Source organism: Elephas maximus, chromosome 3 (assembly GCF_024166365.1).
Source record: "Elephas maximus indicus isolate mEleMax1 chromosome 3, mEleMax1 primary haplotype, whole genome shotgun sequence".
NCBI classification, from domain to species: domain Eukaryota; kingdom Metazoa; phylum Chordata; class Mammalia; order Proboscidea; family Elephantidae; genus Elephas; species Elephas maximus.
This window is the reverse complement of record NC_064821.1, coordinates 58,587,819-58,844,711: the sequence shown is the minus strand read 5'-3', so window position 1 is coordinate 58,844,711 and position 256,893 is coordinate 58,587,819. Positions and strand designations below refer to the sequence as shown.

Below are 256,893 nucleotides of genomic sequence, written 5' to 3'. Positions count from 1 at the left end.
TTGGAAGAAGTACAGCCAGAATGCTCCTTAGAGGCAAGGATGGCGAGACTGCATCTTACATACTTTGGACATGTTGTCAGGAGGGATCAGTCCCTGCAGAAGGACATCATGCTTGGCAGAGTACCGGGTCAGCTGAAAAGAGGAAGACCCTCAATAAGGTGGATTGACACAGTGGCTCCAACAATGGGCTCAAGCATAACAATGATTGTAAGGATGGCGCAGGACCGGGCAGTGTTTCCTTCTGTTGTGCATGGGGTCACTATGAGTCGGAACCGACTTGATGGCACCTAACAACAACATCCTGAGTCTGGCTTCTTCCACACATTTTAGGTTCATCCATGTTATTGTGTGTATCAGTAGTTGACTCCATTGTGTGGATGTACCACAGTTGGTTTATCCATTCCCCAGTTGAGGGACATTTGGGTTGTTCCCAGTTTTTAGCATTTATAAATAAAGCCATTGTATATACTTGTGGATAGGTTTCTGTGTGAACACAGGTTTTCATTTCACTTGGGTAATTACCTAGGAATGGGCTTGCTGGGTTATACGGTTTAACTTTGTATGTTTAACTTTATAAGAAACTCAATTATGTTTAAAAACAATTAAAAATGAGGAACAGTCATTTATATTTAGTCACATGTTTACTGTAACCAACACGCTTCATTTATTGTGTGCGTGGATCCAAATTTCCTTCTGCCTGGAGAAATTTTTAAAATATTTCCTGTAGTGAAGTTTGCTATCTAGGAATTCTCCCAACCTTTGTTTTTCTGAACAGTTTTTAATTTTGCTTAATGCTTGAAAGATTTTGTGACTTTGGTATAGAATTCAAGGCTGATAGTTCTTTTCTTTCAGTCCTTTACAGATCTCAGTCATTCCCCAGGGATGTTGTCTGGAGCCTTAGGCAAGGCCAAAGGAGAGAGAGAACCTGCAGCCACGACTGGAGTCTACCCACAGGTGCCTCATAAGAAAGGCCTGGTGAACTGCTTCCTAAAAATCAGCCATTGAGATGAAAATCCTATGGGGCACAGTTGTACCCTGACACACATGGAGTCTGAGCCCGCTCCTCCGGAACTGTTTTTTTTTTTTTCCTTCCCCGCAGAGGCAACTTTTTTTCTGGTAAGCACTTAGGAAAGTTCCCTCCAGGAGGGGACAGGGATCCCGGGACAGTTCAGGGGTGACAGAGGGAGGTAGGTAGGGGACCTGGCAAGGAAGCCCCTCGAGTCCTGGCCGCCTGTCTTGTTTCTCTCGCAACTCTAGGACCTAGCTCATGCATCCGGGATCGTGGCCAAGGCCTGGGTCACTGCCGCTCCGCCCTCACGCGGCGACATGCAGACAGTCCCCGAGACTCCCCCACAGTTGGTTGCGTGGTGGTGAGCGGGATCGCTCTGGCCAAGGCCGCGGTGGGCGGGGTCTGAGGCGGGGTTATTAAGGCGCAGCCGCGGTGCGCTGGGGACTTCGTGTTCCGAGGGCTGCAAGCGACGCCAGGGCTCTCGGGGCTTGCGACTGCAGGCGCCGTCGTCATGTCTCGGATGCTGTCGGAGACGCGGGGCGCCTCGGGCGTCCCTGCCCGGCCGGCCACGGTGCTGGGCGCCATGGAGATGGGGCGCCGCATGGACGCGCCCGCCAGCGCCGAGGCCTTGCGCGCCTTCTTGGAGCGCGGCCACACGGAGGTGGACACGGCCTTCGCGTACGGCGACGGCCAGTCTGAGAGCATTTTGGGAGGCCTGGGCCTCCGGCTGGGCGATAGCGGCTGCAAAGGTACCGCCTGGGGCCCGTCTCGGACCCCTGAGCTGCCCTGAGGGAGCCGGGCGGCCGGACGCTGACCCGTGCGCGCCGTGCACTGCCCTACTCTGCGGTGCGCGGCCAGGATGCCTGGCTTCGGCCCCCTGCCCGGGCGCCGACCTCCCCCTATTCAGCTCTTGAACCCCAAGCCTCTCAAGGCCGCGCACATCCTCTCCTTTCCCTCCGGCAAAGGTAGCCCAGGACCCTCCGCGCGGCGATTTCCAACCCTGGCCTAGCCTGGAACGATTTAGCCAGCCCATCTCTGGGGCCCTGAAAACACTGGAATCTAGAACTGTGTAGCCCTGCCCTACTGCACCCCGCAGGAACCCTTGAGCTGCAGGGATCCTGCCCACCCACCCACTGCCCCTCCCACCCTGCGTTTTCTGTCCCAGATCAGACTTTGGTATGGGCGGGTCATCTACTCTTTTCCAGCCTTGCTGTGCACCAGACTTTGCTCCCCATAGTTCCTTGTGCCCTGTTCAGGAGACAGTGCCTCCCCACTAGGGTGGCAGCACCTGGAAGCCCAAGTAGCACTGTAGGGAGGGTATAGTCTGACGGGGGAGAAGGCGAGGAAGCAGGTAAAGTCTAACTGTCCTCTCTGTTAGTCTGTCTGAGGCTTGTTGATGTGAAGGGATCCCAGGAAAATTGACACTAATCTGTTGCAGGGAAGCTCAGATTCTAGAGTTGGCTGGAGAGCCCAGAAGATGGAGCACTTCCTGGGAGAGAACTATTGAAGAAAGCTCCTCTGAAAAGGGAACATTGGAGTTCCACCTTAAAGAAGCCATAGGAGCTTGCCAGGAATGTAAGAAGTGAGGGTATTCCTGACAGGCGCATTAGTGTGCAAAGGCAATGGGAAATGCCAAGGGTGTTGGAGGTGTGGCCCGTAGGCAGATGCAGCTTAAGTGGAAGGTTTGTGATGGGGGCAGGTGACTCTCCCTCATTAGTCTGATGGCCTTGGAAGCGCTCAGGATGGTGACTGGCTGGCACATAGTGAGGGCTCAGAAGTGTTAGCTGTTATTGGGGACACTGGTGGTTCAACGGTAGACTTCTTGCCTTCCATGTAGTAGACTGGAGTTTAATTCCTGGCCAATGCACCTCATGTGTAGCTGTTGCAGGGCAGGGCTTCTCACCTCGGGACTAAGCCCTGCCTAGGTTCTTACCTTCTTCTGACCAAGAATGACCAGGAGAGGTTCAGAGGTTCCGCATGAACAAAGGTTTCTTAGGAAAAGGCTTGCAAGAGAGAGATAGAGAGGGGTTTTCACCTACACTAGCCTCCAGTCTTTCTCTGAATGAAGGATTTCTTAGGGCTTATAAAAAGGCATTATCTTTATTCATTAGGTGAGTGGAGATTTTCAGGAGAAGAGGAGGGGTTATGAAAATCAAGTGCACAGGCAGTTGGAATTCAAGATGGATTTCCTCACAGAGGTTGCTGGAACTAAGATGGAGTCTGCTGATGGAACTAAGATGGATTTCCTCACAGAGGCTGCTGGGATGTCGAACAGGACTTATTCTGGGATGTTGCGCATGAGCGATGTCACTGGATCCTGGCTCGAGTCCCGGCAAGGGATCTTTGTTCATGATTATCTCATGTGGAAGGTCATTCATAGGTTAACTTGACATTTACTGAGTATGCTCTGCACCTGGTGGGGGACTTGAAAAACAACTCAGGAGGGTTATCAGGAATTTATAGCTGGTCAAGCATGTAGGGATGGGAAATGTGGCCCCTTATTTTGTATAAGCACCTAGTGTGTTAGTCACAAGTAGTCCGCGAGTGCCAGCAGTAAAAGTTATACGGTGGTCTGCACTTAGGTTCAGATTCCAAGAATACTGAATCAGAGGCCTTTTAATTATAGCCAGCCTGATCTCTTGCCCGTCTCATAGCTACTACTTGTCTGTCAGCGGAGTGTTGCCTGTTGTTATGATGCTGAACAGGTTTCAGCAGAGCTTCCAGACTAAGATGGACTAGGAAGAATGGCCTGGCGATCGACTTTAGAAAATCAGCCAGTAAAACCCTATGGATCACAAATGGTCCATCCACAACTGAAGGTGGGGATGGTACAGGAGCAAGCAGTGTTTCACTCTGTCGTTCACTGAGTTGCCTTGAGTTGGTGGCTGGCTGACTCAATGGCAGCTAACGACAACAACCTTGTTGTTATGAGTGTTAACACAGTTTCCTCCTTCCACGCTGAGGCTCTTTCTTCTCTCCCTCCGGTGGAGCCTTGCTGGGTTTCTCCTGATTGACAGCCTGGTAGATCTGCAATAAAACGGAACTGTGAGCGTGTCTCAGCGCTGCCTTTTTTCTAGATCATCTGGCTGCCTCTCAGTGGGAACTCCCGATTTTATTTCTGATAGTTTAAAAATCCTCCAACCCCTTTCTCTTCCCTTCTTGAGGCTAGGGGCTAGTCAGATCCCAGATGTGAAGCTAAGTTCACACTGGGCAGTGGGGAGGTGGGGGTGGTTTTGAGGAAGTGGTGGAGTGAAAAAATTCCAAAGGAGTCCCAAGCTGGCTTACTCCCAAGTCTCAAGGGGTCTAGTGAGTGCCCTTGGCCTGCTGAAGTGACTTTCCAAGTGTGAAAAGTCTCTCTCTCACCTATCAGTCCAGCTAGCTAGCATTCTTAATGGGAGTGGTGAGAAAATTGTGTAAAGCACACCTGGATGGCAGACCACAGGCTTGCTTCATGGGGAGGTTTCTCTTAATTGCTCCCTGCCTTCCCCTCCCAGCGGCCTACCTTGTGGCCTCTGCATCTCCTTTCTGGATTCCTGCCGCAGCCTCCTTACTGGTCTCCTTGCTTCCAGGCATGCTCAGTTTCTATGTCTACGCTTCAGCCAGAGTCATCTTTTAAAACCACAAAGCTGACCATTTAGTGCCCCACAGCCCTCTGAAGCCCAGGCTCCATGGGGTGAACTCAAGGCCCCTTGGGATCTGGGCTGTGCCTCTTCTCTTGCCGTGTGTCTTACCTGGACCTTGGGCTCTAGGTACAAGGAATCACAGGCTTGGCCTCTCTGGGCATTTGCCCCTGTCCCCACACTCTGGAATGTGCTTCCTGCCCTTCTTCAGCTGGCTGCCTCTGACTTCCACTTGCAGATTCTGAGTTAGGGTCACCATCTAAGGCAAGCCTTCTCTGAACTCCCATATGGACCTCACGCCTCCATGCCCTGGGCTCCTCTAGCACCTGATACATTTCTCTGCCACCTTGACTGTGTAGTGGCCAACAGATTATGAGTCCTTGAGGACAGGAAACAAGTGTCCCCATGCATCTCCCTCTGTCAGCCCCTAGTGCAATGCCTTACCCGGCACATTCAGCTGCCTAGGAAATCATCAGCATAGTGATGACAGGTTCATCCTCCCTACAAGGTTTGTGCCATTATTACTCCAATCGAGGGGGCTGAGATTCAGAGGGGTTAAGTAACTTGGTCAAGGTCACACAGCTAGCAATGGTGGAGCTGGGATTTGAACCTGGCTCTGTTTCTTGACCATTACACTCAGCTCCCTCCAATGATTGGTAAACTGGCCTGAGCTAACCTCCGTTTTTCTTCCCACAAAGTAAAAATTGCTACCAAGGCCAATCCATTTTTTGGGAAGTCACTGAAGCCTGACAGTCTCCGGTCCCAGCTGGAGACGTCACTGAAACGATTGCAGTGCACCCAGCTGGACCTCTTCTACCTACATTTGCCTGACCACAGCACCCCTGTGGAAGAGACTCTGCGTGCCTGCCACCAGCTGCACCAGGAGGTAAGGGTAGCCAGCTGAGCTCTGGAGGGTGTCTGCTTCTCCCCACCTTGGCCTCTCACTACCCAGGAGAGTGGAGGCGCAGGGAAGTCCCAGGTGGAGCTGGCACAGACATCATTCCCACAGTCTCCATTGGCTCTCCCCTTCCTGGTCTTCTGGGCTGTGGTGGGTTCTGATCACGGCCCCTCCCCTGCAGGGCAAGTTTGTGGAGCTTGGCCTCTCCAATTATGCTGCCTGGGAGGTGGCTGAAATCTGTACCCTCTGCAAGGTCCATGGCTGGATCCTGCCGACAGTGTACCAGGTGAGGCCAGGGCCTAGAGGCCTTACCTCCAGGGGTTCTCTTGGCCCCTCTGACTGACCCAGTGCCCTCTGCATAGCAGCCACTCCCCTGCTTAAGTCTGTAGAGGCTTCTGTGGCCCTCAGGATAAAGTCTGAGCCCCTCAGCCTGGCAGACAAGCGCCTGCATGCTCCAGCCCCGCCTCCCTTTCCTGCCTCAGTGCCCACCTGGGTGATTTCCTTTCCTGCCTCATGCTGCACTTCAGGTGGAACACACTAACCCCCTGCTTCCCTGGCCAGAGTGCTCAGGTCTCACTTAGATGGTTCTGCCCCAGGGAAGCGTTTCCTGAGAGTCCCAGAGGAGCCTGAGATCTCATGGTCTCCCTTACCTCCTGACTGTTCATTCAGCAAGTGTTTGTAAACCTGTTTGGTGCCAGGCCCTGGTCACAGAACTGACTAGTGGATTATAATTGCCTCTTGTCCTAGTTATACCTTACTCGATTATACCTGACTATACCCTGCCTGACTATAAACTCTTTCAGGGCAAGGACCTTGTCCTCTTGGCTCAGGGATGTAAATCCTGTGTCCAGCCCATAGTTGGGGCTGGTCAAGGTTGGCAGAATGATCAATCCAAGTCCAGTTTTCCTTGGGCACACACTGTCCCTACCACCACTAAGTATATGCCCTGTGGTTAAGGTCCTGGGAGGGTCTGACCTGAGGGTTCTACAAAAGTAAAGCTGGGCCTCTCTCTTGACTTGTCCGTCCCCACCTGCTGGCCCCTCTACCCGCAGGGCATGTACAACGCCACCACCCGGCAGGTGGAAACAGAACTGTTCCCCTGCCTCAGGCATTTTGGATTGAGGTTCTATGCCTACAACCCTTTGGCTGGTATGAGTGCTGTGGGAACAGGTTCTCCTGGGGTGGGAGCGCATTCCTGGCCCCAGCTCTGCCTCTTCGCAACTCAGTGGGTACCCAGCCCAGGACCTGGGAGGAGGGAGGGGTTTGACAGGAGACTGGGCTGTGTTCTCCATCCCTCCTGGGTCCCCCATGATCCCCAGGCCCAGGGCCACCAGGGATCTCCAGCCTGTCTGGGAGCAGTCTGGCCAGGGTACTGATTGTAGCCTTCCTGCAGGTGGCCTACTGACTGGCAAGTACAAGTACGAGGACAAGGACGAGAAACAGCCCGTGGGCCGCTTCTTTGGGAATAAGTGGGCTGAGGTCTACAGGAATCGGTGAGCTGGGGGGAGGTGATGTGGGTCCCCCTCGTCTGAAATAGGGAGCCTCTGGGGCTGCTCTCCTGGCGGCCAGGAGCTTCGCCTGCTGTCACAACTGGGCCCCTGGATTTATCGAGTCCCCCTTCCCGTCTTGGGTATCCTCCTGTGTCTCTGCGGGCCTGGATTGGGAGTGAGGATCCTGTGTCCTTGAGGAAGAGCTCAACCTCTGCCCAGAGTGGAGGAGGAACCTTGCATTGGAACTAGGGAAAGCGGGGCTTGGTTCTGTCCCATAACTAGCTGAGCCTGTCCCCCTGGGCAAAATGAGTGCAAGTTTTGTACACTCAGTGGTAAACTTGTCATCAGTGTCTAAAGTCATAGTCGAGCAGCTGTTGGGACCTGCATTCTTCCCTTCCTGTTTCCACTCTTTAAATTTTGAAACATGTTATCAAAGTAATACACGCCCATGGTTAAAAGCAAGCCCTTTTCTAGTCCCATTCCTGAGGCAACCAGTTTAAACTGAAACAGCCCTTTTCCCTTCAGCTTTTACTGCGGTGTCTCTGAAGCAGATGCTTTTGTTGCTCTTAATTTACCACATTTAGGTATCATGTGTGTGATTTACTTCCTTGCTTTTTGTTTTCTCCTCTTGGGAGGAGGGCAAAAGAAGCCAAGCTTCATGGAGGAGGCTCCAGTGTTTTGTTGAAATGACCAAGGACTTTTTCAGCCATGGAGGGTCTAATATTTGGATCCACCCTGTATGCAATGCTGTGGCGTAAATCCTTATCTGGTACTGCACCGATGCTCTGACAGGGATCACAATAGAGGGTCCTGGACAGAGCAGGAGAAAAATGTAGAACAAAATTCAAAGTCATAAAAAAAAGACCAGACTTATTGGTCTGACAGGGACTAGAGTAACCCTGAGAGTATGGCTCTGGGACACCCTTTTAACTCAGTACTGAAGTCATTCCTGAAGTTCACCCTTCAGCCAAAGATAAGACAGGTCTGTAAAACAAACAGTAACACACGTAGTTCAACCATGTATATGAGACTAAATGCGCACAGCAGCCTAAAAGCAAAGAGAAGAAAGAAGGAAGGGACAGAAAAACTGGACAAATGGAGATGGGGAGCCCGAGGACAAGAAGGGGAGTACTGATACATTGTGGGTGGGGTTGGCAGCCAATGTCACAAAACAATTTGTGTATTAATTGTTTAATGAGAAACTAATTTGTTCTGCAATCTTTCACTTAAAGCACAATTTAAAAAAAAAATCCTTATCTGGCACACCCAGGGGTTTGTGATAATCCTGGCCAGGTCGCAGAACCGTCACCCTAAGCAGTGCTTCTCAAGGAGCCGTGCACTGCGCACTGCCCCACCAGGCCCAGGCCGCACCTGGCTGTCACCAGGTCTGCCCTTCAGAGTTCACGGAGCCCACCTATGCCCATGGTCACCTTTACACTTTGTGTTCACTGCTGGGGCTGGCACAGGGTGGTTCCTTTCCTCACTAGGAGAGAAATGTGAGGGTAGGGAGGGCAGGTGGATCAGCCAAGGCCACAGAGCTCAGTCATAGGGTCCCTTCTGTGACCCAGAGGACAGGTGTGATGCTGAAGCTGCTCCAGGGTCTGATGTGGGGGTTGTGCTGCTAACATCTGGTGAGCATGTTAAACCCGAGGGGTCTCACCTATAGCACCACCGTCTTCCAGCCTGGAAGTGTTTTGATGTGAGGCTCAAAAAAGTACGTGTATTCTGCAACTCAGTAATGTAGCATAGAGATAATGGTCTCTTCAGTGCTAGAGGGTTTGGGGTTGAGGTGGCTGTCTAGGCTGGCCACCTTGGTGACCCCCATGGTACTGCTTCTGCTCCGCCCTCCCCACCTGCCCAGCTTCTGGAAGGAGAACCACTTCAAGGCCATTGCCCTGGTAGAGAAGGCCCTGCAAGCTGCTTATGGCCTCAGTGCCCCCAGCATGACCTCGGCCGCCCTGCGGTGGATGTACCACCACTCCCAGCTTCAGGTAAGCCAACTATCTCCTGGATATTTAGCCTCTGGAAGAGGAGAGAAAGAGGGTACAGGATTAGTTGGTGATCTCTAGGACCACTCCTTTTCCTTTTCTTCTGAAATTTCCAGTGGCCCAGCCCTTTGGTGTGGGAATCCTGTTGTTCTTACTTAAATTCTGGGTTGCAAACACTGTTTCTTACAGTGGCTCTACTATGATTAGAGGGCAGCGGTAGTTCAGCGGTAGAATTCTCGCCTTCCGTGTGGGAGACCCAGGTTTGATTTCCAGCCGTGCACCTTGTACGTAGCCACAACCAGTGTCAGCGGAGGCTAGTGTGTTTCTATGATGCTGAACAGGTTTCAGTGGAACTTCCAGACTAAGTTGGACTAGGAAGGCCTGGCAATCCCCTTCCCACAATCAGCCAGTGAAAAGCTGTGGATCGCAAAGGTCTGATCCTCAGTGGATCGTGGGGACGGGCAGGACTGCACAGTTCCGTTCAGTTGTGCATGGGGTTGCCATGAATCAGCAGCCCTCTTGGCAGCAGCTAACATCTTAATCTTACATCTGGAAAAACTGGCTCAAAGATGCTTTCCCTTCACTAAGGATACATGCTACCTGTGGTATGAAATGAACATAAGTTTGACCCTGAAACCTTCAGTTTTTAACCATTAGCATTTATTCCATCCCCTAGCTGCCTACTCTGGAGGTAGAATCCAACTACCTTGTGGGTCCTTAGGGAGTTTCCCTCTCTGTTGTCCCATGTTTCCAGCTTGGGGGATATACGGTAATGGCTTCACTTTATGGCGTACCTGTTACATGCCTTGCCCACTGCAAACTGCCTTATGAAATTTGCAGTTCTCACAACCACCCTGCAACGTGGAGGATGTGTGAGACTTAGAGATCAGGTAACTGAGCCAGGTTAACCCAGCTGCTGAGTGGCAGAAATGAGTGGCTTTGACTGCAGGTCTGTCTGATGGTGAGACGGTGTGGCCACGGGGCTCTAGAGCCAAACAGGTACATGGTCTGAAGGAACAGAAATGCTACCTTGAATATAAGACATAAATAACTAGGAGTGAAGCCTTGGCAGGCTGGGGCTGGGTGTGTACCTGGGGTCACCTTGCAGTAAAAGTGTGATGTCTGGCTGTCTCCCCTCGCAGGGTGCCCGTGGGGATGCGGTCATCCTGGGAATGTCCAGTCTGGAGCAGCTGCAGCAGAACTTGGCGGCTACTGTGGAAGGGCCCCTGGAGCCTGCCGTCGTGGACGCTTTTGACCAAGCCTGGCACCTTGTTGCCCATGAATGTCCCAACTATTTTTTCTGGATCTAGACCTGAAGTGGCAGAGGGACCTTCCCTTGGGTGACCTCTTTCATTCTCGTACCCCAGCCATTTTTGCCTTAACTGCTTTAGCTTGTCCTTTCCTCATCACCCTCGTTCACAAACTTTATTTTTCCGTATTCTTGCAATGTTCCCTCACAGTGTGGAAAGGCTGGGGCTGAGCCCTACCTGGGCACTTCCTATCTGAATAAAGCAGGCACTGGCCTGGTTGTAGGCCAGGCCTGGAGCGAACCTGGTACGTGTTTCTTCGGCTGCCTGTTTCCTATCTTTGCTATGGGTTTGGTGAGAGGAGGGCAGGAGTATGGATCGGAGTCTTAAGAGACCAGTCAGTGGGAGGGCCTCACGGGCACACTACCTCGCAGGGGACTCCCCAGCTTGACCTCAGCAGTGGGGCTGGTGGCAGCTCTCCCTTTTCTATGCCTGACAGAGAAACAAAGGGCTACACACTGAAGTTGGCTTTCTCAGATTCAGAAATGCCCTCAATACTTAGAAATGGAACAACCTGGGCAGAAGCCTACCGTTAAGAGTCACCACCAAGGGGAAGAGTGAGGCCCCCCAGGAGGCCGTGGAGAGTATCAGTGAATGTTCCTGGCTCTCAGCTCCAGTAGTGACTTTTCTCTTGGCTCTGCTCAAACCTCCTGTCTTCTGCTTGGTTTTTTTTTGGGGGGGAGGGGGGGAGGGAAGAGCGAGGGTGTCTGTTTTCCTCATAAAATCCCTGTTTAAGCAAAAAGTTCCCAGCTCTGGAAGAGAACCCCCAGCCTCAGTGGTTGCTCTCAGAGCTTTGCTGCTCAGGCCACGGTGGTCAAGCAGTGGCCCAGTGCTGGATGCCAGCTCATGAAGCGAACAAAGGGAATCCTGGGAATCCAGACAAAAGCACAAATCCCAAGCCTCCTTTTCCTAAAAAAGGTTCCTTTTGCTGTCCACAGAGAGAAACCCTGCAGACGAACCTTTATTCTTTATAGAAAGTCTCTTTGATCCTCCCTTGTCTTCACCTGTAGCAAAACAAATAGCTGCTCCCTCAAGTGGGGAAGCAGCAGTCCTGCTGGTCCCGCCAAGGGGAGACCTGGGGCTTGCCAGAGGCCTCCATCCCGAGCGCCCCAGTCAGTCATCGTCGTCTTCCTCGGACTCCTCTGCTGACTCAGATGCGCTCTCTGGCAAGCTGTCGCCCATCTGTTCAAACCTTCTGGACTGTGCATCCCACACGTATTTGATGGTTACCTTGAATTCAGCCATCTCATACCCAAAAAGCTTCTGCAAGAGATGAGAACCAGGAGATGAGAGGAAACAAGTGTCATCAAAAGCCTGAGTGAATGCTTTCAGCAGAGCTAAGCAGCAGTCCCTCCTGCCACAGCCCCAACTGAGATGGAGCCCTCACTGGTCAGACTCACCAGGATGCGGGCCTGCTCCGGGGTCAGCACATCGCCCTCCTTGCACACCTCGTAGTCGGACAGCAGGGTCACCACACCTGCAGGAGAGGGTGGCCCCCAGCAGTCACGCCTGGCACAGAGGCCTGCATAGCACTTTGTGCCCCTGCCCCAAGGTGGACAGAATCTGGTCGGCCACTTGTGCTCCCACAACACCAGCACATATAGGGTCAGTGGCTGCCTCCTTAGAAGGCCCTAAGTGCTGCATTCTGGCTCTAAGTTACTTTCCACTTCCACCCTAAACATGAGCCGGGCACCCTGTCCCCCTTTTTATGTGAGAAGATGGAGGCCTTGGAAATAATTTGCTCAGCAGAAATGGAAAAATGGGGCTGTTGGGCTTGAAAGCCTGGGCTTTCTGCTCTAAGTCTCCAGGTTTTGCCTCTACCTGCTAGCTCCAGGATTCCCCCACTCCCCTTACCTTTCTTGAGGGCAGTGGGCAGCCCCAGCTGCCTCAGCTGCGGCTCCATGGAGTGGGGGAACTGCTCCAGCGGCCCGGGATCCAGGCTCACTGTGAACATTGCTTTGTTACCAGCTCGGGCGTAGTCCATTTCTGTGAATTTAGTGAACCACCTGAGGGGACGGAGAAGTGGTAGGAGGTGAGATTCCTGACTGGACCATCAGCCCACCTGAAGTGAGGCTCCCCCACAAGTGCACTGTGGCCCTAGGTCTCCCTTCCCGCCCCGTCTGTCTCAGCTGCTGGCCTGGAAAAGATCTTTGCCCACCACCATCCCTTTTCCTGACTGAGGCACCCGCCGGAGGCAGCCAGCTGAGAGCTCTGTGCTGACAGAATAAAGACGGCTCTGGTCAGAACCCACTAGTCTCGGTACCAGGGCTCCAAGAGCTAGCTCATACTTGATGCCTCCACAGTGCACCTAGTCCCTAATCATTGCTCCCCCTAATCCTCCCCAACCTTTCTCTGCCCCACTGTCCCTCAGAAACACTTACTCATTCACTTCCTCCTTAGTGCGATTGGTGAAAAGGAGACCAACTTCACCTCTCAGCTTCTTGCTGACCTATCAAACAAAAGTGAGGCTGGTTTGGTCACAGGCCAGTGGTTCTCAACTGGAGACAATTTTGCCCCCAGGGGACATCTGGAGACATTTTTGGTTGTCATAGGTAGGGTGGGGGTGCTGCTCCCTGGGTCTGGAGGTTAAGGGAAGACACAGAGCTTTAAGCTAGGCCTTGTTCTCCCTGGGCCAGGCCAGGTGTCTGTCACCTGAGAGCAAGAGAGAGGGCAGCTTGGCTTTGGCCCCTCCCACTGAGGGCCTGCGACTCACCTGGTGCAGGTTGTCTTTGTACTCGTCAGACGGGCTTCGACCCAAGGCCACCATCATCACCTTGTTTTTGCCAAAGAACATCCTGCAAGAAAATGGGGGGCCCATGAAGAAGTGTCCTGCCAGCCCACCCCTGAGCTAAATGCAAACCAGTTCCACCTCAACAGGAACCTGTGAGCCAAGGCCCAGACTGTTACAGAGGAGGGTCACACTTCTACCCCATAGCCCGTCCACTCTGCCTGTAGAGCAGGGCCCCTTTCACTATCTCCCGTCCCTACACACTGACATTCCTCACGCTGTGTCCCGGCGGACTGTGGGTATTGTGTAGCAGTCCCCTCCCCTGTCTGGATATATGAAGAGGCATGCTTAGAGTCTGAACCAGAGCTGCTGCTGCAGTGAGAGACAGCTGGAGCCACCACCTGCAACTGTCCTAACGGCAGCCACCTAGCCCATGCTGCCTGCCCTCAGGTCACTGTGCCCTACTCTTCACAGTGATGTTCGAAAACTGAGGTGATGCTCCTAAAAGGACCAGATCCCAGGGTTAAAGGAGCCACTTCTCCCAAAGGGTCACTGCTCAAACACTCCCTGCCCCTCCAGGGGCTCTGTGCCCGATCAGCTTTAACAGCGATGAAGCACCCTTTCTGTCCTTGCTGAGGCTCCACCTGTGATTCAGGTACCTGAGGGTCACAACTGCCCCGTGCTTTGACTGCAGCACTTGCCCTCTCCCCACCGTCTGCTCACCGGCTGTGCTTCCAGGCGTTCCGGATGTCCTTCAGCTTGCTGTTCCTCATGTTGGCCACGGAGAAGATGAAGAGATACTTGTACGTGTCCACACATTTCCGAAGCTGTGGGACAATTCATGGGGCTCTGGAGTTCAAGGGGCAGCATGGGTTGGGCAGTACTCTGGCCTCAGAGGGAAAGAATCTGCTCAAGGTCCCTTAGAACTGTGGAAGTTTAGACCTGGAGGCCTCTGATCTGGTGGTCTCCTCGTCACCTCCATTAACAAAACCAGGATCACTACCTGCAGGGGCTCCCCCCAAGGCAAAGCAAATGTGACCTCACCTGCGGGGGCAGCTGAGCTATGGTTCAAGATCATATGCCCTTTCCCAGGCTCTGACTAACCTGTAGCCACTGGTGGCATGAATCACTTCTCTACTTTGTCCATTAACTATTAACGGCCTAGAAATACATCCATACTAGGAAAGCTCCTAGTAAATGGAAATACACAGAGCCTTAAGATTTACTTAGGATATAAGGGAGCTCACAGGTACTGCTCTGTTTATGCCACAGTCATCAGGAGATGGTCCCAAGGAAACAGGATCTTTGTCTAGAAGACTCTGCTCCTGCTAAGCCTGCAGTCCAGGGCTGGCAGGTCAGAAGCAGTGGAGACAGTGGGTTGGTGAGGAGTACAGCTGTGCAGTTATCCATACCTGGTAACTCTTTAGCTTGTTGACATTTGACACACTAACCTCTGTAAACTTCATTCACCCCAACCATAAAACAGAGATAACGTCTAGTATCTGAGGATGTCATGAGAATAGCGTGAAATAATACATACAAAACCCTTGGCGCAAGGCAGACCACACAGTAAGAACACAATCAAAGCTAGAAACCATTACCATTTGGCATTATTGCTGCTGCTGCTGCAGGAATACAGGTGGGACCAGCAGTTTGGTATTTTTTTTAACAGTATGTTCCCCTGGCCAACAGTTCCACACCCACTGCTGAACACCAAACACAAGCTCTGGAAAAATAAAACGGACAAAAGAACCTCACCTCTTCTATCAGGTTCTGTTTCAGTTCCAAGCCTTTCTTGGCAGTTTTGGTTAAGGAAACTAATACAAAAGAGGGAAAAAAAAGCTGATGAGAGACAAATCTGGATGGCTCAGGAGACTCATTTTCTTCTCCCCTTTGTAGCTTAGCCAAGAGGTGGCTTAGCTGGGCCAAGCATCTGAGGCAAGGCAATAAGGCCTTCGGCTGATATCATCATTTCTGGCATGAATGGCTGTTCCCAAGACCCGTGGAGTGCCTCCTCTTCAGTGATCCTGGGTCTGGAGATCCCTTGGTATATTTCCAGTTACTTGGACAGACTCAGCCCCTCTTCGGATCACCCACAAATCTGTAACACAGCATGGGGGTGGGGCTCACCCCTGCTTCCCTGGCACACCTCTTCTGCTCTTGGCCACGGTGCCCACAGACCATCTGTACCTGGTCTACGCTGGGGAATGACAAGGGTCTGGGGACTGCATGTGCTCTGCTCCATCTCTACACTTCAGTCTGGCAATCTGGATCCACAGATGCAGCCATGCCTCCTTGGGGCACTGGGGCTGACAATGCTACTGTAACAACAGCTGAGGCCCAATCAGCCCTCACCCAGAGAGTGTGGCGTTTGCCAGATCTGACCAGTGGCCCCTCCACAAAATCAAATTGTCCCACAACTGCAAAGCCCTGGGTGCCTCCAGGAATGGTCTGCCTCTTATTGGAGTCAACCTGCCTGGTACTCCAAAGTAGAGACATAGCTTCTTCACAAGGCACACACAGAGAAAGGCAACCACACCAGTCAGTGGCCAGTGCAGCAAGGGAGGGGCCACAAAATACAGCTGGCCATTTCTCTTTGTATCCACCGCAGCAAACTTTGGCCCAAGCCATCATCATCTTCTCTTGGATTAACGCTGATCTCTTGCTTCCACCCTTGCCCTCTGCTCCCCATCTTCCCTCCCCCCAGCTTATCCTCAACAAAGGACCAGAAAGATCCTTTAATACTAAAGCTAAATCATATCATTCTTCTCCTCAAGGCCCTCCAGTGGCTCCCCATTTCACCCAGGTGTGAAGGCAATTCCTCACAAGGGCTTATAAAGCCCTGACCACTCTGCTCCCCTGTCATCTCCCACTCTTGTTCACTCTGTTCCAGCCACACTCCGGAACATGCCAAGCATGTTCCCGTTTCAGGGACTGTACTTTCTGCTCCGTCTACTTGAAACACCATTCTCTCAGACAACCCCTTGGGTTGCTCAGCTCCTTTTTTCAGGTCTCTGTTCATTTGTCACCTCATTAGAGGGGTCTTCCCTGACACACGAAACAAAACACTATCACTGTCACCTCCTTTTTACTCCACTTTTTCTTTGTGGGCATCATTACTGTCTGGTAAATTTATTCAATTTTTGACACGTTTAGCCTTAGTAAAATGTTAAGCTTGATAAGGACTAGGTCTACTGCTGTATACCTTAATGCCTAGAAAGTGACAGATGCGTGCTAGGCTCTCATATGTTTGTTGAATGAATGAGAGGCAAGGCACCATAGTAATAGTAGTCACGAATGATCTTTTAGAAGGTGACAACTGAGAAACAGCCAGTAATATGAATAACGGGACATAAGCAAGTCAGGTACAAGGGAGAGGAAAGGAATAGGTCTGTGCTGAAGGAAGGTAAAGGCGGCCAGGGTGACGGGAGGGCAGAGAGCGGAGGTGGGCACGGGCTGAAGTGGGAAAGATGAGCATAGGAGAGCCTGGGCACCGCCTGGGTTTTCAGAAGCTGTTTTCTGACCTAGTTAGCCCTGGAACAGGCAAAACAGTCTCCGACAAGTCCTTGACCCGACAGGCTCCAACCCCGTTCGATGCTCCCGCCGCCCCGAGGTCTCCTTCCCAGTTCGGAGGCACCCGCGGAGCTCCTTGCGGATGTCTCGGTGTCCCCTTCCTTCCGCTCTCCCCACCCGCGCCGTCCCGAAGCCCCCACTGCTGCTGGCATCCAGCCCGTGGAACTGCCCACCCGGTCCCAACATCCCCTTGGCCCACCTTTCTTGTCGCGTTTGGATTTGGGCATGGCGCTGAACACACGTGCGGCGGAAGGTAGCGCTGCCTGTTAGGACCCCGGCGGCGCGCGGGCTTCTGGGACGAGCTACGAGGGCTGTCCTGGCGCGTGCCTGACCCAATCTGCGCTGAGAGGTTTCCCTCCAGAGGACCGCCACCTGCGCCTCTCTCCGCGTTTGCAGAGCAGGCTCCCGCGCGTCCGGATGGTCTCTGAGTCCCAAGCGCCTCCGGAAGGTCTCTCGAGCGGTACAACTCTATGGTTCTGTGGGGGCGTAGCCTGCGGCCCAGGGCATGCCGGGCCAGCGGTGGGCGGTGCCTGGGCTTCCATCATGGCGGCGGCTTCGGTATCTCGTTTCTGGCTCTGGGCTTTGTTACTTATCCCGGCGGCCGCGGTCTACGAAGACCAAGTGGGCAAGTTTGATTGGTGCGTACGTATAGGGCCTATTCGGGAAGTATGTGACTATTTTTCCAGTACCTGTTTCCTAACTGCTGAAAGAGAGTTACGATTCAGCAGGACAGAGTCTGCTACATATTTTGTGGGACCCAGTGCAGAATGAAAATGTGCAGCCCCTTCTTTAAAAATTACAAAGGGTATTAAGATGGTGACAGTAGATCATTAAGCCAAGTGTGGGGCCTTTCTAAGCAGGGTTCCTGTGCGCCTACTTAGGTCGCATGCCAGTGAAGCCGGCCTTGCTATCCAGGCGTGCTTAGAGCCCTGTTTTTGTGACTGTCAGCTTTCTGAGCCACTGGGTGTCGGTGGTAGCCAGCCCGTAGTGAACTCTCACTCCTCCTACTGGCGTCTCCTGGTCATGTGAACGAGGGGTTGGGTTTTAGGTGTCCCAAACTAAGCCCACTCTCCCCTTCCTTCCAGCCCAGCCCTGTCCTGGGTTCAGAGCAGAGTCCCCCTGCCCCAAAACCCTCATCAGCCAGGAGATGCTAGTCATTCACTACTCACTCGCTCACTGCTCCCCCCTTCTTTAAGTCCCGTGAGTCAGCTTGCTTTTGTTTGAATCTAGATTTCATCTGCCTGGATGTTTTTGGTAAAATAGATTTAGTTGTACATTACCTTTTACAGTAGTTGGGAGGATGAATTAAATGATCCCTTTAAATTATTTAGCACAATGGCTGGCCCATTGAATGCAGTCATTGAATGCTACTCATTATTACTAACTCAGGGAACCCTTATCCTTCAGAGCCAAGCTCAGATATCTGCTCTGTGAAGTCTTTCCTGTCTCAGATTGGTTCATACATTTGTTGAGTGCCTGCTGTGTGCCATGTGTTGTCCTAGGTGCTGTGGATACACAGATAGGTAAGGAGCTCAGTCTAGAGGGACAGAAAGCTATGTTACTGTGATTAAGACAATGAGACAAATGCAGCGTATGTCACCGTTTTAATGATGCGGGCAAACTCTCACAGTGTCATATGTGTACATTATGCGTATACTGCGGATGTGGCATAATTTCACTTTAGCAGAAACTAACCCATTGCTGATGAGTTGATGCCAGCTCATAGCGACCCTATAGGACAGAGTAGAACTGTGCCATAGGGTTTCCAAGGAGGGCTGGTGGATTCGAACTGCCGAGCTTTTGGTTAGCAGCTGAGCTCTTAACCACTGTGCCATCAGGGCTCCAAACCAAACCCACTGCAGTTGAGTTGATTCTGACTCATAGCCACCCCTTAGGGCCTCCAAGGCTGTAAATCTTTACAGAAGCAGACTGCCACATCCTTCTCCTGTGGAGCTGCTAATGGTTTCGAACTGCCAGCTTTTAGGTTAGCGGTCATTCGCTTTAACCACTGTGCCACCAGGGCTCCAAACTGTAGATGCAGTTTACAAATTAAAAAATAAACAGAAGGAAATACACCAAAATGGTGATATTTTAGGTATTTTTTCTTCTTTTTTTATTTCTACATGTATTTTTCACATTTTTTATGATAAGTAGGTTTTTTTTTTTTTTTATCGTTCAGATAAAACAACAGTACTTTAAAAAAGGGCATAGGATTTAGAGTCAGAAGGCCTTAGTTTTGGGTTCTAGTTGTGACAGTAATTAATGGACCTCTCTGGACTTGGTTTTCTCACCTGTATAATGGGGGTAATGATATTTGCCCTGTGTCCTTCATAGGGTACAGTGAGGTAGAGTATATAAAAATACAAGTAGAAGATGTCAAATGGCATGTGAACATTAGTTTTTATTAAATCTGCCTATTACCAGTTTAGCTTTTCTTTTTAACTAGACAAATAACATCACGACAAGAGAAATTCAGTGTAGATATCATTGTATGCTTAATGTACTAGAGATGTTAGCATTTCTTCATTAACAGGGATGTGCAAGCACCTCCTATATACTTAGCAGTGTACCGAGTAAAGCCGATTATATTCTCTTTATGCTTAGCTTAGAGTGTTGAAAGTGATGGGATATGTCTCAAGGAAAGTATGAGTAATGATTCAAATGGATCCTGGACATGTGTGGACTAGAAAGGGCTGTGGAGGACAAAGCCTGGCTCAATCTATGAATGGCTTTTTTGTAGCAAATTTGCATGATTTTTTTTCCCTGAGGTCAGTGAAAATAGAGGAGTGCAGAGATTATCAGACGTCATTAATATGCACAAGTAAAATTTTGCCGAAGATAATTTAAAAAATGGTTGCAGCATTACATTGACAGGGAACTGCCGGAAATTCAAGCAGATTTCAGAACAGGATGTGGAATGAGGAATATCATTGCTGATGGCAAATGGGTCTTGGCTGAAAGAAGAAAATACCAGAAGAATGTTTATCTGTGTTTTATTGACTACGCTAAAGCATTTGACTGTGTGGATTATAAAAATTAAAGAAAACATTGCAAAGAATGGGAATTCCAGAACACTTAATTGTGCTCATGCAGAATCTCTGTATAGATCAAGAGGAAGTTGTTTGAACAGAACAAGGGTATGCTGCATAGTTTAAAATCAGGAAAAGTATGCATCAGGGTTGTATCCTTTCACCATACTCTGTCTACTGAGCAAATAATCCGACAAACTGGGCTATATGAAGAAGAACAGGGCATCAGGATTGGAGCAAGACTCATTAACAACCTGCGATATGCAGATAACACAACCTTGTTTGCTGAAAGTGAAGAGGATTTGAAGTATGTACTGATGAAGATCAAAGACCACAGCTTTCAGTATGGATTACATCTCAACATAAAGGAAACAAAAATCCTTACAACTGGACCAATAAGCAACATCATGCTAAATGAAGAAAATCTTGAAGTTGCCAAGAATTTCATTTTGTAAGGAACCACAATCAACACCCATGGAAGCAGCAGTCGAGAAATCAAACGATGTATTGCACTGGGTAAATCTCCTGAAAAGACCTCTTTAAAGTGCTCAAAAGCAAAGATGTCGCCTTGAGGACTAAGATGCGCCTGACCCAAGCCATGGTATTTTCAATTGCCTCCTATGCATGGGAAAGCTGGACAATGAATAAGGAAGACCAAAGAAGAATTGATGCCTTTGAATTATGGTGTTGGTGAAGAATATTGAATATGCCACAGACTGCGAGAAGAATGAAGAAATCTGTCTTGGATGAAGTACAGCCAGAATGCTCCATGGGAGCGAGGATGGCGAGACTTTGTCTGACATACTTTGGACATGTTAATCAGGAGGGACCAGTCCCTGGAGAAGGACGTCATGCATGGTGAGGGTCAGTGAAAAAGAGGAAGGTCCAATGAGGTTGATTGACACAGTGGCTGCAACACCGGGCTCAAACATAGCAACAATTGTGAAGATGGCACAGGACTAGGCAGTGGTTTATTCTGTTGAACATAGGGTTGCTATGAGTCAGAACTTGACGGCACTTAACAACAACAGTATTTCGCATCTCTTGGGGGTACTTTCCTTTGTGTCCTTTGCTTCTGACTACACTGCACAGAAATCTTGCTTTTGGTCAGATCTTTTTATTAACAAACATTTCTTGTATATCCCGAGACAGGTATGATGGTGGTAACCCTGTGCGTTTTTGTAAATGGTTTTTCCCAAAGCATTTTGTGCAGTGATGACTTTGTTTTCTGCATGCACTCTTTCCTCAGGAGACAGCAGTTTGTTGGGAAGCTCAAGTTTGCCTCCTTGGAATTTTCTCCTGGATCCAAGAAGTTGATTGTAGCCACAGAGAAGAATGTGATTGCAGCATTAAATTCTCGTACTGGGGAGATCTGTGAGTGAACTGGGTTAACTGGTTGGCTTGTGGCTGGAAAGGGTGAGCATACTGGATCCAGAATGGCCTGTGGCTTGTGAAGTCAGCCTGGCTGAGTTAGGGGCAAGTTGGTCAAAAGATGCACTCTTACAGAATTCTGATACATTTTTTTTATTCTTATCATATTTGAATATTTCATAATGCTATTAAAATTATCAGTATTAATAGATATATCATACACTGGCATGTAACATCAAAACTAATAATACTGTTATTAATATAACGATTTTAATAATCCATTAGTACATCAACAATGTTACCAGTAATAACGTAACGTCCTGAGTCCTGAGGGTCCTCAAATAAGATATTGCTGCAAAAACCCACATAATTTTATTCTGCAGTAAAGGTTTGGATAAAACCAAAAACCAAACCCGTTGCCATTGAGTTGATTCCGACTAGTAGTGACCCTATAGGATGGAGTAGAACTGACCCATAGGGTTTCCAGGGAGCATCTGATGGATTTGAACTGCTGACCTTTTGGTTAGCAGCTGTATCACTTAACCACAACACCACCAGGGTTTCCAAAGGTTTGGGTCCTCCCCTTAAGGTACATATGTTAGCTGGATTTCGTAGGCACTAAATTCATGGAAATATAATTTATACTCACTGTTTTTCTTGTGAAATCATATGGATTTTGTTAACGTTGTCTCTGTTTTCTTATATGTTTGATGGGGTGGTAGAGGAGACGGGAAGTGCAAAGACACTGGTGACCCCTCTCACATCCCCATCCTCCCCTTGTGCATCACCTAGTGAGTGGGAGTGGGTCATTGACAGCTAGCTGTACTCCTTCCCTCACCTGAAAGAAATTGGATACGGCTGTGTAAACGAAGGCCTGTTCATTTCTCTGCCGTCTTCTCTGATGTCTCTCTGTGGTTCATAGTAATGTGACTTTCATGTCTCTCAGTGTGGCGCCATGTTGACAAGGGTACATCAGAAGGGGCTGTGGATGCCATGCTGCTCCACGGACAGGGTAAGCACAGTCCTACTTGGTCTCCCCATTCCTTGGTTCCTTCCTTTGTACAGGACCTGGTAGGGACAGGAGAAGGGGGACTCCCAAAAGTAAAGGACAGGTGCCTGCTTCACATCTGTTTGCATCCATCAATCAGAGGAGAGGCCACTGCCTGCAGACCCCTGGAGGCTACAGATTAACAATTTGGGGGATGACTTCACCATGGTGTTTTCTTTTCCAGATGCAGTCACTGTGTCCAATGGAGGCCGAATCATGCGTTCCTGGGAGACTAACATTGGGGGCCTGAACTGGGAGATAACCTTGGACAGTGGCAGGTAGGGGAAGAAGCTGTGTTTCCTCTTGGCTAGGTTAAAGGCTTTGCTGGAACACAGGACTGCATGAACAGCAACTTGGCTTTTTCCCAGGGACTACTGAAGAGCCAAAGAGCGTTAAACATCAGTTCGTGAAGTTCTTGAGGTTATGAAACACGTGGAAAAAGTTTACTCAGCCAGCATTTATTGAGCACCTGTTAGGTGCAGCATTCTGCACTAGGTTTATTCTTTGAAAGTGTTTCCTTATCTTACCATGACTCATGAGCTTTGTAGTGTTCCAGACATAAGAACATATATCAAGCTTTTGGTGTTTCAGTTTTGTGTTTAGAGAATAGCTTGAGCTGTTGCTACATCTTTGCTTTTCAAGTTATAGGGTCATTTGCCTTAGTTTATATATGCTCTTAGAGTAATTAACTTGATAAACATTCGGTGAGCCCTCAGGGGATGGGAACACACCTGTGAGTGTGAGACAGTTTTTGTCTCAGTAATGATGGAACTGCTTGATGGGTGCCATAATAGAGGTTGCCGGGTTGCTGGGAAGTCTCAGGAGGAGAGAACAACCCTTAGGAAATTTGGGGGGTTTCAGGGAAGCAGCACAGCCAAGTGGTTGAAAGTACGATCTTTTGAGTTAGCCAGTGAGAGGCAGAGCCAGGATTTGGATCCAGGTATGTCTGACCCCAAAGGCTATGTTCTTACCACCAAGCAACAGTGACGGTGTTCTGGATTATCTCCTCTAGACTGAGGCTCTAGAGGTGCTGGGCAGCGCTTACCCTGTACCTGTGCTCAGTTTTCAGGCACTTGGGCTGGTAGGTCTGCAGGAGTCAGTGAGGTACATTGCAGTCCTGAAGAAGACCACACTTGCCCTCCATCACCTCTCCAGTGGGCACCTAAAGTGGGTGGAGCACCTCCCAGAAAGGTAAGACTGCCTTCTCGCCAGGTGATGGTTAACTTACTCTTCTCTGCAAGCTCCTCTTTCTTTTTGAGGGCCCTGAAGCATATGCTTTGACCTAAGCTTACCTTATGTTATATGGCATATTAAGATCATGGGGCCTAGGCCTGGAGTGCAAGCGTGTGTCTACATCTGGAGTTTTCTTTGCAGTGCAGTGAAAACTCTCAAACTTGGGCACTTTTAGAGCCAGATGAGCAAGGGGAAGTGACTCACTCACTCATGGCTATAGTACTTGGAGCTTTTTAACTTCTAGTTCATGTCCGACTGAGCCTTCCATTAATATTAAGAATCACGACAACTCAAGAAGAACCCCGAGTAGGGGCTGAGTGAGGTTGGAAATGGTTTCCAGAGGTTCTGGTGGTGGAAAGCATTGAGACTGGGAAGGAACAGGAGGGAGGGAGGAAAGGATCTGCTTAGACCACCTGTGATCACCTTCAGAGTTTAGGGCAAGGATCAAAAACTCAGATTTCTATGGGGCCTACTGGGTGACATCCATGCCCAAGTAGGCCATTGGGGACTGCTGAGAGCTGCAGTGTCCCTAGCCTACCTCGAGGGGGCAGCCTTACTCAGCTTACTGTGGCCTGATAGGCATGTAGGTAAGCCCAGTATTCGTGTATTTTCTGATTTTTAAAGAAAAGGTAGAAATCTGGTTTTTACAAGTAATTTCAGTTTTAAAGGTTGATAACTAATTCAAACTTTATTAAAATTTCATAAGTCAAACAAACCTATTTGAGGGTTGCTAGTTTGTGACATTTGACTAAGTCCCTGGCAGCCCGGTTTTAGAAGGCTCCTGAGGATAGTCCTGTCCCATGGCTAAAGCTCTTGTCCCCCTGCTTTTCCTTCCCTCTCCTAGTGATAGCATCCATTACCAGATGGTGTATTCCTACGGCTCTGGTGTGGTGTGGGCCCTGGGAGTTGTTCCCTTCAGCCATGTGAACATTGTTAAGTTCAACGTGGAAGATGGAGAGATTGTTCGGCAGGTATGGTAGAGCATCTGACTGAGGCCTGTAAATCGGGGAGGGGTGTTGACAGAGCCCTTTTTTGCCCTGGGGACCAGGAACTTGGCTGGGTAGATGCAAAAGCTCTTTCTGGTACCTGATTCTAGTCACTTACAGGCTGCCTTTACTTCCTCATTAGACGTTTATTAAGTACTCAAAAATATCTTAGATCTAGTCCATGCCTGTAACATATCATAAGAAAGTGCTTTAAGATAATGATGATGTTGTTGTCGTTAGGTGCCGTTGAGTCAGTTCTGACTCACAGCGACCCTATGCACAACAGAACGAAACACTGCCCGATCCTGAGCCATCCTTGTTTGCTTGAGCTCATTGCTGCAGCCACTACGTCAGTGCATCTCGTTGAGGGTCTTCCTCTTTTCTGCTGACCCTGTACTTTGCCAAGCATGATGTTCTCCAGGGACTGATCCCTCCTGACAACATCCCCAAAGTATCTAAGACGCGGTCTCACCATCCTTGCTTCTAAGGAGCATTCTGGTTATACTTCTTCCAAGACAGATTTGTTTGTCCTTTTGGCAGTCCATGGTGTATTCAATATTCTTTGCCAACACCATAATTCAAAGGCGTCAGTTCTTCTTTGGTCTTCCTTATTCATTGTCCAGCTTTCACATACATATGATGCAATTGAAAATACTATGGCTTGGGTCAGGTGCACCTTAGTCTTCAAGGTGACAAAGATATCACTTGATAATGATAGGAGACCACATATAACAAATACAGTAGAGAAGTGTTTACCTGAAGTGTCCGGTGTTAAAAGTCACTGGTGTATTTGTCTAGTTGCCAGAAAGAAAACAATGATTTTCTTCAGCTTTAGAGGCCCTTGGGCGGCTGGGAGAACAGGAAGGACTTTAGAACTACCCAAGAAGAACCTTGAGCTTGGTACCCTGTTGGGGTCCCAGCACTGATATTGTTGACGAGCTGCTAAGGAAATGTACAAATTCTTCACGAGCCTCCTGTTTTGACGTCTTGTCCCGTAGGTCAGGGTTTCAACACCGTGGCTGCAGAGTCTCACTGGAGCCTGTGGCGTGGTGGATGAGGCTGTCCTGGTGTGCCCTGATCCGAGCTCACGTTCACTCCAAACTCTGGCCCTGGAGACAGAGTGGGAGCTGAGGCAGATCCCACTGCAGGTGAGAGGCTTGAGCTGTTTCCCCTGGCCTGAGGCATTGCCGAGGACTTAGAAGAGTTGGCATGAGTCCCTGGAAGGTCTTTTCCCAGCATCACTGCCTCTTTCCTGAGCCGTGGCAGCCATCAGAAGATGTTCAGGCCTTTGGCTGAGCTGGTATAAGGACAAATGGGCCACTGCCCCCTTTGGAGAACCTGAATGTGAGCTCCTGGAGCTAAATGCCATGGCCTAGTTAATTTCACCAGCAAAGCGGGACAGATTCTGCTGCCTGGGATGGATCAGTGACTTGTCAGCTTTTAGCCCTAATCCTTTTTGTCTCTCAGTCTCTCGACTTAGAATTTGGAAGTGGATTCCAGCCCCGCATCTTGGCCACACAGCCCAACCCAGTGGATCCTTCTCGGGCCCAGTTCTTCCTGCAGTTATCCCCAAGCCACTATGCTCTTCTGCACTACCATCATGGGGTCCTGAGCCTGCTTAAAAACTTCCCACAGGTAACCATGGGCAGCATGCTGCCCTAGGATTCAGGAGAATCTAGCCAAGACATGGAGGCTAGAATCGCCTGCCTTGGAATCTGGAGACATTTGGTCTCAGAGACCAAAATTGAGGACATCTTCCCATAAGTGGTTTCTATGAACAGGACTGGGACACTTTTTCTCCTAAGTGAGAGTTACGAAGGATCTTTTAGAGTAAAACTGGCACCTCCTCTGAGTCAGCAGGAGAGTGGGGCCATAAATTAGAGCCTCCGTATCAATACTAAGAGCATCTTGGGATTTAGGACTGACGTGTGCTTACGTTGGAGGTGCGGGATAGTTCTGTTTTCAGCTGTAGATGCAACTGAGCCTTTCTCTGCTCTCGGGTCCCCTTGTAATTATGTTCCAAAGCATGGGGCACTTTGACGTTCAAGTGGCAGTCTGTGCAGTTGCATGGAGAGGTGACCCTTGTAAGGCTGCTGGCTAATACAGGCCCCACTTTGGAACGGACGCTTTGCCTTTCCCCAGACTGCCCTGGTGAGCTTTGCCACCACGGGGGAGAAGACGGTGGCTGCAGTCATGACCTGTCGAAATGAGGTGGTGAGTACTGAGAATAATAATCAGCACTTGGGGTTTTCCCTCCTTGTCTCTGCCGGGTAGTGGGTACTTCTACCAGGAACCCTGAGAATCAGAAGTCTGGGGCACATTCGCCTGGTTAGTTTGAACCCCAGGGAACAGGAAGCTGATGAGAAATAAGTTCTCAGCTTACCTGCAGAGCCTTCAGCACACCCTGTTCTCCCAGGAATGAGACCCTAATATGAAGCTCTCACTTTCACTGGGCCTCCTAGGGGCTGCATAAGCTTTATGGGCAGGGGTAAGAATGAGATTTACCTTCTTCCCAGTGCTGAGAAGGCTCAGAAACGAAAGCCTTCATGTTGGTGACTGGAAAATGACCCTTGGGCTGAATTTTCTCCTTCTGTCCTTCTCTTTTTCTTGGCAGAAACCTAGCAGTTCTGAAGATGGGTCAATGGGGAGCATTTCGGAGAAGTCTAGTCCAAAGGTAGGGTGTGGTATTGGGCAGGAGGGCCCCCAGGGAAGGTGGGGCTGCAGCTTAGGATATGAGCAGGTCTAAAGTTCCCAGCCTCGAATGGGGTTTCCAAGTGCTGCAAACTAAATGATGCCCATCTTGAATCTTGTTAGTTGGGGGAGGCTAGGAGGTAGACTCCCCAGAGTCTATTCCTAACTGCTCTCTCCTCTGGGCCTTGGTTTCCCCGTTTCTTTGTGAGCCAGCTGGTAGAGCTGAGTGGCAGTTTGTACAGTTGCACTGAAGCAGAAGCCTGTGACCCTGGTGGAGGCGTAGGTTTCAGCTGTGGCTTCCTATCTCCTAAGCTTTTCCAAAGGGGTTTTACTTCTGGCCAGTGTTCACGATCTTCTCTCTTTTTCGGATGGCTGCTACGTTATACTATTTTCAATCTAAAACATGCGTTAAAAGAAAAATGAGTTGTCATTAAGTTGATTCTCACTCACGGTGACCCCACATGTGTAGGAGTAGAAATGTGCTCCACAGGGTTTTCAGTGGCTGATTTTCTGGAAGCAGATTGTTAGGCCTTTCTTCCCAGTGCCTCTGGGTGGACTTGAACCTCCAGCCTTTCGGTTGCAGCCAGGTGTGTTAACTGTTTGCATCACCCAGGGACTCCTAAAACAGCATAGTACTTGTAATTTTATTTATTTGCTCAAGTACCTTCTTTTTGCCTCAGGATTTTTAGGCCTGGCTCCTTCTCTAGGGTGTTGGCCTCCAATCCTTGGACTTCTTTGGGACTTTGCTTTGGGGAATCCCTCTAGTTACTGCCTACTCTCTGTACCCCAGGACTCCCTGGCCTGCTTCAACCAGACCTACACCATTAACCTGTACTTGGTGGAGACAGGCCGGCGGCTGCTCGACACCACGATCACGTTTAGCCTGGAACAGAATGGCACTCAGCCTGAACGGGTGAGTAGAGCCTTTGTCTTCAGACTTCATCCTTGGGCTTCTTAGCCTGGGGCTTCCTCTCCTCAGGGCCAGGTCATGTGTACTGGATTAGGGCTTTCTGGACATGGGTTCTAGTTCTCATGAGCCACTGCCTTGTCATAAATCCCTATGCATAGCAGTAAAAGCAGGTATTATGTCGGGTCATCACAGAGCACCAGGCACTGTGCTACGCTGTTGCCATGCATCCATTGACATAACCCTCTCAACAGTCTTGTGGAGTGTTTTGTACTGACCTTATTTGAAAAACAGGCCTGGTGAAATTCAGTAAGAGGGGTTGCTGGATTCACGCTTGGGTATGTCTCTCTTCATAGCCTGCACCCTTAATCTCTACCTAATATTGCCTCTGAGTACATTGAGTTATGTTTCGGAGCCTCTCTGTGCAACGGGTCCTTCATCTCTAAAATGGAAAGACCAACCTTGACCCCCTGCTCACTTTGTGGGGTGTGATTGGAGGCGGATGAATGAGCTGTGCGCATGAAGTACTCAGGTTCCTCCTAGGGAGGTCTCAGCTAGAGCCTAGCACTGTTGTTGTGTTTGCTTTGAAGGATATGTGTCCCCTAATTGGAGGTAGTAGGTGTATCATTTAGACATCAACTGTTACCATAGCCCGGACCTCTAACAACGCCTGACTCAAACTTTGAGTCTTGGGATCTGGTGCTGTAGGAGGCAGTTGGATTTTCACTGAACGCAGTTGTCTTGACCATTTTGCTTATAGCTGTTCATCCAGGTGTTCTTGAAGAAGGACGACTCAGTGGGCTACCGGGCCTTGGTACAGACGGAGGATCACCTGCTACTTTTCCTGCAGCAGCTGGGTGAGTGACCTCATTCAACCCTTCTGTTGAGGCCTGCTTGTGAGTTCCAGTTGGACCATTTTTTTGAGCTGTGGACTGGTTCCTGGGAAAGGTTCAAGTGGAGTTCACCCTGAATATTTTTCCAGAGCCACATCATCTGTTTTTGAATAATTCCTTAGCATTCTAGGGTGGCATGTTGAGCTTTCCTCACTTGACTTGTTGATTCCAGCTCTTTGTTTCTCTTTTTTATACAAGTGCTATGGTGATCCCTGAGCCACCTAGAAGACTGCCTTCAGATCGAGGGAGGCAGGCTTAGCTTTTTAAAATGTGGTTTTCTATAGCAGGGAAGGTAGTGTTGTGGAGCCGTGAGGAGTCGCTGGCAGAAGTGGTGTGCCTCGAGATGGTGGATCTCCCCCTAACGGGGGCACAGGCTGAGCTGGAAGGAGAGTTTGGCAAGAAGGCAGGTAGGAACCTCAGGGGCTGGGGTAGCAGAGTTGCTGGAGGGGGGTGATCTGGGAGTGGGTTTGTAGTCAGACCACAGAGACACTGTCTCACAGCATCCCTGGCTTCTTGAGCTCAGGCAAAGTGCCAGTCTGTTCTGATGTAGCCCTATGACCATTTTCTAGTGCTTCTGTGGCCATATCGCTCATGCAACCATCCTTTTCTCTGAAAGGAGTTGACTATGAATCTCTCTAGGGAAGGATCCTGAGGAAAAAGAGTCGTAAGAACTTAGTGTAGTAATAGCTACCATCGCCTGAGTACCTAAAATTTGTCAGGCACGATTCATGCCCTTTACACCTATTGTCTTCAAAGCAACAGCCATACCCTTCTAGAAAATCGTAACTGGGCTGATCCCAGTATTGTGGTAATAGTCCAGGGGCCTCTGAAGCCAACCATAGTCCCACCCCTCAGTTACTTGATTCACTCTGCTCTGATTTAGTCCCACCTCCCACCTGTCTCCCTCTGCCCATTATCCAGCTACCCAGCACAGGTTTACTGAGGGGCTACTCTGGGCCAGGCACCCTGCTAGGCACTGCAGATTTTCTTGAGTCAAGGATTAATTTGACTTTACCGTTTGTTTCTGCTGCCTGGATCCAGCGATTCAAGGTAAAGCCTGCTTGTTGCCGCCTTGTTGCTCGTTGCCTGTCCACATGGCTAGCTTTTGGTTATTTTTTTCTGATTTACATCAATGAGGTGCATACTGCGTGTGTGTGTTGACTGCTATGCTTGCGACTTGTCCTGTTAGCCATCACTTCTGTTTTCCTTGAGCTGAGGTGGATGGTAAATAAGAAAAGCAAAAGTACTACTCCTTTTTAATGTGTGTTTACCACGTACCAGCACTGTGCTAAATCTGTATGTACATCATGTGACTTGGCTTTTGCATCAGCTCTATAGGGTACATGTCATTTTACAGATGAGAACACAGAGGCAAATAAGGCTAAGTAAATTTCCCAAGGCCATATACTAGTAAGTAGTGGGGCTGGGATTTTAATCCATGGACTCCAGAGACCGTGCTCTTTACTCTGCTACTTTAGCAGTAGAGATTTGAAGGGTGGTGTCTTATTGATGGAGAGTCAGGTATACAGTGAATGATAATCCTAGGAATTGGACGCAGGTAGGTTGTTGGGTGCAGGTTAAACAGTAGACAAAGTAGAAATGATGCAGTGGGAAATGGAAGTAGCTGCTCTTGACACACAGACATCCGCACCCCTGCACTCCCACACTCCACCTCCTTTGGTTTTGTCATGGCAACCAGAAGCCTTCCTGTGGCCCTTCTGGATGCGGGCTGTGGTGGAGACATTCACAGCATGGCTGCATTCTGCATGGCTGACCCCCAGTCTCTTAGTCTCCTCTCCCCAGAGGCCATGCAGGTGAAGTAGATAAAAGCCAGGTAAGGGAAATTTTGGACGTTTCTGCATGGCTAAACCTGAGTGTGAGACCATTGGCATTAGACACAGGCCTGCCCTTTGGGGTTGTAGCCTGGGGTGTGAATGACTTGAACGCTCCACAGGAGAGGGAGCCATCCCTCATTAGGAAAAGCAAGTACCTCCTTGCTGGGAACGTCTGGTCTGATGAGGAGTGGGCTTCAGTCGTGTTACCTTTTCCTTGACACCAGATGGCTTGCTGGGGATGTTCCTGAAACGCCTCTCGTCTCAGCTCATCCTGCTACAGGCGTGGACTGCCCACCTCTGGAAAATGTTCTATGATGCTCGGAAGCCCCGCAGTCAGATTAAGAATGAGATCAACATCGACACCCTGGCCAGAGACGAATTCAATCTGCAGAAGATGATGGTAGTGGCAACAGCCTCAGGCAAGGTGAGAGGGGTGTAAGCCGCAAGCACCAGCCCTCCCGAAGTGCAGGGAGTGGGAAACAAAGGTTTGGGTAGGGGATAGTACCGTTTCTAATTTTCAAGGATAGAATCAGTTCTTCAGTTTGTCTTTCTAGTCGTGAGCCAAGTTATTTGTTTATCTTGCAGCTTTTTGGCATTGAGAGCAGCTCTGGCACCATCCTGTGGAAACAGTATCTACCCAATGTCAAGCCAAACTCCTCCTTTAAACTGATGGTGCAGAGAACTACTGCTCACTTCCCCCACCCGCCTCAGTGCACACTCCTGATAAAGGACAAGGTGAGGCCCTTGATCCACCTCTGATTTGAGCCAGTGCAAGTTTGGTTTTTTTTGTGTTTTGTAACTTCAATCTTCCTAGGCCCTTGGAATTCTGTGAGAGTTAGAGAGGGGCAGTTGGGTTAGGGCCCTGTTTCCCCCCGTTTCTTGCCTGGGCAGAGAACCACCCAGCGCTGATGTAGACTAGGAAGTCAGTGTGACTTCATCAGATGTGTAGTAAGCCAGCTCTCTTCCTTCCCAAGCATAAGCGGTTGTCAGCGGCTGTTTACTGTTCTCTATGTGAGGGACAGCAGGACACAAAGTTATTTATATCTCTGCCTCCCAGAGTACAAACAGATTTTTGTGGATTCAATCTAGGGTTATTGGGAAGGGGCTTTTAGACACTTCTGGAATGGCTGCCCTGAGGTTGCAGAATTCGTATTGGATCTTTTTATTTGTTCTTTAGCATATCCAAGTTCTTGGTTAGGTCTGAAACCAGGGGCAGGCTGACATTTTGTTTCAACATTAGCACAGGGGGGGACCATTCACCTTCAGCCAAGAATTTATTTTCCACATAGAGAGCAAAGACTAGGGAATCCCTCACAGTTGCACTGAAATCCAAGCTTTCCAGATTTTCCGTTAGGATTTACGTTCTTTCTATGTTGGTGGAGTCTGACAGTTTGCCTATTTCAGGAGACAGGAATGAGCTCTCTCTATGTCTTCAATCCCATTTTTGGGAAGTGGAGTCAGGTGGCTCCTCCAATACTGAAACGCCCCATCTTGCAGTCCTTGCTTCTGCCCATCATGGACCAAGACTATGCCAAGGTGTTGCTGTTGATAGATGATGAGTACAAGGTATGAAGCCAGAGTGGATGGAGAACATCCCGATGGGATTGGGTGTGGGAAGGGGCGGCCAAACAGCAGTTAGCGGACCAGAGTTGGGACGCTGTATGCAGTCAGCACACCTGTATGCCGTCAGTACACACTGGGCTCTAAGAGCACCCTAAGCAGCATGATTCTTGTCTCTGCACCGGTAAGAGCTCAGGTTCTTAACAGAGCTCAATTTAAACCAGAATTCAGTTCAGTAGACGTTTTAGTCCTTTAAGACTTGCTGTTGTATTCCTGAGGAAACAATAATGAGTCTCGGGAAACTGGGCTTAGAGATTCCTAACCCTTTAACTCTTTTCTTGGACTGTCTGGGTTTTCCAGGTCACAGCTTTCCCAGCCACTCGGAATGTCTTGCGACAACTACATGAGCTTGCCCCTTCCATCTTCTTCTATTTGGTGGATGCAGAGCAGGGACGGCTAAGTGGATATCGGCTTCGAAAGGTAGGGTAGGGGCCCTATACCATCCCCTTAGGACTCTGTGTGTGTGTGTGGCGGCGGGGGGGCAGCAGTTGGTGAAATGTTTTCTGGTTATTTGGCTAAAAAGTGAATTAAACTACTCATTATATTGTAAACTTAGGATACTGTAATTCTGATGCCTGACGTATTTACTGAGCAGCTGCTACATGGCAGGCCTGGTCCTAGGTGCTGGGGCCATAGCAGTGCACAATGGAGCGGTCTCTGCCCTCGCGGAGCTTCCACTCCACATTCCTACATTCCACTCCTCCTGTAGGAGACAGAAGGGACATTTTTCTCCATTCTCAGGGATGGGGGGTGTTGGATAATGAGTTGTTCTTGGTATTTAAAATTGATGGTATTAATGCACTCTTGGACTTTTTTATTTTTATTTTTTTAGTTTTGTTTGTTTTGTTGTTGAAGATATGCAAAGCAAAACATACACCAATTCAACAGTTTCTACCTGTACTATTTACTGACACTGATTACATTCTTGGAGTAGTGCAGTCATTCTTACCCTCCTTTTCTGAGTTGTTCCTCCCCCATCAACATAAACTCATTTCCCGCTAAGGTTCCTATCTAATCTATTGATGCACTCTTGATAGATTGTGTACTTCCAATTTTATTTTAGAAACTGGTATAGGTTTGCTCTAGTCATGACATGCTAGGCCCAACTCTTGCAGACTGTGATACACACTGGCTCTGAAGTCCAGTGATACACATTCATTACTTCACAAGGGGCTGGCTTTGACCTGGCTAACAGGGCTGTGTAGAGGAGTAATTTGTGGCGTGTACATACCAGAGAGCCCTTGCAGCCTGTAAGACCCTAGGCAAAATGGCATAAACATTAAGGGTTTGAGCCCAGACCGCAGTGAGGTTGAAGGCAAGGTTTTGCTGTTGTTATTTTGAAAAGGCATTGCCCTTTCCTGACATTTTATAATGGACTCCATGGCAGTGGGTTTGGCGTTCTCGTTTGGTATAACCTTTAGCATAAACAACAAAGAAATAGCCTGCCCCAAAAGACATTCTTTACCTTCATGGGTGAAAAAAATTATCTTTCCAAGTTGATAAAAAGGGAGTCTTGAAAGATAGTTCTTTGTGGAGGGGAGTGTGGTCCTGAGTGGAGCCCTGAGGGCATCATCTGAGTAAACAGTGGCCAAGGGAAGACAAAGGAGGCCAAACCTTAGATGGGAAATGAGGCAAGTATATTCTTACAGTCTTTGTGACCTCCAGGGGATTTTACTGTCTTCCCCCTCACTTGTTGACCTTAGTTTTTGAGGAAGTTTAAGCGAGTTCTAAAGTTTTCTAACAAAGGCTTATTTTTTTTAAGTAAAAAATTATTTTTTAAAAAAATTTGAGAAAGCAATACGTGAATATGTTCTAACTGTGAGAGATTACACTGATTCAGAAGTATTCAAGCAAAATGTGAAAAGACCTTTTCAGCCCATTCCCAGCTGCCCTTCCCTGGTGAGACACCTGTCAGTAGTCTGCTATGCATCTTCCCACTATTTTCTGTGTGTTTACAGTATATACAGTATAAATAGCTATATGGACCACATACGTATGTTCTATACATGTGTGTTTTTTCTTACTCAAATTGATCGAATTATTATGAAATTTGCTTTATTCATTTAATATATTTTCTACCTTATTATTTTGTTAACGAACTTGTTTTTATTAAAGTATCATATATATCGAGAAAAGTACAGAAATCACAAAGTTACAGCTCAGTGAACCTTCACAAAAGCATCAAAAAAAAACCAGACCATTGCTGTCGAGTTGATTCTGACTCATAGTGACCCTACAGGACAGAGTAGAGGTGCCACATCTTTATCCTGCAGAGTGGCTGGTGGGGTTGAACCGCTGCCCTTTTGGTTAGTAGCCGATCACTTAACCACTGCACCATTAGGGCTTCTACAGAAGCACAAAACCAAAAAAACCAAACCCAGTGCCGTCGAGTTGATTCCGACTCATAGCGACCCTACAGGACAGAGTAGAACTTCCCCATAGAGTTTCCAAGAAGCGCCTGGTGGATTTGAACTGCTGACCCTTTGGTTCTCAGCCGTGGCACTTAACTACTACGCCACCAGGGTTTCCTAGAAGTACACACCTGTGTAAATGGCAATCAGATCAGGAAGCAGAATGGTACCACCATCCTAGAAGGCCCTGTGCCCATTTCCAGTCACTACCTAACCCCCATGGGTACCTTATTATTTTTTAATGGCTCTGTGTAATTCCATAGTATGGATTGTATGATAATTTAGTTAGCCATAAATGTTTAGTTATTGGTTTCTTGTGGCAATAAAGAACTATTCAAGAAACCTTTCAAGGTCTCTGCCAGCTAGTTGCAGGCCCCAGTATACAGGGAACTTAGATTTTAGTAATAACTGTTAATTTTTCCTCGGTCATTTCCTACTCAGATAAATACTATCAACTATTTCTCTCTTTTTTTGCTGGCTTTAGTATCTTGTCTTAATCAAATGGAGAGTTCAAAGCTTCTTCACAAACTAGATTTTCATTGTTGTGTTTTTTGGAATTCCCAGAAGGAAATTGATTTCTGCTACTTAGAGTACAAAGGTTCCAAATATTGAACCACAGAACTTGTCTAGCTCTAGCTGTCTCGGGGCTAAGTGTACCCTCCTGATTACAAGTGCTGGCTCTTTTGCCCCTGCTCTAGGATCTCACCACTGAACTGAGTTGGGAGCTGACCATCCCCCCAGAAGTACAGCGGATCGTCACAGTGAAGGGGAAGCGCAGCAGTGAGCACGTTCATTCCCAGGGCCGTGTGATGGGGGACCGTAGTGTGCTCTACAAGGTATGGCATGGTAGGCGCACAGAGCTGGGGCTTTAGAATCAGAAAAACAAGGATTTGAGTTCTGACTCTAGGATTTCGTAGATACATGACCTTGAACATTTAATCCCTCTGAGTCTTAATTATATTGTCTATAAAATGGACATAATATTCCCTCCTCTGTGGTCGTTGTGATGATTACATGACATACTCATGCTTAGCACAGTGCCTGGCATATATGGTAACCATCCAAGAGATGTTAAACCGAACCCATTGCTGTCGAGTTGATTCTGACTCACAGCAATCCTATAGGACAGAGTAGAACTGCCCCGTAGGGTTTTCAAGGAGCAGCTGGTGGATTTGAACTGCTGACCTTTTGGTTAGCAGCTGAGCTCTTAACCACTGCACCACCAGGGCTCCAAGGCTAGCTATTATTATTATTAGTGGTGATAGTAATGTAGCATTCTGGGGGTTAACCCTTAGTTGAGGCATCAGGAACTCCATCTCTATGTTCCAACACTCTAGTTAGTGGTAAAGGGAGGAAGACTAGAGAGATAACTAATGGGCTGCTAAACTATCTTATGAGAGAATGTAATCATAATAGTAATGAACATTACACCCTCTGGCAGAGCAGAGATGAGAGTTGGAGTCGGGCTGTAATCAAATAAGGTAACATGACCAAAGAACTCAACGGTAAAGCTGCTTCACTGAGCATGAGGCAGCATAGCAGGGTGCAAGCCCAGAGCTGGACTGTCGAGGCTCAGATTTGGCTCTGCCATGGACTTGCTGTTCATTGTGGGTAATTTACTTAGGCTTCCTGAATTTTCATTTTCACCAATATGATGGGTATAATAGTACTTCATAGGCTTTGTCATGGATTGAATTGTGTCCCCTAAAAATATCTGTCAACTTGGCTGGTTATGATTCCCAGTATTGTATGATTGTTTGCCATTTTGTCATCTAATGTGATAGTCCTTTGTGTTGTAAATCCTCTCTGTGATGTCAATGAGATGGATTAGCGGCAGTTACATTGATGAGCTGTAGGAGATTAGATAGTGTCTTCAGCCAATCTCTTTTGAGATACAAAAGAGAGAGGTGAGCAGAGAGACATGGGGACCTTATGCCACCAGGAAAGAAGCACCAGGAGCACAGTGTGTCCTTTGGACCCAGGGTCCCTGTGCTGAGACGATCCTAGTTCAGGGCAAGACTGATGACAAGGACCTTTCCAGAATCAGCAGAGAGAGAGAAGGCCTTCCCCTGGAGCTGATGCCCTGAATTTAGACTTGTGGCCTCCTGGACTGTGAGGGAATGAATTTCTCTTTGATAGGGCCATCCACTTGTGGTGTTTCTGTTGTAGCAGCACTAGATGACTAAGACAGGCTTGTTTTGAAGATTAATAACAACACGTAACATGATTAGAATCGTGTCTGCTACATAGTTGATATCATCATCAGCGCTATCGACTCAAATTCCTTATTGAGGACACCTTCCATGTAGCTGCACTTGTTTGACTTGTACTAGAATAAGATATATTCATTACATCATTATATCTTAAGACAGGATACATACGTGCGTTTTCTTATGCTGAATATGGATAGGGCTTTCTGGATTTATACCCATTAAGCACATTTTTTAGGTTATTTATTTTAAATAACCTTTTTATTTTGGCATAGTTTAGTTTTAGATTTACAGAAAAGTTGCAAAGATAGTACATAGAGTTCCAATCCAGTATACCTTTTAACTGGTTTCCCTTAGGTGACTATGGTCATTTGTCTAAGAAACCAACTTTGGTACATTACTGTAAATTATATTCCAGACTTAATATAGATTTCACCATTTTTTATACTAATGTCTTTTTTTTACTGTAGGATCCAATCTAGGATCTCATCGCATTTACTCATCATGTCTCCTTAGTCTTCTCTGGTCTGTGATAGTTTCTCTGTCTTTCCTTGTTTTTCATGAACTTGATAGTTTTGAGGAGTACTGGTCAGGTATTTTGTAGAATGTCCCTTAATCCTGGTTTGTCTGATGTTTTTCTCATGATTAGACTGGTTATGAGTTTTTGGAAGGCATACCACAGAGGTGAAGCAGCAAATATTTTTTGAGTGCCACTTGCATGCCACGCATTCTTTTAGGCACTGGCATACATCAGTGAACAAAATAGACAACACTCTGCCTTCTGAGGCTTTCCTTACGGTTGAGACAGGCTAATAATAAAAGAGATATGTAAATTACACGCTATATTATAAAGTGATCAGTTGTAGAGAGAGAAATACAGCTGGGAAGAGGATGCAATTTAGAATAAGGATAGTTAAGGAGGGTCTCATTGAGAAAGTGACATTTAAGTGAAGAGTTAAAGGAGAGAAGAAGTGAGTCATATGGATACTGGGGGAAGAACCTTCTAGACAGAAAAGCCAGCACATGCCTGGTGTGTTCAAGGAACAGCAAGGAGGATAGTGTGACTGCAACAGAGTGAGGGGGAAAGCCAGGACAGCTGAAGTCAGACAGGTGACAGGACCAGATCACAGATCTGGTCTTTAAATGAGATAGAGAGCCATTAGGAGGTTTTCAGCAGAGAAGTGACATAAATGACTGAAGTTTACCAAGCTCACTCAACCGGCCATATGGGAACTAGACTGTAGAGGGGCAAGGAGGAAAGCAGGAAGACCAATTATACCATTGTAATAATCCAGGTGAGACAATGATGGCTAAAATTAGGTTGGAAGCAGTGGAGGTGGTGAGAAGGGATCAGATTCTGGGTAATTTTAAATGTAGAACCAACAGGATTTGTTGACATATAGGATGTGGGGTATGTGTGTACGGATTAGAGAGAAAGGAGGCAAGGATGACTCAGGTTTTAGATCTGAGACATTGGAATCAAGGACTTGTCATTACTGAGATGGGGAGGACTGAGGGAGGAGCAGTTTTAGGTGGGGACAGATGCAGAGTTCAGTTTTGGGCATGTTAAGTTTGAGATGAGACATCTAAGAAGAGATGATAAGTTGGCAGTTTGATAGTCAAGTCTGGAGTCCAGGTCTGGCTCAGACACGTAAATTTGGCCATTGCCAGCACCCACAGATGGTGTTAAAGCCTTGAGATTGGTTGGGATCACCAAGACAGCAAGTACGTAAATAGAAACATCCAAGGCTTGATGTTAAGAGATTGAGGAGATGAGGAATCAGCCACAGAGGTGGAAGAGGTAAGGCAGAAGGAAGACTAGGGGAAAGAGGAGTTATGCAAGTCAAGTGTTCAGAGAAAATGTTTCAAGGAGGGAGTGGTCACCTGTGGTGCTAGTAGGTCAAGTAAGGTGAGGACTGAGACTCATCAATTGGGTTTAGTGATAGAGGGCACTGGTGACCTTGAGAAGAACAGTTTTGGCGGAGGGAAGTAACATTGCTAGAGCAGTATCCTTAGGTCAGTGAGTGGGCTGGCCTGGATTTTATCTTGGGTTACCATTTGCTATCTCTGGGACTTCGGCAAGTTGCTTAACTTTTCTAAGACTTTCTTCATCTTTGAAATGTAGATAATAGCTACTTTCCAAGGCTGTTAAAGGGATTAAATGAAATAATATATGGAAAGCACCTGGCATGGCCACTAAACAATTGCAGTGATGGTGAACCCCAAATGTGAAGCAGCACAGTCTATTAACCAGAAAACCCGATTCCTCTGTGAGGCCCAGAGCTCCAGATAACGTCACAGTGGAGTGTGGCCATGACGTGCCATCATGGTTCTGAAGGGGTTTTTTTCCTGTCCCTCTCCAGAGCCTGAACCCCAACCTGCTGGCCGTAGTGACAGAGAGCACAGACGTACATCACGAGCGCACCTTCATTGGCATCTTCCTCATTGATGGCGTCACTGGACGCATCATCCACTCCTCGTTGCAGAAGAAAGCCAAGGGCCCTGTCCACATCGTGCATTCTGAGAACTGGGTGGTGGTAAGGAGTAGCTGACAAACTCTGGTGTCACAACCAAGTGAAGTATCTAAAGAGTATATGACTGGTTTCCCTCCTTCTTAACTTCCTTCCTTGCCTCTTGTTCCAGAAATCTAGTTGCTGCTTTTTGCTTTCATTGGATCCAAAATCCCTGGATGGCAGCATAGGGGCCTGGAAGGGGGTAGCCTCAGGAATCATACTGCCTTGGTTTGAATTCTAGTGCTTTTGTTTCCCGACTATACAACCTTGAACTAGTTAAGCTCTCTGTGCTGCATCATTTGTGAAACAGGGATAGTAGCAGTCACCACTAGTCTAGCTTAGAACAACCCCTGACACATATTAAGAATTCATTTGTTAGTTACTGTCATTGTGACTTCTAAGAATCTTGAGAATTCCTTTGGATAGCCTAGATAAAACTACCTTGGAAGTTAGTAAACTTGGTAGTGAGGAAGAAAACTGGGGTGCTAGGTGGTTCCTTTCCTTCCTGGATCTGTAGCTCATCTGAACGCTGCCTTCCAGTGTACTTTGTTTCCAGATGAATCAGCAGCTGAGCCCTGAGCTGCCTCCTCCTCTCTCTGTAGTACCAGTACTGGAATACCAAGGCTCGGCGTAATGAGTTCACTGCACTGGAGCTGTACGAGGGCACTGAGCAGTACAATGCCACAGCCTTCAGCTCCCTGGACCGGCCTCAGCTGCCCCAGATCCTCCAGCAGTCCTACATCTTCCCCTCCTCCATCAGTGCCATGGAAGCCACCATCACAGAGCGGGGCATCACCAGCCGACACCTGCTAAGTGAGTGTCTGGGGAGAGTCTCTGGGGAGACCTGGTTGCTATAGACAGCTGAAGGACAGAGAGGGGGAGGCATTGCCAGCAGAGCCCAGTGAGATCACCAGTAAGGAAGGCAAGTGGAGGACTGTATTTCAGCAGAAAAAGTTCCCTAATCTGCCTTTGCCGCCTACAAAAGATGACAGACCATTTCCTTTCTCTGTTCTCCTGTTCCTAGACCTAGCTCAGAAAATCAATCCTTGATACCATGGTTAATGTAGATAGCCTGTGCTGATGGGCTGCAGAAATAGGCATGGTTTAAGATCTCGTGTAGTCTAAGTTCAGGACTTACTAATTGTTTAACAGGCTGCTCTGCCTAGTTGTTTATACCAAAGATGTCAGAGACTCTGAACTTTGACAGGCAGCTGGCATTATCAGTTTGCTCTCAAATATTAGGCAGACAACTCTCTCGGCAGTTTCCCCAGGTTTCATCATCACCACTACTGAAGCTGGCGTATCTCATGTTGCCCAGCCTCCAGCCTTTGCCTGGCCTCACAATGGCAGTGGCACATACAGCCTCTTTGGTTAACGGGAAGGAGACTCGCTTGGCTGTGGCAGGTATTATATGAGAGAGAAGAGAGGCCTTCCATGCTCCTCTCTTTCATTATCCACATCTTGATTCTAGAACTTTATTTTCCGATGTCCCAGGGTAATGTGTGAAGAAATCATTGTCTTCAAAAGTAGAACCATTTCAGACTCGTGTGTATGATTGATTTTTTTTTTGGCAATTTAAGGGTGCTTCCACCAAAAAACCAAACCCGTTGCCATCAAGTTGATTTCAACTCAATAACAAGCCTATCAGACAGAGGAGAACTGCCTCATAGGGTTTCCAAGGCTGCAATCTTTACAGAAGCTGACTGCCACATCTTTCTCCTGCAGAGCGGCTGATGGGTTCAAACTGCTGATCTTTCAGTTAGCAGCTGAGTGCTTAACCACTGCACCACCAGGGCTTCTTAAGGGCACCTCACTGACCCATATTTTTTGTTCTGTGCTTTACTTTTAATTTCTGTGATAATGACATTTTTGTAACTGGTCCTAATCCAGAATTGGATCAGTACGAACATTCACTTCTGTTGACTTTTTCCTGGACAGTTGGGCTACCTTCAGGAGCAATTCTCTCCCTTCCGAAGGCCTTGCTGGATCCCCGCCGTCCTGAGATCCCAACAGAACAGAGCAGGTGAGGCACCTATGGGCAGTGCTGAAGGCCCTGACCTTAAGGAACGTCCCCTTGTTGACTAAGTTTGGTCCTTAGTCGGTTACGTGCCACCAGGCTGTGCTAGGAGTGAGGGATACAGCAGTGAACAAGTCTGACAAAGAATCCTGCCTTCATAGAGCTTATGTCCTGGTGGTGGAGATGGACAATAAATACGATAAACGAGTAAAATACATAGTATGTTAGAGAATGGTAGATGCTAAGGTGAAACAAAAAAATAAAACAGGGATGGAGGGCTATTGAAGGACTATCGGGGGGCAAATGTGTGTGGGTAAAATTTGAGAAAGCGTAGCCTGGGAAGGCTCTCTGAAAAGGTAACTTTTTTTTAAATTGTACTTTAAGTGAAAGTTTACAAATTTAGTCTTTCATATAAAAATTTATATACACTTTGCCGTGTACTCCTAGTTGCTCTCCGCATGAGATAGCACTGTCCTTCTCTCCACCCTGTATTCCCTGTGTCCATTCAGCCAGCTCCCGTTCCCATCTGCCTTCTCATCTCCCCTTCAGACAGAAGCTGCCTGCAGTCTCACGTGTCTACTTGAGCCAAGAGGCTCAGTCCTCACAAGTATCATTTTCTGTCCAGTCCAATCCCTGTCTGAAGAGTTGGCTTTTGGAATGGTTCCAGTCTTGGGCTAACAGAAGGTCTAGGGACCGTGACGTCCGGGGTCCTTGTAGTCTCAGACCATTAAGTCTGGTTGAAAAGGTGACTTTTGAGTAAAGACCTAAAGGAAGTGAACGAGCTAGACATGTGGATACCTAAGGGGAGAACTTTCCAGGCAGAGAGAACAGCCAGTGCAAATGCCCTGAAATCTTGTCATGTCTGGCATGTTAGAGGGAATACAAGGAGGCCAGTGTGGCTGGAGCAGTGAGTGTGGGAGGCACTAGGAAATGAGGTCGAGGGGGTGATGGAGATTGAATCATATAGGGAAGCCAACAGCTTATTCCCTGATAGTATTAACTTTTGTATTTCCAGCCATCATCTATGCATATTTTTTTGCCTCCATCCTGGAGTCTCTTCACTTAAGGGCATGAGGAATTGTGGGCATGGGAGGAGACAGCAGATCTGTCTTTGGCAGATGAGGGAAAGGAGTATGGTTTAGAGGACTACATGAGAGAGAGGAGGTTCAAGTTGGGGGAAAGACATGGCATAATAGGGTTTTCTGAGGAAGAGTATGGACGGAGAGGTACCCTAAAAAGCAAAAATTGGCCTAGTGGTTCAATGTTTGGTCTTAAAATGACCCTGACTTTCCTCCTCTGGTGGGAAACACTGTATTCTTTTTTTTTAAGATTTAGAACAAGGTAGGAATCTGGATCTCAGTCCTAACTCTCCAGACTGTTTTCTTTCTTATACTCCTTCCTGACATTCAGCTGATAAATTTTCAACTAGCTAATGCAAGTAGACCTCTAAGGAAGCTGTGAGGCTAGATATGTGGCCTGGAAACCTCCCAGGACTCAGAAGGGGCAGCCAGCAGATCCCTTTACTGCGGTTGAGTGCCTGTCCTGCTGGTGTTTTGCAGAGAGGAGAACCTAATCCCGTATTCTCCAGATGTACAGATACACGCAGAGCGATTCATCAACTATAACCAGACAGTTTCTCGAATGCGAGGTATCTACACAGCTCCCTCAGGCCTGGAATCTACTTGTTTGGTGAGTAGACACCGTGGCCCAGCCTGGGCCACCTTGGTCACAGCCACCTGCACGACAGCTGCTGTTCCACTGTGGGAATGCAACAGAGGATTCTGTTTCCGCTATTACGGCGTTTGAGGTTGTGGTGGACCTTTGGCTGCCTTTCTTACGTGGTTCTTATTCCCTTCTGCTGTTGCAGGTTGTGGCATACGGTTTGGACATTTACCAAACTCGAGTCTACCCATCCAAACAGTTTGATGTCCTGAAGGATGATTACGACTACGTTTTAATTAGCAGTGTCCTCTTCGGCCTGGTTTTTGCCACCATGATCACTAAGAGACTGGCACAGGTGAAACTCCTGAATCAAGCCTGGCGATAGAGACCAAACACTGACTGCCAGATTGCTGAGAGCCAAGGGGGTTGTGGGTCAGATGAGAAGCTACGGCTGCAGTTGGACATTTTGGTGGAGTATGTGTGGTGAGAGTGGTGAAGAAGAGGACTTTCACCTAGAACTCCGTCTGGGTTGGGCATGATGCAGAGTTCTTCTGTGGGTAAACTGAGCTCACACTCTCAGCTGAGAATCACAAACCATCTTGATGGACTTGCCCCTGAAACCTGAAGGCTGTTGCTGCCTTCCCTCTCTGGCCACCCATGAATGTTTTGTTTCCCTCTTTTTTTAAGAACTCCAATGGATTTTTCTTTTTTGAGGCCTGTCTAATTTTTTTAGTTTGCCTTCTGTGTTTCCCAGGTTTATTTACAAATCCTTGTTTCCCTGCCTTCTGCTTCAAAGTCAGGAGGGAGCTCGTACTGAAAACTCCAATGCCATAGGGGCATTTGGTGCTTTATGTTGGGAAGAAATAAGATCCATCCTTAGCTGAGGTTGGATGAGTGATCCAGCATCTCATCGTTTCTCTCCAAACTATCAGTTGAAGAATCCATACACGGCGTCAAAATGTCTTGTAACTAAGCCTCCAGTTCGTGCTTTTATTTATTAGGTTGAGCCACCCAGTCCTTGTTTCAACTTACAGAGGCCAAGCATGAAGAGTCTTGGTTTGTTGGCCATTGCCTAGGCTTTTCACCTCAGATGTATCAGAGCTGAGGCCATTTTAAAACTACAGAATTGTCTGGACCTTCAAGGAAGGTAATCTGCCTGTTTTATGGTACCTGATACTCTCTCGTTTCATCCACAGGCTGGTCTAATTATCTTATGATACCCTAGTTAGAGAAAAGTGTCCTTGTTTAAGAACCCCAATATTTATTTTTAGTTCTGTATGTAAATTAACATGTGGGTCACTGTATTTCTCTTAAATGAGCAGATTTTAAATGCTACTGATCTAACCTTTGAAGCTTTGAAAAAAGGGGAGGAAGAGGGCAGAGGTAGGGAACCGGCATCTTGTGGATGCAGCACTGCTCATTGGCCGTGCTGCTGTTTTCTGCTACGAATTAAGGAAATCCTAAAAGTCTTTCCTTGGTCATGGATTCAGAGAACAATGAGGTTTTCGTTTACTGTGAAGAACGAAGTGTACAGAGAGTAGACCATCTCTGGCCCTGTGGGGAGAGAGGTACACTCAGGTGTCTGAATAAAGTCAGTGATGAATGGAACGGCTCTGATAAGAAGTCCTTTTTTGTGGCTTACGGAGATCACTTTGAGGCTACTTTTTTTTTTTGCACGAGAGGGGGGAAAAAGCAGTGCAGAAATTAACCAAGTGTATCTTAATAAGGAAACTTACGAATTTAATAATTTAAAAGTTGGGTTAGGCTATTTAAAGTTTATCTTTCTGTGATCGTATGCTGATGGTATATTACGGTAGAGAAGGAAGAAAAATGATAATCATTCTACTTTAATAATAAAATTATCAAATTGGTTTCAACAAATGACTTAACATCTACTAAGTATCTCCAGAAAAAACAGGCATCTACTCATTCTGACCCAAGTTGTATTTTGTTTAAAGTGACCTGGGAGAAGAGAATAAGTGGAAAATATAAGTTAAAAAAATTCTGCCCTAGTTTTGAAAAAGTCTGGCTGGAATTCTGACTGTTGTATATAAATATGTACAAGCTACTACATCATCAGCTATTGGCTTGCTGTCTGTTCTGCTTGCACAGTTTAATTTGCATGACTCTAGTTTTCATTTACCCAGAATCTAAAAAGCTAATGGGAGGGATGTTTATCTGCTTTTTCTTAAAATTCCCTGTATTTCAGTTTTAATCGTTACTGTTTTATTGAAAGTTACCACAAAGCTGGTGCTTAAAAAATATCTAATGCTAATGACATAGTCAAATCTTTTTTTTAATAGTTCTTGACCTTTCTTAGTCTTCAAGCAGGACTTGTTTCTGACCAGGTGTGCTCAGCCTCTATGGCTTCTGAGACTGTGTGTTTCCTCTCTCAATTCTAAGACCTATTTCCTTTTTCATCGTCCTCTTCTGTGTATATCCCTTGAGCCATCTGGTTCCCTATCTTCATTAATTAGATTAATTTGGGGGCCTCTACAATGTTTCATGTTAAAAAGGATGATTCGTCAATATTTTCTATGCCATTATTTTTTATTCTGTCACCATACAAGATCTTTTTGGTGTAACATTTTGCAACTAAATAGTGCTGAGTGAGGTCTCAGTTACTGTTGGGAATAATGTAAAATGTTTTTTGGCTTTTACTGATTTTTTTTTTCCTTAGCCTTTGGGCAGGAACCAATTATTGACTGGGGCAGGTACATGAATTAGATACAGAATTCCAGTCATAACAGACGATTCATGGTGGGTCAGAACCTCTTATTTTTTTTGGTAGCTGAGATCGGATTTTATTGGTGTACGAATAACTTCAAATGTTAAGAATCAGCACAAAGCCAATTCCTGTGGGGCGGAGGTCACATATATTCCAGATTTCCACATTCTTCCAGCTGCTGTACCACCCCATCCCTGACACTGGCCGCTCTCCTCCCTTCAGCACTCTTCCCTCCCCCATTTAAGTACAGCAAATTGCTGCAACATCTCATAGAACTCACAGACCGTACTTATAGTTAAATGTTTTTTTAAAGAACAGGGTTCAACTTAGGGTCAGGATCAGGAAGCATGTAGGCAAAGTCTTCCTTCTTCAGGGCAGGACAGCTCTCTCAGTTCCTCTCGACCCTGCAGGCCTCCTCTCAGCCCCCTGAGGACAGGCTCCTCTTGGCCCTGCTGTCTGTCACTGCTGGCTCTGCCAGTGGGTCCCTTCTAGGCCTCTTGGCTGTCTTCAGCATTACAGCTCTGTTAGGAGGTTCCTTGCCTCCTCTGTGTCTCTGCTCCCTTCTGCTTTTTTTCCTGCTTCTTTCTGTGACCGATCCCTGCAAGGTGGATATCAGAGGTGGGTTATCCAGTAGGCAAGGTAAGCATGGTACTTACCTGGCTTATCAGATCATCCGTAGTGAACAACTTCACCTTTCAGCACATCAGAAATTCTGCCTCTAGCTATGGCTGGCATCTGTCTCTCCCCCAACCGCACAACACCTTCCTACAACATCAAAGCCTCTTTTCAAATACACAATCCCTGATAGGGGCGTATGACCCAGTAAGCACAAATTCAGCACACGCTCACTTGGTGAAACCCATGTGAAGTTATTCACTACAGATTAGTAAGCACAAGTAAGCCCATGCTTACCTTGCTTATTGGATAATCTGCCCTTGTGTGTACCAATCACAGAATAGGCTAAGAACAGGGCCAGCCAGGAAGATCAAGCCATCCTTGTTTACAGCTCACCCTGGAAGTGTCAATCAACCTGGACAAAAATCAACCCTCTGGGGTGGAAAACTAGGGCAAAGGTAACTCATCAGGGTTTAGGAGAAAAACTCTCAAGTGGTTTTTTCCAAAGAACCAATGCAAAAGGCCACATAAAGGAACTAACTCCACTACAATTGGGATAAAATAATTTATGTCCCACTCACCCCCTTCTTAAAAGTGTAATTATTGATTTAATACCACTTTTGGAAGCGGTTGATATATGCCCACCTTCAGAAAAGAAAGGTAAGAAGACTCATGTAAATAATATGGTTTTATTGTCATAATAAACAACTGGCCCTGTGATTTCATAGCTACCAAAAGGAGTTAACAGTTAACTTTTCTGAAACCCAAATAACTTGTTAATATTCCTCCAACATTTATTTTGCTTGGAGTCCACAACTGCAAATTGTGAGTTGATTCATTTACGGTGCCTTTCTCTATGGAGTACAATTCTGGGCCCTGACCACCTTTTGCACTGGATCAGGTGTGAACAGCTCTTAAGGGTCTTCCTTTGGCTTCTGTTTAGCCATAAATCCTTTACAGCTTCTCTGATTTTGATAAGGATGTTACCCCCTCCTCAGCTGTAAAGATTGCTAAATTACATAGCTCTTTGCTTACCCAGCACCACAGAATAGCTATGCTCCAGGGAGTTTAACCTGGAGATCTCCATTGCTCAGTACCTCACCTTGTTAGAAAAAGTATTTAGGACAGCTTACACAAAGGCAAACAATACAAGGTAAAATAAAATGAAAATTAAATTGGTGAAGAGACAGCAACAAGAATAACAAACATAACTCAAAAGTTGGGTGGAGATAACAGAGTTGTCATGGATACCCTCCCATATATATTTTTTTTCTTCAAGCTGCTCTACAATCGATCCCAAGATTAAGCCAGACCAGCAAAGAGCTAGCCGTGTGCCTAGACTGAATTTTGGGGGCAATATTTTGTCATACCCTATCCTCAGGAAGGGATTTTAGAACTTGGTGCTATACTTATTCTACAGATTTTATTAAGGACATTGTTCATCATATTGCTTAGAGGAGCAATGAGAGAAAATCCTTTTGGTCTTAGGAAGACTTCCTAGTATTAGGAAGATTTGTTTTTTTCTTGTCCCCCTTGTTATAAACAGCATGCTTATTGTAGAAGAATTTAAAATGACAAAAATACTACTCATATGGGCAGTGATTCAGTCTGAGGGTAGTGTTTTCTTGTATGTAAGTTTTTCTTTATGGGATCATACCATTTGATTCTGCTACTTGTTTTTTCAACAAATGCACCTTGAACATCATGTATTCATAAAGGCGCCCTGAATCTTTTCTGAATCAAAGTATGATAGAAAAAATACTCTTTGCCTCCCACCTCCTGTGTTAAAGACTTTAATGTAAGTCACTTAATCTATCTGAACCTGTTTCATTATTTGGGAGGGCACAGGTTACATGGCCTGTAAGGTGTCTTTCAGCTAGAAAATGTCAGATTTGGAATCTTACTGCTCTTATAAATTGCTATTCTTTGCAAGAGCCTGTTATGTACCCTACAACTATCAGAGTCATCCCAAGACTCATTTACTTGATTTCTGCTCATTTAAAATTTTGCTTTTAAAGTGTGGCATCTGGGGTCTTAAATGCTAACAAGTGGCCATCTAAGATGCATCAATTGGTCTCAACTCACCTGGATCAAAGGAGAATGAAGAACACCAAGGTCACACAATAACTATGAGCCCAAGAGACAGAAAGGGCCGCTTGAACCAGAGACTTAACATCATCCTGAGACCAAAAGAACTAGATGGTGCCCAGCCACAACTGATGACTGCCCTGACAAGGGAGCACAACAGAGAGCCCCTGAGGGAGCAGGAGAACAGTGGGATGCAGATCCCAAATTCTCATAAAAAGACCAGACTTACTGGTCTGACTGAAACTAGAAGAATCCCAGTGGTCATGGTCCCCCAACCTTCTGTTGGCCCAGGACAGGAACCATTCCCAAAGACAACTCATCAGACATGGAAGGGACTGGACAGTGGGTTGGAGAGAGATACTGATGAAGAGTGACCTACTTGTATCAGGTGGACACTTGAGACTGTGTTGGCATCTCCTGTCTGGAGGCGAGATGGGAGGGTAGAGAGGGTTAGAAACTGGCAAAACGGTCACAAAAGGAGAGACTGGAAGGAGGGAGCGGGCTGAGTAAATGGGAATATGTAGTAAGGTGTATATAAGTTTATATGTGACAGACTGACTTGATTTGTAAACTTTCACTTAAAGCACAATAAAAATTATTTAAAAAAATTTTTTTCTTTTAAATCATCAGTCTATTCTTTTAAAATGACCAGATGACTCTCAAGAATAGCGGTGTATGCACAACCTTGTACTTGTTGGGGATATGAGAGCAAAGATTCAAAAAATTATGATTATATATCCATTGAGAATTAAGCAGCTACTTAAGAACATCATTATTTATTTGACCTTTTAATTTTACCTCAGTTTTTTCTTTTTTTAACCCAGAAAATCTGGCTTAAAATCTGGCTTGGCTCAAATCTAAACGGCTCAATGCAGCCTTCCCAGGACCTCCAAGTTTCCTGGCTGCTAATCACACAACTTCCTCAACAATGTATCCCAGCCCTTTATTATTTCAGTCACTTTGTGGCTTCCCAGGGACTGTTCTACTATTTTCTGAATTCCTCATTGTCCTAGGCATGAAGCTGCTACTTAACAAATAGCTCCTCGAATGACTATGTTTTCTTCACAGAAGTCTTTGGACATCTGTCCCCATTTCTTAAATTCCTACAGTGCCTCTGATGACTTACTAAGGAATTCTTATAGATACTGAAATGCCAAGAGGTAGTTCAACTCACCTTTCTCTGGTGTGCCTTGAAATATCAGGCCTGACAAACCCTACTATATTATTTAAAACAAATGCTCACAAAAATCAATATGGGAAATATGCTTCTGTGGCACCATAATTTCTATTTTAAAAGGAAAAGGTATCTTTTTAGTATTCTGTGTATTTATATAAACAAAAAGAATGTTGATTCCTTGAACTCCTAAGTCCAAATAGGCTTTGGAAAACAGTACTCTTTATAATAACTATCTTAATATTCAAAACTTGCCTGTTTTCCTTCCACAATCAAAACAAAGACAACATTCTATACACTTTTGTTCTTTGTAAGATGTAAACTGATAGCTACCATCTACCTTTCCATAATGAAGGAGATACTGGTACATTGTATGAATGAACCTTGTCAAGTTTGGTTGCTAAGTTCTTTATTTTAAAAAGGCTATTAATAAGAAAAAAAATTGAAGCAACAATGGAAAATTTGAGTCTGCTTCAGAACCCCCACCAACCTCTATTCCCAGATGTAACCACTGGACAGTTTGGTACGTGTCTCTCCAAACCACATCATGTTCTGCAACTTGATTTCCTCATTTAATATAGTCACAGAGAGCTTCCCTGTTAGCGATGGGGAGCAAGGTTAACCAAGGTTAAAATTCTTCACTGTTATTCCACTAGAGATTTCATGAGATCAACTGAACACTCTTTCAGGAATCTCTATCTTGTCTTATATAGGCCATTTGCCCAGGAAGGATTTACAATATCATAAAGGGTATGTGCACACCCCCTCTCCAATTTTTAAGGAGTTAGAGTAATTGTGATGTCAGTTGAGACTGACCTCCAACAAAGACTTTGTTTTCCACCAGCACTAAGGCTTATATGAATTCCTAACCCATGATACTGAGAAGGTGCCTTTTCCAGTACAGGTAGAGATTGAGGCCATTCAGGAAGGAGTCTACATATATGTTGCAGCATACTCTCTGCTACTGTCCCCTAACATGCAATCTGAATTAATGCAAGCCAAAAATGCAAACTAAAAATATAGACTCACACAGCCTTCATTATATTTCTTTATGGTTCACATCACAGCTTTGACAATTATCCTACCACATATACATATCCCATGTGCTGTGATAAAATAAGAGCTAGTCTAGAAGACCAAAAAACAAACAAACAAAACCTCAAACTCATGGCTGTCAAGCTGATTTCGATTCACAGCAACCCTATAGGAGAGAGTAGAACTGCCCTGTAGGGTTTCCAAGGCTGTAAATCTTTACAGAAGCTGACTGCCACATCTTTCTCCCGCAGAGCCACTGTCGAACTACCAACCTTTAGGTGAGCAGCCAAGTGCTTAACCACTGTGCCACCAGGGCTCCTTCAGAGCTAGACTCGAAGACCAATAAACCAGAATGCCAATTTATTGATAGCAACAAAGACTGTAAGTGCAAAGATGACTAGAATACTTACGTCTGCTAGTTGGAACATAATTCTCTCCTATAAAAAAGCCTGTATATGTCAAAATGCTATTATAAATTTGTTGGGTTATTACAGAGTTAGAGCAAGGGATGTGATATCCCATGCATGGCTTTTACTCTATGCATATATCTGGAAAGGAAACCAGAATATGCACTTTGACTGACTAAGGGGAGCCCTTCCCTCATCCCCATAAACAGTGCTAAGGATACAGTATAGTTATTCAACTCTGCATTTCCGAGACTTTACATATACTACAAGGAGCCCTGGTTCCTTGTCAGGGAAATCGAAGTTTACTGGGACAGCTGCATACAACAGCTTCCCTTCCCAAGGCTGAGAATTTATCTAGTTGTACCCCATCAAGGAATCGGTAGAGGCAATCAGATCATTTCTTTAGATTGACGCCAGAGACGCATAAAATCTCTTCCGAACTTGCTCAGTGTTGGCTGATACCTTCTCTGACGACCTGACGGCTATGCCAAAGAACACAGCAGAGACACATCAGTGAACTGAAGCAGCTTCACTTGCAGTGAGTGGATGGCTCTTTTGGTTCGAAGGATGTAAAGTTGAGGTGGCCTGGGTCACTTGATTCCCTACAGTCTGGCATGATGAGGCTTGACCTCTTTGCAACAACACCTGCTGTAATTAGAGTGTCATATAAGCCATCTATAACTAAGAATAGAAAGACAAGCCCTGGAATTACTGGATGAAAGACCCTTCTCCATTTTGGCTGTAACATGGCTTTGGCACCTGCCTCAATATTCTCTCTCAAATTCCAGGGCCAGCAGTCTCGACTGCAGGACCTGAAAACTGAACTTGTCCTGTCAAAAAATTGAGGACAGATTAGCATTTGTAGCTACTGACTCAGATGCCACCATTCAATAGAATCTGTGTGGGTTCCCTGATATATTTTTGATCTATGTAAGCATTTGGCTTCAGCTGAGTCTGCATATCAAAACTTCATTTTGTATAAGTCTGTCAGTCAAGCATTTATGAATTCGTAGTGGCTATTAATGAACTCTGCTGCACATCTAGATGTTCATCTTACTGTATACTATGCTGATTTTCAATCTTGCTCTTTCCTTCCATATAACCCTTGCTTCCTGCTATTCTGTAAACAGACATTCTATTCTAGTCCCTACATAATTGCCACAATTTCTTTCTCTCTTAAAAGAAGCTACAAGGTGTGTTTTCTTCGTTTTGAATTCATGTTATATAAAATGAAGTATTACGGAAAAAATAATCAATACTTACTGATTACAAGTAACTGTACCATATTACCAAACTGAATTAGGCCTTTAATCTAATTTCTTATATCCTTAATAGTTTGAAAAATCTCTGTTCACTGTGAACTACCAAAAAAGAGCTGCTCTCCCTGTGCAGGAATGGGTATTTCCTTAGGAGTTTCCACAGACTATGGGCTGATGCCTTCTCCTTGTAACTTTGTAAAAACTCTAGAACAAACTGCCCTCTGTTGGCCCCTGGGAGCTAACACTAATAGTTTATTCAGCTACTTGTTTCTAAAAATGCAGTGTATCCATTAGGATTTGTTTTCAAGCAACTCTGTATCAGATGTATTTTTTCTAAAATAGAAATGGCAACATCTCTTGCTTTTGAGGCTCTTTGCTGTGAAGTTTATCCATCCCAGGTGCAGCAGTGGTTAAGTTTGGCTGCTAACCAAAACACCAGCAGTTCGAATCCACCAGCCGCTGCTTGGAAACCTTATGGGGTAGTTCTACTTTGTCCTATAGGGTTGCTATGAGTTGGAATCCACTTGATAGCAACAGGCTTGGTTTTTTTTTTGTTTGGTTGTTTTTAGATTGTTTGAGGTACAATTTACGACCATTAACGTGTACAACCACCACTCATCTGTGAGTTTGTCATACTGTGGTCGCTTCTGTGTTGCTGTGATGCTGGAAGTTATGCCACCAGTATTTCAAATACCAGCAGGGTCACCCATGGTGGACAGATTTCAGTGGAGTTTCCAGACTAAGACAGACTTAGGAAGAAGGACCTGGAGGTCTACTTCTAAAAAAAATTGGCCAGTGAAAACCTTATGAATAGCCGTGGAACATTATCTGGTACAGTGCCAGAAGATGAGCCCTTCAGGTTGGAAGACACTCAAAATATGACTGGGAAAGAGCTGCCTCTTCAAAGAAGAGTCAACCTTAAAGACATAGATGGAGTCAAGCTTTCGGGGTCTTCATTTACCAATGTGGCACAACTCAAAATGAGAAGAAATAGCTGCAAACACCTATTAATAACTGGAATGTGGAATGTATGAAGTATGAATCTATGAAAATTGGAGGTTGTCAAAAATGGAACACGTAAAGATGGATATTCTAGGCATTAGTGAGTTGAAATGGGCTGGTATTGGTCATTTTGAATCAGACAATCATATGGTCTATCATGCGGGAATGACAAATTGAAGAGGAATGGCATCCCATTCATCATCTAAAAGAATATTTCAAGATCTATCCTGAAGTATGACACTGTCAGTGACAATATCTAAACACCTACAAGGAAGACCAGTCATTTGAACAGAACAAGTGGATATTGCGTGGTTTGAAGTCAGGAAAGGTGTGTGTCAGGGTTGTATCCTTTCATCATACTTATTCAATCTGTATGCTGAGAAAATATTTCAAAAAACTGGACTATATGATGAAAGGCATCAGGACTGGAGGAAGACTCATTAACAACCTGTGATATGCAGATGACAGAACCTTGCTTGCTGAAAATGAAGAGGACTTGAAGCACTTACTGATGAAGATCAAAGACCACATTCTTCAGTAAGGTTTGCACCTCAACATAAAGAAAACAAAAATCCTTACAACTGCACCAATAAGCAACATTACGATAAACGGAGAAAAGATTGAAGTTGTTAAGGATTTCATTTTACTTGGATCCACTATCAACACTCATGGAAGCAGGAGTCAAGAAATCAAACGACACATTGCATTGGGCAAATCTGCTGCAAAAGACCTCTTAAAAGTGTTAAAAAGCAAAGATGTCACTTTGAGGACTAAAGTGTGCCTGACCCAAGCCATGATATTTTTAATCGCCTCATGTGCATGTGAAAGTGGATAATGAATAAAAAAGACTGAAGAACTGACGCCTTTGAATTACCGGGTTGGTGAAGAATAGTGAATATACCATGGACTGCTGGAAGAACGAACTAGCCTGTCTTGGAAGAAGTACAGCCAGAATGCTCCTTAGAAGTAAGGATGGCAAGACTTCATCTCATGTACTTTGGACATGTATCAGGAGGGACCAGTCTCTGGAGAAGGACCTCATGCTTGGTAAAGTAGAGGGTGATCCAAAAAGAGGAAGACACTCAACAAGATGGATTGACACAGTTGCTGCAACAATGGGCTCAAACGTGGCAAAGATTGTGAGGATGGCACAGGACAGGACAGTTCTGTTATACATGGGGTCGCTATGAGTCGTATAAGCGACACTCCGGCACCTTACAACAGCAACAACAGTCTGCTTTCACGCCCTGGACTTGCCAACTGAAAGCAGGCCCCAGACTCACCTTTCCCGTGCGTTCCAAACACCTGACTCAAGGCTCCCAACTTCACGAACAACTCGCAGGGCGCAGGCGCGGAGGTTAACGCTCTTCCACGCTCCCTCGAAGAGCCACTACAGTGTGCGCATGCGCAGCGCCTTTCGCCGCCCGGCTACCCTGTGAGAAGAGAGAGGCGGTCCCCCCGCTACCCTTTTTGGTCGGCGACTGCGTCGCGCCTTCTGACGCGACCCATTGCGTCACTTCCGCCCCCTCCCGGGAGGCGGTGCTGAGCCGGTGGCAAGCCCCCGGAGGGAGCTGCAGTAGTACGACGAAAGATGGCGACGAGTGGCGGCGAAGAGGCGACTGCGGCGGCGGCAGGGGCGCCGACGCTCGGGGCCCCGGCAGAGGGGGCGGACTCGACACCGGGCTGGGAGGTGGCGGTGCGGCCCCTACTGTCCGCGTCCTACTCTGCCTTCGAGATGAAGGAGTTGCCGCAGCTGGTGGCCTCAGTCATCGAGAGGTACCGGGCGGCGGCCCCGGCGGGGCGGGCACGGGGAGGGGGAGGGGAGGTGCTGCCAGATCGTGTGGACCCGCTTCTCGGGCCGCCTTCTCCCGCTGGGGACCCGGTCACCCCAGCCACGACTACAGGAGTCCCCGGCCCTGGGAGACCAATGCTTATCTTGGGCCCCTTCCACCAGTCCATGTAATCATCCGTGCCTCAGTTTCCCTTCCCGAGCAAAAGTTTTGAGGACGCTCTCTAGGAAGGGCGTGGCCAGACACATCTGGGAGTGAGTGAGATGCTTCGCGCTCTAATGGGAACGTCCCCGGGGCTGCCCCCGTCTTAAGGTCAAGACGTTGATGAGTTTGCATTTCATTGCTCGCGCTGACCTCCCCCCTAGGCTGAGCCCGGGCCGCAGCAGAGCCTGGGGTTTTAAATTGGACAGCTGCCACATAATTTAATAACGGTCTCTCCGTGGTTAGTTATAATCACCGGGGGCACGTGCTGTTTCTGTGGCTCAAGCCACTAAGTTAACCAATGATGACTTTGTTTTCACGTTGCACTTACTGTACATTTCTACTGTAGCGTTCTTTGATTAAAAACGTTTCCATGTGTCAGTGTGAGAGGTCATTATTTTCCCAAAGATGGATCGGTCTTTTTTTTCTCTCTGCTTTTCTCTCTCCGTCAATAAAATCTTCAGAATCTTTTACAAACGTAACTGTTGTTTTGCTGTTACGTGGATTTTTCTTTTTGTACAGAGATTCTTAGGTTGTGAGAGTTGGGTTCAGAGAAAGGTGGTGATCTCAGGGTACCTGCCTGTTCCCGGCAGACTCTGGTCGTAGCAGCCTGTCGTTAATTTAGTGGTGTACTTGTGCTTTCAAAACCGGTGGCACTTTCGTTTTTTTAGCCAAAGCCTTCTTAAACAACTCCCTGCATTTACCCACTGGGTCATTTCAGCTTCATGTCAACGCGAGTATACCTAAATGTTATCCTGAAGTATAGACATTACTATTTGCTACTTAAGGGAGGCCTGTAATAATAAACAAATTGTTTATTAGTACTTCGTTAGGTTTTTTTATGCTTCGGATGCAGAATTTTTTTTTTAAATAATAAAATAATGGTTGGGTTTGGTGTCTTTACAGTTAATTTTTAGATGGATTTTATATAATCATTAAGCCAGGAATATTCTTAAGATGTAAACAAGTGTCCAAGATATTACCCTCAAATTATGTAGCCTCTTTTTTTTTTTTTATTTTAACTTTTTAAAACCTTTGGATTAGTGTTTTTTTTTTTTTTCTGAATTACACTGATTATGTTACTTAAAACAACAATATTTTACTCTTTTTATAACATTTGCTTTTATGGACATGAGCTGAATCGATTATAAAGTCATTTGATGACATCCTCCTATACATTTTGTATTCTGGGCCCATGCCTTTTAAACTACAACAACTAAGCAACCTGTGGAAAGAGCCAAAACTGAGTACACCAAACTAGGTTTGAATTTTGCAGGATAAGCGATGGTGGCCCCTCCTGCATCCTGTATTAATTGAGATAACCAAGAATTGTCTGTGCCCATAGACACTAGTAAGACCTGTCTTCATGGTTTAGAAAAGAAATCCAATGTGATGGGTGTTTAGTAACACAAGCTTTTATTGGAAGGCAAGATCCTTGAAATCTCTTTTTTGTATGTGTGTGTGGCTCTCTTGAATTTGAAAGCCTGTTCGTGTGTCTTCTTTAGGCTCTATAAGAGGAGTATGACCTTAGGAAGAAAAAAATTTCATAAGAAATTAAAAAATTCTTTACAGCTAAAACAACTGAAATGTCAAGTATTTAGTCTGATATAGAGCAAGAGTCGCAAACCTTTTCTGTAAAGGGCCAGATAGTAAATATTTGTGGGACATGCCGTCTCTTTCGCTTTGTCATTGTAGAACAAAAGAACGACACACAATACATAAGTGGATGGGCGTGGCTGTGTTCCAAAATGTTATTTATGGACACTGAAATTTGAGTTTCATATAATATTTACATGTCATGAAATATTCTTTTGATTATTTTTCAGCCATTCGAATATAAAACCATTTTCAAGTATGGGCAATACAAAATAGGTGACTAGCTGGGTTTGTCCTGTAGGCTATAGTTTGCCAATCCCTGGATTGGAGCACAACAATTAGTACCCTGCTATCAATATTTTTTTCCTCAAATGTTTTATTCATTTGCCTTTCAAAAAAAAATAAGGCTTTCAGAACTGTGGAAGTATTTCTTGAATAGCGAGTTATGACCACATAGTATAGCACTAGATCCAAGCTAACAGATGCTAAGGCGGGCTTTGTTTTGTAGCTAAGCAAAAGTTTAGGTATTCAGGCTTTGTCACTTTTGTGGTTACCATTCCCGTCTTCTGCAGTTCCTGTGTTTTTTTCTGTTGTTGTATCTGCCATGTCTTTTTCCTTATCTCTAGGGACCTTCTGTTTTTTTCTGTAGCAATCTACTGCTCTGTGTTTCTTGGGCTTGATTATGCCAGCATTTACCTCCTGTCTGGCAGCCTGGATGCATTGAATTAGCCTCTCTCGGCTTCGGGCGATGATGACATATGCTCTAAGAGACTTCTTAGTGTCGTGATACGCATTTTCATGCTTTTATGGATGGAATTGACCTTTAGGTTTGAAGAAAAGGTAGATGAAAAATTCCTTGGTCCAGACCCTGTTTTTTAAATTTGACTTTGTAACCAAATTATTTGCGATAAATTGGTAATGGATAAATTGATACACATACTCTCAAAAGTGTCATTAGATGTTTTAAAAGGAAAAGCATTCTGAGTTTACTTAGAAGTCATTTTCATTTCCACTGGCTGTAGCTAGAAGCCCTGGTGGTGCAGTGGTTAAGAGCTCGGCTGCTAACAGAAAGGTCAGCAGCTCGAATCCATCAGCTGCTCCTTGGGAACCCCATCGGGCAGTTCTACTCTGTCCTAGAGAGTCGCTGTGAGTTGGAATCGATTTGACGGCAGTGGGTTTTCAGTGTGTAGCAAGCATGTTTTAGTAGTAAAGACTGAAGATCTTGTAAACACCATTACTTTTCCAGACCAGAAGTGGCGACAGAACCAGTTCAGCCAGGCACATGCCATGTATGGTATTAATTAGTATAATTGCTGAATGTTGCCTTCTATTTTTAGGTAGTGTCAAGTAAAGAATTCCTTTTTTAACTCTGTGCAAGATATGCTGGTGACCGTGGTTGTCACTGAACAACTATTTGATTGACTCTTTGTAGATTAAAAAAAAAAAAATGCCCCTTTTTTCTGAGCCAGTTCTTCCTGGGCTGCCCTGGCCTCCTTAGTGATAAGCCTCTTTGAGAGTCTCTGCCTCTCAGCTATTTGACAGAATAAGAGACCTACTTGGAAAGGCTGTCACAACATCCCCATTAAATAATGCATAGTCATTTCCTAAAAATCTTAAAAAGGAAGCGCTATTGCCGTCATCTTTTAAGCTTATATGCTATAGTTCGTACAAAGAGCCCACCACAAAAAGATAGAGTTTAATTGTGAGATTAGTTTGAAGCCCAGGTGGTGAAGTGGTTAAGAGCTCAGGCTGCTAACCAAAGTTGGAATTTACCAGCTGCTCCTTGGAAACCCTGTGGGGCAGCTCTCCTCTGTCTTGTAGGGTCGCTCTGAGTCAGAATTGACTCGATGGCACACAACAACAACAGTGCTGTGACTAGTTAGTGTTTCCATGTCTTCGTATCATATGCATCACAGGTTTGTCAAGAGTGTGAGGGACATATCTCAAAGAAAGCTTTCAGCTCTTTGGTTAACATGTGTTAGATAACCACTCTGTGACACACAGCAGACATACAGTAATTTTTTTTTAAATGAATAAACATGATTGTAAGTATGAAAGAAATAAACATAATGGATTCTATACTTGGGAGTTTATAAATTTGATGAGCAGAAAGGAGCTTGTGGAGTTTCCAGTTTGCAAACAAAATATGAATCGTATGTTATCTGAGGAAGAAGGGAGGTGAATCCTTAGCCTTTTATTTTGCTCTCTTCCTCAAATCTGCACCTCTTCCTAAAAAAGCTCAATGTTTCCAGACCCTGACCAGTTCTTTTTTACTTAAGTGTTAAATTGTGTTTCTGATACCTGGCTGCTGTTTTCTATTGTACTTTGCAGTGCATTTATTTAGTATGGAATATAAAAGCTTCAGATTCCTTGTCTCTCAGCAGTGTTTCAGGCTCAGTGGTGTTATTGCAAAGTTTGTTGGAAGATTCAGGTTTTTTGGGAAGACAGCTTGACCAACCGTAGAAGAAACATGTTTTTATCTTTAAGTCTCCTTATTTTTCTTCTTCTGTGTTTTGTTTGGTTATAATTTCTTCATGCCTTTTCTTCCTACTAGCTTCCTGCCGTTTGTTCCATTTTTCCATTTCTTTGTATCCTTTGGTGGCTGTCAGATTCTTGGGTAATGAGGGTGGGGTAGGGATGTGTGGCAACACATTTTTCCTAGGTGACTCACACACACTTGTTTCTTTAAAATCAGGAGATAGGACATTGTCCTTCTGGCCACATGTCCATTATTTCTCCACTTTCTCATTCAAGCCTTTTAAAACTCATTTCTCACTGATTGGTCCTTAGCTACCCTAACCAAATCATAAGTGTAGCTCAAGATGGCAACATTTTTTTCTGTGCCACTGTCCATCTTTGCTCAATGTACGTTTTTCTTTTCTTTTATTGCAATAAGGCAGTTGTATATTTCTAGGACAAGAAATAAGGTTCATTAAATCACAGTGTTGAATCAGGCAGTTAAATGAGTTTATTCCTATATTTTGGATCTATTTCATTGTCAGAATGGGAATGAAAGCATCAGGATAAGTTTCTCTTTGGGGTGAGGAATTTTGCTCTTAGTTTTGGTAAACCTATTTAACTGAAAAAAGTGGGGGTAACCAGCTCTGGCCCTTTGAAATGAAGCAGGAAAATTAACTCAGTAAAATATATCAAATTGCAGAGTGGCAAAAACCTTAGAACAATGAATAAGAAAGTATAATGATGGAAGAGAAGGAACAGCTAAAGTATATGAGGTAGAAGCAAGGTAATTTGGTGCGGAGTTTTTTGGTGAATATGACCCTTACACATGTGATGGTCACCAGAAACTTTGAGTGCTTCTTGATGTTTAAAGGTTTTTGTTTTCTCCTTTTTAACTATCCTGACAGACAGACAAATGATCTTTGGTGAGCGGGAAGATCTTTGTACATCATAGATGCTCCATAATATTTTTTTTTGCTTGGTGAAAAAGATTCCAAGATAAGGGACTAATCTTTGATAACTACCCATTTATCCTTGATAAATCTCCAAATAGCAAAATTCTTGCAATGCCAAGCTCTTAAGTTTTGTTGGAGGTGATTTATCATTCACATTGGCACCTTTGGAAGTTTGACTTGTCTTTGGCTCCTGTGTTGATTTGGTAAGTGATAGTCTTGCCTGCAATGAATGCAGTCCTGACTCTGTTTACATTTCCATCTCTAGGCTGTTACTCCTTGTTGGAAAATTAACTCACTAAGGAAACTATTTAGCCATCTCTCTGCTCTATCCATTTAATAAGATACATTTTGTTTCTTTGCTTTGCCTTCATGTTTCATGGATTCAGGATTAGTATCTGATCTGATAGAGAGAACAATGTAATCATATCCAGACTCTAGGCCTAGTTGGGCTGAAGATTTGGTGCAATGTTAAGGGCTCGGCTGCTAACTAAAAGGTTGGCAGTTTGAATCCATCAGCTGCTGCTCGGAAACCCTATGGGGCGTTTCTGCTGTGTCCTATAGGGTCACTATGAGTTGGAATCGACTTGACAGCAACGGGTTTTTAGTTTAGTTGGGCTGAAGATTTTCACAGAAGAGAGTAAAGATAGGAGATGTGGTTAAAATCACTGAATAGATTGTAATCTAGCTGTATCCTACATGAGAGGAACCTAGTGAATTTTGGATTTTAGCACAGGTTAGATGATTTTGTCGGAAGGTTTCCTGTTCAGACCCACCCAGAGGCATCTTGGAAGTAAGGCCTGGCAATCTGCTTCCAAAAGGTCACAGCCTTGAAAACCCTGTGGAGCAGTTCTATTCTGCTCATGTTGGGTCGCAGCTACTTGGAATCGACTGGATGGTGACTAATAACAACAATAAGGTGATTTCCTAAGAACCTTGTCTTGTTGATTCATTTGAAGTTACTGCATTACGGACTAGCCTTGTTTGGTCTTCAGAATGGGTTAATCTATAGTCTCACTAACAGTATTTTATGAGTGCTCTGGCTACTCCTTTTGGGCCATCACAAGGGATGGTTAGCTTTTGGTCTTTGCCAATCAATAATATAGGATGAAATGGTATCCTGTTATGTTTTTAGTTACATTTTTAAAAATCAAAATGAGTTTCTAAATGCTTCCTGTTTACTAGCCTCTGCCGTTTACTAAACCTGATACCTTGAACAAGATACTTAATTTTAATTCTCTAACTTTCACTTTCCCAATCTCGAATCTAGAAATAATAGTAATACCTACCAAGTAGGGTTGTTACAAGGATTAAATAAGATAATACCTGTAAAGTGGGTATTCAACACATAGAAAACACTCAATGAATGTTGGCCGAATTATTTTGTTTGCAGTGAATCAGAAATCTTGCACCACGAGAAGCAGTATGAGCCATTCTACTCATCTTTTGTTGCACTTTCCACACATTATATTACAACAGTTTGCAGCCTCAGTAAGTATTCCACTCTTGTCCCTCCCTTCCGAGGGCTTATGAATAGGGGGATTGTTTATCCTCTTGTTAGGGTGTCTGAATAAGTTGTTAATGAAGTCTGTGTTTTAGCACTCCTAAGCTAGTCACCCAAGAGCAGAGACAACTGTCAGCTTTGATGGGGCTCCAAAAGTTACTCTGGCCTAGGCCACCCAAGTGGGATTTAAAGACTACTGGGCTTGGACACCTACTTAGTAACTCATTAAGCCAACCTCCCTTACCTTCCTAATCAAAAACATTTTATTGTAGATTTCACACATGTAATTTACTTGTGTGTAAATACAGGCAGTGGGGATGGATACTGACCTCTGGGTTAGCAGCCACTAATGAAGGTTCTAGTTCTTATTTGGTTTTGGTGAAAAAGTAAATTCGGCTTTTGTGTTCTCTGGAATATGAAGGGATTTCAACTTCAGTTCCCCATTTTCTTAACTTTTCTACCCCCAAAAGAGACCAAACCCTTATTTTATACTATTTTTAAATTTTTAACATTTTCAGTTTAACTCTTAATTTAACAAATAGTCCTGAAGAATTTTCATTATTTGCTTACTTGAATAATGTGCTAAGCAAGTAAACTGAATGGAAGCTATAGAATTGAATAATCTTTTAGTGTCCAGTGCTGCTTATTATTGATGCAGGTACTGGCAGAAGTATCACTTCCAGCTTGAAGAGACTGTGTAGGAAACCTCTTATGAAAAGGCATTTAGAACTTAGAGGAAGGAGAGCTAGTGTTGTCTAGTGCTTCAGAGCATGAGCTCTAGAGCCAGACTTCCTGGATTTGAATCTAGTTGGGTGACTTTGGAGGCCCTGGCAGTGTAGTAGTTAAGCATTTGGCTTCTAACCAAAAGGTCAGCAGTTCGAATTCACTAGCCGCTCCTTGGAAAGCCTAAGGGGTAGTTCTACTCTGCCCTGTAGTGTTGCTGTGATTCAGAATCAACTCGACAGCAACAGGTTTTTGTTTTTTTTTTTAATGACTTTGGGCAAGTCATTTAACCTCTGTGTTCCTTAGTTTCCTCATATGTTACAGAAGGAGGGGGAGAGGGAAGAATAATAGTAGCTACCTCATAGAGTTGGTTTAAGGATTAAATGAGTTAATATATTTGAAGTACTTGGCACATAGTAAGTCTGTTGTATTTGATATTATAATTATCTTAATTTTGAGTAAATGTTAAAGTAAGTGATCTATAATTAGATCTATAATTAATTGATGACTATCAATGCTAAGATGCCTTTGTTTGCACCTTGGGACCTTGGTTCTGAATAAACTTGGATTGTTATCATAGAATGATATTGGGAGTATTTGCCATATGGAGCCCAGTAGTTGTTTTGCTGAAGTCAGTTACAGCAACCCGAAGTTAAGTAAAGTTTATTACTTTCTCAGTTCCACGGAACCAACTTCAGTCGGTGGCAGCAGCCTGTAAAGTCCTGATTGAGTTTTCTCTTTTGCGCCTGGAGAATCCAGATGAAGCTTGTGCTGTTTCCCAGGTGAGCGTGATGGGCCCATTTCTGGCCCTTATTTTGAGATAAAATTTTAACTGACTAGGGGAATCGATGGAGAAGGGATGGCATAGGGCAGGGGTCAGCTAACTTTTTCTGTGGTGGGCCAGAAAGTAAATATTTATGAGTTTTACACATCTCTGTTGCAACTACCCAGCTCTGCCTATGTAGTATGGAAGTAGCCATAGACCATACACAAATGAATGAGCATGGCTGTGTTTTAGTAAAACTTTATTTACCATATATGCAGTGGGGGCTGTAGTTTGTTGACCCCTGAGATAGAGGACGGCAGAGACTTTTTCAAGGACTGTAAACTTACATGCCTACAGGGACCAGGCTGGTAACATAAAATGAGTGAAGTGTGCTAGTTGAGAGGGTGCATGCCCCGTCTAAAGGGGTCAGTCAATCACTGTTTGGTTCCCACTGATTGTTGCCATGCAGGAATGGATGCTCAGGTTGCTATAGCTCAAGAATTCTTGAAAGAGCTAAGAAAGGTGGATTTGTATGTGAAACCTTGCATTTTTTAAGAGCTAGTCGCTACTTCAGATTTCTAAAAAATACTATTATAAAACAAAGTAACCAAAGTCTGTAAGCCAGATACAGTCTGAGGACCATCAGCTTGTACTCTCAGCTTTAGTGTTTTTTCCCAGTTTGCAGTTCTTGATATGAATCTCAATTTGGCCCTGTGCCGGTTAGGATTCCCAAAAGAGTAGTATCTTGTAAGTGACATATTTGAGTTTGTTTTTTTTTCCCCCCAGAAACACCTGATCCTTCTCATCAAGGGTCTATGCACTGGCTGCAGCAGACTAGACCGAACTGAAATTATCACATTCACAGCAATGATGAAATCCGCCAAGCTGCCACAAACAGTGAAGACACTTTCAGATGGTTGGTGTTCCTTTGACAGATGTGGTTGCTTGGCCACTTCCATGGTCAACTTTTTCCCTCTAGTGGTACTCTCTTCATCCCTTTTTTGCCTTTGTGTTTTTATAGTGGAAGATCAGAAGGATCTAGCCTCCCCAGTAAGCCCAGAGCTGAGGCAGAAGGAGGTACAGATGAATTTCTTGAATCAGCTGACCTCAGTTTTCAACCCTAGAACTGTAGCATCACCACCCATCAGCCCACAGACTCTGGTGAGTTACAGAGCCAAATATGAAGGCCCACATGTGCATCTCTGTGGAACTGGTTAAGATAATAACACTAGAAAAAATAAGTAATAAACATATGGGCTCAAACTACTATTGTGAGGTTGGCACAAGACCAGGCAATGTTTTGTTCTGTTATACATAGGGTCACTATGAGTTGGAACTGACTCGTTGGCACCTAACAACAACAGCAATATTTGTGATACATAAAATGATAGATATATACCTATGGTAGAAAAAAAATTGAATACAAAACAAAGAAAGTAAAACTCACCCTGACTCTATCCACAGTTATTAACATATCGATGGCCATTCTTCCAGACATTTCTCAATGCAAGTAACTGTAAAGAGCATGTGTAATTTTCCATTAAAGGGATCACTCTATACTTGCTGTAGTATGTATTTTTTTTTTTTTTTTAAGCTATGTATTATTCCCTTCCCCTTAGAAAATAACCTGTATTTTCTTCAGCATTAATGGGAATTTTCCCAGCATTGACTAGGGAGTCTGAAGAGTATTTATGGAGCATTTTAGTTTCGTGGTCCTGCTGTAACAAATACTACAAGTGCGTGGCTTTAAACAACAAATTTATTTCCTCAGGGTTTAGGAAGCTAGAAGTCTGAATTCAGGGCACCAGCTCTAGGGAAAGGCTTTCTGTCAACTCTGGATAAAGATCTTTGACTCTTTCAGCATCTGTAGCCCCACTTTCTTCAGTTCCTTGGCATCTATCTTCTCTCATTTGTGCTTGTAGGACTCTGTGTTTATGCTGCTCTTTACATCACTCAGAAGTGATTAGGTTTAGGACACACCCTGCACTCATATGGCCTTATTAACGTAACAAAGAAAACCCTATTCCCAAATGGGATTACACTCACAGATCTAGGGGTTAGGAATTTAGCATGTGTTTTTGAGGGATGCAGTTCACTCTGTAACATGGAGCTACTACTTTGGACACTTGGTTTGGCTCTGAGCTCTAGGGTAGCAGGCAATGAACAGATGATAGCTGTCTTGACAGATCTTTCCTACCTTATGCTTTTCTTCAGGTGGAAGGAGAAAATGATGAGCAGTCCACCACAGATCAAGCCTCTGCTATCAAAACAAAGAATGTGTTCATAGCTCAGAACGTGGCTAGTCTTCAAGAGCTTGGTAAGATTCCATTTATTGTCATAAAGCTGGTTCCTCTGCTTATGAAAATTCTTTATGCTCTTCGTCCATGTGGAAAAGAATGAAGCAGCAGACAGAGGCCTGTTTGCCTTTTCTTTAATTCAGGTGGCTCAGAGAAGCTACTGCGTGTGTGTTTGAACCTGCCATATTTCCTACGCTACATCAATCGGTTTCAGGATGCAGTGTTGGCCAATTCTTTCTTCATCATGCCTGCAACAGTAGCAGATGCCACTGCTGTTCGTAATGGGTAAGGTCCTCCCAGGGTGTATAAGCTTTACATTCTAGGAGATATAGCTGGTTAGTTTTTATGGCATGCTGACTTTCTTTAACTACCAGATTATAGAAGCGAGTGATTTTACGAGACAGTTTTGTTAATCTTCCCTGTTATGTTCCAGTTTTCATTCACTGGTAATTGATGTGACCATGGCATTGGATACCCTTTCTCTACCTGTGTTGGAGCCTCTCAATCCCTCTCGTCTACAAGATGTGACAGTCCTCAGCCTAAGTTGTCTGTATGCAGGTGAGAGCTTATTGTGTCTGGTCGGCCTCATTTTCTCAATCAAGCCCAGTTATACTCTCTGGAAGGCATGAGAATCCTTCTGGGTACTCTACTGTCTCCACATTTACTTGGTCTCTTTCCCCAAGAACCATCTAATATCTTGTCCAAGTGAAAGAGGCCTCAATAGGAATCTTTATAAATTGTCCTGTTGTTCAATTACTGGCATTGTATTATGTGTACACTTGATTTTCTAGTTGGAAACCCTGGTGGTAGTGGTTAAGAGCTGTGGCTGCTAACCAAAGGTTGGCAGTTGAAATTTACTAGGTTCTCCTCAGAAACTCTATGGGGCAGTTCTGCTCTGTCCTATAGGGTTGCTATGAGTCAAAATCAAATCAATGGCAACGGGTTTGGTTTTTTGTTTTTTATTTTCTAGTGTGTACACATATTAAGGGTTACTGTATGCAAGGCCAAATGCCAAGTACTGTTGGGATATTGAGATGAACAACATGTAGTCCCTGCCCTAAGGAAGCCTATAACTGAACAGTGGAGAAAGATAGGGCTACATAATATGATATACAACAGAGATGATAAAGGCAGTGAGAGAAGTAGAGAATACTATGTGCACACAAAGAAAAGAGAGATTGAGTTTTGCTGTGGGAACAGGTTTGAGGAATGCTTTATGGAATAGGTACACCTATTCATATAAAAAAAAAATACAAGTCCCATAAAATCGTCTTTCTTCCCATTGGCCATGCTGCCTTGAAAATGCAGCTTGGTAGCTGGTATTTACTCTCTCAAGTTATTGTCACAGTGACTTTTTTAACCTAAATCAGTGATCTTTGGTTTTAAATTCTAAGACATAACTTAGACCTGGTATGTCTTGGGAGGGATAGCAATTTCAGAAGTTTACTTGGTTCCATAAGTAAGGGTTTGGAAAGGCAGTCTTGGAAACCTGACCTTGGGAGTACCAAGAAATTGCTGATATTGAGTCACCTCCCTACATTTTCTGAACAGCTTGATTTGGCACATCTGTGGACACATAGTAATATAAAAACATCTTTGCTCTTAAGGACCTTAGTGTCTTTTAGAGGATAGGTAATCAATAACTTTTATTTGTAAAAGGAAATGAATGAGAGGCCAGAAGAAAGCACTGTGGAAGTTTTGAGGAGGCAGAGCTTATTTTCACTTGAGGAAGGCAGTAGTCACGAAGGAGTTATGTTGTATTTTGTAGGGCAGGTAGGATTTCCCTTTGGGTATGCTTAGATGAGAAAATAGGACCACAAGTATTCTAGAGCTTGGGATCATATACTGCAGAAGTGTGTGTATATATGTAAGTCTATGCATAAGTGAGTGTTGCACCCAAAAAAAAACAAGCCCACTGCTGTCGAGTCAATTCTCATAGCGACCCCATAGGGTTTCCAAGGCTGTAAATCTTTACAGAAGCAGGCTACCACAACTTTCTCCCATGAACCATGGTGGTTTTGAATCGCTGACCTTTCAGTTAGTAGTCGAGCACTTTTAACCGCTGCATCACCAGGGCTCCTGCTGAGTATTACGTGGCTGGAAGAAAGAGTAGGGGCCATTCACAGAAGACTTAGAATTCCAGGCTAAGGTGTCTGGACCATATTCTATAGTGAGTAGAGACCACTGTAGATTTTGAAGTGTGATATGATCAGAGCTATATTTTAGGAAAACCATTCAGGTGGTAGTGTGCCAGTCTGAGCTAGAACAGCAGCAGTAAGAATAGAAAGCTATGGATACAAACAAAAATGTGCTTCCTCTAAGCCAACCTCTAGTGTTTTAGTTTCCTGGTACTTGCATTTAAGTTTTGCATCTTTTAACTTAAAACCCGTTCCTGTCGAGTTGATTCTGACTCATAGCGACCCTGTAGGACAAAGTAGAACTGTCCCATAGAGTTTCCAAGGAGCAGCACCTGGTGGATTTGAACTACAGACCTTTTGGTTAGCAGCTGTAGCACTTAACCACCACTCCACCAGGGTTTCCTCTTTTAAGTTAGGGTTTATTAATTTAGATTTTCAGGGATTTTTCTTGAATATCATATGGATCTCAATGCACTTAGTCAATTTAAGTGACTGAATTCATTTAGGATAAAGATCCCTTAAAAATTCATAGTTGGATTAAAGATCTCAGATTTGGTTTGTTATTGAAATTTGACCATTTGGGATTTGATTTAAAGAAAGCAATTTGGCTTTGATGTTTTAGGGAGATAATAAGTATGGGATTTGTCTTAGTTCGCTAGTGCTGCTGTAACAAAAATACCACAAGTAGGTGGTTTTAAAGAACAGAAACATTTATTTTCTCACAGTTCAGGAGGCTGGAAGTCCAAATTCTGGATGCTGGCTCTAGGGGAAGGTTCTCTCTGTGTGCCCTGGGGGAAAATCCTTGTCTCAGCTTCTCTAGAGTTCTTCTTGAAGTTTCTTGCCAATCTCAGGTGACATCTGTCTTTACCTCATTTATACTTTCTTCTGTGCCTGATCTGTTTATGTCTCAAAAGTGAGTAAGTTTAAGGCACACCTTATACTGGTATGACCTCATTAACAAAAAAAACCCTATTCCCAAATGGAATTGCATCTACAGGTATAAGGGTTAGGATTCCAGCACATATTTTGGGGGAACACAATTTAATCCTTAACAGGACTTTTTCCCCACAATCCAAAAGTTTTTAAATGTGTTTTTTTTTTTTTTGTTATTTAAAAATTAATACGTTTTATTTTTTAGAGCAGTTTTAGATTTACAGAAAAATTGAGCAAATAGTACAGAGAGCTCCTGTACATCCCCTCTCCCCCTGACAGTTTCCCCTATTATTGACATCTTACATTAATGTGGTACGTTTGTTACAATTGACAAGCCAATATTGATACCTTGTTATTAACAAAAATCCATAGTCACATTAGGGTTCACTTTATGTTGTACAGTTCTATGGGCTGCATAATGTCAGGTATCCACCATTAAATATTGTACAGAAGAGTTTCACCACCCTGAAACTCCTCTGTGCTCCACCTATTCATCCCATCCCCCATCTTGAATCCCTGGCAACCAATGATCTTTTTACCATCTGTATGGTTTTTCTTATCCTGAATGTCATATAGTTGAAATGTTAACAGTATGACTTAAGGTTCCTCCATGTATTTTCGTGGCTTGATAGCTTATTTCTTTTGATTGCTGAACAATATTCCATTGTATGGGTGTTCCACAGTTTATCTGTTTACTTATTGAAGGACATCTTGGTTGCTTCCAGTTTTTGGCAATTATGAATAAAACTGCTCTAAACATTTATGTGCACGTGTTTCAACTCATTTGGGTAATGCCTAAATGGAGTGTACAGTCAGTAATCAAAACATGGAATTGCTTTTGGTGGGGGTCCTCCATGACCAAAATTGGAATCCTTGCATCTTTTTTTCAGGTGTGAGTGTGGCAACCTGCATGGCCATTCTTCATGTGGGTAGTGCCCAGCAAGTGCGGACAGGGTCCACCAGTTCCAAAGAAGAGGACTATGAAAGTGATGCAGCTACTATTGTCCAGAAATGTGTAAGCCAAACACCTGGGGACATGGGAGTTGTAATTTTTCAAATAAGGGAACATGGTCAGTTTTACTTTCTGCTTTGATAGAGGAAAGGACTTAGAGTAATTTCCATACTCCTTCCGCTTGGGTTGCAGGTCTAGGAGTGGGCATTTAGGTTGTTTATTTGTTGATTGGTTTAAATGAAGGCTTACCTCTCTGTGTGGGCTCTACAGATAACACTACAACTTTGTGGTTGCAGTGAACCTTATGAAAGATTATTTATTCATTCAACAAATATTTTTGAGGCCTTCCTATGTGTCAGAGTTCTTTTAGTGGAGACATACAATAAACATAATTTTAGTAGTGATAAGCGCATGGAAAAAAAATAAATGTGCAAGAAAGTGACTTGGTGTGGGTCTGGCGTGCTGCTTTAGATTGGGTGGCGGGAAAACCTCTCTGGGAAGGTGAAGTTTGAGCTGAATGAAAAGGGAGTCAGCTCCATATGAAGATCCAAGGAAAGTGTGATGGGATTGTATCATGGAAAAGTGACCTGAGCAGACTGAATTCTTTAATTAATTTGGGTAGTATATAGCATTTATAGTGAAATATGTCAACTTGCTCAGATTTTTGTGTATGTTTGACATCAAACAGCTTGAAATCTATGACATGATTGGACAAGCAATCAGCAGTTCCCGCCGGGCTGGTGGCGAGGTAGGAAGCAGTTTCTGCTACGCTCATGTCTTGTAGTGTCTAAGATGGGAATGTCTCTCTGTTCATATTTTTATTTTGTACCTTTTATAACAGCACTATCAGAACTTTCAACTGCTGGGTGCCTGGTGTTTGTTAAACAGCCTTTTCCTCATACTGAACCTCAGTCCTACTGCCTTGGCTGATAAGGGGAAGGAGAAAGATCCGCTGGCTGCACTCCGAGTCAGAGACATCCTTTCTCGTACAAAAGAGGGAGTGGGCTCTCCTAAACTGGGACCTGGAAAAGGGTATGTGTCTACTTGATTGCTACCCATGTTTGTTTTGTCTTTTTTCTCCCCCTGACATTTCACACGGATAGGGAGCTACTATAACTTCTCATCTCCACATTAACAGAAAAATTTGTCTCCAGGAGCCCTGGTGGTAGAATGGTTAAGAGCTTGGCTGCTAACAGAAAGGTTGGTAGTTCAAACCCACCCAGTGGCTCCACGAGAGAAAGACCTGGTGATCTGCTTCTGTAAAGGTTACAGCCAAGAAAACCCTATACGGAAGCTCTACTCTATCACACAGGGTCACCATGCATCTAAAATTAACTCAGCAGCTCCTAACAACAGCAACGACATACTTAGTTGGAATTTAAAATCTAAGATGATGATTGTCTTAGTCATCTAGTGCTGCTATAATAGAAATACCGCAAGTGGATGGCTTTAACAAAGAGAAGTTTATTCTGTCACAGTCCAGTAGGCTAGAAACCCAAATTTAGGGCACCAGTTCCAGGGGAAGGCTTTCTTACTCTGTCAGCTCTGGAGAAAGGTCCTTGTCATTAGCCTTCTCGTGGTCTATGAGCATCTCAGCTCAGGAGCCTCAGGTCCAGAGGACGTGTTCTGCTCCCGGCACTGGCTTTTTGGTGGCATGAGGTCCCTCTGTCTCTGTGCTCAATTCTCTCTTTTATATCTCAAAAGAGATCGGCTTAAGATACTACTAATTTTGTAGATCTCATCAGTATAATTGTTGCTAATCCATCTTATTACATCATACTGATAGAATTTACAACATACAGGGGAATCGCTTCAGAAGATAAAATGGTAAACAATCCTACAAGAGAATCATGACCTAGCCAACTTGACAGATATTTTTTGGGGACACAGTTCATGACAATGGTCACGATGATTGTAGCTGTGTGCTTTGGATAAGTCAGCCATTCTCCAATTTTGTCTCCTTATCTCTTCCAAGGTGGTGAAAATATCTTGTAACGTTGTATATATTAGAATTTTTATGATGTTCAAATCAGAAAAAAATGATTCTGTTTTATAAAATGGGCTTGTTTGACTTGGAGTTGAGTGCTCACTTGCATGTTTAACCTGGACAGTGAGGATACTCTCAGGTTTTAGAGCTTGCTTCTAAAACGTTTGCTACCACTTCGACGAAGTCTGGGTAATCAGTTCCGCTTACTAGGAAAGAAGTTAGAGATATGGCTTCTGTGCTGTTCAAGGCTTTATTTTCTAAGCCCAGGCATTTCTGTATTTTATTTATTCATTCAGTCTCTACTACGTACTAGGCTCTATTCTAGGCATTGAAGATATAGCACCAAAGAAAGCAACATTCTTGCCCTGGTAGAGTTTACTTTCTAACTGGAAAAATAGTAAATATACTAATAAGCACATAATAAATTATTACATATAAGTGTTGTGAAGAAAAATAAACCAGAGCAAAGGGCTAGAGAGTGACAGGGGATGCTATTTTAGTTAAGAAGTTCAGGAAAGTGCTCTGTAGACAAGATGTAGGACATACGTGAAGTGACAGAGTGAGCATTGCAAATATTTGGAGTGGGATTGTTGCAAGTTTTGAGGTGGAGGTGTGATTGGCATTTTTGAGGATCAGCGAGGTCAGTGTGGCTAGAGTGGTTATCAAAGTGGAAGAGGTAAAAAATTGGGTTAGAGAACTAGGTAGGTGCCAGATCATCTAGGGCCACGTATAATTAATAACTGTTAGAAGGTTTTGATTGGAACCCTGGTGGCACAGTGCCTAAGAGTTCAGCTGCTAACCAGAAGTTTGGGAGTTCGAATCCACTAGCCACTCCTTTGAAACCATATTGGGCAGTTCTCTGACCTATAGGGTTGCTATGAGTTGGAATTGACTCGACGGTAATGGATTGGGGTGTTTTTTTTTTTTTTTAAGAGGGTTTTGAACCAGGGGAGTGGTGACATGATCTGATCTATTAGTGTCTGAGAATCTAGCTGCTGTGTGGAGCACAGACTTCAGGGGCGTAAGACAAGAAGAAGAGAGGACTCTTGGAAAGGTAGTGAGTTACTCCACATGAGAGAGAAACTTGACTTGGAATAGGGTAATGGCGGTAAAGGTGGAGAGAAGAGGTCAAATTGAGATGTGCTTTGAAGGTACTGCTGCCATAATTTGGCAATGGGTTAGATGTTGTGTGTGAGAAAGAGGAGTCAAAGATGACATCAAAATATTTTTGACTTTAGCAACTGCTTTGTGTAATTTACTGAGATGGGGAACACTGGTTTATGAGTGGGTTGGTGATAGGAAGGAGAAGAAATGACTTTGGTTTTGGACATGCTGAGTTTAAGATGCCTGTTAGACATCTGTGTGAGATGTTGAGTAGGCAGTTGGACTTGTGAGCCTGGAGTTCAAGGAAGAGGTCAAATTCTGGACCTCATTCAGCAAATTATCTACCAGGTATCCTTTCTGTGCCAGACTCTGTGTTGGTTCAGAAGTGCTGTGATGAGCCAAAAAGCTGACATTCTCAAAAGACATGAAGTAGGCATTTGTATAAATATATATGTAAAATTGCAACTAGACCTAGTCAGGGAAATCCAGAAAGGCTTCCCTGAGGAAGAGTTGAAATCTGAAATAGACTTTGGAGATGGTAGATAGTAGGCAAAGCAGGGAGGGGTGCGTATTTCAGAGGGAACAGTGATTTGTGGATTTATGACTTTGTGAGTGGTTATCTTTACCCCTGGCATTGGAAGGGGAAATGGGAGAATGCCGTAAGGTATATCCTTAGAAGTAGCAGTTACATTTCAGGAATGGCTGTTGTTTCTTTAGGTTTTAAAAACAGTACATGATATTATGTAAGTAACAAACAATGCAGATGAGCATAAGAAAGAAAAATGATCATCCAAATTCTTCCACTCAAATTGGTAAACATTCTTCCAGACATTTCTCTGTCCTACACGTAATGTAAAATACATGTTTACAAAAATGAAATCACTGTATATTAAATGTTGTACACATTTTTGCAGTGTCCCTGGTGTAGATTTTGTATGCTTTTTAATAGCTGGTGGTATCCCGCTGTGTAAATACAGCACACTTAACTAGTTGTCCAGGTGATGAGCACTTACTTAGGTTGTTCCAAACGTTGATAGACCATGTTTTGATAAACCTTTTTAAACATAAATCTTTGTGAACTTGTTTAATTATCCCCTTTGGCAAAACTTCTAGAAGTATAGTTATTATGCCAAAGGGCACCCATATTTAAAAATTTGAAATGTTTTTTTCCAAACTGCTCTTCAGAAAAGTTATACTAATTTGCATTTCCACCAACGGTGTGTGAGTATGCCATTTCCCCACATCCTCACTGATGCTGGATATTATTAGTCTTCCTATTTGCTACTCTGAGGAGAGAAAAATGTTACTCTAGTATTCTTACTTTCGTTCCTTTGATTACTAGGGTGATTGCGTTCCCTTTTGCATGTTTATTGGTCATTTGTGTTTCTTTTTGGTAATCTGCCTTACGTCCTTTGCCCCAGTTTCGCTGTGGTGTTTGTCCTCTTTTCTTACTGATTTACACAAGTTCTTTTTATATTAGGTTTATTAACCCTTTGTCAAGTGGGCATCTTGGACAGAAAGAAAAAGTTTTACTCAGATTTAGTGTAAAACTTTCTGTTTTTATTTTCCTAGATTTGTTCTCAGATATTATAGAAACTGGTAACTTTTTAACCCATTTGCTGCTTCTCAAAAGAATGACCCTTTAAAACTCTAGCCAACACTTAAACATCAGCATCTTCATGTGACTCAATAGTTTTGAATTAATACTTTAAGTTAAAAAAAAAAAAAAACCCTGGATTTGTAAGAGTTTCTTCTGTTCGAGTTCTTAACTTGAAGCCTGTGGATCCTTAGGCAGTCCATGGGTGGGCTTCAGGGAAATTGTGAACTTCTGAAATTGTATGCGGATTTTTTGTGTCAGTGCAATTTTTTTTTTTTTTCCTGGAGAAAGTTCCATAGATTCTCAGGGGGGTCTTAGACTCCAACAGGTCAAAATCTACTGTCTCAGAGGACGCACTCCGTCGTTCATCACAATTCATCGTTCATTGTTTTACGGTTTGTGTTTTTTCTTTGTGTAGGCATCAGGGATTTGGGGTGCTCTCGGTAATCTTAGCAAACCATGCAATCAAGCTGTTAACATCTCTCTTCCAAGACCTGCAAGTGGAAGCTCTACACAAGGTGAGCAGGTTATACTTGCGGGAACCCACACAGCACTTCTGGGAAATCTAGTATAGCCATCAAATCAGGCTGTTATTTCTTGTTCAGGCATATCATTAATTCTCTTTTGATATTGTTACCTTCAGGGTTGGGAGACAGATGGTCCCCCTGCGGTCCTGAGTATTATGGCCCAGAGTACCTCCATACAGAGGATTCAACGGCTCATTGACTCTGTCCCGCTGACAAACCTGCTGTTGACCTTACTCTCAACTTCTTATAGAAAGGTAGGAATCAGACATTGATAACTTGGAGAAACTTGTGATTATATAAACTTTGCAAAAGAGAAGAAAATGACCATACACCATGACCCTTGTAAACTCAAATTTATGGTAATGTTTTTTGAAGACGAGAGGAGTTCTTAGCTGATTGAACATAGCGAAATGTTTTAGTCAGTTATTGATTGATAGCATGGTGATACATGTGGCTACTAGGTGATTGGTGACAACTGGCATACTGAAGCAGAAACGTAGAGAACATTTTGGAAATGCTGTTTTTTCAGTTCTTTCCGGGATCTGTGGTGGAGAGTGCTTTTGTAGGATAAAATGATCAAAGTCCTGAGGGGAGATATTACAAGGAATACTTCTCTGATTGTAAGAAAAGAGCAAGATGAGAAAACATTCCATAGGATGAATGAGAATAAGTGGGATGACTCCCTTTTTGGGTAATTATCAATGACAGAAACCTCACTGTTTTCCTAGGCGTGTGTCCTGCAGCGTCAGAGGAAGGGCTCTATGAGCAGTGACGCCAGTGCCTCTACTGACTCCAACACTTATTACGAGGATGATTTCAGTAGCACGGAGGAGGACAGCAGCCAAGGTAGAGACCTTTCTTTCCTTTCTCCTACAGAGATAAGCTACAGACTCCCAACAGGAGGTTTCCCAGTGGGTTCCTTCAGTTTCCTGTTTATACCGTTCCATTTTCACTGCATGGATATTTGTGGGAGAAAGATGTGGCAATCTGCTTCTGTGAAGATTACAGCCTTGGAAACCCTACTCTGTCTTATAGGGTTGCTAGGCGTCAGAATTGACTCAAGGGCAACGGGTTTGTTTTTTTTTTTGTTTTGGTTTATGAGACTTATCATCTTGGGATTGTTTTACAATTGATAAGACAAATATAAATTTGTTTTTGAAAACGTTTGGCTTGTTGCCAGTAAAAGAAGTGAGGTTGTTTCTCTTCTTTCATTGAGTTCCTTTTTTAATCACTTTTATTTTCATTGATTGATTGATTGAGCTTTAGGTGAAAGTTTACAAATCAGATCAGTCTCTCAGACAAAAAGTTATAGACACCTTGCTATGTACTCCTAGCTGCTCTCCTCCTAATGAGATGACACACTCCTCCTCTCCACCCTGTATTCCCCGTGTCCATTCAGCCATCTTCTGTCCCCCTCTTCCTTCTCATCTTGCCTCCAAACAGGAGTTGCCCACATAGTCTCATGTGAAGCTCACTCCCCACCAGTATCACTGTCTGTCTTATAGTCCAGCCCAATGCCTGTCTATAATCACTTTTTACAATAGAATCTCATTTTATAAACATTTAGGTGTATTTTGACAAATTTATTTAATGGTGTAATCAGTCAAGATATCCTTGCCTTTCTTTTGACTTAGGCACTTTTATAGAGCAGTGCACCAAAAACATTTTTTAAATTTGTTATTTTCTTAATTTTTCTTTTTCTCTATTCAGATGATGACAGTGAACCTATTTTGGGGCAGTGGTTTGAGGAGACCATCTCCCCCAGTAAAGAGAAAGTGGCACCTCCTCCTCCTCCACCTCCCCCTCCGCTGGAGAGCTCTCCTCGAGTTAAAAGCCCCAGTAAGCAGACGCCTGGTGAGAAGGGCAACATTTTGGCTAGTCGAAAAGATCCTGAGTTGGTAAGAGTGGGTTTTTAGGTTTGCAGGGGAAGGGAAAATGAGGAGAAGGGGTGTGAGAAGCAGATCATTTGAACTAACATGTTTTATAGTTTTGATGACTAATGTTTAAAGATCTTAATTTTGCTTAGGACTTATGTGTATTCATTGCTTAAATAACTCGTACTCCTGGTACTATTCCCTTGACTGAGGGTTAGTAGCTTAGCCCTTAAGGAGCCCTCGTGGTGCGATGGTGAAGCTCTCAGTTGCTCTGTTGCAGAGAGACCTGGCAACCTGCTCCTGTAAATATTACAGCCTACGGAACCTGATGGGGCAGTTCTACTCTGTCACATAGGGTCACTATGAGTTGGATTGATTTGATGGCACACAACAACACTTAGCTTTTGGAGTCAGACAGAAGTGTGTTTGAATCCTACTTCTACCACTTACTGGCTATGTGACTTTGGGCAGGAATCTAAATTTCTTGAAGCCCCAGTTTTGTCTTCTATAATATGGGAATAATTATACTTGCTTCCTGCTGTGATATAAAGAATTAAAGAGAATATTTTTAAAGCACTTAGCATAGATTTGGTATCTCATAAGTGCTTGCTAACTATTTGTTCACCAATATGTATTGATTACTTACTAAATGTCAGCTCCCCGTTCTAAAGCTATGTCGGTGAACATGTCAGACACAATCCTTGCCTTCGTAGAGCTTACAGTCTAGTCAAGAATATGGACATAAAACAGCTACATGGTAATTTTTCAATTTAATTTTAATAGAGAAGTAAAGAGTTGGGAGTTTTGCACATGTGTGAAATGCCCATTAATATAGGTTTCACAATTCAGTATGTCAGTAATGTCCTAGAGCAAGACAAAGACAGGACCTGAGAGGAATGGAAGAAATGAATCAATCTATTTAGAAATTCTATGTATCCATATAGTATTTTGTGAATTTACTGTCATGCTATTTTGTGTAACTGGTGAAATTAATGGGAAAGACGATCATAATTAATCCCACTCTAGCTGATTTAAAATCTGATACTTTCAGTGTATTTATTGCATGAGACCTATGGGCATGTTTTGTTTCCTATTTGTATTCAGACTTGTAGGAGCTCTGGTTCATAAACTTTGTATGATTTTTTTTTTTTTAATTCTTTCTAGTTCTTAGGTCTGGCTTCCAACATTTTGAACTTCATCACCTCTTCCATCCTGAACTCTCGGAACAATTTTATCCGAAATTATCTGAGTGTATCTCTTTCAGAACACCACATGGCCACCCTGGCCAGTATCATCAAGGAGGTGGACAAAGATGGACTCAAGGGTCAGTAGATGGGATACATGCCTGGTGGATTTTTTCCTCGTCGAGTGTCACTCTTAGCAGAATGATGTGATCTATCAAGTAGCTGCTTGGATAATAGATTTTCCCATTTGTCTTCAGGTTCATCAGATGAAGAGTTTGCTGCTGCCCTCTATCACTTCAACCATTCTCTGGTAACTTCTGACCTTCAGTCACCTAACCTGCAGGTTTGTGTGCACTCTGACCATCCAGGCCAAGAGCTCGCTACACCAGATCTCTTACGCTGCAGTTGTTCCTGGTGATAAGAAACACAGTTTGTCACTGACTCCCATCACTGGAAAGAACTTTGAGAGGTTGTTCTAGTGTGTACCTCTGCCTCAATTAAGATCATTTTAAGAAAAAGAAAATGTGTCCTTAAGTCCCAAGTCACTGCGTAAGATTATAAGGAAAATTACAAAAGCAAAGCAAAAAGTCCTCCCAGTGACTTTCCTAGTACGAAAGTGGCCAAAGTGTACAAGAAGGCAATTTAGGAAAAGAAATACATATGAATGGCCAGCAAACTAGGAAAAAATGTTCAGAGTTATTAGAAATCAAAGAAATATAAATTTAAATGAGTGTTTTAAAGAAAATCAGTCAAACTGCGGGAGATGGATGCTCTCATGTACATTCCTGCTTGTAAACTTACCACCAAAACAAAATCTAAAACCAAAAAAACCAAACCCAGTGCCGTCAAGTCAATTCCGACTCGTAGCCACCCTATAGGACAGAGTAGAACTGCCCCATGGAGTTTCCAAGGAGCGCCTGGCAGATTTGAACTGCCAACCCTTTGGTTAGCAGCTGTAGCACTTAACCACTACGCCACCAGGGTTTCCTAGGACCTTAATAATAGACTTCTAATCTTATGGCTCTGTCTTCCCACTGAGGTAGCTGACATCTGGAATCCTAAATTATTTGTTTCTCATTTCTTTAGTTATATATGTAAATTTTACATTTATAGTTTTTCAGTGTTTAAAAATATTATTTAGTTTTTAACTTCATAAAAAAGTTATGCTCTATGTAATCTTTTTGAACTTTCTTTTTTCACTTAATATGTAATATATAATACTATATTGCCAAGATTCATCTATATTCTGGGGCCAGTGAAGAAGAGGAAGACCCTCAACAAGATGGGTTGCCACAGTGGCTGCAACAGTGGGCTTAGGCATAACAACAATTGTGAGGATGGTGCAGGACTGGGCAGGGTTCCGTTCTGTTGTACATAGGGTTGCTGTGATTCAGAACTGACTCAGTGGTACCTAACAGCAACGCAACATGCTCATTCTTTATTAAATATTATTAACACCTCCTGGGAGCTTAGAGCCCTGCTAGAAGCTAAGTACTATGAGTTAATCAAATAATAAAAGTAGGAATAGACTTTGGTAGTTATACAAATAGCTAATACAGTATAGAATCTGTTGAGTACCCTATTGGAGAAAGTGGAGTGATAGTTCAGAAAAGAGGGAGATAACTTGTAATATGAAGGGTGAGGAGTGGGGGTGGGGAGATAAGATTTCAAAGAAGCTGTGGAGTCTGGGGTATAAAGGATGGGTAGTATTAGAATGAGGAGCCCTGGTGATACAATGGTTAAGCACTCTGCTACTAACTGAAAGGTCAGCGGTTCGAATTCACCAGTGGCTCCGTGGGGGAAAAGACCTGGTGATCTGCTCCCATAAAGAACACAACTTAGGAACTCCTATGAGACAGTTCTACTCTGTCCTGTAGGTTTGCTGTGAGCTGGAACTGACGGCACACAACAACAGCAGTAGTAGTGGATGATGGTAAGGTACCATTTGAAGTGAGTGTAATAATAAGTTAAGGCACTACATGTAGAGGATGTAAAAATTGATTCAGTTCGGCTGAGAGAAGATGTCTAAAATAGTTGGAGCTAGATTGTAAAGGGGTCTTGAAGTTTATACTAAGGAGTTGAAATAGTGGAGAGCCACTGGGCTTTGCTTTCTGAAGATTATTGTAGTGGAAGGATGGACCTTGAGGACAATGCAGATCCCTAGCATCTGTCATTGTTAAACGAATTGGTCCTTGAAAAGTGTTTCAAATAGTGCCTAGCACATAGTACTAGTGCTTTCTAAATGTTGTTGTTAAGTGCCATCGAGTTGGTTCCAACTCACAGTGACCTTATGTACAACAGAACAAAACACTGCTGGGTCATGAGCCATCCTCATGATTGTCGTTATGCTTGAGCCCGTTGTTGCAGCCACTGTGTCAGTCTACCTCGGTAAGGGTCTTCCTCTTTTCTGCTGACCCTCTACTTTGCCAAGCCGATGTCCTTCTCCAGGGACTGATGCCTCCTGATAACATGTCCAAACTATGTAAGACAAAATCTTGCCATCCTTGCTTCTAAGGAACATTCTGGTTATACTTATTCCAAGACAGATTTATTCATTCTTTTGGCAGTCCATGCTGTATTATATTAAATGAATATTACACGAAATGTTAGCTGCTGTTTTCAAATATTAGCTTGTAACTGTTACTGGTATTTAATATTATTATTGCAGTGTTCCACGTCTGTCAGTTTGTCATACTGTGGTGGCTTGTGTGTTGTGGTGCTGGAAGATGTGCCACTGGTATGTCAAATACCAGCAGGGTCACTTACGGTGGAAAGGTTTCAGCTCAGCTTCCAGTCTAAGACCGACTAGAAAGAAAGACCTGGTGAACTACTACTGAAAAAATTAGCCAGTGAAAACCTTATGAATAGCAGTGGAACACTGTCATATTTAGTGCTGAAAGATGAGCCCCCTCAGGTTGGAAGGCACTCCAAAGACGACTGGGGAAGAGCTGCCTCTTTGAAGTAGAGTCGACCTTAATGACATGAATGGAGTCAAGCTTTTGGGTCCTTCATTTGCTGATATGGCACAACTCAAAATGAGAAGAAACAGCTGTGAACATCAGTTAATAATAGGAACATGGAATGTACGAAGTATGAATCTGGGAAAATTGATAATTGTCAAAAATGAAATGGAACACATAAAGGTTGATATCCTAGGCATTAGTGAGCTGAAATGGACTGGTATTGGCCATTTTGAATCAGACAATCATCTGGTCTGCTATGCTGGAGATAACAAATCAAAGAGGAATGGTGTTGCATTCATTGTCAGAAAACATCTCAAGATCTATCCTGAAGTATAGCGCTGTCAGTGATAGGTTAATATCCATATGCCCACAGGGAAGACCAGTTAATACGACTATTATTCAAATTTACACACCAACCACTAAGGCCAAGGATGAAGAAATTGAAGATTTTTACCAACTTTTACAGTTTAAAATTGATCAAATGTACAATCAAGATGCGTTGATAATTACTGGTGATTGGAATGTGAAAGCTGGAAACGAAGAAGGATTAGTAGTTGTAAAATATGGCCTTGGTGATAGAAACGATACCAGAGATTACATGATAGAATTTTGAAAGACCAACAATTGCTTCATTGCAAAGACTTTTTTCAGCATAAGCGGTGACTATACACGTGGACCTTGCCAGGTGGAATACGCAGGAATCAGACTACATCTCTGGAAAGAGACAATGGAAAAGCTGAATATTATCAGCCAAAAACAAGACCAGGGGCCAACCGTGGAACAGACCATCAGTTGCTCACATACAAGTTCAAACTGAAGTTGAAGAAAATTAGAACAAGTCCACGAGAGGCAAAGTACGACTTTTGAGCGTATCCCACCTGAATTTAGAGACCATCTAAAGAATAGATTTGATGGATTGAACACTAATGATGGAAGACCAGGTGAGTTGTGGGATGACATCAAGGAGATCACACATGAATAAAGCAAGATTTCATTAAAAAGACAGGAAAGAAAGAAAAGACCAAAATGGATGTCAGAAGAGACTCTGAAACTTGATCTTTTATGTAGAGTAGCTAAAACGAAAGGAAAAAATGATAAAGTAAAAGAGCTGAACAGAAGATTTCAAAGGGCAGCTTGAGAAGACAAAGAAGTATTATAATGACGTACAAAGACCTGGAGTGTTGAAGAACCAAAAGGGAAGAACACGGCACTTCTCAAGCTGAAAGAACAGAAGAAAAAACTCAAGCCTCGAGTTGCAATGTTGAAGGATTCTATGGGGAAAATATTGAACTAGGCAGGAAGCATCAAAAGGAGATGGAAGGAATACACAGAGTCACTGTACCAAAAAGTATTGGTCAGCATTCACACCATTTCAGGGGTCGCATGTGATTAAGGACCAGTGATATAGAAGGAAGAAGTCCAAATTGCACTGAAGGCATTGACGAAAAACAAGGCTCCAGGAATTGATGGAATGCCAGTTTGAGATGTTTCAACAAATGGATGCAGTGCTAGAGGTGCTTACTCATCTATGTCAAGAAATTTAGAGGACAAATGCTTGGCCAACTGACTGGAAGAGATCCATATTTGTACCCATTCCAAAGAAAGGTGACCCAACAGAATGTGGAAATTATTGAATAATATCGTTAATATCACATGCAAGTAAAATTTTACTGAAGATTATTCAAAAGTGCCTGCAGCAGTACATTGACAGGGAACTGCCGAAAATTCAAGCCAGATTCAGAAGAGGATGTGGAACCAGGGATATCATTGCAATCTCAGATGGACTGTGGCTAAAAGCAGAGAATACCAGAAAGATGTTCACCTGTGTTTTATTGACTATGCAAAGACATTTGACTGTGTGGATCATAACAAATTATGAGTAACATCGCTAAGAATGACGATTCCAGAACACTTAATTGTGCTCATGCGGAACCTGTACATAGACGAAGATACAATCGTTGAAACAGAACAAGGGGGTAGTGTGTGGTTTAAAGTCAGGAATGGTGTGCGTCAGGGTTGCATCCTTTCACCATACTTACTCAATCTGCATTTTAGTCACCTAGTACTGCTGTAACAGAAATACCACAAGGGGATGGCTTTAACAAAGAGAAATTTAGTCTCTCACGGTCTAGAAGGCTGGAGGTCTGAATTCAGGGCGCCAGCTCCAGGGGAAGGCTTTCCCTCCCTGTTGGCTTTGGGGCAGGTCCCTGTCATCAGTCTTTCCCTGGTCGAGGAGCTTCTCAACCCAGACACCCCAGGTCTAAAAGATATGCTGTGCTCCCAGTGCTTCCTTCTTGGTGGTATGAGGTCCCTCTGTGTCTCTGCTCGCCTCTCTCTCTTACATCTCAAAAGAGATTGACCCAACACATAACCCAATCTTGTAGATAGAATTCTCCCTCATTAACGTAACTGCTGGTAATCTCACCTCATTAACATCATAGAGGTAGGTTTTACTACACATAAGAAAATCACATCAGATCACAAAATGATGGACAGTCACACCATGCTGGGAATCTTGGCCTAGCCAAGTTGACACACATTTTGGGGGGACACAATTCAGTTTATAACATTCTGTATGCTGAGCAAATAATCAGAGAAGCTGGACTATATGAAGAACGAGGCATCAGGATTTGAGAAAGACTCATAACCTGGAGTATGCAGATGACACAGCCTTGCATGCAGAAAGTGAAGAGGGCTTGAAGCACTTGCTGATGAAGATTGAAGAGTACAGCCTTCAGTATGGATAATACTTCAACATAAAGAAAACAAAATCCTCACCATTGGATCAATAAGCAACATCATGATAAATGGAGAAAAGATTGATGTTGTCAAGGATTTCATTTTACTTTGATTCACAATCAATGCCCATGGAAGCAGCAGTCATGAAATCAAACAATGTGTTACATTGGGCACGTCTGCTGCAAAAGACCTTTTTAAAGTGTTAAAAAGAAAAGCTGTCACTTTAAGCTCTAAGGTTCTCCTGACCCAAGCCACAGTGCTTTCAGTCACCTCATATGCACGCGAAAGCTGGACAGTGAATAAAGATGGCCCTAAAAGAATTGATACCTTTGAATTACAATGTTGGTGAAGAATATTGAATGTATCATGGACTGCCAGAAGAATGAACAAATCTGTCTTGGAAGAAGTACAGTCAGAATACTCCTTAGAAGCAAGGATGATGAGACTTCATCTCACATGCTTTGAACATGTTATCAGGAGGGACCAGTCCCTGGAGAAGGACGTATGCTTGGCAAAGTAGAGGGCTATAGAAAAAGTGGGAGACCCTCAATGGGGTGGATTGACACAGTAGCTGCAACAGGGGACTCAAACACAGCAGTAATTGTGAGGTTGGTACAGGGTCAGGCAGTGTTTCGTTCTGTTGTATATAGCGTCGATATAAGCCGGGGGTGACTTGGCGGCACCTAACAACAACAGCAGTGATCTAGGTTCGTTCAATCAAAAGATAATCATTGAGCACTTACTGTATACTCACTGAAGGCATAAAGATGACTTAATTTGGATCATGAGAGAGGAGGGAGATAAGAGGCTGGATAAAAGATATGTTGCAGAGATCCTAGGGAGTTATTTGAATTTGATGAGGGGCATGGAGAGAAAGAAGTCTAAGATGATGTCAGTGTGACTAGAAGGGTGCTATTAATAGAAATAGGAAGCCAGGAAGGAGAGCTACTGGGCTTAATTTTAGATGTAAAGTTTTGGGATGCCAGTGGGGTGAAGACGCCTAGGAAAAGAAGTGTGAGTCTGAAATTCAGGAGTTAAAAAAATTAGTTTGGTAATATAGCTTTGGGAATTACACACAAAGAGGCAATTGTCGAACTAACAAAACAATGAGATGATAGCAAGGGAGATGAAGACTGAGGCTAAAGCCTCAGGAATGCCAACATTCATAATGGGCCAAAAAAAAGTTCACATAGAGTAGGAAGGAATGGTTCAACAGATGTAAAAATGATGTTGCAGGGGCATCTGACTTCCTCTAACTTCACAAAGGGGAAGGAGAATCAAGAATCAACAGGCTAAGGCCGGTTCCTATGAGGTGGAGGTCAGAAATACCTCCTCTCTCCAACCTTTTACCAATTCTGACACTAGCTGTCCCTCGCACGCACTCTTTACTTTTCTCTTGGGTTCACCAATTCATTGCAGTGGCCACACAGAACTCATAGACCATACTCACAGTTATGGGGTTTATTAGGGAAGTATTGTTGTTAGGTGCCATCAAGTAGCTTCTGACTGATAGTGACCCTGTGTACAACAGAACGAAACACTGCCCTGTCCTGCACCATCCTCACAATCTTTATTATCGTTAAGCCCATTGTTGCAGCCACTGTGTCTCATTTTTTGAACTAAATCATCTTTCTCTAAGACTGCTTGTAAATATGAATTTCTGGGTCTTTCTTTAAAGTACTGTTTCCAGTATCAAAAAAACTAACATTAGAGAGCATTAGTAGCCTGTTGGCTTTATACCCTGTTTTTTTCCTAATGGTTCCTTTTATGTCTTTCATGTCAGAACACACTCTTGCAGCAGCTGGGAGTTGCTCCTTTTTCTGAGGGCCCTTGGCCCTTGTACATTCACCCTCAAAGTCTCTCTGTACTCTCACGCCTCCTGCTCATCTGGCAACATAAAGCCGGCGCTCAAGGTGACCCTGATGTCCCTGAATGTCTTAAAGTTTGGGACAGGTAAGATATCTCCATGAGAAGGTCCTGTAGAAAAGATTATTTGCTTTTTTGTTGTTGTTCAGCTTCTTTGTAGATAATCTGTGACTTTGAGAAATTATTCTGATGATCATGCTGAAAGTGGTGAGGGTAGAGAAGTGTATTTCTCATAGTGAGAAGATGTGCTGTTTAAAAACAGAAGTATGTACATAAACTGGTCTGGAAGAGGAATCTCACTTTACCACATGAGAGATTTGGTCATAATTATTAGGTAGAACCTGAATCGTGGATATAACTAATTTTATTCTGATCTGGATTTTTGAAAGACAACAGGGAAGCCAACTCTGTCTTTGGTTATTTTACTTTCAACATGAAACCACTTAGAGCGACTTGCAATCTTTTTTGGACAAATTTTAAAGACTTTCTGTACTTGAGGGAAGCTCAGATTAATCATCTAAATCCTCTTTAGATGGACTTATATTTGCCGTTTTTGTTTACATGATTATGAGTCTTCAAAGCAGTTTGTTTTCCTAAAAGGCTTTTCTAGCCTCCATTCTGGGATCAAATAGCTCTAATGCTGGATTTGAGAAATCATAAACCTCCTTGAATGCCAAAGACCCACGATATTTTTCCTGTTGGAATCTTGCAAAAAGGCCAGGAGGTGGGGGGTTAAGAGGGAGACCCTTATTAAAACACAAATCTCTTTCCTAATAGCTAAAGGCAATGGAAGCAGCTGGCTGCATTCATTCCTTTTTGTATAAAAGCTCTTCTGAAAAGTTTACTGAATAATAGATTTTCTTTTTTTATTGCTTTATAGTCTTTTGAGTTATTTTCAACTATTACCATGAAATGATCTTAACCTGTAGTGTAAACTCTCAAACTGGGACTAAATTATAGAATCAAAGTGTAAGGAAAAATAATTGAATTGGCTCTATTTGCCCAGGTTCAGTTTTGGGGAGCTCACATTTCTTTCTGTTGGCACAAATGCTGGGGTGGGTGTCAACACTGCTGTGGCCACAGCTGAGAGAGCTGAAGCGCCCTTGGAAATGTTTTTTTGGTCCATTTTGACTTCTTTGTAGCCAAGATTCAGTTTTTGTCCTTTCTTTACTGTGTAACTTTTTTATCTTCCTTAATTTGTTATCTGAATTCCTGAGTTTAAGAAGTTTAACTGTTTCAGTACTTGTCATTTTAATTGTTGTGGATGTTCTGGCTTTTCCCGCTGGAACACACTCCTTTTCTCTGGTAGGTTTTTGTCTACAATGAAGCAGAATGCCCTGCAAGGAATGGTGCCCAATGAGACAGAAGATTTGAATATAGAGCATCTGCAGCTACTCCTTCTCATTTTCCACAACTTCACTGAGAAAGGCCGGCGGGCCATACTGACCCTATTTGTCCAGATCATCCAGGAGCTGAGTGTCAACATGGAAGCCCAGATGTGTTCTGTTCCTCTCATCCTGGCTCGCCTCCTCTTGATCTTTGATTACCTGCTTCATCAGTACTCTAAAGCCCCGGTGTATCTGTTTGAGCAGGTATAGGACAATGCATTCTTTTTACTTCACTGTTAGTGAGAACTGCATTCTTCTCAAGAGTGGCCATGGCCCACAGCCAAAATGATCGCCTTACTTTAGGCTTCAGGTGTTTGTTGTAGGAGGTTTATGCTCAGGATTAGGAAGACCACCGGGGCTTGTATATGTACATTTGGACCTTATATTCAGCCAGAAGCAGTAAATGTAGATTATTTGATTTGGTCTGTTTGTTAAAATTGGATTATAGGCTGCATTCACAGGTGTTATGGTTGACTTGACGGCACTGGGTTCTGGGATGCTTGACTTACCCACTTCACCTGTGTCTAGTACAGTGCCAAGGAGCCTGGTGGTACAGTGGTTAAGCCCAGTTACCAATCAAAAGGTCATTGGTTTGAACCCGTCAGCTGCTCCTTGGGAGAAAGATGTGGCAGTCTGCTTCTGTAAAGATTTACGGCCTTGGAAACTCTATGGGGCAGTTCTACTCTGTCCAGTAGGGCCATTATGAGTCAGAATCAACTTGATGACAGCTTGTTTTTTTTTGTTTAGCCCAGTGCCCTGAACACTGGCACTCAGTGAATATTTGATTGTTGAGCAGTAAATTTTGTGGATTGGTAAATTCTTCTGTCATGAGGATCCAAAATGAGGATGGGAAGGCCTGTTAAAGGTTATTATCTCCAACATTTCTTAAAACATTTCATCGAGCAGTAGTCCCTTCATGCTCCATCAAAAAATGCTTCTTAAAAGAAGCCACAGGAAAATCTCTCAAGATTTCCTTTCGGTTTGCTGAATTTCCCAAACTGACATACCAATCAAGTATCATGCCTGGGTTGAAAAGTAGAATGGTGACTGTGACTCTTTCTTAATTTGAGTATTTGTGTTTTAAAAGGTACAGCATAACCTGCTAAGTCCTCCTTTTGGCTGGGCCAGTGGATCCCAGGACAGCAACAGCCGCCGGGCAACCACCCCTCTCTATCATGGATTCAAAGAAGTAGAAGAAAACTGGGCTAAACATTTCTCATCAGGTCAGGAAGATGGTAATAGAAACTGCCTCTTATAGGATCTTTGGTCAGTGGTGTGGTCTACTCCCTATTGGTAGCAAATACCCACCGACATATTCAAAACATTTTCCCCCACATCCTCTATATTCATTTTAAAAAAAAAGAGGCATTGAGACACAATTTATGCCATAAGATGGGATATATGGATTCTTGTCACTCTACTAAATAAATTTAATTTTCCTTATTTCCCTTTGGGATGTAGTTCTAATCCAGAGGCTAAATTTAGTTTTGGGCCTTGATGGTATACCACGCTGAACGTAATAGTAACCATGACATTCTTTCCGGCATCCCATATAGCAGTTGTCCATTCTTTTGATGAGGGCCTCCTGTATTCATTTCTAGTGTGTGTTTGCTTTTATCCTGAGGATTCTTAGGTAGGTAAGTATTTTGTGGCAACTTTCATGATGCCTTTACTATGGCTTTACTGTCATCGTGATCAGTTTTTTATTAGCCCTTTTGATGTTAGAAAAACAACATTTACGTTTAATGTAGTGTAATGATGCAATTTTATTGATTACCTTCATGATTGTAGAGCACCGTAGTTAACTTTGAGAGGAATGATGTCAACTGAGGATGATTTTGCCACCACAGGGGTCATTGACAATGTGGAGACATTTTCGGTTGTCCCAACTGGGAGGGTGCTACTGGCATCCAGTGGTTGGAGGCCAAGGATGCCTACCATGCACAGGACAGCCCCACTACAGAGAATTATCTGGCTTAGAATGTCAGTAGTGCCAAGGTTGAGAAACCCAGTTCTAAAGTATTTTCTAAATTTAATATTTTAATCTCTTAAAAAGGGTTTATGAGAGTGAAACCACTCTTTTAATAAATACCTTGTCTTTCAGATGCTGTACCTCAGCCCAGATTCTACTGTGTCCTGTCTCCAGAAGCCTCCGAGGATGATTTGAATCGACTTGATTCTGGGGTACCAGAATTTTAAAACCCCATTTTACTATGGGTCAGCCGACCCTGTGACACTTTCTCTGCTAAAATCAGCCTGTCAGGGGAAAGGGATGACTTATATTTTGTAATGAGGGATAAGATCTCATTTAGAACTTGGCCTTATTCTAAAAGGAAAATGTAATTTTGAGATATATTTGCTGAGCCCACTTTTGCTGCATCAGAGGCCTTTCCTGGTGGCTGACACTTCTGACACATTATTCTTGAAGACTGTCTCTCTGTTAGCATCTGTCATATGTGCAGATATTTTAACAGACAAAAATTGTTGCCTCACTCTCTCATTCTAAAGCCAGTAAGTGTGTGCTTAAAATAGCCTGCACACTGACTAAAATTACTGATGGGAATCTGCCACAATGAGAAATCAATGACTATCATTGGATGAGCTATTTTGTCAGTTATGGGATTAAGCATTAGTGCATGGGAAGTAGGAAAAGGTACTTCAAAAAATAAGAAACGATTGTCTGTCTTTTTTGCTGTTAGGCATGTGACGTGCTTTTCTCCAAACTTGTCAAGTATGATGAGCTTTACACTGCATTGACATCCTTGCTTGCAGCTGGATCACAGCTCGATACCGTCAGGAGAAAGGAAAACAAGAACGTAACAGCCCTGGTAAGACTACGTGAGCCTGGCTTAATTATATCACTCCTGAAGAGTTGGGCTGTGTTTGACAATTGGGTAGCAATTCTCCCACCTGAGACTTTTTTGGAATCTAATCAGTTTGTTGAATATCTGTTTGTAAAACTAAGTGGTACTTTGGTATTTCTATGCAGTTTGGGTGGTTATGCTCACCTTAGAGATAGTTTTATTGTTTTTTGTTAGAGCTCATTGAGAGAATTGTGACTTTGCGAGTTAATGGCCATCTAAGTGCCATAGTTTCTCTGAATGCCGGTTGTTGGGTGATATTGAAAGCCTAATACTTGAGCTTTTTCTGTGGTCCTGTGAACGTCTCTCTACTTCTAGAAGCCATAACAGCAGTTCCTGGCCACAGAATGGGCCAACTAATTGTGGGTCTGCCAAGGAGAATGTCCTGCTGTCTTTTGGTTTCTTGGTAAATTGTTGGGGAGGCAAAGTTGTCATGAAACAGAGCAGCTTTTTTGGTTTATAAGATGTGCAGAATATGGAACAGATTCTTTAAATGTGTATTTTACCATTTTCTGCTTTATTATTAGGTGTACTCTAGAAAGACCTGGAGAGCTGATTCAAGAGAGTCAAATCATTTGAAAATCAGGACTCCACACAATTCTGTTTTAAAAGTTGTATTTGGAATAGTCACTACTGTTAGGGAGCTCTTGTGGCAATACTAAATGCTAACTCTGTGGCTGCTCCTTTTGCTTACTCCAGGAGGCCTGTGCCCTTCAATATTACTTCTTGATACTGTGGAGAATTTTAGGAATTTTGCCACCATCAAAGGCTTATATGAACCAGCTGGCCATGAACTCCCCTGAGATGAGTGAATGTGACATCTTGCACACTCTGCGATGGTCTTCCCGCCTCCGGATCAGCTCCTATGTCAACTGGATAAAGGTACTACAGTGTAACACAGAGCTAGCTCCTAAGGGACATTCAAAGCCAGCATTGCTCTGTGCCTGTGGGAACTTTTTAAGGGTAATGAAAGTTTTGGACTCTGTATATCAATCTCCTGAACATTTTTTTTCTTGCTGTCCAAATAGGATCACCTTATCAAACAGGGAATGAAGGCTGAACATGCAAGCTCTCTCATAGAACTGACATCCACAAAGTGCAGTTCAGTGAAATATGATGTGGAAATTGTAGAGGAATACTTTGCTCGACAGGTATGTTAGTATTGGAACTATAATGACAGAACTTGGCTTCTACCGTAGCCTTTTGCCATGACTAATAAATATCTTGGATATTTTTAAGATCTCGTCATTCTCTAGCATCGACTGTACCACCATCTTGCAACTGCATGAGATTCCTAGTCTACAATCTATCTATACCCTTGATGCTGCTATCTCGAAGGTCCAGGTCTCTCTGGATGAGCACTTTTCTAAGATGGCTGCTGAAACGGATCCTCATAAGTCATCTGAGATCACCAAGAACCTACTTCCAGCCACGTTACAACTCATTGACACCTATGCTTCCTTCACTAGGTATGATGGGCTGCCTACCCAGAGGTGACAGAACGGGGATTTTAGATTTTGGGTGATTTGCCTTCTCTAGTAGCCTGAACTCCCTCAAATTGAATGTTGTAGTTTTACATCCTATATCCACTCTGTGTAGATCCTCCAGTAACTCAAGATTTTATTTTATTTTTCCTTCTTATCATCTTAGGTTTTTTTTTTTCTTGATATAATCCTTTCTTCTGTGATATGAAGGGGTGCCTGATGAGAGTATCTTCAAATAGTTCGGGAGAAACCAAGAGGAAGTTTAATTTCTATACATCTTCAATATTTTCTAGCATTTTACTTATAGGATACAAAGACAATGTAATTTTTCCAAATCCTGTCATTTCTGTTAGAAATGAAGCTCTTTAAAATACCAATTATTGTGGTATATAGTTAGAGAAAAAATCTTTCTTAATGAGTTACAGATTATTTTGAAATTCAGCTCTTTCTACGGCAAACATTGCAAATTGCAGACCCTGTAGACTTGTTTTGTTTCCTGTGCATGCTGTTTAAATATTTTAAAATTCATTTTCAATATATAAAAATTGGGAGGTTACTGAATAATCAAGCTTTCTGGCTTTTCTTAAACTGGAACTGGCAACACTGGACCTTACTTCCCACATGTCAGTGGTAGACTAGAGCTAAGGGGTGGCCCCCTTCACAGCAGACCTCCCCGGGCCCCTCTTAAACTCTTTCCTTTATCCAGCCGCTCTAGGACTTCACTGGTCAGATCCTGTTCTGTGGGGCTTTTATGCTGAAAGGGGCATAAAAATTAACTCTATTTTTAGTGTGAATGCCCTGCAAAAGAGAGAGGACTATTGCCTGAGGCAAATTTTGAACGCGTATGAATAGGAAACCTGAATAACAAATATGAGTGCCTCCTATTTGCCAGATCCTTTTCTAGATGCTGGGATACAGTAATTAGCCAAACAGACCACTTGTCTGCCCTCTGGGAGTTTCTCTTCTGAAAATAATGATTAAAGGGCTCTTTTCTTTTTGGAGGTTTTTAGTATTAAGGTATAGCTTACAGGCTCTCCTCTGGCTTACTGGCCCAAAGCATCCAAAACTGAGATGTTAATAGATATTCCTGAGCAGGTAATTTGGGAAATGCTGGGTAAATAAAGTTAAACAGGGTTTTTAATTAATTAATTAATTTTAAATACTCTACAGTGCTTTTCAGAGCCATTAATATATACATTTAACAATTTTCTGGGGAGGGAGAGTTGGAAGCAGGGGAAGGATATCGTATTCACTGTTTCCCAAACTCATTTGTTGTGGAGTTCTGTTTGGGGAGTATTTCAGAGCATTTAGGAAACATTAGAATTCTTATAAGTCCAGGAAGGGGCAAATGGCTATCAACTGCATTTAAGAGATTAGGAAACTAAGATGCAGGCTTATTGACTTGCCTAGGGTCAGAGTTCTTCAGCTTTCACGTATCTCCCTATTTATTTCAGATCCTATTTGCTACAGAACTTTAATGAAGAGGGAACATCTGAAAAACCTTCTAAGGAGAAACTGCATGGCTTTGCTGCTGTGTTGGCTATTGGCTCTAGTAAATGCAAGGCCAACACGCTGGGTAAGTGAGTGATGTCCTTTTGAATACTAAGTACTCCTACTACTCTCCCTCTCTACCTGTCTGCTGGCACTTACTACCCTACTGAAGTGTTTCTATGTGCCAAGCATTTACATAGGTTTATCTGTTTTGATTTTCATAGTAACCCCGTAAGGTAAGTGTTATTATTATCCTCTTTTTACTGATGAGGAAACTGAGATTTAGAGCAGTTATTTACCTAAAATCTTAAGCTTGTAAATGGTGGAGCTGGGAACTAAATCAAGATCATTCGGCTCTAAACGTTAGGGTATTCTGCCTTTAGCCCAGATGTTTGTTCTTCTCTTAGCAAAGCTGCTGCTTTGTGCTTGGAAACATCTCTTCCCTGGGTTAGAAATGATCTGGTAGAAACAGGATGTGGAATCAAAGGGACTTGAGCAGGATTGGAGTTAAGTGCAATAGTTAGGTTTACAGCCATTTGTATTTTCATTAATTTCAAGCTTTAAATACCCTCTTAATGTTCAGATAGTCTTACTTTTAGAAATCAAATGCCACTACTACAATGCACATTGTTCTTAATGTACATTAATGATCCTTGCCCTCAAACAGTTTTCTTAAGAAAACAGACCAAAGAGATACGTATTCTTAGAAGGGGAGCTGATGTTCAGTGGTGCCTTTAGCCTGATATATTAAGACTTGCCTTCACTTTGCATCTTGTTTTCCCATGTCTTCTTTACTTGTAATGTTATAAAGTGAATATGATGGGAAATGAAATTGGTGCAAGAGAGACTGTTAGCTGTTAAGCAGTTAGTTGGTTCTTAGTCATAATGCTGCTACTGAAGTATCTATCTAAGCTATCTTGGTAATTATTTTGACAGTATGGGCTATAGTGTTACCTTCTGCATTTGGGTTTAGCTTTTAAGATGCTGTATGTAGTTCCTTCTCATTTGTGATGATTCCTTGTTCTTTCTGTCACCTTTAGGTACAACGCTGGTTCAGAATTTACCGTCATCAGTGCAGGCTGTGTGTGAGTCCTGGAACAACATCAATACCAATGAGTTTCCCAACATTGGATCCTGGGTAAGTCTGTTCCAGGAGTAGAAATGCCGAATACTAGCCATTCTATGCTCTGTTTTTATTCTCTAGGCTTAAACTAGCTACCAAGAAGTCCTGGTAGTGCAATGGTTAAGTGCTCAGCTGCTAACCAAAAGGTTGGCAGTTCAAACCCACCAGTGGCTCCTCGGGAGAAAAGACCTGGTGATCTGCCCCTGTAAAAATTACAGCCTAGGAAATCCTATAGGGCAGTTATACTCTGTCATATAGGGTCGCTATAAGGTGGAATCAACTTGATGGCACAGAACAGTGCAACAGCAAACTAGCTACCAAGAGATCTTCATATGCTACAATAATATTTGCTATGGCAGAGTTGGGACCCTGCTGGTGCAGTGGTTAAGAGCTACAGCTGCTACCCAAAAGGTTGGCTGTTTGAATCCACCAGCTACTCCTTGGAAACCCTATGGGGCAGTTCTACTCTGTCCTCCTGTAGGGTCACTATGAGTTGGAATCGACTCGACAACAGTGGGTTCTTTTGTTTGTTTGGTATGGTAGAATCAATAATCAGTGCACTGAGTTTGCCAAATGTTGCCCATATGGTCCTTCTGCTAAGAAGTCCTTTACCAGAGGACAAATCACTTTATTTCTCTGAGCCTCAGATTTTTAACATTTTAAATACTGATATGAAGGTTAAATGGGAGAATACGTTAAGTTCCTAGAGTATTACCTGGCACATGGATTCTTAATAAGTATTACCTCCCTTTCCTTTCTCTGTTAGGTTGTATGTCAGATGTCAGGAATCTGCTCCTTTTGTCATTATCTTATGGAGCAGCTTTTGGGTTCTCTTAAGTTTTTAGATACTATTGAGTCTTCTGTCAATTTATCTTTGTGTGTGCTGTACTCAGATTAACTCTTAACAAATTATTCCATTATTAAAGTTCTTTGAAAAAGCTAAGTATTATAGTCTTGTTTGCTTTGTTATTGTGACCTCTGTTTATACTATCCAGAGCTGTAGTATGAGAATAATTGTAAGTAATGGAGGCTCAGATGTACTGTAAAATCCACATCCTTCTGAATGATTATAGACAATAGTTTTAATTATAAAAATTATACACTGAATTCTAGTTATTTGAAAAGTGGTGTGGGTAACTATTGGATTTAATTATTAACTTTGTACTAACTAAAATTTGTTAACTGCTTCTGCACGTGCCCTCCCCCCTGCCTTCCCAGGATGAATAACAGTGTGTACTTTGTGGAGGCCATTGTTTGTAAACCAGTGGGTCTTGGTTTTTACGTCAGTTTTGTTTTGTTTTTCCATAAGAGAATTTTTATCCAGGATATATGGTCCATTCATTCACATCTGTTTTGCTTCCTTTTAGCGCAATGCCTTTGCCAATGACACTATCCCTTCAGAGAGTTACATCAGTGCTGTGCAGGCTGCTCACTTGGGGACTCTTTGTGGCCAAAGTCTGCCTCTGGCTGCTTCCTTGAAACACACCCTCCTCTCACTGGTTAGGTTGACTGGAGATCTTATTGTGTGAGTACCTAGTACATAGCCTTAAGTGCTTTCTACACCTGCTGTTCAGTTTTAGCTAAAGGAAGACAATGAGGTGTTTTGTTTTTTTTTTTAAATCACTTTTTAATGATGCTTTTCTCACATGCTTCTTTAGCAAAGAGAGTCTGTTGCTTTAGAGTAGAGTATGAATGTGTTTACTCAGAGTGATTTTGACTTAGATCTGAAGGGCTGGAAAAGTACCTCCTCCCCCTTTTTGTGTGGTATTTTTCAGAAAAGGCATTTTGGGTTTAAATAGTGTTGTGATTTGGAGGTGCTCTGGGTTTATATTTTAAGGTGATAGTGACAGATTTATTTCAAATAATGCTTCTCCAGAATCATTGCAGGAGTTAGAATCTGCTGTTGTAGGGACTAGGGCAGGCCAGTGGCAGCACTGTTTTGTCTTCCTATACATAGGTGGGAGCCCTGGTGGTGTGGTGGTTAAGCGTTTGGCTGCTAACCGAAAGGTCAGCAGTTCAGATCTACCAACTGCTTCTTGGAAAGCCTATGGGGCAATTCTACTCTGTTCCGTAGGGTCACTATGAGTTGGAATCGACTCAATGGCAACAGGTTTATATGTAGGTCGTGGGCAAAGTTAGATATCACATTGCCTTAAAAGTAATCCAGAATTTTGGCAGTTCTTATAGAAAGGTTGTCTGGGATGGGTTACTTGTTTAGATTTCAGTTAACTTTCTTTTCTGAAGCCTATATAATGCTCTTTATATTGTTGATTTAATACTTAAAATTTTTTTTTCATATGAGAATAACTTGTTTTGATATAATAATGAAAAAGAAGAATATGAAGCTGTGTAATTATACCTTATGTAGAGAACAACTATCAAGGAGTAAAAGAGACTGGAATAGAAGCCCTCCCTCCCGTAAATAATTGAATTGCCCCATCCCTTTCTTGTAGCTTTTTGGAGGAACGTATTCATTAACGCGGTTCCCTTTTTCTTTGTTAAAGTTGGTCTGATGAGATGAACCCACCACAGGTAATTTGGACCTTGTTACCCCTTCTTTTGGAGTCAAGCACTGAGAGTGTTGCTGAGATCAGTAGCAACTCCCTGGAACGCATCTTGGGCCCTGCGGAGTCTGATGAGTTCTTGGCTCGAGTTTATGAGAAGCTGATTACTGGTTGTTACAACATTTTGGCCAATCATGCCGATCCCAACAGGTGAGCCTGATTGAGGAAAACAAGTTCCTGTGGCCTACTGCTACTGTCAATGAAATGTACTAATGATACTGACTTCTTTAGGTCCTTTAATAGCTTGTTTTATTGTCATTGTGCTTTTTTAACAGATAATTCTGTACTTGTGTACACTTTGCATTCACATGGAAATGCATGAAAGGTTGTTTGGAATCCCTTTTGTGACCATTCTTAGGAATAAATGTTAAGGAAATGGAGGGCTTAAATTTTCAGATTTGGAGATTTAAAATTAAATATTTCAATAAATGATTGTCAAGTGCTGTTCTTTTCTAATATTTCTGTGGTTGTGCTTTTTAAATGGGTGGCCTGTGTAATTAAGAGGTCCCAAAGCATTGTTTGACCTTGATGTTTTCGGCCATGTTGATGTAGAAAAGCCGTGAAGAACAGCTGAGTAAGCTGCAGCTTTACCCCACTAAGAGCTGTACGAATAAAGGGCCCAAGTATTGGGGTTTCCTCTATTTCTTTGTTGTTGAGGGGTCCAGGCTTTTGTCATGGGCTCCTTTTTTTCTTTTTCCCTTTCTTTCCTTCTCCTCCTTCCCCACCCCCAACAGGTAAGGAATTTGAGACAATTTAACTATATAGAAGTAATTTGTTCGAAGTGTATCTGCCCCCTAAAGAATTCAGGATTAGAATTCTGAGCTTCAGATGTTTTTGCTCCCCAATTCCTTAGGAGAGAGGGTAGTAAAATAAAATTCAAGTGCTGCTGTTAATTAGAATAAGTTTGAACTACGCCAATGATCCTTTGGACTCTTAGCCATTGACTGTATCAGTTATCTCAGATTTTGTGTGCCAGGCTTTATACTAAGCACCACCAATGCAAAAGTGAACATTGCCTTCAAGGTTTAGTCATAAACAAGTAAACCTTGAATTTTTAAAAATCAATATTAGGAAGACATTGAACCAAGCCTTATTTGTGTAGTTAAATTTTCTTTTTGGTCCTCAGTGGACTGGATGAATCCATCTTGGAGGAATGTCTCCAATATTTGGAAAAGCAACTGGAAAGCAGCCAGGCTCGTAAAGCAATGGAGGAATTTTTCTCTGAAAGGTGAGTTGTATTTTATTTAGTGAACATTTTTTGAATGTGTCATAAAAGCAAGGAGCTGGAAACAACCCAGAGGTCCATCAACTGATGAATGGATAAACAAAATATAGTAACAAAACTAGTATACATACCAAAAAAAAAAAAAAAAAGGTCACTGTCGAGTCGATTCTGACTCATAGTGACCCTATAGGACAGAGAACTGCCCCACAGGGTTTCCAAAGAGCACCTGGTGGATTTGAACTACTGACCTGTTGGTTAGCAGCCAGACTCTTAACCACTATGCCCCCAGGGTTTTTAGGATACATACAGTATAGTATTATTCAGGCATGAAGAAAAATGAAGCGCTCATACATGCTATGATATGGACAAACCTTGAAAACATTATGCTAAATGAAATAACTCAGACTCAAAAGGTCAAATACTGTATGATTCCACCTATATGAAATATCTAGAGCACGTAATGCATAGAGGCCAAAGTTTTTCGGTGGTTACCAGGGGCTAGGGAAGGGAGGAGTAGGGCATTATTGTTTAAGGGGCACTAGGTTTCTGTTTGGGGTGATAAAATATTTTGAAAATGGATACTGGTGATAGTTGCACAGCATGGCGAATGTGATTCATGTCATTGAATTAAACTTAAGACGGATTGAAACAGTAGATTTTTTTTGTGATAATACATTTTACCACACCCACACAAAGCAAGGAGCTATGTGTTGACTTAGGTATTCTTTCTCAGGGAATACTTAACAGCCTGCGTAGGTATCTGTACATTTGGGAGGACTTAGGGTTAATTGCTGACCCCCTGAGGTCATTAATGAGAAGATGATTTCATGGACACCTTGTGTTGCCTCACAAATGACCAGTTCCTCTAGAGGGATGAGATTGTGAGGAAATAGAAGTGGATACCTTTTATGTGAGGCTTAATGTGATTCTTTCATTTTTTTTTTTTTTTTTTTTTTGTCCCTTCCTGCCTCCCAGTGGAGAACTTGTGCAGATAATGATGGCAACAGCCAATGAGAACCTGTCTGCTAAATTCTGTAACCGAGTTTTGAAATTCTTCACCAAACTCTTCCAGCTGAGTGAGTGACAGCTTTTGGTAATCTTCTTATGGGAACTTTGATGTCCAGTTAATACTGTGCATATCTTCTGCCTGAGTTTAACTACAGCATGAAAATACTAACAAGTGGAGAGAATCCCTCAGAAAGTTTGGAGGGAAGTTGAAAACCTGCCTGAAGCCTCTTCCCCTTTCCTGGCCTTACTTTTCCCCTTGCCCTTCTTCACTGACCCTAGCCTCTCGGTCTGTCCCTAGCTGAGAAGAGCCCTAATCCGAGCCTTCTGCATCTCTGTGGCTCTCTGGCACAGCTGGCTTGTGTAGAGCCCGTGCGTCTCCAGGCCTGGCTCACCCGCATGACTACGTCACCCCCTAAAGATTCCGATCAGCTGGATATGATCCAGGAGAACCGGCAGCTGTTGCAGTTGCTGACCACATACATTGTTCGGGAAAACAGGTAAAACAACTGTATTTATGTCATGTGTCCCTAACCACCCCAGAAATACATTGAAAATATTTGCAGTTCTCTTCATACATCAGTCTTAACATATTCATACCTCCTGTCTAGACTCAGTCTGGCATAGCTCCTTGATATTTCCCAGGGAAAAACTTTTGGAATGACTTGGCCTGTCACTTGGAACAAGAGTGAATGTTTTGTGCTTTAGTAGCCCAATTCCAAAGCTGGGATTAGTATATATAGTCATAAATTCAGTGTTTAATTTAGAACTTATACATTTAGAAGTACGCAGAGTCAGATTCTTGTTGATGACTTACCAATTTTTTATCTGTTTTCTAATAGCCAAGTTGGGGAAGGTGTTTGTGCTGTGCTTCTAGGCACCTTGATCCCCATGGCAACAGAGATGCTGGCCAACGGTGATGGAACTGGCTTCCCTGAACTCATGGTTGTGATGGCAACCCTGGCCAGTGCAGGTCAAGGTGCTGGCCATCTTCAGCTTCATAATGCTGCAGTGGACTGGCTGAGTAGATGGTAAGATGATGAAATTGGAGGAATCCATCCGTAGGTCACAACATTGCCCTTGGAGAAGAGGGTGGTAATTGCAGGTTACTTTCTTTGTAGTTCAGAGTGAATACAAAAGAAACTTGAATCTCCACCTTTTTCCTTGGGCTGAGGGAGTGGCCAATAACTGTCTACTTTAGACTTAATCTTCATTATTAGTAGAGTGCTCATTATTCCCAAGAGAAGTCTTTGGAGAAATGTAGCAGTTATCTGTGATGGTTCTAAGACCAGAGTGCCCTGAGCCTCTGATTAATACATAGTTATCTAAGAATGCCTTTGCTTCAGGGTCCACAAATTGATTCAGGGTTCATGAAAATGCTTTCTTCCTTTGATTCCCTGTATGATTTTATGTCCCTCTTCCCCCCTTTTTTCTTTGGGACAGTAAGAAATACCTATCACAGAAGAACGTGGTTGAAAAACTGAATGCCAATGTGATGCATGGAAAGGTAAGCAAAATGAGAAGTGCCAGCAGAGTTAGGGAGTAAGGGTACAAGATGATTATCTGTGGTCAGGTGGAAGTCTTTCCTTCATATTGGTTTCTGTCCCTGGCTGTCCTTCAGAGGATAAGGCCTGCAGTCTCAAAGACCTAAAAATGTAATTGCTAACTGCATGTTCCCAGGCCTCTTCCAGGTGTGAGATTTGATAGGAAGGAAATATTGTGGTAAACAAACATCCAACAGAGTCCTTCTTAAAATGTAGTGAGTTCCTGTTTTTTTCAGATATTGCTGTACTGTGGAAAACCGTCCCCCTGCTCTTTCCTTGGAATTGCCCACTGTGGTTTAATATTACATGTGATTACAGACTACCTCCTCAGCTCCAGTCCAGATGCTGGAATTATTTACTTTGCCTGAGGGTTTAGGCACTGTGCGAGAAAAATGGTTTGAAACTGATGGAAAACCTGCATTTAGGCATTTTTTCCCCTATTTGACCTAAGCACCTGACATAGGTGGCTAAGAGCAGACAGCTGGCCTTTGAGTCCTCCCATGGTGCTGTTCATTTCTGCCTCCTTTTTAGATAATCTTTATCCTTTCAACACTGAAATGTCAGAGTGCAGAGTAAACCCAAACCCAGTGCCGTCGAAGGTACTAACAAATCTGAGGTTTTGATGCCAGATTGTTGGTTTTAATTAGGCAAGCACAAACCACCTGCAATGGTTTGCTAGTAAGTTTTCACTTGATCGCTGAAGTTACTCCTCCCCTACTGCATTGGTTTAAAACCCAACACTTAAAACGTTATTCAACAATGGTTTTTAAAAAAATACTAGCAGTGCGGAAAAAATGCTAATGAGAGCCTCTTTAAACTATTAGTCTAGTCTTTTCTTGAATTTTTTCTGTATTTTCTCTCCATTCTCCTAGTTTTAATTTTACTCTATCTTATATAATTTTGTAAGGAGTTATCTTTGTGGTTAAGAATGAATGAATACATACTAACTCAGTACTATTGACCAGCTATATGTGGACATGGTATTAAAACCTGGGGAAGTAGATAAAGATATGTTGTTTTTCTTCTCTGCTTTTATATCATTCCTCTGACCTTGAGATTTATTGGAAAAAGGCTGAGGAAACATAGTTTACATAATAATAAAATACGGAGAACTGAGGCTTCTGTGGTGTCATGGTCTTCTCTTGTAGCATGTGATAGTCTTGGAGTGCACATGCCATATTATGTCTTACTTGGCTGATGTCACGAATGCCCTGAGCCAGAGTAATGGGCAAGGCCCAAGTCACCTCTCAGTGGATGGGGAAGAGCGGGCCATTGAGGTGGACTCAGACTGGGTGGAGGAGTTGGCAGTGGAAGAGGAAGATTCTCAGGCTGAGGATTCAGTAAGTACTAAGTAACCTCAGGGTTAACCTCTCAAGGTAATGACTGACTGGCACTTGCAAAACTCATGCTAATAAGCCTTTGGATTTTTAAAAATGAGTATCCAGAATGTAAATTCTTGGACTCTTTTTTTCCAGCCCCTGTGAGCTTTAAAACTTCCTAGTCCATGTTGCTTTCTTCCAGTTTATATAACTAATGCCAGACTCTGGCTTTCTAGGCCTTCAAAGCAAACCATAGGGATCTAATAAGGAAAGGATTACTTAATAAGCATATACCTTTTTTCTGTCTGGAGGCACTTGTCCTGCCCTTTCTCAGTGTTTGCACCCAAAATGGAATTTCAGGGATGAGTTCTTCATGGGGATGGTGTGAGCACCCTTGTAGAGAAAGCATAAGATTTATTTTTTCTTAACTGCAAAACCCCTAAGGTCTTGACCTGAAATTATAGCAGATTTTCAGCTTGCTAGTTATTTCCAGTTGGGGCAAGTTTCTGTTTGCCATTTATGAGTGAACTAGACAGTCCCCATAGGGTATTGAAGCAGGTATGTTTTTGTGGCTATCTGGTGATGTATTTCTGATTAAAAAGACTCATTACTTTTGAAGGATGAAGATTCTCTTTGCAATAAACTCTGCACTTTTACCATCACACAGAAAGAATTCATGAACCAGCATTGGTAAGAATAGTTGTTTTTAGGTGAGGGTTTGCCAGGCCTTAATCATTGGGACTTCTGGGCTCATTTTCTGCTTCATGTTCTTCATAGGTACCACTGTCACACCTGCAAAATGGTTGACGGGGTGGGTGTGTGCACAGTGTGTGCTAAGGTTTGCCACAAGGATCACGAGATTTCCTATGCCAAGTACGGATCCTTCTTCTGTGACTGTGGAGCCAAGGAAGATGGCAGCTGTTTGGTGAGAGATTCCGAATATTCACTGGGATATAAAGGGTGATTTGTTAGTGACAGAAACAATTAAGCAAGCTGAAAAATCTCCATATCGCTTTCATGGTGGCCTGGATCTAGAAATAAGTTCTGGTTCCATCACTGATTAGCTGTACAGTCATGGCCTAAGTACTTTGCTTAGACTACTAGAACTGGCAAGATCCTTAGAGATCTTGTAGTCAACTTTGCTTAAGACTGCCCCAGAATTTCCGATGTTATAATCAAGGCCTGATTCTGCGAATGGGTAAAGAATCAGATATTAGGTGAGTTTAATTAGTTGAATTTAGGCCTCTGGATATAGTTTAAATGCTTAGCCAATTACTCCTTTGGGTTAGATTTTCCTCCAAGATGTTAATTCATCTGTGCTTCATGGCAAGAGCCTGGGGCCTGTGACTTTTTCTGTCTCTCTGTCCCTAGGCACTGGTGAAGCGAACTCCTAGCAGTGGCATGAGCTCCACCATGAAGGAGTCCGCATTTCAGAGTGAACCTAGGGTTTCAGAGAGCCTGGTGCGCCACGCCAGCACCTCTCCAGCTGACAAGGCCAAGGTCACCATCAGTGACGGAAAGGTTGCTGATGAAGAGAAGCCGAAGAAGAGCAGCCTGTGCCGCACAGTAGAAGGCTGCCGGGAGGAACTACAGAACCAGGTGGGGCATCCTGATGGTCTCTAGTGCCGTGGACAGAGTTAAAAGCTTGACAGGTTTGTTTAAGTGTAAATAATATGCCAGGCTCATCTTGTTAATTCCGTAGTAGTGGGACTTGTAATTGTTTTCTTCTTTTTCTAAGTTTACCCATTTTCACAGTGAGAACGTGAATACTGTGTTTTCAGTCACTACCTCATAGGGAAGGATTTGTAACTGAGGAATATTTTGGGGGATTTTTGGTAGGGGGTTGGATTTTAGTTGTATGTTGCTCTAGAGCACTTTTTCTTGGCTAGGATTCCCCATCTGAAGCACAGAATATAGAAGATGATTTGAGTGACTGCTCTCAGTTCTCCCAGGGTGGTAGTAACTTGAACCATTCTAGATGCATAGGTGAGAATTACATATGGCGGATGCCCTCAAGCCTTAGGTTATCTATTTGGGACTTGTTGTTTGCACAGATTGCTCTAGAGTCAGTAGCACAAGAGTGTGTTGGCTGTTTTGCTAGGAAGAGGCTGGAAGGTTTTATTTATAGCAGGAATCAAGTACATTATAACTTGAGAATGAGATAGATGCTGGCTAGAATAGAAGACTGGAAGTGAGGAAACTGGACTCTCAAGGTAGCTACTGATATTGTGAAGGTATTATGAGTGAGACCCAGTCTTTCTCTCTCTTTTTTTTTTTCACTTGTGTATTTGGATTTTTCCCAGGCCAATTTCTCCTTCGCTCCTCTCGTGTTAGACATGCTCAATTTCCTCATGGATGCCATTCAGACCAACTTTCAGCAGGCTTCTGCGGTGGGGAGCAGCAGCCGGGCTCAGCAAGCCCTTAGTGAGCTGCATACGGTGGACAAGGTGGTTGAGATGACAGACCAGCTGATGGTGAGTTTTCTCAGGGTTATGAAGTCTAGTGGTTGTTGAGATACCAAAATGAGCCAAATACTCTAAGAAATGTACTTAGAACAGTCAGTCCCTGGCCATTTAAAACTTAGAATCTAAAATATCATGACATCCCCAGATTGTATGAACAGTGTGAAAAGTCAGAATTTGAGATATATCTTCAAAAGGAAGGAATTCAGAGGTCATTTGGTCCAACTCAGTGACTAAATCCCCCTTACAGCAGTTGGTAAAAATATATAAACTCCCAAGATATGGGAGACTCCATTTTGGGGCAATTATAAAAGAAATTTCTTCTATATATAAAATAGAAAACCTCCTTACTTTATCTTCTTCCCTAAGGTTTGTTTGACTTAGAAAATGATGTTTGTCTTCTACTATTTGCCTTTCCTCTAGTTCTTCACATTTCATGGATTGTTAGTTATAAGTCATTATCCATTTTAAAAACATGCTGCTCAGAACTATTGTATTTCTGGTATGGTCTGATTGGCCTCTTTGGCAGCAATATTAAGTACAGTCATATCTCGGAGATATTGCAGGTTTGGTTCCAGACTATCACAATAACTCAATAAAGCAAGTCATACTAATTTTTTGGTTTCCTAGTGCATATGAAAGTTACGTTTACACTGTACTGTAAGTCTGTTAAGTGTGCAGTCATGTTATATCTAAAAAACAATGGACATACCTTAATTACTTTTTTGCTAAAAAATACTAACCATCATCTGAACCTTCAGTGAGTTGTAATCTTTTTGCTGGTGGAGAGTCTTGCCTCAGTGTTGATGGCTGCTGACTGATCAGGGTTGTGGTTGCTGAAGGTTGGGGTGGCTGTGCCAGTTTCTTAAAATAAGAGAACAATGAAGTTTGTCACATCGATTGACTTTTCCTTTCACAAAAGATTTCTCTGCAGCATGTGATGCTATTTGATAACATTTTACCCACAGTAAGACTTCTTTCAAAATTGAAGTCAGTCTTCTCAAACCCTGCTGCTGCTTCATCAATTAAGTTTATGTACTATTCTAAATTCTTTGTTGTCATTTCAATAATGTTCATAGCATCTTCACCAGGAGTAGATTTCATCTCAAGCAACAGCTGTCTTTGCTTGTCCTTAAGAAGTAACTCCTCATCCGTTAAAGTTTTATCGTGAGATTACAGCAATTCAGTCACATCTTCAGGCTCTGTTTCTAATTATTGTCCTCTTGCTGTTTCTGCTATATCTGGAGTTACTTCCTCTATTGAAGTCTTAAACTCCTCAAAGTCATCCATGAGGGTTGGAATTAACTCCTTCCCAACTCCTGATAATGTTGGTATTTTGACCTCCTCTCATGAATCACGAATGTTCTTAATGACATCTAGAATGGGGAATCCTTTCCAGAAGGTTTTCAATTTACTTTGTCTGGATCCATCAGAAGAATCACAGATCCATCATAAGAATGACTATCTATGGCAGCTATAGCCTTACGGAATGTATTTCTTAAATAATAAGACTTGAAAGTTGAAATTACTTCTTGGTCCATGGACTGCAGAGTGGATGTTTCATCAGCAGGCATGAAAACATTAATCTCCTTGTACATCTCCATCAGAGCTCTTGAGTGACTGGGTGCATTGTCAATGAGCAGTAATATTTTGAAAGAAATCTTTTTTTCTGAACAGTAGGTCTCAACAGTGGGCTTAAAATATTTAGTAAACCATGTTGTAAACAGATGTGCTGTCCTCCAGGCTTTGTTGTTCCATTTATAGAACAGAGTTGATTTAACATAATTCTTAAGGGCCCTAGGATTTTTGGAATGGTAAATGAGCATTGGCTTCAATGTAAAGTCACCAGCTGTATTAGCCCCTACCAAGAGAGCCTGTGTATACTTTGAAGCTCTGAAGCCAGGCTTTGACTTGTTTCTAGCTAGGAAAGTCCTAGATGGCATTTTCTTCTAATATAAGGCTGTTTTGTCTGCGTTGAGAATCTGTTGTTTAGTGTAGCCCCTTCATCGATTATCTTAGCTAGGTCTTCTAGATAACCTGCTGCAGCGTCTACATCAGCACTTGCTGCTTCCCCTTGCACTTTTATATTAAATGGAGACGGCTTCTTGCCTTAAGCCCCACGAACCAACTGCTTGTAGCTTCAAAATTTTCTTCTGCAGCTTGCTCACTTTTCTCAGCCTTCATAGAATTGAGAGTTAGGGCCTTGCTCTGGATTAGGCTTTGGCTTAAAGGGAATGTTGTGGCTGGTTTGATCTTCTATCCAGACCACTAAAACTTTATATCACAAATAAGGCTGTTTCACTTTCTTACTGTTGGTGTGTTCACTGGAGTAGCACTTTTAATTTCCTTCAGGAACTTTTCCTTTGTATTCACAACCTGGCTAACTGTTTGGTGCAAGAGGCTTAGCTTTTGGCCTGTCTCGGCTTTCGGCATGCCTTCCTCACTAAGCTTAGTTATTTCTAACTTGATTTAAAGTGAGGGATGTGTGACTGTTCTTTTCACTTGAACACTTAGAGACCATTGTAGGGTTATTAGCAGGCCTAATTTCAGTATTGTTGCATCTCAGGGAATAGGGATGCCTGAGGAGAGGGAGAGATGGGGGAGTAGCCGGTTGATGGATCAGTCAGAACACAAAACACTGATCGATTAAGTTCGCTGTGTTATATGAGCACAGTTTGTGGCGCCCCAAAACAGTTACAATATGACATGAAAGATCATTAATCATAGTATTAGTAGTGAAAAAGTTTGAAATATTGCTAGAATTACCAAAATCTGACACAGAGACACGAAGTGAGCACATGCTGTTGGAAAAATGGCGTCGATAGACTTGCTTGACACAGGGTTGCCACAAAGCCTTCAATTTGTAAAAAACGCAGTATCTCTGAAACACAATAAAGCCGAGTGCAGTAAAACAAGGTATGCCTGTAAAGGAAAGTAAACCGTCAGCAATTCCAAAAGGGGAGTGTAAAATATTTTGAGAGGGGTGCATGAATATCTCATAAGGCAGCTCTTTTTAAGGAAAGACTTTTCACATGGAAATACACATACACAGAGATTTATATTCTGGTATCTTATTAAAAATCAGTCACAGTTTTAGAGTAGAATGTAAATTTTTATATATTAAAGATCACATTAAAAATTATTGGGGTTGGTGACCCATAAAGCTGCTGGCTTTTAATTTTGCCAGGTAAGATCAATGAAGAAAAATTCCATCTATTCTCACCACCATTTCATAAAAGAAAGGACATTCTAGTCTTTTGTGTTAATTAAATTTAGCTTTATGGAAACTTCACTACATGGTTCTTATTGAACTGAAAATAACTATGACAAAGACATGCAGCATCTGTGGATTGGAGGTTGGAATCCATTGCTTTAAAATGATTAAATTGTGCAGTGTCTCAATCACATGAATTGTATATGAATCCACTGATTGTTTTTCAATGTAAATATCTTCCTGGGACCTTGATCTTACTTGCCTTATCACCGACTGCTCTCTCTGTTTGCCAGGTTCCCACCCTAGGCTCCCAGGAAGGTGCCTTTGAGAACGTTCGGATGAATTACAGTGGAGACCAGGGCCAGACCATTCGACAGCTCATCAGTGCCCATGTGCTCAGGCGGGTGGCTATGTGTGTACTCTCCTCCCCACATGGGCGCCGCCAACATTTGGCTGTTAGCCATGAGAAAGGCAAGGTGGGTTCTGTAATTCCTTACCATTCATCTTAGGTCTTGTCTGAGTGCTAAGCAAAACAGTAGATGGCCACACCCACTAGATTGACTGTGTGGGAAAAAGTCCACTGAGTTCCAAGCATGCTTTAGGGACAGATCGCAATAAGCTCTTCTACCTAAACCCTGAGTTATTTGATTAGATCTAGAACCAGTATAATTAGGATAAAGACTGTTTCAAATTAGTAAATTCCCACTCAAAACATAATCTTCAAGCCCCCAAGGAAAGGTAACCACCAGCAGTTACCTAGGACAGCTTTGCTCCCAATCTTGCCCAGTTTGGTCACTCTGAAGGGCACAAGCCGAGAGGCAAAAGAGACAGATCTTCGCAGGAGGACTTGGTGTTCCTTCTTTAGTCCTTCCTTGTCATCCCACCCCTCTGAGGATACAGGGGAGTTTGTGGTGTTTTATAGAACTGGAGGTTAGAAGAGTGCCAGTATCTTAACTTATGCTTTTCTGTACTCTGACCTGTCCATCACCAGTCCAGTTGTTTAAACCTTCTCTTAAGTGAAAACCATACTAGAGAGATGAATAGTCCTTAAAACAGCTCTAAAATACTTCCAGAAACAATTTCATAGGAAAACAGAAAAGGATAATATTACATGGGAGTTGTTTAACTATTTTATGAACTGATTATAAAAAGAGAAGTTGGCTTTATTTTTCATCTGTTTTATCCTCATTGGAAGGAGGGACGTGCCATGCCATTTAGCCAGGAGAAATAGAGGCTAACATTGGTCTAGGTCTTATCCATGAGAAAGCCTAATATCTATACTGAGGGGGCTCTTATTACTTGCTCTGGTTCATTAAGAGGACTGGGGTTAATAAATAATTGTTTCTTTACAGATCACCGTTCTGCAGCTCTCTGCCCTCCTGAAGCAAGCAGACTCCAGCAAAAGGAAGTTGACCCTGACCCGCTTGGCTTCTGCCCCAGTTCCCTTTACTGTTTTGAGCCTCACTGGAAATCCCTGCAAAGAGGACTACCTTGCGGTTTGTGGGCTGAAGGTAAAAGTTTTGAGCCAGGTTTGGTTACCTTGAACTGTGGACCACAGTCCCCGTCTTTCTTCTGTTCTCAGTATCACTTTTCCTGTCTTATTGTCAAGATTAAAGTATGAGAGCCACTGGAATGCAAAAGAAATCTTTCTCTGAATTTCTTCCAAGTCTTCTTGTTGGAAATAATCTTTGTGTGCTTTTGAAACTTGAATATGTTGCTAGACAATCTATCAGAAGGCAGGGAATATTAGGAAAGAAAAGGAAACACTGGAACTCTGAAATGAATGGATTAGCCTCCTTTCTAAATCATCTTTTCTCCATTTTGTTCCTTAAACTGTGTGCAGGACTGCCATGTGCTGACCTTCAGTAGCTCAGGCTCTGTTTCAGATCACTTGGTGTTGCACCCCCAATTAGCAACAGGGAACTTCATCATCAAAGCTGTGTGGCTACCTGGTTCACAGACTGAGTTAGCAATTGTCACGGCTGACTTCGTCAAGGTACAGTTATAGCTTTTTGACGATACTGTCCTAGAATGCTTCTGCTTTTAAATGGCCCAGAATGTCTGGATCTCCATTGTGTGCTGGATTCTCTCAGAAATGGGGGACCATTAACATTTTGTTGCCTTTTGTTACGTTGTAGGCAATATGAAACTGGTTCTAGTTCTACCCCTACTATAGCAAGTATACACGTATTGTAAAAACTTTGTTTATGAGTGTCTCTCCCCTACTAATTTCTTGAGGGAGAGTAAAAAGTGATTTGGTTCATCTTTATATACCAAGTGCCTAACACTCAGTAGGTGCTCGTTGAATGGAAAATGCTCATTGAGTGGAAAGTGAATGTCCATTACTCACCAGTTGTGGGTCTTTGGATTCACCAGGGTATTTTGCAGGTGGGACTTAAATAGAGCTCCTTTATTTAGTCTTTCTTTTTTCCATGCTGCAGATTTATGACCTGTCCGTTGATGCCTTGAGCCCAACTTTCTACTTTCTCCTGCCAAGCTCCAAGATCAGAGATGTTACCTTCCTTTTCAATGAAGAGGGGAAGAACATTATTGTTATAATGTCTTCTGCTGGTTACATCTATACTCAGCTCATGGAAGAGGCCAGCAGCGCCCAGCAGGGACCCTTCTATGTCACTAATGTGCTGGAAATCAGTCACGAGGACCTGAAGGTTAGAGCATGTGTTGCTGTTTCCTGCTAGTCCAGATTTAGTTTAGCAGCTCTGCTGTTATTGCTTCTAACTTTTTACTTAATAGCAAAAAGCAAAGGACTAAACTTATTCAACTTGAAGTTCCTTTATTCTCATGGTCTTTGTAGGATTTGCCCACAGGGATCTCATGCTTAGAGTCTGAGAGTACAATAATCATGGCTTAAAACTAGTAACTAGAAGAAGCTGAAAGCTGCTACCTAAGGCATCATGGCTAGCTAACGCAAATGTGTGTCTTTATCCTGACAGGACAGCAATAGCCAGGTGGCAGGTGGCGGTGTGTCCGTGTACTACTCCCATGTGTTGCAGATGTTGTTCTTCAGCTACTGTCAAGGCAAATCATTTGCAGCCACCATCAGCAGGACTACGCTGGAGGTGTTACAGCTCTTCCCCATCAACATCAAAAGGTGGGAACCAGTGTTTAGTTAAGTGTTGGACTTCCACGTACCCATATCCAACAGGAGCTCCCCACCTCTTTCCCAAGTTCTGCTATCTGTTACAATTCTGGTTAGACAAATTTTTTTTCCAGCAGTTCTCTCCCTTCCCTGCTAGGTGTCTTTAAAATAAAGCAGCATTTAGGTTTGGCAGGTTGGTCTGTCTGTGATGGTTTGTGTCTACCATGGAGGGGTAGTTTGGGGGACCGCTGTTACTCAGAAGGAAAACCTATAATCAAAGCAGCAAATGAGATTTTAATATGATTACCAGATTTTGAGAGGGGAACACAAATTTCTCCTTAGCGCTCATCCTGCGATTACGCTCTTTAAGTTTCCCCTCCTGGTGAAATTTAGTAGTAAATAAGACATGGTATGAGAAACAGGGCCATGGCAGGAGTTGGGGAGGTATAGACTTTCATCAAGTTTTCAGATAACAGAGGGGTGTGTGAGATACTGGAAATTTTATTTAGGGAGGAGGAAGAAGAGGCTTAGGGTCTCTTCTTGTCTTTCTCATCTACCATTGGAGTACCGTTATAGCACTTTCTCCCTGGCCACTGTTTTGTGAGTTACCTGGTTTGAGATGAAATTAAATGGATACCAATTCACATATAACCTGATGTGCTTGGTAGTTCTTATAGGACAATGAGTCATCAGCCTTAGATGATCCATGCCCTAATGCAGTTGACAGCCTCTAGGCACATAGGGCCACGTATTTCTCAGACAGGGGAGCCTAGCAGTGGGGATTTTAAAACAGGCTGCCTACCAGGGGTGCACTTTGGGGTATATGAGAGTTATCCATGGCTCGAAATAAAACTGAGACCTGTGGATAATTAGCGTCACTGGACAAGTATAATACTGCAGAAGCCAAATGTTTAGTCAGAGGATGGTCTTTAGGTTAAGAAAAGAACTGTTAGATGGTGGTTGATACGCTAACTATGTCCTGTTTTGTTGTCTGCAGTTCCAATGGTGGCAGTAAAACTTCTCCTGCCCTTTGCCAGTGGTCTGAGGTGATGAACCATCCTGGCTTGGTATGTTGTGTCCAGCAAACTACAGGTGTGCCACTGGTAGTTATGGTGAAACCAGACACTTTTCTTATCCAAGAGATTAAGACTCTTCCTGCTAAAGCAAAGGTCAGTACCAAATCTTCCCATCACTTTGATGTGAACCTGGTCTATTTTTACATTTGTGTGACTTCCCTTGTCTCTCAGTGGAGACCTACAGTAGAATTTTGATCCCTTTTCTCCTAGACTTTTCTTTGTCACACCTCTCTACCCAGCAACTGACCCTGAAACCAATTGCTTCTGTGCCTGTTGCTCTTTGTGGATTCTGACCTGTATGTATGGGAGATAATGCCCTCCTCTGTCTCCTTTTCCTCCTAGATCCAAGACATGGTTGCCATTAGGCACACGGCCTGCAATGAGCAGCAGCGGACAACGATGATCTTGCTGTGTGAAGATGGCAGCCTGCGCATTTACATGGCCAATGTGGAGAACACCTCCTACTGGCTGCAGCCATCCCTGCAGCCTAGCAGTGTCATCAGCATAATGAAACCTGTTCGAAAGCGTAAAACAGCTACCATCAGTAAGGCCCCTTCTCAAAAGATGTCTGGTGGAATGGGAATGGCAGCCTTAGAGATGACTGAGAATAGACTGTTGTAAATAACTGAAGAAACGATGACTGTCCTTCTTGCACATCTTGTAAGATAAGAGTTATGTGCTACTTAATCCTTCAAAAGCAGAGTCAAGGTTCCTCAGGCCACCAGTGCTCTGTGCAGCTTTCAGAGACACGTACAAATGGCAAGCACCCATTGGCTGCCATTTTCTGGTCAGCGGTTCTTCTTAGGTGCCTAGTAGAGTGTGGTTGAGAGCTTCTTTTCTCTGGGATTAGGGAAAATGGCTTGCCTGATTTGAGGTGTAGGTCGGAACTGATTGAGTAGGATCCCTTTCATTGGTGAATTTCCTACTAAGTAGTGAAGAATCCATCACGGGTCTTGTTTCTGACTGGTAGAGAACTCTCCAGGGAAGTTGAAGGCTGGCATTTAGGAGGGAGTGGATCCACTGCTTAGGATTATCGTATTACCTGAAATTTGCTCAAAATTCCATGTTAGGGATATTGGTGTAGCTTATCCTCCTGAAAAGAAATAGCTTCTGTTGTCTAAATAAGCCAACTATGATAGATCTAATTGTTACTCACTGTACACCTGATGCCAGATTTCCTTGTATTGCTGAGTCATGTTGTGGTCAGGGATAATAACTTTCTAAGACCTAACCACATGTAGGCATTGTGCTGATGCAAACATTATATAGCAAAACCTGCAAAAGCTAGGACCTGTGTAAGACCGAAACCTGTCAGAGAAGGAAAACTCAAATATTTTCCACTAATACAGAGCATTAGAAAAGTGGTCAGACTGCCCCGTCAAAGGTGGAAAACTTGTGAGACCTGCAAAAACAAGGCAGTCCCATCGAGTTCCAGCTCTCACAGATTTCACTGCAATCCAGTTTGCTTTAAAAGGTTAGAGTGTGTAAGTGTGGCTTAGTCTGGAGGGAGTCTTTACCTGGAGAGTGGGAGCAGAGGTGGTAGAGATGACACATACCAATGCTCTCTGGCAATCAGATACTGTTCTCCACAGCAACTCGCACATCTAGCCAGGTGACCTTCCCCATTGACTTCTTTGAACACAACCAGCAGCTGACAGATGTGGAGTTTGGCGGTAATGATCTCCTACAGGTCTACAATGCACAGCAGATTAAGCACCGGCTGAATTCCACTGGCATGTATGTGGCCAACACCAAGGTGAGGACAGCACTGGGCTAGGTTCAGTCCTTGGGTTGGACTCATAAAAAATATGTCCTTTTAGAATGCAAATGTAGGCTCACAGTGACTAACTCTTGATTGTAGTGAAATGGTTCCTTGAGTAAATGAATATTCTCACTCATATGCAAAAGTTTCCATTCCATAGCCTACGTTTCCTCCATTACCAGCAGGGTTATTGTGTAGAGGGTAACAGGACGTTGTTAACAGTGAGGAATAGAGAGCCTGAAATGAAAGAGAATTTACCCCTTGCCTCTGTTTTCCTGCCCTTGGAAGCAGCAAGTCATTACTGGGGAGTTAAAAGAAGAAAGGTCTTCACCTAGGATCACACAATGAGACAATGTGAGAAGAAGGATTAAAACCTTGAACTTAAGAAATCTTATGAGTTGTCTGATGTGTGTCTTCTCTCCCTACAGCCTGGGGGCTTCACGATTGAGATTAGTAACAATAACAGCACCATGGTGATGACAGGCATGCGGATCCAGATTGGGACCCAGGCAATCGAACGGGCCCCATCATATATCGAGATCTTTGGCAGGACGATGCAGCTTAACCTGAGTCGCTCACGCTGGTTTGATTTCCCCTTCACCAGAGAGGAAGCCCTACAAGCTGATAAGAAACTGAACCTCTTCAGTGAGTCACCAACCCCTGGTGCAGACTATATCCTTCTCATTGTGACTGCTGAATTGGGGCCCCTGGTTTGTGGCTCATCAGTGTTCTGGGAACCCTCTGCCATCAGGAAACTATGAGCTTCATTTGAGATATAAGGGAGGCAAGGTGACAGGAAGGGGGCACACCTGAGAAGGGAGGGGTAAAGATAGGGTGAAACTTGGCTTAAGTATTCACTTGCATAATGTTGGGTCAGCCTCGCTGATGGGGCTGCCTTGGGTTTAGGCAGAGAGGGGTAAGATTAGCATGTGAGATCTCAAAGCTTTCTTAAAGCGCAGATGAGTGCCTCAGGTCACACATCACTGAGGTGTTGAGCAATGGCAATCTTGCCTTGCTGTAGAAAACTTGAGCCCCTCAGAGTACAAGTCCCTGATCCTTTGATAAGGCTGGCATTTTTCTTTATCATTTACTGTCCACCTGTCTGATATCCTTTGTCCTAGCAATAGTTGCTGTTAAGTGTGAATGATATGATCTGTACTGTGAATAAAGAGAGTGCTTAGAGACCCCTGGGGCTGGGAAATACGATTTCCTGAGCGTGAGAGGTTCATTACAGTGATACTAGGGGGCTCTTCTGTGTGGAAGACTTAACAGGCATTTGGTCCATGGAACTGTTTCTACATGTATTCAGCACCTGTGCATGACTAAAGGGCTGCTGAAGCCTCAGGATATAATTCCTCTGTGACTGTAGAATCAATGTGATTTGCTACTTTGCCCAAACTGGTCTGGTCTTCTCTTTGGAAGGGGTGGTGTTAGCCCTTTAGAGAATGTGCTTCCTAAAGGCTTTCTTGCTTTTTACAGTTGGGGCCTCGGTGGATCCAGCAGGTGTCACCATGATAGATGCTGTAAAGATTTATGGCAAGACTAAGGAGCAGTTTGGCTGGCCTGATGAGCCCCCAGAAGAATTCCCATCTGCTTCCGTCAGCAACATCTGCCCATCAAACCTGAGTCAGGGCAATGGCACAGGAGACAGCGACTCAGCTGCCCCCACTACCACCAGTGGAACTGTTCTGGAGAGGTACCAGCACTGTCAGGATGACTTCCATGTTCACCGTTTTTCACTCTTCCTGCACAACCTCCCTGTCTTTGAGAGTCTGCCTTTAAGTAACTGTCCCAAGTCTAGCCTGTGCTCTTCTAGTTTCCACCCAACTGCCCACATTTGGTATCTCCTTAGTGTACAGGCAAAGCCTAGAAGACATGCTCATAGCCCTGGGGCTTCTGTACCTTCTGTAACTCTTTGGAGTAGCCAGAGGCTGCAGACTAGAAGGTGCTTAAGCCAATTTTATAGGTTAGGATCCAGTCTTGCTGAAATTACAGGGAAAAAGCCTCCCTTCCATTCCGATCTCATCATTTTCTCATCTTTCTCTGCAGTAGCTACTTATGTGGTAGTAACACTGCTAGCAAGAGGCTGCTGCATCCTATGGCAGAGTTCAGAGTCTCCTCAAATCTCCCTGCAGTGGCATCCTTAAAGCATTATGCTTGGCTTTGTTATGCTAGGTAGCTGCTGGTTTGCCAAGGTAGATGAAATAATTCATGATGTAAGATGTTGAGTTTCTTACATTATAAGTCGTAAGAGTAGCCTTGCTTGGAATCACTGCCTCCCACCAACAGCCTTCTCTCTCTCTCCCCCAACTTTCTTTTTTCGTTTCTTTCTCTACCCTATCATATATGGTTTGCTTAGGGTGTGTTTCCAGGTTTCTCTGAGCTTCACATTTTTTTTCCTTTTTTTTTTTTTTTTCCTTTGCTTCTCCCCAAAGTTCTGAAACTGAGTCCCTAACCAAGCTGGACCGGTTAGTATGCCCTTTTTCTTTTCTCTGCACGAGTGAGTGTGTGTCAGAGAGCAATGTAACCAATGGTGTGGCTTTGCGTGGATTCCGCTTCTGTTTAAGAGTCTTCCTGCTTCTTTCTGTTCTGGTCATTGCATGGCTGCAGAGCTATCCATGTGTAAAAAAGGAGCATACGGAGGATTGTCAGTACACATTCAGTGTTGGCCGCTTCAGGCTCTCTCTTAGCTCTGTTCCTTACCCCATTCCTCTCCTCTCTCTTTACAGCCGATGGGGTAGGGGGTGGGGTCAGGAGGTAAGACAAACAAAAAAGTCCTATAATCTGATAAGCAACCAGAGAGGTTGTTCTGCCCAATTTTGTTTTATGCCTCAGTTCCCTCTTCCCTAGTCCTTTACTGCCTTCCTTGGCCCCTTACCCTTTTCTCTCACACTGCCTTCTTAATCGATATTTTCCTCTATCCAGAGCTTCAGCTGTTAGGATGTTAGACTTTCTATTATGGCACGTTAAGGTCAAAGGAGTAAGCCCTGGGGAGCATATTACCTTGGTACCCTTTGTCATAGTTGGGTTTCCTATTCCCTCCCTAAGGGATACTTGCAGTTTTTTAAAGGTGCTTTGTACTACCCCTTGAATGTTGGCAGTGGCATGTACCTGAGAATATGGTTTGTCCTTTCCCATATACCTAGGGACTCACAGGAAATGACTTTATGCGTTTTCTTGACAATGTAAGTAAAATATAACCGTAACCTTCCCAATCTAAGAAGACGGCTTAAACCTTTCCCTTTGTGTATCCCTTTGCCCGCTGACCTATGGGCACCTGAGCTACAGGTCCCATTGCATCAAGACCGTTAAACCAATCTCAGTGATCCCTGCCACAGGCAGCAGAAGGAAGCGCATTTATCCTCTTTGAGAAAGAAAAGCCCCATCCTTGAGTTGCGGATTATGAACATAGCCTCAGGTTGGTCTCTGAGTAGGAGCCAGGTTTCTTCTGGCCTGTAACACAAGGAAACGATATGCATGGTGCCTGTGGCAGGTCTTATTGTGCTTTGATTTTGTATTTGGCATTCATTAGCTGTCCCCAAGGTACTCACGACTGTAGTTTGCATAGGCTAAAGCACAGGCGGAGAGAAGGGTTGTTGTACTCAAGCCAGCTTTTCTGTCTCCCTAGGCTGGTTGTGAGTTCTTTAGAAGCTCTGGAAAGCTGCTTTGCTGTCGGCCCAATCATCGAAAAGGCAAGTTACTTTTTCAAAGCACTTGGGTGCTTTCTAAAGAGGCAGGAAGTCAGTGGAGTTGTCAACAGCCCTGAGGCCTTGAAGCTAAAGAACATTTATAGCATTATCTTGATGTGCCAAGAAGTTCTACAGAAGTCTTCAGCCTGAGGCCTTATGTCCTACTTTTGGGGGACCATAGTGAGATCCTCTCATAGAATAGGATGAATGCTGGTAAAAGAAGACTTTTCTGGGAGTCATGAGCTTGAATTCAATTTCTTCACCTGTATTGTATGATGGTTATAATTTATGAGGTTCTTTTTTTGGCTCTTTGCAGTCTTTGAAGTAAAACTTAGTCCTGGTAGCCTATAAGGGAGGACAAGAGAGGGCAGAATGTAGACAGTTCATTCTGCATGGGTTCGGTGGGATTATTGATAACCTGCTGTCTTCTGCATCAGGAGAGAAACAAGAATGCAGCTCAGGAGCTGGCCACGCTGCTGCTCTCTCTGCCAGCTCCTGCCAGTGTCCAGCAGCAATCCAAGAGCCTCCTAGCTAGCCTGCATACCAGCCGCTCAGCCTATCACAGCCACAAGGTAACCACTCCCTCTCAGGGAGGCCTTTTGTAGAAATGGAAATGGAAGTTGTGGTACTGACAGGGAATCAAGTAAGTTGACTTTCTATGTGTGTAAAGCAAGGGCATAGTGAAGTAAGATAGAGAAAGGATAGCATTGAGGTTAGCCCCACGTAGGCAAAAGTTTCTCCTGAGAAATTAATCAATACCGCTGAAAACTGAGGGTAAGCTAATGGACTTATTTTTTCTGTCATTCTAATGGTATTGCAAAATTTTCTACAAGGCTTAAGAAAGAGAAGGGAGGGACATTTGAGTGGGGTGGCTTCATATTGAAAACAGTAGGGTAGGGGAATTACTCAGTAGATAAGGACTGCTGGTGTTCTCACTTCTCCAGTATTGGTACAACCCTAAAGATGTACTGGTTTGTGAGGACATTTTTGAATGGTTGTCGGAGAGCCTTTGAGAGGAGTGTTTCCTCTCAAATGTAGTGGCAGCAGCGACAAGTTGGGCTGATTTCCATAGGTGGGAAAGAAGATGGTTCAGACTCATGAGGGAGAAAGGCTCTGGGAGAAGCTACCAGCACACGTGCTTTGCTAGCTTGTGCCTGCAACACAGGGACTTGAGAAGTATGAATTTAACCTGCACAGCCTCAAGGAAAGGCAGTTTCGACAACCATCTTTGAGTAACAGGAACTCACAAAGGAATGACTCTGCACTATAGGAAAGAAATCTGGGATGTTGATGTTCTGGAGAATTGGGTGGTTTTTCTGTCATACTTAATACTGATTTTATAACTCGATTTTTAATGCCTTTAATGTTTTATATATTAAGAAGTTTAACTGTATCAGGTTGCTTTGAAGATTTGTCCCAGGTAGCTGGTGGTAATTAACCTGCTCTCTTGAGAGGAGTTAACAATCCTGACAGCCTGCTCTCTTGAGAGGAGTTAACAATCCTGACAGCCTGCTATCTCTCCTCTACTCCGCCTTAGTACCCAGCTTTTGGTTGATCCTATGTGGTCTTGTTATTTTATAGGATCAGGCCTTGCTGAGCAAAGCTGTTCAGTGTCTCAACACATCCAGCAAAGAGGGCAGGGACCTGGACCCTGAGGTGTTCCAGAGGCTGGTGATCACAGCTCGCTCTATTGCCATCATGCGCCCTAACAACCTTGTCCACTTTACGGAGTCAAAGCTGCCCCAGATGGAAACAGGTGAACTTGGCTGAAGTGGCCGTGATCCTGAAATCTGCTTACCACATCTTATTTACACTTTCATCCTCTTGTTCTCACTGGCCACAGGCTAACTTCATGCTCTGAGACAGGGATTTTACTTCTTGGTCTTTATACCTTGTATGGCTTTGGACATCAGGATTGCATCATATTAAATAAATACCCTTTTCAGTGTTTACTCCTTTGGTTATCCTTGAGTTTATCAGATATACTGTCTCTGAAGTTACTGCCTCTTCTGATCTCCAGGGTAAAGCTAAGCTTGGGCCTTGGTTGTTTTAATGTAATAGGGTCATATCTTTTACTTGCATGCTGTTTTTCCCAGTATTTTATTAATATGTGTAGTGCCCTTTCTCACTTCTTGGCTCTGTTTCCTCATCTCTCCTCATGCTGGCTGGGTACCAAACTTGCTATGCCATTATCAAATATAGTTTGTTGATGTGTTTACAGTTTTCTGATATTTACATGCTCCCATTTGCCATCATCATCCTGTTCCCCGTTCTAATACCATAACCCAGAAACTATTCTAGAGAATCTCACATGTCCCCCTAGTTTTTAGATATTGAACAGTTGCAACTGAGATCTCTGAATCTGCTATAAAGATCCTGAACCCTTCCTTTCTATACAGTTCTAACATGAAATGTTTTCTGTGATATTCCTTTCCCAGACTGTTTTTTTCCTAGATGTGCCTGCTGGAGTCTAGGGATAGTTGGCATATTGATTGGGGCCCCACTTGAAACTCCCTCCCCAGGCAAGCTTCCTTGACCTGAGTTAACCTTCAAACAAATTAAATTCCATCTTAGGTTTACCATCATTAATAATTTTCTTTCTCCTGCTTAGAAGGAGTGGATGAGGGGAAAGAACCTCAGAAGCAGTTGGAAGGAGATTGCTGTAGTTTCATTACCCAGCTGGTTAACCACTTCTGGAAACTTCATGCATCCAAACCCAAGAATGCCTTCTTGGCACCTGCTTGCCTGCCAGGTATCATGTTGAAATGTATACTTTCCTCTTAATACAAATTCTGTCCTTAAACTGTTAGGACTCGTAGCCTTCATCATCCATTTCTTCCAGAGTTAATAGTTAGGAAATACAAGTCTGTGAGATTAGTGCATTTTTCTGACATAGGAATTTAGCAGTGTGGTAGAGAAGCAGTATTTTCTTGTATCATATCTATTTGTGTGGGGTTGAATATTTCACATAATGAACATTTTGTATGTGTATGTATGTGTGCTTCCTTAGTTGTGTTTATAATTGTTTGAAAAAAATCTTTGAAACCTTGGTTCAAAGCCAGTTCAAAAAGTAAAAGTTAAGCATCAGCCTTGAAAATTATTTTCTTTCCAAGCTCTCTTTGGCATAGAATTTCCCACACTGATGTCCAAAGTTGATGTGGATGTGTAAGGGTCTGAACAGCAATGTAGAAACTAGAACATCTCCGGGGTACGCTTGGTGGTTTCTTGGGCAATCAACCTAAAAGGCATGTTCTGCCGCCACTGAAGTTTTGGAGATAATGAGGGACATTTAGAATCTGCATACCTCTTTACATTTCCCTGCCTTGTCTTTTGACATCCGCGGAGACTGGACAGCTACTTATTCCTGTAGTACAGGACATCTGAAAAGGCTTTTGATGCCAGTTTGGAAGTTTACAAATCAAACCAAACCATTGCTGTCGAGTTGATTCCAACTCATAGTGACCCTATAAAAGAGTAGAACGGCCCCCATAAAATTTCCAAGGCTGTAAATCTTACGGAAGCAGCCTGCCACATCTTTCTCCCAAAGAGCGGCTGGTGGGTTCAGACTGCTGAGCTTTTGGTTAGCAGCCAAGCGCTTTAACCACTGCACCACCAGGGCTATGTTGTTTGGGAGATTAGGAGACTATTAATAAAAAATTTACAAATAATGCTGACAATCTACATTCTCTCTGTGTGTTTTGTTTGCTAGTTTGTTTTGCTGTGTGCGTGCTTGTCATTTTTTTGTTAGCTTGACCTTTATGTGGGAATAAGAATTTGCACTTTTGTCTCAGACTCTCAAGTAGGTAGAGGTTTTCCCACCATATTTTCTTATAATATTCTTCCCCTTTTTAGGCCTGACTCATATTGAAGCTACTGTCAATGCTCTGGTAGACATTATCCATGGATACTGCACTTGTGAGCTGGACTGTATTAACACAGCATCCAGGATCTATATGCAGATGCTGTTGTGCCCTGTACGTATCATTATAATCCCAGATACCTCTTACCATCCTGGGGGTGTCTAGAAGGTTTTTTTTTTTTTTTTGTAGTTTGCTAAGCTAATGAAATAAAATGGACTTAAGGTGATAGGAATGAATAGTTTTGAGTATCAATAAAAACTCTAAGGTCTTGTTCATTCCGTGGAAGAGAAAAGTTTGAAAAGGGGATGTAGTTTGTCTTTTCTTGTTTGGTTCTGAATCCTCAGAGAATAGAATGGTGTTTGCAGTGCGGCTTATGTTCAGTAAGGATTAATTAAATGAACGCATGAATGAATGAGAAAGTAGTACATCAGGATTTCTGTTTCCAGGGTTAGCAGTTTAGCACAGAGCTAAGATGAGCGCTGAGAGCCTGATCACCTGAGGAAAAGCCAAAGCTCATTTTTAGAGAGCCAAGGTGATTTCGGGAGCAAATAATTTGCCTATCTATTACCAGGAACTGAGAGAAAAGAATGTAGCGAATGGGTCCTATATGTACCAAGTCTGGAAATAAATAGGGATTAAATGATGAACTTGGTAAGCTGGGCTGCAGTTGAGAGTAGATAGATCTTCAGATGCGTGCAAATGATTGACCAAGAGAGGAAAAGTGTTTTATAGAGTTTCATGAATAGTATCAAACTTAAGCGTGACAGCTTCCTTTTAAACCTCAGGATCCTGCTGTGAGCTTCTCTTGTAAACAAGCTCTAATTCGAGTCCTAAGGCCCAGGAACAAACGGAGACATGTGACATTGCCCTCCTCCCCTCGAAGCAACACTCCAATGGGTAATGTGAGGTCTGGGTTTAGGCTTGTGTTTGTGCGTGTTGGGGAGGGGAAAAGGGAGGCATAGCTTTAGGATATGCTGTGGGTGTGGACCAAGATTCTGGAGATTCTTGTTTATCAAGTTTTTAACTCAATCTTATTCCATAAAGATTTAAGGTATATAAAAATATACATAGTAAGTGGAATAAAAATAAAGAAAATCCAGGACATGGGAAAATAAGGGTGCAATAGTAAAATAATACCCAGGATAAAAATCAGTACACAGAAAATCTACACCACAAAGTCCTGCATGGTTGTTAATATATTTAGCTGAACGCTTCCTAAGAGCCATAGCAAAATAAGAACAATTACAAAAATCACAGTGACCAAAGACAAAAAATAGCTGTTTTTCAGGAAAAATATACTTTTTCCTGACTCAGAAGCTTTTCACTAAGGGTCCATTTTAATACATAATGGGCAATAACCTCAGTGGACTGACCTACAAGAAGTTTGGTAGCAAATTTCAGGAAGCTTTCCCTGTGCCACACTTGTATACAAGCCAAGAGCATAGCATTTTGTATTTTAGTAAAAGCAATTTTACAAGGTGTCCAAGTAACAGCTTACTATGTAACTCTCTTGTCACTTGGTTTGATCAGAGGTAAATTTCAAATGTCTGGGTATTTTTATTATCCATTACATTTTCATATTTTTATTATCCATTACGTTTTCATTGTATTACTCAATGGAAAATACAATGTGTCATGTATGTAATTTTAATTTTTCTGGTAGCCACTTTATAAAAAATAAAAAGAAACAGGTAAGATTATTAATAATTTGTTTAATCTAATGTATCAAAAATATTGCAGCATGTAGTCAATATCAAAAATTATTAATGGGATATTTTACCTTTTTTTTTGTACTAAGTGTTCAAAATCTGGTCTATGTAGTACATTAACCACACATCTGAGTTTGGATCAGCCATGTTTCAAGTGTTCAGCAGCCACATGTCAGGGGACAGCACAGGTCTAGAGGAATGTGTGCAGCTTTGTGACTTTCAGGCAAACTTCCTTGAATATCATTTTATCTAAACTTTTGACAAAGCAGGCAACAGTTTGTAGCTCTTTTCTCTGGCAGGAACCTAAAGTACAGGGCATATTCACATGCTTTAACAGTCCATCAAGTGGAAAGTGGGATTTTTATCCTGTTCTGACAATTAGGAGTCTAACCTGGACTTATTCCTTATTAGAAGGCCTCCCCACCTTCACATAGAAGTGGGTCCAGGCAGAACCTGTAGTGGTGTCCTCAGCTTCCATTTACTGGTTTTACATTCCAGTTCTGGTTCTTCTCATAATGATTATGTGATGTGAAAATCTCACCGACCCTGTCGTTTTGGAAAAAAGTAGTGAGTTTACTCTCCAAGCTTCCATGTCAGATAACATAAATATCTCAATTGTATTATTTTCCCTGTCTTGCCCAAGGTCTCCTGAGAGAGTTGGTGGGAGCTCATGGGACCTGTTCGTCTTAGATTTCTCTGCTTTGTGGAAGTTCCTTTTGGAATCCAAAGTTTTGTTTTTTTCTTCATCAGTTGAAAAAATCTGTTCCTAAGGGGGGCAGACTTTCACTGCCAACCTCATCTTCCCAGATTCTGATAGGTCCAGGAAACAAGAGAACAGGCCAGGCATTAGCGCCCTGGAGTTTTTCCTCTAATGCACAGGGTGCTTAGCTGGTAGCTTGTCTTGGGTTTTTGTTGCTGCGTGACTTCTCATACCATATGCCAGGGGAGAAAAGAGCAAGCATCTTTAGGTGACTGGGGTTTCTTTGACTCAGGAGACAAGGACGATGATGACGATGATGATGCAGATGAGAAAATGCAGTCATCAGGGATTCCGAATGGTGGTCACATCCGTCAGGAAAGCCAGGAACAGAGTGAGGTGGATCATGGAGATTTTGAGATGGTGGTGAGTCTCTGGCAGCAGGAGAGGGGAGGAGGAGCTTCAGAACTCTCCTCTAGCTCTTATTCAGTGGACTTCCAAAAGCTACCATTTACCATGGGACACTGACAGAGCTTTCTCTCTGCAGTCTGAGTCGATGGTCCTGGAGACAGCTGAAAATGTCAACAATGGCAACCCCTCTCCCCTGGAGGCCCTACTGGCAGGTGCAGAGGGCTTCCCCCCCATGCTGGACATCCCGCCTGATGCAGATGACGAGACCATGGTTGAACTAGCCATTGCCCTGAGCCTGCAGCAGGACCAACAAGGTAGAAGGCTATGCCAGGAATGAAGTGACCCATTGGCCTTGTACAGGAAAGAGGGTTTGGCAGTTACTGATAATCCAGCTGACTTAGCTTGTCCCAAGATTTGGGGAGAGGTTGATCTGGGTGAGAGCTGTCTAGAGATACAGGTGGAGAGTGAGAGGGATTGTGGTGGGATTTTCAGTCTCTGGGAGCCAATTTTATAAACTCTGTTAGTTGATCTGTTGAATTATTTCTTCCCAAATCTGTTAGATTCCTCCAGCCTGTGTCCTACCTAAACAAAAGGAAGTCCTCTACCATCTCTCTAACCAGACTTGATGGGTAGACAGCAAAGCCTGTTGATTAACTTCCTCTAGGCCAGGGGCGGTCACACGCTGGTGCTTAGAGACTCGGGAGGGTAGCAGGTGGCCAAAACAGTGTTGTGGATGGGGCCTGGAGGGGATGTTGTGCTCACTCTCCACTTGTTTCCCAGGCAGCAGCAGCAGTGCCCTGGGCCTACAGAGCCTGGGGCTGTCCGGCCAGGCACCCAGCTCTTCCTCTCTGGACGCAGGAACCCTCTCTGACACCACAGCATCAGGTAACTGTCCACAGCAAGGAGCACGGCTGAGGGCCCCAGGACCCTAAGGCCTGGTTTCCAGTGCTGTGAGAGTGTAATGGGCAGCTGCTTTGACAGGCCATTCTGGACTTCCTGCTTCTGCCTTCGCTTTAGAAATACGGGTGTGGAAGGCTTAGCAACACAGCTTGGCAAAGGCACTCATGGCTCCACTTTCTTACACCTTGCATGCTGCCTGGCTTCAGCTGATTCCCTGAGGAAAGGCCAAGAGAGAGGCTTGCAGGTTGATCAGCTATAGGGCTTAAATTTCAGCTCTCAGGATTCTTTGCCAGAAACATTTTAGACGGTATTAGAAAGGAGACAGGAAATTGAGATCGTACGTTTTAACTTTTTGCTTCAGAATTCTCGGTCAGTGTGGCCAACCATCAGGCATCTGTGAGCTGGGGAGGTAGGGTTTTTGTGGATAACTAAAATTCGTAGGAAATTTTAAACCTCATTTTGTCTTTACTTTCAATCTTTTTCCTAATCTAATAAGAAAATAAAATTACTGAGTAGAGAATTGGACTAAATAGAGAAAGATGGAACACCTGAATAGTCCATGGAAAACTAGTCCCTGAGTAACTTCAGGGTTGATTTATAGTTTTTCAGACTGGTGTTTCCCTGTATTTGTTTCTTTTCCTTTTTTTTTTTTCCTTTTTCTTTTTCTTTTAAGAGGTTTACCCTGGGTAGGTAAGAAAGGGAGAAATTGGCTGTCCCTCTCATGTGCTGCCATGGCTTGTTGTTTTTCTTAGGTCTCTTTAGTTACTGTCATTTGGGTTTTCAGGTCACTGTCATGTTGTGCAAATTGTGTTCCCACTGTGCTCTGTGGCTGTCTTGGCTTCCCTCCCCCATGTATCTCATCCGGCATTTTCCTCCTGTCTCAGCTCAGCCCTGATCCTGGATGCTGTGGCTGTCTCTGGGGAATTTCCTTGCTTCATTTTTAGCATCTGATGAGGTTGATTAGGAGGTGTAAAATTTCCCAGTGAGCTTCCCCTGGACTACCTGATAAAAAACCAAACAGGGTTGATTTCAGAGCTCATGAAAACGGACTTTCTAACATAAAGCACAAATTGACTTCATAACAAATCTCATTAAAATTCAGAGTTCTGTGCTTTGAATGGTATTGACTACTTTCTGATCTCTCAGCAAGTGTCAGTAACACCTAGACAATGGTGACATGAAGCATTTTAGCTAGAAAACTTAGCGTTTATGTCACAGATTCTTGTCGAATCTCTGCACTGTTCTACTTGCACTGTAATATAACAGCGAAGGAAATGCCCAGGGAACTGGGTTTTCACTTCTGTCTAAGTACTGTTTGCAATGCAGTGTGTATAGTGTTTGTTCCTGTTAGTGATTAACCAGCAAAGCCAATCTCTCCCTTTTTTCTTTGACAACAGGATATGTAAACTGCGTTGTGTCCTCTGCACTATGCGGTTTGATGCTTTTGCCCCAAGGAGGGGTTTTTGCCTGTAACAGCTCTCGTTACTCTCTCAGCTCCAGCCTCAGACGACGAGGGCAGCACAGCAGCAACTGATGGTTCCACGCTGCGGACCTCTCCTGCTGACCATGGTGGTAGTGTGGGCTCGGAGAGCGGGGGAAGCGCCGTGGACTCCGTGGCCGGAGAGCACAGTGGTAATGTGCCCGGGCGTCCTGATCTCCTTGTGCAGAGGGTGGGGACAGATGGGAGTCCCTGCTTGGGTCCTGGGATTGGATTCAGCAAAGGGAAGTTTGGGGAACTTACTGAAAGTCTTATGTTCCCTTGTGGAATTCATTTGCCCTCAACTCTGGAGTTTCAAGTGCTCAGTGAAACCAAACCAGACCCACTGCTGTTGAGTTGATTTCAACTCAGAGCGACCCTATACGACAGGGCAGAACTGCCCCATAGAGATGGATCCCAAGGCTATAAATCTTTACAGATGCAGACTGCCACATCTTTCTCCCATGGAGCGGCTGGTGGGTTTGAACTGCCGGCCTTTTGGTTAGCAGCTGAGCGGTTTAACCACTGCATCGCCAGGGCTTCTATGCTAAGCCCAGTGGGATTAATATTGAAATATTTTACAAGCGGCTTTTAATTATCTGTTAGTGGAAGAAAGCAATGACGTGTACAACCTCAAATCATGATTAATCTGGTAAATTATGATGTAACCTTGAATCCCATCCTCCTTTGGACTTTGGGGAGTCCTATTGATGATGTCACTGTTAACGTATGGGTTGTCCTCACAATTAAACTAGCTGACAATGTGGGGCTCTGGAGTAAGGAAGCATGGCAAAGTCATTCTGGTTTGACCTTGTAAATCAATCTGTGGTTAAAAATTGGGTATGAAAATTTTTTGTGGAGGAGATTAAGAGTAGCTGGTAATTTTTAGATTCCCGTATTAGTGTAAGTTTCCTCTGGAGTGTGAGATGGAAGTTGGTCAGCAGCTGAGATTAAGGTTGTTGTAGGTAGATCGTATATACTGTAGAAGGATGAGTGGCTGCTCTGAGGATAATTGAGCAGAATGCTGTGGAGCCAAGATTATGAATTCAGTCCTTATTTACCTTCACATGGAAGAAAAAAAAATTCGAAAGCTACCAGTTACCTTCTAACTGTTGAAGGCATTGGATTCCATTACGCCCTGGGAGTTGATTTGTGCTTTTTTTAAACCATTTCCCTCTAGTATCTGGCCGGAGCAGTGCTTATGGTGATGCCACAGCTGAGGGACATCCAGCTGGTCCGGGAAGTGTCAGCTCAAGCACCGGTGCCATCAGCACCACCACTGGGCACCAGGAGGGAGACGGCTCAGAGGGAGAAGGAGAAGGGGAAGCAGAGGGCGATGTCCACACCAGCAACAGGTCAGGACCGAGTCGTTCATAGTTGAGAGGCTTTCCTATTGAGAATATTTCAGCAATGGGATGATTGCAGGAGGTGAAATGGTGAGAGCAGTGTATTACTTTTGCAATATAAAGGTAATAGACTAGTGAAGCAGCTTAAAATCTTAGGAGGTTTTCTAGATCTGTCTTCCTTGTCCTAATTAGAATTATATCAAATCTGTTGCAGAGAGACTAGAAGGTGATTTTTCTCTTAAGGCTCCCCTAAATCCTGTAGTAACTGTGAAGTGGTTTTCATAAAAGTATGTATCCTTTTTCCTCAAATCTTTCTTCATTGTTACCGGTAAACTCATTATGTAACATCCTTTTTATAAGTGGCACCGTTCTAGTGATAGTTATTCAGTATAAAATAGATCTGGCTCCTTGTTCAGCATGTTTATAAGGTAAAGGAGAAATAAGAGAGCAAATATATGTTTGTGTCTAGAAATAACAATGATTGAGGATTTAGCAAATTGAAAGTAATCTATAAAATCCTAACCCATTCCTCAAGAAATTGTGGTGGCGTTTGGTAAGTGGATTGGTGGAGTGAATGTATTCTTAACCAAGAGGTGACTAGAGAAATGCAAGGGGAGGAAGAAAAACCTAAGAATAACAACTGTGATATGATGTTTGTTGAATTTGTTGAAGCCAACGGTTTTCACTTTAGTGTAGAAATAATGAGTCAGCATTTTGAAATGAATGATTTCTGTCAGAACAAAAATCGTGGAAGCAGTCAGACATCAGAGACATTTTAAGAGGGCATCAAAGAGTGTCTCCTGTAGCTCCTGTGTCCTACTGCTTCAACTTGATCTGCTTTGCAACACCTCTTTGGGTGAAAAGAACCCCTGGCTCTATTAACTGATGATATTCTGTAGGAGTTTGTCTTTTAGCTTCTTAACATTAAGGGTTTTTTTTTTACTTAATATATTTTTTTCTTAATTTGAATTCTAGCTTCATTCCATTGTGTTCAGATAATGTGGTCTATGTGATTTCTGTTTTTGAAATTTATTGATTTTTAAGTTTTAACCCCATTTAGCTTTATCTTAATTAAAACAATAAGTTCATTTATAATTAATGTTAATTACTGATACATTTGAATTTATGTCTACTACTTATTCTGTGCTTCCTGTTTGCTCTGTTTCTATCTTTTGTGGCCTTCTTTTGGGTCGATTGTTATTTTTGCATTCCTTTTTCTTTCTTTTTTTTTACAACTCTGTGAATTCAGAGCCTATTCACTGTGTTTCGAATTTTCTAGTGATTATATTATTCAATGCGACACGCGTACTTACTTAACTTATCCAAAACTAAATTTAACTAATAATAGCCATAACTTTTCCCTGAATAATATGAAGAACTTCGAAGACTTTGCACCTTCTTATCAATTTAGATGCTATTGTTTTTGTGTTTTAATTTTTTTAAAGCCCTCAAGATGTTAATTCTTATTTTATGTAGTTTAAGTGATCAATGTCTATTTAGCTTTGCTCACGTGGTTACCTCTTTCTGTACTCAACATTTCTTTGTGCAGCTCAGATCTTCCATCTAGTATCATCTTTCTTCCTGAGGCATGTCATTTACATTTTCCTTTAGCGAGGTCTGCTGGTTACAGATTTTGTCAGTCAGATATCTTTATTTAGCTCATATTTTGTGGAAGTATTTTTGATGGGTATAAACTTTTGTGTTGGCAGTTTTTTCCCCCTCAACAAATTGAAATGGTATTCCATTGTGTTATGGCTTCTGTTATTGCTAATAAGAAGTCACCTGTTAGAACTATTGTTCCTTTGAAGGGCACGTCTTTATTGCTGCTTTTAAGATCTTTATTTTGTCATTGTTTTTTGTGGTTTTATCAGGATATGTCTAAGATGGATCTCTTTACATTTGTCCTGCATGGTAGTCTTTCGGATTCTTGAACATATGGATTAGTGTCTTTTATTAGTCCTGAAAAATTATTATCCATTTATCTTTTCAAATATTGATTCTGCCTCGTTTTCTGTTATTTCTCTTTCTGGAGCTCCAATTAAATAGGTGTCTCTTAATATCTCTTTTATTTTTTTCCTTTTTGTTCCCTGTGTTTAATTGTTTATGATTTCTTGATATTTGAGTAACACCAAAAAAATCAAATACTTAAGAGTAAGTGTGAAAGATGTACAAGACTTGTACATTGAAAACTATAAAACCTGATTGAGAGGATTTAAAGAAGACCTGAATAAATGAAGGAATATGCCATGTTTATGGATTGAAAGACTTATTGTAAAGAGGACCATTGTCTTCAATTGATATAGATTCAATATGTTGTTGTTGTTAGGTGCTGTCGAGTCAGTTTTTGACTCACAGTGACCTCATGTAAAAGAGTAGAACTGCCCATAGAGTTTTCTTGGCTACAATCTTTGTGGAAGCAGATTGACAAGTCTTTGTCCTGTGAAGCTGCTAGATGGGTTCCAACTGCCAACCTTTCAGCTGAGCACTTTAACCATTGTGCCACCAGGGCTTCTTAGCTTTAGTATACAAAAAAACCCAGTGCCGTCGAGTCAATTCCGACTCATAGCTACCCTACAGGACAGAGTAGAACTGCCTCCATAGAGTTTCCAAGGAACGCCTGGTGGATTCAAACTGCCAGCCTTTTGGTTAGCAGCCGTAGCACTTAACCACTACGCCATGAGGGTTTCCAGATTCAGTATACCCAAACCAAACCAAACCCGTTGCCGTCGAGTCGATTCCGTTTCATAGCGACCCTATAGGACAGAATAGAACTGCCACGTAGGGTTTCCAAGGAGCGCCTGGTGGATTCGAACTGCCAGCCTTTTGGTTAGCAGCCGTAGCACTTAACCACAATGCCACCAGGATTTCTAGATTCAATATAACACCAGTCAAAAATTCCAGAGGGATTTTTTATGTATGTGTCAGAATTGACAAGCTGGTACTAAACTTTATTTGAAAATGTAAAGGACTGAGATTAACCAAGGCAATCTTGAAGAAAACGCACAAAGTTAGAGGATTTTCACCAATATGGCTTATTGTAAAGCTAAACAAAAATCCTCACAATTGAACCAATAAATGGAGGAAAGATTGAAGTTGTCAAGAATTTCATTTTACTTGAATCCACGGTCAACGACCATGGAAGCAGCAGTCAAGAAATCAAACAATACATTGCATTGGACAAATCTGCTGCAAAAGACCTCTTTAAGGTGTTGAAAAGCAGACATCATCTTGAAGACTAAGGTGCGCCTGACCTAACCCCTGGTGTTTTCCATTGCCTTATTTGCATGCGAAAGCTGGACAGCGAATAAGGAAGACCGAAGAGAATCGACATGTTTGAATTGTGGTGTTGGAGAAGAATATTGAATATACCATGGACTGCCAAAAGAATGAACAAATCTGCCTTGGAAGAAGTGCAACCAGGATGTTCCTTAGAAGTGAGGATGGCAAGACTACATCTCACATACTTTGAACATGTTATCAGGAGGGATCTGTCCCTGGAGAAGGACATTGTCATGGATTAAATTGTGTCCCCCCAAAATGTGTGTATCAATTTGTCTGGGCCATGATTCCCAGTATTGTGTGATTGTCCATCATTTTGTCATCTGAAGTGATTTTGCTGTGTTTTGTAAATCCTGCCTTTATAATGTTAATGAGGGTGGAGGGGAGATGGGCAGCAGTTGTGTTGATGAAGCAGGACTTAATCTACAGGATGGATTGTGTCTTGAGCTGGTTTCTTTTGGGATGTAAAATAGAGAAGTAAGCAGAGAGACAGGGGGACTTAATACCACCAGAAAAGCAGCACCGGGAGCAGAATCCTTTGGATTTGGGGTCCCTATGCTGAGAAGCTCCTCGACTAGGAAAGATTGATGAGAAGGACCCTCTACCAGAGTCGACAGAGGGAAAGCCTTCCTCTGGAGCTGAAGCCCTGAATTTGGACTTCTAGCCTGCTGGACTGTGAGGAAATAAATTTCTCTTTGTTAAAGCCATCCACTTGTGGTATTTCTGTTATAGCAGCACTAGGTAACTAAGACATCATACTTGGTAAAGCAGAGGGTCAGCAAAAAAGAAGAAGACCCTCAACGTGATAGATTGACACAGTGGCTGCAACAATGGGCTTAAGCATAACAACAATTGTGAGGATGGCGCAGGACTGGGCAGTGTTTTGTTCTGATGTACATGAGGTCGCTATGAGTTGGAATCGATTCCATAGCACCGAACAATAACAACAAAGCTATGATAATTAAGACAGTGGGGTATTGGTGCAAGGTTAAACAAATTAATGCAACAGACCAGAGGTCAGAAACAGATCCACACATACACGGTTGCCTGATTTATGACAAAGGTGACACTTCTTTATAGTGGAGGAAAGGATTATCTTTTCAACCAAAGGTCAACTGGAAGTCCATATAGAGTAAAACGAATCTTGACGAATATCTTACACAGAGGACTTGTATCTTATACAAAAATCAACTGAACTGTAGATATAAATGCAAACAATAACACCTGAAAGATTTTTAGACGACAAAATTTTTCATAATGTGGGGTCGACCAACACTTCTTGAATAGGACACCAAAAGCGTTAATCATAAAGGAAGAAATGTATTAACCAGGTTACATTCTCAGCAACTGCTTCTGTTTTCCTCCCCTCTTCTCTGGAAACCCTGGTGGCGTGGTGGTTAAGTGCTACGGCTGCTAACCAAAATGTTAGCTAACCAAAACTTTGGCAGTTTGAATCCACTGGGTGCTCCTTGGAAACTCATGGGGCAATTCTACTCTGTCCTGTAGGGTTACTATGAATTGGAATCGACTCGGCAGCAGCGGGTCTTTTTTTTGGTTGCCCTTCTCTCAGTTCCAAGCTAATTTTTCTTGTAGGCTCCCAGGTTGGGGAAGTGGTTTTTGTTTTGCTTGGTTTTGGTTTTTAAAAAAATTTTCCAGTTGCTTTCGTTGCATCCATTGACTTGTTTATGTGGTTGTTGTCATTTTTGTTCTGTTTGATTTTTCTATTATTAAACCAATCTTGTGGGAGACACTTGGTTATACTATGTTAACCTTTATATCACTGGGTTTGGTTTGCTATTTTGTTCAGTCCTGTAATTTTCTTTCTTTGAAATGTCTTGTGAGGGATTGATGTTCATGTTATTCTGGACTCATAAGTCAAGAATCGTTTTCCATTTGTCAGTTCTCTGAAAGAGTTTGTGTAAGATTGGTATTATTTCTTCCATAAATTCTTGGAAGCATTCACCAGTGAAATCACCTGGGTCTGGACTTTCTTTCAGGAAAAGTTTTTAACTATAGAATCATTTTTTTTTTTAAACAATGTTTTATAGAGTCTTTGGTGAAAGTTTACCCAGCAAGTGAGGTTCCCATTTGACAACTTCCACATAAATTGTTCAGTGACATTAGTTACGTTTTTTATTATGTGTCAACATTCTCTTTATGCTCTGTTTGTTCCCTTTCTAGTGCTCTAGGTTCTTTGCCCCCATCTTCTCATCTTTACCTTTGAGAAATTGTTGACATTTTGGTCTCGTACTGTTTGGTTTTTAAGTGGGACACCGATCTTACAGTAATATCCTTTATTTTGTGTGCCACTCTGCTGTTTCACAAAAAGGTGATCTCGGGGTAGGCTTGTTTCTTGTGTCTCAGCAACAGTCTCAGGGGGTCCTCTGTTCTCTACTGTTACAGTTTGCCTGGCATTTTTTAATATAAGAATTTGAGTTCTGCTTCATATTTTTCTCCCATTCTATCTGGGCCCCGCTATTGTGGCCCCAGTCAAATGGTCATTGGTGGTAGCTGGGCACCATCTAGTTCTGGTCTCAGGGTAGATGAGATTGTGGGTTTATAGACTTGTTTCTTCTTTGCACTTTTGGTTACCTTCTTACTCTTTCAGGGACTCCACTATTTTGCTCCTGGCAAGTCCAGACCCATAGTTGTGTCTTAGATGGCCACTCGCAAGCTTTTAAGACCCCAGTCGCTACTCACTTCACTAGGATGCAGATCAAGATTTTTGTGAACTATGTTATGCCAGCTGATTGAGTTGTCCCATGAGACTATGATCCTAAGCCTTCAGCCCAGAAAACCAATGTTGCACAGTGTTGGGTTATGTCTGAGGAGTATTCGTATTTGTGTCTTCAATGAATATATGTGCCTGCATCCACATATTTGTATTTGCACACACCCATAGATACTTCCACCACTCATCTCTCAGTTTGTCGAACTGTGATGGTTTGTGAGTTTTTGTGATGCTAAAAGTTATACCACTGATATTTCAAATCCCAGCAGGGTCACCCATAGTAGACAGGTTTCAACGGAGCTTATAAACTAAGACAGACTAGGAAGAAGGACCTGGCAATCTACTTCTAAAAAAAATTGGCCAGCAAAAACCTTAGAAATAGCAACAGAACATTGATATAGTGATGGAAGATGAGCCCTTCAGGTTGGAAGGCACTCAAAATACCACTGGGGAAGAGCTGCCTCCTCAAAGCAGAGTCCGCCTTAATAACATGGATGGAGTAAAGCTTTTGGGACCTTCATTTGTTGATGTGGCATGACTCAAAATGAGAAGAAACAGCGGCAAACATCCATTAATAATCAGAACAGAGAATGCACAAAGTATTAATGTAGGAAAATTGGAAGTTGTCAAACATGAAATGGAACGTTTGAAGATAGATATCCTAGGCATTAGTGAGCTGAAAAAGACTGGTATTGGCCGTTTTGAATTGGACGATCGTATGGTCTACTATATTAGGAATGACAAATTGAAGAGAAATGGGGTTGCATTCATCATCAAAAAGAACGTTTCAAGATTTATCCTGAAGTACAGTGCTGTCAGTGATAGGATCATACCTGTACGCCTACAAAGAAGACAAGTTAATACAACTATTATTCAAATTTATGGACCAGTCACTAATACCAAAGATGGAAAGACTGAAAATTTTTGCCAACTTCTGCAGCCTGAAATTGATCGAACATGCAATCAGGATGCATTGATAAATACTGGTGGTTGGAATGCAAAGGTTGGAAACAAAGAAGAATCGATAGTTGGAAAATAATGGCCTTAGTGATAGAAATGATGCCAGTTATAACCGGAGATCACAGCACTCCTCTCTCAGTAATTACAGAACAGTAATTAATTATAATTAACAGAAAATTAGTAAGTATATGGAAGACTTGACCAGCAATATCAACCAATTTGATACAATTAACGTTAATAGAATATCCAACAACAGCAGAATATGTTTTCTTTTCAAGTGCACATTCACCAAGATAGACCATAAAAAAAAAAAAAAGACCATAGTTGGGGTCATAATACAAATCTTAATAAATTTAAAAGGGTTCAAGTCAAACAAATTATGTTCTGTGATCACAATGGAATTAAACTTGAAATAATAACAGTCCAATATCTGGGAAATCCTCCAAATATGTGGAAATTAAATAACACGTTTCTAAATAACCCATGAATCACAGAAGAAATCACAAGGGAAATTAGAATGTATTTTGAACTGAGTAAAAATGGAAACAAGACATATCACATTTCCTGGGATGCAGCTAAAACAGTGCTAAGAGGGAAATTTTGTATTACTAAGTGGACATACTATAAAAAGAAGAAGAAATATCTCAACTAATAATCTAAGCTTCCACTTTAAGAAACCAGAAAAAGAAGAGTCAAATAAACCTAAAGTTACCAGAACGAAGGAAATAAAAAAAAAGCCAACATAAACGAAACAGCAAATAGAAATAATAGGGAAAATCAATAAAACCAGAATCAGGTTCTTTGAAAAGATCAACAAAATTTATAAACCTTTCCCTAGCCTGTTCGGGAATAAAGGAGAGAAGACATAAAGCACCTAGATCAGAAATGAAAAAAAATGACATCACTACAGATCTTACAGAGATTAAAAAGATAAGAATATTTTACAAATAACTTATGAATAACTGTGTTAATATATTTGAGAAGTTAGATGGAATGGAATATTTCCTTGAAAGACAGAGCTATTAAAGTCCACCCAGAATAAATAGACAATCTGAGTTAAATATCTATTAAATTATCTAGTAATTAAAAAAAAAATATTCCCGCAAAGAATGCTCCAAGTCTAAATGGCTTCACTAATGAATTCTACCAAATATTTAAAGAAGTAATACCAATTCTACACAAATATTTGTAGTAAATAGAAGAAGAGGGATCACTTCCCAACTCATTTTATGAGGCCACCGTTACGTACATACCAAATGAGACAAAGGCATTAGGAGAAAAGAATCGCACCAATATCCCTTAAGAACCTAGATGCAAAAATCCTCTTTAAAATTTAACGAATACAGCAATATATAAAAAGGATGGTACATCATGACTAAGTGACTTTTTTGGAAGCTCGCTGCCGTGCTGTGAGGAAGTCCAGGCTACCTGGAGAGGCCAAGTGTAGGTGTTGCAGTTGGAATATGTAACAGGTGATATCCCAGCTAACAGTGGGCACCAACTACCAGATGCATGAACAGCCTTCAGATGATTCTAGCCTCCAGCTTTAAGGTCACCTCCCAGACACTACGGAGCAGAGATGAACCTTCCTCGCTGAGCCCCGCATAAGCAGCAGATTTATGAGCATAAAGATTGTTTTAAAAACAGCTGTATTGAGACATAATTCACATGCCATACAAACCATCTATTTAAAGTGTAAATTCCAGTGACTTTTAGTGTATTCAGAGTTGAACAATCATCACAGTCAATTTTAGAACATTTTCATTACCTAAAAGAAACCTTGTACTGATTAACACTTTACATTTCTCTCCAAACTTTCCCCCAGCCCTAGACTACTAGTAATCTACTTTCTGTCCCTATAGATTTGCCTATTCCATAACATTTCATATAAATGGAAGTATATATTACGTAGTCTTTTGTGGTTAGCTTTTCTCTGAACATGATGTTTTCAAGGTTCATCCGTGTTGTAGATGTATCAGTACTTCATTCCTTTTTATAACTGAATAGTATCTCGCTGTATGGATATACCACAGTTTATTTGTCCATTTGTCAGTTGATGGGCATTTGGCTTGTCTCTGCTTTTTGGCTTTATGAATAATACTATGAACATTTTAATATAAGTTTTTATGTGGGCATATATCTTCATTTCCCTTGGGTATATACCTAGGAGTGGAATTGCTGGGTCAGATGGTAAATTGTTTAACCTTTTGATAAACTGACAGGTTGTTTTCCAAAATGGTTGCACCATTTTACATTACCTCCAGCAATGTATATTTTTTTTTCCAGCAATGTATAAGGGTTCCACTTTTTCCAAATCCTCCTCAGCACTTGTTATTGTCTGTCTTTTGCTTATAGTCATCCTACTCAGTGTGACTAAGTATTTGGTCAGCATACAGATTGAATAAGTATGGTGAAAGGATACAACCTTGACAAACACCTTTCCTAATTTTAAATCACACAGCCAGGGTTGTACCCTTTCACGATACTTAATTCAGTCTGTGTCCTGAGCAAATAATCCAAGAAGCTGGACTATATGAAGAACATGGCGTCCGGATTGGAGGAAGTCTCATTAACAACCTGAGATATGCAGATGACACACCTTTGCTTGCTGAAAGTGAAGAGGACTTGAAGCACTTACTGATAAAGATGAAAGACCATGGCCTTCAGTATGTATTACACTCAACATAAAGAAAACAAAAATCCTCACAAGTGGACCAATAAACAATATCATGATAAATGGAGAAAATACCGAAGTTGTCAAGGATTTCATTTTACTTGGATCCACAATCAACACTCACAGAAGTAGCAATCAAGAAATCAGATGACACATTGCATTGGGCAGATCTGCTGCAAAAGACATGTGTTAAAAAGCAAAGATGTCACTTTGAGGACTAAAGTGCACCTGACCCAAGCCATGGTATTTTCAGTTGCCAAATATGTATATGAAAACCAGACAGCGCATAAGGAAGACCAAAGAAGAATTGATGCTTTTAAATTAGGGTGTTGTTGAAAAATATTGAACATGCTATGGACTGTCAGGAGAACGGACAAATCTGTCTTGGAAGAAGTACAGCCAGAATGCTCCTTAGAAGCGAGGATGGCAAGACTTTGTCTCACATATTGTACATGTTATCAGGAGGGACCAGTCCCTGGAGATGGACATCATGCTAGGCTAAATTAGAGGGTCAGCAAAAAAGAGGAAGACCCTCAACGAAATGGATTGACACAGAGGCTACAACAATGGGCTCAAACATACAATGATTGTTAAGATGGCACAGGACTGGGCATTATTTCGTTCTGTTGTACATAGGGTCGCTATTAGTCAGAACCGTCTTGAGGGCATCTAACAATAACAACAATGTAAATATTTATATCTCTTCTCACCTATGTACGCATCAGTACCTACTTGTACACCACTTTGCGTGTACCTATCCATATGTGCTCAAACGCATGTTATTACTTTGGTTGTGCTGTGCTCACTACTTCCACAATTGGTGCCACTTTTCCGGTCACCAAAATTTTTAGTTAGCAGCCTGATGCTTAACCGCTGCGCCACCAGGGCTCCATAAACATAATTAGTCTCCACGGTATAAAGCATACTTTTCCCACTTCCCTGCTTCTTAGTAACCACTAGTGAACATTGATCTCTCTATATTTATCTGTTCTTGTCTTCATATAAAGGAGGGATTATTCAATATTTGTCCTTATATGCTTGACTTATTTCACTTAGCATTATGTCCTCTAGGTCCTATAGACTCATTCTTTAAATGATACAGTCATTTCTGTTTCTCCATGTGTCAATTTTGGTATGTTGTGTTTTTCAAGGAATTCGTTCATTTTGTTTATCAAATTTATTGGCGTAAAGTTGTTCATACATTTTTCAAGCCATCTTTTTGTATCTGTAAAATTTATGATATTAGTAATATCTTTTTGTGCTCATTTTTAAAATCAGCCTTTCAAAGGGTTACCAATTAATCTTTACAAAGAACCAACTTTTGACTTTGATTTTTCTCTGTTGTTTTCTATATTTTCTATATTTGCCTTCTATATTTTTGCCAATCTTTATTATCTCCTTCCTTTTTCATACAAACTTTTTGTATTTAATTTTGTAATCTTTGGGTTCTTGAGATGGAAGCGTAAATCATTCATTTAAAATTTTTTTCCTTTAGTAACACGTATTTAAAGCTATGTATTTCCACCCTAAAATTCCTTCTATTTTTATTTTTTTATTGTACTTTAAATGAAGGTTTACAGAACAAACTAGTTTCTCATTAAATAGTTAGTATACATATTGTTTTATGACACTGGTTAACAACCCCACAGCATGTCAACACTCTCCCTTCTCGACCTTGGGTTCCCTCTTACCAGCATTCCTGTCTCCTCCTGCCTTCTAGTCCTTGCCCCTGGGCTGATACGCCCCTTTAGTCTCCTTTTGTGTTATGGGCCTGTCTGACCTTTGGCTGAAGGGTGAACCTTGGGAGTGACTTCATTACTGAGCTAAAAGGGTGTCTGAAGGCCATACCCTCTGGGTTTCTCCAGTCTCTGTCAGGCCAGTATGGTCTTCTTTTGTGAGTTAGAATTTTGTTCTACATTTTTCTCCAGCTCTGTCTGGGATTCTCTATTGTGATCCCTGTCAGAGCAGTCAGTGGTGGTCACTGGATACCATCTAGTTGTACTAGACTCAGTCTGGTGGAGGCTATGGTAGATGTGGTCCATTAGTCCTTTGGACTAATTTTTCCCTTCTAAGATTCCTTCTAAATCTTTGGCTACAGCTCACAAATTTTGATATGTTGTGTTTTTGTTGCTGTTCACTTGAAAACATATTGTAAGTTAGTCTGACCCCTGGTATATTTAGAAGTATGTTGCTAAATTTCCAAACATTTGAGGATTTTGTAGTTACCTTTCTGTTTTTGATTTCTAGTTGAATTTCACTGTAGCTGGGGAACATGCTATGGGATTTCAACCCTTAAAGTGAATCATTTTAAATAGTGTAGTAACCGAATTGCTTTTGCTATAAGTCACTACCCGCTGCCATCAAGTCGATTCCGACTCATGGGGACCCTATAGCACAGAGTAGAACTGCCCCATAGAGTTTCCAAGGAGCACCTGGCAGATTTGAACTGCTGGCCTCTTGGTTAGCAGCTGTATACCAGTAAAAGGAAATTGCAAGTTTGGTTAGTGTTTATTTTTTTGTTAACATTCAAAAGTACTATTCATGAGTCTAAAAAACTAATTTTCTGGCATGATCTTGGTCCCAGTCTACGCTGTGCTTATTTTATTGACTTTTTCCTTTGTGCATGTGTATTCACATGTATGTTCTCTAAAAAAAGATTTTAATCCATTTCAAAGCTTGTTTCATTTTACCTATAGAAGTATTGAACTGCTACTGTCATTTTACCTTTCTTCCCTTATAGCTCTTCCATCCCTGAGCAATTCTTATTCATTTGTAGTTCCCAAACAGCTTTCCTAAATATTAATGGCTGCACTCTTGGGCTTTTATGTGTTAATTTATTCTGAAGAAAAACTAGTCCATTCCATCAAGTTATTTTTGGAATGGTAACCATGTATTATTTAAGTACTTTTATTTTGAAAATATTCTACGTACCTGCTAGGATATGTAATACATGAAAATCACACGTTTTTTTATATGCGTATGTGGTTTCTTGCACACAGCCCCTAAGGTAAATTGAGGCAAGAATTGTTTACTAAGAGAGTTAATCTGTGAGTTCATTCAGCAATTGCACTCTTAATGTGTGTTAGGTGTAACTGCCAACTAATTTGTCAACAGGACCCTAATGTGCGTTAATTTGCATATCGGTCCTCTTGGATCGGTGTATTCATTAGAGATCCAGAGACACATACTTGGCACAGAAGACCAGGTGTATATCTGAAAATGAAGAAGGCTAGGTTAGGGGCCAGCTGAGTATATGCAAAAACTCATGGGTTCAATATGGAGAGGGTGGCGTTGAAATTGAACTTTACATTAGGAAAAATGATGAACAAAGTGTGAGGATAAAGTAGTGACTGGCCTTCCTCATGGGTTGGAAAGCTTGAAAAAGAAACAGTTGGGTCACTGTTCAACTGGATGATGTAGCATTTATAGATAGAAAAATTCCAGGAAGTAATGCCTACAGGCAGAATAGGGCCATGTGTTGGAAAAAACCATAAAACTTGAATTGGAAGTTTGGATTTGAAACTGAGAGTGACCAGGCCCTGACTGCTTCGGAAATATTTTTAACCTTCCTGGAGTAGGTTTTCTTCCAGTATGATCAATTGTATTTTGGAATAGTCTTGCTCACTTTGACAGGGTGAAATTTCTCCTTCTGTGTTGTTGATGTACGAAATAGGTGTTTCTTAACATTTTTCTGAATGCTATTATTGTTCCTAAGTGGTAGGCTCCTCGTTTACCCTGGTGGCAGAAGGAAAGAGCTATATTTAGCTAGTTAGTGTTTGAATCGTAGCTCATGTTTGATATTTTTTCCTTGGCTTTTAGGCTGCACATGGTCCGTCTGATGCTGTTGGAGAGACTACTGCAGACTTTGCCCCAGTTACGAAATGTTGGAGGTGTCCGGGCCATCCCGTACATGCAGGTATCTGTCAGTTCATCTAGGTTTATCACATTATAGTTGTACCATCCTTGAACATGCTCACGTATCTCTCCAGAGCATCCTATAAGGCTTTGTTTGGTGTTAGGTCATAGAACAGTGAAATAGAATTTTGAACTGCAAGTCATAGCCCTTCACTTTATAGATGAGAAGGCTGAGGGCCAGAGAATTTAAGAAAATGCCCAGCGTCACTCAGCTAGTTATTGACAGAGCCAGGAGCAAGAGCCTGTTCCCGAGATTCTTAGTCTATGTAGTGTCTCTATATGTGAGTATTAGAGTGTGTTCTGGTGGGTGTTCTTCCACTAGTTGCTTCCCACTAGGCACAAGTCGTCTTTAATTCTTAGCTCAGCAGACTGCCCTGTCTGAGGCCAGTTTGGTGGGATATGATGTAGGTTAGTCAATTATTTTTGGAAAACATTTTCTATGATGACAAATGTGGCATATGTAAAAAAAAAAAATTGGCTCTTTTGACTTCAGACACTTGAGCTTCCAAAAACTTGGACTTTTAAAGTCTTACAGTTATGACTGAAAAGGGAGGTCAGGGAGATTGGGATTTCTTCTGAAACAAAACGTGTTTAGGGTTGTTGTTCTTTAGGAAATCGGCTTTCATATTTTCTCTCTGTATTGACTTCCAGGTCATTCTGATGCTTACTACAGATCTGGATGGAGAAGATGAGAAGGATAAGGGGGCCCTGGACAACCTATTGTCTCAGCTTATTGCTGAACTGGGCATGGATAAAAAGGTAAAACTTGAGAGTCACAACTGTGTGAGAAGCAAGGATTGGCTGAGATCATTTCTGAGCTTTTTGTTCATCTCTGAGAGAATTTTCACCTGGTTTTAGGGGGAAACCATCCACTGATTGCTCCAGTTTTATCGATTCAACGAAAATGTATTTAATGCCTACTTTGGCCCAGGCATACTTTTAGGTTTTGGACATAAATAGGGGACAAGACAAAGTCCCTGTCTTCATGGGCTTTTTGTAGCTCCATGTTTGTACAAACATTAAACTACTTATTTTCATCTTAGTATGGCCTCCTAAGTGCATCAAGCTCTAGGTAACTCAGGTATAGTCCACAGGTACAGTGGAGCTTGTTCTGTCTCTGATTGAATTGGAAGAAGATTTAGGAATGATAGGCTCGAGGGAGTTGTTTAGGGGTTACCTCAAGCTTAAAGTGTCATCTTCTGGACTGTTTCTTGTGCCTGCAGGATGTCTCCAAGAAGAACGAGCGCAGTGCCCTGAATGAAGTCCATCTGGTAGTAATGAGACTCCTGAGTGTCTTCATGTCCCGGACCAAATCTGGATCCAAGTCTTCTATATGTGAGGTATTTTTGGTTTGAGCTTATGGATTTTGGGAAAGGTAAGAGGATTGTCTGGTTGGTGCTAGGGCAGAGGGCAGAGGTGATAGTCTTCTGTTGGAATAAGACCATTGTCACCTGAGAGGAGTAAGGTTTTAAGCTGGCACCTCTTCAAGAGCAGAGCCTCCACCTGTTTCAGAATCCCTCCCAAACCTTGATCTTTGCCAACAATCCTTCCAATGGAGGGGTTAAAGGGTTTGGAACTTCCACTGTTGAAAAGCTGGGGACTGTTCTGCAAGACACAGAGTGGCTAAGAGGATTCCTCTACTGTATGTTGCTATAAGGTATGGTAATAAAGCAGAGAGAAAGCAGTGTGTGCGTGGTGGAAAAGAGATTAACACAAAGCAGAGAAGGTAGAAATTGAGGCTGAACTGCATCCAATTTTAATGAGCTTATGAGCTGTGGGGTTTACTGGGATTTTGCAAGGCTCTCGTAATGGTTTTATTTACAGTAGATTTTCTCCTACTTTTCTATTCATGTGATCACTCACACCTCCATCTCTTTTGGAAGCTGGCTCTATGGAGAACCCCTATGGGAGGGCAGAGTTCCTAAGAAGTGCCTATAGTGGAAAGTTTTCTCTCCTTCCTGAAATGTCCTTCTTTTCTAGCTGCCCAAAGAAAAAAAGAAAATTCAACCCCTCCAGAGGGAAAGGTTATCTAATCCGTGCCTCTTTGGACTCTGGCACCTGTGTGTAGGGAGATTAGAGTTGAGAACTGGTATTTCTTTGTTTTATCTCACCATGTGGTTGTTCAAAGGAGTTAGGGAAATGTTTTAACTAGTTGGGAAATGTGTAACTCGAGAGTCTAAGTCACTTCCATGACAGTTAATTCTTCATTCTAAGATTGTTGTGAGTGTTTCCCACTCCCTAATACCCAACTTGGTGGCACAGTGGTTAAGAGCTCAGCTGCTAACCAAAAGGTCAGCAGTTCAAATCCATCAGCCACTCCTTGAAAACACTATGGGGCAGTTCTATGCTCTCCTATAGGGTCGCTGATTCGGAATCTACTTGATGGCATTGAGTTTGGGGTTTTTTCTTACCTTCTTTGATTCATCCAGTGTTTTTTCTTCCTCCTAGTCTTCTTCCCTCATCTCCAGTGCCACGGCAGCAGCACTGCTGAGCTCTGGTGCCGTGGACTACTGCCTTCATGTGCTCAAATCACTACTGGAGTACTGGAAGAGCCAACAGAATGACGAGGAGCCTGTGGCTACCAGCCAGCTGCTGAAACCACATACTACTTCATCCCCACCCGACATGAGCCCATTCTTTCTCCGCCAGTATGTGAAGGTAAGGTCTTTCCCTTGTCACGGAACCGCTCCCATCCCTCATCCAGAGCACTCTCCTCTTTAATCTTGGTGAGTAAAAGGTAAAGGAGCTAAGGGTGAGGAGCTGCAGGAGGGAGCCGCCATTCCTTGGTGGGTTTTATTCTCCACATGATTTCATAAATGACCACCTCTGCCAGGCTTCTACTGGGATTCTGTTTTCTGCCACTTTGTAAGCCTGAGGAATTGAAAGAAATCATCTCCTTTGACATCAAGGTCCTTAGAAAAAGATAAGAATGGATATAAGGTAATGTTGTCAGTAGTGTGTTATGTCAGACAGTCCCCCCTGCTGTCATAAGAGGCCCTTTAACATGCTAGTTAAGAAAATGGGCTTTCTGATCAGATTAGTCTGGGAGCAAGTCCCTTCTGGTGTATCCATTTTCCACCATGAACCTTGGAGAAGTTCTGTCTAGCCTTGGTTAGCCTAAGTTTTTACACATGGAAAATGGAGCTACTGATTCACTTGTCTGTCTTCCTGCTAAGCTGTCAGTCAGCAAAGACCCAATTTTATTCCTATTTATACTCCCCAGTGCTTGACATAGAATTGCTAACTGGTGATTGAATATGTGAAAGACATTGTCCTCCTGAACTCTTACAGATTCTTCCTATGGACCACACAGCTTGCCGGATAGCTATTTTCCCACTGTTCCCAGATCTCTCAGTACCCCTGCCTCCTTGTGTTGTATGAACCCAGGCATCTTGACTGAGTTTAGTGATTCTGGCTACCTTGGTTTATTTAAATATTCCTTGCTTATCATGAAAATATTTAGTTCTACGAAATGGAGTAAATCTCTTGAAGACAATCAGAGATGCTTACCCACTTTTGTTTTTTCAGTTTTTTTGCCATTCTAGCTCTAATTTCTGTGTAAGTGCAGAGTACCATGAATCCAGTGTCAAAAACCACAGGCTGAAATGTTAGAACTTTCAAGCACAGTAAGACCCGTCTCCACTATAACCTCTATGTAATTAAATTGCCCCCAGGAGCTTGGGGCCTTGCTGGGTTTATAAACTAAACTGTCATTGATGGCTCCAGTTTTGAAAGGCACTGTTTATCGGTATACTTAGTGAGCAGTAAGCCTGGCTACTACCTAATTGTGGTCTCAGAAAATAGGCAGTCATGGGTTCTCACACAAATGATCTTCTCCCAGGGTCATGCTGCGGATGTGTTTGAGGCATATACTCAGCTTCTAACAGAGATGGTACTGAGGCTTCCATATCAAATCAAAAAGATCGCTGACACCAATTCTCGAATCCCACCTCCTGTCTTTGACCACTCATGGTTTTACTTTCTCTCAGAGGTAAGTGAAGATCGTAACCAGTGTACCAGTCAAGGAGGAGGCACATCTGCTGTGACTGCCTTGGTGGCCCCTTTCCTTCCTCATTCCTTCAGTATCGCCCCTAGCAGAGTGCTCCTCACTCATTTAAGCCCTGCCTCTCTGAAATATAAGGATCCCTGGTGGCACAGTGGTTAAAGCGCTTGGCTGCTAACCAAAAGGTTGGTGGTTCAAACCTACCAGCTGCTTCATGGGAGGAAGATGTGGCAGTCTGCTTCCATGAAGATTACAGCCTTGGAAACCCTACTGGGCAGTGCTGCTCTCTCCTCTAGGGTCTCTATGAGTTGAAATTGACAGCAATGAGTTTGGTTTTCACTACATGGTGAGACAGTAGAAGGTGACTTTGAAAGCAAGCCATTTGCTTTAGTTCCCTAATTCTGTACATTTAACTTTCCTCACATGTGGTGATGATGGGCAGGTTTAATAATTCGGGGCTCTGTCAGGAAAACAGAAGCTACACTAAATGTTAACAGAAAGATTTCAATATAGGGAGTTGGTTAAATAGGTACTGGAGAACCAAAAAACAAAAAGGAGACATTGAGGTAACTACAGAGAGCAGCAGCCAGCAGCCCTATGTCCAAACAAGAGAGGCCTGGTGGATCAGGGACTTAAATCTTGGCGACCAGGGGGGTGGTGGTGGTGATGATGATGGTGGTGAGGGGGTGATGCTGGTACCTCAGGAGCTCTGAGGGGATGAGAAGTGGCTGATTCTGGGAATATTGAAAGAACCTGATGATTAGAACCTGCCAGGGTGAAGGGCTGTTGCTATGATAGCAGACAAATAGGAGGGAGCAAATTTCTTCTTCTTCCTCCTGCCTCCTGGTTTCCCTCTAGTGCTCCCTATTGGCAGAACCTAGCAGGAAGCCAGCTGGCAAAGAAGCAGTGCTGAGCATCACAGAGTATGGCAGGGTGGGTTGGAAGCTAAGAGACAATAGCTTAATAATCAGCACAGCATGAGATTAACTCTGGGAAGAAAACTTGTTAGAAAACCCCAAATGACCGTTTCCAGTTGAATAGCAGTACCACCCAACCTCTTCTCTAGCTCTTTTACCTGCAAAAGAGATTCTGAATGTTTCCTTCCTTATAGCTTCACTTTGGAAGGGCTGGAGTGGAGGCCAACCTCCCTGTAGATTCCTAAACACTCAAGGAAGAGAATCATGAACGTTGCTACTTTCTCCTCTTTGACTCCTTTCTTTCTATGCCTTTCTCTCTCCTAGTCCCTTTAAGAAATACTTAAGTTCACCAGAGGCTGGCTTGGCTGGGAAGAAGTAGCTTATCCGTTTGTAGTTTTCACCAGTTTTAATAGCGGTTTGTTAAAACCTGGGATGCAAGAACCACGGTCAGTAGAGATACAGTCCCAGGGTGATTTTACCCTTTGTGTTGTTTTTCCCTGAAGTACCTGATGATCCAGCAAACTCCGTTTGTGCGCCGACAAGTCCGTAAACTTCTGCTCTTCATCTGTGGATCAAAGGAGAAGTACCGCCAGCTTCGAGATTTGCACACCCTGGACTCCCACGTGCGTGGGATCAAGAAACTGCTAGAGGAGCAGGGGATATTCCTCCGGGCAAGTGTGGTTACAGCCAGCTCAGGCTCCGCCTTGCAATATGACACACTCATCAGCCTGGTACGAGGGGTGGGAAATGGTAGGGCAGGGAGAGGGCATATGATGAGACTCTGCTAAGTAGGTAATGATAGGATGGAGCAATATGGGGCTTTGAAATATCTGGAGAATATCACGGCCAGGGTTGAGATTGGGGTAAATGCATAAGCCTGACTGGGCGCTATACCATGTGTAGGTAGCTTCAGGATCCGGAATTTCCCCCTCACCACTCCCATCCCCAACTGGCAGTGGTTCCTCCATTATGAAGTGGGGTGGCTTGAGCCTCTTACCAGTGTCATCTGCAGCAGCCCATATCATGGGCGGAATCAACATGAACTTTGTACACCTCTGCGGGGCTGCAGAGGTAACGGGGATGCTCAGTAAGAGCTGCTGAAGTATGGGACCTGGGTCACCCAGATATTTCAGAGAGCACCTCCCTTTGTACATTGGTTCGCTTTGCACTCCAAAGCTAGGGTGTTGACCAGTCAAGGCAGCAGGTGTGGTGGGTGTTTAGGCTGCCTGTGGGAGTTACTCACTTCCAGTGATCGGTTTCCATTTCAGATGGAACATCTCAAAGCTTGTGCTGAGATTGCTGCTCAGAGAACCATCAACTGGCAGAAATTCTGCATCAAAGATGACTGTAAGCAGTACTCTTCGTTTTGGCTGCTGTTATTCGTTCCTTCAAGAGGAAGGGATTTATTGAGGCCTACTGTGTGCCAAGCACTGAACTGGATCCTGGAGAATATTAACATGAGCAAGATATAGTGACAGGAACTCTGCCCAGCAAAGAAGACAAGGAAAAACCCAAGAGTGATAAGGGCCAACAGACAGCATTTGGAGTGCTGTGGGAGCACAGAGTAGGAATATCTGACCTCCAGGATGGACGTGACATTTTATCTAAGATATGAAGGATGAATGGGAGAGAGGGACATTGTTTTTGCTGAGGGTACAGCATGTATGAAGCTGGGAGAGCATGATGGTTAAAGAACTCAGGTGTTTAATATTTAATATGACTGAGGCAGAACATGCTCCGTTGGAAGAGGAGAGAGATAGGTGGAGCCTCATCTTGACAGGCCTCTTAATGATTTTGGATTTAAAAGGTTCATTCTGGCTGAATGTGGAGAATGGATTGAAGAGGGGTTAAGATGTGGTAGTAAGGCTAGAGAGAAGTATATGGATTCTAGAGAATCATATTATTCAAAGAAGAGAGGGCTGGGATCCAGTCTGTATGTAGTTGTTGTAATACTTTTTCACATGTTTCCACAAGAGTATAAATTCTTCCCAGCAACATCCAGCAGAGGGAACTTGGAAAAGGAAGGTGGCGGGAATAGGGCAGACTTGACTGTGTGGGAAAGTTGCTCCTATTCTGCGTAAGTCCAGTTGCAGTCATCTCTGAGCTGAGCACTGTCTCCTCTGCTTACAGCCGTTCTGTACTTCCTCCTCCAAGTCAGTTTCCTGGTGGATGAGGGGGTGTCTCCGGTGCTGCTGCAGCTGCTCTCCTGTGCTCTGTGCGGCAGCAAAGTGCTGGCTGCCATGGCGGCCTCCTCCAGCTCCTCCAGTGCTGCTTCCTCCTCAGCCCCTGTGGCTTCCAGTTCTGGACAAGCCACAACTCAGTCTAAGTCATCCACTAAAAAGAGTAAGAAGGAAGAAAAGGAAAAGGAGAAAGAGGGTAAGAGTCACCCTCTTGTCTTGGTATCCAGGCTGAAGTGTTTTAACACCTCATATTGGAGCACGTGTTTTATTCTGTTCTTCTGAAAGGTCTTTTGTCCAGATTTATAGATGAACCAAAACCTAAATGCTTTCTCATGCCTATTTTTTGGTCTCATTTTCAGTCATGTTTAAGGTGACACCTTAAACAATGTGACTCTCTATACCAACGGATAAGAATAGTAAAGGTCAGAGTGCACTGAACTGTTTGGGGACTTGACCTTTAACATTTCTAGTAGGTCATTTAATCTGAATTTAACTTCCTTTTTCTGTAAAATATTAATACCTTCCCTGTGGAGTGGTCATCAGAGTTAAACGAAATGATGCTTATAAATACGCCTTGTAAACTGCTCTACAAATGTAAGCTATTTTAGTTGACCCCTTACTATTAGAAAGGCAAAAGTCTTTCTGTTTCACTGCTTTTCATGGCCCTCAGAGGCCTGCCGCTGGTGATCAGGGGTTGAGAGCAGCAGAGGTGATTCACGTTCCCCAGTTATTCAGATGTCTGTGCAGGTCTGTTGTAGTGTTGACAGTTTTTGATAGCAAACATTTGAAAGGAAGTCCTGACTCCAAGTAACTATATTTTTCAGCGCTAGGCTTTTTATAGGCATTTTATCCTGTGGGGTGTGTGTGTAGCATTACTGTATGTCTCATTTGGGGCTGACTTTTTTCTTCCCCAGGCAACAACTGAAAATTATAAATTATAACCATTTAGTTGAAACTTTTAAGAAATGAACAGAATTCCCTCCCTCTCCATTTAGTAGCATAGGCCTTGGGACTCTACATGACTTCTTCATGCCCTTCAGCCCTCAGTCCTGCCCTGATCTTGCAGGTGAGAGCTCAGGCAGCCAAGAGGACCAGCTGTGCACAGCTCTGGTGAACCAGCTGAACAAATTTGCAGATAAGGAAACCCTGATTCAGTTCCTGCGTTGCTTCCTGTTAGAGTCTAATTCTTCCTCGGTGCGCTGGCAGGCCCATTGTCTGACACTGCATATCTATAGGTAGGGTTCAGAGCTTGGTTTTGCAGGTCTGCACGGGTCTGGGACAAGGGTGGATGATGTGATCTGTCTTGGTTTTTTGTTACATACAATCACAGTGTCAGTATTTACACCAGCCTGAATTGTCAATATTAGTGATTTCTTTGAGTTAATCCACTTTTTAGCTACTAGTGTCGTAGGCAAGAGACTATATCTTTTCCACTCAGAAGGCTGTGTGTAGGGGTTTGTGAAATGACCAGACCTAACTCTTTAAGCTAGAAAGCTCAGCTTCTGCCCTTGAATAATGTGGGATGATGGAAATAGATTACCTCCTGAAGACAGTAAATGACTATGCCACATCTTTTAGAATAGATTGTCTCAAAACAGCAACCAAACCACTCAGACTTAATCCATAGTTGTAGGGAAATAGCTATGCCTGCCACTTGGTAATATGAGCTGTCGTTTGTCTATAGAAACTCCAGCAAATCTCAACAGGAGCTCCTGCTAGACCTGATGTGGTCTATATGGCCAGAACTGCCAGCCTATGGTCGGAAGGCTGCCCAGTTTGTGGACCTGCTAGGATATTTCTCCTTGAAAACCCCACAAACGGAGAAAAAGGTAACATTTGATTTATGGTTAGAAAGGCTAATTTGCAATATTTACCTTTTTTCTGTTGAGTTATAAACATTAGGACTAACACAATCCACTTGTGAAATCTCTTTTACATATATCTAGTTTTGCTTTTCTTAGTAAGCACTCCCAACATGTTTATCATATACTGTATACAAGCAAATAAGTACAATCTGAATTCAGCCTAGCAGCCAGTAGAGGTGGGTCAAGTAAAGTCGCCTGGGAGAGAAAGTGCTTCTTTGGTTTTGCTAGCAGCCCTGATTACACACCTGAGAGTGCTTCTGTAATTAGATAACCATTTCATGACTTCTCCGTAAGAATAAAAATTGTCGTCTTCCACAAGGCCTGAACAGGTGGCCTATCACTAAGATCATGGAAACTTCTAGAAGAGATGGAATCCATTAAACTCTTAGGAGTTGGACTCAGCTTTGTATGATTCTGAATGGGGGTTGAGAAGTCTGATTCCTCCCAGTAGGCCAGTCTTCAGCTAGAAAGCAGAAGAGAATAGTGTTTTCCACTAAGACTTTCCCTTGGGCTTTAAATATTTTTTTATTGAATTCTGTTTCAGTTGAAGGAGTATTCACAGAAAGCTGTGGAGATTCTGCGGACTCAAAACCATATTCTTACCAACCATCCCAACTCCAACATTTATAAGTGAGCCTTGTTTTGCTTTATCTATTTGAAGCTCAGTCAGTAGTCCTAGTTGCTATTTGCATGTTGATAGGCTTACATACAAGTCGATAAGCCTCTTGCAAACAGTAAGTAACCCTGTCTAGTTGATCTTTGAATCCCTCCCGTTTAGCCCAAGGCCTTGCATGTAAAAGGCACTAAAAATGTAATTGCTGAATTCAGGATTTGGTGAGCACTGAACATAAGAAGGTCTCTAGTTTCAGAGTTCTAATTCTAAATCCCATAAGTTTAAAGAAAATGTCTGCATTTTTTTTTTTTTTTTTTAATTTTTGAAAGAGAGGATTGATTAAGTTGACAATGTATTATTTCCCTGGCTTAGTAGTGACTGTTCTTTTTAAAGCTATGATTTGCGTAACCACAAAATTCACCTGTTTTAAATATATAATTCAATGACTTTTGGTAAATTTAATTGTAACTATTCTTTGAGTTAAATTTTAATGTAACTTCCTGGGGTTTCACTGACCTTAGGGCAGCTCAGAAATAGGAAACATGTAAGAGCAATTAGTGGACATTTCCTTCCTGTGACTTCTGAGCCCTACTGGGACTTCTCACATTTCCTTGTGTTCTACTAGGGTGGGACCGGCTTTGGGGGATATTGAGCCATGGCTTTTTCATGGCTTCTTTGTGAGCTCAGGGCTTCCTAAAATGTAAATGTCCTTATGCTGAGACTGGTTTCTTCCTTAGCACCTTGTCTGGCTTGGTGGAGTTTGATGGCTATTACCTGGAGAGTGACCCCTGTTTGGTGTGTAATAATCCAGAAGTGGCATTTTGTGTAAGTAACTGGCCTTTAACATAGACAAGCCTGAGGCTTACAGGTCCAGTGGGTTTCTTGTTCCCAAAGATTGATAGTCCTGACATAGGTGTTCCTCTCCTAATGGCAGGTCACTAATAGTGTGAGTCCTTACCTGCCACTTTTGTTAACTTACATAGAAACTTCATCCATGGAGGAAGAATGAGTTACCTTGATGAATTTTGAAGAAGGCAGGATGAGCTGTTAGCCTTGCACTAATATGGTGTCTTGTGTGTACTTTTGTATTTAGTATATCAAGCTGTCTTCCATCAAAGTGGACACACGGTACACCACCACCCAGCAGGTTGTGAAGCTCATTGGCAGTCACACCATCAGCAAAGTGACAGTGAAAATTGGGGACCTGAAACGGACCAAGATGGTGCGGACTATCAACCTGTATTATAACAACCGCACCGTACAGGCCATCGTGGAGTTGAAAAACAAGTACGGGCTTCTCAGACTTGGGGAGGGCAGTGTATTTATAAGACCCAGCACCAGATTTCTGGCTTTGATTCCTGGGATGGTGTAAAGCAGCACATCCCTAGAGGCCTAGTATGTCCTCTTACCCACTCAGTCATAACTGAGGGCCAAAAATCCAGTTTATAAGGATGTTGACAAAGGTTATTTTAAAATGATGTCCTATGAAGCCCTAGGGGCTATGGAAGTTCAGCAGCCTACCTAGGGAGGAGAAGCTGAGTGAAGGGTTATCTTAGTTACCTAGTGCTGCTATAACAGAAGTGTTACAAGTGGGTGGCTTTAACAAACAAGTTAATTTTCTCGCAGTTTAGGAGGCTAGAATTCCAGAGTCAGGGTGTCAGCTCTAGGGGAAGGCTTTCTCTTTGGGCTCTGAGGGAAGGTTCCCATCTCTTTTCAGCTTCTGTTCCTTGGCTCCTTGGTGATCTTCATGTGACATGGCATCTATCTTCCCCATCCCTGCTTTCTTGCTTGCTTGGTTGCTTGCTCAATCTGCTTTTCTTACATCTTGAAAGAGATTGACTTAAGACACCCCCTACATGAATACCGCCTCATTAATATAACAAAGAAAGCCCATTCCCAAATGGGATTAAAACCTCAGGTATAGTAGAGTTTACAACCCATATTTTTGGGGGACACAATTCAATCTGTAACATGCTTCTCACATCCACTCTAACTAGAACAGTTCTATTTTTATATAAAATCTTCTATGTTGGGAAGTAGCTATCATTTCTTGGATTAAGACAGCTATTCTCTTGCTCATGGAGCAAGAAGTATTTCTCAAGACGTTTCTCTAGTACACATTTCTTCCATTTCTGCGTGGTGCCTTCCCTCTATGTCTGCTGATGTGGGCCCGTGTATCCTGCTGTCTGAATCGGGGCATGTTGTATATGGGCCAAGACAAAACAATAAAGAGTTACTAGCATGGGTTATAGTATTGACTTCTACAGAGATGGGTCTCTTTTTGTTGAAGTGTCAGGCGTTGCTGTTGTACAGAAAATATAGGTAGATACTCCTTGAATATTAAGAACTGCAGTGCTGTTCTGCACATAGAGTGGAAGTGTTGTTATCATTCCAAGAGGCAGAATGAAGGTAGGATGTCCCACATCAATAAGTGGCCACGAGGAACTCTGCCTAAAAGAAGTTTTTTCTTCTTGATGAACAGAGTTAACACTGGTGACCTGAAAGCAGAAGTTGCTCATTAGAGTAACCCATTCCCCTCCAGAGGAGATTGATTTGATTTTCACGTTGAATCAGCACAGCTGCTGGTAAAGCCCTCAGACTCTGCAATAAGTCCATATGGGTTCTACTGCATATCTCTCTGATGTTGGAGAAGTTATTTAGCCTCAATTTCCTCAGCTGTAAGATGGAGATAAAAAACAAAACCCTTTGCCATCGAGTTGATTCTGGCTCATAGCACCCCTGTAGGACAGAGTAGAATTGCCCCACAGGGTTTCCAAGGCTGTAATCTTTATGGAAGCAGACTGCCAGTCTTTCTCCCATGAAGTGGCTGGTGGGTTCATACTGCTGACCTTTTGGTTAGCAGCCAAGGACTTAACCACTTTGCCCCAGGGTTCCTAAAATGGAGATAAGTCCCTATTTTCCAGGTGGCAGTGTAAAGGATTATAAATGGGTTAATGTATGTAAAGTGCAGAGAACAGAGCCAAGCACATAGTAAGAACTCAGTAAATATTAGCTCTAATTGTATTACTATTAAAAAAAAATTACTATAATCACCCCTAAATTATTACGTGGCTTTTTCTTTATGACTCTACTTAGTACTTGGTCCAGACCCTGGGGTATGTCCCTTTGCCTCTAAAGCAACCCAGGTTTATTCTTCCAAGGTAGTTGGTCATGATGGGAACTTGTGGCAGTCCTCATCATTGCACCACCTGGGATTGATTATAGGCTTCAGTGTTGCATACTTTGGGGGTAATGCCTTCCCCTGATACATATTTCTGTTGTTTTTCTGGGATCACAGAATTTATCATTTATAAACCAAAAAAAACCTACTGCCATCAAGTCGATTGTAATTGATAGCGACCCTATAGGACAGAGTAGAATTGCCCTATAGGGTTTCCAAGGAACAGCTGGTAGATTCGAACTGCCAACCTTTTGGTTAGCAGCCGAGCTCTTAACCACTGCGCCACCAGGGCTCCTTGTCATATGTAACAGCTTAAAATGCTTGTATGTTCTGTCCTTCTTTATAGAGAAAAACTAGTGGAAATATTAATAGAAATTCAGTTGCTAATCATTTGCCAGATTTCTTTTCCTTAGAAAAGGAATTGCCTTAAAGAAATATATAGGGCAGTCTTTCTCTTCGTCTCATCAGACTGTAATCTCTGAGGTTAAATGAGGAGACCTTGGGCCCTCTTCCCCTATAACTGACACTGTCTCCACCAGGCCGGCGCGCTGGCACAAAGCCAAGAAGGTTCAGCTGACCCCTGGGCAGACAGAGGTGAAGATTGACCTGCCGTTGCCCATTGTGGCCTCCAACTTGATGATTGAGTTTGCAGACTTCTATGAAAACTACCAGGCCTCCACAGAGACCCTGCAGTGCCCACGCTGTAGTGCCTCAGTCCCTGCCAACCCAGGTGTCTGTGGCAACTGTGGAGAGAATGTCTACCAGTGTCACAAATGCAGGTAAGCCAGTGAGTGTCTGCTAGGCTAGGGGCTATACACATTTCTTCTATTTTTTTTTTTTTTTTACGTGAGAGTCTCAGTTTGGGCAGTTTCAGTGGTGCTCTCACAATAATTAGAGGATTGTCCTGATATAGAATGGGTGTGGGGAAGGGAGAGAGAGGTGTGTGTGTGTGTGTTTGCCTGTTGGGGAGAGGCGAGGGGGGCAGGTTTCCAAAGTTAAGTTCAAGATCTCCCCTTCTTGTTATTTCATTGCTTAAATTATCCTCACTGATTTTTTATTGTCCCTTTAACAGTCCTGGAGTATGGATGTGACACTATCCATCTCATTACAGAGTCACCCCTACCCAACAAAACCTCTACTGCCCCCTCTGACCAAACACGTTTGATTCTTCAGATCCATCAACTATGATGAAAAGGATCCCTTCCTTTGCAATGCTTGTGGCTTCTGTAAATATGCTCGCTTCGACTTTATGCTCTATGCCAAGCCTTGCTGTGCGGTGGATCCCATTGAGAATGAAGAGGACCGGAAGAAGGTGAGGCCAGGCCTGGCCTAGACTCAGGGCAGTGGCCTCGATTGGTGCTTTGGGCAGAGCTGGTGTAATAGAGTGTGCTTTTCCTTCTAGCCCAGAAGTCTTCCTCAAGTTAGCACCAGTTTCAGGGTCCAGCATTAGGGTGGGAGCAAATAATGGCATAAAGTATGTTGGGAAATGTCGTTTGCATAGGATTTTGGAGAAGTGCTCGTTAGTAATAAAACTAGAGTATCTCAAGGGGCGAGTAACTTCAGATTTGCAAAAGCAGAAAAAAGTGGGATGACTTGCCGTGCACTTGTTCTGCAGATTGGTACATACTGAAGCTGTTGGCCTTCCCTCAGTATTAGACTGCCCCGGAGCTGTTACCAACTGAAAACGGAGGCAGCTATTGGGATAGCTACTAGAAGCAGCATGGCAAAGTAGAAGAACTTTAGCTCTGGAGCCAGAAGAGCAAAAGTTCAATTCCATCTGTGCTTTTTAACGCTTCTATGACTTGGCATAAATTACTCTCCCAGCATTGTGTGTTCTTATGTATTGTATATGTATATGGTTATTAAAAGTAATATAATCACCTCACACAGGATTATTGTGAAGTATAGAGATAACGTATGAAACACAGTGTCTGACCTTTAACAAATGTTATAATTTGGGGACAATCATCATGCTGAAAGATGTGACATTCTGTCCCTGTCTTTTCCTATCTAGGCTGTTTCCAACATCAATACTCTCCTGGACAAAGCTGATCGAGTGTATCATCAGCTGATGGGCCATCGGCCGCAGCTGGAGAACCTGCTCTGCAAAGTGAACGAGGCAGCTCCAGAAAAGCCACAGGTAGTCCCATACCAGGAGGGGTCCCCGGGAAGGGCTTTGGGTCATGATCAGAAATTGCCCCCTAGGTGAGACCATCTTCCTGTGGAAGTCTGACAGCTTACCTGTTGAATTTTCAGGATGACTCAGGAACAGCTGGGGGCATCAGTTCCACCTCAGCCAGCGTGAATCGTTACATCCTGCAGTTGGCTCAGGAGTACTGTGGAGACTGCAAGAACTCTTTCGATGAGCTCTCCAAAATCATCCAGGTACAGAAGTGGAGGCAGTTTTAGAGTTGGCAGTTGATACTGTTTTCAAAGCAGCCCTGTTACCCTCATCCAGCAACTCAGCTCTCAGTGTTGCTCTTGCCCCAGTCCAGCTAAAAAGGCAGAATTAGGGTGACTGCACGCGACAGGGTCTCTCCTTCAGTTTCTGGTGCTTGTCAGAGAGTTGAGTTCAGTCTAAAAAGAGAATAACAGGTGGGAGGTTATCATAGATTTATTTATCTAGTTTCATTACCAACCAGCTCATCTTTTAATAGAGGCACTGCTGGTTTTAAAAAAGTGGGTGCCAAGGCTCTGTCTCTATTTTTCTGATATGCCCCATTAGCAGGTTAGAAGGGTAAGAGCACACCAACTCCAGTGAACCAGGTAGGCAGTGCATGGAATGTCACAGAGCTAATCTCCATGGGATGGCAGTCTGGCTGCAGATGGCACCTCCTAAAAGGAGAACAACCATTTACTTGCCCTTCCCCAGCCCTCCAAAAAAAGTTGTATGCCATCTTTGCTACATGTGCACAGGTTTCTGACCTTTGTCTTTAAGAGACAGTGCTACACCGGAGTTAAGAGCATGAGCCTGGGAGTCAGACAGATCAGAGCCTGCATTCTGACTCAGCCACTTATTGTGCCACCTACAACCCCTCTAAGCTTCAGTTCTCTTCTCTGCAAAATGAGGACAATAAGAGTATCTAACTGGTAGAGTTTATTGAGGAGGTTAAATTATATAACACATGTAAAGTTTTTTTTTTTTTTTTAAGACCAAAGCTAATTTTCCAGTTAACGTCCTCTTCCCCTTTATTTTAATTACTAATTTTTTTTTTTTTTCTTTTCTTTTTGTCTTAGAAAGTCTTTGCTTCACGCAAAGAGTTGTTAGAATATGACCTGCAGCAAAGGGAAGCGGCCACCAAATCCTCACGGAGCTCCGTTCAGCCCACCTTCACTGCCAGCCAGTACCGTGCCTTATCCGTCCTAGGTTGTGGGCACACCTCCTCCACCAAGTGCTATGGCTGCGCCTCGGCTGTCACAGAGCATTGTATCACACTACTCCGGGCCCTGGCCACCAATCCAGCCCTGAGGCACATCCTCGTTTCCCAGGGCCTTATCCGGGAGCTCTTTGACTACAATCTTCGCCGAGGGGCCGCAGCCATGCGGGAGGAGGTCCGCCAACTCATGTGCCTCCTAACTCGGTCAGAGCCTGCACCGTGATACGGGGCTAGTAATTCCTGCTAACACTGGGGCTGGTAGCAGCGATGCTGGGAGTACCAGCGGGTGCAAAGAATTGTTCTCCTCCTCACAGCCAAACAGGCTAGCTAGCTTATAATACAGGGGAAAAAATAGGAAGATACCCAGGAATAGGTGAGTGAACTTGGGGAGTATTCGAAATCTAGGTTTCCTTATAAATAGTAGATTCGGCTTGTGCTTTGCTGGTTCCAAGGAAGTTTCCTGAGGAAACTCTCTCTGAGTCTTGGTGAGGAAGGATAAGGGAGTGATTCGGTACCTGGACTCAAGAAAGACTCACATGAAAGAAGACAGTGGAGCTGTGGAGGCTCGTGATTAGGAGCTTGGACTCCGGATCAGAAAGACCCGGGCTCGATCTCTGACACTTTGTACTGTGTGCCTTCAACAAATTATATAACTTTCTTGAGACTAAGTTTTCCTCATCTGAAAAATACTGATAGTGGTAAATACCTTAAAAGTTTGTAGTGAGGACAGAATGAGATAATTTGTGTAAATAAGAACTCGTGTTTGTTGAGTACTTAGTATGTACCAGATACTTCACTGAAAGCTTTGTGTGGATTGTTTACTGAGTATATGGCATAATTCTTAGGACATGTTATGTGCTCAAAAAATGTTACTTTCTATGTTATTTATTCACTCATTTAACAAATATTTATTGAGCATCTCCTGAATGCCAGGGACTGTTCTAGGCTCTGGGGATGCAGTGGTAAATGAGACGAAGCCCCTGCCTTCGTGTGGCCTGCATTTTAGCTGGGGAGAATTGCAATGAACAAATCATTACACAATATAATATTCATGACATAAAGTCTGTGAAGGAAAATAAAGTAGGGATGGCAACCCTGGTGGCTGAAGGGGTTGCTGTTTTGGTTAAGGTAGTCAAGGAAGACTTATGAAGAAGTGACATTTGAGCAAAGACCTGCATGAAGGGAGTAAGTCTTGCAAATGTCTTAAGAGCATTGGGTTCCGTGCATTGGGAAAAGCAAGTGGAAGGGTTGTGAGGCAAGAGTGTGCTGGGGGAGCAACAAGGAGGCCTGTGTAGCTGGGGCAAAGGATGCAGTGGGGAGGAATGGGGTGAGGGGAAGTTTGGGTAAGTGTTCGCCAGGGGCCAGATCCTGTAGGGCCTTGTAGGCCATGGTAAGGACTTTATTCAAAATGTTGATTTTTTTGTGACTATTACTAATAAAGATATAAACATTGTTACAAAGGGGCATAGACAGGAGATGCAGGAAATGAGGTGGAGGCAGTTGGAGAAGATGAGGAAAGAGCTGTGGTCAGGTGGACTCCTTGGTTTTGGAGACTGTGATACACCAGCCAGCACCTGTGGGATCTGTGGCTGGGACATGAACAGCCATAATGTTGGTGCTGCTCTTCCCTTAGTGTCTGTGCCCAGGAAAGGCAGGCTTTTTATTATAGTCATATCTCTGGTTGGTACCACCACTAGGGTTTTGGAAGTCTTCAAGTTATGGTTTTACCCCTGGGAAGGAAGTAGAAAATTTTGGATCAGGTGGCCCTAGACATTGATTTCATTGTCTCTGGGCTCCTTCAGGTGGAAAGGAGGGACACAATCAATTGTGAATAATAACAGGACTCCATTTCTTTGCCTTCCTAGAGACAATCCTGAAGCCACCCAGCAAATGAACGACCTGATTATTGGCAAAGTTTCCACAGCCCTGAAGGGCCACTGGGCCAATCCTGATCTGGTAAGCTCTCCAACTACTCCCTTACTTTCCTTCTCTGTGGGCCCTGGGCTGCCCTCTTCTCTTTACTCCTCCCCTCTAGTCTCATTGTGATGACTTAGGAAGGAAGGAGCAGCGTACTTGGAGAGCTCACATTCCAAATGATTGTCCCAAATCAGAGCCAACTGCTTAAGGAAAAGAGAAATGGGTGGTCATACAGCGTATAGGGGTCTCCATCTCTCTCCTCTCTCTCTCTGGTGGTGCCACCTATGACCAGAAATTTTAGTTATGAGTCCCTGGATCAGTCCTTGGACGGATCCTTCAGACTCATTTCTACTCATGTCTTCTAGGCAAGTAGCCTTCAGTATGAAATGCTGTTGCTGACAGATTCTATCTCGAAGGAGGACAGCTGCTGGGAGCTCCGGTTACGCTGTGGTGAGTTTGGGGAACATCTGATAGGGGCTTGTCAGATAAAGGAAAGAAGCCCGCAAGGTGCAGAGTCCTCAACAGAGAGGGAAAGGCAGAAGTAAAAGTACCTTTTTAACTTTGAGACACTTGGGCGGGGTCTGCCTAGAGCAGGTAGTTTTGTGAGTGTGACTCTGGCTTTCCTTACCATCCCTAGCTCTCAGCCTTTTCCTCATGGCTGTGAACATCAAGACTCCTGTGGTTGTTGAGAACATTACCCTCATGTGCCTTCGGATCCTACAGAAGCTAATTAAACCACCTGCTCCCACCAGCAAGAAGAACAAGGTACTGGGCCAATTGGGGCAAGTCTAAAAGGGCAGGGCAGCAGCACACCTCAGCCTCTGGCCAGCGCTGTGCCCAGCCTTTTACAGCTCTCTGCTTTTCCCTGAAGTCACCTTACCTGGAAGGAAACCAAGCTCCTTTCCCTTAGTTCAGCAGAGATAGGTTGGGATTTTTGAAAAGGAAGGTTTCTCAAATTGAGAGAAGTCAAGGGTGAAATAAACATGAAAGCATAGAACAGAGTGGTTCACAATGGAGCACGGCCTCTGTCTCCAGCACACATTGGATGGTGTGCAGCTCCCAGAAAGCACTGTGTGCTTTCCTACCCCTGTGCCTTTGCACATGCAGTGTTGTGCAGTCCTGACAATCCTAGGCTTTGAAGGTAGACTTCTTGAGTTTAAATCCCAGCTCTTCACTTAACTGGCATCATGACCTTGAGCAAGTTACTTATATTCCTCTATTTCTCCATCTATAAAGTGGGGATACAGTTTCCACCTTGAAGTGAAGAATTGTTGTGAAACATAAATGATTTAATGCAGATACAGTGCTCAGAATGGTGGCTGGCCCAAATTAATCCTCAATAAATGTCAGCTATGGCTATATGCAAGGAGCCTTGGTGACACAATGGTTAAGCACTTGACTACTTAACAGAAAGGTCGGTGGTTCGAACGCACCAGCGGCTCCTCAGGAGGAAGACCTACGATCTGCTCCCATAAAGGTTATAGCCTAGGAAACCCAGTGGGGCAGTTCTGTGCTGTCATATAGGGTTGCAATGAGTTGAAATTGACTCGACAGCACACACCAGTGATAGCTACATGCTGTTTTCTCTGCCTATAATGCTCTTTCATTTTGATAGCTGTTCCTCCAAAGGTTCAGTTCTCTACTAGGCTGACTGTGAACTCCTTGAATCAAGGGCTGTATTTTTTATGTCCAGTGCGTAGCATGATACCTAGCATATAATAGCCGATTAATGAACCATTGTTAACTGAATGAATAGAGCCAAGTTTTTATCTTAAAATAACTAGCCTAGCCACAGATTGGCTTGCCTGTACCAACTTAGAATGTGCAGACTGTATTTCTTTCTCTTAGCCATGCCTGAGGATATCTGCCTCCAAACTTCCTTTTGTAGTCCTTGGGCCATTCCAGCTGCTGTTCCATCCTAGTGGGCCGTCCTTTGGTGAAGAGCAAAGTGTTCACTGCGCGAAGATTGGTTTCTGAGTGCTGAGCACTGAGAGTTACGGTTGGGGAGGAAGCTGGACATTGAACAATTTAATATATTTCCTTGTCCTGGTCTGCCCAAATAGGCCTCAGAAAAGACAGAACTGAAATACCTTCCTTCTTTCCCTTTGATGAAGGATTATTTCCCCTCCCAGATGATTCCCAGCAAATAAAATTGATCCTTGATTGCAAAGAGGGACCTTATCCCCACATAACCGTCGTTTTTCTACAGTGTAAGGCAAAAGGTGATGTCCACAGTTACCCTCTAAGCACGCAAGGCCAGTGTTGATTTCACATCTTGCTTAGTTTTAGCCAAGAGCGGTAGTTCTTAAATTTTGTTCACAGATCCCTAGGTGTTCTCAAGACTTTAGGGGATCTGTGAGGTCAAAATTTATTTTCATAGTTATGCTATGACACTCTTTGCCCTTTTCACTGTGTTGGCGTTGGTGCTGATGGTGTAAACTCAATGATGAGTGAGGTGCTGGTGCCTCAGCATGAGAAGGCAGTGGCACCTAACTCTACTAGTACTGTCTTCTTCACTTTCGTGCACTTGGAGTGGGGGTAGGCGTGGAGAAGGAGAGCCAGTTAAACTGAAGAATGTTCCTGATGAAGCAGTATAAATTAATAATTTTATTAAATCTCAACTCTGAGTACTAGTGTTCTTCATAATCGGTGTGACAAAAGGAAAGCACACAAAAAGCCCTCTGCTGCGCACAGAAGTCCAGTGGTTGTCTTGAGGGAAAGCACTTGAGTGTGATTGTTTGAGCTGCAAGGTGCTCTTTTCATGGAGCATCGTTTGTACTTGAAAGATCAGCTGACAGACAAATTGTGGTTGTTCACACTTGTGTATCTGGCAGACATTTTCTTTAAAAAAATCAGTGAAGTGAACCTGTCGCTTCAAGAACAATTGAGGTAGTTCAGTGAGCCAGTATTTTCCAAATGACCTGTGTATGTTGCAAAGTCCTGCATGGGTAAAAGATGAATTCTAATGTAACAGAAAATGAAAAGTTCATTGATGAGGTTTAGATTCAAGTTACAGCTCATCTTGTTAAGAACCTATTACTTGTTGAATTGTGGTGTAGTATCAAAGAAAAACACCCATAGTTAATTGAAAAAGTTATTAAAATATTCCTCCCTTTCCAACTGCATATCTGTTTGAAGTCAATTTTTTTTTTTGTATTTAATACAATGTGTCATAATAGTTTGAATGCAAAAGCAGATACGAGAATTCAGCTGTCTTATTTAGCCAATCATTAAATGATTTTCAAAAAGGTAAAACAGTGCTACTCTTTAGATTATTTTTGTTTTGACAGATATAAAAAATGTTATTTAGCTTGGCAGGTAATGGATTTATTCTTTTGTAAAAAAAAAAAAAAATGAATTAATATTTTAAAAACTTCTCAGTTTTAATTTTCGATATGGTGAATATCGATAGCTGTAATCACACAAACAAGCCTTTTGGGGTCCACAATAATTTTTAAGAATCTATGAAGAGGTTCAGTGACCAAAAATTTGAGAACTGCTGGGTTAGCGTGCCTCTCACTCGCTCTCTGGGGCTCTTTGCTATGCAGGTAGTTCTGGTTAGTAATGCCTCTTTAAATTCTGCATACCGCGCAGTGACCCCTAGAAGATTTATGCTTTGGCAAACTGCGAATCAGCCTGAGGGTAGGAATTAGCGTACATGCTATAGGATTGCCTGTAGGAAACCAGCTATGTTTGTCCTGTCCGGTAAAAACTGGTGACCTTAAGCTCACGGTGGAGATGCTACTGCTAAATTGGATCAAAATGGCTTAACAGGAACATATATTTGGGCATAAAACATGTTGACTGTTGGTCCTTCTGATCTTCTTACCTTTGCATATCCCCCCTTGCGGGGGGCCTGTGCCGTTATATGGGAGCTGGACTCTGGTGTACTCTCACTGCCTATTACCTTGGTTCGCTTTCTTCCTCCAGGATGTTCCTGTTGAAGCCCTCACCACAGTGAAGCCCTACTGCAATGAGATCCATGCCCAGGCCCAGCTGTGGCTCAAGAGAGATCCCAAAGCATCCTACGAGGCTTGGAAGAAGTGTCTTCCTATCAGAGGTGTGTCAATCTCTTTCAAACCTGGGGAGTCAGTCACTCCTACCCCTATCCTGTCAGCCCTGCAATCGACCCTTTTCTGTCACTTTCTTTTACTTACTGTCTCTGGGCCCCTTTGCCTTCCAGGAATAGATGGCAATGGAAAATCCCCCAGCAAATCAGAGCTCCGCCATCTCTATTTGACTGAGAAGTATGTGTGGAGGTGGAAACAGTTCCTCAGTCGTCGGGGAAAGAGGACCTCTCCCTTGGATCTCAAACTGGGGCACAACAACTGGCTGCGGCAAGTGAGTGACCGTCTTCTGGGCACCTCTCCCTACTGCGCCCCGCCCCCACATATGGAGGGCTGTGTTTCTGCTCCTCCCCACATGTCTACTCCAGTGTCTTTTCTTTCACTTTGCTATTCTTGCTTCTTTTCAAATAGGAAATGGTTAGAGGTTCTTAGTTGCAGCCATCAGTGCGGTGGACTAGCCAGAACAGAGTTTTTCTCTGTCCTTCTCATCAGGCATGTCGTGCTCTCTGCTCCCCTCCTTGATCACATGATGGCACTAAACCTCAGTGTCTGGGCTCCCCTTCTTTCTCCCATTTCTCTTATCTCCTACCATCCTCCTCTCCCTCTTTCTAGTTAATCTGTTAAAGGATTAAAGTAATTGCACTTTAGAGAATCCATTTATCCATCGATGTATACAATAAGAGATATGTGGTTGACTTTAAACAAAAGGATTCAGCATACAGGCGTCCCAGAAAAGAATTACAGAAGGCTTTGCCAAGGAAAATACTTGTCTTTTGTTTTTTTTAGCTAAGCCATTCTAAGTATGCTCTTCAGATTACTGGGTGGAGGAACTCTCGATGAAGAAGAAAGGTTCCCAAGGAGCCTTGTTACCCAGTCTGCAACAGATGGTCCTTGTGTTAAACCAAACCCACTGGGGTCAAATTGATTCCAACTTACAGTGACTCTGTAGGACAAAGTAGAACAGCCCCGTAGGGTTTCCAAGGAGCAGCTGGTAGATTCAAACTGCTGACCTTTTTTGGTTAGCACCGGGGCTCCTCGGACCTTGTGTTAGATGGTGATTTTCACCTTTAACCGTTTCCTTGGGAGGTTCCCAGAGAACTTCTCCTGGATGGATGGTAGCTGACTGAGCTCTGCAACAGACCGATGAAGCCAGCAGTCATCTAAGCAGTGGCCTCTCCTCTCCCCTGTGTCCTGTAGGTGCTCTTTACTCCGGCGACGCAGGCAGCACGTCAAGCAGCCTGTACCATTGTGGAAGCTCTAGCCACCATTCCCAGCCGCAAGCAGCAGGTCCTTGACCTCCTCACCAGGTACTGTTTGAGGGTGGCGGTGGGGAGGGTAGTTACACTTCAACTAAAGTCTTTCCTTCTTTCCTGGGGAATCTAAGAGCACTTCAGAGGTCCAGGAGATCGGAGGCACACCTGTTTGGGCTATAATGTCTAGCATTCACCACCATCTTATTTCCATGTAGAAGACCACAGAAATAAAAAATGTTTTAAAAAGCTGAGTTTTAGTGCTAGTACTAGTAACAGCAGCAGCTAACATTCATTGACGCTGTATGAGCGCACAGATGCTGGGCACGCGTTGTCTCATTTAGTCCTCGTAGCAGCTGGGCTTAGAGTGATTAGTCAGCTTGTTCACGGTAAGGCCAAGGTTTGGACCCAGGCAGTCTAATCCCAAAGGCCACGTTATTAGATTCTTCTAAATGATTCAGTCAAAAAGCCCTGTCACTGCCCAGGTAGCTACTATTCATATTTTGGGGCGTTTTTTTCCTAACGTTGACAGTTTGTGGCATGGCTTTCCCTGTTGCATGCTCTGGATTCTTCCCAAATGTGCGAAGTTCCCAGGTGGGAGGCTTGGGGTGTTCTTAGGTGCCCTCCCTCCATCCTCCTGGCTCTGAGTTCTCTAATCGTGGCCTGTCCCTGTCAATGGCAGTTACCTAGATGAATTGAGCATAGCTGGTGAGTGTGCAGCAGAGTACCTGGCTCTCTATCAGAAGCTCATCACCTCAGCTCACTGGAAAGTCTACCTGGCAGCTCGGGGAGTCCTGCCCTATGTGGGCAACCTCATCACGAAGGTATCCACCTCCAGCCTAGTACAGCCCCCTGCCCCTAATTCTCCTTTCGTTTTGCTCTTTTGCTGATGTAAACTTTGAGATATTCTTTTTTGCTAAAAAGAAATACTTGTTGAAACTACTACCTTTATGACTTCGTTGTATTTGTCCTATGGATATGGCACTCTGTTGAGGTTATTTAGCCTGTTTCCAATTTTGGAGCAATCTCTTAACATCACTGCAGCTGTCCTTGGCTTCTTGGAAAGGAGCACTGTAAGGATTCAGGTTGAGGGAACCATTAGAATGAAAAGATGATGACTCCCAATTGTCTGTGGTTGGTGTCTTTTGTTGGGACAGTGGTGGAGGTGACAGGCGTCACTGGCAGTGCAGTCACACTGACTGTGCTTGTCATCCATCCCGTTTAGGAAATAGCCCGTTTGCTGGCCCTGGAGGAAGCCACCCTGAGCACTGATCTGCAGCAGGGATATGCCCTCAAGAGTCTCACAGGTAGGGAGAGCTGCCTCACCCTTTCTTTAGGGTATCCTGGGTAGGTTTTGGGGACTGACCCTTAGTTTCTTGGGAACTGGGGCTGATTCTGTTCCCCCTTGTATTGGCCATAGTGCAAATTTAAGCTCTTAATATTTCTCCCATTGATGGGATTACGTTTTTGAGTTCCTGTTCACTATTGACCAATTCAGTTCATTGAACAGCTACTGTGTGCCATGCACAAAAATAGATTCTCCCAGACCCTCCTTTCTTGTATGATCATCCAGGGCTCTTGTGGCAACTTTTTCCTGTCCCTACAGGCCTTCTCTCCTCCTTTGTTGAGGTGGAATCCATCAAAAGACACTTCAAAAGTCGCCTGGTGGGTACCGTGCTGAATGGATACCTGTGCTTGCGAAAGCTGGTGGTTCAGAGGACCAAGCTGATTGATGAGACACAGGATATGCTGCTGGAGATGCTGGAGGACATGACCACAGGTAGCACTCCTGAGGGACCTGGGGCCCAAGGCTTCAGGGTCCCTTCTGGGCCTGGCTAAGTGCATTAGTTTGATTTCTCCGAATTCCAGAGCTAGCTCAGTCAATTTGGACTGTTTACATTGAGCAAGATGAGGTCAGGGATTCTCTGATGTTTTTCATTGGCTCTGGAAAATTCTCAGCCATTATCTCTTTGGTTACCTCTGCCCTATTTTCTCTCCCTGTTCCTTATGGGACTCCAGTCTGTCTGTCATTTATGAGTCTTCACCTCTTTCATATTCTTCATGTCTTTGGGTCTTTATGCTACATTTTAGGTAGTTTTTTCAGTTCTGTCATTCCATTTATTAATTTTTTTCTTTGCCTATGTGTAATCTAAGGAGCCCTGGTGAGTAGTGGTTAAGTGCTTGGCTGCTAACCAAAAGGTTGGAGGTGTGAACCCACCAGCGACTCCATGGGAGAAAGATCTGGCAGTCTTCTTCCGTAAAGATCACAGCTTTGAAAAACCTATGGGGCAGTTCTGCTGTGACCTCTAATGTCGTAATAAGTCAGAATCAACTCGATGGCAGTGGGTTTGGTTTTGGGTTGATGTGTAATCTGTTTAATCTTCCCAGCGGGCTCTCCTAGTTCTATACACAGATTGTGTAGTCTCTTGTTTTTTACTTATCTTTTCTATCCTTTTAATAATCCCTAAACGTATTACACATACATTCTGTGTCTGATAATTCTGAAATTTGAAATACCTATGGATTTGATTCTGTTGTTTGTTATTCTGCCTGTGGCTCATGGTACCTTGTATCTTTTTGTATTTTGTGATTTTCGACTCTGAGTGAGTTCATGTTTTGGGGATTTACCTGTTGGTGCAGTTCATTAGGACCTGGCTCAAAGATGGGTTCATTCAGAGAGAATTTGTGTCTTCTACTACCAGGCATCTCAGGGCACTGCCATCCTGGGGCTGCCTTCAACTAAGCTCTGAACTTCGTGTTTTTGAGCCCTCCTAGCTATCGTGATTTTTGAGCCACAAACCCCTGTAAGGGGCTCGCATGTTATGAGTTCTCAGAGATTCTTTTCCCCCCTCTACTTAATGCCAAATTTTAAGAGAAACAATGTCCTTGTAGTTCTTTGGTTGGAGGAAAAGGAGTTATTTCTAGTTACACTAAGGGTGTAACTCTTTTGGAATGTCAGATCTATGTGTGTGTGGGGGGGGAGGGAGTCTCCTGTTAGACTCCTCATCTCCGTAGGCTTTGGGCCTTTGATGCCACTCCCGGATCTGGCAAGTTGTGAAAACCAAAGCACAAAGCATAAGTTGGCTTACACTGGTGTTTCACGTGTCTCCTTGGGTTCCTGCTCTTTATTTTAGTTTTTGGCCTTTGATTCTTCTTTGCTAGTGCGCCAGCTCACGGATACAGTTTTTTTCAGTGTTTTTAGTTGTTTTTAGTGGGGCAAAGTAGGAAGTAGGTCAGGGAACCTAGTCTACCATATTCCCAGAGATGGGAGTCCTTCCACTGCCCTTGTCGTGCGTGCCATGCTGAGCTGGTTTGTGAATTTGCCAGACCTCTTAAAAGTCCTTATTTTCTCACTCTCACGTGACTTGAGGCTATTTGGCAAGTGCCTTTTTTTGGCAAGGAGATGCTAAATTGAATACATAGTAGTCCCTCCTCTAGTCAAGGTTATAATCCAGAGAGGGAACAAGACATGGATACAACTAAACAGGATGCAGTGTGTTGAATTGGGAGTTAAGGATTTCAAATTGAGTGTGGTCTGAGTATAAAATCAATCAGCATCGACTTTCCCAATTGAAATATTGATGAGGCCATGCAGGGACTTACCAGGTAGAAAGAGTCTGTCAACAGTGTGTGTGAAGCTCTTTCCTCACTGACTTGGCCATTTTGACTTTTGGCAGGTACAGAATCAGAAACCAAGGCCTTCATGGCTGTGTGCATTGAGACAGCCAAGCGCTACAATCTGGATGACTACCGGACTCCTGTCTTCATCTTTGAGAGGCTCTGCAGCATCATTTATCCTGTAAGCAGTGGGGTGCTTCTCATGGCTCTTGGTGTTTACATGAGCCAGTTTGCCATGAAGTGGCTCATTGTGGCCATTTTAGTGGCTCATTGTAGCCATGGGGAATCTTACCTGCTGTGGGTCAGTTAGTCAACATTTTAGAAAGAGCCACTGACAGAAGATAGAAGCAACCTCATAATTTTCCTGTTCCTGATGATGAGAAATCTAATGACTTGGTCCAAGTTTCTGGATTCAAGGTCAGATCAGTCTTTTTTTTAAGATCCCATTACCAAAATCCCAGTGCTTCTCAATTCAACATACCATGAAAGAAGCACTGTTGAGCTAGAGTATAAAATTGTCTCTCTTCTTTCTTTTTTCTCCTGTTTTGTGCATGCATGTGCGTGTCTTTTCTCTAGTCTGAGCTACATAGAAGCATGGTACGACCCAAAGACCCCCTGCTGTTAATGAGTGTCTTAGTTATCTGGTGCTGCTATCAACCGAAATGCCACAAGTGGGTGGCTTTAACAAACAGAAATTTATTCTCTCACAGTTTAAGAGGCTGGAAGTCAAAATTCAGGGTGCCAGCTCTAGAGGAAGCCTTTCTCTCTCTGTTGGCTCTGGAGGAAGGTCCTTGTCTCATCTTCGACTTCCTGGTTCCTTGGATATCTCCATATGTCTTGGCATCTGTCTTACCCCATCTCTGCTTCTTTCGCTTACTTGTTTAATCTACTTAGTATCTCAGAAGAGATTAACTCAAGACACGGTCCCACACTAATCCCACCTCCTTAACATAGCAGAGACAACCCATTTCCAAATGGGATTTGGATAACCACAGGCATAGAGGTTAGGAATTACAGCATACATTTTAGGGGGACACAATTGAATCCATAAGAGTGAGGAAAGGTGAAAAACACCAGTATCATAAGTTAATGATACTTAACTGTTGGAGTTGGGCATACCTGAATGTTATATAATATAGAGATGACCCCCTTGACCTCAGGGTCGTCAGTGACAAAGCCGTCTGGCTCCAGATTGGTTAGCACTGCACAAGACAGGCAGGAGGAAGAAAGCCCCCCACCCCATTTCGGTAATACAGCTTTCATGTGTCACTCCTCATCTGTTTCCTTTGTTATACTTTCTCTCCTACTCCACTCTTGGTTTTCAGGCGAGATGCTTAATATTAAGGATACTTGAATTGTATTTGGATTTATCTGAATTGCCTCACCTCTGAGCTTCCTGTCCTCTGTCTTTAAGTGTGTAAGTGGTTGATGCGTTTGATATGCTTCCCTTAGAGTGTCCGTAGGACAAGGCAGCATGGTATAAATCTAAAAGGCCTCCACCATTCCTCTACCCCATCTTCATGCCATCCCTCTGGTGCATCTGTCTCTCTGTCCTTTAGGAGGAGAATGAAGTCACTGAGTTCTTTGTGACCCTGGAGAAGGATCCCCAACAAGAAGACTTTTTACAGGGCAGGATGCCTGGGAACCCGTACAGCAGCAATGAGCCGGGCATTGGGCCACTGATGAGGGACATAAAGAACAAGATTTGCCAGGACTGTGACTTGGTGGCTCTCCTGGAAGATGACAGTGGGATGGAGGTAACAAGCATAGGACAATGCTGCTGAGTGATTAAGAGCATGGGCTGGGATCAAATTCTGGTTCCTCCTGAGTAGCTGATTAACCTTGGGTGGGGTAGCTTGCTTCCAGGGCTTTGAACTGGCTCCTTCCATTTTGAACCCCTGCTGAGAATTTGCATTTCTAACAAGTTCCCAGGCGATGCTAATGCTACTGGTTAGGGACCAATTCAGAGAACCGGTAGTAGAGCAGTAGTTCTCAAAGTTTATTATTTGTAAGAATTACCTGGGGATCTTGTTAAAATGTAGATTCTGATTCAGTATATCTGGGGTGGAAGTGCAAATTCTCAGCAGGGGTTTGAGCCCAAATGAGGCAGTTAGAAGCCCTGCTCCTCAGCTTCCTTGTCTTTAAATTGGGACTAATGGTTCCCACCTACTACCTCTCCTAGTGCTGAGGTTAATTACCTAAAAAGAGCTCTGTCCAGTGCCTGGCATGAGTAAGCAAGCGGCTAATGACTATTGGTTATAGTGGTGGTAGGTTTTTATTATTGTTTCTGGTGGAGGCCACCCAGTGATTCCAAGTTAAACTGGATCCCTAAATACTGGCACTTTAGTCATCGTGCAGGGTTCTGGCCCTGCGTCTGATACTTTCTGGCAGAGAACCTCATGGGTCTGGCGTTATCACATACGTGGAGAAAAACATGTTGGGTGAAATACAGAAAATTGCTTTTTCTGGTACTGAGCCTGAAATGGACTCAAGATAGGAGAAGGTCCTCAGCAGAGGCTTTTAAACTGTAGTCCATGGTTCGGGGTTGTAACCCCTGAAATTTTAGACAAAATTCTGTGTGTTATGCACACGTGTGTGTTTTTCTATAGAGAAGGAAAGCCCGTAGAAAGGTTCATGATACATAAAAATTTTCACCATTGCCACAAAGTGCCCTTTGTTCTTAACATTTACTTATCTTAAAATTATTTGGGATAACAGCCTCATTTACCTTTCTGTTCAGCTTCTAGTGAACAATAAAATCATTAGTTTGGACCTTCCCGTGGCTGAGGTTTACAAGAAGGTCTGGTGCACCACAAATGAGGTACGTGCTTGTTTTCTTGCTGGGAGGTGTGGTTTTACTTCTCTGACTTACACAGACCTGTTCCAGGACAAGCAGTTGTTAATCATCACTTGCCCAGCTTGCATCAGCCCTTCTGGGTCTTTACTTCCCCTCTTTGTGGTCTGTGTGGAGAAAAGCAGTCATCTTTTCCTCCTTTTGAGGAATCAGACTAGTGAAGGTGAAGAGCTGCTGGAGAGGAGGAGCAGTTTCTAGCTTTGTGCAGCACAAGCTGTGCTGCTCAGGTCCTCGAACCATGGCAATTGAAGGCCTGGCAGTGTCTGAGGAAGCACTGAGATGGGGAATGCTTGCTGTCTTATACCCTTTTAATATTGGCACCTCTCTGCTGAGGTTAATTCTCACCTTTTTCTGGGCCTGCTCATAACATTTTTCTAGCAGCTTTGCCAAGAAGTACAGTTTCTGTTTTACTAGTTGGGGAATTGAGACTCAAATAGGTAGTTATTTTTGAGAAGGGGGAAGGGGAAATGAAGGCAGTGTAGTGACCTGGTCCTTTTGATTACCTCCATACTATTTGTACACTTAGGAAAGTCCACTTCCTGATACTCCACTTCACCTCCCTCTCCTCTTTTCTTAGTATCTGTCCCCTGTTCCTTTCTTTCCTATCTTCCTGTCTCCTTTCCTTCCCCTCCATTTATCTCTTTTCTTCCCATTCCTTCACAACTCTTCTTTCTACTCTGTGGGGGTGGGGAGCTTTAGTAAATAAATCAAATAAATAATTACAGCAAACTAGTGTACCAGCGGAGGAGCCCTGATGGTTCAGTGGTTAAGAGCTGGGCTACTAACCAAAAGGTTGGTGCTTTGAACCCACCAGCTGCTCCACAGGAGAAAGATGTGGCAGTCTGCTTCCATAAAGATTACAGCTTTGGAAACCCTTTAAGGCAGTTCTACTTTGTCTTGTAGTGTTGCTGTGGGTCAGCATTGACTCGGTTTGGTTCTTGGTTTAGTGTACCAATGAAGCACCACAAACTTTCCTATACTTAGTCTCAAATACTTTCGTAGAGTTTATGAAACTAAATTGGCAGCGTACTACTTCTACATTTTAGCCTTTAATTAGTTATATATTTTTGCTTTCCTTTCTGTTCTCCCACTTTGCTGGGAATCCTGGTCACTGTTTACTGTTGGCCTACTGCCAGTTGAGTAGGTGTAACACTGTTGGCAGAGGGACACGCAGAGGACTGACCCACCCGTGGCATCTTGTCACAGACATTTTAGCGTCCAAACAGAACGATACAGATTTAATCCTAGCTGCATATGAAAAAGTAAGACCAAGCTTCTACAGGCACCATCGTAAATGGTGGTTTGGAACCCAAGGAGTCTTCATGGGCACCTGCCCTTCTGAACCACGAGGCAGAAATTGAGAGTCAGTCCGCCCCCGCCCCCCTTATATTAGCATCATCTACTGAGGGGTTCTTCTATCAAAGTCCAGAGTTTGTGGGAGATTTTTGTCTAGGCTTTTATTAACTGCCCTTGTCTACTTTGCCCCTCCTTTCCATAATAAACAACCCGTCTTATTAGCTACCTGTTCTGTTTTCTATGTCTCTTTCTCTTTCTCTCCATGGTATACGGATGTTCTTTCTCTGAGGAGTTCCCACCGGGCTTCCAAAGGTGGAAACACTTCTAGAACTGACCTTTCTGACAGCTTTTCTTCCTCTGGGGTTCTCTGTCTTGAATCTGAGAGTTGGGTTGGAAGCAGGCAGTTTGCATTAGTGAGGTACCGACTCTCCCACTTAATATTTCATATAGTGTGACTTTGAGCCCTCATTTCTCATCTCCAAACTGAGAAAAATATATATGCTAAATTGCTTAGTTCAGTATCTGGTATGCAGTGAACTCTTACTTCTCCCATATACTAAAGTTGCTGTAATCTTCAAATGTATAAAAGGCTTGTTTCTAATCATTCTAGAGAGGTTATGGGTTTTAGCTTGAAGAAATTAAGTGAACTCTGTTCTTGTTATGCAGTTATACGAAGACCTCAGAATCTCCGTACGCGAGAGATTGATGTATTTCCTTTTTTTGCTTTTGATTCCTGAACTTGAATCAGAGTCCTTGATCTAATTGACCTCACTTGTTCTGATTCTCTGGGTATTGTTCTCTACTGGTTAGCAGTCCTGGGGGAGGCACAGGCTTGGAATGAGACCTGGGCTTATAGCTGTATAACTTTGAACAAGCTGCTTAACCTTGTGTAAAAGGAGGGTAATACAAAGTACTTAATTAGCACAGGACCCAGCACAGAGTAAAACACTCAATAAATAATAGTTGCTGTAGTTATTACATAGGGTTATAGTGAATAAACAAGATAGTGTTTGTAAAACACTTCACACGGTGCCCGGCCTGTAGTAGACATGAAATAAAATCAGTTTCTTTTCCCCTAAGTGAATTACAGTGCATTTGGATTCTAGGAAATGTACTGGCCGAGACCATGTAGAAAAATAGTGGCTTTCCACATTGCTGAGGCATTAAACAAGAGCCGGTGTCGAGCCCTTTCCATTTTTCTTGGGGCCTATATACAAGTAAGGAGCCCTGGTGGCACAGTGGCTAAGTGCTCACCTGCTAACTGAAAGGTCAGTAGTTCGAACCCACCAGCCACTCTGTGGAATAAAGATGTGGCAGCCTGCTTCCGTAAAGCTTACAGCCTTGGAAACTCTTCTAGGCAGTTCTCTGTCCTGTAGGGTTGCTATGAGTCAGAATCAACTCAATGGCAGTGGGTTTTTTTTTTTTTTTAATATACAAGTACCTTTCTCCAACTTTCTCTGCTCAGGGAGAGCCCATGAGGATTGTTTATCGAATGCGGGGGCTGCTGGGGGATGCCACGGAGGAGTTCATTGAGTCCCTAGACTCCACCACAGGTATGGCCCTTTTCACAGACAGTGCTGCACATTGGATTTGAGGTTTGGGACCACAAAGCGGTTCATGTCCTGGGACTTAAGGGTGTTCTCAGCAAATATTCTCTTGTATCTGTGCATCAAAATTGTGAGATTACTTCTCTAACTGAGGAAAATGTGTGCATCTCTGGCATAGCTCAGACACCTCTGGAGGTTGGGAAAAAATTAGTCTTTTAGGGGAAAAAATGCATTTAGCAGCAGTCTTGAGCACAGAGAAAGTTTTATCTTAACCCCCACCCCCCCCCATAGGTAGTAGTGATATTGTATTTTCACGTTTGAGTAAATTATTTAATTTTAAATGACTTGAACTTTAAAAAAGCTGTTACTTGGAATGAGATAGTACAGTTTAACACCAAATTGAACCCTTTTTATCAGCTACCTCTTTATTGGAGATAGGGAAAGGGAAGTAGCTGTCAGCCTGCAAGAGAGCTGTCTGTTTATCCCCATCTTCACCTTCCCCTTCATTTCTGTTTGGATCATTTGACTCCAGATGAAGAAGAAGATGAAGAAGAAGTATATAAGATGGCTGGTGTGATGGCCCAGTGTGGGGGCCTGGAGTGCATGCTTAACAGACTGGCAGGGATCAAGGATTTCAAGCAGGGACGCCACCTTCTAACAGTGAGTGGGGTTAGCAAGGAGGGGACCAGCCCTCTGGCTTTGGGAGAGGCCCCTATGGAAAGAAGCTTGTGGCCGTTGTGCCATTTAACCCTAGAGGGCAGCATGGTGTCATGGACCAGTGCTGGCTCATGAAAGACCTGGCAGCTTCCCCAAGCCCTCGACATCTTAGGCACAGCCCTCCCCCAGCCACTCCCCCCAAAAACCTTTTCTGACATCTCTTTAGTCACCTGTGGAACCAATGTCTTTCCCCAAATAGCTACAGTTATGTCCATGTTTTTGTTCTTTGTTTTTCTTTCAATTTTTGCTTTTTTAATGAACTTTGTGATGTAACCCTTTCATTTCTCATGTTGTAGAATTTTGTTTGGGTGTTCATCCAACCATTTCATTAGGAATTAGAGAAGATTAGAAGATTTCCAAGGCATCATAAATGTTATACCATCATTTCACCCCCAGGGATATGAGAACAAATATTTTTGTGCCCATGTCTTAAATGACTGACTTAGTTCATGGGGTGTTCACTGGGATTTGGAATCCACCAGGAACTTATCAGTGTCCTGTGGAGCCCCCTGAAAGCCCTGTGCAGTGACCTCTCACAGGCCATGTGCTTCATTCAGTTCAGCCTGAGTTGGTACTGGAGTTTCCCCAAGACAATAGAGCGTCACCTGTTCATTAGCGAGTGGTGTCACTGCTGTTAGTTTTAGCGATGTTAGCGGCATACCCAGCCCATGAGGACTATCTCTGCAGACCATAGCCATTTAAAAAGCCAGCCTCCTGTGACATCCCAGCCTTCTTACCATGTCCCCTTAAGGGTTCCCTCTCCCTACTGTTCTCTACATTTCAGGAGGGGCACCTACTGATGGTACACGTCCCCTCTTAGACATTTCTTTCCTGCTTGTCCCCACTCCTTATGCTGTCAGATGGTCTCATGGGTTTTACTTGCCCTCTTGTTAGGTGCTGCTGAAATTGTTCAGTTACTGCGTGAAGGTGAAAGTCAACCGGCAGCAGCTGGTCAAGCTGGAAATGAACACTTTGAACGTCATGCTGGGGACTCTAAACTTGGTAAAGAGTGTGGGCTGCAGGTGATGAAGAATGAGCCTTGAAAGCCCAGGGATGGGAGGAGAGATCTCAGTTCTGGGCTCAGATAAAATGAATGTGTAGCCTCTTCAAGCCCTTCATCTGCCTGACTGATGCAGAGGCTTGAGTCAGTCAGGCTGTCCCTTCTGCTGGCTCCCCTCCATGCTGCTTCCATGGCAGCCCTGAGCTTACTTGTTCCTTTCCTTAATTCAAGAGGAAGGATATTCCCTAAACCATCCAGACTTCATACCAATGAAAAAATAGGTGCGTGTACACACACACAGACATAGAGAATCTCTGAGAATTGAGGCCATGAAGGGCATCAGTGAGAAGCAGATTCTCTCAGCAATGAGGGGCTGTGGTTTTATCCCCAGTGACTGGGTGTCCTTCTACAGGCCCTGGTAGCTGAGCAAGAAAGTAAGGATAGTGGCGGTGCAGCTGTGGCTGAGCAGGTGCTTAGCATCATGGAGATCATCCTAGATGAGTCCAACGCCGAGCCCCTGAGTGAGGACAAGGTGAGTAGGGACCCTGTCCATCTGTCTATAGACACTTACTGAGAACCTATACTGTCTCGTTGCCAGCAACAAGCTTGTTTGCATCTAGCTCAGGTCAACAGAAATGATCGAACTGCACTGTTCATAGTTAATGGCAAGGCTCAACTAATGGTGACATCATTTCACTGAAGCCTGAAATCTTTGGATTCAGGGGAACAAAGCTGCTTAGGATATTCTTTCACTCAAAAGCAGCTCATTAATAAAATTCTGGCATGTCCCAGCTGACAGACAGGAGCCTTCGTTCAACTCCTAATTTCACAGTTGAGGAGACTCCAAGCCCAGGAAAATGAAGTTAGCTGCTCAGTGTTACATCATTGGTTACTGGCAGAATTAGGCCTTGAAGTCAGGTCTCCAGCTCCCAGTTCACTTTCTCTGCACTTGCTACACCTGTGCCTTCCCCCATTCTTATGGGGTGCTAATGTTCTTGTTTAGAGATATGACCAAATGAATATTAGGTAGTCTCCATTCTCTTAGGAGGAGGGATTGTGTTGGTGTGTCTTGATTCCCTGAGAATGTTAACAGAGCCATCACAGAAACTTAGAAGCTAATCTCTCAGTGGAGCCCACACTGTTTCTTATTTCCCATGAAATGCTAAGACACAGTTCTTCTAGGGCTACTTCTGATGGCTGTGATGAAAGTGGATGTCTTTTGGGGGTTAGAAGTTGGATGCAGCTAACTAAAGTCCTGATCCTGTTAATGGGCCTTTGATCCTCTTTCCTATGCAGAGCAACCTGCTCCTGACAGGTGACAAAGATCAACTTGTGATGCTCCTGGACCAGATCAACAGTACCTTTGTCCGTTCCAACCCTAGTGTGCTCCAGGGCCTGCTTCGCATAATCCCATACCTGTCCTTTGGCGAAGTGGAGAAAATGCAGATCCTGGTGGAGCGATTCAAACCATACTGCAACTTTGACAAGTATGTTGCCTGGATTTCACAGAGCTAAGTGAGAGTCCCTGCAAAAACTCTGAACTAGTCCTGTGAGACCAAGGAAGAATCACTTGAATTTCTATGAGATTGTTTTGAATAAACTTACTAAAGGCCGACTGTGTGCCAGTTCCAGTCTGTAAGTGGCTGAGTCTAGATGAGGAGTCAGTAATTAAAATATATTGCGTTAAAGTAGCAATTGGGTAGCAGAGAAGGGGATATGCCAAGATGGAGGGAAGTCATAAGCAGAAAATATAAGAGAATGTTGTGAGTTCGGGGAATGTAGCAGATAAGAGGGATAGTAGCAGGAGCCAGAGGGTCTTTTATGTCATGTTTAATTAAGGAGTTCAGACTTGATCCTGTAGGCTGTTGAAGGTTGTTAATCAAGAGAATGATGTGATCAGTTCTTTTTACCCCCTCAGACTTTTTACTCTTTGCTCCCAGGTATGATGAAGATCACAGCGGTGATGATAAAGTCTTCCTCGACTGCTTCTGTAAAATAGCAGCCGGTATCAAGAACAACAGCAATGGGCATCAGCTGAAGGACCTGATTCTCCAGAAGGGAATCACCCAGAATGCACTGGACTATATGAAAAAGCACATCCCCAGTGCCAAGAAGTAAGGAGCACCTTCCTCAGAGTGGCTGCTTTCCCTCCTCCAGCTTCCCTTTCCCGTGTCATCCTGGCATATTGCTTCATGTGTTCCACTTGTTCTTGGGGCCTCCCTTTCCTTCTCGGACTCTCAGGGTGACCACTCAACTACTGCAGGCTCCTTCAGGGCCTTGGGAAAGGATAGCTGCTTTTTTTTTTTTTTTTTTTTTTTTCAGTGATTTAAATCTCCTTTTATTTATTTATTTTATTGTACTTTGTTTACAGAACAAACAACTTCTCGTTAAATAATTAGTACACATATTGTTTTATGACAGTGGTTAACAACCCCACGACATGTCAACACTCTCCCTTCTCGATCTTGGGTTCCCTATTACCAGCTTTCCTGTTCCCTCCTGCCTTCTAGTCCTTGCCCCTGGGCTGATGTGCCCCTTTAGTCTCATTTTGTTTCACGGGCCTGTCTAACCTTTGGCTGAAGGCTGATCCTCAGGAGTGAGTTCATTACTGAGCTAAAAGGGTGTCCAGGGGCCATACTTTTGGGGTTTCTCCAGTCTTTGTCAGGCCAGTAAGTCTGGTCTTTTTTTGTGAGTTAGAATTTTGTTCTACATTTTTCTCCAGCTCTGTCCAGGACCATCTATTGTGATGCCCGTCAGAGCAGTCAGTGGTGGTAGCCAGGCACCATCTAGTTGTACTGGACTCAGTCTGGTGGAGGCTGTGGTAGTTGTGGTCCATTAGTGCTTTGGACTAATCAGAAAGGATGGCTTTTTAGTTTCTAGTTAGAATACTTATTTCTACAAAGGCTTCTCAGTTGGGTGGTCCTTTGTGATTCCTTAGCACTCTCAGAGGGTCACAGTTAAACAAGTATAGTTTGAGCCAGAATAAGGAAGAACTGATTTCTAGGTAGCTTTTGCTTCCCTGGCCTGCTAAAGTAACCCTCCCTTTGCTTTGCAGTTTGGACGCTGACATCTGGAAAAAGTTTTTGTCTCGCCCAGCTCTGCCATTCATCTTGCGTCTTCTCCGGGGGCTGGCCATCCAGCACCCTGCCACCCAGGTGAGTAGCCAGCATGCATGTCGAGATAGCACATGTGGTGGGAGGGAACCATACACCCACTTCTCAGCTGCCACTGACTGAATGAATATAACAACCTGGATTAGCCTTGAGATGTGACATGCCCTAACATATGAGACCTCTAGAGTAGAAGGGGATCTCAGAGGTTTTCTGGTTCATCCCTCCATGCAGGGAGGACTAAGTTGTGTTTTTGATTTCTTCCTTCACCTGATTTTTAAGTGGGGCTTCTTTATCTCACGGTTCAGCTGAGCAGCAGTTGAACTGTGAGGGTGTGGCTGAGAAGATCAGAGTGTAAAACAGTTTTTTTTTTTTATTCCTGGCCTCAGTCGCTGGGACATTTGTAATACCATCACCACCATTTTTGGCTCTGCCTCAGTCCACTGAGAACTGTGTTCTAAGGAACACCCACCCACTGCACTTTGCTGTTCATTCTTGATCTCTCCCTGCTGGGCCGAGGTACCCTTTTTATTGTCCAGCTTTTACGTTCACATGAGGTGATGGAATAGGGGTTCAGCATTTAGGAGCATGAGATACAACATGTAATTCTGCTGAGGCACAAATGTGAAGTGTAACCTGCTATGAGAATGGATTTATGAGCTAGTGAGTGATCCGAGTTGACTGCTGAGCTTTCACATTGCAACTCTGCTTTGTTATTTTCAGTTTATTGTCAAATATGTAGCAATTGTCCTCAACTACTTTATGATGGAGTACGTGGGGATTTAAATGCTACCTCTCCATTTCTCAGTGAGCTCACCTGGAGAGCTTTTTCAAACTACAGCTCCCTTCAATGTTCTTTAATGTTTTTCCAGTTGAACTGTGAGGGTGTGAGAAGCATGGTGGATTCCAACTTTTTCAAGTACAAGGGTCCTTTCTTAATGTCTTTGTAAATAAATCTCTTTTCCATCCCCAATTCCACTTACAGTAGTTTTACCTCTGGTATCTCTAGGCTGAGAAAACTCCTGTGCTCGCAGGTCGGGTGGGCTCAGGGGCCCCCAGAGGGAGGACTCTGGGCAGGCTTTTATGAACGGCAAGGGGCTGCTCTCCTGGGTGTCTGTACTCACGCAGTTCGTTGCTCAGGCCTCGTCTTGTACTGCTGCTCCCAGGACTCTTCTAGCCCCTTTGCTGGGTGCGTTACGTGTGTTAACTAGCTTTTAATCCTCACGGCAACCCTGGCATTATCCTCAAGTATAGATGGGGATTCAGAAGCTAAAGAGCATAGTACTTGGCCAAAGGTCAGTGGCAGAGCCAAACCCTCTTTTATTTGCCTGTATCTCTCGAAACGTAGAATCAAAGGATCTGATTGAAACTGAGCAGATGACATGAGACTATGCACATTTGGTTGATTTTTGCCAACCCTTGAAGCTCCTGGAAAGAATGCTCATCTGTATGATAGGAGGCATACATCCCTCTGGTCTCATTGGCAGGTTCTAATTGGAACTGACTCCATCACAAACCTGCATAAACTGGAGCAGGTGTCCAGCGATGAGGGCATTGGGACCCTGGCAGAGAACCTGCTGGAGGCACTACGGGAACACCCGGATGTAAACAAGAAGATTGACGCGGCCCGCAGGGAGACCCGGGCTGAGAAGAAGCGCATGGCCATGGCGATGCGGCAGAAGGCTCTGGGCACCCTGGGCATGACGGTAAAGCCACCTCCTTCTTGTCCCTGCGTTCTTGTCCAGGCTGCTGCTGATGAGGTGGTCATGGCACAGTCATTTGTGCTTTGGTACGGGGCTGGTGAAGGCTGCACAGAGAAGGGAGACGTACCCCAGGTGTGCTAGGCACTGTGCGAGATGGCTCACCTTCATCTTCCCAGCAGTCTCCGATGTGTGGCTACTACTGTTCTGCTAACCAGTTGCTGTCAAGTTGATTCCAACTCACGATGACCCCATGTTTGTCAGAGTAGAACTGTGCTCCGCAGGGTTTTCAGTGGTTGATTTTTCAGAAGTAAATTTCCAGGCCTTTCTTCTGAGGCATCTTAGGGTGGACTTGAACCACCAAGGTTTTGGTTAGCAGTGGAGCACATTAACTGTGTCATCTAAGGTCTCCATTGTTGCGGTGTAAAGATGAGATTCAGAGATTAAGGGACTTAAGTTTACATAAACTGTAAAAATGGTGACAGATGACCTTGTTCATTGATGATTTACTATATGCCAGGCACTGTGCTTAGGTTCTTTACTTGCACCATTTAATTTAGTCCCTCCAATGAGGGATGATATGAGGTTGATATGATAATACCCATTTTCCAGATGAAGTAACTGAGGCTGAGAGAGGTGAAGTAACTACATAACTAATAAGTAGTTGACAGAATTTTGAACCTGTGTCTGTTTGACACACAGGGCTCTATTCTGTGCTCTTTTCATTGTTCCACCTTGGAGGAAGCAGCAGTCCTAAAAGAGCCTTCTCTAAGCCAGCACACTTGCATGTCAGCAGTTTTAAACTCCCATGGGAACAGTAAATGAGTCATAATGCAACAGCCCTTGGCAGCCAAAACTTGGTATTGCTGGCACAAAGAAAGGGGGCTTTCTTGGTGGCAAGTGGCGATGAGCCAGGGTTCCAGCTGCATGGCCGCCTCTGCTTCAGTGATGCCTGTAGGAAGAGGGAAGCAGCAGGAGAATCTGGGGCTTTGAATGAGCTCCCTTTGCACTCCTTAGAAGCCAACTAAAGAGATTTCTTTTCAGTGCAGTAGTGCCTTTAGTGTGTGGTGAAGGTCGGCCCTGTTCCTGAACATCCCTAAGTAAGGGTGGGAGGGTGGTGGAAACCCCCTCTTACGTGCTGACTGGGTTCCTCCTACAGACAAATGAGAAGGGCCAGGTCGTGACCAAGACGGCGCTACTGAAGCAGATGGAGGAGCTGATCGAGGAGCCGGGCCTCACGTGCTGCATCTGCAGGGAGGGCTACAAGTTCCAGGTACAGCTGCTGGGCCTGGAGTCGCTCCTGAGGACGTGTGCCTGGCTGGCTCAGCCTAGCCCTTGGTGGCAGTGCATCTGACTCCTGCAGATAGGCCAGGGTCAAGGTTTGCATCCTAGGAGCTGTGCTTCAGGTGGATGAAAGGCAGGAAGGCAAACTGATCTGAACATTAGTCCTCATCATCATCGTTGTCACCTACCACCCATTGAATTCCTTCTATATGCTAGGTCCCATGCTCAGAGCTTTATGTAAATTTTATCTTCCAACCTGTAATAAGCCCCAACTTATGAATGAGAGAGCAAAGTCCGCACGGCAGAGTCGGAATTCTAGCCCAGGCCTCTCTGACTTCAGTACTAGGCTCTTAAAAACACACCATGCTGCTTCCATTCAGGATCACTGGGGAGAAGATCAGAACCTTAGCTTTCTAGGCTTTCCCAAACTAGATTACAGCTGAAAGGGACAGAACAGGAAGTGATCTGTTTGCTCCCTCAAAGTCTTAAAAGGTGGCCTCTTCCTCTCCAGCTTGAATTTACTACTTAGCACCCAAGTTGTTGAAGGGCAAGTACCCTGGGCCACAGGCCTTGTAAGTCCTACTATAACTCAGACTCCTTGGAGCTGCCTGACAGGTTTTGAAAAGCAAGTGACATATCAAGAAGGCACTCTATTCTTCATTTTCAGCAAGAAAGAGAAGAATGATGGTTTAGGCTTACATTTCTGTCTCTCCATCTGCACAGCATCCACTTCTTTTTTGTTGCTCCCCACACTCCTCATTTCCCCAGGGCTGTGCCCAGCCAGTAGACTAAGGTTCTAGCCAGCATCACTCTCTGGAACACATCCCTGGTGGAAACAACCTGAATTCCAAAGCATTGCCTAGGGAGATAGAAACTCAGTTCCCTGCTGTTCTGCTTCACCTCCTTCCAAAGCCCAACTTGGACTTTCCTTCACCTCTTTTCCTTTTTAACTTGTTGTCTTGGCAGCCCACGAAGGTCCTAGGCATTTATACCTTCACTAAGCGGGTGGCCTTGGAGGAGCTGGAGAATAAGCCCCGGAAACAGCAGGGCTACAGCACCGTGTCCCACTTCAACATTGTGCACTATGACTGCCACCTGGCTGCCGTCAGGTAGGCCCTGGCTCTGTGCAGTGGCCACCTCCTTCTGTAGCCTGCTCACCCACCTACCCCCTCGCCTTCATATGTGCTTCAACTCATGCCAAGCCTGGTGGGCAGAAAGACTAGGCCCACATTGCTTCAGAGGAGTGGGCTCCTGGAGTTGGAGGGATGGAACGTCCAACCCCGAGGTTTTAAATCTGCTCCTTTGTCTCTGGGGAGTAGAATTTTCTACATTAAACCACATACGCACAGGAGCTATTCTTGCAGTATGGCTAAGAAAATATGCGTTGGCTTTGGCACAATGCTGGTGAAAGAGACCTTGCTTACTTGAATCAATGAATCCAGCATTTACCAGGTTACAAATGGCCCCTTCTCTCAGTGGGGCTAGAAGCGTGGGCTAACTTACTTCCTTAGTGTTCCCTCTCCCACCCCCACTCACCCAGGTGCCTAGTTGCCAAATTAATTCGAGTAGTCACTTGTCTTTGCTCTCCTCCCAATCCAGGTTAGCTCGAGGCCGGGAAGAGTGGGAAAGTGCAGCCCTTCAGAACGCCAACACTAAGTGCAATGGGCTTCTTCCAGTCTGGGGGCCCCATGTCCCTGAATCAGCTTTTGCCACTTGTTTGGCAAGGTGAGTGTTGAGCAGTTTGCGTTGTAAAATGAGGGGATTCCCAGGGGGTGGGGAAAGGTCAGCTTTCAGCCCAACCCATGGTGAAACTATTTCCTGTGACTTCCGTTGGGAATCCATGCCCCTGCTTGCTGACTGGGGAGCTGTCCAGAGGATATAGGGCCCCCGCAGAGAGGGATGGAGACTTCCTAAAGCGATGATCTAGTGGGGCCCATCCACCGACTGAGAGAAACCAGCACCCTCAGCTTCTGGTCCACCATGTAAAATTTCTGGTTATTCATTATATCTCCTTGGCTGATCTTGTGAAGTAAGACACAGAACCCGTGACTTGGTCCTTGGGGCCAAAATTTCCCAGAGGTCATCACTTCCGCAGTATGTGGCTTTGAGGTTTAAATAATGAAAATGGCTCAGTGGCGTGGAGAATACCAGGCTCCTTTTAAGGCCTCCCTGGTTCTGAAGGTCAAGGTTAAAATAGCGAAGCCTCTATGAGTTCCTCATCTCTTGCTGGTGTCCCTGGGGAGGTGCCCTGCCCCAAGTTCTACTTTAAAGCTCAGGGATGAAAAGGTACACATCATAAAACAGGTAGCTGGCAGTAACTACAGAGACAATAATAATAGGCAACACGTTTGAATGCTTATCATATGATGTTAGTATACACCTTCTTTGGTTAAAGAAACTGAGGCACAGAGAGTTTGAGTAACTTTCTCTAGATCACAGCTAATAAGAATCAGAGACCAGATAGATGGTAAGGTAAATGACATAGAGAAACTTATTTGAGGGTTGAAGAGATGATTCTTATGGATAGATTACCTTTTCAGTCGGAATGGATAAGTTCTACATTTCTTTTTCCAAAACTTTCAGATGGAGGCTATGATACGTCCTGTGACATTTGTGCGTTATGAAATGGGCTCCCCCGAAATGGGGGGTTCTCACCAAAGCTTGGAGTTATAGCAGAAAGAACACGTCCTGTGCTGTTGCCTTCCTCCTGGCTCCACCCTTGGCCTTTACTCTCCATTTTATCCCTCTAGCCATTTGTGTAACCTGTGCAGTCATCAGGCAGAGGGGACTGAAGTGGGGCCCTGCCTTCCAAATTAACGTTTTCCCAACGAAGAATCAGTTCCTTTCCTCTCCATCTCAGCACTTTTTCTGCTTCATCCTAGACACAACACTTACCTCCAGGAATGTACGGGCCAGCGAGAACCCACGTATCAGCTCAACATTCACGATATCAAGCTGCTCTTCCTGCGCTTCGCCATGGAGCAGTCCTTCAGCGCCGACACCGGCGGGGGTGGCCGGGAGAGCAACATCCACCTGATCCCGTACATCATTCACACTGTGCTTTATGTCCTGAACACGTCAGTATCCCAGGGGCAGCGTCTCAGCTGACCCACACTCCACCCCTCTGTCCAGCAAGGTCTCCCTGCTTTTCCATATCCTCCCTGGTTAGTTCCTGAGTAAAGGTGTGACCTAAAGTAGACTTTACCAAGGCAGGGATATCTAACTGTGGCTCTTTTGGAGTCACACAGAATAAAGCAGTAAAGGTGACTCCCATTTAAAACCTGTTACATCTCCTACCATGGGCCACCAAGGACTGCATTCTTGGACTGACCTCCAGCCCAGAGAGGAGCAGGCAGGTGTCAGGCCATGCAAGCCTCTACTCTATTCTCTGGGATGGGGGAGGCCATGGGTCGAGCTGCACCACAGTCATTAGTCAGGGGCACGCAAGTTGTTACAGGTGAAGGCTTCATACCAAGAGAATGCAGCAGAACTAAGACCCGTTTCATAAATGGAAAACCGGATTGGTTATCCCTGTTTTCTCTCCAGTGAGTAGTGATCCGGGCACGAGTGAGGGGGAATGAGAGTGTTGAAGACTGTCTGGGAAAGTCAAGTGAGAAGGAAGACAGCTAGGAAAAAAAATAGATTTGTACTTTTATCCATATGTACATTATGGAATTGTTTGGGTAATACGTAAAAGCATCACCTTAAAGACACATTTAGAATAGAAGAGAACAGCCTTCTTTAATTCCATCCCAGGTTTTAAAAGCAAATGAAGAGATTTAATAGACTTAGATTTGATTGAAATGCTTTCTTAATTTGAGGCCCTGTCTTCTGGCCAGAGTCTTAAAAGTCCGTTGGGCAGAGAATTGACGGCTGTTGACAGCCTGTGTACAGTACACACGAGGCAGCTGCAGCTCAGTTTAGGCAACAGGACAATCTGTCTCTTGTCTTGTATGTTCCTCTTCCTTAACAATGTGATTTTTTTCCCTCACCATTTCCTTATGAGATAAAAGACTGACCTCAAGACCCAATGCTTCATTGTTAAAACACAGGGCAGATCTCTCAGAATGCATTACATCATCTGCTAAACGCTCAGACTGTCAGAGAAAACACTTGGCATCGCTGACAGTACAAACCTTCCCACTTACCCACACCACCTCAGCCCAGGCCAGCACTAATTACCAGTGTGCTGTGGCCTTTAACAGAGCCCTTGGTTTTTGCAGAGACTTGTCCATTCTTGGCAGCCATGGGGTAGAGTGGACTGCTCCATTGTCCAAGAGAAGAGCAAACCCACAGAGACAGCATGATTAGCCCAGAGGAATAGAGCTGGTGACTTCAGGTGTCACTGTGTTTCTCAAATGCCAGACATTTGTAACTCATGCCTAAATCTCTTAGTTGGAGAGGGAATTGGCTGTGTAATGGTTATCTTGATCAGTATACAGTGGTAAAGAGGCTGGCCTGGAAGCTTCACAGAGAGGCACTATTTCTCAGCCACACACCGCCTCCCCAGCCAGCTGTTTCACATTGGTATGAGTTTGGTCAGGTGGGGGCTAGGTGAGGAGGATGGCTGCTTTTGGCGGAACATCTGTGCAAAGGCAAGTGTGTAGCACCATAGCCCCTGTGAGCCGGAGCAGAACCTGAGCAGGTCTTACATTTGTGGACTTGCAGCTCCAGTGTCAGAAAGCTTGTGATTCCCCATGACCAGGAAAATCAAGCCAAATACACCTGTCTGTTCCTTCATGCTCCTTCTGCAGGGAGTAGACGGAAGCAGGGTGTCCTTGTATCAGACCGTCCTGCTTTCCCATAGTCCAGTGTCTGTGGCAGTGCCATCTGCAGACCTGGAAACTTTGATTTTGGCAGCTACTATCGTTTGTTTTTAAAGGACAAAGCAAGAGTCTTGGTCTAGGTTTGTTCCTCCACAGAATTAGGATCAGGCATGAAGTGCTGTTTGCGTGAGAGTACCATCAGGTAGTCAGAAATACATGGGCAGGAAGGACTCAGGTGATCTGTCAGTGCCAATTCAGTGACCACTTGGCAAAGCTTTGTCATGGGAGGGAAGATGAGCTAACAAATAGGCTCTGGAGCCAGACTGCTCGGGTTCAGAGCCCAGTTCTTTGACTCTCCAGTTGGGTGACTTCGATAAATATTTAACTTCTCTGTACTGTAGTTTCCTCTTCTGTAAAATTGGGGGTATTGATAGCACCTGTCTAACAGGGTTATTGTGAATGGTGTCTGGCATTGAAGTTTGCTATGATCATCATTACCGTTGTATTTGAGGAAGAATGGGAACAAACAGTCCTTGCCAGGAAGAAACTGTTCTCATGAGGGAAAGAGGACACAAACACTTAGGAAAACAAACCAAAATGGAAAACCTAGGAAATGCACCAAGATGCAAAGGTAGTGCAAATAACGTAAATATCTTAAGACTACATGGAGTAAGGGAGAATTCAGACTGTGGTTTTAGAGTTAGGGAACCAAGATTCACATTTTAGCTCCATCACTAACTAGCTTGGTGTCTTTGGTTGAGTCACTTCACCTCTCTGGGTCTCAGATACTGTGGTAAAATGGAGCTAACAATGATCGCCCAACGTGGCTATGGCATTTACGTGAGAGAGTGTTTGTGAACATGCCTGGCTCATTGCATGAGACACAGGGGTGTTCAAGGAGCAGTAGTTGTTGGGAATTGTAGGAGAGCTGAGGTGGGGTGAGGGAAGGAGAGCAAGGAAGATGCCATGAAAAAAGGCATAAAGGGGAAGAAGCACATGGATTGCCAGAGAAGAGGTGGGAAGAGCATTCAAGGCTGAGAGTGAGGACAAGCTCAGTAATCCAAGTGGTCAGTAAACTTAAAAGAAGATGACAGTTGAGCAAATCTTTCTTCCTTTTTGTTGCTGGTGTCCTGCTCTTACCCTCGTTTCGTCATTGCCTCTTTCATTCCAGAACCCGAGCAACTTCCCGAGAGGAGAAGAACCTCCAAGGCTTTCTGGAGCAGCCCAAGGAGAAGTGGGTGGAGAGTGCCTTTGAAGTGGATGGGCCCCACTATTTCACGGTCCTGGCCCTCCACATTCTGCCCCCTGAGAAGTGGAGAGCTATACGTGTGGAAATCTTGCAGAGGCTGCTGGTGACCTCTCAGGCTCGGGCAGTGGCTCCTGGGGGAGCCACCAGGTCAGTACCTGCTTCAGGAAGGTGTTTCCTGAGCTGTCTGTTACCTGGAGTATGTATTCCAGTGTGTTTGAAAGTTGCCTAGCAGTGCATGTGTGCTAAGTGAAGAAATGCTCGCTTGTCAGTAATTGACGCTGCCCCTTCTCAACCTGTGACGTCCAGAATCTAGGCCTGATTGACTGGCAGTTGCCCGATCACCTGTAGATTTCATATCCAGCCACTGGAAAGGTGGAGCCAGGCTTACCTGCTGTAGTTTTAAAGAGAGGAAGCCAGCCACACATAGGGCGATACTACTAATGACAAGAATTAGAACTGGCAGGAGGCTAAGACAGATAACCAGGTTTTCAGAATCTTGCTGGTCTTACCATAAACTAGGAAAGCTCCAGCATGACTGAGGTTGGGGATTTTCTTTTCAGATAAGAGCTCGTTCTCCCTTCTTAGGTACATTTCTATAGTGTCTGCCCCATGAGTCTTTCTTTTTCCGGACTCATTTTTCCTTTTCATGTTGACACATCCCAAAGAAGGAAAGCATTTCAGGAAGGAAGTGGTCTTTATTTTAATAACCTTGTGCTATGATTTGGGTCAGAAGGGAAGTGTCTTGAGAGAAACAACTGCAAACAAAAACAACAAAACCTTTTTGAGATGACCATAACCGCATTGATTGAACATGGATTCCACGGGCACCATGGGTGGCTGTAACGGCACCAAACCGTGTCTGCCCTGGGGGGCTACAGAGTAAGGAATGGGTTTCCAGCTTGCTTCTGCCACTTCAGTAAAATTTGCTTCTGGTTCCTTTCTGGAAAATCTGTCCTCGTGACTCTTTAACCTGCCAAATCCTTCAGCCTAGAATCACAGCAAACATTTCCATGTTTGAAGGCCAACAAGGGAGCCAGAGGAGGAATTTTAGGCCCATGATAATGACAAACCAAGAGGAAAACAGCCATGTGCCTGAATTGGCACTTCTGATATCTTTACCTTCATCAGCTGAGCATCACACGTTGCTAGTCTGTAGGCACCTAGCTCCCCTAAAGGAGCTCTGCTGTTGAATCCAGCCAATACCAGCTTGTTTGGGTAAAGTAGAAGGGGGCCAGTCTCCTTAGACTTCTCTAACTCCTGCCCCTATTCCAAATATATAACTGTCCAGTGTTTCCCAAGAGTCTAAAGCATTACTAGTTAACTAGCTGCTAGAGATCAGAAGTTGAGGTTACTAAGTTGCTGATAAGCCAGACTGAGCCCTGCATCCATAGCAAATAAAGTGGCTATTTATTGGGCACAGGCTCGCAATGGTAGGTTTGAAATCAACCCACATGAGCTGTTGGGCTTTCAAGTAGGAGATCAGAATTCATTACTCTCCCAGGCAGTTAAAGAAAAGTTGATTTGGTCACAGCTTAATTAGGAAACCCAGTGTGAGCTGCACTCACGAGTCAGCATTTCTCAGTAGTAGCTTAGTTACCTTTACTAATTGGCCTTAAATAATGAAGTTGGCCAGGGTCACTCAAGATTCCTGCTTACCAAAGCCAAACAGCCACGGAGAAGAACCAAACCTGGTGGTGGTCTGGGGGATATGAAACAGGCTAGAAGAAGTGCTGATGGTTTGCACGGTGTTGGGACACGCTCCCAGGAGAGATCATGGCTAGAAGGACACGCTCCCAGAAGAGATCATGGCCAGAGAGACGTTTAGAAGGTGTCATCCTAGTGGTGCGGGCAATGTTATTGGCAGCTGGCTTTGTCATACGTCCTGTAAATCCTGTGGAGGAATGCAGTAACAGATAGATAAAAACACAGCTCTAGGAATTTGCACAAAAGAAGTTGACCTCTTCTGTGTGTTTTGCATTTAGGGAGAACTTGGGAGTATTTAAGCCCGGGACTTTCTTAGGCTTCCATCAGAATCTTACCTGTTATCTGCAGCCATTCAGAGTTGCAGAGACATGGATCCTTACCCTCACCCAACAAGGCCCACTTCCAGGAATTTTCGCCTTAGGCTGAAACTTCCTTCTGGGTGGTAGGCACGGGAGCACTGGGGTAGAGGGAGGGTCCAGGGAGCATATTTTAACAAACAGAATTTTCTCATTTTATTATTATTATTTTACTTTTGTTAAATTAAACATTTTCCTAATACCCAGTGGGTAACCTGTCTGTCCCATGCTAGCAGGCCCCTCACTTGAGGCCCATACGGTATAGTTTTAGCTTCTATCATAAATAATCTTTATGCTTGCCTTATTTTTATGATTCTTACATATATACATGTGCAAGTACACGTGTGCATGCATGCGCGCACACACACACACCTTAAAGATACTTTGGGTCCTTTCGGTCATGGGGTGTTTTCTCATCCCTCGTCCACAACAAGGGCTCATCCAATCTTCACTCGCTTCTTACTGATGTTAAGGCAGCTTCCAAAGAAAACTCCTCGTAGATCTTGGGCCTTAGAAACCAGATTTACACACCTGTTCTTCACAGCATGAAGGGGGGAGTTTGAGCTCCTTGTTTTTCCTAGTGGCCCTACCTGGTGTAATCACTCCTCAGACCAAGAGCGCCTGCTGAGACGGCAGTGGATGTGGTCAGAGACAGAATCCTGAGCTGGCTTATTGGATTAACTAGAGATGATACTGATTAGAAACAAAAAGGTGTGGGTTATCCCAGGATTTAGGAGGTGTCGGGTGGTAACGAACGCCATCCTAGACGTTACTGTTGCTCAACACCGATTTTCTACCAGCTTGCTGTATTTTGACACATCCGTTTGACAAATTGCTGTGTTTGGCTGGTTTAGGTCTGCTGACTGTAAAAATTCTCCCAGCGGGAACGTAAAGACTCTGAAGTAGAGACTTGCTTCCTACTTCATTTATGAGTTATCATCAAGTCCAAGTGCTTGTTTGGGGGCTAAGCAAGCACAAAGGAAACACAGATGTCCTTTGCATTTCTTGAAGGCAGTGGCCTTTTGATTGCCGTGTTGCAACTTGTGTCTTCCCCCATCCTGTTTTACCCTGATTTGGAAGAGAGCTCATATTAAAGATGAATATTGCATGGAACACATTTGTAATAAATAAGCCGCTGAGTCCCAGGGCTCAGAACTTCTTGCCCACAGTTGCTTTTTTCCCAAGAAGAAAGGCAAGTACTGGACTATGTGATGCATAGATTACTGTGACTCTTCCCTTGAAACCCAGGATACTTTGCTCTGTCCTTGTGAGTATCCTTCTAGAGTCTTCATGGAGATGGACTTTGATTTCATTTTCTAGGTTGACAGATAAGACAGTGAAGGACTACTCTGCTTACCGTTCTTCCCTTCTCTTTTGGGCCCTAGTCGATCTCATATACAACATGTTTAAGGTAAGGAAGCCATTGAAGGCTCAGCTGTTTTCTGCAAGGGTGTACAGTAATCTGCACTGTTGGCTCTGCCCCCTGCCCCAGCACCCCAATGGCTGCTCCTCTACTGGCCGGAGTGTTTGCTCCTGAGAAACAAATCACACTTACTTTGGGAAGGGATTTATACTATGAACTTAGACCCATATATCTCTGATGTACGTTTGTAGCCAAGATCACTCCTGCTGTGTGGTCTCAGGCCTGCTCTGAATCCACTTCTACTGGCAGATCTTCCCGCCCGAGTCAGGACTTGGTTGCTTTTGTCCTCTCTGTATGGATAAACTCTGTTGCCTTGGGTGCAGTGTGACCCTCCTCCAGCCCCACTTAAAATAGGACACTTCTCCCTCCCTTGAAAGAATCAGAGTGTTTTGGGGTGGCTCAAGTTTATCGTCTGAATGAAATAGCTCAAATGGAGCATGTTGACAATTTCCTTTACTTTGGGAAATGCAGGCATGAAATATGTAGGGAATAAAGCACGCAGCTCTTGTAGCTTGTAGGCTTGGGGGACACTGTGCATAATGAGAGGAACGAAATTAAATTTTGCTGTGTCTTGAAACAAAACGTACGCTCCTGGAAGAACGTTGATGTCCATGGGAAGGCTTGGTTTTCCTCAGGATGGAAATAACCTGCTGACTAGAGGAAAGAGATGAGGCAGCATTAAGTAACCTACCTCCCTGTCCCTGTCTCCTGTTGATTCTTGTAGAAGGTGCCTACCAGTAACACAGAGGGAGGCTGGTCCTGCTCTCTAGCTGAATACATCCGCCACAACGACATGCCCATCTCTGAAGCTGCCGACAAAGCTCTGAAAACCTTCCAGGAGGAGTTCATGCCAGTGGAAACCTTCTCAGAGTTCCTCGATGTGGCTGGTCAGTGTCAAGGTTTTATCTCTTAAAGATTCCATGCAGCAGAGCCCCCGCGTTGGCCTTCGTGAGTCTGGCCATAGCTGTCACCTTCACATATGGGAAGAACCAGCCTGCCTGCTGCCACTGCAAGGGTGGGAAAGATGGTTAACTGCCTGGCCGCTAATAACAAAATAGGGCTGACATGTTTCGAGTACTTAACTCCATCCTGCCCCTGTGTTGCTCCTTATCATGCTTTATCTCAGTCCTCAAGGCAGTCCTGCAGGAGATTGGAACTCAGATTATCCCCATATTATAGATGGGGTAACAGGTTCTGAAGACTAAATAAGTTGCCAAGGGGACACAGCTAGAAAGTGATAAACCCAAAACCAAACCCATTGCCATCAAGTCGATTCTGACTCATAGCAACCCTATAGAACAGAGTAGAACTGCCGCATAGAGTTTCCAAGGAGTGGCTGGTGGATTTGAACTGCCGGCCTTTTGTTTAGCAGCCAAACTCTTAACCACTGCACCACCAGGGCTCCAGAAAGTGATAGGGCACCTCTTTTGATTCCTGACTTGTTATGACAGTTCAGGGAATTAACATCTGAATGGGCACACCCAGTTTTTGAGCTCATCTGTCTTCCTCCTGCCTCTTCCTCTCATTGAGGTCTGAGACCTCTCATGTCACAGCTGCACCCAGCTGATTCTTAAAAATAGCTATAAATATCAAAACAGAGCTAAGAGTGTCTCAAGTATAACACTAGGATAACACTTGGAGCTATTGTCACGTTGAGGACTCTAGACGGTTCCTCATCCCACAGCCAGTAGAATGAAGCTCATTGTTCTCTCTTGTGTACAGATTCTTTATACAACAAATTTGTCATCCTTATTACAAACACGTTAAATTTTGTTTGGATTTCATAGCCAAGCATCAAATAACAGCAGTGGGAGGTGACTTGGGGCCATTCCTGGGAAAATCCACCCAGCGTTAAAGACACTGTGCCCTCTCAAGTTGTGGGCGCTGTCATTACAGTCCTCCATCCAGCTACCCAGACCTCAGGAGAGCAACCGGGCCTACTCGGCTCTCTTGTTAGCTTGTTTCTCTGTTTCACTTTTTTCTGATGTTCATTGTGGGAATTTTGTAAAGTGTAAAGAAGCAGGGAAAAGATTCACCCTCGATCCCACTCTCAAGAGAAAGCCTCCATTAACACTTCTCTGTCCGTGTCCTTAGCTTCTGGGAAATAGACCCACTGAAGGTCTGGAGAGAAGCTCAGACTGATTTCCCTTTTTTCCCCAGCTCAGTGCCAACTGAGGGATTTTCCAAACAGCCCTGGGGCCTCCACTTTGACCATCTTTGCATTGTTTGGTCTCAGTGGAAGCAGCGTATTGGCATGGGTCTTGGCACCTACCCTGTTACCTGGGAGGTCAGGTTGACACTGGGTTTCTTTGTTAGCTTCACTAGCTCTTTACCACTCCCACATGTACCTTTTTAGCTTAGACATTTAACCATCTTCGTACCTTAGCTCTGTGCCTTGCTTTCTTCCCAGAAAGCTACCCTGAGGGAGAGCAGATGGCCTGTCTTAGTTGTCTCTGTATCCTCAGTGCCCAGTCTGTCTGTCACCCAGAGTGTGGTAAAGGAATGAATGAAGACTGTGTCAATATGAATGTCAGGTCAGGGTTAGGAAGAGCAGGAGGTGGGTGGGGGAAGGAGGGGGCTCACCTCAGGACAGGGCTTTGCATCAGCCCTGGAACGGGGCCAGTGGCAGCATGAAGTAGGGGAGAGTGGGGAGCCTCTGTGAGGCGGGGAGCCTCTGTGAGGCAGGGAGCCTCTGGGGCCTTCCACTCGTAGGCCAGGTTTTACAGCATGACTTTATCATTTTGTTTAAACTGTTAGAAATTTTCTAACATCAGACGCACCCTATGAATAAATGCAAGGATGAAAACACCTTCCGAAGCCAACAAGAAACTATCACTGCCACTCTTCCCTCCATTAGTTTGAATGTTGCCAGGCCTACGGGATTAACAGCTCCAGGCTTGTTTAATGTGAGGCCTAAATGTTTCCTGTACCGTGCTTGGTTAGGGATGGGAGGATGGGCCACAGAGGAATAGTTAGCACCAACTTGAAGTAACAACTGATGCTGACTGAATACTTTCTCTGCACTGGGCACTTTCACATAATCCCCACAGCGACACAGCAAAGACTTGTCACTGACCCCATTTTATACAGGTAGTCCCCAACTTAGAGCATATTCAAGGTAGGATGAACTGGTCCATGTTGGGGTTTTTTTTTTTTGGTGCATTATTTTCCTTTTCTGTACATCTTATTGTTAGTAACGTACTACATACAGTGTTGCGGCGCATAATTTGCTGATGTTACCGTTCGCGGGTGTTCGCTGCAGATGTTCAATGTTATGATTTATAAAGGTACTGATACCAAAAAGTCGGTAATAATGAAAACTAAAAAAAAAGAGAGATATTTGACTATGTCAGAACCAATTTACGAGGAGTCATCGGAATGTAACCCTGTTGTAAGCTGGGAACTACCTGTAGTTGAGGAAATGGAGCTTCCAAGCTTCTGCAGGTTGCTCAAGGCCCCAGGACTGGTGGTAGGGTCTAAACTCAGATCAGTTTGGGGTGTTACTACGTCACTCTGCTCCTCCCAGCCCTTGAGGGCAGTAGTTCTTAACCTTCCTTTGGTCCTAGATCTCTTTGAGAATCTGATGAAAGTTGTGGGTACGCTCCCTCCAGAAGACCCCCTCCGTCTTGCACTCAGTTCCGGTGGATTTGCAGGGCCCCTCAGTTGGGTCCATGGACCCAGGTTTAGAACCTCTGCTCTGGGGAGATAATGAGGTTGGCCTCTGCCACTTCAATGCCTTTACCCCAAACAGCACGTGATCCCATAACAGGACTTGTGTCCTCTTTACAGAACCAGATGCAGGGGCTGCTCGCTTGGTGACCGCATCCCCAGTCATTGCTGATCTCCCAGTGAGCAGCTGTGTTGGAGCTTGTTGGGGCACAGCGTGTTCTCTGAGTGGATCCGGCAGCATGACTCAGTGAGGCTGGGGGCTGTGCATGCCAGCTCCTAACTGGCTTCTGCCTGCTCTGTTTTCCAGGCCTTTTATCAGAAATCAGCGATCCAGAGAGCTTCCTGAAGGACCTGTTAAACTCAATCCCCTGACCCTCCACATGGAAACTGCAGTTGATGAAGATTGACGCAAACTTGCCTTCCATCCCTCTGTGTTCTCCCTCCTTGTGCATTGATTGTCCCCCCACGGGATGCTGCATTACAACCCCTGTCTCCCTCCCTCCTTCCCTGCCTCATTTTTTCTTGCAGTGGTTTGGGGTTTTTAGGCTTCCTGTTTTATCCTGTGTGTGTGGTGCACTAGCTATGAAGTTGTATGTAACCCAAGCCATCAAAGGACCTGTACATACCTAGGAGCCATGAATTGTCCTGGCCAACTTAATACGTGAGTGTGCACATCTTGAGAAATAAACAAATGACTTAATACACATTGAAAAAGAAGGTGTTGGCTGCTGCTTAAACCACCCTTAGTGACGCTGGCCAAATGCTTGTCCTTGAATGCACAGCTCTTTCTGGCATCAGCTCACGAGCCTGATGTACCAGGATCACTGTTCCTGAGCCTCTTGTCCACACTGAATGGAGCCTGTCAGCCTGGTTGGGTGTTCACAACCAGCAAGGTGGGGCACCACATTTGATGGCTGCGATTTTTTCTAAACAAAGCCCACGGCCTCTCGATTTTTTGACCTTGGAAGAGCTGGAACCCAAAGCTATGTGAAGCCTGATGGTTTTCTTGTTCTCCTCTGTTGGAGAAGGTAGAATAGGGACACAAGTCTCTTTCTACAACCAGACCTTGGCAGCATTTGACATTCTTATGCTAGCAGCGATGCTTTGGTGACTTCGGGGTTGCCATGTTAATAGAGGGCCTGGGGCAGGCTTAGCGTCAGAATAATGAGAGTAGCTGCCATCTACTAAGTACTTTGCCAGGCACTCAGTATGTTGTTATTATTTCTGATTTTTATAACAACCCTGCAAGAACGGCTCTGGGAACAAACATCACTTTCCAAAGTTCATCTAGCAAACAGCTGCTGGAGTTGGCAGGTTTGTGTCTCTGAAGCTGTATCCTGAACCCCTGTGGCAGTGCCTCTTGGGGTCCTCTGAGATCTATTCCGAACGTTCCTGTGAAGAGGCCCTCTCTCTAGTGAGGCAGCAGGACTCTTAAGAGCCTCACTCCAGATTTTAGGAAGAGGCTGATCCAGACATGGTCCCATGGGAAGGAAGAGCTCACTACTGCCGTCTCCTTCTGTTCTTTGTGGGCCACTCTGCCAACTGCTTCTGGGAGTGACATCAGCCGCCTGTCTTAATGTTCAGTTATGTGGCCACTGCTTAGGCCAGGCCATTTGGGAAGGAGGTGCCTCAGGGACTCTGTTGAAGACCTCCAGAGCCAGGACCTCATGTCCCTCCCCAGGCCCCCTGCCTGGGCAGCCACATGAGGGCCGTGCTCAGCAGCTGAGCCAGAGAGACAAAGGCGATTTGTTACATGAGCCTGGCCGTGGGCCCTGGCAGGCTGGAGCGGTCTGTGCCCGCGTGTATGAGTGCGCTTCGGGTTTGTGTTGGGCAACACCAGGTTTCTGAGGGACTGACGTGGCTCTCGGGAGGGGAGCAGTGCCACCTAGGGTCACCAGCACCAGCTCTGTCAGGTGTTCTCACCTTTGGTTCAGAGCCAGCTCCATCACCTTTTGTGTCACCACAGTCTCCCCCTGTAAAATGGGAATAAGAGAATCTAGCTGGAGCCCTGGTGGTGCAGTGGTTAGGAACTCTCCTGTTCCCCCAGACACCCTTTTAACTCAGTACTGAAGTCATTCCTGAGCTTCACCGTTCAGCCAAAGATTAGACAGGCCTATAAGACAGACAATAATACATCCAGTTCAACCATGTATGTGAGACTAAATGGACATACCACCCCAAGGGCAAAGACGAGAAGGCAGGAGGGGACAGGAAAGCTGGACGAATGGAAATGGGCAACCCAAGTCACAAAACGATATGTGTATCAATTACTTGATGAGAAACTAATTTGCTCTGTAAACATTCACCTAAAGCACGTTAAAAACAACAACAAAATTTCGCTGTTAACCAAAAGGTCAGCAGTTGGAATCCACCAGCCACTCCTTGGAAGCCCTATGGGGCAGTTCTACTCTGTACTATAGGGTCACTATGAATTGACGCGTGGGCAATGGGTTTGTTTTTTTTGTTTGTTTGTTTGAATTTCTAGGGTGGGATGGTTGCGAGGCTTAAAGTGAAATGACTTGCCTGCCCGTGGTCAACAAATAGTAGCTGCTGTTGTTATCAATGAACTCACTTTCAGTCTGCTAAGATTTGCCTTCTTTAAGGAAGCTCCATGTCTCAGGTGGGTCTAAAGGTGTTTAGTGAGTGAGGGTGAAGGACTATGTCTTGGGAACACTCGCTTCTCACGCTGTGAATACAGCAAGCTCATTCCCTCTCGCGAGCCCACTGCCCCCCACTTTCTGGCTATCTCCCCAAGACCATTCCAGGTACATTTTAGCATGAGGGCGTGCTGTTGTGTAACATCCTGGTGGGGTGGGGCCAAGAGGTGTAAATTGGATCAGCTTCGTCTGTCATCTGGGACACAAAGCAAGGATGGGGAGAGGGCAAAGGTGCCGGTGGAAACAGTTGGAATCACAGCTGCCCGCTGTTGGGCTTGCTGTTTCTTGTGGCACAATGGTAGACTGAGCCTTGTTCGTTGTGACACCTCCAGGCAGTGACAGTGTTCACGTGGCACCTTTGGAAGCGGAGTCACCAAAGCTCATTACAAGGTGTTAATTTCCTTTTCTCTGCCCTTCACTTTTTTATTTCTTGTAAAGACCTCAGAGAATTCTGGCACCAGCCCAAACACATCAAGCCTCTTGTTTTCACTGTTTTGGCTTTTCTGGTGTCTCCTCTGGTGGGGTGCTTCCCATTGGCTTTGCCACAGCCCCAAACAAACTGCTGACACAGTAGCTGTGCAGGTCTGAGACAGGCCCCAGGGCAGCGCATTAGGCGGTTCTTGAGCAGGAGTGGAAACTGGTCCCAGGAGAGAGCGACACCTTCCCAAGCCCACGCCTCAGGAAGAACACGGAGGAACACCAGGCAAAAAACAAGTTAACCCCTTTCCTGTCCTGAAGTCTTTTCTGAGCCAGTTGCTTCTTGGTCCCTGCCCTTCTCAACAGGCAGCCCCCGTTGGGGAATTAGGTTGATTCCAGAGTGGCTGCAGCTTTTAAGCCCGTAGAGCCTGCATCCAGCAATAAAGTTGGAGAAGGGATGTCAGTGCCTTTCTTCTAGAATTGCCAAAATGTTTGGCGTTCCTTAATCTTGCATCTGTCCTGGTGCCCAGCTTTCCAGGCTCAATACTGTTAGAGGTTATATGGGAAGCTAGGCGGCCCCCTTTCACCACTAAGCCACCTCCTCAGCTGCTCCTTCCCTACAGCTATATTGAGATACCAGGGGCTGTGCAAGGCTCTTTGCATTTATTTCTGGCATCAACCCTACCAGATAGGTGGTGTTATCCCCACTTTACAGATGAAGAAGCAGTCCCAGTGGAAGTAACTCTTCTGCTAGGCAATCAGGGCTGATGGTCTTACTCAGGTCTGTAGGACACCAAAGGCTTCTCCACCCAACTTCCACTCGTTGCTTCAAGTATTTAGTGTCTGGCTGGTGCTGGGCACTGTAGAAGGTGCTGAGGGCACAGCAGTGGATCACGCAGTCTGTCCCACAGAGCTTTATTCCAGTGAGGGAGCAAGTGAGATGGCCATGCAGGCATGGAGGGAATCGATGCTGTTTTGTGATAGGCGGTCGGGCCAGTACTCCTCTGCACCACCCTACAGCTCTTCTGCCCACGGCCAGCTTGGTCATATACCTCGTCCGTCATTTACAAACTTCACTTGGGCACCTAGCCTGTCTTTGGCTCTCAGGGATTTTGCTGAGTTGACATTGGGACAGTTGCTGCTGCTTTGACCAAGTGCTGATTTCACCAGCCAGGAAGGAGAGATCCTCTCTGCTTTCCAGGCTTCAAACGACAGCCTGGACCTGGCCTGGACCTGGCCACTTCTCACCACCCCTGCAGCTTCATCCAGGCTAGAGTCTCACACCGGGGCCTCCATACTTCCTCTCCCCTCCTCCCTACAGTCTGTTCTCTTCAGCACCCGAAGCGATTGTTATAAGATGTAATTCAGACTGTTACTCCCCTACTCAAGCCTTCAATGGGCCTCTCACATGTAGATTGGAGTCTAAACTCCCTATTACAACCCCACCCCTCGTCCCCTCTGGGCTTCAGCTCTCCCGGCTCCCTGTCATTCAGGATGCTCAGGCCCCACCTACCTCCCTGCCGTCCCCTCTCACTCCAGCCAGGCACAGAGACTTTGCACCTGTGGTCCTTTCACTGGGGAGGCTTTGCCCCCAGATATTTGCCTGGCTCATCGTCCCCCTCTGTCAGCTCTGTGCTCCACCATCATCATCTCAGAGATATAATGGAACCCTCCCGGTCCCTCTGTCCCTCTTATTCTGTGGGAATCTTTCATAGCCCGTACTGCCTCGGTAATTCACTTGTTCATGAATGTGTTTGCTGTTGATTTCCCTAAATCCCAAAACACTAGTGACTTTCTTTTATCTCCTGCTCTATCTCCAGTGCCTAGAACAGAACCCAGCCCAACACAGGCACTTGGTGGTTGAGTGAACGATGGGCCCACAGCAGGATGTCCTCGCCGAGGTGAGCTGAGGGCAGGAACAGTCAGGATCAGCTGGGACTACATCTGGCGACAGGACAGAACTGGGTGGGCCCACAAAGCTCTGTTTCACCATCACCACCACCCCCTCCCCCGCCAGTTACTGGAGCAGACATAGGCCAAGGTTCTAGAACATGCTGCAGCCAGAGTCAGCTCAGACCCAGGTGGGAGTGCCCAGGTCAGAGTCCCCGCTGGGGTTCCTTTACCACACCACATGTGCTTTCCCCTTCTCTGTCACAGAGAACTCTAGAACAGGGCTGGGGTTTTTTTTTTTTTTTTTTTTTTTTGGTTTGTTGGATTTTTTCCCTGGAGCTAGGGCTGATTTCTCAGGCCTTTTCAAACTGGAGCTGTCCCCAGCAGCACCAAGGGGACAGCAGACAGGGACAAGGTAAGTCCTTGGACTGAGTTCCTAGAGTCAGCAGCAGACAGCTACTCCAGGGCAAGGCCAGGACTGAATCCCCCAGCCTCTCAGCCACCTCGACCCTCTTTCTGCCTCAGGACTGACTTCGTCTGTCTTGGCTCAGATGTGGAGGAGGGACTGAACAGTCTCTGAACAGGAAGAGGGTGAGGAAGCTGGTGCTTCATGCGCGGCACCTCATTCACCCATGTAATAGGTGGTACCCCTTTTTACAGAGGGGTAAGTTGAGGTGTTTAGGGGTGTTCGGTCTTAGAAGAAATACAACCAGAATGCTTTTTAGAAGATGTGAAACTTCATCTTGCTTACTTTGAAACACCTTCAGGAAAGACCAATCCTTTGGAAAAGACATCATGTTCTGTAAAGGAGAGGGTCAGCGAAAATAAGGGAAGCCCTCAGCGGATGGGTTGACACAGTAGCCACAACAACGGACTCCAACATACCAATGATCGTGAAGATGGTGCGGGGCCAGGCAACGTTTAGTTCTGTCACAGGTAAAGTCGCCGTGAGTTAGAGCCGACTCCTCAGCAATTAACAACAACTAGGTGCCAAGATGCTAATCACCTGCCTAAGCTTGCACAGCTGAGGAGGGCAGAACAGGCCCAGAGCCCAGATCTGTTTGGCTTCAAAGCCCCCCCGCGTCTTCATCAGAGAAAGTTTGCTGGGGTGGTGAGAACTGGTTGTGCTCGATGCTGGGGCAGGAAGCCGAGGAGGCTGAGGGGGAAAAGGGTGGCTCTGGGAGTGTGACCTAGTTTGCTCGCTGGGGAGACAGCCTCAGCGGCTGTACCTGAGGATGTGGCTAGAACACGTGCATTTCCTGAGACTAAAATGAGCCACGGCCCGAGCTCTGAATCCATAGAGCCGTTCCACCTCAGATGGGTGGGAGGCCGCGTGGCGTGGTGGGTACAAGCGAGGGATCTGGAGACAGACCCGGCTCTGCTGTGGAACATTGGGCACATTTCCTACCCTGTCAGTGTGAGGATTAAGCGAGTGAATGAGGAGAACCTGGCACGTGTGCAGTTAGCGCTGATTGTCAGCGCTTTCCTCTGAACGTGAGAAGGAACTGCAGAGTATCAGAGCGGGAGGGCCCCTGAGGACTCACATCACCTGCCTCCTCAGCTTGTGGGGGTGTCAGGAGGATGCTCGGCCCTGACACACATACGTGCACGTGGCCGGGCACACGCTTCGCATAGCCTCTGCACACAAGTTCAGCTGCTTTGGTGAGGTCTGTGTTTGCTTTCCGGAGTTTATTTCTGCCTCTGCTTCTCTGCATTTCCTGCCCCAGGGGGGCTACTCCCTTTCCTACCATCCTTGTCTGTTGCCCCATCTCGGAACCTGGCCCGGCCTCTGCATGCTGCCAACTCACCCCTTTTGGCCTCCTTGACAAGCCTGGAAAAGCTGAGCAAGGCGTGTTCAGATGCAGAGCCATCTCTCCCTGCTACCGGGGCCTGTGTCGGCCTCCACCCTCAGAGCTTTGGGTTCCAGCCTGGGAGGTTAGGGCCGCCACTGGAATCTGCCCCAGGAGGCTGCCCCCGATCCTGAAGACTCCAGGCTTGTCCCCAGCCACTGGTGGCCAACATCAGCATCCTCACCCTGAGCCCCTTGCTCTGGCTCCAGAGCTTCAAATGTGAACTCTGACCCCTTCACTCTAGGGCTAGGGACAGTGGGGCACAGAGATGAGGCAGGAACTTGCCCGAGGCCCCCTGACTCCCAGGCTGTCTTCCTTTCTCACATCTTGCCCTCTCTATGGACACTTATGGCTCAGGCGGGCACTCCAGGCTCATCACCAAGAGGTTCATGAAGAGCTTCTTCCTGCTTCAGAGAGTTGACCAGAGGAAGTGAATGGGGAGGGAAGGGGACGGATTGGGAGTGAGGAGGGGCTGGACGGCAGCCCTTTCAGGTAGGAAGTGACCAAGGAAGCAGGGAGCATTAAGCACTGGGCTGGTCCTCTGGGCACTTTATCACTAGTTCGCTCTGTCACACTGGGCTGTCAGACTTGCTGAAGACCTCCAGCCCCTGCCAAACTGGTGTTCGGAACAGGCCCTGTATTCCCCAGATAAGGGGGTTTCCTCCTGAGGGAGGGTGGTGTCCTTCCCCCTGCCCACAGCTTCCTGGGACATTGCCAGAGGGTGGGCCAGGCCTTTCTGGAGCAAGAGAGAGGAGTTCCTGGGACAAGAAAATACCGTCAGGAAGTAGCTACAGCCATTCCTTCTGGGGAAAGCAGGGCCAGGGCTGGGTGGGAGCTGGGGTTTACCCTTCGCTGGTCCAGGGCCAGAATTTGCTTTGGCTGACTAGTTTACGGGGAGTAGTGAATGTCTGGGCTCTGAACTCTCACCCGGAGGGGAGTGCCAACCTGGGTGGGTGCCCAGAGCATGGGCAGGAGAGAAGGGGACAGGGGCTTGTTGCTCCTTGGACTCTCCCTCAGGTCCCTCTGCCACGTTTGCCAGATGGCCTTACCACCCTCTCACCCCTGTAGCAGCCTGTCTGGTGTCCATGAGAGCCTCTGCTAGACCACCCTGCCAGGCTGTTCACAGTCAGCCATCTGAGGACCCCCCAACACTCACACTTCTGAGTGCTGTGGAGGTGTACCCCAGCATGCACTGTGCCAGTCACGGCCTCTAGTCCTCGCTGACTCTTGTTCTTTCTGTTTTACAGAGGAGGAATCTGAGGCCCAGAGAAGCAAACTCACTTGCCCGAGGCTGCACAACCTACAAGGGAGGTGCAGCCCCCAGCTATCATTCACCTGGTCCCTGCTCCCCACCCAGGTGGGCACAGATTGGTTAGATCACCAGCTCCCAGCAGGAGGAGGCACAACTTTGGGAGCCCAGGTGCCCACAGTCAGGCAGGCAGCTGCACAAACTGTCACTGTCCCCACTGGGGACGTGCTCTAGGCCAGAGCCTCGGGTGAGAGCAGAGGGAATGCGAGGCCCTGGGAGTAGCTTCAGGCTGGGATCTCAGGCAGGCCCGGCCCCGTGCCAGGGCAGACAGGGCATTTAGGAGGCGGCTTTTGTTTGGGGGGGCCCTGGCCCCAGTCCCGGTCCCATGCCGCTCCCAGCCACTGACCCTTCAAGTGGCAGAGACCTGCTCGTTCATGAGCACAGGGTTACAGCCTTGCCAAGCAGCACTGCGGACAGCGAGACAATCCCACTTTGTTTCTTCCCGGGGCTCCGGAAGTGGAGGCCCGTGTCTTGGCTTTTCACGACTCAGCTTGATTGGGGACACCAATCCTCCCTGTCCCCTCCCAGCAGCCAATGACGGTGGGCACACTGAGGCAGCCCAGGCCAGGCAACAGGCCCCCTGCACACCACAGCTCCTCTCTTCTGGTTCGCTACCTCAGCAGCCCTACGCAGCACCCCTGTGTGTGGAGCTGAATTCAGTACCTGTCAGCCATTTCCCATAGGTTCACAGCTTGGCAAGGTAGACACTATTAGTTCTATTAAAATGAAGGAATAGAGGATCAGAGATGGGGGTTCCTCACCCAAAATTATTAGGTACTTAGATTAGGGTTGCCGGATAACCTTAAAGGTGCCCAGTTAAGTTTGAATTTCAGATAAATGAAAAAAATTTTTTTTTTTTTAGTATAAGTGTAAAATGTAGGGACTACTGGTAGTGACAGCATCGGAATGTGTCTAACTTCAGTGCGGAAAATGCAAATCAAGATCAGCCCGAGGCTGGTCCCCATGAGGTAGAGGTCAGACGTACCTCTACTCTCCGAGCTTTTTACCAGTTCTGACACCAGCCGTCTCTCCCATGGCATGCTGTACTTCTCTTCTGGGGTCAGTTATCCATTGCAATGGCCACACAGAACTCACAGACCATACTTACAGTTAAGTGGCTTATTAAGGAACAGGGTACAACTCAGGATCAGAAACAGGAAGCCTGTAGGCAAAGTCTCCCTTCTTCAGTGCAGGACAGCTCCTCTCAACCCTGCAGGCCTCCTCTCAGCTCCCTGAGGACAGCTCCTCTTGGCCCTGCCATGTGTCTCTGCCAGCTATGCTGCTGGGCCCCTTCTGGACCTCTCACTGTCTTTAGTGTTATAGCCCTTGACCCAGGTTACACCTTTTTTTTTTCTTAAATAATTTTTATTGAGCTTTAAGTGAAAGTTTACAAATCAAGTCAGTCTCTCACACAAAAACTTATATACACCTTGCTACACACTCCCAATTACTCTCCCCCTAATGAGACAGCCCGCTCCCTCCTTCCACTCTCTCTTTTCTTATCCATCTCACCAGCTTCTAACCACCTCTACCCTCTCATCTCCCCTCCAGGCAGAAGATGCCAACATAGTCTCAAGTGTCCACCCGATCTAAGAAGCTCGCCCCTCACCAGCATCCCCCTCCAACCCACCGTCCAGTCCAATCCACGTCTGAAGAGTTGGCCTTGGGAATGGCTCCCGTCCTGGGCCAACAGAAAGCCTGGGGGCCATGACCACCAGGGTCCTTCTAGTCTCAGTCAGACTATTAAGTCTGGTTTTTTCATGAGAATTTGGAGTCTGCATCCCACTGCTCTCCTGCTCCCTCAGAGGTTCTCTGTTGTGTTCCCTATCAGGACAGTCATCAGTTGAAGCAGGGCACCATCTAGTTCTTCTGGTCTCAGGATGAGGTAGTCTCTGGTTCACTTGGTCCTTTCTGTCTCTTAGGCTTGTAATCACCTTATGTCCTTGGTGCCCTTCATTCTCCTTTGATCCAGGTGGGTTGAGACTCATTGATGCATCTTAAATGGTCACTTGCTAGCGTGTAAGACCCCAGATGCCACTCTTCAAAGTGGGATACAGAATGTTTTCTTAATAGATTTTATTATGCCAATTGACTTAGATGTCTCCTGAAACCATGGTCTCCAGACCCCTGCCATGCTGATCTTCAAAGCCTTCAGTTTATTCAGGAAACTGCTTTTGCTTTAAGTCCGGTTGTGCTGACCTCCCCTGTATTGTGTGCTGTCTTTCCCTTCACCTAAAGTATCTACTATCTAATTAGTGAATACCCCTCTCCCACCCTGCCTCCCTCCCCCCTCTCATAACCACAAAAGAATGTTTTCTTCTCACTTTAAACTATTTCTCAAGTTCTTATAATAGTTGTCTTATATAGTATTTGTCCTTTTGCAACTGACTAATTTAACTCAGCCTAATGCCTTCCAGGTTCCTCCATGTTATGAAATGTTTCACAGATTCATAACTGTTCTTTATCAATGCATAGTATTTCCATTGTGTGAATATACCATAATTTATTTATCCATTCATCCATCGATGGGCACCTTGGTTGTTTCCATGTTTTTGCTATTGTAAACAGTGCTGCAAAAAACATGGGTGTGCATATATCTGTTTGTGTAAAGGCTCTTATTTCTCTAGGATATATTCTGAGGAGTGGGATTGCTGAATCGAATGGTAGTTCTATTTCTAGCTTTTTAAGAAAGCACCAAATTGATTTCCAAAGTGGTTGTACCATTTTACATCCCCACCAGCAGTGTATAAGTGTTCCGATCTCTCCACAGCCTCTCCAACATTTATTATTTTTGTTTTTTGGATTAATGCCAGCCTTGTTGGAGTGAGATGAAATCTCATTGTAGTTTTGATTTGCATTTCTCTAATGGCTAATGATCGTGAGCATTTCCTCATGTATGTTAGCTACCTGAATGTCTTCTTTAGTGAAGTGTCTGTTCATACCTTTTGCCCATTTTTTAATTGGGTTATTTGTCTTTTTGTAGTTGAGTTTTTGCAGTATCATATAGATTTTAGAGATCAGATGCTGATCGGAAATGTCATAGCTAAAAACTTTTTCCCAGTCTGTAGGTAGCCTTTTTACTCTTTTGGTGAAGTCTGGATGAGCATAGGTGTTTGATTTTTAGGAGCTCCCAGTTATCTAGTTTTTCTTCTGCATTCTTAATAATATTTTGTATACTGTTTATGCCAGGTATTAGGGCTCCTAACATTGTCCCTATTTTTTCTTCCATGATCTTTATCGTTTTAGATTTTATATTTAGGTCTTTGATCCATTTTGAGCTCATTTTTGTGCATGGAGTGAGGTATGGGTCTTGTTACTTTTCTTTGCAGATGGATATCCAGTTATGCCAGCACCATTTGTTAAAAAGACTGTCTTTTCTCCATTTAACTGTTTTGGGACCTTTGTCAAATATCAACTGCTCATACATGGATGGATTTATGTCTGGATTCTCAATTCTGTTCCATTGGTCTATGTATCTGTGGTTGTACCAGTACCAGGCTGTTTTGACTACTGTGGCGGTATAATAGGTTCTAAAATCAGGTCAAGTAAGGCCTCCCACTTTGTTCTTCTTTTTCAGTAATGCCTTACTTATCCAGGGCCTCTTTCCCTTCCATATGAAGTTGGTGATTTGTTTCTCCATCTCATTAAAGAATGGCTTTGGAATTTGGATCGGAATTGCATTAAATGTATAGATCACTTTTGGTAGAATAGACATTTTTATAGTGTTAAGTCTTCCTATCCATAAGCAAGGTATGTTTTTCCACTTATGTAAGTCTCTTTTGGTTTCTTGCAGAAGTGTATTGTAGTTTTCTTTGTATAAGTCTTTTACATCTCTGGTAAGATTTATTCCTAAGTATTTTATCTTCTTGGGGCCTACTGTAAATGGCATTGATTTGGTGATTTCCTCTTCGATGTTCTTTTTGTCGGTGTAGAGGAATCCAACTGATTTTTGTATGTTTATCTTGTATCCTGATACTCTGCTGAACTCTTCTACTAGTTTCAGTAGTTTTCTTGAGGATTCCTTAGGGTTTTCTGTGTATAAGATCATGTCATCTGCAAATAGAGATAGTTTTACTTCTTCCTTGCCATCTGGATATCCTTTATTTCTTTATCTAGCCTAATTGCTCTGGCTAGGACCTCTAACACAATGTTGAGTAAGAGCAATGATAGAGGGCATCCTTTTCTGGTTCCTGATCTCAAGGGGAATGTTTTCAGACTCTCTTCATTTAGGATGATGTTGGCTATTGGCTTTGTATAAATGCCCTTTATTATGTTGAGGAATTTTCCTTTTATTCATATTTTGCTGAGAGTTTTTATCATGAATGAGTGAACTTTGTCAAATGCCTTTTCTGCATCAATTGATAAAATCATGTGATTCTTGTCTTTTATTTTATTTATATGGTGGATTACATTAATTGTTTTGCTAATATTGAACCATCCCTGCATACCTGGTATGAATCCCACTTGGTCATGGTGAATTATTTTTTTTGATTTGTTGTTGAATTCTATTGGCTAGAATTTTGTTGAGGAAGTGTTTACATCTACGTTCATGAGGGATATAGGTCTATAATTTTCTTTTTTTGTGGTATCTTTACCTGGTTTTGGTATCAGGGATATGGTGGCTTCATAGAATGAGTTTGGGAGTATTCCATCTTTTTCTATGCTCTGAAATACCTTTAGTACTAGTGGTGTTAACTCTTGTCTGAAAGTTTGGTAGAACTCTGCAGTGAAGCCGTCTGGACCAGGGCTTTTTTTTTGTTGGGAGTTTTTTGATTACCTTTTCACTCTCTTCTTTTGTTATGGGTCTATTTAATTGTTCTACCTCTGTTTGTGTTAGTTTAGGTAGGTAGTGTGTTTTTAGGAATTCATCCATTTCTTCTAGGTTTTCAAATTCATTAGAGTACAATTTTTCATAGTAATCTGATACGATTCTTTTAATTTCATTTGGGTTTTGTCAGTTTGGCCAGTGGTTTATCAATTTTCTTGATTTTTTTCAAAGAAACAGCTTTTGGTCTTGTTAATTCTTTCAATTGTTTTTCTATTTTCTATTTCATTTAGTTCTGCTCTAATTTTTATTATTTATTTTCTTCTGGTGCCTGAGGGTGTCTTTTGTTGCTCTGTTTCTATTTGTTCAAGTTGTAGGGATAATTCTTTGATTTTGGCCCTCTCTTCTTTTTGTATGTGTGCATTTATTGATATAAATTGGCCTCTAAGCACTGCTTTTGCTGTGTCCCAAAGGTTCTGGTAGGAAGTGTTTTCATTCTCATTGGATTCTATGAATTTCTTTATTCCATCCTTAATGTCTTCTATAATCCAGCTTTTTTGGAGCAGGGTATTGTTCAGTTTCCAAATGTTTGATTTCTTTTCCCTGCTTTTCCTGTTATTGATTTCCACTTTTATGGCCTTACGATCAGAGAAGATGCTTTGTAATATTTCAGTGTTTTGGATTCTGCTAAGGCTTGCTTTATGACCTAATATGTGGTCTATTCTAGAGAATGTTCCATGTGCACTAGAAAAGAAAGTGTTCTGTATACATCTACGAGGTCATGTTGTTTGATTGCGGCATTTAGATCTTCCCTGTCTTTATTGAGCTTCTTTCTGGATGTCCTGTCCTTCACCGAAAGTTGTGTGTTGAAGTCTCCTACTATTATTGTGAAGCTATCTATCTCACTTTTCAATGCTGATAGAGTTTATGTATCTTGCAGCCCTGTCATTGGGTGCATAAATATTTAACATGGTTATATCTTCTTGGTGTATTGTCCCTTTAATCATTATATAGTGTCCTTCCTTATCCTTTATGATGGATTTAACTTTAAAGTCTATTTTGTCAGAAATTAATATTGCCACTCCTGCTCTTTTTTGATTGTTGTTTGCTTGATATATTTCTTTTCATCCTTTGAGTTTTAGTTTGTTTGTGTCTCTAAGTCTAAGGTGTGTCTCTTGTAGGCAACATATAGACGGATCTTGTTTTTGAATCCATTCTGCCACTCTCTGTCTCTTTATTGGTGCATTTAGTCCATTTACATTCAGCGTAATCATGGATAAGTATGAATTTAATGCTATCGTTTTGATGTCTTTTTTGTGTGTGTTGTTGACAGTTTCTTTTTCCCACTTAATTTTATGTGCTGAGTAGATTATATATTGTCCTTTCCTCATATTCGTTGTTGTTGATTTTGTTTCTGCTGAGTCTCTATTTTTTTCTTGTATTTTATTTTGATGAGTAGGATAGTTTGTCTCCTTTGTGGTTACCTTATTATTTACCCCTATTTTTCTAAATTTAAACCTAGCTTTTATTTCTTTGTATCGCTGTATCTTCCTCTCCGTATGGAAGATCTATGATTACATTTCTTAGTCCCTCTTTGTTATTTTAATGTTGTCTTTTTTATATAATAACATTACTGTTACCCTGTTTTGAGCTTTTTTAAAATTATTATTTAACTCTTGCTTTGCTTTTTTGGATTTCCCTGTCTGGGTTGACTTCTGATTGCTCTGCCCAGTGTTCTAGTCTTGGGTTAATACCTGATACTATTGATTTTCTAACCAAAGAACTCCCTTTAGTATTTCTTGTAGTTTTGGTTTGGTTTTTACGAATTCCCTAAACTTCTGTTTATCTGGAAACGTCTTAATTTCATCTTCATATTTAAGAGACAGTTTTGCTGGATATGTGATTCTTGGCAGGTAATTTATTCCCTTCAATTTTTTAAATATGTCATCTCATTGCCTTCTTGCCTGCGTGGTTTCTGCCGAGTAGTCCAAGCTTATTCTTATTGGCTCTCCTTTGTAGGTGACTTTTCGTTTATCCCTTGCTGCTCTTATAATACTCTCTTTATCTTTGGTTTTGGCAAGTTTGATTATAATATGTCTTGGTGACTCTCTTTTCAGATCTACCTTATGTGGAGTTCGATGAGCATCTTGGATAGATACCTTCTCATCTTTCACGATATCAGGGAAGTTTTCTGCCAACAAATCCTCAACTATTTTCTCTGTATTTTCTGTTATCCCTCCCTGTTCTGGTACTCCAATCACTTGTAGGTTATTTCTCTTGATAGAGTCCCACATGATTCTTAAGGTTTCTTCATTTTTTTAAATTCTTTTATCTGATTTTTCTTCAGAGATATTAGTGCCAAGTGATTTATCTTTGAGCTTAGAAATTCTGGCTTCTACTTGCTCAATTCTGCTCCTCTGACTTTCTATTGAGTTGTCTACTTCTATGATTTTATTGTTAATCTTCTGAATTTCTGATTGCTGCCTGTCTATGGATTTTTCCAGCTTATTAAACTTTTCATTATGTTCCTGAATAATCTTTCTAATTTCTTCAGTTGCTTTATCTGTGTGTTCCTTGGCTTGTTCTGCACATTGCCTCATTTCCTTCCTGATGTCTTGAAGGGTTCTGTATGTTAAACTTTTGTATTCTTGCTCTGGTAATTCCAGGAAAGCACTTTCATCTAGAAGATCCCTGGATTCTTTGTTTGAGAGCCTGTTGAGGTGATCATGGTCTGTTTCTTTATGTGACTTGATATTGAGTGTTGTCTCCGAGCCATCTATAAGTTATTGTATTAGTTTATGCTTGCTTACTGCATCGTAGCTTCTTGCTTTGTTTTGTTTTGGTATACCTAAATGGGTTGCTTGAGTGTGATTATTTTTACCTTTGGAGTTCTGACATCCTGTCCCCAGATCGCTAGAGCTGTTATCAGGTATATCAGTCTAGGAGTCCATTCAGTTTTCTTGTATGAATTCAGCTCAGGTTTCCAGGTAGCTGATCATCAAGTGTGTGGTACAGTCTCTGTCCTACAGTCTTAGAGGGGCAGGGGTGATTGGCATATATACTGGTATCTGATTGCAGCAGGGGTCATGCTCTGAACAAGGCAGGGGTTTGAGAACCAACCCCCGAGTGTCTCTGAGGAAAGTGCGCCCCTGTTCCCTAGAGCATGCAGGTGGGTGGGTTCTGCAGATGGACCATGGGCACCCAAAATTTTTGGTTGTAAGGACTGGGAGGTACCAGTTATCCTTGGACCCCTCTCACGGGTGGCTGGGTGACCTGAGTGGAGCTACCAGTCCTGAGGTCCCTGTTGTAGGTAGGTGAGGAACTTGTTTAATAGGCAAAGCAATGCCAAACCTCAAACACCCACCTCTCCGCTGTACAGCTGAAACAGTTGGAGTATGCCAGCAAGGGCCTATTCTCCCAAAATAGGCCCACACAGGTCCATGCAGAAGGGAAAGGTGCTCAAAGTCCACGGGCTGTTTATGCCTGGACAGGAGCCGCTTCTGTCCTGAGCTCCCCTGGTTAGTGGAGCTAACAAATTGTCTTTTCCTGCATTTGCAAATTTTTTCCTTCCCCAAGGCCAGGAGGATGGCTCTAGATGCTCAACAGGGCCTATCTCAGGCCCAGGGAATTCAGCCCCTGAAGCCAGCTTGGGGGTTGGGGGAAGTGGTAAAATATACGCAGGTACTTAGCTTTTGCCGAGAGCACCGTTCTCCTCAGGTTCCGGAGGTATGAGTAGGCTATGTGGCTGCTGCTTCTCCCTGAGGAAACCACCGCCAAACACTAGTACCAGCCCAACGCCGCTGCTCCGGGAATGGTGCCTGAGGGCTCCCCATGATTCAGGTTCTGTAACTCCTCTCCGCTTCTGAACGGTCTCTTCCTCCCCCTGCCCCTCAGTTCGTTTTCTAAGCTTGCCTTTGAAGCCCTGGGCTCCCAGCTTGTCCCAAATATACTCTTTTCACTTGTTTTTTTGGGTCTTTGTTGTAAAGAGGGCTCACCGGAAGCATCTGTCTGTTCCACCATCTTGGCTCCACCCCCATGGTACACCTTTTTAAAGAGGTTCCTTGCCTCCTCTCTTTCTCTCCTTCGTTCTCTCCTCCTCTTCTTTTTTCCTTTTGTCTCTAAAAACCCCTGTGGGGCTGGCAGCTTAAATATGCAAACTCCTTATTAATTTCAAGCCATGGCACTCCCACCAGGGCCATGAACTGACCAATGCCCTCTGTGTAGGCCACATACACTTCATTTGCATAGTAGGCTACAACTCACCTCATTTGCACAGTGATTGACCAATCCCTGCAAGGTACATACCAATCACAGAGCAGGCTGCAGCCTAAACCAAAAAAAGAAAAGAAAAAAATTTTTCTTTTTTTTTTACCTACCAATCACAGGGCAGGCTGCAGCCCAGGACCCAATAAAAAGTATCAAACCATCCTTGTTTATGGCTTACCCAGGAAATGTCAATCAACCTGGACAAAATTAACAAACCCTCTGGGATAGAAAACTAGGGCAAAGGTAACTCCTCAGGACTTAGGGGAAAAATCTCTCAAGGTGTTTTTCCAAAGAATCAATGCAAAAGGCCATGCAACGTAACTAATTTCTCCACAATTAATATGTCTCAAATATTGCATGGAACATACTTATACTTAAAAATTGTCCCTGGTACAGCTATAGGTTGATTTATTTTAAAAAAAACAGTTGCTGTTAAGTTGATTCTGACTCATGGAAATCCCATGTGTGTCTGAGTAGAACTATGCTCCACAGAGTTTTCAATGTCTGATTTTTCTGACGTAGGTCACCAGGCCTTTCTTCCAGGGTACCTCTGGGTAGACTCAAACCTCCAACCTTTCAGCTAGCAGCCGAGCGTAACTGTTTGTATCACCCAGGGACTCTGCCCAGCTCAGAGTATGTGCCAAACAGCTGTGGGATCTGAGGAGTGTCTCCTTAATGTGGGAACAGTCTTCTGAGGAGCCTCTCACAGCTCGGCTGGGAGATGCCCAGTCCCCCTCCCTTTACTCTTGTCAGCTGCCCCAGTGAGTGGGGTTGCCTGTGGTGAGAGTGGCTGACAGTTTCTCTGGGATTCAGAGTGCTGCCTTCTGCAAGGAACCTGGGGGGAGACGGGGGTCAGAGGAAAGAGTCCTTCCTGCCTCCTCAGGACCTTCCCAGCACCCCTCAGGAAGGTCCGACAGAATAGGACCTGAGGCTGAGGGATTGCAGGGGCCCAAAGGCGAGCTCTGCCATTTCGCCCTGCCAGGGAAAGTGAGGCAGCTGGGGGTGAGGGGTAGGGTAAACTAGAAAGGCAGGTGTGGATGACCCCAGGCTGGGCTGCCCTCAATGCCTCATTGTGCTGCTCTGAGCGGCAGCCTGCCCAAAAGCTGTCAGGACAAGACGGCCCACACTGCATGGATGTTTCATTGTATTAACTCCTGGGGGGCAGAGGGTCCTCAGGGGCCTCGTCTAATCCCCAACTTTCTGAGACAGGGAAACTGAGACCTAGAGAGGGGCAGGGACTTGCTCCAGCTTGTCACTGCTGGGCCCACAGCCTCTTTGGAAAGCTGGCAGTGGAGCTGTTCAGAGGACGGGCTGTAGATGTGTCCTTACAGCACAATAACCAGCCATGGGGCACCTCACTTTGTGCTAAGTGCTTCTGGGAACTTAGTCCTCACAGCCACTAGATAAGGCCAGTTCCATTATTATACCCATTTTACAGATAAGGAAACTGAAACCGCTCTGTCAGAAGTGGCGGAGTGGGGATTTGAGTCCAAGTCCACATAAGGCCAAAGTCCACAACTGTCATCTTCTTGCCACTTTATCTCAGTCCTCATCCCAGCCAGACACTCTCTTGGGAACATCTGGACTGACTGGCCAAGACCATAGAGGCAAACATAAGGAACTTGTCACCATCCCAGAGACTGACCCGGCTGGAAATGGCCAGTTGACTCCAGGAGGGTTTGCTGGGGGTGGGGGGGGGTGGTGGCAAAGCTGGTTCTCAGCCTATGTTTGTACAACCTGCAACCAAAAATGATTTTATGTTCTCAAAGGGGTGGAAGAAAAAAACAAAGAACAATATACCGCAGAGACTGTGTGTGGCCTGCAAATCTAAAATATTTACTCTCAGGCCCTTTACAGGAAAATTTTGCCCATATCTGATTTAGATAAACCCTGGCTGAGGGGTTCATGGTGGATTCCAGAGGAGAGATTCAGGTTTGAAGACTCTGCCAGATCTCCAACAGTCATAGTACAGAGCAAGGAGTACCCGCTTCTCTTACCAAACACCAACGTGTAAGACAGCTGGGTGAGAGAGGGGGCCAGCTTTGGGGGACCAGACAGACCGGGCTCAAATTTGAGCTCTACCTCTTGCTAATTGTGTGGCCTTGGGCAAATGACTCCACCTCTCTGAACCTTGGATTCCTCATCTGTAAAATGCAGATAACAAAAACCTTGAAGAGCTGATATAAGAATGAATGATAGTAATAGCAGCAACTAGCTGAGCTGACATTGTGCTCAGAGCTTCCTGTTGTATCCTGCGTCCTCACAGTGACCTTAGGTGGCACTGCCCTTAGTCCCACTTTTCAGGTGAGAAAACCGAGCCTAAAAGGGCTTTAAGGACGTATCCCAGATCCCACCGAGTCCCTTCACTGGGGAAAGCCCTGCAGGCTGGCTCCAAGCTCATCCACTGTGACACATGCTGAGACAATGCCCAGGTTCTGGCCTTAGGCTGTCAAGGATATCAAGGGTGAGGGTGTTGGTGCTGCAGTGGGACAGCGGAGCAGCTGTGTCAGAAAGCCCACCACAAACCGGCTTGAACAGTTGGGGAACTCACTGTCTCACCCAACAACCAGCCTAGATCAGGGCAGACCCAGGTGAGGTTGAGTCATGCCGTTAGGGACACAGGGTCTTCAGTGAGTGTGTCTGGGACCTGATATCTTCCCTCAAGTTCACACAGTGGCTGTTGCCACCACAGGCTCAGGCATCACATTTGGAGGCTTCCCCTCACGCCTCATGGGCCGAAAATGGGCTCCTCGCCCATCTCTACACTGGTCCTGTAAGGAGACTCAGGATGACTGCAGTTGACTCAGACAGGCCCCTGCACTGGGGCTAGTTAGGGGTGGGCGCTGAGTGGCCAGGGGCCCCCTGAGGTGGGGGACAGGGCAGGAATGCGTGTCCAGTGGGCACCAACAGTATCTGCCCTAGTCCATCTCCTGGGCCTCGCAGAATCCCTCACTCCCTTCATCCTACTGACAGAACTGGTCAACACAGGCCACCACGCTCTGGACACTGGATAGGTCTGTGCCTCCCAGCTGCTGTCACAGTCCTGGTCTTTGCTTCACTAGCTCTGGTTTCAAAGTCTGAGGCAGGTGCATCTGATTAGCTAAGCCCAGATCACATGACCATGCCCCAGCTGCAAGGGAGGCTGGGAAAACAAGAGGAGGACACAGGCATGGTCTTCACCAAGACCCACAGGTGGGATGTTCCTCAAACCCTGGGAGAGGGTTCACATGCTGGGTGGCCAGAGGCCAAAATAAGGACAATTGTCCACTACAGACAGATGCCTTGCTTACTCAAGACAGCAACCTTAAACAACAGAGGTCATATTTTACAGGGCAGCTTTGACGTGAGGCTACTTGGGTTCATACTCTAGCACTGCTACTCCTGACCCTGTGCACCAGGGGCAAATTGCTTAACCTCTCTGGACATCAGTTTTCTCATCCATAAAAAGGGGATAACTTAGCCCAGTGCCTGGGCAAGGTAGATACTGACCCTCATTAACCACCACACTGCCGTTACTCTGAGCCGCCTGCAGTGCCTGGCACAGGACAGGATCAGCCAGCATCCACTGAGTCTTCTTTGTTCCCATCCTGTGGACATGGAGATAACAGGACTCAGGGCCAAGTGCCCAGAGGGGGCAAGGGAATACCTACAGAGGAAGAGGCAGGAGTGAGCCTGTTTGTTAGGCTAAGTTGGAATCCCCAGGAGTTTAGGGAAGGAAGAAGCCACATCTGGTTGGAGGGTGGTATTATGTTTATCAGGGTGAACTTCTTGGAGGAGGTGGCATTTGAGATGGCAAGTTCCTAGGCCAAGAAAGCAGCATTGGAGGGGCCAGCTGCAGCTGTACGGAAGGATGCCTGGAGAGAGGCAGCCCATGAGGTAGCTGGAGTGTGTCTTGCAGCCAGTGTAGACATTGCCCTGGGAATTGCTGGGGGAAAGGCCAGGTGCCAGGTGTGCGGGCGGGAAGGAGGGGCTGCAGGTGCAGGGTGTGGCTGGGGAGGCAGGAGTAGGTGAAGGGCTGTGAGGAGGGGGTGGGTAGAGCCAGGGCAGGCTGAGGCCACAGTGGGTAAAGCCCTGGCTCTTGCCCTTCTTCCGCCACTGCCTCCCTTGTGACCCTGGGCCAGCCCTGCTATCTCTGACACGAGGGGACTGGCACCCAGCACTTCTTGTGGTCCTCAGAGCTGCCAGAGAACCACCTCGGGGCTTGGTAAGGATGCAGATCCAGGACCCACCCCTACTCTGCCCCCTACGTGCTCTGGGCTGGGCATGAGACCCACACCCCAGATCTAGCAATCCTTTTTCTACTAATATTTCAGATTAAATCAATTCAACACACAAGTACTGAGCACCTAAACCAAACCCAACCCACTGCTGTTGAGTTGATGCTGGATCATAGCAACCCTACAGAACAGAGTAGAACAACCCCATAGAGCTTCCAAGGCTGTAAACTTTATGGAAGCAGATTGCTACATCTTTCTCCTGTGGAACAGCTGGTGGATCTAGACCTTTTGGTTAGCAGTCGAGCGCTTAACCACTGAACCACCAGGGCTCCCACTGAGGACCTACTGCTTGCCAAGTCCTGGGGCTCAGAGATGTGCCAGTCATCGGCCCTGCCTGTGAGAAGGCCACTGCCTTCTCTAATGTTCCCAGGGATAGGCTAAGTGGAAGCTGGGTCACCTGATTCCTGTTCTGAGTGAGACCAGCAGAGGCAGCCTGTGGGTTGCTTTCTCCAGGGAGCTCTGCCCTGCTTTTCTGAGGGTGATGATGATGCTGGTGTGTTGAGCACTTACCCTGTGCTGGGCTAAGCACTTCCCATGCATTGTCGCCGTTTTATCCTTAATCCTGTTAGTACCTCCTCAAAGTAGGCATTAGTATTAGCCCCACTTCACAGGTGAGGGAACTGAGAATCAGAGAAGTTAAGTATTTTGCCTGAGGTCATGGCAGGTTAAGCCGTAAAGCAGGAACCTAAGCCCAGGTTTGTCTGATTTCAAAGCCTGAAGTCTTGATCCCTTGTTTTGAATGACTTATTCCAGAACATGAACAGAGCCCAGAAGCCCTGGCTTCCAAGCCTGGACCCACCCCTGATCTGGACCAAAGACCTCCAGCCATTCTCATGGCCCCAGAGCTCCCCCAGAGGTGCTAAGCGTCTGTCTCACCCAGCTCAACAGTGAGGCCGCACAGGTCACACCTTGTCCTGGAGGAGTGAACAAGTCCCCGGCACCTGGAGAAGGAGCAGGTGGGTCTTGTCCAGCGAAGAACCCACTCCAGATGCCAGTGAATGGAATCCGTTATTCAGGGAACCAGTGAGGGGGCATGTGATGGTCCCAGCTGGGTGGGTCTGGGGCCCAAGTCAGGTTTGGGCTTAGTGTTCAGGGCCACCCAAGGAGCCAAAGGCTTTGACGAATGTCAGTGACACAGAAATGCGACCAGACTTGGCATCATCCTTCGAGTGAGGTGTGTTTGGAATTGGTTAGGGGCAAAAGAGCAGCAAACCCTGTCCTCAGGGTCAGGGAGCCCCAGACTGGTAGAGGAAACACCACCCCTGCACCCAGTGAACCCCAGTGTGATGGGGGAGATGTTGTTGAGTTGACTCTGGTTCAAGGCAACCCCATGTACAACAGAACAAAATGTTGCCCAGTCCTGTGTTATCTTCACCATCATTGGCATGCTTGAGTCCATGGTTGTAGCCACTGCATATTTTGAGTGGCTTCCAATCGAGTGCCTTCCCTGGGGGCCTCATCTTTCAGCACTATACAGTATACAGTAAGTCCCCAACTTACAACAGATTTGATTTATGACAAACCATACTTATGACCATCCTTTTCCTTTTTTTTTTTGGTACATTTTATCGTCAGTAATATGTACTACAGACAATGTTGTGGCATTTAATTTGCTGATGTCATCATACCTATAAGTTTATGTGTAATGTTTCCAACCCCTAAAGACAAATAAAGATTGAATTTATAAAAATACTGATAATAAAAGGCTATAATAATGAAAACTAAAAAAAAAAAATGAGGTATTCAACTTACATTGGAACCAACTTATGACGAAATCGTCAGAATGGAACCCTGTCATAAGTCAGGGAATACCTGTATTGAACAATACTCTGTTGTGATCCACAGGGTTCTCACTGGCTAATTTTCAGAAGTAGATCACCAGGCCTTTCTTCCTAGTCTGTCTTAGTCTGGAAGCTGCACTGAAACATGTCTACCATGGGCCACCCTGCTAGTATTTGAAATATTGGTGGCGTAGCTTTCAGCACCATAGCAACACACAAGCCACCACAGTACAACATGGTGTGATAAAACCCCTTATATTAAGACCTTCCTAAACCGTTAACCCTGGTGATCTGTTCAAACAAGCACATACAAGGCACAGTATGTGAGCCAGGACAGGACTGCCCACCCTCAGCTGGCTGACCCCCGCAGTGTAGGCATGAATCTTCCCTGGGAGCAGGGGGTATACCTGCCTAGCACTGCCTAGTTCAGGGTGCTAAGCTGCCTACAAGCTGTTCTCGGGCAGTTGGAGGTGCCAGGAGCAGGGGCAAGGGTGGGGTGCAGTGGACTGCTGCTTGGGGTGAAATCTTGGCTGTCATGGTTCTACAGGAAACTAGAGCATGGCTCCATATCCTCAGCATCAGAGCAAGTTTGGGGAGCCCCTGCTTGGCCCCCACATGAGTGTCAGAGTCCTTCCTGGTCAGCTACCCAGGGTAGCAGGGAGGGCTTCCAACCAGCAGGAGTACTGGTCACCCTGCACATCACCTGGCCTTCAAGGCATGGCCCAAACTCGTTTCTTTCCTGTCCTACCCTTGGTGGACGTCCTACTCCTTTGAGGTAGCCCTGCCTCTGCCCTGCCTGTTCACACTCCCCCACTCTGAACCAATTCCTCCTCCCCCCCATCCCCACCTAAAAGGCCCACCTCTTTCCTCTCCCTCCTCTGTCCCTGAACCCTGGGCTCCAACTTCCTCCTTCTGGAACCTTCTATCTCTCCACCCAGTCTGCCCACATGGCCTTGTGTGGCCCTACTCCCCCATTTTACTGTGAGCAAATGGAGGTTCTGGCAGGGCAGAGCTCAGTGAGTCGCTTCGAGCGGCAGAGGGGCTGACTGGTGACTTCTCTGTGGCAGGCGCGGGGGGAGGGCACACGAGTAAGACATGTCCCTCCTGGTGTCTGCCTCCTAGGAAGTCAGTCAGCCCGGAGGCAGGTGAGTCAACAGTTGCTATCTTGTGTGGCATGTTTGGGGATGGAGACCAGGAGGGGGGACATGGCAGATTCAGCAGGAAGAAGTGCCTGAACCTCGGAGAAGATGGGGAACGGATGGGGAGGCTTCACGGAGGGATGCTGGGCTGAGTCTCCAACCACTGGTAGGAGATGGGCAGGCAACTGGGCAGGGGGATGGTGTTAGGGAGGCAGAGAACAGACACTTCAGCCAGAAGGGACGGGTGTGGAGGCCAGAAACAGCATGCAGTTATTGGGGGGGCTTGCAAGTTGAGAAAGAGGGCTGATAGGTTCTCCACCAGGGAGGAACATGTGGCTCCCTGAGGCCTTGGTGTCCACCGAGGGGCCGCCAGATATTCCTGGCCACCCCTTCCAAGGTGAGCTGAGCTGCCAGCTGGGCCATGCAGCCCAAAGTCTCAATCAAACTCTCTCCTCCTCCCTCGGGGGGAACCACCCCGCTGCCTCCCTCCACCCTGCCTGACTGTCTCCACCTGACATCTCAATCCAGAACACTTGCCAGCCAGGCCATCATAAAACCTCCTCCTCCTCCAGCCCAGCCTTGCCCAGCTCCACCTGGTCTTTGAGAAAGCCTCGTTGGCAAGTCCTGCATCTTTCCAGGCCCCGGGCCCTCTGGCCAGATGGGGCTGGAAGCGGATACTGGTGCAGGCACTGAATGGCCCCAATCCCTCAGGTCCCCAGCAGGCCTGGGGTGGGTGGGAGAGCTGGGTCCCAGTGACGGCGCCTGACACATCCCACTCCCTGCCTTCCTCAGAGTCGGGGCAGCCTGCTTTCCCTGCTGCTGCCATGATGGGCTGCTCCAGCATGCTCGGCAGGGCCGGTCCCCTGGCCAGGACTCTGTAGCATCATCTCCTCTTGGGCAAGTGCTATTTACCTGGGTGGGGCCCCATCAGGTAGAGTCTGGCACGTGTCTGGGAACCTGAGCCCAGGTAGGCTGGGGTAGGGGGCAGGAGCACCACCAAAATCTCTAGCTTGTGGGGATTTTCCCAGCTTCTCCTGGGGTGGCCGTGGTCTTCCCTGATGGCCTGGTGCCTGGTCTCCACGAGGCAAGGACTCTGTTTATCTTGTGGTTCTGCAGCAGAAGTTTAGAGTCAAGGGCAAGTTGAGCTTTAGAAGATGGAGGAAGGAATTAGTTCACTATTGTGCATGATCCTAAGTACCAGGGTGGGGCTAGGAGCTGGGGAGGTGCCCCCTAAAGGCAGTGAGGCTGTCTGGCCTGTGATGAAGGCTCTACCCACACTGGCCTACTTTCTGTTCTTTCAACCACCTCAGGGCCTTTGCTTCTGCTGTTCCCTCTGCCTAGAATGTTCTAGAATGTTCTTTCCTCTGATTTTCATAGATTCCTTCGGGTCACTCAGGTCTCAGGTCACATGTCGCTGCTTCAAAGAGGCCTTAAACATCTACCCAGTGTTGTCCCCATCATTCTCTATCCCCTTGTCCTGTTTAATCATCATTGTAGCATTTGTCACACTCCAAAGTTACCATGTTTACTTGTTTAGGTGTTAATGGCTGGCCTCCCTGCTGTTCATTCCTGGTGAGATTATCTCTTTAAGTATCAGATCCCCTACTGCCCCGAAATCCCCTGTCATACTGCTCTCCTTGGTATCCCTGGCATTGAACTAGGGAAACTTAAGACACTTCCATCAGCAGGCACTTGTTTAGTTTTCTCTTTGACCTCTCAAGGACAAGCACTTTAGGGAAACTGAGGCAGCTCTGACCTCATTTCTGTCTTCAGCCCCATCTGCTGGACCTGCTCAGAGGTACCCTCCTGATGCTCCTGGGAGCATGGACCATGGCGTCGTCCTGTATGGGGCGCACAGTGGGTCTGCGCAGGCTGGGTGCTGAATGAGCGCAGGGGAGAGGAAGAGGGAAGGAAGGTGGGAATGGCCGTGCTGAGGGCTCCCAGCCTCCCCTGAGTCAGTAGTTTTCACACCTATGATTTTAACCTTAAACAGAAGCCTCTCTGCCAGCCCCTGTCCCAATATATGAGGAGACGCCTAAAGCCCTCTCTAGAGAGCTGGGGTCCCCCTGCCTGGCACACCTACCCCCTGCTCACACCTGTGAGGGAACTCCAGGACTCCACAGAGAACAATATGTTGTTGTTTGTTACCGTTGGGTTGACCCCGACTCATGGCGATGCCATGTGTGTAGAGTAGCACTGCTTCTTAAGGTTTTCAAGGTTGTGACCTTTTGGGAGCAGATCACCAGGCCTTTCTTCAGAAGTGCTGTCAGTTCAAACCGCCAACCTTTTGGCTGGTAGTGGAGCACTTAACCGTTTGAGCCACCCAGGGACCTCCAGAAAACAGCATAGAAACTGCTGTTTGGAAACCAGGGTCCATTTACAGATGGGAAAGTTGAGGCCCTGCGGGGGCTGCTGGCCCAGGGTAGCATGTGAACCTGGGAACAAGCCGTCAACACCACCCAGGGACCTTCCCACAGGCCTCTCTTCATTGCCGGTGGCCTCTCTGTCCCTTGGCTAATGGGTGCTTTTTGTGTGCAGCACATCCCATGGAGGGCTCTCTGACCACCCTCGGCTGGCCATGACCTTCTCCTCCTCCCTGGGGGAACATGGCTGGGTGCCCCCCTAGAACGCGTTGGGGAAGTGAGGGGCCCTTGTAGTTTCCTGAGGTGGGTGGAGGCCTTGGAAACACCCAGTGGTCCTGCCAAGTGGGCATTCATCCATTTGCCATGGGGGGCATCATGTACCTAGACAGCACCCAGCCTTAGTTCCCCTCCTGAGGAAGGTGAGGAACAAAGGCTATTCCCACTGTGGGGAGTGGTGTTCCCTGGCAGGGCCAGGTGAGCTCTGTGCTGAGCTCAGCTTGGCGTTGACTCACCGAAGGGCCTCTCCCAGGACCCGGTGGAGTCACTAGCTGCAAAAGCCTGGTTCCTGGAGGCTCCCACGAGGCAGTCCTGGTGGCACAGGTCCCCATACACGTGCAGAACTAATAAGTGTGCTGCCTGGACACCCAGCCTGTGCTGAGGCTGAGTGGAGAAGCAAACCCAGGCTGGGGGAGCCACCCTCACCCCGGGACTTTGGCACCAGCTCCTGCTGACTTTGGGAGTTTTGTCCTGAACTGGGGCTGGGTTCCTCTGGGGAGACTCAGACAGTGTTTGAGAGGGGATGCCTGTCCTAGGTGCCGATGGGGTTCACTGGGGGACAATGAGGCAAACGAGGACCAACCCCACACAGCACACAGACTCATCCTTTGGTTTGCTGGCCCTAGCTAAAGGGAGTGGGTGGTCGGGCTTCTAGGAAGAGAGGCTTTGGGCCCTAGACTGCCCACCATCATTGATGCTTCAGCCTTCCATGATGTTTGCATCAGACTGTGAGCTCTGAGGGCTGGGGCTCCATGGTACCACCCCACCAGGTGTGACCTGGGGCCACATACTTGGGGGTGCTCACAAGGGGCCCAGGGGTTATGGAGTCTTTCTGAGCCAAGATATTTCCCCAATGAGGAAGTAGCGCTGGGGAAGTGTATGTGCCCAAAGGATGGGCCTGGGTCAGCCAGTCCTGCATGTGACTCCTGGCTCTAATACCAACTGCCTCTGAGATGTTGACTTTGGTCAAGTCTCTTCCCCAGTCTGCATCTCAGTTTCACTGGCTACAAAATGGGTTTACTGATCCTTACCTTGTAGGGCTGTTGTGAAGACTCAGCAAGTTTACTATGGGCTTTGAAAACTGTAAAGTGCTATAAAAATGGTGAGCTCTTTTTATTATCTGCCAAAGGCAGGCAGACCTCTCCCAATCCTAAAGTTCACCCCCAGAAGGCCTGCGGGTCATGCTGACCATGAGCTGGCAGGAGCAGAGGGTGAGTCTGCAGCCCTTCAGAAGGACCATTGGTGGGAATGCTTGTCTTCCCACCCTCCAGAGAACCAGGGAGACTTGGCTTGGCCAGGAGACCAGGCCGAGCCTCAGAACTTTCTCATTTCCTTTGGTGCTCCTGTTGGGAAAATCACTTGGCAGACAAAACGTGCAGGTTCTCCGAATTTTTTAGAGAGCAGAGTGATCAAGAGCTTAGGGTCTGTAACTGAAATAAAAACGATCATAACAGGGTATTATAAAAAACTATACTTCAACAAGTTTGAAAATGCAGGGGAAATGGACAAATTTCTAGAAAAACGCTATCTACCCAAACTAACACAAAATGATGTTGAAAACCTGAACAGACCCATAACAAGAGAAGAGGTTTAAAAGGTAAAAAAAAAAAAAAAAACTTCCAACAAAAAAAAGCCCTGGCCCAGATGGCTTCACTGGAGAATTCTACCAAACATTCAGGGAAGAGATTACATCGGTACTACTCAAACTATTTCAGATCAAAGAAATAGTTTTAGAATAGAATTCCAAATTTATTCTATGAAGCCAACATAACCCTGATACCAAAATAGGCAAAGGCATCACTAAAAAAGAAAATTATAGTCCAATATCTGTCATGAATATAGATGCAAAAATTCTCAACAAAATTCTAGCCAATAGATTTCAGCAACATATCAAAAAAATAATAAGCCACAACCAAGTAGGATTCATACCAGGTATGCAAGAATGGTTCAACACCAGAAAATCAATCAACGTAATCCACCATACAAATAAAAGAAAAGAATCACATGATCATCTCAATTGATGCAGAAAAGGCATTCGACAAAGTCCAACACCCATTCCTGATAAAAGCTCTCAATAAAATAGGTATAGAAGGGAAATTCCTCATCATAATAAAGGACATCTATATAAAACAAACAGCCAACATCGTTCTTAATGGACAGAGGCTGAAAACATTTCCCTTGAGAACAGGAACAAGACAAGGATGCCCTCTATCACCACTCCTATTTAGCATTGTGCTGGGAGTCCTAGCTAGAGCAGTAAGGAAAAAAAAAAAAAAAAAACCACTACCGTTGAGTCGATTCCGACTCATAGTGACCCTATAGGACAGAGTAGAACTGCCCCATAATAAAGCAAGAAAAAGAAATAAAGGGCATCCAAATCGGTAATGAAGAAGTTAAACTGTCCCTATTTGCAGATGATATGATGCTATACATAGAAAACCCTAAAGACTCCATGAGAAAACTACTAGAACTAACAGAAAGATTCAGCAAAGTAGCAGGGTACAAGATAAACACACAACAATCAGCTGAATTCCTATACACTAACAAAGAGAAAAATGAAAAGTGAATCAGGAAAACAAAACCGTTTATAATAGGCCCTAAAAAAATAAAATACTTAGGAATAAATCTAACCAGGGATGTAAAAGGCCTATACAAAACACTACTGCAAGAAACCAAAAGAGATCTACATAAATGGTAAAACATACCATGCTCATGGATAGGTAGACTCAACATTGTGAAAATGACAATTCTACCCAAAGCAATTTACAAATACAATGCAATCCCAATCCAAATATCAACAACATCCTTTAAAGAGATGGAAAAACTAATCATTAAGTTTATATGGAAAGACAAGAGGCCCCAGATAAGTAAAGCTCTATTGAAGAAGAAGAATAAAGTAGGAGGACTTGCACTACCTGACCTCAGAACCTACTATAGAGCTACGATAGTCAAAACAGCCTGGTACTGGTACAATGACATGTACATTGACCAATGGAAACAGAACAGAGAACCCAGATGTAAATCCATCCACCTACGGTCATCTGATCTTCAACAAGGGCCCAAAGTCCATCAAATGGGGAAAGATAGTCTTTTTAAAAAATGGTGCTGGCAAAACTGGATATCTATCTGCAAAAAAATGAAACAAGACCCATACCTCACACCATACACAAAAACTAATTCAAAATAGATCAAAGGCCTAAATATAAAGCCAAAAACTATAAAGATCGTAGAAGAGAAAATAGGATCAATGCTAGATGCCCTAATACATGGCATTAACAGGATACAAACCATAACTAATAACACACAAACTCCAGAAGATAAGCTAGATAACTGGGATTTTCTAAAAATTAAACACTTATGCTCATCAAAAGACTTCACCAAAAGAGTAAAAAGACAACCAACAGACTGGGAAAAAATTTTTGACATTGACAAATCCAACAAAGACCGAATCTCTAAAATCTATAGGAAAATTCAACACCTCTGCAACAACAACAACAAAAACCATAAATAATCCAATTGAAAAACGGTAAAGGAAATGAACAGACACTTCACCAAAGAAGACATTCACACAGCCAACAGACACATGAGCAAAGGCTCTCGATCACTAGCCATTAGAGAAATGCAAATCAAAACCACAATGAAATACCGTCTCACCCCGGCATTACTGGCACAAATAAAACAGAAAATAAGAAATGTTGGAGAGGACGTGGGGAGATTGGAACTCTTAGGCACTGCTGGTGGGAATGCGAAATGGTACAACCATTTTGGAAAATGATTTGGAGCTTCCTTAGAAAGCTAGGAATAGAAATACCATATGATCCAGCAATCCCAATCCTAGGAATATAAACTAGAGAAACAACAGCCATCACACGAATAGACATATGCACACCCATGTTCATTGCAGCATTGTTCACAATAGCAAAAAGATGGAAACAACCTAGATGCCTATCAACAGATGACTGGATAAATAAACGATGGTACATACACACAATGGAGTATGGTGCAACAACAACAAAAAAATGGTGAATCTGCAAAGCATCTCACAACATGGATGAATCCGGATGGCATTATGCTAAGTGAAATAAGTCAATTACAAAAGGATAAATATTGTATGAGACCACTACTATAAAAACTCATGAAAGGCTTACACACAAAAAGAAACAACCTTTGATGGTTACCAGGGAGGGAAGGGGTGAGGGTGGAAAAACACTAAACAGACAATAGATAAGTGGTAACTTTGATGAAGGGTAAGACAGTGCACAATACTGAGGAATCCAGCCAACTTGTACAAGGCAAGGTCATGGAAGCTCCATAGGCACATCCAAACTCCCTGAGGGAGTGAATTGTTGGGCTGAGAGCTGCGGGGACCAAGGTACCCGGGAACATCTAGCTCAACTGGCATAAAGTAGTTTATAAAGAAAATGTTCTACATCCCACTTTGGTGAGTAGTGTCTGGGGTCTTAAAAGCCTGTGAGCGGCCACCTAAGATACTCCACTGGCCTCACCCCTTCAGAAGGAAGGAAGAATGAAGAAACCTAAAGGCACAAGAGAAAGATTATTCCAAAGGACTAATGGATCACAACTACCACAGCCACCACCAGACTGAGTCCAGTAAAACTAGATGGTGCCTGGCTACAACCACTGACTGCTCTGGCAGGGATCACAATAGAGGATCCTGGACAAAGCTGGAAAAAAATGTAGAATAAAATTCTAACTCAAAAAAGGCCAGACTTACTGGACTGACACTGGAGAAACCCCAAGAGTATGGCCCCTGGACACCCTTTTAGCTCAGTAGTGAAGTCACTCCTGAGGTTCACCCTTCAGCCAAAGATTGGACAGGCCCATAAAACAAAACGTGACTAAAGGGGCACACCAGCCCAGGGGCAAGGACTAGAAGGCAAGAGGGAACAGGAAAGCTGGTAATAGGGAACTCAAGTTCTGAAAGTGAGTGTTGACATGTCACGGGGTTGTTAACCAAAGCCATAAAACAATATGTGTACTAACTGTTTAATGAGAAGCTAGTTTGTTCTGTAAACCTTCATCTAAGGAACAATAAAAAAATAAACAAATAAAAAAGAAAAAAAAAGAACTTGGTGTCTGGTTCGGACAGACCTGGGCTTGAACTTGGCTTTGCCCCTTACTAGCTCTGGTAAGGGGGGTATCCATGGGGTGGGGGCAGTAAAAGTGGTTCATCAGGGAATCAGAGTCTGAGGGAGGCAAGAAGAGCTTACTGATGGAGGGATGATCTGGCATGGGGTGTCAGAGCCCAAAGGGATGAGAAGGGTGTCCACCTCCATGCAAGGTATGGAGGGTGACCAGGTGGAGGGGGAACTGGTGTGGGTGCCAGAGCCTGAGTGGGGTGAGGAGGGCACCCTTGTGGGGGGCATCAATGACAGACTGGTTACGTACAAGGAGAATGATCAAATTGGTAAATATTCTAAGGATAAAGGAGACCCAGTTTTTCACTCTCAGAGAAAGAAGTTACAAGCATGGAATGGAAGAAAACTAGAATGAACCCTGTCGTGTTAGATTGGAATTCAAGATATCAGTGTGTACTTATGGTTTTCAACATAGATAGACACAGAAATGAATATAGATGTAAATGTGTGTATTATATGTTTCGAATTGACTTAAAGGCAATTAGCAACAACAATATATTTACACACACACACGTATATAAAACCAAACCAAACCCGTTGCCTTCAAGTAGATTCAGACGCATAGCAACCCTATAGGACAGAGTAGACTGCCCCACAGAGTTTCCAAGGAGTGCCTGGTGGATTTGAACTGCCAACCTTTTGGTTAGCAGCCGTAGTATTTAACCACTACGCCACCAGAGTTTCCCACACGTATATATGTATGCATCTATATCCACATCTATATCTATATCTGTATCTATATATCTATATCTATATATCTCCCAGCTCTGTCTCCTGAGAGGGCCTGGGAGCAGTAACTCCCCAATAGCGCTGAGCACACCCAGCACCCAGATATTGGCTTCTCTGTACCATTCTCCACTCAAAAAACCCGAGCTGACTCTAGGACTGAGGCAGGGAAAACATAAGATGAGCCTGAAATACCTTGTTATGCCAGAAATTAAGGAAGTGTAAAGAATGATGGGGTAGAAATCTATAGAGACAGAAAGTAGATTACTGGCTACTTAGGGCTGTGGGGGTGGGGTATGGGGACAGGGGGTGATAGCTAAAGGGTATTTAAAGGATTTCTTTTTGAGATGATGAAGATGTTCTAAAACTGACTGAGGTGATGGTTGTACCTATCTGTGAATATACTAAAAACCATTGAATTGTACACTTGAAATGGGTGAATTATATGGTATGTGAATTTCATCACAATAAAAACAAAAAGGGGTCTATAGAAGCCAATATCTAGGTGCTAGGTACGCTCAGTGCTGTTGGGGACCTGCTGCTCCCAGGCCCTTCAGAAGGAAAAAAAAATAAAAGACTGATGGTGACAAGTCAAAATACCCCAGGAGGTACTTGAAGGGGAAACCACCGGCCAAATCTGGGACAATTTGAGTATTAAAATAAACAATGATAGCAATGGATTATGAGGCATCCACATTGCTATGAATCGATACATGAATAAGTTGAAAATTTGGTGAAGAATGGGATATTTACATGGTCTCAAAGTGCCTCCTTGCACAATACTTATTAATTGCAATGGGAAAAACAGTAACTCCATGGTACAGAAACCTTAATCAAGTGACCAAACTTAATCTCACCAGTAATGGAACAAATAAAAAACCTGGATGGTCCTGTCACAGATACACAACCTTGGCCCAGCCATGGGGAAACATCAGACAAACCCAAATGCTACAAAATAATTGACCTGTGATCTTCAAAAGTGTCAAAGCTGTGAAAAGAAGCACTAGAGGCCTGATAACTAAATGCCACTCAGGATTCTGAACTGGGTTCTTCGCTACAAAGGGCATTGTTGGCACAGTCGGTGAAACACGCATGGGGCCTGTGGAGTGGAAGATTGTAACGTATCAACGCTGACTTCCTGATTTGATGGTTTCTTTGGCTTGTATAGAGAAATGTCTTTTTTTGTGGAAAATACACACTAAAGAATTTGGGGGCGAGAAGTATCAGGTTGGCAACTTACCTTCCAATGGTTCAAGAAAAAAAGTTCTCAGTATTACACATGCAAATTTTCTGTAAGTTTTCAATTGTTTCAAAATTAAAAAAAAAAAATTTAATATAAAAACAAATGAAGTTAACGACAACCAAAGAATTTAAAAAATGAGCACAGCATTTGGCAAGTCCCGGCTTGGTATGTGCTCACCTGATGTCACCATGATGCTGGTTATGACGGAGCTTCCTGCATCCCTTTTCTGTGATGCCTAGCACTTCCTTCCCTGCTCAGACGTAACCTCCTCCAGGAAGCCCTGTGAGAACATGTCATGTGTTTCTGGTGACTCTGATCGCCTGGCACCTCCCAGCTCCTGACTTCCAGATTTTTCTACTCTTAATTCACAATTGTTTATAGCACAGGAGGGAGTTGGACATGGGGATATCCCTGTTACCAAGCTATCCTCCTGCCCTAAACTTCTAGCACCTTATGACCTGGGTGTCCACTTCCCCTTCCTCGGAGCAGGTGCCATCTCAGAGGTTACTGCCTCAAGGTTGAGGCCATTCCTGTCACTCTGTCCTGGAATCACAGTGAATCTGGTTCATCGTGAGACCATTCTCCTGCCTCATGGTAGGGCCATTCTTAAACTGGTTCAGCAAAAAGGGGCCTTATCATCTTGCTACATTTCCAGGGAACGCGGTTTTAAAAACCCACGACACATCATCCCACAGTCCTCAAGGTCAGGCAGCCTAGGAGTCCACCCATCCCCCACTCTCTCCCTGGCTCGCTTGCTCATTCACACAGTCTGCTTCCACCTGGTGCGCTGATGGAGTTGCGTGTCCCTCCACAGGGAGGGTGGCAGCAATTACCACTTACCCAGCACTTGCTCTAGGCCAGACACTGAGCTAGGTGCTAAGCCAGGTGCTGAGCTAGGTGCTTCACCTGTATTAGCTAGCTCATTTAATGCTCACAACAGCAGGATGAGCTAGCTACCATCACAGTGCCATTTTACAGATGAGAAAACCGAGACTCAGGGAGGCTGAGCCCCATATCCACCGTGCTCTCTCATGGAGAGTTTTCAGGTGCTGTGCGGGCAGCTTTATTTACATTTGGTCATTTAATTCCATTAACGACCTTGTGAGGTCCATATTATCCTCCTTGTTCTTTCCTGAAGCTTACACAAGTTAGAAAGCGGGGCTCTTTAAGAAAATGAATACAGAAATACCTTACTTTTGCAAATTGTGCAGAAAACACACGGCCTTGTGCCCATTGCAAGGGCCCCTCCCATGGCCTTGGCAGGAGCTCAGGTGGGGGAGGGGCCCTGAAGGGTAGCTCTCTGGGCTTCTGGGCCAATGGCCTATGCTCAGAGAGGTGCGGTAACGCGACGTGGGTGGGTCCCTCAGCTCACGAGGAAAATGTGACCTGTGCTCTGGGGTAAACCTTCCCTTTCCCCAAAACCAGGCCTGCTTTCTGGATCTTATCATTCTCAGGATGAACTGGATCAGGTGAGGGAAGTGCTTTCTTTGGCTTGGGGAAGGGGCTGGACACCCTAAGCCTGGGCTGGACCTCAGAATCACCTGGGAGTTTGTAAAAAATACAGACTCCTGGGTCTCCAGCCCCCAGGTACAGATTCAGTGGGTCTCGGGCAGGGCTCGGGCATCTGCAATTTCAACTGGTCCCCTTTGAGGCTGATGCAGTCATCTCTTTGGGAGCCACTGCTGCCCTGACACCGCCTCCTGCACCTGTAAGCTCTGCCCCTGGCCCCCTTCCAGGCTGGGCTTGGCACTTGGGCAGAGGTCTGTGTTAATGTGCTGTGGGCCAAATGGCCTCACTCCTTAGGTATGCGATTAGCAGCCCTGAGAACAATGCCCTCATTTTAATCATTACAGCTCTGAGCAGGCTAGTAATTTGCAGCTTCTTCCACTGCAATGGCTTGGAAAGTGGTGGCGGGGGGGGGGGGGGGGGGACGCGGGGGGCTGGGGGAAGCTCTTCCCTCTTATCCTGTCATTCCCAAACATCTGCTCAGGGGGCTGTGGAGCGCAGGAGAGACACCTAACACTGTTTGGTGTGGTCTGGGGAGGCTTCCCGGGGGAGGTGGCTGACAGGACCCAGAAGAGGGCTGGAATTTGGACAGGTGCTGGGTATATAATGGTGGACAGGGTAGACACCATCTGCGGGGCCCACCATCTGTGGAGACCAGTAAGTAGGGAAACCACTGTGGATCAAAGGGACAAATGTGGCATTGGACAAGGGGCATCCCCAACTGAGACCAAGTGGGGGTGGGGCTCAGAATAGGCTTCCTGGAGGAGACGATGTTACCATTGAGCCCTGAAGGGTGAGCAGAGGTGGGCCAGATAAGGGGGTGGAATGGGATGGGTGGACAAGTGTTCTGGTCAGAAGGAACAGCAAGACTTAGGAAGTTGGGGACGTAAGCAGGTCCTGATCAGCTGTGTTGAGGGCTTGAACCCCATCTGAACAGCGATGGTGGAGCGGATTGTATTTTCCAAATATGCTATCTCTACCTTATTTGCATTTATTGCAACATGACCTTGACACTCCCTCCCATCCAGTAGTGGGTTCTATGTCCCCTTCCCTTGAACCCAGGTGACTTTTGTATCTGCCTTGACCAACAGACTATGGTGGATGTGACACTTTGTGACTTCCAAGGTGAGACCATAAAAACACCATGCATTTCCATCTTGCTCTCTTGGAGTATTCACTCTTAGAACCTGGCTGCCATGCTGTGAGGAAGCCCAAACTAGTCCAAGCACAGAGACTACACGGAGAGGCCACATGTCAGTGTTCCAACCAATAGTCAGCTGAGGTCCTGAGCACCAACAGCCAGGCATGTAAGTGAGGGTTCCTCCAGATAATTCCAGCCCCCCGTATTGATACCCAACCTTTGAGTCTTCCCAGCTGAGGCTCCAGACGTGACAATGTGAAGTCAACTCATATCTGATGTGCTTTGTATGAATTCCTAACCCACAGACTCTTAGCATAAGTGGGTGCTTTATGCCACTAAGTTTTGGGTGGTTGGTTACCCAGTGATAGTAACTGGAAGAGAGGGTGAGATGCCCAAGAATTTAAGCAGAGGGCCATATGGTCAGAGGGATGTTTTGAAAAGTTCACTCAGTCTGCAGCGTGGAGATCAGGCTGGAAGGGGCTGCAATTGGAGACAGGGAGGTGTTAGATAAATAAATCAAATTTGAAATCCCAGCACCTCAGAGCTGAAAGGGAGCTTCAAGGCCATCTGTTCAACCTCTCAGCAGTGCAGGAGTCCCCACTCCATGGTGCCAAATGACCATTAGCCTCTGCCTGGACACTTACGATGACAGAATGCTCAGACCTCACCAGACTACCCTTCCCTTTGTCCCACAGCTCTGAGTGCCACAAAGTTCCTTCTCAGGTTGAGTCAAAATCTGGTTCCCTGAAGCATCCTTGTGTCAGACATTGTTCTTCTTCTGAATCCCCCTGGAATCCTTCTCTCCCACCCCACCCTTCAGGGATCTGACCATGGTGACCATAAAGTCTATTCTGCAAGATTAACAGCTCCAGTTGTGTCTATTACTCCTTCGAGTCACACAGACATGGGTTTAAATCCAGGCTCTGCCACTTACAGCTGAGTGGTTTGGGTAAGTGCTTTCAGCTCTTAGCCTCGGTGTCCTCATCCAAAGACAGAGGTAACAGTAGTGTCTACCTCATACTGCTGTTGTGAGGGCATGAGGAGTTAATACATGCAAAGAGCTTAGCCTGGCACATAGTTGTTGTGAGTTGCTGTTAAGTTGGCTCCAACTCATGGTGACCCCATGTATAACAGAAAGAGATGTTGCCTGTCCTTTGCCATCTTCATGACTGTTGGCATGTGTGAGTCCATTGTTGCAGCCATGTGTCAACCCATCTCATTAAGGGTTCCTCTCACCTTTCCTGGCCCTCCACTTTACCAAACATGATGTTCTTCCTCAGCGATTGGTCCTTCCTCATGACGCGTCCAAAGTAAATGAGTCAAAATCTTGGGCCATATTCATTGATCCATAAGGTTTTTATTGTCTAATTTTCAGAAATAGATCACCAGACCTTTTTTTTTTTTTTTTGTCTGTCTTGGTCTGGAAGCTCCACTGAAGCCTGTCCACCATGGGTGACCCTGCTAGTATTTGAAATATCGGTGGCATAGCTTATAGCATCACAGCAACAAGCAAGCCACTGAAGTACAACAAACGGATAGACTGGTGGTGGTGGTACATAGAAGGGGCTCAGCAAACATCAGTTCATACTACGAAGTCAAAACCCTTGTCTTGCCTGCCTCTCGGGCTTTTTTGTGAAAAACAAATGAGATAAAGGGCAGGAAAGCGCTTTACACGCTGTAAACTGCTATGCAAACTGCAGGTGCCAGCAATGTGATCATTGTTACTATTTTGAAACAACTCAGCATTTGCCTAAACTGGTCCAGAGGACCAGGCAGTGACTAAGGAGTGAAGGTCATCCTTCAGGGGATACTGGGAGGACATTTGTCCTCTAGAGTCAAAGGCAGCTCTATTCCTTGCTGTCATCCTTCTAGCAAGTCACCCACAGAAGTGATGGCTCTGACGGTGCCATCTCCACTCTCACCCATGTCCTCAGGTGTGAGGTCTCGTGGTGAGCGGCAGGGGCTTTCTGAAAGGGCTAAGGGTACTGAGGGGCTGGGGTGGTGGTGGTGGGAGTGGGGTTCACAGATCTCCTCTAGCCTTTGTAGACCATGACCCTCAGGTAGCCACCTTGATGCTGGTTTTCCTGGGCATCACTTGATTGGTTCGACCACCCTTGATCAGAGCTGCACTGGGCTCCATGTTGACTCCAGTGACTCCAGCTGCCAGAGATGGAGGGAACAATAGAGGCTCCGCGGCACCCTCTGTAGGAAGATCAAGGTACTGGAGGGCGAGGGTCCTGGCCCTCAACCCCACTTCAACCATAGTGTCTCCACTTGGATCCAATATGTATATTGAAGTTTCACACAAGTTTGGAAAAAAGGGTTCCTTAAAACAGGGATTAAAACGTCCACCTCTCTTCATTTTATAGATGGAGAAACTGAGGCCAAAGAGGGGAGAGGATTGCCCAGTTCACATAGGCAGTAGCAGAAATGGAACAAGAGCAAGACTGCCTCTCCAGAAGATCCACACCCCCACCCCATTTCCAACAATTCCGATTCTCTTATAGGAATCCATGGGCTGAGCGTGTGATTCAGACTAAACCAATCAGCATATTCCTTTCCTCCAGCCACGGGGATTGGCTCAGGGGTGGACGTGTGATTAATACAGGGTCAATCAGAGTGAATCTCAGGACTTGGGCTGGGAATTCTGGGAAAGGTGCTTTCTCTTTCCTATTGGAGATGACTGGGGAGCCTCGTAACCCCAAAAACCATGTTGAGGTCAGGACTCAGCTGGCCAAGAGTGGAGCCAGTGCTGCAGAAGGCAGGGGAAAGATAGGGAAAAAGCCACATCCTTGGTGACCTTTCTTTTAATTGGGGTAAAATTCACATAACATATAATTAACCGTATTAAAGCAAAGAATTCAGTGAGATTTGATACGTTCACAGTATTGTGTAACCATCACCTTTATCAAATTCCAAAATACTTTCATCACCACAAAAGGAAACCTGCACCCGTTGGCAGTCCCTCACCAACTTCCACTCCTCCTAATCCCCACAGCCACGAGTCTGCTTTCTGTCTCTATGATTTTACCATAGAGATGAATATTTCACATAAATGCAATCATACAGTATGTGATCTTTTGTGCCTGCCTTCTTTTACTTAGCATAATGTTTTTAAGCTTCATCTGCATTGTAGCATGTATTAATACTTCATTCCTTCTTACGGCTGAAAAATATTCCATTATATGTATAGATGAGACTTTGTTTATCCAATCATCTGTCAAAGGATATTTGAACTGTTTCCACCTTTTGGCTATTGTGAATAGTGCTGCTGTGAACACTCGTGTACAAATATTTGTTTGAATACCTGTTTTCACTTCTTTTGGGTAGATACCCAGGAGTGGCATTGCTGGATCATATGGTATTTCTAATCTGTCTTAGTCTGGAAACTCAAAGAAAACGAAAATCCTCACAACTGGACCAATGAGCAACATCATGATAAATGGAGAAAAGATTGAAATTGTCAAGGGTTTCATTTTACATGGGTCCACAATCAACAGCCACGGAAGCAGCAGTCAAGAAATCAAAAGACGCGTTGCTTTGGGCAAATCTGCTGCAAAGGACCTCTTCGAAGATGTCACCCTGAGGACTAAGGCACGCCTGACCCAAGCCATGGTATTTTCAATCACATCATATGCATGTGAAAGCTGGACAATGAATAAGGAAGACTGAAGAAGAATTGACGTATTCGAATTGTGGTGTAGGCAAAGAATATTGAATATACCACGGACCGCCAAAAGAACGAACAAATCTGTCTTGGAGGAAGTGCGGCCGGAATGCTCCTTAGAGGCAAGGATGGCGACACTGCATCTTACATACTTTGGACATGTTGTCAGGAGGGATCAGTCTCTGGAGAAGGACATCACGCTTGGCAGAGTACAGGGTCAGCAGAAAAGAGGAAGACCCTCAAAGTGGTGGATTGACACTGTGGCTGCAACAATGGGCTCAAGCATAGCAATGATTGTGAGGATGGCGCAGGACTGGCCAGTGTTTCGTTCTGTTGTGCATAGGGTCTCTATCAGTCAGAGCCGACTGGATGGCACCTAACAACAACAACATGGTATTTCTACACTTAACTCTTTGAGAAACCACCAAATTGTTTTCCACAGCAGCTGAACCATTTTATATTCCCATCAGCAACGTACAAGGATTCTAATTTCTCCATGTCATCGCTAGCACTTGTTATTTGTTTGTTTATTGTTATAGCCATCCTAGTGGGTGTGAGGAAACCCTGGTGGTGTAGTGGTTAAGTGCTACAGCTACTAACCAAAAGGTCAGCAGTTCAAATCCACCAGGCGCTCCTTGGAAACTCTGTGGGGCAGTTCTACTCTGTCTTATAGGGTTGCTATGAGTCAGAATCGACTCGACAGCAATGGGTTTTTTTTTTTTTTTTTTTTTTTTGGAGTGGGCATGAAGTGGTTATCACATTGTGGTTTTGATTTACATGTCCTGATGTTCAGTATTTTTTTTCATTTGGTTATTGGCCATTTCATATCTTCTTTGGAGAAATGTTTCTTCAAGCCCTTTGCCCATTTTTAAATTGGGTTGTTTGTCTTTTTGTTGTTGAGTTGTAAGAGTTCCTTATATTTTCTGGGTACTAGACCTTTATTGGAGCCCTGGTGGCCCCGTGGGTAAGAGCTCAGCTGCCAACCCACAGGTCGGCAGTTTGAATCCGCCAGCTGCTCCTTGGAAACCCTATGGGATGGTTCTACTCTGCCTCATAGGGTTGCTATGACAACAGGTTTAGACCTTTATCAATTATGTGATGGGCAATTTTTTTCTCCCGTTCTGCAGGTTGTTTTTTTCACTTTCTTGCTAGCGCCCTCTTAGGCACAGATTTTTAAAATTTTGATGAAGTCCAATTTATCTATTTTTGTTGTTGTTGTTGCTGACTTGGTGACGTTTTGAGTAGCTCTGTCCAGCCTGGCCTGAAACCAGAACTGCTTCTGGACTTCTGGGGCAATGAACCGCATTATTGTTTGAGCCAGTTTGAATCAGATTTTTCGTTTGTTGTCACTGAAAACATCCTTCTGCAGAGGTCTCCGTTTCCAGGCCTGGGCTATTGCCATGACCAGGAGTGGGTCCTAGCTCATGGCCCTTTCACCTGAGTCCCTCCCCCAGGCCGCTTTCATTCACTGCCCTCCAAAGTTACTGGCAATGGGCCCCAGAAGAGGCACCCACACCGGCTCCTGGCCTGGCCCTTGGAAGAGGTGGGGTTGCCTTTCTCACTGAGGCCATCCCCCTCAGCACACTCACTACCCCAAGAGCCACAAGCCTCAAGGACTGCAGGCCCTGAATCATCCACCTTCAGAGGCCTCTGCATCCCCAGCTGTGAGGAAGATGTCTTCTTAGCTGAATGCCCCGTTTTGGGATCTGGCTGGGGGAGGCACAAGAAGAGCACAGAAGTGGCTGCCTCCTAGCTGGTCATGACCCAGCCATGCCCCAGGTGTTTGGAGGCCACCCAGGGGGCTCTTCCCCACACTCTCTCTTGCCCCAGTTGAAGGCAGCAGCAACAGCAATTTATCTCATGCCCACTGCCAGAAGAATGAACAAGTCTGTCCTGGAAGAAGTACAGCCAGAATGCTCCTTGGAAATGAGGATGGCGAGACTCAGTCTCACATACTTTGGACATGTTATCAAGAGGGACCAGTCCCTGGAGAAGGACATCATACTTGGTAAGGTAAAGGGTCAGCAAAAAAGGAGGAAGACCCTTGACAAGATAGATTGACACGGTGGCTACAACAGTGAGCTCCCACATAGCAATGTTTGTGAGGATGGCACAGGACCAGGTAGTGTTTTGATCTGTCATACATAGGGGTCACTATGAGTTGGAACCGACTTGACAGCACTGTACAACAACAGCAACTGTGTGCTAGACACTGTGTCAAGCGCCTTCAGGGCAGTCCTTCTTTTAATCCTCATGGCTTCCCCAGGAGGCCAGCCATGTTGTCCTAGCGTTTAGCACAGGGACTGTGGAGCCAGGAGGCCTGAGTTTGAATCCTGGTTCTGCCACATACTAGCTATGTGATCTTGGGCAAGTTACTGTGCCTCAACTCCAACCTAAAAAATCAGCACACTTAATGATAGACTCTTTTTTTTAAAAAAATTTTTGTTGTGAAAATATAGACAACAAAGCAGTCGCCATTTCAACAATTTCTACATGTATAATTCAGTGACATTGATTACATTCTTCATGTGCAACCATTGTCATTACCCTTTTCCCAGTTATTCCACTGCCATTGTCTTAGTCATCTAGTGCTGCTATAACAGAAATACCATAAGTGGATGGCTTTAACAAAGAGAAATTTATTTCCTGCTAAGGTCTTGGTTTCCAGTAAGGTAGGCTAAAAGTCCAAATTCAGGGTGTCAGCCCCAGGGGAAAGCTTTCTGTGTCAGCTCTGGAGGAAGGTCCTCGTCATCAGTCTTCTCCTGGTCTAGGAGCTTCTCTGTGCAGGAACCTCAGGTCCAAAGGACGCACTCTCCTGGCACTGCTTCCTTGGTGGTATGAGGTCCTCCTGTCTCTCTGTTTCCTTCTTTCTTTTACATCTCAAGAGATTGCCTCAAAACACAATCCAGTCTTATAGGCTGAGTCCTGCCTCACTAACAGGACTCCCGCCCACCCTCCCTCGTTAACACCATAGATGCAGGATTTACAGCCGATAAGCAAATGATGCAATACTGGGAATCATGGCCCAGCCAAACTGATATACACATTTTTGGGGGGACATAATTCAATCCATGATAACCGTTAACTTAAGCTAAATATTTCCAAAACAGAAATTTCCCCTTCCCCCCTCCTTCCTACCCTTGGAAACCACTAATTATCTTTGGTTTCTATATATGTACTTATTTCTTATAAGTGAGATCATACAGTACTTGTCCTTTTGGGACTGATTTATTTTGCTCATCCTAATGTTTTTTGTTGTTTTTAATGTTTTCAAGGTTCATCCATGTTGTGGCATGCATCAGGACTTCATTTCTCTTAATGCAGAGTAATATTCCTTTGTATGTATGTACTACATTTTGTTTACCCATTCATTTGTTGATGGACATTTCAGTTGTTTCTACCTTTCGGCTGAAAAGTGCTGCAAGGAACATCGGTATACAGGTTTCTGTTTGCGTCCCTGCTTTCACTTCTTCTGGGTATATACCTAGGATTGGGATTGCTGGATCATATGGTAGTTCTATGTTCAGCTTTTCAAGGACTCACCAACCTGTTTTCCATAGTTGCTGTACCATTTTGCATTCCTTTCCGAAATGGATGAGGGTTCCAGTTTATACACAACATCACCCAACACCTTTTGTTTTCTGTCTTACTGAGCATTGCCATTCCAGTGGGGGTGAGAAGATATCTCATTACAATTTTGATTTGCATATTGGGGCCCTGGTGGCGAAGTGGTTAAGAACTCCACTGTCAACCAAAAAGTCGGCAGTTTGAATCTACCAGCCGCTCCTTGGAAACCCTAGTACAGTTCTAGTCTGTCTTATAGAGTCACTATGAGTTGGAACTGATTCAACGGCAATGGAGTTTTTTTTTTAATGGCTAATGATATAGGGCATCTTTTAATGTACTTGTTGGGCATTTGAATATCATCTGGTGAAATGTCTGTGCAAGTCCTTTGCTCATTTTTTGATTAGGTTGTCTTCTTGTTGTTAAGTTGTAGAAGTATTTTGGGTATTAGACCCTTTTCAGATATATGGTTCCCCAAACTTTCTCACATGTTGTAGGCTGTCTGTTCACTTTGTTGAGAAAGTCCTTTGATGAACAAAAATATTTAATTTTGATGAAATCCTATTTATTTTGTCTTTCTCTGCTTGTACTTTTGATGCCATATCTCATAATCCATTGTTAAAAACTAGGTCCCACAGCCATGCTCCTATATTTTCTTTTAAGAATTTTAGGGTTTATTTTTCACATTTAGGATCCTAATCCATTTAGAATTGGTTTTTTTGTGTGGTGGAGGCATGGGCCCTGATTCATTCTTCTACATGTGGACATCTAGCTTTCCCAGCACCATTTGTTGAAGAGACTGTTCTTTTCCCATTGAATGGACTTTACACCTTTGTGAAAAACCATAGATGTATTGATTTATTCCTGGACTCTCAATTCTATTCCACTGGTATATATGTCTATTGTTATTCCAATACTAGGCTGTTTTAATTACTGTAGCTTTATTGTATGTTTTGAAACCAGGAAATATGAGTACTCCTACTTTATTTTTCTTCTTCAAGATTGCTTTATCTATTTGGGGTTCCTTGCCCTTCCATATAAAGTTGAGGACTGGCTTTTCCATTTCTGCAAAGAAGGCTGTTGGCATTTTGATGGGAATTGCATTGGATTTATAGATTGCTTTGGGTGGTATTGACATCCTAACTGTATTGAGCCTTCCAACCCATGAAATTGAATGCCCTGAATGATAGACTCTTGCATTAATACACATAAAGGGCTTAGAACAACAATGCCTGACACATAGTAGAAAAAAGATGTTATATAATTTAACTATTGTTATTATTTTATTTTATAGATGGGAAAACCCTGGCTCAAAGAGGTTGAATAACTTGCCCAGGGCACACAGTTGAATAAGCCAGTTCTATGTGATTCTAGAAGCAATGACAAACTTTTACAGCCACTTAAAGAAACTCCCTAAATGTGTCACTTGGATGGTTTTCTGCAACTGGGACCAGCCATAGCCCTGGAGCTCAACAGGAGGCAAATATATGAGAAATATAGCACGGCCTTCAGAATCTAGTCACATAAATTTAAAGGCAACCTTAGAGATTATATTAGTACTATCCAATATGGTCGTCACTAACCACATATTAGACAGCACAGATTAGATCATCTCTAAGATCACCTCTACACTGGGGCTCATGTGGTAGCCACTAACCGCATGTGCCACCACCCATCTGTCAGTTTGTTGTGCTGTGGTGGCTTGCATGTTGCTGTGATGTTGGAAGCTATGCCACTGGTATTTTAAATACTAGCAGGATCACCCATGGTGGACAGGTTTCAGCAAAGCTTCTAGACTAAGACAGACTAAGAAGAAGGACCTGGAAGTGGACTTCTAAAAAAAATTGGCCAGTGAAAACCTTATGAATAGCAGTGAATCAATGTCTGATATCTTGTTGTTGTTAGGTGCTATTGAGTTGGCCCTAACTCGTAGTGACCCCGTGTACAACAGAACGAAATACTGCCTGGTCCTGTGCCATCCTCATAATTGTTGCTATACTTGAGTCCATTGTTGCAGCCACTGTGTCAATCCATCTCGTCAAGGGTCTTCCTTTTTTTTGTTGACCCTCTACTTTACCAAGCATGATGACCTTCTCCAGGGACTGATCCCTCTTGATAACATGTCCAAAGTATGTGAGACATAGTCTCACCATCCTTCTTTCTAAGGAGAACTCTAGTTGTACTTCTTCCAAGACAGATTTGTTTGTTCTTTTGGCAGTCCATGGTATAGTCAATATTCTTTGGTAATACCACAAAGCAAAGGTATCAATTCTTCTTTGGTCTTCCAGCTTTTACATGCATATGAGGTAATTAAGAACAGCATGACTTGGGTCAGGCTCACCTTAGCCCTCAAGGTGACATCTTTGCTTTTCAACACTTTAAAGAGGTCTTTTGCAGCGGATTTGCCCAATGCAATGCATGTTTTTGTTTCTTGACTGCTGCATCCAAGGGTGTTGATTGTGGATCCAAGTAAAATGAAATCCTTGACAACCTCGATCTTTTCTCCATTCATCATGACGTTCCTTATTGATCCACTTCTGAGGATTTTTCTTTTCTTTATGTTGAGGTGTAATCCATACTGAAGGCTGTGGTCTTTGATCTTCATCAGTAAGTGGTTCAGGTCCTCTTCACTTTCAACAAGCATGTGTCTGTCAGTTTGTCATACGGTGGGGGCTTGTGTGTTGCTGTGATGCTGGAAGCTATGCCACTGGTATTCAAAAACCAGCAGGGTCACCCATGCTGGACAGATTTCAGCTGAGCTTCCAGACTAAGGCAGACTAGGAAGAAAGACCAGGCGGTCTACTTCTGAAAAGAATTAGCCAGTGAAAACCTTATGAATAGTAGCTGAAGATTGCCTGATATAGTGCCATGTGATGAGCCCCTCAGGTGGGAATGTACTCAAATTACGACTGAGGAAGAGCTGCCTCCTCAGAGTAAAGTCAACCTTAATGACATGGATGGAGTCCAACTTTCGGGACCTTCATTTGCTGATGTGGCACGACTCAAAATAAGAAGAAACAGCTGCAAACATCCATTAATAATTGGAACATGGAATGTACGAAGTATGAGTCAATGAAAATTGGAAGTCATCAAAAATGAAATGGAACACATAAACATTGGTATCCTAGGCATTAGTAAGCTGAAATGGACTGGTATTGGCTGTTTTGAATCAGACAGTCATACGGCCTACTATGCTGGGAGTGACAAATTGAAGAGGAACAGTGTCACACACACCGTCCAAAAGAATATTTCAAGATCTATCCTGAAGTACAACACTGTCAGTGATAGGATAATATCCACATGCCGACAAAGAAGACAGCTAATACAACTATTGCTCAAATTTATGCACTAACCACTAATGGCAAAAATGAGGAAATTGAAGATTTTTACCAACTTCTGCAGTCTGAAATTGATCAAACATGCAATCAAGATGCATTGATAATTACTGGGGATTGGAACACGAAATTTGGAAACAATGAAGAAGGATTGGTAGTTGGAAAGTATGCCCTCAGTGATAAAAATGACACTGGAGATCGAATGATAGAATTCTGCAAGATCAATGACTTCTTTGCAAATACCTTTTTTAAATGACATAAATGGCAACTATATATGTGGACCTCACTGGATGGAATATACAGGAATCAAATCCACTACATATGTGGAAAGAGAAGCTCAATATCATCAGTTGGAACAAGGCTGGGGCCGTCTTTGGAACAGACCATTAATTACTCATATACAAGTTCAAGTTGAAACTGAATAAAATCAAAAGAAGTCCATGAGAGCCAAAGCGAGACCTTGCGTGTGTCCCACTAGGCCATCTCAAGAATAAATTTGACGTGCTGAATACTAATGACTAAAGGCCAGGCTAGTTGTGGAATGACATCAAGGACATTAGACATGAAGAAAGCAAAAGGCCATTAAAAAGACAAGAAAGAAAAGACCAAAATGGATGTCAGAGGAGAAGTCTGGAAGTTGCTCTTGAATGTAGGGTAGCTAATGCAAGTAGAAGAAATGATGAAGTGAAAGAGCTGAACAGAAGATTTCAAAGGGCAGCTCAAGAAGACAAAGTAATATAATCAAGTGTGCAAAGACTTGGCATTAGCAAACCAAAAGGGAAGAACACTCTCAGCATTTCTCAAGCTGAAAGAACTGAAGAGAAAATTCAAGCCTGGAGTTGCAATATTGAAGGAATCTATGGACAAATTATTAAATGACACAGGAAGCATCAGAAGAAGATGGAAGGAATACACTGAATCACTGTACCAAAAAGAATTGGTTGAAGTTCAACCATTTCAGGAGGTAGCATATGATCAAGAACTGATGGTACTGAAGGAAGAAGTCCAAGCTGCACTGAAGACACTGGCTAAAAACAAGGTTCCAGGAATTGACGGAATACAACTGAAATGTTTCAGCAAACAGATGGAGCTCTCGAAGTGCTCACTGGCCTGTGCCAAGAAATTTGGAAGAAAGCTACCTGGCCAGGCAACTTGAAGAGATCAATATTTGTGCCCATTCCAAAGAAAGGTGGTCCAACCAAATGTGGAAATTATCAAACAATATCATTAATATCACAGGCAAGTGAAATTTTGCTGAAGATCATTCAAAAATGGTTACAGCAGTATTGACAAGGAACTTCCAGCAATTCAAGCCTAATTCAGAAGAGGACATGGAATGAGGGATATCATTGCTGATGTCAGATGGACCTTGGCTGAAAGCAGAGAATACCAGAAACACATTTACCTGTGTTTTATTGACTACGCAAAGGCATTCGACTGTGTGGCATAACAAATTATGGATAATATTGTGAAGAGTGGAAGTTCCAGAACACTTAATTGTGCTTATGAGGAACCTGTACATAGACCAAGAAACAGCAGTCCAAACAGAACAAGGAGATGCTGCATGGTTTAAAATCAGAAAAGGTGTGTGTTAGGGTTATATCTTTTCATCATACTTATTCAATCTGTCTGCTCAGCAAATAATCCAAGAAGCTCAACTTTGTAAAGAAGAGCACATCAGGATTGGAGGCAGACTCATTAACAACTAGCTATATGCAGATGCTGGAGCCGTGGTGGTGATGTGGTTAAGAGCTCAGGCTGCTAACCAAAGGGTCGGCAGTTTGAATCCATCAGCTACTCCTTGGAAACCCTATGGGGCAGTTCTACTCTGTCCTATGGAGTCGCTATGAGTCAGAATTGACTTGACAGAACACAACAATGACAACAATACATGCAGATGACACAACCTTGCTTGCTGAAAGCGAAGAGGACTTGAAACACTTACTGACAAAGATCAAAGACTATAGCCTTCAGTAGTGGATTGCACTTGAACATAAAGAAAACAAAAATCCTCACAACTGGACCAATAAGCAACATCATGGTAAATGGTGAGAAGACTGAAGTTGCCAAGGATTTCATTTTACTTGGATCCACAACCAACACTCATGGAAGCAGTAGTCAAGAAATCAAACAATCTATTGCATTGGGCAAATCTGCTGCAAAAAAAAAAAAAAAAAAAAAAAAACCTCTTTATAAAGTGTTAAAAAGCTGTCATGGATTGAATTGCGTCCCCCCAAAATATTTGTATCAATTTGGCTAGGCCATGATTGCCAGTATTGTGTGGTTGTTCACTATTTTGTCATCTGATGTGATTTTACTATGTGTTCTAAATCTTACCTCTCTGATGTTAATGAGGTGGGGTAGGCAGCAGTTATATTAATGAGGCAGGACTGAATCTACACGATTGGATTGAGTTTTGAGCCAATCTTTTTTGAGATATAAAAGAGAGAAGTGAGCAAAGAGACAGGGAACCTCACACCACCAAGAAAGAAGCACCAGGAGCAGAGCGCGTCCTTTGGACCTGAGGTTCCTGAACAGAGAAGCTCCTAGACCAGGGGAAGTTTAATGACAAGGACCTTCCTCCAGAGCTGACAGAGAAAGCCTTCACCTGGAACTGACACCCTGAATTTGGACTTCTAGACTGTGAGAAAATAAACTTGTTTGCTAAAGCCATCCACTGGTGGTATTTCTGTTACGGCAGCACCAGATGATTAAGACAAAAGCAAAGATGTCACTTTGAGGACTAAAGTGCACCTGACCCAAGCCATGGTATTTTCAATCATTTCATATGCATATGAAAGCTGGACGTGCATAAGGAAGACTGAAGAAGGATTGATGTCTTTGAATTATGGTGTTGGTGAAGAATATCGGATAAACCATGAAGTGCCAGAAAAATGAACAAATCTATCTTAGAAGAAGGACAGACAGGATGTTCCTTAGAAGCGAGGATGGCAAGACTTTATCTCATGTACTTTGGACATATTATAGGAGGGACCAGTCCGTAGAGAAGGACATCATGCTTGGTAAAGTAGGGGATCAGTGAAAAAGAGGAAGACCTTTTAGGAGATGGATTGATACAATGGCTACAACAACGGGCTCAAATATAGCAATGATTGTTAGGATGGTGCAGTGTTTCATTCTGTTGTAGATGGGGTCACTATGGGTCACAACCTACTCAATGGCACCTGCAAAAACAACCACCTGTGCCTACTGAGTCCTTAATAAGTGGCCAGTTCAAATTGAGATGTGCTATAAGTGTAAAATACACACTGGATTTCGAAGACTCAGTACAAAAAAGGCATGCAAAACCTCATTAATAATATTTATGTTGACTACATGTTGAACACCCCACATGTCTGTCAGTTTGTTGTACCGTGGGGGCTTGCGTGTTGCTGTGATGCTGGAAGCTATGCCACCGGTATTCAGATACCAGCAGGGTCACCCATGGAGGACAGGTTTCAGCTGAGCTTCCAGATAAGGCAGACTAGTAAGAAGGATCCGGTGGTCTACTTCTGAAAAGAATTAGCCAGTGAAACCTTATGAATAGCAGCAGAACATTGTCTGATATAGTGCTGGAAGATGAGCCCCCCAGGTGCGAAGGCACTCAAAGGATGACTGGGGAAGAGCTGCCTCCTCAAAGTAGAGTTGGCCTTAATGATGTGGATGAAGTAAAGCTTCTGGGACTGTCATTTGCTGATGTGGCAAGACTCAAAGTGAGAAGAAACAGCTGCAAACACCCATTAATAATCCGAACCTGGAATGTATGAAGTATGAATCTAGGAAAATTGGGAATCATCAAAAATGAAATGGAATGCATAAACATCGGTATCCTAGGCATTAGTGAGCTGAAATCGACTGGTGTTGGACGTTTTGAATCAGACAATAACACAGTCTACTATGCCAAGAATGACAACTTGAAGAGGAATGGTGTTGCATTCATAGTCAAAACAAAAACATTTCAAGATCTATCTTGAAGTACAACACTGTCAGTGATAGGATAATATCCATACACCTACAAGGAAGACCAGTTAATACAACTATCATTCAAATTTACTCACCAAACACTAAGGTCAAGGATGAAGAAATTGAAGATTTTTATCAGCTTCTGCAGCCTGAAATTAATTGCACATGTCATCAGGATGCACTGATAATTACTGGTGATTGGAATGTGGAAGTAGGAAACGAAGAATCGGTAGTTGGAAAATATGGCCTTGGTGATAGTAACGATGCCTGAGATCAAATGATAGAATTTTGCAAGACCAATGACTTCTTCATTGCAGATACCTTTTTTCACCAACATAATTGGACCTCACCAGACGGAATACACAGGAATCAAATTGACTACATTTGTGGAAAGAGATGATGGAAAAGCTCAATATCATCAGTCAGAACAAGGCCAGGGGCCAACTGTGGAACAGATCATCAATTGCTCATAAGCAAGTTCAAGTTGAAACTGAAGAAAATCAGAGCAAGTCCACAAAAGCCAAAGTACAACCTTGAGTATATCCCATCTGAATTTCGAGACCATCTCCAGAACAGATTTGATTCTTCGAACACTAATGACCAAAGACCAGATGAGTTGTGGAATGACACCAAGGACGTCTTACATGGAGAAAGCAAATGGTCATTGAAAAGACAGGAAAGAAAGAAAAGACCAAGATGGATGTCAGAGGAGACTCTAAACTTGCTCTTGAACGTCGAGCAGCTAAAGCAAAAGGAAGAAATGATGATGTAAAAGAAGATTTCAAAGGGCATCTTGAGAAGACAAAGTAGAGTATTATAACGACATGTGCCAAGAGCTGGAGATAGAAAACCAAAAGGGAAGAACATGCTTGGTGTTTCTCAAGCTGACAGAACTGAAGAAAAATTCAAGCCTCGAGTTGCAATGGTGAAGGATTCTATGGGGAAAACATTAAATGACACAGGAAGCATCAAGAGAAGATGGAAGGACTACACAGAGTCATTATACGAAGAAGAATTAGTCCACGTTCAACTATTTCAAGAGGTAGCATATGAACAGGAACCGATGGTATTGAAGGAAGAAGTCCAAGCTGCACAGAAGGTGTTTGTGAAAAACACGGCTCCAGGAATTGATGGAATATCAATTGAGATGTTTCAACAAAAGGATACAGCACTGGAAGTACTCACTCACCTATGCCAAGAAATTTGGAAGACAGCTACCTGGCCAAATGACTGGAAGAGATGGACATTTATGTCTGTTCCCAAGAAAGTGATCCAACTGAATGCAGAAATTATTGAACATTATCATTAATATCATACACAAGCAAAATTTTCCTGAAGATCATCCAAAAATGGCTGCAGCAGTATATCGACAGGGAACTGTTAGAAATTCAGGCCAGATTCAGAAGAGGACGTGGAACCAGGGATATCATCGTTGATGTCAGATGGATCCTGGCTGATGGGAGAGAATACCAGAAGAATGTTTACCTGTGTTTTATTGACTATGCAAAGGCATTCGACTGTGTGTATCATAACAAATTATGGATAACATTGGGAAGAATTAGAACACTTAATTGTGCTCATGAGGAACCTGTACATAGATCAAGAGGCAGGTGTTCAGATAGAACAAGGGGATGCTGCATGGTTTAAAATCAGGAAAGATGTGCATCAGGGTTGTATTCTCTCACCATACCTATTCAATCTGCATGCTGAGCAAATAATCCAGGAACCCAGACTAAATGAAGACGAGTAGGGCATCAGGCTTGGAGGAAGGCTTGTTAACAACCTGCGTTATGCAGATGAAACAACCTTGCTTGCTGAAAGTGAAGAGGACTTGAAGCACTTACTAATGAAGGTCAAAGACCACAGCCTTCAGTATGGATTACACCTCAACATAAAGAAAGCAAAAACCCTCACAACTGGACCAATAAGCCACATCATGACAAATAGAGAAAAGATTGAAGTTGTCAAAGTTTTCATTTTACTTGGATCCACTATCAGCACCCATAGAAGCAGCAAGCAAGAAATTAAAAGACACATTGCATTGGGCAAATCTGTTGCAAAGGACCTCTTTAAAGTGTTGAAAAGCAAAGATGTCACCTTGAAGACTAAGGTGCGCCTGGTCCACGCCATGGTATTTTCATTCGCAGTATATGCATGTGAACGGTGGACAATGAATAAGGAAGACCGAAGAACTGACCCCTTTGATTTGTAGCGTTGGTGAAGAAACTTGACTATACCATTGACTGCCGAAAGAACGAACAAATCTGTCTTGGAAGAAGTACAACCAGAATGCTCCTTAGAAGCAAGGATGGCAAGACTGGGTCTTACATACTTTGAATATGTTATCAGGAGGGATCAGTCCCTGGAGAAGGACATCATGCTTGATAAAGTACAGGGTCAGCGGAAATGAGGAAGACCCTCAACGAGATGGACTGACACAGTGGCTGCAACAATGGGCTCAAGCATAACAAGGATGCTTGTTAGGATGGCTCAGGACCAGGCAGTGTTTCGTTCTGTGGTACCTAGGGTTGCTATGAGTCAGAGCCGACTTAACGCCACCTAACAACAACAAAAACATGTTCAACTGATAATATTTTATATACATTTGTTTAAATAACATATTAAAATTGAATTTCCCTCTTTATTTTTATTGTCTGTAATGTGGTGACTTGAAAATTTATGACTAGCATTATTTTTCTACTAGACAATGCTGATCTAGGCTATTACTCCATTTTACAGATGAGGAAAGGGAGGCTCAGAGGCATGATTTTCTTTAGTTACAAGGCTTTTGTTGGTCAAACTGGGCCTTCAAAGTCTTACTCAGGGTTCTTCCCGGGGAAGCCTACTGTAGGCAGGTGAGGGGTAAGCTGGACTACAGAATAAGGAGCCTTTTGCTGCTGTGTTTTGCCCCTCACCAACCCCGCCTCCACACCCACACCCTACCACAGCCCTTTGCCCAGACCACAGCTTGGAGGATCATCTGACCCAGACATTTCTGAGAAGCCACATAACCATCTCACCAGTCTGCCTAATGGAAACACCAGCAAAACTCTTTCAGATTTAAAAAAAAAAAAAAAAAATTCCTGCTTTTAAAGATCTTCTGGGACAGAGGACTCAAGGTCCCTCTTGCTTCCATCAAAGTCTTCCTAGTGTCTAACCCACAGCCCTCGTGCTGCGGTGTAGGCCTCCTTCCCCTGAAGCAGGTTCCCAAGGGTTTTCTTCAGAACTGGCTGTGTTTGAGGTTGTGTAAAAAGGACATGGAACCTGTTGGATGAAGAGTTCTTAGCAGAGGTGGCTGCTGCTCATGTGCCTGGTGGAGGCTCTAGATCCTTTTTTCTCGTGCTAAGCATCATAGAGGAGTTACTAGACAGTGGTGATCTCGCCCTGTGGTCTCCTGAGTCCTCACTTCTAGATGCCCCAAGTAGCACTCCATTATCACTCCATCTTTCCCCCAGGAAGAAAGGTGACACTTCCTATTATCATCAAGGTCCCTGGGTGGCACAAATAGTTTGTGCTTGACTACTAACCTAAAGGTTGTTAGTTTGAACCCACCCAGTGGCACTGTGCAAGAAAGGCCTGGCAATCTGCTTTTGTAAAGATTACAGCCAAGTAAACCCTACTAAGCAGTTCTACTCTGAAGACAAATGATTTGCTATGAGTCGGAATCCACTCGATGGCAATGGGTTTACACAGTAGTGCAGGGCATTGGCTTTCCAACATGTTGATCACAACTCACAGTAAGATATATATTTTACATCTGGACCCTGCACACACACACCGGAAATGAAAGTTTTATGAAACAAATCTTCCTTTATTATGTGCACTCTTTTCTATTCTTTTCTACCCTATTCTATCTCATTTTAAAAACACTCCTCTTGGCACACTAAATTGATTCTATACAGTTTCTCAACCTGTTGTCGTTGAATCTATTCCAACTCATAGTGACCCTGTAGGACAGACTAGAACTGCCCCATAGGGTTTCCAAGGAGCAGATGGTGGATTTGAACTGCCGACTTTTTGTTTAGCAGCCGTAGCTCCTAACTACTGTGCCACCAGGGCTCCTCTCTACAGCTCACGAGGCCAGAAATCCAAAATCAAGGTGTCAGCAGTGTTGGTTCCTTCTTAGAGACCCTGAGGGCAAATCCATTCCATCCTGTCTCCTAGCTTCTGGTGCTCATCACCAATCCTTGGCATTCCTTGGCTTGCAGCTGCGTCACTCTAACCTCTGCCTTTGTTGTTACATGACCGTCTTCTCTCTGTGTGTCCATGTCCAAATTTCTCTTGTCTTTTAAGGAGACTTATTGGATTAGGATCCATCCTAATCCAGTATGACCTTATCTTGACTTGATTACGTTTGCTAAGACCCTATTTCCAAATAAGGTCACATTCACAGGTCCCAGCAGTTAGGACTTGGACATATTTTGAGGGGGGGACACAACTCAACCCACAGCAATAGCCATTCCTCCAGGTTAAGCACTGCCCTGCCCAACTTGATTCTTTTGTAAGAGTGAGTACCCCTTGTTGGAGGGGAGACTCAGGTTCCCAATACCTTGAGCAAACGGGCTTGTCAGACTCTTTCTCCCAGCCCTGAGGGACAAGAGGGGAAAAAAAAAAACTTGGAGGGAGGAGAGGGTCTGGAGGGTTAAGAAGCTTGTGGGAGACCTGGGAAGGTCTTCTGGACACCTGGACATGATGCCTGGACAGGACCAGGAGGTGGCTGAGGCTCCGGGGCCACCTGGAAGCCTTGCTCTGTGTGCCTATGTATGCACACACATGTTCTCAACTCCACCCTCATGGTCTGTGCCCAGCCTCCCCAGTCAGCTTCTTACAGCAACACTCTCAGGTATAGATCCAGCTGTGTGGTCTTGGATAAGTCTCCTCTCCTCTCTGAACCAAGTTTCCTCATCCGTAAACTGTGGTTGTACTCCCTCTCTCACTGAATGGGAGTGTAAAGTTTTAAAGAAAGGGTGCATGTGAAGTATCCCCACCATTGCTGACCCATAACAGGACCCAGGACATCTTAGCTTCCCCTTCCCAACCCTTCTTCCCTCCCTCCACACCACCAGAAAATCAACTCTCAGGAAAAGATCTGCCTCATGAGGCAGTGAGTTTCCCATCATGGAGAGTATTCAAGAAAAGTCTGGATAAGCAACAAATAGATGTTTAAGAAGAGATTCTGAGACAATCTTGATTTGGGGCACTGAGAATGTGCTTCTTACATGTCTGTTGAGTAAATAAATTATCAAGATTCTAGAATGCTGCTTCTCAAACTTGGCTACAGAATCACCCAGGAAATTAAAATAATACAGATGCCTGGATCCCACCCCTGCGGATTCTCACTTAATTGTTCTGGGCAGCCTGGGCATTGGTATTTTTAATTTTATTGTGGTGAAAATACACGTAACAAAACATACACCATCTCAACAATTTCTACATGTACAATGCAGTCACATTGATAACACTCTTCAAGTTGGGCAACCATTCTTGCTATTCTTTTCCAAATCATTCCACCACCATTGACATAACCTCATTCCCTCTCCCTACCAACCCTGGTAACTGCTAGAAATCTTTGGCTTCTATGTATTTACATATTTCATATAAGTGAGATTATACAGGGTTTGTCCTTTTGGGACTGACTTATTTCATTCAGCGTAACATTTTCAAGGTTCATTCATGTTGTGGCATGCATCAGGACTTTATTTCCCTTTTTTTTGCTGAGCAATATCCCATTGTACGTACATACCACATTTTGTTTATCCATTCATCTGTTGATGGACATTATAGTTGTTTCCACTTTTGGCTACTGTGAAAATGTTGCAATGAACATTGATGTACAGGTTTCTGTTTGAGTTCCTGCCTTCAAGTCTTCTGTGTATATTCCTAGGATTAGGGTTTCTGGGTCATATGGTAGCTCTATGTTCAACTTTTTCAGGAACTTCCAAGCTGTTTTCCACAGTGGCTGTACCATTTTGCATTCCTACCAGCAACGGATGAGGGTTCTAGTCTCTCCACAACATCACCAATACCTGTTGTTTTCTTTTTCTTTTTTATTATTGCCATTGTAATGGGGTTGAGGTAGTATCTCATGGTAGTTTCATAGTTTTAATTTGCATGTCTCTAATGGTATCAGGATTCAGGATTGGAGGAAGATTCTTTAACAACCTGCATAATGCAGATGACACAACCTTGCTTGCTGAAACCTAAGAGGACTTGAAGCACTTACTAATGAAGATTAAAGACTACAGCCTTCAGTATGGATTACACCTAAGCATAAAGAAAACAAAAATCCTCACAACTGGACCAATAAGCAACATCATGATAAACAGAGAAAATATCAGATCTCATTATACTTGGATCCAAAATAAGTGCCAAGCTGAACAATGAATAAGGAAGACTGAGGAAGAATTAATGCCTTTGAATTATGGTGTTGGCAAAGAATATTGGATATACATGGACTTCCAGAAGAATGAACAAATCTGTGTTGGAAGAAGTACAGCCAGAATGCTCCTTAAAAGCGAGGATGGTGAGACCTTGTCTCACATACTTTGAACGTGTTATCAGGAGGGACCAGTCCCTGGAGAAGGACATTATGCCTGGTAAAATGGAGGGTGAGCGAAAAAGAGGAAGACCCTCAATGAGATAGATTGACATGGTGGCTGCAAAAATGGGCTTAAGCACAGCAACAATTGTGAGGATGGCGCAGGACCAGGCAGTGTTTCATTCTCTTGTACGTAGGGTCACTATGCCTCGGAGCCAACTTGATGGCACCTAACAACAAACAACAATGGCTTTGAGTGTCTTTTCATGTGCATGTTGACCATTCGAATATCATCTCTGGCGAACTGTCTGTTCAAGTCCTTTGCCCATTTTTTGATTGGTTGTTTGTGTTTTTGTTAGTAAGTGGACATTGGTATTTTTAAAAACTCTTCAGGTGATCTCAGTTCCAGCCAAGTCTGAGAATCAGATTACCAATATTTCTTCTAAAGTCAACATTGTAATGGAGTTGGGAGTAATGAAGTCATTTATAGGTTAGTTTATAACTTTAGGTCAAATTTACCTCATAGACTAATACAATCTCACAATGTGTTATATATAGTAAAGGGCTGAATAAATGGTTAAAAATATCATTTCAGATGTCAGGAGCAGCTAGGATTTTCTTTGTAAGAAGCAGAAAGGAGCCAGATGAGTTAGCTAAGCCTGAATGCTGAAGCTGAATGGTCCCTCAGCATCTCTGATAATGAGGCAAGAGGGTTCACTAAGCACACCCTGGATGCAGAACCTTTTGGGACTACAGGATAAAACCCAGACTCTCCTGTCTGATGGAGGAGACACAGCGCCTAACCAGAGGGAGTTCCCAGTTTGATAGGGGAGGCACAGCCCCTCCCTCAGGGAGTTCCAAGTCTGATGGGAGAGACTGAGCCCTTGCGTTCAGAAGGTTCCCCACTAGGGAAGACCATCTCTGCTGTCAGGAAGCTCCCAACTTCATCCAGTGCTTTCCAGTTTACAAAGGGCTTTTATAACTATCACCTTCATTAAGTGATTCGTTTAATCAGGTGGGGAGGGAGGTAACGTGGCCCTGGCTGTCAGGGAACTCCAAAAAAACCAAACTCATTGTCATCGAGTTGATTGGACTCATACTCTCGGGGATCTTTGAGTAGAATTCGTTTCCCCAGTATTCCCAGGCTAGTAGAAGAGACTGAGTGTCCTTAGGGAGCCTCTGGACTGATGCCTTCCAGGGTCCCCATCCTCCAGTGTCTGGGCAGGAGAGGCTGGGTTCCTGTTTCCTGGGAACCCCGTCGGGCTACTATGGGAGTCTGCACAGCCAGAGCACCTTTAGCACGCCCAATTGTAATTGTGTCTTTGGTTGTTTGTCTCCTTCTCTGGGACAAGCACTCCTAATGGTCAGGGACTCTGTCTTATTCTTCCCTGAGTCCCCAAAATGTTTGCTAAGTGACTAAGTGACTGACCCACTGAGTAAATGAATGAGAGTGGGTGGGGCTGCATACAGACTCCCAGGGCAGCTCTCTCTGCTTGCTTGCCCTGGGCAGGCTTGAAGCCCTCCTGCCCTCTCCCCGAGAGCCTCCAAAGCTTCAACAAGGATTGTACACACCGGTGCAGGTGTGGACTGTCCCATCAGCCCTGTAAAAATGTCACCAGAGATCAGGTGGAGCACTGCAGCCCGGAGGGCAGGGTCGCAGGTCTGAGAACAGGGATGCTATGTGCTGCTCTACTGAATCATCTGGGGCCCAAGAATGGGGATGTGGGGGTGGCTTCCTCCTTTGTGCGGACCCCTTGCCTCTACCCTCTGCAGAAAACCACACCTAGAAAAAGCTAGAAGGAAATGCACCCAAATAAAAAAGCAATTGTCTTTGTAACGAGGAGGGTGAATGTTTGTAATTCTCTGCAGTTTCCAGAATTCCCAGGCACGACCTTGATAATGAAGCCAACCTGAATATTTTCATGTTGTTAGGTGCTTCAAGTCGCTTCCAACTCATAGTGATCCTATGTATAACAGAACAAAGTGTTGCCGGTCCTGTGCCAATTCTCACAATCATTGCTGTGCTTGAGTTCATTGTTGTAGCCACGGTGTCAATCCCTCTGTTGAGGGTCTTCCTCTTTTTTGCTGACCCTCTATTTTACCAAGCATGATGTTCTTCTCCACAGGTTGGTCTTTTCTGATGACATGTCCAAAGTAAGTGAGACAAAGTCTTGCCATCCTTGCTTCTAAGGAGCATTCTGACTGTACTTCTTCCAAGACAGATTTGTTCATTCCTCAGGCGGTCCACGGTCTATTCATTATTCTTTGCCAACACCATAATTCAAATGTGTCAGTTCTCCTTTGGTCTTCCTTATTCTTTGTCCAGCTTTCGTATGCATATTAGGCAATTGAAAAGACCATGGCTTGGGTCAGATGCACCTTAGTCCTCAAAGTGACATCTTTGCTTTTTAAGATTTTAAAGAAATCTTTTACAGCAGATTTGCCCGGTACAACACATTGTTTGATTTCTTGACTACTGCTTCCATGGGCATTGATTATGGATCCAAGTAAAATGAAATCCTTGACAACTTCAATCTTTTCTCTGTTGTCATGGTCCTGTGCATAACCTCTCTGATTGTCCCCAGGTGGCCTTGCCTGTCCTCTTGGGTTTAGTTTAATTTCTTGAGACTCACTGGAATTTATTTTGGACACTGCCAGCAAGCTGCTCACAGCTGCCTTGTTCCCTGCGTGGTCTGAGCTCCCCTGCAGGGCAGGAATGGGGTCCATTCCTGCCACTGGGTGCTGCCAGGGGGTCCATGCCAGGAGTTGGCATACCACCACCAACAAAAAAACAAACCAGTTGCTGTCTTGTCGAGTCTGACTCATGGTGACCCCATGTGTTGCAGAGTAGAACTGCACCCCATAGGGTTTTTAAGGCTGTGACCTTTCAGAAGCAGATCTCCAGGCTTTTCTTCCGAGGAGCCTCTGGGTGGGTTCAAATTGACAACCTTTCGGTTCGTAGTCAAGCACTTAACCATTTGCGCCACCCAGGGATTAAAAGAGCCACAGAGGTTATCTAAAGAATGTTGCTATTGATCATTGCTCCCGGGGGGGCTACATCCATTTCAAGTTGCCAAGATGCTGAATTGGAAGAGGGTGAAAGTCGCCAACCCCTCGCCCGCCATCACCACAACTCTCTCAGCACCGCCAAAATGGGCTTGGGCTTGTGTCTCCTCTGGGCCCTGAGTTCTTTTTCCCCTTTATCACTTCGTTCATCCCTCTATTCATTGACCTATTCAACATCTGATCACGCTCACAGGACCTACTACGACCACCCAGTGTAACCACTGCCATCTCTTGCCTGGGTCCCTTCCTTGGTTTTCCAGTTTCCTCACTTGCTTCTTTAGAGAATTCTCCTGGCAAATATTCAGCCCACATCTCGCCCGATCCAGAGCCTGAATCGAACAAGGCTCTGGCCTGAAGGAACTCAGCCTCTCATGGGAAGAAAGACTCACAAACAGAGAACCACCCTGCAGGACAGAGTAGAACTACCCTGGAGGACTTCCAAGGCTGCAATCTTTACGGAAGCAGACTGCCACGTCTTTCTCCCTCAGAGTTGCTGGTAAGTTTGAACCTCTGACCTTTTAGCAAGCAGCCAAGTGCTTGAACCACTTCACTACCAGGGCTGCTTCACAAACAGATAATCAAGGTAAAATGTGGTAAGTGGAAGGAATGGAGCTACCGAGCAGATAGGGATGGGGATGGGGGTGGGCAGGTGATGACAACAGGGCAGGCTCCCTGGAGGAGGTGATACCTGATGGGCCCTTCAACGGGTCAAAGAGACATCGGCTGGGTGGAGGGTGGGTGAGGAAGACAGTTTGGGTCAGGGGACGTTGTAATTGTCTGCTTTACCTACCCTACTTGGGGCTGGTGGACTGGCTTAAGGGCCACCACCAGGCTCATACCCTGTCCCCCCATCCTGCCCCTGCCCCTCTCTTCTTCCTGCAACCACTGTACTAGGTCGCGGGGCGGGGGAGGGGGTGATAGTCGCCAGGCAACATGGTGAAACTCTGAGCTAGTCAGAGTTGGGGATTATCTGTGGGTGTCAATTACCCAGGTTTTATTTTATCTGTCTGTCTCATACAGGGAGTTAAAATGATTATCCACACGATTGTTCTTGGCAGGACTTTAGCATCCCAGAGCAACAGGCCTCCTTTTCCAATCTCCATCCCCTTTCCCTCCCTGCCCAGAGCTTCCTTCTGGCCACCAGGTAAGGGCTAGGGCCCCAGTGATACCACATGGAGTATGGGAATAAAATGTGTCAGTTCTCTCCAGAGGCTGCTGAGAAAACTTCTTCATAATGAGGTGACCTGCCTCCCTGGAGGGTTTGTTTGTTTTTTAAAGAAGAAATAAATAGAAATTGATTCTTATACCCAGAGGTGAGCTCCCAGAAGGCACCGAGGGAGTATTCTGCCCAGAATCTCCATGACGAGCTTCAGAGGAATCTGTAAAAGCTGGCGGGCGTGACCTGAATTAACACAAAGCAGAGTGGTGGTTCAGTGGTAAAATTATTGTCCTCAATGTGGAAAAGTCAGGTTGGATTCCTGGCCAATGCACCTCGTGCACAGCCACCACCTGTCTGTCTGTGGAGGCTTGTGTATTGCTATGATGCCGAGCAGGTTTCAGCAGAGCTT

General features: G+C 44.3%; 4 protein-coding genes and 1 long non-coding RNA gene across 14 annotated transcripts; 4 read left to right on the top strand and 1 right to left on the bottom strand.

Annotated features, from left to right (window-relative positions):
• The first annotated feature begins 911 nt into the window (after positions 1 to 911).
• On the top strand, positions 912 to 10,930 carry LOC126072639 (aflatoxin B1 aldehyde reductase member 4). Of its 2 annotated transcripts, XM_049878107.1 has the most exons (8): positions 912 to 1,116; positions 1,258 to 1,758; positions 5,328 to 5,515; positions 5,709 to 5,813; positions 6,580 to 6,676; positions 6,921 to 7,020; positions 8,879 to 9,008; positions 10,148 to 10,929. In XM_049878107.1, exons 2-8 carry the CDS (start codon positions 1,521 to 1,523, stop codon positions 10,313 to 10,315), a joined length of 1,026 nt encoding a protein of 341 aa, XP_049734064.1. In that variant the 5' UTR covers positions 912 to 1,116; positions 1,258 to 1,520; the 3' UTR covers positions 10,316 to 10,929. The 2 variants fall into 2 exon arrangements, with proteins under 2 accessions (XP_049734064.1, XP_049734065.1); XM_049878108.1 differs by lacking the exon at positions 912 to 1,116 and having other exon boundaries at positions 1,419 to 1,758; positions 10,148 to 10,930.
• A 38-nt stretch (positions 10,931 to 10,968) lies between these two features.
• MRTO4 (MRT4 homolog, ribosome maturation factor) lies at positions 10,969 to 17,074 on the bottom strand. The gene is made up of 8 exons (XM_049878116.1): positions 16,813 to 17,074; positions 14,799 to 14,857; positions 13,764 to 13,867; positions 13,026 to 13,107; positions 12,694 to 12,761; positions 12,167 to 12,318; positions 11,713 to 11,789; positions 10,969 to 11,575 (listed from the first exon to the last, which is right to left on the bottom strand). Exons 1-8 carry the CDS (start codon positions 16,838 to 16,840, stop codon positions 11,426 to 11,428), a joined length of 720 nt encoding a protein of 239 aa, XP_049734073.1. The 5' UTR covers positions 16,841 to 17,074; the 3' UTR covers positions 10,969 to 11,425.
• A 50-nt stretch (positions 17,075 to 17,124) lies between these two features.
• Positions 17,125 to 43,859, top strand: EMC1 (ER membrane protein complex subunit 1). Of its 2 annotated transcripts, none has more exons than XM_049878104.1 (23): positions 17,125 to 17,251; positions 20,892 to 21,016; positions 21,960 to 22,025; positions 22,246 to 22,339; positions 23,124 to 23,252; positions 24,139 to 24,265; positions 25,279 to 25,428; positions 25,748 to 25,915; positions 26,423 to 26,494; positions 26,895 to 26,954; positions 27,762 to 27,884; positions 28,639 to 28,735; positions 29,059 to 29,178; positions 30,831 to 31,030; positions 31,192 to 31,341; positions 32,011 to 32,172; positions 32,527 to 32,646; positions 35,336 to 35,473; positions 39,211 to 39,384; positions 39,963 to 40,173; positions 41,299 to 41,383; positions 42,937 to 43,066; positions 43,245 to 43,859. In XM_049878104.1, the coding sequence occupies exons 1-23, from the start codon at positions 17,157 to 17,159 to the stop codon at positions 43,422 to 43,424; spliced, it is 2,976 nt and encodes a 991-aa protein (XP_049734061.1). In that variant the 5' UTR covers positions 17,125 to 17,156; the 3' UTR covers positions 43,425 to 43,859. The 2 variants fall into 2 exon arrangements, with proteins under 2 accessions (XP_049734061.1, XP_049734060.1); XM_049878103.1 differs by having other exon boundaries at positions 29,056 to 29,178.
• Positions 43,860 to 54,876: 11,017 nt separating this feature from the next.
• UBR4 (ubiquitin protein ligase E3 component n-recognin 4) lies at positions 54,877 to 195,157 on the top strand. Of its 8 annotated transcripts, none has more exons than XM_049878096.1 (108): positions 54,877 to 55,123; positions 61,738 to 61,835; positions 63,250 to 63,353; positions 64,124 to 64,253; positions 64,359 to 64,498; positions 65,552 to 65,654; positions 65,778 to 65,919; positions 66,068 to 66,192; positions 69,596 to 69,720; positions 70,346 to 70,405; positions 70,499 to 70,689; positions 74,764 to 74,863; positions 74,989 to 75,126; positions 75,601 to 75,718; positions 76,583 to 76,770; positions 77,911 to 78,070; positions 78,188 to 78,273; positions 85,416 to 85,585; positions 86,808 to 87,090; positions 87,974 to 88,109; positions 88,991 to 89,070; positions 89,586 to 89,714; positions 90,447 to 90,629; positions 90,776 to 90,898; positions 90,987 to 91,216; positions 92,686 to 92,807; positions 93,763 to 93,860; positions 95,213 to 95,370; positions 96,350 to 96,559; positions 97,536 to 97,637; positions 98,610 to 98,710; positions 98,941 to 99,139; positions 99,482 to 99,670; positions 100,083 to 100,146; positions 101,332 to 101,523; positions 102,122 to 102,192; positions 102,280 to 102,427; positions 102,874 to 103,101; positions 103,806 to 103,976; positions 107,472 to 107,654; positions 108,531 to 108,689; positions 109,022 to 109,174; positions 109,620 to 109,847; positions 110,133 to 110,290; positions 111,276 to 111,447; positions 111,697 to 111,898; positions 112,947 to 113,110; positions 113,545 to 113,761; positions 114,596 to 114,812; positions 115,552 to 115,584; positions 116,745 to 116,808; positions 117,243 to 117,377; positions 118,387 to 118,561; positions 119,244 to 119,327; positions 119,420 to 119,557; positions 120,658 to 120,779; positions 121,451 to 121,562; positions 123,367 to 123,497; positions 123,619 to 123,796; positions 124,263 to 124,367; positions 125,877 to 126,014; positions 127,040 to 127,214; positions 140,669 to 140,765; positions 141,416 to 141,523; positions 141,988 to 142,104; positions 143,213 to 143,422; positions 144,606 to 144,755; positions 146,188 to 146,415; positions 146,953 to 147,031; positions 147,815 to 148,060; positions 148,931 to 149,099; positions 149,549 to 149,693; positions 150,274 to 150,359; positions 151,080 to 151,167; positions 151,436 to 151,629; positions 154,063 to 154,302; positions 154,697 to 154,835; positions 155,538 to 155,663; positions 155,780 to 155,908; positions 156,761 to 157,104; positions 158,766 to 158,856; positions 159,183 to 159,267; positions 159,455 to 159,582; positions 162,748 to 162,877; positions 163,001 to 163,158; positions 164,082 to 164,191; positions 164,817 to 164,958; positions 165,360 to 165,441; positions 165,741 to 165,914; positions 167,812 to 167,933; positions 169,312 to 169,509; positions 170,493 to 170,573; positions 173,368 to 173,455; positions 173,982 to 174,109; positions 175,061 to 175,168; positions 175,579 to 175,698; positions 176,463 to 176,653; positions 177,107 to 177,280; positions 178,222 to 178,321; positions 179,764 to 179,982; positions 181,136 to 181,249; positions 182,227 to 182,369; positions 182,860 to 182,985; positions 184,143 to 184,337; positions 187,198 to 187,422; positions 190,656 to 190,746; positions 191,483 to 191,645; positions 194,735 to 195,157. In XM_049878096.1, exons 1-108 carry the CDS (start codon positions 54,939 to 54,941, stop codon positions 194,797 to 194,799), a joined length of 15,669 nt encoding a protein of 5,222 aa, XP_049734053.1. In that variant the 5' UTR covers positions 54,877 to 54,938; the 3' UTR covers positions 194,800 to 195,157. The 8 variants fall into 8 exon arrangements, with proteins under 8 accessions (XP_049734053.1, XP_049734054.1, XP_049734052.1 ...); XM_049878097.1 differs by having other exon boundaries at positions 119,417 to 119,557; positions 125,883 to 126,014; XM_049878095.1 differs by having other exon boundaries at positions 119,417 to 119,557.
• Positions 195,158 to 200,907: 5,750 nt separating this feature from the next.
• LOC126072642 (uncharacterized) lies at positions 200,908 to 204,207 on the top strand. Its single transcript, XR_007516545.1, has 3 exons — positions 200,908 to 201,058; positions 202,489 to 202,598; positions 204,102 to 204,207. It is a non-coding gene; the product is annotated as an uncharacterized LOC126072642 (long non-coding RNA).
• Positions 204,208 to 256,893: the final 52,686 nt, after the last annotated feature.

Excerpts from the sequence above, each read along its gene's own strand:
- LOC126072639 (XM_049878108.1), top strand. The coding sequence starts at position 1,521 with ATGTCTCGGATGCTGTCGGAGACGCGGGGCGCCTCGGGCGTCCCTGCC. Across the intron at positions 1,759-5,327 it reads GGGCGATAGCGGCTGCAAAG|TAAAAATTGCTACCAAGGCC; the intron begins GTACCGCCTGGG and ends CTTCCCACAAAG. Across the intron at positions 6,677-6,920 it reads TGCCTACAACCCTTTGGCTG|GTGGCCTACTGACTGGCAAG; the intron begins GTATGAGTGCTG and ends GCCTTCCTGCAG.
- EMC1 (XM_049878103.1), top strand. The coding sequence starts at position 17,157 with ATGGCGGCGGCTTCGGTATCTCGTTTCTGGCTCTGGGCTTTGTTACTT. Across the intron at positions 26,955-27,761 it reads CGGAGAAGTCTAGTCCAAAG|GACTCCCTGGCCTGCTTCAA; the intron begins GTAGGGTGTGGT and ends TCTGTACCCCAG. Across the intron at positions 32,173-32,526 it reads TGATAGATGATGAGTACAAG|GTCACAGCTTTCCCAGCCAC; the intron begins GTATGAAGCCAG and ends TGGGTTTTCCAG.
- MRTO4 (XM_049878116.1), bottom strand. The coding sequence starts at position 16,840 with ATGCCCAAATCCAAACGCGACAAGAAAG. Across the intron at positions 12,319-12,693 it reads ACTAAGGAGGAAGTGAATGA|GTGGTTCACTAAATTCACAG; the intron begins GTAAGTGTTTCT and ends CCGTCCCCTCAG. Across the intron at positions 11,790-12,166 it reads GCCCACTGCCCTCAAGAAAG|GTGTGGTGACCCTGCTGTCC; the intron begins GTAAGGGGAGTG and ends CCTCTCCTGCAG.
- UBR4 (XM_049878095.1), top strand. The coding sequence starts at position 54,939 with ATGGCGACGAGTGGCGGCGAAGAGGCGACTGCGGCGGCGGCAGGGGCG. Across the intron at positions 110,291-111,275 it reads TTCCCCATCAACATCAAAAG|TTCCAATGGTGGCAGTAAAA; the intron begins GTGGGAACCAGT and ends TGTTGTCTGCAG. Across the intron at positions 184,338-187,197 it reads GTGCTTTATGTCCTGAACAC|AACCCGAGCAACTTCCCGAG; the intron begins GTCAGTATCCCA and ends CTTTCATTCCAG.